The sequence below is a fragment of the Bombina bombina genome, chromosome 4 (assembly GCF_027579735.1).
Source record: "Bombina bombina isolate aBomBom1 chromosome 4, aBomBom1.pri, whole genome shotgun sequence".
Lineage (NCBI taxonomy): Eukaryota > Metazoa > Chordata > Amphibia > Anura > Bombinatoridae > Bombina > Bombina bombina.
In genome coordinates, this window is record NC_069502.1 from 55,111,065 (window position 1) to 55,399,422 (window position 288,358).

At 39.3% G+C, this 288,358-nt stretch overlaps 1 protein-coding gene across 1 annotated transcript; it reads right to left on the bottom strand.

Moving 5' to 3' along the window:
• Nucleotides 1–65,123: 65,123 nt before the first annotated feature.
• Nucleotides 65,124–226,165, bottom strand: LOC128656859 (embryonic protein UVS.2-like). The gene is made up of 13 exons (XM_053711025.1): nt 226,117–226,165; nt 225,399–225,551; nt 224,956–224,997; nt 224,008–224,142; nt 223,781–223,898; nt 210,831–211,009; nt 164,759–164,840; nt 164,534–164,661; nt 163,890–164,005; nt 98,342–98,567; nt 96,901–97,019; nt 66,647–66,894; nt 65,124–65,193 (listed from the first exon to the last, which is right to left on the bottom strand). Exons 1-13 carry the CDS (start codon nt 226,163–226,165, stop codon nt 65,124–65,126), a joined length of 1,665 nt encoding a protein of 554 aa, XP_053567000.1.
• Nucleotides 226,166–288,358: the final 62,193 nt, after the last annotated feature.

Here is a 288,358-nt window from a genome sequence, read left to right on the forward strand (position 1 = left end):
ATTGTTTTATTAATACAGTATACTTTATAACATTTAAAGGGACAGTAAAGTCAAAACTAAACTTTCATGATTCAGATAGAGCATGCAATTTTAAACAACTTTCCAATTTACTTCTGTAATCACATTTGCTTCATTCTCTTGGTATCTTTTATTGAAGAGTAAGACTAGGTAGTCTCAGGAGAGCTCAGCAGTGTGCACGTCTTAGTGCTCTATGGCAGCAGTGTTTTGCAACATTGTTTAACAAAGCTACAAATAATATTGCAAAACACGGCTTCATTTAAATTTCTTTTTATTTAGTAAATCCTCAGCAAAAATAACTCAGATCACAGCACGTTATAATTGTCCTATAACTAATCAGAAAGCAGAGGTGCGATTCGCAGATCACAAAGTAAAAAACAAGTGCAATATCACATATCTTCTATAATAGTCTTGTTGGTGTTGAATCCTCACACCAACAAAATCCCAATTATAACACAAACAGCAAACTTAGCATATTCAGTCATCAACCAGTGGTTTACTCATTTAGTAGAAAAAAAAAAAAAATACTTCTTCTAATTAGAGTTGCCACCCAGCCGGTATTTTACCGACATTCATGTCAATGTAGAAAATAATGAATAAATATTGAAAGAAAAGCCCTGTCAAAATGAAACTTCTTCTGAGTGTGATTAATACAAGCTATAAAAAAATGAGGATTTAAAATCAGTCCTATCAGCTTTAGTTTTTGAGTTATGCTGTTTAATTAGTTATGCACATTTATGTTAATTAGCATGGTCTAAGGAAGCTTTAGGAGGGAGGACACCATCCCACCAATTTTACCCCAACAAGATATCACTAAATAGTCAATCCTCCACCTTCCTCTGTGCATACGTCTAGATAAAACAAAATGTATGCTTACCTGATACATTTATTTCTTTCCGGATATGGTGAGTCCACGGGATCATCAATTACTGTTGAGAATATCACTCCTGGCCAGCAGGAGGAGGCAAAGAGCAACACATCAAAGCTGTTAAGTATCATTTCCCTTCCCAAAACCCCCAGTCATTCGACTGAAGGGAAAGGAGAGAAAGGAAATAAAACAAGGTGTAGAGGTGTCTGAGGTTTAGATGAAAAAAATTGTCTTAATAACAGGCGGGGCCATGAACTCACCATATCCGGAAAGAAAGAAATTTATCAGGTAAGCATAATTTTTGTTTTCTTTCCTAAGATATGGTGAGTCCACGGGATCATCAATTACTGTTGGGAATTGTGATGGCTACCCTGGCTACCCTGACTGGGTAGCTCTGCCAAACGGGTCCTGCTTCCTCCCTGCTGACTGCAGCTATGTAGCTAGCAAGTGACCACAGCCTGTAGCCACCCCTGATGCCCGACAGCACCAGTACTCAGGGTCCCATCCTGTGGCAGACGCCGGCCACTCAGACTAGGTAGCACTGCCAGAGGGTGCTTCCTCTGCCTGGAACAGGCTGCTATGTAGGCCAGGAAAGTGATTTTATCAGGAGCCCACCCAAATAACTAGAGATACTAACATTCAGCTGAAACAGGAACTCTCTTTATTGTAAACATTTTATAAACACAGCTCATCTTGATAATCGAACAATTTTCCTGCCATTCCCATCCCTCCAGACTGACCGGCACCTCCATAGCAGCCACAGTCCCACAGAATCCCAGTACCTAGGGGTGGCAGTTTCGGGGAGAGCCCAGTGGAGCATTTTAAAGCTCTTGGCCCCCAGATGCTACAGTCCAAAAATCAACATGATTCGTTACTGGGGACCAGAGTTACAGTCTATTGAAGTTATAGGGTTAGGGGTGTCCAAAACCCCTGGTTCCCAAAGGAGTTAACCTCTGATAATTCACAAAACAAGCCAAAAAAAGGAAACAAAAACTTCCAGATATTGTGGTTGCTCTGAGGAGCCCAAAACCACTGAGAAACAACAGGGTGCGGTTGTAGGAGGGTAGGGGTTTAACCCTTGCAGCCCAGTATCCATGACAGAAAACAATACCCAAGCCAGAGGACACAGATGACTAGGGAGGGACAAGACAGGGAACCTAAATAGAGGGCACCACCGCTTAAAGCACCTTTCTAACAAAAGAAGCCTCAGCCGAAGCAAAAGTATCAAATTTATAAAATTTTGAAAAAGTGTGCAAAGAAGACCAAGTCGCAGCCTTGCAAATCTGTTCTACAGAGGCCTCATTCTTGAAGGCCCTAGAAGAAGAAACAGCCCTAGTGGAATGTAGGTGGGTTTTCTTGACCATAGACCAGCTCTTCTCTTAATAAGTTTAGAACATAAAACAAGCCAACAAAAAGCTTCCAGAGATTGTGATTGCTCTGAGGAGCCCCAAACCACTGAGAAACAACAGGGTGAGGTTGTAGGGGGGTAGGGTTTTAACCCTTGCAGCCCGGTATCCGTGACAACTCCCCCCTTCCAGTTTGGCAGACCCAGATAGATCCTTAATGGGTCAGTCTGAGTCTGTCCGATGGTGGCCCTTCACTTCTCGGATAATGGAGAAGTTATCCTATCTCCCCTGGGGGGTTTCTGCTGGCATTTATCCCCTGCATCCTGGGCGCAGGGATAGTTACACGATGCAAAGTACCAAACAAGTTTGCCAAGGTCATCTCCCAAACAGTTGCTCTCCCACAAGTTCCAGTGTCTTTACATTTCAAGGCCATACTGCCTCCCTCTGTGGCACTCTGTTGAGTACCGGCTGACCCACCCACAAACAAAGCCATTGCCGGTTTCCCAGCTGTATTCCCACCCCAGACCAGAAGGTGAGGTTGCTCCTTGGTGGGGCAGGCAAAGCTTGGGTGCCCAAACATGTGGCACCAACTGAATAAGCTTTTATCCTCCTTGCCCAATGCAATGCCTGCCCCCGGTGAGAAATCCTCCTGGGCGCGAGATCATGCCCAGCTACTGGGAGAGAGACGGGCTGTCTCTCCTCATGGGAATGGGATCTGCTGCTGGGGAGGGAGGCCGACTACCTCCACTCCCTGAGAAACTGTGCTGCCTCTGGGGAGATAGACCTGCTGTCCCTGCTCCCTGCACGGGGTACCTCCACTGGGGAAAAAGACCAACTGTCTCCTCTCCAAGAAAGGGATTCTGTGTAAGGGGAGGGAGGATGACTACCTCCACTCCTGGGGGATGAATCTGCCATTGGGGAGAGAGACTGACTGTCTCCTCTCCCTGCTCCTGGCTCTGCAGCTGGGGAGAGAGACAGACTGTCTCCTCTCCCAGGAAGGGGTTCTGTGTTAGGGGAGGTAGGACGACTACCTCCTCCCCCAGCGGATGGCTCTGCCACTTGGGAGAGAGACCGACTGTCTCCTCTCCTTGCTCCTGGCTCTGCCTCTGGGGAGAGAGACCGTCTGTCTCCTCTCCCTGCTCCTGAGTCTGTCACTGGGGAGAGAGACAGACTGTCTCCTCTCCCAGGAAGGGGTACTGTGTAAGGGGAGGGAGGATGACTACCTTCGCCCCTGGTGGATGGCTCTGCTGCTTGGGAGAGAGACCAACTGTCTCCTCTCCCTGCTCCTGGCTCTGCCACTGGGGAGAGAGACCGACTGTCTCCTCTCCTGGGAAGGGGTTCTGCTGCTGGGGAGAGTTATCGACATCCATCTCTCCCTGCAAGGGGTTCTGTTTACGGGGAGGGAGGATGACTACCTCCACTCCCAGGGGACAGCTCTGAAGCTGGGAAGAAAGACCGACTGTCTTCTCTCTGGGCTCATGGCTCTGCCACTGGGGAGAGAGACCGACTGCCTCCTCTCCCAGGAAGGGGTTCTGTGTAAGGGGAGGGAGGATGGCTACCTCCTCTCCCTGGGGATGGCTCTGCTGCTGGGGAAAGAGACCGGTTGTCTCCTCTCCTTGTACCTGGCTCTGCCGCTGGGGGGAGAGACTGATTGTCTCCACTCCCGGGAAGGGGTTTTGCCGCTGTGGGGAGTTATCAGAATCCATTTCTCCCTGCAAGGGGTTCTGTGTAAGGGGAGGGAGGATGACTACCTCCTCTCCCTGGTTTACCAGAGCTGCTTCAAGGGCTGGGCCAAGGTTAGTGGCTCTCTGCCCTATTGCCAGCACTTCTACTAGGGTGGCCCCCTGGTCCAAGATAAGCTTTTATCCTCCTTGCCCAATGCAATGCCTGCCCCCGGTGAGAAATCCTCCTGGGCGCGAGATCATGCCCAGCTACTGGGAGAGAGACGGGCTGTCTCTCCTCCTGGGAAGGGGATCTGCTGCTGGGGAGGGAGGCCAACTACCTCCACTCCCTGAGAAACTGTGCTGCCTCTGGGGAGATAGACCTGCTGTCCCTGCTCCCTGCACGGGGTACCTCCACTGGGGAAAAAGACCAACTGTCTCCTCTCCAAGAAAGGGATTCTGTGTAATGGGAGGGAGGATGACTACCTCCACTCCTGGGGGATGAATCTGCCATTGGGGAGAGAGACTGACTGTCTCCTCTCCCTGCTCCTGGCTCTGCAGCTGGGGAGAGAGACAGACTGTCTCCTCTCCCAGGAAGGGGTTCTGTGTTAGGGGAGGTAGGACGACTACCTCATCCCCCAGTGGATGGCTCTGCCACTTGGGAGAGAGACCGACTGTCTCCTCTCCCTGCTCCTGGCTCTGCCTCTGGGGAGAGAGACCGTCTGTCTCCTCTCCCTGCTCCTGAGTCTGTCACTGGGGAGAGAGACAGACTGTCTCCTCTCCCAGGAAGGGGTACTGTGTAAGGGGAGGGAGGATGACTACCTTCGCCCCTGGTGGATGGCTCTGCTGCTTGGGAGAGAGACCAACTGTCTCCTCTGCCTGCTCCTGGCTCTGCCACTGGGGAGAGAGACCGACTGTCTCCTCTCCTGGGAAGGGGTTCTGCTGCTGGGGAGAGTTATCGACATCCATCTCTCCCTGCAAGGGGTTCTGTTTACGGGGAGGGAGGATGACTACCTCCACTCCCAGGGGACAGCTCTGAAGCTGGGAAGAAAGACCGACTGTCTTCTCTCTGGGCTCATGGCTCTGCCACTGTGGAGAGAGACCGACTGCCTCCTCTCCCAGGAAGGGGTTCTGTGTAAGGGGAGGGAGGATGGCTACCTCCTCTCCCTGGGGATGGCTCTGCTGCTGGGGAAAGAGACCGGTTGTCTCCTCTCCTTGTACCTGGCTCTGCCGCTGGGGGGAGAGACTGATTGTCTCCACTCCCGGGAAGGGGTTTTGCCGCTGTGGGGAGTTATCAGAATCCATTTCTCCCTGCAAGGGGTTCTGTGTAAGGGGAGGGAGGACGACTACCTCCGCTCCCTGGTTTACCAGAGCTGCTTCAAGGGCTGGGCCAAGGCTAGTGGCTCTCTGCCCTATTGCCAGCACTTCTACTAGGGTGGCCCCCTGGTCCAAGACCATAATCTTGGAGCCAGACTGATGATTGGGATCCAATAGTCCTGGTTCCCTTTTTCTTTCTTGCCACTCCTCCATGGTCGAGCTCCATGAATCCCAGAGGGCTGCACTACAGATCTGTATACCCTTGGCACGCTACTTAACAAGATCTAGCAGCCTCTTATTTTCCTTGATCACTGCCTCTTCCTGGTCAATTATAAAATCCAGATCATCTAGCAGCCCGGATTCCTCCAAGAGATCCAGCAGTTCCTCTTGGAGCCCAGAGATATCCTCCAGACCCTGGTCCATCTGGCTCCCAAACTGTGGGTCCTCTGTCCTTTTTGTAAATAGCAATACAGGGCCGCAAAATCTAAAGTTAGTTGTAGTAGGTGGCGCAAAACAAGTTGCTATTCCCAATGTGTCTTACTGTAAATATGTGTGATAATATGTGGGCTCAATATATGTTAATGTTTTGATGAGTCCTCATTTTATATTCTCTTTTGGAAAAAATGGATGTCGAAACTATTTAAGAAATAAATATGATCCTTTATTTGATTATGGTAAATTTACCCAATAGTAGTGATGCTAAAAGTACAGTTAAACAAAAATTATTACAATTCCTTCAAAGTTTAAAAAATGACACCGGTGTCTCTATGTATAAAAATGTACATAATATATAAAAAATAAATTAAATTAAAATAATAATGTTGAAATCTTATAATTTATACAGTTTTGGGTTTATCACAAGTTGTAATTTCTAACAGAATGTTTGTAGATACAATTTTATAGTGGATAAAACAATAGTTGCTGTATAGTTCATATAGGATACTTTGTTTCAAGTTCAGCTATGCAATTGAGTTTGAGATCTTTTTTTTTTTAATTCTTTATTTATATACCAATTCAAGCAAACAGTTCATATGACAATTAGAGCAATGCAACATAAAAGAGAAACAAATGCAAATCGTTTGTCATATATACCATACAAGTAATATCTTATATCCTCGTTTCTTCTGAACCCAGAAAAACGAGACAAAAATGAAACAGGATTAATAATCAACTAACTAATATATTACACTCTTATCACTTGAATTGGGGCTTTTCACAACCTTAAATTAGAATACATGTAGGACTGGCCACTAATTCAATTAACAAAGCACAAATCAAGATCAGACATTACTGGCCCAAAGGGACAAGACAAAACAACGCATAGAAAGAAAAGAGAGAGAAGAAGAGAGAAGAGAAGAAAAAAAAAAAGAAGAAAAAAAAAAAAAAAGAAAATTATGTTATGCTCTTCTGTAAGTGCAGCTTCCTATCAGGGACTTACTATCGATTTACTATCAATCCCTGAACAGAGCCTTTATATATCGTCAAATTTATAAATCATCCCTACTTATGTATCCTGCTTTAAAGAAAGGTTTCATTATTTCCTCTATAAACTCAGCTGTCTGACTCTTAATGACCTTCCTCCATTTTGTGAAGAAGGCTTTAAACTGATTCACGTTGCCGGGTTCTATGTTTAGTTGTTCACATATCAGCTGCCCAATCACCTTCTGACTAAACTCTGCTACGCTGGGGTATTTTTGAGCTTTCCAATACTGTAGTATTAAATTCCGAGCTACTTGTATTATAGTCGTTATAAGCGCATGTTCTTCTTTCTTAAATTGATTCGGTAATACAAAAAAAAGTATTGAAGTAAGCGTAGGGGAAAAACGTTGTGTTAAAAATCTATTTACCCAATATGCCACCTTTTTCCAGTATTGTAGAATCTTGGAGCAATGCCAGAAACAATGTGTAATATCTGCCTGTGGTGCATGGCAGTGAAAGCAATCTCCTTTAGAATTTTTATCCCATTTCGCTAATAATTTAGGAGTAATATATGCATTGTTTATAATGTAGCTATGTGTTTCCTTCCACCGCATATACTTATCTCCAACTATTTCTATACTTTGTTTGATATTTATTTCTGTAATTTCTGGCAGAATCTTTTGCCATTTATTCTGCAGATTCTCTAAATGTGTCTTACCTAGGTTTTTCATAATCATTTTATACCATGTTGCGATTGAGAAAAAACCTGCCCTATAAATTTGGATACCTACTCCAACTATTCCTAACTCCCAACTACTATCTTGATTATTCGTTAAATGATTGAAAAATTGTCTGGCCTGAAGATAACCAAAAAAGTGATGTCTCGGTAGACCAAATTCTACTTGAATTTGGGAAAAAGATTTTATCAGCCCTGTTCTTTTATCTAATAATTGTATTACATACTCCAAACCTGCATTTCTCCAACTATGAAATATTCCATAATTCAATCCAGGTCCAAAATCAATATGTCCCAGAAACGTAAGATATTTGGATACCTTATAATTAAGTTTGAGAATATTACAAAATTTTTGCCATGCCTTTACTATGTTACTTATCATTCTCAGATTTCGGATTTTTGGAGGTAGTTTAGAAAATGGGATGTGTAGTATATTTTTTAAGGACAGGGGTTTTATTAAACTTTCTTCTATCTCTGGCGAGGAAAATTGACTTGTTTGTGTGATCCAGTCAGCAGCTAGTTTTACCATAGTAACCTGGTTATATAATTTAATATTAGGCAGGCCATATCCCCCAGCCTCTTTGTCAAGATACAACAATCTTTTAGCTAATCTGACCCTTCCCTTTCCCCATAGAAAGGAGTTACATTCTTTTTCATAATTCTTCAAATCAGTATTTTTGAGAGACATAGGTAGATTTTGCAATAAGTACAATAGACGAGGAAATAAAAAAGTCTTCAATATCGTGATTTTGGCTGATAGAGCTATGGGAAGTGGTCTCCATCCATCTAGAAGCCTCTTACTTTCTTGAAAGAACTTTGAAAAATTTAAGCTATACCATAATCCTGGATTACTGCTTACATTGATACCCAGGTATTTAATTTGTTCTACTTCGTGAAAGGGGTGCTTACTCTGCTGCCCACAGGGTTTTCTAACCCAAAGTATTTCTGATTTACCCTGGTTGACCTTATAGCCAGAAAACGCACTAAATTCCTCTATTAGTTCTAATAATACTGGTATAGTTTGAGATGTTCTAGGCAAGAAGAGTATTATGTCGTCCGCATATAGTGCCAGAGACACCCTGCCATCTCCTACTTTTACCCCGGGTAAGCTTTGTCTCAGTCTTATGGCAAATGGTTCTAGTGACAAATTAAATAATAAGGGTGATAACGGGCACCCTTGTCTTGTTCCTTTTGTTAACCTTATTTTTGGCGACAGTTGACCATTTATTTGAAGGCAGGAGTATGGAGTATTGTAAATCAGTTTCACGAAATTATAAAAATTCCCTGTTAAGCCAAATTGTGATAGAGTAGTAAACAGGTGGTCCCAATTAATTAAATCAAAAGCTTTTTCAGCATCTAATGTTATTAGGGCAACATCATTTTCACATTTTTTTCCTTTAGCCTTAGTTTCATACCAATAATGATCTAAAGTCATTAAAACTTTTCTTATATTTTTTGAAACATTTCTCCCTGGCATAAACCCTGATTGATCTTGGTGGATCAGCTTATTTATGTATTTTTTTAATCTGTCTGCAATTATTGATGTGAGAAGTTTATAATCGTTGTTTAATAGTGATATTGGTCTATATGCATTTGGATTTTCTGGGTCTTTACCTTTTTTATATATTAATGTGACTGTGGATGCAGAAAACAAATCAGAACCTGAAACATTATCCCTATAGTACTGATTGAAGAGATCACCTAGGGTACCAGGAAGCTCATTTTTCAGGATTCTATAAAATTCCACTGGAATTTGATCTGGGCCTGGAGACTTATTCAGTTTGGCCTTTCCTATTCCTTTCATGATTTCCTCTTCTGTTATTGGCAAATTTAATTCCAATAATTCATCTGGGTCTATTTTTGGTAGAGTAACTTTTCCCCAAAACTGTTCTTTTATCTTTTTATCACATGCTCCTGCCATATTAATTTCCTTGTAATATTCATACATTGCCTGTCTTATTTTACTCGCAGTTGTGTATCTTGTCTCCCCAATTTTAATTGAGGTTAGATATCTTTTCTCAACCTGTCTGTTCTTCATTATTTTAGATAATACTTTAGCTGACCTTCCATGATGGCTGGTGAAAAAAGCATTCATTTTTTTTTCCTGTTTAGCTATTTTTATTTTCAGAAAGTTCTCTCTTTCTATCTTTGCCTTTGAATAGTCAACCCAGTTTTTCTCATTAGGCGTACTAATATAAGCTTTATACTTATTTTTTAGTTGGTTTGCCAACTGCACATCCATTGCTGTGGTTTTTTTCCTCCATTTGACCATATAGGCCTTTATTTCTCCCCGGAGTACTGCCTTGGCAGCCTCCCAAAATATTTCAATCTTATGATAGTAATTTTTGTTTTCCTCATAGTATAGTTTCCATTTTTTTATTAAAAACCTATTAAAGTCACTATCCTGAACTAAGAATCTGGGGAAGTAAAAATTATTAACACTGCTCTTCTGCTTCCTAATCCCGTCTATCTCCAGACCAACAATTGCGTGATCTGAGATTAGTATATCCTGGATCATAGGAGTAAGGTCAAGTGAAAACATAGCTTCACTTATTAGAAACAGATCTATCCGAGACATCGCTTTATGTGTCTTCGACTCACATGTAAATGCGCTTAAATCTGGGTTTTTTATTCGCCAAATATCAAAAAGATTCAGCTTGTTACGAAAAGAGGCGAATAATTTTTCTTCCGCTTTCCTGCCTATCTGGGAATAGCCCTGTCTAATTCTATCCAAAGTTGGACTAGTTGTCATGTTAAAATCCCCGGCAACGATCAGATTTTTATTGATATATGGAAATAGTTTGACATATATATTTTCCCAGAACACTGGATCTAACTCATTTGGGCCATATATATTACAAATTACTAGGTGTGTATTACCGTGTTCTACTTCAACTATGATGTATCTCCCAGGGGCGGACTGAGACCAACCAGGGCCCCCGGGCAAAAGTGTTGGAGGGGCCCCCACCTCCTCTTTGCTTCATCTAAATACTTTTTCCGCCCCTCCTCTACCCTATTGCCCCTCCCATCTCCTATGCCTCTCCCACATCCATTGCCCCTCCCCATCATGTTTTTAATTGCCATATAAAGAGACAAAAAAAATTCCCTTAAATATTTTTAATAAGAACTAAATATTGTAAATGTGCAAGTGAAGGAGGGAAAGGAGAGAGAGACAGAAGGAGAGAGGGAGAGACAGAAGGAGAGAGGGAGAGACAGAAGAAGGGAGGGAGAGAGAGACAGAAGAAGGGAGGGAGAGAGAGACAGAAGAAGGGAGGGAGAGACAGAGGCAGGGAGGGAGAGACAGAGGCAGAGGAAGGGAGGGAGGGAGATGCAGAGGGAGGGAGAGACAGGGGAAGGAAGGGAGAGACAGAGGGAGGGAGGGAGGGAGGGAAGGAGAGAGAGGAAGGGAGGAAAGGAGAGAGAGGAAGTGAGAGAGATGAAGGGAGAGAGAGGGAGGAATAGAGAGAAAGAGAGAGAGAGAGAGAGAGAGAGAGAGAGGGAGGGGGAGGGATGGAGAGAGAGGGGGAGGGAGAGAGGAACGGAGGGAGGGAGAGAGAGGAACGGAGGGAGGGAGAGGGAGGAAGGGAGAGGGAGGGAGAGAGTAAGGGAAGGAGGGAGAGAGAGAGGAAGGGAGGGAGGGAGAGAGTAAGGGAGGGAGATACATGCACAGAATCACAGATACACACACACACACATACATACATGCAGAGATGCACACACAAACACATACATACATACATGCACAGAGATACACACACACATACATATTTTTCTAAACTGGAGGTCCATTCCAGCTCCTTTAAATGTACATAACAGTAGAAGTGTATTCATAATCTTAACCCTTCTTTGTGCCACAGGACATACAGTACATACATGCACAGAGATACACACACACACACACACATACATGCAGAGATGCACACACTAACACATACATACATGCACAGATATAAGCACACACTAACACATACATACATACATGCACAGATATACACACACACATACATGCAGAGATGCACACACTGACACATACATACATACATGCACAGAGATACACACACACACACACACATACATACATACATGCAGAGATGCACACACTGACACATACATACATACATGCACAGATATACACACACATACATGCAGAGATGCACACACTGACACATACATACATACATGCACTGATATACACACACATACATGCAGAGATGCACACACTGACACATACATACATACATGCACTGATATACACACACATACATGCAGAGATGCACACACTAACACATACATACATGCACAGATATACACACACACATACATGCAGAGATGCACACACTGACACATACATACATACATGCACAGATATACACACACACACATACATGCAGAGATGCACACACTGACACATACATACATGCACAGATATACACACACACACATACATGCAGAGATGCACACACTGACACATACATACATGCATAGATATACACACACACACACATACATGCAGAGATGCACACACTGACACATACATACATGCATAGATATACACACACACACACATACATGCAGAGATGCACACACTGACACATACATACATACATGCACAGATATACACACACACACACATACATGCAGAGATGCACACACTGACACATACATACATACATGCACAGATATACACACACACACACACATACATGCAGAGATGCACACACTGACACATACATACATACATGCACAGATATACACACACACACACACATACATGCAGAGATGCACACACTGACACATACATACATACATACATGCACAGATATACACACACACACATACATGCAGAGATGCACACACTGACACATACATACATACATGCACAGATATACACACACACACACATACATGCAGAGATGCACACACACAGATATAGACAGACATACACATATATATGCAGGGACATGCATGGTTATATATATATATATTTTAAATACTCTTGGGACTTTTTCTAAACTGGATATCCATTCTAGCTCATTTAAATGTACATAACAGTGGAAGTGTATTCATAATCTTAAACCTTATTTGTGCCACAGTACATACAGTATTTTTTGTATTTCTTTAGAGCATAAGAACTTCTAGCAACTAACTCACAGACTGACTGACCTCTATCACATAGATGCTGCTTCAAGTGCCGTGCAGTAGTTGTAAATTTAAACCGGAGAGCATCTTCTCCCTCATGACCTCCTGCCCTGCAGCATTCATAGGATAACACTGATTCACAATTTAACCCCATGGCTACCAAAAAGGGCTGCAATACACTGTTTAGGATTAGGAATAAACTGCAGTCCTTTCTGGGAGCCAGGGAGTTAAACTGTTTTCAGCATGTTACAGAGTTTTGTTTTTTTAAGGAAATTCAAGGGTCAAGGGTGAAGAAGTGACTGTGTTTACCAGGGCTGTGTTAGATCACATATTTTGCAGATTACAAGGTTCACAATGACTTAAATCTAAGCCAGTTACGCAGATTTGATGCTAGTGAGAGAGATGAGTTTACTGTAGTGTTGATGATCATTTAGGAGAGCTGCTTATTAGAAATCTCTGTACCTGCAAATAATCAGAGGCCAGTATGTGAGTAAACTACTTTGTTAACAAAGTAGTTTACTCACATACTGGCCTCTGCAGTAAACGCATCTCTCTCACGATCATCAAATTTGCATAACTGCCTTAGTTTTGTAATCTGCAAAATAAGGATTAGCTCACATAGATAACTCCCTCTCCCCAATAAGAGATGCAGTCAGCCGTTTGCTGCTTTGCTCTCACTCCTCCTCTCCTACCGGTCCGGTTTCCCTGAGTCTTATCTGCTTAGCTGCCGGCTGCTCCAGCCAGCCCTCCTGTTCTAACTCTGATTCATTCAGCCGGACAAAGCAAACATGACTGAGAGTGTGGGCTGGGCCTCCCAGGTGACTTACCGTTACCTCCGGCGGGTGGCTTCATCTCTTGCGACCTCGTCTGACTCAGTCCTCCTCTGGCTTCAGCTCCTTCACCACACGTGGCCACACACACTGTACTGCTTCAGTGCAGTTAAAATTGTGTGCGCATGGTCGGCGTGTGGGCGGGTGGAGCTCTGTTGAGCTGAGCAGGAGCCACAGGGTGTATTGGGTAGGGGTATTAATCATTTGACACAGTGACACGTGAGATCCCCCCCCTCCCACCAGTACAAAATCAAGCCATCAAATTTTTTATTTATTACATTTAAAATTATTATTATTTTTTTTAAATCCTGCTGCAGTATGATACATGGCATGGGGCCCCTCTTAGAGGCAGGGCCCTCGGTCCAGGGCCGATTTGCCCGACCTATCAGTCCGCCCCTGGTATCTCCCCTCTGGATCCTGTATTTGATTAACAATTTTGTACATAAAATTTCTTGCAAATAATATTGCGACCCCTCTCTTGCGTTTCGGTCCAGGTGCAGATACTATCTCACCTACCCAATTACATTTAAGTTTAACAATCTCTGCATCTTGCAGATGCGTCTCTTGTATAAGAGCAATATCTGTTTTTTTTTTTTTAGCAACTTTAAAATTATACTCCTTTTTGCTGGGGAGGTTATTCCCCCAACATTCCATGTTAGAATATTAACTATTTTAAACTATAAAACTGAATTAATATCAGAGAGCACAACACAAGAAGAGAAAAAAAAAAAAAAAAAAAAAAAAAAACAGAAACCTGTACAAACAATAAAAACTCTTTACTCTGCATACCATATCTCTGTACATCTACCTTCATATATTCAATACATTTATAATCTGGAGCAAGTAGAGCCCTTACAATGGCCCTTATACAGTTGTTATTGCTGTCATGCATTGCAAAGTTTAGACGGGGCACCGCCTCTCAACCTATAATATCAGCTATAGTGTACTAATAAAATCTTTAGCTTCTTTTGCCGTTTTCAATAACACATTTTCATTATTAACTTTCAGATAGATTTTAGCTGGATATATAAGCCTCGCCTGTACACCTCTCTGAATTAGGGATGTGCAGTAAGGGGACATTTCCCTGCGTTTCATTTGTGTTTCCACTGAGTAATCTTGAAACAGAAGTATCCTATTCTGACCTACCATTAGCATATTCTTCTGCTTAAATTGTCTCATTATTATAACCTTCGCTTGGAAATTCAGATATTTTATCATGATAGGTCTTGGTTTAATTGTACTTTCATTGCCCATTTTGAGAGATCCTAATCTATGTGCCCTTTCTACCATGAATAATGAATCTGTAATTTGCAGGCCTAATAACGTTGGCAGTTCTTGCGAGGCAAATTTATTTAAGTCCTGGGGCATAATGGATTCTGGCAAACCCACTAATTTTATGTTATTCCTGCGTGACTGGTCTTCTAGTTCCTCCACTTTAGCTTGGAGTTTTATTATTGTTAATTCCTGGGCTTTAACTTTCTTATCTTGTAATCCTGCCTGGTCCTCTAAATCTGAGACTCTTAATTCTACCTCCGCTATCCTCTTTGAAAATTGCCTGACCTCCTCCGCGAGGCCAGAAATATCATTTTTAATAGCATTAAATTGTGGCATTATTAAATCAGTAATTTGTTGCATGAGTATCTGTGTCTCCTGTTTATCAGGTTGTACTAATTGTGGCTCCATACTAGTTTCTAGCTCTAAATTTTTTGCTCCTTTCTTATCGCGTTTAACTGGCATTGCTGGCGATTTTTTTGCTTGTGTGATATATCTATCCATGTGTTTGTGCAAGTGTACTTTCCCTATTTATACCCTGTCTGTGTGGGTATTATTAATTTATCAGACTAGTAAAGTGCATCAGAAGGTGTATATGTACATATGTATGCACATACACACATATAGACGTGTTGTGTGTGAACGAGAAAAACAGAAAACTCAAAAGAAAAACTTATACCTGTGAATTTAAACACCACAGAGTGAGGTGTATGTTACCCTGCCCTATCAGTGCAGGTGTAGAAAAGAAAAGAAAAAACAAAAGAAGAAAACTATTTAAATGCTGGATTCAGCTTCTGTGAGGTGTGAAAAACGCCAGCCCTTGTTGATTCTGAATTTCCTACAACCTCTTTTGATGCGATTTTATCAGAGCTAGAATGTACATACAATTTTTGTAATATCAGAAAGTGGAGAACTCCTAAGATTATATGCAAATAGTTAAACAGTATATATTCAATACTATCATCAAGCATCACAAATTACCCTCCTTTTCTTGTAAAGCCTCAAGCACAAAAAACAGCATCCCCAATCTTTCTATCCCAGCTTCAGCAAACTATTTTGTTGTCTTGAACCCTGTTACACTATATAAAACATTTATATTCCAAGATTTTAAATCATGCTCACTTATGGCACATATTTGTCCGTATTCAGGTATCACTGTTCCTGTGTTGGCCTAGACTCTGTATATTACTAATATTTGTGGGGAACAGTAACACCAAAAAAAACAACAGGAAAAAAGGAAAATACTTCTCCCAGACCAGGCAATTCCTCACAGTGTCCAGAAATATTACAAAGTTACTTATCTTAGGCTCGTATTGTAGTCCACTCCTGTGTAGTTTCTGTCCCCAGCTAAGGGTAATATTGGATAGCGATGCAAATTTTAGCCTTTTTAGACCCTTCAGCAGCAGACACCCCTTTCAAGTAGGCAGCTGTATAGACAAAAAGAAATGACAAATAAAAAGTACCTTCTCTTTCTTATTTATATCCAGTTGTCAGTCCGGACCTTCCTTTCTCTGTGGGGTTACTAGCTTGTTTGCTACTGGGTACTCCTCAATTGCTTGCCCCTGGGGTAGCAGGATATTGCCAGTTACTTTATTATATGGCACATATATACCCTCCGTGTGCCTTGCTTGCTTAGGCTGTGTCTTGTCTCCGCTTCTTTCTATTTATTTGCTCCCTCCAGGGCTGCCACGTTCTGTATTACCCAGGAGGACCTCTGGTGCCATTCACCTCCGCGGTGTCTCCCTTTTATGCCGGGCCCTTAATGCCGCTCTCGATCACACCTCCTCTCTGGTTCCTCCGGTCCCAATGCAGGCCATGTATGCCAGGAGCCCTCAGGTGTATTTTGCCTCCACGGCGTCTCCACTCTATGTAGTACCAGTGCTGTCACCCTCGATCACTCTCCTCTCAGTTTGTTCCGAGGCCGCCACAAGCTGTGTCAGCCCCAGGCCCTCAGGTGCAGCTCACCTCCGCGGTGTCTCCACTTTCTGCCGCGTCGCAGACACTGTCCTCGACTGCTCCTCGGGCCGACTCTGCCGGCGTCCCACGCCGGGTTGCAAACCAGGCCGCAAACCAGGCCTATGTTCTCTTTTCGGCCCTCCGCTTGTCCGGGTTACTCAGTGGCCCAGTGGCTTAGTATCTTTACACTGCCGCCAATACTTCCTCGTTGTGGTACCATCTCATCCAGGTGAGAGGTCAATGCTACAGCTTTAGCTTTAGTTCTCCGTTTGTATAGATAGGTAGGCAAAGCAGCTTCTGCCACGAAGCTTTTCTTAGGCAGATAATGACTTCCGCATCTGGGACCGAATGGTCCGTTATCCAGGCCGGTGTTAGCCGGCAAAGGCGTCCTCTGATGTGGGGAGTTGTTGTTAGGCCCCGTGAGCCTGGTGGAGAGACCTTGCAGCGTGCACGCTCTCCTTCCCCCAACCGGAAGTCTGTCGAAAAAAAAAGACGATGACGTGATTAATCCATGAAACTGACCTGAGTTTGAGATCTTATCTTAGGCAACTATATATCAAATGTAGAGGTATGTTGGTGCGATTTTTATCACACTATAATATAAGTATACAAATTAGTACCTTGAAGTGTATCTGTTTGATATCACTTTTGTGAGATAATTGCGGTTAAATAAACGCCGCTATGAAAGTGTTTTGATTAAGTTTCAAGATCAAGCTGGTGGCAGTTCTATATGAGCTGCTGGCGGTTAAATAAATGCCGCTTTGGTTTCCTCTTATTAGGTGGGCTTATCTGTTTGCTGTGAGAAAATTCACTTTTATATAAGTGTTTCGGTAGTTGTCCTGGCCGCTCAGTTACCTTATCCTTTGTCGGTCAGTGACGGATCGCGCTCTTAAGGGTTTCTTGGTGGGATCTTCGTTGCGGTTAAGTGCTAACCGTTTGCTGATGTTTTTTTAAGTATCTCCGGTTTTTCTATTCTGTGGCTTGTCTGTCGGTCAGTGACCGATCACGATGGTATGGTTGTTGGATAACCTCCTGATGAGGAATTTTTGCGTGCCTTTCCGGTCTGTTGTTCCCAGGTTTCTTAGATGTCGGTCAGTGACCGATCTGGGTGCTGAAATGTGGTTGTTGGGATAAGTAGAAAGTTTGTAGGATAAGTAGAAAAAGGATTTCTAGTTATCAATGTGATCTTTGCGGTTAAATATATGCCGCTCAGTGGGAACTTGAATATTTCAACTGGGTATAGCTGGTATTCACTTTGTCTTCTCAAATCCTGTGCAGGTGTGCTCTGGTATCAACATGTTTCGGCTGGACAGCCTTTTTCGAGATACCAGATGTGGGGATTCAAAGGCTATTTAAAGCCTCTCTAATTTAGCAATAAATCACTAATTGATGATATACATAAAATCAAAAAAATCAGGAACCATTATAAAATGCTGTTTTATTATATAACATAGGTATCCTTGGGTCTTAATTATAATATAGTTGGGTGTTTTTATGTAGCGATAAACATTTTATATGATTACTTTTAAAATAGAGAAAGATATTATATATCTTAAAGTCAATTACTTTTAGAGTGTATATTTTAGTCACTTTATGAAACCATGGATATTTTTAAAAGGTTTCTGTAATTAGAGCGTAATATTAGAGTGAAATAATTTGTCTATACTTATCGTTGTATGGATATTTTAACCATAAAATATAGTTAAAACGGGGCCAATGGTGAAATTAGAATTTAGTGAAATAAAAGTTAGATGGGCCAAAAGAGAATATAAATTTAAGTGAATCTTTTGACTCTAGTTTGAATGTTTCTATTTGTTATCTGTGGGCTACAATAACCAGATAGTGGGTATTGTAAAAATATAGTAAAGAGCTGTATGGTCCAATGAGTGTGTTGTACCAATACTTTTCTAGTTTTTGTGGATATTAGTATTATCGGATGAGAGATTAGCCTTCTTGTATGAATTTTTATAATTATTGTAGGAATTTTAAAATTTCAAGTTGTTTGTCCTTAGACTGTAAAACTAAGTTGTAATTTTGTCAAATATATATATATTTTTTATTTTAGAATTCTATTGTATTTAATCAACTTGGTTTGTTAGTGTGATGGCTTGGTTTTTATGATCTTAAAAAATGGCCTATGTGTTAGTTTAAATTTCAAGTGGTGTGTCCTTAGACTGTAAAACTATATATTTATTTATGATATATATATATATATATATATATTTTCTTGAGTAGTTTTATTATGTTTAGTAAATATGTTTTAATGGTGTGTTTGCATGTTTTCGTGTCTATACTTATCGTTGTATGGATATTTTAACCATAAAATGGGGCCAATTGTGAAATAAAAATTAGTGAAATAAAAATTAGTGAAATAAAAGTTAGATGGGCCAAAAGAGAATATAAATTTAAGTGAATCTTTTGACTCTAGTTTGAATGTTTCTATTTGTTATCTGTGGGCTACAATAACCAGATAGTGGGTATTGTAAAAATATAATAAAGAGCTGTATGATCCAATGAGTGTGTTGTACCAATACTTTTCTAGTTTTTGTGGATATTAGTATTATCGGATGAGAGATTAGCCTTCTTGTATGAATTTTTATAATTATTGTAGGAATTTTAAAATTTCAAGTTGTTTGTCCTTAGACTGTAAAACTAAGTGGTGATTTTGTCAAATATATATATATTTTATTTTAGAATTCTATTATATTTAATCAACTTGGTATGTTAATGTGATCGCTTGGTTTTTATGATCTTAATCTTTATAAAAATGGCCTATGTGTTAGTTTAAATTTCAAGTGGTGTGCCCTTAGACTGTAAAACTATATATATATATTTTCTTGAGTTGTTTTACTATGTTTAGTAAATATGTTTTAATGGTGTGTTTGCGTGTTTTCGTGATATTTATCTTATAGAATTGCATTGAGGTCTAGTTCGCTATTGAGGCCTTTTGGGTGTAGAGTTTTCATTTTGAAAATCAATTCTGCTTCATGGTATAGTAGCTTTTTTTCCATATTTCCGCCTCTACCATCTGTCTTTATTTTCTTAATGCCCCAAAATTTCATGTCATTTGGGTTACCTTTGTGGAATTTTTTAAAGTGGGCATAAAGTCTGGTATTATCTTTTTCTTTTTCTATGCATCTGATGTGTTCTCTTATTCTTTCTTTCAGTTTCCTTCCCGTTTGACCTAGGTACTGTAGTTTACATGAGCACTGAATTAAATAGATTATGTTGGTGTCAGTGCATCTTATGGTGTCATTAATCTTCAGTTCTTTCTGGGTTACATTAGATTTTACCTTTTTGGTTTTGGTGCTAAATTTGCATGATTTGCATACATGACATGGAAAAAATCCTAATAGTTTTTCATTGTTTAAGTTGTATTGCTGGGGACCTGTTTTTGATTTAAATTCGCTTGGCGCTAAGATATTCTTTAAATTAGTGGCTTTTCTGAATATAACATCAGGGCGATATTTTAGTCTTTTCCCTATTATGGGGTCACTTCTGGCTATGTGCCAGTGTTTCTTTACAATGTTCTCAATTAGTTTATGTTGACTAGAAAATGATGTAATAAATGGAATGTCATATGGATCTTTTCCTGCCTTGTTAGTCATATTGCTGTCTTCTAGTAGTGACCTCCTGTCTATTTGTCTAACCAGTTTGTTGGTTTCTAGTAGTTGTTTGGGGTGGTATCCTTTCTCTAAAAATCTGTTGTGCAAGATCTCTGCTTGTGAGTCATAATCTGCGATGTGTGTGCAGTTTCTTCTGATTCTTGAGAATTGCCCTTTTGGTATGTTTCTTTTCCATTTATTATGATGGCAGCTTTTAAAATCAATATAGCTGTTGGCATCGACTTTTTTAAAAAAGGTGGTTGTGGTTATTTCATTATTTATTATAGATATTTCTATATCCAGAAAATTAATTTTTACTTTGTTATATTCATATGTGAATATTAATCCGAAATCATTGGTGTTAAAATCTGAAATGAATTGTTCTAGTAGTTCCTCATCACCTTTCCAGATAATGAATATATCATCAATAAACCTTTTGTAGAGCACGAGATTCGCACCCCACGGAGTTCCAGACAAAAAAAGTTCTTCAAAATGCCCTACGAACAAATTGGCGTAACTGGGTGCGAATCTCGTGCCCATGGCTGTGCCCTTTTTTTGCAAATAGTAATGCCCATTAAATGAAAAATAGTTATTCTTAAGAATAAACTCCATACAGTCTAATATGAATTCTTGCTGTACTTTTGACATTTCTGTATCTCTTAGTAGATAGGAATGAGTAGCCTCTAGACCTTTCTGATGTTCTATGCAAGTGTATAAAGAACTCACGTCACACGTGACTAAGATTTAGTTATCTTCCCATTTTAAATTTTCTATTAGATTTAAAAAATGTTTGGTGTCTTTGAGATGTGATGGTATAGATTTCACATATTTCTGTAGGTAATAATCTGTGTATTGCGATAGGTTAGATGTTAGGGAATCAATTCCTGAGATGATTGGTCTGCCTGGGGGGTTGGTGATGCTTTTATGGATTTTGGGAAGGAAATAAAAGACTGGTGTCCTTGGGTGATCAATTTCTAGAAATCTACTTTCTTGGTTATTAAGAATACCTTTGTTTTTTGCTGTAAGTATCATTTTGTCCAAGTTTTTCTTCATGGATTCTAAGGGGTTCCCAGTCAATTTTTTATATGTTGCCTCATCTCCCAATAATCTATATGCTTCATTAAGGTAGTGTACAGTGTCCATTATAACCAATCCACCACCTTTATCAGCTTGTTTAATCGTTATGTCTTTGTTCTCTTTTAGATCTTTTAAAACTAAATTTTCTTTTTTGGTTAGATTCCATTTTAAGTCTTTTTTATCGTCTATTTTTTCAATATCTTCTTTTACCTTTTTTTCAAATATTTCCATTGCACTACCTTTTTCTTGTGTGGGGTTGAAATCAGATTTCTGTTTGAGATTAGTATAAATGTATGTGGAAGTATAGTTAATAGTACTTTCTAAAGGATTTTTTAGAAAATATTTTTTAAGTGCTAGTTTCCTTGTGAACTGGTTGACATGGATTAGAGTCTCAAATTTGTTGATTCTATTGGTTGGTGCAAATGATAGTCCTTTACTTAATACAGATTTCTGTTCATTGTTGAGAGCTACTTTACTGAGATTAAAAATGCCTTTTGGTTCTATTTGGATTTTTTCAAGGCTTTCTTTGGTTCTACCTCCTCTTCCTCTGTGTCCTCTAATCTTCTTTTGCCTTTTGGGGGGTCGTGGGTTTGGATTGGACCCTCTTCTAAAAAAGATAACCTTGAACTGTGTGTTTTTGCTGGAACTGCTGGTGTTCTGTGATCATCATTTTCGTGGGTTAATGAACTGTATCTGTTATTAGTTTCAATATTTCTTTCAGTCTGGTGGTTGTGTGATTCTTTGTGTCTAGGTGAATGTGTTTTCCTCTGGTGATTTGTCGGTGTTTCCCAATCTTTTTGTTCTGTGTGCTAATATCTCCAGTTAGTGTGCATATTGTCTTCGTTGTGTCTGTTATTCCTATCTCTGTGGTTAGAATAGAATTCTAAAATAAAATATATATATATTTGACAAAATCACCACTTAGATTTACAGTCTAAGGAAAAACAACTTGAAATTTTAAAATTCCTACAATAATTATAAAAATTCATACAAGAAGGCTCTTTTGGCCCATCTAACTTTTATTTCACTAATTTTTATTTCACTAATTTTTATTTCACAATTGGCCCCATTTTATGGTTAAAATATCCATACAACGATAAGTATAGACACGAAAACACGCAAACACACCATTAAAACATATTTACTAAACATAATAAAACTACTCAAGAAAATATATATATATATATATATCATAAATAAATATATAGTTTTACAGTCTAAGGACACACCACTTGAAATTTAAACTAACACATAGGCCATTTTTTAAGATCATAAAAACCAAGCCATCACACTAACAAACCAAGTTGATTAAATACAATAGAATTCTAAAATAAAATATATATATATTTGACAAAATTACAACTTAGTTTTACAGTCTAAGGACAAACAACTTGAAATTTTAAAATTCCTACAATAATTATAAAAATTCATACAAGAAGGCTAATCTCTCATCCGATAATACTAATATCCACAAAAACTAGAAAAGTATTGGTACAACACACTCATTGGATCATACAGCTCTTTACTATATTTTTACAATACCCACTATCTGGTTATTGTAGCCCACAGATAACAAATAGAAACATTCAAACTAGAGTCAAAAGATTCACTTAAATTTATATTCTCTTTTGGCCCATCTAACTTTTATTTCACTAAATTCTAATTTCACCATTGGCCCCGTTTTAACTATATTTTATGGTTAAAATATCCATACAACGATAAGTATAGACAAATAATTTCACTCTAATATTACGCTCTAATTACAGAAACCTTTTAAAAATATCCATGGTTTCATAAAGTGACTAAAATATACAGTCTAAAAGTAATTGACATTAAGATATATAATATCTTTCTCTATTTTAAAAGTAATCATATAAAATGTTTATCGCTACATAAAAACACCCAACTATATTATAATTAAGACCCAAGGATACCTATGTTATATAATAAAACAGCATTTTATAATTGTTCCTGATTTTTTTGATTTTATGTATATCATCAATTAGTGATTTATTGCTAAATTAGAGAGGCTTTAAATAGCCTTTGAATCCCCACATCTGGTATCTTGAAAAAGGCTGTCCAGCCGAAACATGTTGATACCAGAGCACACCTGCACAGGATTTGAGAAGACAAAGTGAATACCAGCTATACCCAGTTGAAATATTCAAGTTCCCACTGAGCGGCATATATTTAACCGCAAAGATCACATTGATAACTAGAAATCCTTTTTCTACTTATCCTACAAACTTTCTACTTATCCCAACAACCACATTTCAGCACCCAGATCGGTCACTGACCGACATCTAAGAAACCTGGGAACAACAGACCGGAAAGGCACGCAAAAATTCCACATCAGGAGGTTATCCAACAACCATACCATCGTGATCGGTCACTGACCGACAGACAAGCCACAGAATAGAAAAACCGGAGATACTTAAAAAACATCAGCCAACGGTTAGCACTTAACCGCAACGAAGATCCCACCAAGAAACCCTTAAGAGCGCGATCGGTCACTGACCGACAAAGGATAAGGTAACTGACCGGCCACGACAACTACCGAAACACTTATATAAAAGTGAATTTTCTCGCAGCAAACAGATAAGCCCACCTAATAAGAGGAAACCAAAGCGGCATTTATTTAACCGCCAGCAGCTCATATAGAACTGCCACCAGCTTGATCTTGAAACTTAATCAAAACACTGGCATAGCGGCGTTTATTTAACCGCAATTATCTCACAAAAGTGATATCAAACAGATACACTTCAAGGTACTAATTTGTATACTTATATTATAGTGTGATAAAAATCGCACCAACATACCTCTACATTTGATATATAGTTACCTAAGATAAGATCTCAAACTAAATTGCATAGCTGAACTTGAAACAAAGTATCCTATATGAACTATACAGCAACTATTGTTTTATCCACTATAAAATTGTATCTACAAACATTCTGTTAGAAATTACAACTTGTGATAAACTCAAAACTGTATATATTATAAGATTTCAACGTTATTATTTTAATTTAATTTATTTTTTATATATTATGTACATTTTTATACATAGAGACACCGGTGTCATTTTTTAAACTTTGAAGGAATTGTAATAATTTTTGTTTAACGGTACTTTTAGCATCACTACTATTGGGTAAATTTACCATAATCAAATAAAGGATCATATTTATTTCTTAAATAGTTTCGACATCCATTTTTTCCAAAAGAGAATATAAAATGAGGACTCATCAAAACATTAACATATATTGAGCCCACATATTATCACACATATTTACAGTAAGACACATTGGGAATAGCAACTTGTTTTGCGCCACCTACTACAACTAACTATAACTCTTTAAACTTTGGGATAAAGTTTACTTCAGGTGTGCTAGATTCCCCACCAGCTAGACAGTCTAAACCTACCAAACATTCCGCAAAATCTAAAGCCCTCTGTGGGGGAGCCATCCTCTAGCCATGGCTGCACTTGCATAGAGAGCCATTGGAGGGTCCGATAGCCATCCTCCACCCACATCTCTTGCTGGACCAGTCTATGTAGAACAGATAGCCATTCCTTCTTTGGCTTTTTTCCCAGGAAAGGCACTCTCACGGTCCGCTGAACCCGGAACCTTGTTTCATTCATGGGGAGGACCTTTCCATTGTCCTGCTCCTGGTGAAGAGCCTCCCACCAGAGGTCCCAGCGGATCATGTCCCTCTGTTCCTGCACGTCCTGTTGGTAAATAGGACCATCCAGCTGGGCCAGTGCCTCCTGTACTCTCCTTAGAAATTTGACTTCCATAGTTACCGGCTACTGTGGCCCTTCTCCTCTGTCAGCAGGAATAATGTCGAAGCAGATCCCACCACTGCTAGCCAATGTGACGGATACCACAGCTACCCCAACTGGGTAGCTCTGCCAAACGGGTCCTGCTTCCTCCCTGCTGACTGCAGTTATGTAACTGGCAAGTGACCACAGAGTGTAGCCACACCTGACGCCCAACAGCACCAGTATTCAGGGTCAAACCCTGTGGCAGACTCCGGCTACCCAGACTAGGTAGCTCTGCCAGAGGGTGCTTCCTCACACAGAATCCCAGTACTTAGGGGTGGCGGTTTTGGGGTACTCCAAGGTGTCATTTTAAAGGAGTTACAGTCCGTTGAAGTTATGGGGTTAGGGGTGTCAAAAATCCCCAGTTCCCAAAGAAACAGCCCTAGTGGAATGAGCTGTAATTCTCTCAGGGGGATGCTGTCCAGCAGTCTCATATGCCAAATGAATAATACTTCTCAACCAGAGAGAAAGAGAAGTGGCAATACCTTTCTGACCTTTGCATTTCCCAGAAAAGCAGATAAGTCTTTAGTTGCCTACAAATAGAATTTTAGAGCCTGCACAATATCTAAGTTATGCAACAAACGTTCCTTATGAGAAGAAGGATTAGGTCAGAAAGAAGGAACAACAATTTCCTGATTAATATTTCTATCTGAAACAACCTTAGGAAGAAAACCAAACTTGGTACGAAGAACTGCCTTATCTGCAGGAAAAATGAGATAAGGTGAATCACACTGCAAAGCTGAGAGTTCTGCCTCTGAGCAGAAGAGATAGCAGTAAGAAACAAAACCTTCCAAGATAACAACTTAATATCTAAGGAATGCATTGGCTCAAACGGAGCCTGTTGCAAATCTTTAAGAACAAGGTTTAAACTCCAAGGTGGAGCAACAGATTTAAACACAGGCCTAATTCTGGCAAAACGATTGCACATCTGGCACATCCGCCAGATGCTTGTGCAACAAAATAGATAATGCAGAGATCTGACCCTTCAGGGTACTGACAGACAAACCCTTCTCCAGGCCTTCTGGAGAAAAGACAAAATTCTTAGAATCCTGACCCTACTCCAAGAATATCCCTTAGACTCACACCAATAAAGATATTTATGCCATGTTTTATGGTAAATTTTTCTAGTGACAGGCTTATGAGCCTGAATCATGTTCTCAATAACCGACTTGGAAAAGCCTCGCTTAGCTAAAATCAAGCGTTCAATCTCCAAGAAGTCAGCTTCATAGAAACGAGATTTGGATGAAGAAAGGGCATGAAGAAGAAGGTCCTTCCTCAGAGGAAGTCTCTACAGAGGTAGAGACGCTCTCTCCTGCTTGATCCGAGCAATGATTTGTGGAAGGAGAGCAAATGAGGAAACAAATACGCCAACCTGAAGTTCCAAGGAACTGCTAGAGCATATATCAGAAAGGCCTGAGGGTCTCTTGACCTTGAACCATACTTTGGAAGCTTGGCATTCTGATTAGATGCCATCAGATACAAATCCGGTAACCCCCATTTGGCTGTTAACGTGGAGAACACTTCCGGATGGAGTTCCCACTCCCTGTCTGTCTGCTCAGGAAATCCGCTTCCCAATTGTCCACTCCTGGAATGTGGATGGCAGATAGATAGCAATTGTGAGCCTCCGCCCACTGAATGATTCGCACCACCTCCTTCATAGCTTAGAAACTCAGAGTTCCCCCCTGGTGGTTGATGTAAGCCACTGAGGATATGTTGTCTGACTGGAACCTGATAAACCGGGCTAAAGCCAGTTGAGGCCAAGCCATCAAAGCATTGAAGATCGCTCTCAACTCCAATATGTTTATGGGGAGAGCAGATTCCTACTGAGACCAAAGTCCCTGCACCTTTAACGAGTCCCAGACTGCTCCCCAGCCCATCAGGCTGGTGTCCATGGTCAAAATCACCCATGAGGGTCTCTGAAAGCATGTCCCCTGGGACAGATGTTCTTGAGACAGCCACCATGGCAGAAAGTCTTTTGTCGATTGATCCAGAACTATCCTCTGAGACAGGTCTGCATAATCCCTGTTACATTGGCTGAGCATGCATAACTATAGTGTTCTTAAATGGAATCGAGCAAAGGGAACTATGTCCATGGATTCCACCATCAAACCAATAACCTCCATACATTGGGCCACTGATGGCCATACAGCAGACTTGTGAGATAGGCAAAAGGAAGAACCTTGGCTCTTCTGACCTCCGTCATTGATAGGGAATCTATAATGGTTCCTAAAAAGACCACCCTTGTAGCCGGAATAAGGGAATTTTTTTCCAAATTTACCTTCCATCCGCGGGAACGAAGAAAAGACAACAAGGTCTCTGTGTGAGATTCTGCTAGTTGAAAAGATGGTGCCTGAACCAGAATGTCGTCCAGATAAGGTGCCACTGTAATTCCCCGGGCCCGAATTACTGCCGACAAAGCTCCCAGGACCTTTGAGAAAATTCTGGGAGCTGGAGCTGTGGCCGAGGCCAAATGGAAGCACTACAAATTGAAAGTGTGTGTCCAGATAGGCAAATCTCAGAAATGTGTGATGATCCCTGTGAATGGGAACATGCAGGTATGCATCTTTTAGGTCTATGGTCATCATGAATTCACCCTCTTGAACCAGAGGAAGAATGGAACGGATAGTCTACATTTTGAAGGACGGCGATTTGTTGAGGAACTTTAGATCTAGAATAGGCCTGAAAGTTCCCTCTTTCTTTGACACCAAGAACAGGTTGGAGTAGAACCCGAGACCCTGTTCCTGTATTGGGACTGGAACAATCACTCCCAGGAGGGAAAGATCCTGTACACATTTTAAGAACGCCTCTCTTTTTATCTCATCTACAGATAATCTTGAGTGGTGGAATCTGCCCCTGGGAGGAAAGGTCTTGAATTCTAACTTGTAACCCTGGGATACTATGTCCATGGCCCACAGGTCTGGGACATCTCATTCCCAAGCTTGATAGAACTGAAAGAGTCTGCTCCCCACTTGATCTGATCCCAGATCAGGGGCAGGCCCTTCACGCTAACTTAGATTCAGCTGCGGTTTTCTTAGATTGCTTCCCCTTGTTCCAAGACTGACTGGGCTTCCAAGATGGCTTGGACTGATCCTGCTTGGTAGAGGAGGGGGAAAACTTACCTCTGAAGTTACGAAAGGAATGAAAACTACTCTGACATCCTTTCGATTTGTTCTTCTTATCTTGAGGCAGAAAAGATCCTTTACCTCCTGTGATATCGGAAATAATTTCTGCCAAACCCGGCCCAAACAAGTTTTTTTTCTCTTGTAAGGAAAGCTTAGATTTACAAGATACATCCGCTGACCAATCTGACAAATCTGACCAAGATTTCAGCCATAGCGCTCTATACGCTAAAATAACGAAACCAGATGATCTGTGCAGCAGTTAAGTTTCTGCTGCCTGTTTCCGCTTTCATCCTGTAGTGGAGTTGACTTTTGTGAGCTAATATCTCTGTGCAGCGGTTAAGTTTCTGCTGCCTGTATCCGCTTGCATCCTGTAGTGGAGTTTACTTTTGTGAGCTAATATCTACATTCATGGCTCTATTAACCTCTGTATAAGGTGTTCTGCATAGCATTTGTGATGCTTTTATTGTATTTTAAATAAATCCTTTTATATACTACATTGCCGTGAGAGTACTGTTTACCCATCAGTATAAAGTGGGTGTGCGCATTTCCCTGAGCTTGGTCGTAAGTTCTAGTTCATGTGAGTAGGCATTTGGCCACAAATTTGATAAGTTTGATTTCTGGAAATCATTACAGAATTACACTATGTTGCTATTTCTTTTTCCTTTTCTTTGAGAAACCCCAAGGATTCAAAGAATCACAGAAGTCTCAACAAGAATACGCATATCCTTATATGAACTTTTTATTTTATCTTTTGTTTTTGATTCTCTTTGAATCATCACATTTATTTTATATTTTTAAATTTTATGCTTACACCTAACATCCTAACATGAATCCCGAGTCTAAACACCCCTAACCTTACACTTATTAACCACTAATCTGCCGCTCCGGACACTGCCGCCACCTACATTATACTTATTAAGCCCTAATCTGCTGCCCCAACATCCTTGACAACTACATTATATTTATTAATCCCTAATCTGCCTCCCCAATGTCACCACAACCTACCTACATGTATTAACCCCTAATCTGCCGCCCCCAACGTCGCCGCCACTATAATAAACACTATAATAAACATATTAACCCCTAATCCACCGCACTCCCACCTCACAAACATTAGTTAAATATTATTAACCCCTAATCTACCGCCCCTAACATCGCCGCTACCTACCTGCATTTATTAACCCCTAATCTGCCGCCCCCAACTTCGCCGCCACAATATTAAATCTATTAACCCCTAAACCTAAGTCTAACCCTAAATCCTAACACCTCCTAACTTAAATATAATTAAAATAAATCTAAATAAATATTCCTATCATTAACTAAATTATTCCTATTTAAAACTAAATACTTACCTGTAAAATAAACCCTAGGCTAGCTGCAATATAACTAATAGATTCATTGTATCTAGCTTAGGTCTTATTTTCATTTTACAGGCAAATTTGTATTTATTTTAACTAGTTAGAATAGTTACTAAATAGTTATTAACTAATTAATTACTACCTAGCTAAAATAAATACAAAAGTACCTGTAAAATAAAACCTAACCTAAGTTACACTAACACCTAACACTACACTATAATTAAATAAATTAACTAAATTAAATACTATTAAATAAATTAAATTAAATTATCTAAAGTACAAAAAAACACAATAAATTACAGAAAATAAAAAACAAATTACAGATATTTAAACTAATTACACCTAATCTAAGAGCCCTATCAAAATAAAAAAAATGCCCCCCCCAAATAAAAAAAAACCCTAGCCTAAACTAGGCCTTTAATAGCCTTTAAAAGGGCCTTTTGAGGGGCATTGCCCCACAAAGTAATCAGCTCTTTTACCTGTAAAAAAAAAAATACAACAAACCCCCAACAGTAAAACCCACCACCCACACAACCAACCCCCCAAATAAAATACTAACTAAAAAAAACCTAAGCTTCCCATTGCCCTGAAAAGGGCATTTGGATGGGCATTGCCCTTAAAAGGGCAGTTAGCTCTTTTGCAGCCCAAACCCTAACCTAAAAATAAAAGCCACCCAACACACCATTAAAAAATCCTAATACTAACCCCCAGTTGAAAATAGACTTACCAGGAGACGTCTTCATCCAAGCCGGGCGAAGCATCCTCTTCAAACGACGGCTTCTTCATAATTAATATCTCTTTAAGTGACATCATCCAAGATAGCGTCCCTTAGATTCCAATTGGCTGATACAATTCTATCAGCCAATCAGAATTAAGGTAGAAAAAATCCTATTGGCTGATGCAATCAGCCAATAGGATTGAAGTTCAATCCTATTGGCTGATTAAATCAGCCAATAGGATTGAGCTCACATTCTATTGGCTGTTCCAATCAGCCAATAGAATGTGAGTTCAATCCTATTGGCTGATTGGATCAGCCAATAGGATTTTTTCTACCTTAATTCCGATTAGCTGATAGCCAATCGGAATCTAAGGGACGCCATCTTGGATGACATCACTTAAAGAGATATTCATTATGAAGAAGCCGTCGTTTGAAGAGGATGCACCGCGCCAGATGTCTTGAAGATGGACCCGCTCCGCGCCGGATGGATGAAGATCGAAGATGCCTTCTGGATGAAGACTTCTGCCCGTCTGGAGGACCACTTCTGCCTGGTTTGGATGAAGACTTCTGCCCAGCTGGGGGTTAGTGTTATGTTTTTTTAAGGGTGTATTGGATGGGTTTTATTTTTAGGTTAGGCTTTGGGCTGCAAAAGAGCTAACTGCCCTTTTAAGGGCAATGCCCATCCAAATGCCCTTTTCAGGGCAATGGGAAGCTTAGGTTTTTTTAGTTAGTATTTTTTTGGGGGGGGTTGGTTGTGTGGGTGGTGGGTTTTATTGTTGGGGGGTTGTTTATATTTTTTTACAGGTAAAAGAGCTGATTACTTTGGGGCAATGCCCCGCAACAGGCCCTTTTAAGGGCTATTGATAGTTTAGTTTAGGCTAGGTTTTTTTTTTATTTTGGGGAGGCATTTTTTTATTTTGATAGGGCTCTTAGATTAGGTGTAATTAGTTTAAATATCTGTAATTTGTTTTTTATTTTTTGTAATTTAGTGTTTTTTTTGTACTTAATTTAATTTATTTAATAGTATTTAATTTAGTTAATTTATTTAATTATAGTGTAGTTTTAGGTGTTAGTGTAACTTAGGTTAGGTTTTATTTTACAGGTACTTTTGTATTTATTTTAGCTAGGTAGTTATTAAAAAGTTAATAACTATTTAGTAACTATTCTACCTCGTTAAAATAAATACAAACTTGCCTGTAAAATAAAAATAAACCCTAAGGTAGATACAATGTAACTATTAGTTATATTGTAGCTAGTTTAGGGTTTATTTTATAGATAAGTATTTCATTTTAAATAGGAATAATGTAGTTAATGATAGGAATTGTATTTAGATTTATTGCAATTATATTTAATTTAAGGGTGTTAGGGTTAAACTTAGGTTTAGTGGTTAATAAATTTAATATAGTGGCGGCGACGTTGGGGGCAACAGATTAGGGGTTAATAAATGTAGGTAGGTGGCGGCAATGTTAGGGATGGCAGATTAGGGGTTAATAATAATAAACTAATGTTTGCGAGGCTGGAGTGCGGCGGTTTAGGGGTTAATATGTTTATTATAGTGGCGGCGATGTCGGGGGAGGCAGATTATGGGTTAATAAGTGTAGGTAGGTTGCGACGACATTGGGGAGGCAGATTAGGGGTTAATAAATATAATGTTGGGGGCAGCAGATTAGGGGTTAATTATAATGTTGGTGGCGGCGATGTCCGGAGTGGCAGATTAGGGGTTATTAATTTTATTTTAGTGTTTGCAATGCGGGAGGGCCTCGGTTTAGGGGTTAATAGGTAGTTTATGGGCGTTAGTGTACTTTTTAGCACTTTAGTTATGAGTTACCGCGTTGTACCATAAAACTCATAACTACTGACTTTCAAATGGGGTAGAAATCTTGACGTTTTAGGGTGTACCGCTCACTTTTTGGCCTCCCAGGACAGACTTGTAATACCAGCGGTATAAAAAGTCCCATAGAAAGAAGACTTTACAAAGTTTACGTAAGTCTTTTTGCGGTAAGGCCAAAAAAGTGTGCGGTGACCCTAAACCTGCAAGACTTGTAATACCAGCGGTAGGAAACAAGCAGCGTTAGCACCTCTTAACGCTGCTTTTTCAGCTACCGCAAAACTAGTAATCTAGGCCAAAGTGTCTTAGTAAATGAAGTTCATTCAGTAGAGGGGGCTGTTACTAGTGGTGTTCCTCAGGGGTCAGTTCTGGGGCCTGTTTTGTTTAACATATTTATCTGTGATATCAGCAAAGGACTACAGGTTAAAATATGTCTATTTGCAGATGATACAAAAATTTGTAACAGAATGGATGTTCCAGGGGGGGGGGGGGGGGGGGCAAAATGAGAAGTGATATACAACAATTTTAGGATTGGACAAACTAATGGGATCTAAAGTTTAACACAGCAAAGTGTAAAATAATGCATTTAGGGAAGAAAAATCCAAATGTTAATTACAGACTCAATGACACTTTACTGACTGTTACAGATGAGGAACAGGACTTGGGAATTATTATTTCAGATGATTTAAAACTTAGTAAACAATGTAGTAATGCAGCGAGTAAGGCTAGCAGAATGCTTGGATGTATTGTTAGAGGTATTTGCAGTAGAAATAGTAAGGTTCTTATGCCACTTTATAGATCATTAGTTAGGCCTCATCTTGAGTATTGTGTGCAGTTCTGGAGGCCATATCTTCAGAAGGATATTAACAAACTTGAATCTGTGCAAAGGAGGGCTACTAAAATAGTACATGGTTTAAAAAATAAAACTTACCAGGATAGGCTCAATGACCTAAATATGTAGCTTAGAGGAGAGAAGGCAAAGAGGGGATTTGATAGCAACTTTAAAGTACGTTAAAGGGCCAAGTAAAACTGAGGCTGTGGGTATTTTACATAAAATGGAATATAAAAGAATAAGGGGTCATGATCTCAAGCTAAATGGTAGTAGATTCAGGAGTAATTTGAGGAAGCACTTGTTTACAGAAAGAGTGATTGATTTATGGAATAAACTTCCTCAAGAGGTAGTAGCGACAAACACTGTGGGGGACTTTAAAAAATGCATGGGACAAGCATAACGCTATCCTACAAACTAGATAAGTTTATACTATTAGGTAATATCGGGCAGGCTTGCTGGGCCTATGGCTCTTATCTGCCGTCAATATCTATATGTCTGATATTTCTGAACAAAGGGGATCCCAGAAAAGCATTTACAACCATTTGTGCCATGATTGCACAAGCTGTTTGTAAATAATTTCAGTGAGAAACCTAAAATTGTTAAAGTTAAAGATTTTTATTTTTTTATCGCCTTTGGCAGTGAAATGGTGACATGAAATATACCAAAATGGGCCCAGATCAATACTTTGGGTTGTCTACTAACAAAATATATAGTTTTGATAGGAAATATAAAAAGTGCTCTATTTCTGCTTAAATGTAGTGATGTCAAAATTGCTAAAAATGCTCTGGTCTGAGGCGCGAAAACTGCGCCATCTTAACACAAGTTTAGAGAGGATAACTTGAGAAATCAGGAAAGCAACAACTCCGGCTGAAAGGCAAAGACTTAGAAACAAGATTACCGGATTAACAGCGGCGACAGAAGCTAAGTAACTGGCGCAACAAACCCTAACAGGTCACACTGTTTATTTTTCACTTTGCCACCTCTCCTCCCCTCCGGGCCTGCGGGACACTTATCCCACATGTCAAACACTCTCCTATACATCTACTAGACAAAGAGGACATATAGAAGCTCCCTAGTAAACATCTGCAATGAACTGTTCCTCAATCCGTCACTGAGAAAAAGTTTTTTAACACACACACAACTGTGACTCTGGGGATGGGACACTAATTGCACTAACTTTGTATGGAATTTACTAACTGTGGAATTCCTGGCTTGCAGCAAGGCCGGTTACGTGGAGAGAGGGAGAAGGAGGGAATACATATACCTAAATACTGAGTTGCTTCTACTATCAGTGCAGTATCTAAATGCATGGATACACAATGACTTTTAGCAGGACCCAGACCACTGTTCAAATTGTCATTCGTTATGGTTAACTGAAAATAAAAGTATGTACCAGACCTCTGACACTCCGGATTGGTGTCGCCTCTTCTGAGATCCCCTCTTAACTCTGCTTTTGCCTGGCTGCATTTGAGGGTGAATTGTCATGATCTGAAACCCAGCCTAGTTGATCACAAACCTAGCTGCCCCACCACCCTATTCAGGCTGTGCACGGAGAGGGAGACAACACCTTACAGCAAGTGTATGCAGAAGTATTATTCCAGCTTTCCCAAGACTACTGGCAGTATGGCAAATAGACAGAAAAACCAAAAACGAAAGACAAAGCAGGCAGCTGAAATGCAAGCCACAGACAGTGCACCCATAGAAAGCTCTGAAACACACTTGCAGGACTTCCATCTGATTGTCACACAAATCTCAGCACTCTTCCTCCCCAAAATGGAACAACTCCAGACAGGCCTTGATTCTCTTTCATCGGAATTCAAATGCTTCTCATCCAGACTACATCATATAGAACAAAGAATGAGAGATGAGGAAATAAGGCAGCGAGAGATATCAGCAAAAGTAGCATCACTCGAGTTTTTGCGGAACGCACCTTACCTACGCTATTAAAACTAAGCGCAGATGAAATTCCATGCACAGTTGAAAGGGCGCATAGAGTGGGTGTTACAAGCCAGGATCAGCGGAATACAAGAGGACCACGACAAGTCATGATCAAGTATCTAAACTTTAGAGACAAGATCTCGCTCCTCAGAGCATACCGCCAACACTCACCCCTACTCTATGAAGGCAAGAAGATACTTTTATTTCAAGACTATTCAGCGGAGATCTCCAGGAGACGCAGATAATTCTCACCATATTGCAAATCCTTGCTGGAGGCAGGACGTTCATTATCTTTGTTGTTCCCAGCAAAATTAAACTGCAAACCAAAAAAGGTGTTAAGTTCTTTGAAGACCCGCGACAGCTTAAAAACTTTTTAAAACAAGAAGAAGTCGAAAGAGGAAGAGAAAGTTGAGAGCCATTATCCATTATGTGTAACTTGTTGCCCCTGCTGTGGCTGGAGGGGAGGGTGTGGGGATAATTTTGGGAAAGGGAGAGTCCACGATTTAAATCACTAGTCAGGCACTCCAGGCCATGGGCCACAGTTGGGAAAACTTCTATCAAGCCGAGAGGAATTAGGGGAACCTCCATAAGATAACTCATGCTTGTAATAGGGGGGTATTCAGACATATCCATGTAATTGAAATGCTACAAGGGAGACTCATCTATAACATACCCTGCAGTTCAAAATAGGCCTTAGGGCCTCTACTATGTTATGTTAAGTTGAGAGGCTGGTTAATTAATATGTTCTCCACTGGCCTCTCAGATATTTAAAATAGGCCATAGGATCTTTACTCTGTTCTGTTAAGTTGAGAGACTAATTAGTTGATATGCTCTCCACTAGCCTCTTAGATATTTATCTTGATACTTATAACGGGAATCCCCACAATCATACAAATAGAGGTTTGATACAGAATGTAGAAAATGTAGAGATAGGTAAGATGAGGCAGAGTAAGAAGTCTCATTTAGTTGAGAGTCATAGAATTTACTTTCAAAATGTGTTGACCTGTTGTTATTTTTCTTTTTTACATGTTATTATTCTTCTAATACGCGCTCTCTTGTTTAAGTTTCAGGTGCCCCTCCTCTCTCCCCGGGACTACAGCAGAAGAAGCTACTTCATACAAATACATATCCACGGCAACCATGCTAAATTAAGGTACCCACCACAACACTGCACACTCTGTAGTCTAAGATATAATGGCTAACAATATACGAATAGTGAGTTGGAATGTGGGAGGTATCACATCCCCGCAGAAACATAGATCGATCTTACAACACTTAAAATCCAAAAAGGCAGACATAGCGATATTGGAGGAGACACATCTATCCAGAGCTGAACATCAAAAATTAAAGCAGAGTTGGGTGGGGGAAGTGCTTTACACAACCTTCGAACAAAGCAGGGACAGGGGTATAGCAATACTTTTTAGGAAAAACCTGACATATACTGTAACTGACACGCTCATAGACCATAACAGAAGATACCTTATGGCAAAGCTAGAGATGCAGGGACTATCTTTCACACTGATAGGAGTATATGGACCACAAACACAGAAGCAGGTGTTCTGGAGGGATCTCCAGACAAAAATCATCCTATTTTCCTCTCAGCCGCTTGTGATTGGAAGAGACTTTAACATAGCACTACAGACACCAGCAGATAGATTTTGCATCCCTGATACTCTGAGGACAAGACCTAGAACCCCCTATAACTCTAAGAAAGAATCCAATATACTTAAAATATTCACTAGAAACTTAAATCTTCAAGATATTTGGAGAGCCAGATATCCAGAGCATAGGGACTATACGTGTATGTCGACGACTAATGATACACTCTCGAGACTTGACTACTTCCTACTCTGAAATAACATTTCTACTAGAGTAACGGAGACAGGAATTGACCCCATAACAGTGTCAGACCACGCACCAATAACCCTATCGATTCAACACGGACAGACACGGGGAGGTAGTAATAAGTGGGTATTCCCGAGATATCTTTACAGAGACCCTAATTTTTTCAGACACTTACTAGGGGAGTGGCAGGCATTTAAAGCGCTAAATGAAGCACACACAAGCAACCCTCTCCTTCTTTGGGAAACTGCAAAAGCGGTTTTGAGAGGGGTGATCGCGATATACACGGCAAACATTAAGAAAAAGCTTAAATCGAAAACTGATCTCCTTTTTAAGCAGATCATAAATGCTAGGAACAGATATCTAAGACACCCTTCAGTGAGGAATAGACTAAGATATAAGGAAGTCAAAGCAGCTAGAGACAGCCACTTATGTCAGAAAGCCAACAACTCCTACTCTGGACACAAGCCAAATTCTATAGGTTTGGAAACAAGACAGGCAAACTCCTTGCTAATATAACCAGACTCACAAGAAAAAAGACTACAATACTAGCAGTTAAAAAAGACGATATCAATAAAGAGAGTTACATCCAGAAGACGTTCTTAGACTTATACAAAGACTTTGTAGACCCAGACGACAAGACGAAATTTTGGAGATCAGTGAATCTGCCAAAAATTGAGCTGCCCCAACTTATTAGCTTAAATAGTAAAATAACACAAAAATAAATCCTGGACACTTTCCACACGCTAGCCCTAGATAAAACCCCAGGTCCTGATGGACTCCCAGCTGAGTTCTACAAAATTTTGGGTTCAGAATTATGCCCAACTCTAGCACAGCTCCATAATGGTATCCTAGATAACACAGTGCAAGATACTTGCGGAGGCAAATATAAGTATTATTCATAAGGAAGCTAGGGATCCTTTGCTGACACACTCCTATCGTCCTATCTCATTACTAAATCAGGACTACAAAATACTCACAAAAATCTTAGCTAAGAGATTGGCAGCGATCTTACCTAGCATAATACACAAAGACCAGACGTGCTTTGTCAAAGGGAGGTCATCGGTCCTCAACATTAGAAAGGTACAGGCAGTGATCCAACACTACTGGACACTCACACATAAAGACTCCAACAAGAGAGAGCACAAAGAGGCCGCGCTGCTGATGATAGACGCAGAAAAGGCCTTTGACAAGGTACTTTGGGATCATCTTTTTACAACCCTAGAGAAAGTAGGGATGCAGGGAGCTTTCATTGCAGCAATCCATAATCTATACAAAATCCCACAAGCATCCTTAATTGTCAATGACAGGCTAACACCACCTTTCCACTTTTTAGAGGCACGCGCCAGGGATGCCCGCTTTCCCCACTTTTATTCGATATAGCGATAGAGCCCCTGGCATTGAAGATTAGGCAACAGCTGGAAGGCCTTAAAATAGGAGAATCCCATTTTCAACTAAATCTATTTGCAGATGACATGATTCTATTTATTCAAGAACCCCGAAAAAATATTCCCATAGTGATGGATTTAATAAAAGAGTTCAGTCTAATATCTGGCTATGCAATTAACACAGACAAAACAGAGCTAATCTGGTTACTCAACAAAGGAGAAAACTCCATCCAGGGCTTTGACTTTAAAGTGGTCAAAGATAACTTTAAATATCTAGGCATCATTCTAAACATGGACCCACGTAAGTGGTATTCCATTAATTACACACCCTTACTGACAAAGCTCAAAAGCATGTTAAAAACATGGAAGCAATTACCGATTTCTCTGTCAAGCAGAATAGGGCTTATAAAGATGATTTATTTTCCCAAGCTCCTGTATTTTTTTCCAGACAGTCCCGGCACTACTTAGGAAGTCAGACCTAAAGGCAATAACACAGATGGTTCTGGAGTTTGTCTGGAACAACAAGAAACACAAGATTAGCTACCTAAAACTTACGGCTTCTAGGGAAAAAGGCGGACTGGCACTACCAAATCTCGAATTATATAACTGGGCGGCACAGGGAAAGTTTGTCTTGGATTGGTTTACTGGTTTAGAGAAATTCACTGACTTACAGCTAGAAAATGACCTTATTTACTCTTGGTCGCTACAAATGTTACCACATATGACACAGGCACAAGCAAACAAATGGGTAGGGGGTTTAGAAATATTCAGCCAACCAGCCAGAGCCTGGAGGCTCATGTGCAAGTGGTTAGGCGTAAACCATAGAATTAAGCAGCTCCTACCATGGCAGGGAAACCCTGAGTTTCCAGCTGGAATCACTACTAAAGCATTTAAACTCTGGAAGGCAAGGGGACTACATACTATTGGTCAAACTCTACAAGAAGACAACAAAACTATGATGACATTTGATGCACTACAGGCCAAATTCCAACTCCCAAAAACACACTATTACGCATACCTACAAGCTAGACATTATCTACACTCTATTGAGGACGTGATTACTTTACCAGCTCAAACACTGATCACACAGACCATAGATCTCGCAGCAAAAGGCGTCTCCTCTATATCACCAATTTATAGAACATTATTGCAACCAATAAACACAAAATGTCTAGACAAAATCCTTGACATATGGTCGTCGATACTAGGAGATCAGGTGTCAAAAGAAGCATACACTGAGAGTATAGAAAGGGTATGCAGGGCCAACTTATCATAAGCTTTGAGGGAATCGCACCTCAAGCTCTTACACAATATCTATGTAACCCCAGCCAAGTATCAATACTGGAAGAGGGAGAGAGAAGGGGTGTGTCCCAAGTGTGGGTCATTGAAAGCAGACATAGTTCACATGATATGGAGATGCCCCCATATTTAAAAAATTTGGAAAATGGTAGAATACTGGTTGCGTACTACAACGTCTCTTCCCAACCTCACGTTAACTCTCCAGAGTGTAGTCTTACTCAACCTCTCTAATATTCTGAGTCCCCAGAGAGCCTGTACGAATAATATAATCTTAGTTGCTAGAAACCTGATATTCCAGAACTGGTTGAAGCGAAACCCACCTACTGTAACTCTGCTAAAAAATGCTTTACTTAAGCAATTAATTATTGAACAATATGATGATATGGGAGATGTACTAAAGAGAGTTAACTCCTTTCTAACTAAGTGGGAGCCATTTCTTTTTCTGCTTACCTAGAGAGACACGAGACATTGTAATTTCACCCTTTAAGAACACAGATTATGTCTTGAACGCAAGGCTGAGAGGTGAAGAACTATACAAGTAGCTTGTGGGGAGAGAGAGATAAAAGGAGGGGCGCCGGACTGAAAGCAGCGTACTGTGAGTTCTATTATTTTTGCTTTCCATTTTAGTTGACTTCATTGTTTATTTTACTGTTTAACTAATTTGTTTGTTATTTGTTTAAAAAAAATTTCTACCATGAGATTAGATTTGAATGTATCAAGACAGAGGTCAAACCTGAGAACATGCAAGGTGCCATGATTTAAAATCCTCTTGTAAACTTTACAGCCTCTCCATTATTGTAAACAACATGTAACCCATATTGATTACTACGATTTCTTTGTTTGAATTCTTATCTGACTTCATGTAACTCTTGTGGTGACAAACAAAAATAAAAATATTTTAAAAAAATAAAAAATGCTCTAGTCTTTTGGGGAAGTTTTTGCCTGAAACCGCTGGTCTTTATGGGGTTAAACAATAAGTAAGGCTAAATTATACTACTAGATTTGTATTTGCTTGTTTAAGGGATTGACATGAGTGGGAGGAGCTATGCAAATCATAAATGGGTGTGGCTCTACTGCACAGTGTCCCTGGAAATTTCTTTCAAATGTTGGCAACTATGACAATCCTTCAAACAGAAGTCCTAAAATTAAACTTTCATGATTCAGATAGAGAATGTAATTTTTAAAATCACTTCTACTTTGTTCTATGGGGTAACTTTGCTAAAAAAGAATATGTACCTATCCTCGGTGGAAGCAATGTATTACTGGGAGCTAGCTAATGATTGGTGACTACACACATTTGTCTTTTGTCATTGGCTTACTAGATGTGTTTAGATAGCTCCCAGTACTTAATAGTGATGTCCCGAACTGTTCGCCCACGAACGGTTCACAGCGAACATAGCTTGTTCGCGTTCACGTTTGCGGGCGAACACATGGCGATGTTCGATCCGCCCCTATGTGTCATCATTGAGGAAACTTTGACCCTGTATGTCACAGCCGTCTGACACATTAGAGCCAATCAACATCAGACACTCCCTCACAGACCCTCCCAGCTACTCGGAATCTGCCATTTTAGACTCATAACGACCTTGCTTTCTTAATGAGAGGACATGTTGTGTTTTTGCTCCTGACATTAATAGGAAAAACATAGCTAGGCTAGTGTATTTAGTGTCCACTACAGTCCAGAAGGACTCCACTCATCTCTGCTGCAAGCACAGCACCCCAAAAAGCCCTTTTTAGGGCTATATTTTGTGCCATTTTTTTTTTTTCGTATTTTTTTTATTAGCATTGGCTTTCAGCCTGTGTGTTTAAGGCTCACAGCATATGCTGTGATTACTGCCACCACTGATATCTCCCTAACAACATTAGTTTAAATTTAACTAACCAAAAATAATAATTATTTTGCTAGTGTAATTTTTTTTCATTTTCTATCAGGCCTGTGTCACACAGCATATACTCTGGTTCATTGCTCTGTGCCAGCCACCAGTGTTAATATCCGTTTATAACATTATTTTAAATTTAAAATGTTTTATTTAAATCATTTTTCTAGTGTAATCTAATTACATTTTCTATCAGGCCTGTGTCTGTCAGGCTCACTCAGCATTAATATACCTCATTTTTTTTCAGTCTTTTGGTTAATTGGTCTGTGCCAGGCAGCCACCACTCATATCTTCTTCACCTTAATTTAAATATATAAAAAAAAAAATTAAATTTGTTTGATAGTGTAATCTAATATAATTTTCTATCAGGCCTGTGTGTTTTGCTGACATACAAAGCCTACTGTGTTTACTTGCTGCCCTCCCTAGTCTATGAGCCACTACTCATATGTGTTTAACCTTTTTTTAATTCCCCCCCCCAAAAAATAATTTAAATCATTTTTCCAGTGTAATCTAATAGTATTTTCTATCAGGCGTGTGTGTATCTGACTTACCGAGCCTACTGTTTTTAATAGCTGCCCTTCCAAGGCTATCAGCCACGACTCATATGTATGTGCTTAACCTTTTTCTTTAATTTCCCCCAAAAAAGTCTTTAAATCATTATGCTAGTGTAATCTAATTTTATTTTCTATCAGGCCTGTGTCTAACTGTCTATCTGACTTGCACAGCATACTGTTGTTAATTGCTGCCCTACGTAGCAGCCAGCCAGTGCGACCACTCATATGTGCATTGCACTTCTTAACATAATTTTAATATTAAAATCTAAAATGTTAAAATATTTTGCTAGTGTAATCTAACTTAATTTTCTATCAGGCCTGTGTTTTTGTCACTTACACAGCATACTGTGTTAAATTGCTGCCCTACCTACCATATACAACTCATATCTGCCAGCCTGTGTTCCAGGCCCAACTAGCCAATTAGTGGCACCAATCATAATTCTTGTAACAGTATCAAAAAAATTAAAATTCATAATTTTTTGGACTGCAAATATTCATTCTACTAGTGCCATTGAATTGCAGTTTCCTCCTGCCTGGCAGCCTGTGTGCCAGGCACAAACTAGCCAATTAGTGCCACCAATCCTAGTTGTTGTAAAAGTATTGTTAATCTTTAAAATTCCAAATTTATCGCTTGTGATTCCTCAATTTGCTCGTGCCATTGAATTGCACTTTCCTCCTGCCTGCCAGCGTGTTTTCCAGGCCCAACTAGCCAATTAGTGGAACCAATCATAATTCTTGTAACAGTATATTAAAAAATAAAAATCATAATTTTTTTGGACTGCAAATATTCAGTCTCCTAGTGCCATTGAATTGCATTTACCTCCTGCCTGCCAGCCTGTGTGCCAGGCCGTCTTGCCAACTATTTACACCAACCATAATTGTTGTCACAGTATTGTTACTAATTAAAATTAAAAAAAATTAGATTTTTGATCTTAATCCTCAGTTTGCTCGTGCCATTGAATTGCACTTTTCTACTGCCTTCCAAGCCTGTGTGCCAGGCCTACTTTCAAAATATTTACACCAATCATATTTGTTGTCACAGTATTCTTAATAATTAAAAATTAAAATTTTTGGTAATAGTTGTTCTGAATCCTCAGTTTGCTCGTGCCATTGAATTGCACTTTCCTCCTGCCTTGCAGCCTGCTGTGTGCCAGGCCCACCTAGCCAATTATTCCCAGCAATCATATTTCTTTTAACAGTATTGCAAACATTGTCAATCATCACTGTTTTGACTGTCAGTATTCAGTCTCCTAGTGTCCTTGAATTGCATTTACCTCCTGCCTGCCAGCCTTTTGTGCTATGTAATCTATGTATCTATCTATCAAATCTATCTATCTCGTGGTTGTGCAAGTGGACTGTTTGCGGTTGATTGCAGTGCGTAACACTTGGAGTTTGCTCTGTCACTGTGATGCGGCCGTAACCCTTACACTACCTGATAGATACGACATCATAACTGATGTTTTAAAGCACGTTATTGCAAACAATTTGGGAATGTTAGTTGATTTAGGCCCTTTATGGGTTAAAAGCAGACTCTGCATAAACTATGTAATTTTCCATGGGAGTTTTGCCATGGATCCCCCTCCAGCATGCCACAGTCCAGGTGTTAGTACCCTTGAAACAACTTTTCCATCACTATTGTGGCCAGAAAGAGTCCTTGTAGGTTTTAAAGTTCGCTTGCCTATTGAAGTCAATGGCGGTTCGCAAACTGAAAATTTTAGGTTTGTGACATCACTAGTACTTAATTTAACTATGTGTTAAATCATTTTGCAGGGGTTTAAACTAGGGGGTTTACACAAGGCATAACCTACAACGTTTATTTCATGATTCAGATAGAGAATACAATTTTAAACAACAATCCAATATACTTCTATTATCTAATATGCGTTATTCTTTAGATATCTTTTGTTGAAGAAATAGCAATGCACATGGGTGAGCCAATCACATGAGGCATCTATGTGCAGCCACCAATCAGCAGCTACTGAGCCTATATAAAACATAATTTATGTAAGAACTTACCTGATAAATTAATTTCTTTCATATTAGCAAGAGTCCATGAGCTAGTGACGTATGGGATATACATTCCTACCAGGAGGGGCAAAGTTTCCCAAACCTCAAAATGCCTATAAATACACCCCTCACCACACCCACAAATCAGTTTAACGAATAGCCAAGAAGTGGGGTGATAAGAAAAAAGTGCGAAAGCATAAAAAATAAGGAATTGGAATAATTGTGCTTTATACAAAAAAATCATAACCACCACAAAAAAGGGTGGGCCTCATGGACTCTTGCTAATATGAAAGAAATGAATTTATCAGGTAAGTTCTTACATAAATTATGTTTTCTTTCATGTAATTAGCAAGAGTCCATGAGCTAGTGACGTATGGGATAATGACTACCCAAGATGTGGATCTTTCCACGCAAGAGTCACTAGAGAGGGAGGGATAAAATAAAGACAGCCAATTCCGCTGAAAAATAATCCACACCCAAAATAAAGTTTAAAATTATAAGCAGAAGATTCAAACTGAAAAAGCTGCCTGAAGTACTTTTCTACCAAAAACAGCTTCAGAAGAAGAAAACACATCAAAATGGTAGAATTTAGTAAAAGTATGCAAAGAAGACCAAGTTGCTGCTTTGCAAATCTGATCAACCAAAGCTTCATTCCTAAACGCCCAGGAAGTAGAAACTGACCTAGTAGAATGAGCTGTAATCCTTTGAGGCGGAATTTTACCCGACTCGACATAAGCATGATGAATTAAAGATTTCAACCAAGATGCCAAAGAAATGGCAGAGGCCTTCTGACCTTTCCTAGAACCGGAGAAGATAACAAAAAGACTAGAAGTCTTTCGGAAATTCTTAGTAGCTTCAACATAATATTTCAAAGCTCTAACAACATCCAAAGAATGCAATGATCTCTCCTTAGAATTCTTAGGATTAGGACACAATGAAGGAACCACAATTTCTCTACTAATGTTGTTAGAATTCACAACCTTAGGTAAAAATTTAAAAGAAGTTCGCAACACCGCCTTATCCTGATGAAAAATCAGAAAAGGAGACTCACAAGAAAGAGCAGTTAATTCAGAAACTCGTCTGGCAGAAGAGATAGCCAAAAGGAACAAAACTTTCCAAGAAAGTAATTTGATGTCCAACGAATGCATAGGTTCAAACGGAGGAGCTTGAAGAGCCCCCAGAACCAAATTCAAACTCCAAGGAGGAGAAATTGACCTAATGACAGGTTTTATACGAACCAAAGCTTGTACAAAACAATGAATATCAGGAAGATTAGCAATCTTTCTGTGAAAAAGAACAGAAAGAGCAGAGATTTGTCCTTTCAAGGAACTTGCAGACAAACCTTTATCCAAACCATCCTGAAGAAATTGTAAAATTCTCGGAATTCTAAAAGAATGCCAGGAAAAATGATGAGAAAGACACCAAGAAATATAAGTCTTCCAGACTCTATAATATATCTCCCTAGATACAGATTTACGAGCCTGTAACATAGCATTAATCACAGAGTCAGAGAAACCTCTTTGACTAAGAATCAAGCGTTCAATCTCCATACCTTTAAATTTAAGGATTTGAGATCCTGATGGAAAAAAGCACCTTGCGACAAAAGGTCTGGTCTTAACGGAAGAGTCCACGGTTGGCAAGAGGCCATCCGGACAAGATCCGCATACCAAAACCTGTGAGGCCATGCTGGAGCTACCAGCAGAACAAACGAGCATTCCTTCAGAATCTTGGAGATTACTCTTGGAAGAAGAACTAGAGGCGGAAATATAAAGGCAGGATGATACTTCCAAGGAAGTGACAATGCATCCACTGCTTCCGCTTGAGGATCCCTGGATCTGGACAGATACCTGGGAAGTTTCTTGTTTAGATGAGAGGCCATCAGATCTATTTCTGGAAGTCCCCACATTTGAACAATCTGAAGAAATACCTCTGGGTGAAGAGACCATTCGCCCGGATGTAACGTTTGGCGGCTGAGATAATCCGCTTCCCAATTGTCTATACCTGGGATATTAACCACAGAAACTAGACAGGAGCTGGATTCCGCCCATACCAGAATTCGAGATACTTCCTTCATAGCCAGAGGACTGTGAGTCCCTCCTTGATGATTGATGTATGCCACAGTTGTGACATTGTCTGTCTGAAAACAAATGAACGATTCTCTCTTTAGAAGAGGCCATGACTGAAGAGCTCTGAAAATTGCACGGAGTTCCAAAATATTGATCGGTAATCTCACCTCCTGAGATTACCAAACCCCTTGTGCTGTCAGAGACCCCCAAACAGCTCCCCAACCTGTCAGACTTGCATCTGTTGAAATTACAGTCCAGGTCGGAAGAACAAAAGAAGCCCCCTGAACTAAACAATGGTGATTTGTCCACCACATCAGAGAGTGTCGTACAATCGGTGTTAAAGATATTAATTGAGATATCTTTGTGTAATCCCTGCACCACTGGTTCAGCATACAGAGCTGAAGAGGTCGCATGTGAAAACGAGCAAAGGGGATCGCGTCCGATGCTGCAGTCATAAGACCTAGAATTTCCATGCATAAAGCTACCGAAGGGAATGATTGTGACTGAAAGTTTCGACAAGCTGATATCAACTTTAGACGTCTCTTGTCTGTCAAAGACAGAGTCATGGACACTGAATCTATCGGAAAACCTAAAAAGATTACCCTTGTCTGAGGAATCAATGATCTTTTTGGTAAATTGATCCTCCAACCATGATCTTGAAGAAACAACACAAGTCGATTCGTATGAGATTCTGCTAAATGTGAAGACTGAGCAAGTACCAAGATATCGTCCAAATAAGGAAATACCACAATACCCTGTTCTCTGATTACAGACAGAAGGGCACCGAGAACCTTTGTAAAAATTCTTGGGGCTGTAGCTAGGCCAAACGGTAGAGCCACAAACTGGTAATGCTTGTCTAGGAAAGAGAATCTCAGAAACTGATAGTGATCTGGATGAATCGGAATATGCAGATATGCATCCTGTAAATCTATTGTGGACATATAATGCTCTTGCTGAACAAAAGGCAGGATAGTCCTTACAGTTACCATTTTGAATGTTGGTATCCTTACATAACGATTCAATATTTTTAGATCCAGAACTGGTCTGAAGGAATTCTCCTTCTTTGGTACAATGAAGAGATTTGAATAAAACCCCAGCCCCTGTTCCAGAACTGGAACTGGCATAATTACTCCAGCCAACTCTAGATCTGAAACACATTTCAGAAATGCTTGAGCCTTCGCTAGGTTTACTGGGACACGGGAAATAAAAAATCTCTTTGCAGGAGGCCTTATCTTGAAGCCAATTCTGTACCCTTTTGAAACAATGTTCTGAATCCAGAGATTGTGAATGGAATTGAACCAAATTTCTTTGAAAAAACGTAATCTGCCCACTACCAGCTGAGCTCGAATGAGGGCCGCACCTTCATGTGGACTTGGGAGCTGGCTTTGGTTTTCTAAAAGGCTTGGATTTATTCCAGACTGGAGATGGTTTCCAAACTGATACCGCTCCTGAGGATGAAGGATCAGGCTTTTGTTCCTTGTTGTGACGAAAGGAACGAAAACGATTATTAGACCTCCAGTTCCTTTCCCTCCAGTAACAGTTGAGATAATAGAATCCAACTGAGAACCAAATAATTTATTACCCTGGAAAGAAAGGGAAAGCAGAGTAGACTTAGAAGACATATCAGCATTCCAAGTTTTAAGCCATAAAGCTCTTCTAGCTAAAATAGCTAGAGACATATACCTGACATCAACTCTAATGATATCAAAGATGGCATCACAAATAAAATTATTAGCATGTTGTAGAAGAATAATAATGCTATGAGAATTATGATCTGTTACTTGTTGCGTTAAAGCTTCTAACCAAAAGGTTGAAGCTGCAGCAACATCCGCTAAAGATATAGCAGGTCTAAGAAGATTACCTGAACACAAGTAAGCTTTTCTTAGAAAGGATTCAATTTTCCTATCTAAAGGATCCTTAAAGGAAGTACCATCTGCCGTAGGAATAGTAGTACGCTTAGCAAGAGTAGAGACAGCCCCATCAACCTTAGGGATTTTGTCCCAAAATTCTAATCTGTCAGATGGCACAGGATATAATTGCTTAAAACGTTTAGGAGTAAAAGAATTACCCAAATTATTCCATTCCCTGGAAATTACTTCAGAAATAGCACCAGGGACAGGAAAAACTTCTGGAATAACTACAGGAGATTTAAAAACCTTATCTAAACGTTTAGATTTAGTATCAAGAGGACTAGAATCCTCAATTTCTAATGCAATTAGGACTTCTTTAAGTAAAGAACGAATAAATTCCATTTTAAATAAATATGAAGATTTATCAGCATCAACCTCTGAGACAGAATCCTCTGAATCAGAAGAACCAATATCAGTATCAGAATGATGATGTTCATTTAAAAATTCATCTGAAAAATGAGAAGTTTTAAAAGACTTTTTACGTTTACTAGAAGGAGGAATAACAGACATAGCCTTCTTAATGGATTTAGAAACAAAATCTCTTATGTTATCAGGAACACTGAGTATTAGATGTTGACGGAACAGCAACAGGTAATGTAACAGTACTAAAGGAAATATTACCTGCATTAGCAAGTTTGTCATGACAAACAGTACAAACAACAGCTGGAGGAACAGATACCAAAAGTTCACAGCAGATACACTTAGCTTTGGTAGCTCCAGCACCAGGCAGGGATTTTCCAGAAGTATCTTCTGACTCAGCTTCAGCGTGGGACATCTTGCAATATGTAATAGAAAAAACAACATATAAAGCAAAATTGATCAAATTCCTTAAATGACAGTGTCAGGAATGGGAAAAAAATGCCATAGAACAAGCTTCTAGCAACCAGAAGCACAAAATAATGAGACTTAAATAATGTGGAGACAATAGAGACGCCCATATTTTTTTAGCGCCAAAAAAGACGCCCACATTATTTGGCGCCTAAATGCTTTTGGCGCCAAAATGACGCCACATCCGGAACGCCGACACCTTTGGTGCAAAAAAAACCGTAAAAAATGACGCAACTTCCGGCGACACGTATGACGGCGGAAACAGAAAAAAATTTTGCGCCAAAAAAGACTGCGCCAAGAATGACGCAATAAAATGAAGCATTTTCAGCCCCCGCAAGCCTAACAGCCCACAGGGAAAAGTCAAATTTTTAAGGTAAGAAAAAATGATTTATTCATATGCATTATCCCAAATATGAAACTGACTGTCTGAAATAAGGAACGTTGAACATCCTGAGTCAAGGCAAATAAATGTTTGAATACATATATTTAGAACTTTATATAAAAGTGCCCAACCATAGCTTAGAGTGTCACAAAAAATAAGACTTACTTACCCCAGGACACTCATCTACATGTAGTAGAAAGCCAAACCAGTACTGAAACGAGAATCAGTAGAGGAAATGGTATATATAAGAGTATATCGTCAATCTGAAAAGGGAGGTAAGAGATGAATCTGTACGTCCGATAACAGAGAACCTATGAAATAGACCCCGTAGAAGGAGATCACTGCATTCAAATAGGCAATACTCTCCTCACATCCCTCTGACATTCACTGCACGCTGAGAGGAAAACCGGGCTCCAACCTGCTGCGGAGCGCATATCAACATAGAATCTAGCACAAACTTACTTCACCACCTCCATAGGAGGCAAAGTTTGTAAAACTGATTTGTGGGTGTGGTGAGGGGTGTATTTATAGGCATTTTGAGGTTTGGGAAACTTTGCCCCTCCTGGTAGGAATGTATATCCCATACGTCACTAGCTCATGGACTCTTGCTAATTACATGAAAGAAATATGCTTTTCAACAAAGGATATCAAGAGAATGAAGCAAATTGAGAATGAAGCAAATTGGATAATAGAAGTAAAGTGCTAAATTGTTTAAAATTGCACGCTTTTTCTAAATCATGGAAGAAAAAAATTGGGTTCCATGTCCCTTTAACCTTTAACATCTGTATAGCAGGACACCACACAGTATGCTAGTTTATATAGATTTTACACTGCCTGAAATGAATATATAATATAATAATATGTTTCACCTGCTAACTGCTGTCTTGGGGCTGCTAAGAACAATATATACAGATATGCTGAGGACTTGCTAAGACACTATTGAAAGTAGGTGGCATTTTATGAGGTAAATAGTCATGTTTTTATCTGTTTTGCAGCAGTGATTGTGGGAAATAGGTTATTAGACCAAGAAATGCTCCAGTAAATCTGTATTTTTTGTATGATCTGTGAATTTCAGACCCAGCACATGAAGAGTCTGATATATTAAGCCCCTGCTAAGCAAAGTCTCAGTATGTACATGGAGGGAATTAAACATCTTCCAAATTGTATAACACTATTGAGCTACCTGGCTTCATCACCCCTTGTCTCCTACCCTCCCTGGTATTATATATCACATGTCATGGCTTTAATTTACCTGACAAATGACTACACAGAAAACCATAGATAAAGAAAACTGCATCAAAAAACATACTTTAAACAATGAGACTAATGCCACACCGCCCTCTGTGGTGGGAGTACTGCACTGCACACAATATTAATAAACTATAGACTGAATTGAACAAGGGACACGCTTAAAGGGTCAGTAAACCTACCAAATAATGTTATATAATTCTGCATTTACTAGACAACACTTAGGGAAAAAAACAGACCGGCTCAGTAGAGCCAGGAGCGGCATTCTGTAAAATGTGTTTTCATAGGGAAATATCTGGGCAATCCTTTGCTTTAGAATGCTGGCGCTAAGCTAATGTTATATAATTCTGTACTATGTGCAGAATTATATAACATTATTTGGTGGGTTTACTGGCCCTTTAAAAGGTAGGGACAGAAAGCCAAAAAAAAAAAAAAACAGGCCAGTTGGCAACTATGGATTGTGAGTACTGTTGCTGCCTGAATTTGCTTCATATTCCCTGGCTTGTTTGCTGATATTGTTATAAGGCCTGTTACTGTGTAATGCTTGGCAGACTAAACTGATGTTAAAGGACTTTCTCTGCTTAAAGGGACAGTCTAGTCCAAAATAAACTTTCATGATTCAGATAGAGAATGTAATTTTAAACAGTTTTCCAATTTACTTTTATCACCAGTTTTGCTTTGTTCTCTTGGTATGCTTAGTTGAATGCTAAACCTAGAAGGTTCATATGCTAAGTTCTAAGACCTTTAAGGCCGCCTCTTTTCTCAGTGTATTTTGACAGTTTTTCACCACTAGATAGTGTTAGTTCATGTGTGTCATATAGATAACACTGTGCTCACGCACATGGAGTTCCAGAGAGCCAGCTCTGATTGGCTAAAATGGATATTTGTAAAAAGAACTGAAATAATGGGGCAGTTTGCAGAGGCTTAGATACAAGGTAATCACAGAGGTAAAAAGTGTATTTATATAACTGTGTTGGTTATGCAAAACTAGGGAATGGGAAATAAAGGGATTATCTATCTTTTAAACAACAACAATTCTGATGTAGATTGTCCCTTTATGTTAAATGGATTACTGTTTAAACTCTCATTTCATTTGCTGTATTGCAAGTGAGGAAACTTGCTTCATTTTGGGATAAAACAGATATGTTTTCCTTTTTCCTTGCTAAAAGTGAATCCTGCTATTTTGCTACATAATTACGTTGTTTTGCTTTTTATTATTATCGGTTTCGTTGTAGAGCGCCAACAGATTCTGCAGCGCTATTAACAAAGGCGGAGTAAAAAAAAAAAAAAAAAACAGTTATAGGGATCAAATGGGTAGAGGGCCCTGCCAAGAGTTGCACTGTTGTAGTCAGCTCTTGAGAAGGTGATCAACAAACAGCTGGACTCTTAGGCTTACATGCTAGGGGGGTTCAGGGGATAGCAATGGAGGAGAGGAACTGGTATAAAGTAAGGTTAGCGTAGGTTGTATGCATCCGTGAACAGTAGAGTCTTTAGGGAGAACTTCAAGCTTTTAAAACTAGAAGTGAGTCTTGTGGAGCGAGGCAGAGAGTTCCACAAGATGGGAGAAAGTCTGGAGAAGTCCTGTAAACGGGAGTGTGATGAGGTGACAAGAGAGGAGGAGAGTAGGAGGTCTTGAGCAGAGCGAAGGGGACGGGAAGGAGAGTATCTGGAGACAAGATCTGAGATATAGGGGGGAGCAGTGCAGTTGAGGGCTTTGTATGTCAGAGTGAGAATTTTGTGTTTGATCCTAGAGGCAAGAGGAAGCCAGTGAAGAGATTGGCAGAGAGGTGCAGCAGATGAAGAGCGACTTGTAAGGAAGATGAGTCTGGCAGAGGCATTCATTAAGGATTGTAAAGGAGCTAGGCGGTAGGTGGGGAGACTAGAGAGGACAGAATTGCAGTAATCGATGCGGGAGAGGATGAGAGAGTGGATTAAAATCTTAGTTGTGTCTTGTGTAAGGAAGTGTCTAATTTTAGAGATGTTTTTAAGGTGGAAGCGGCAGGCTTTAGCCAAAGACTGAATGTGAGGAGTGAAAGAAAGATCTGAGTCAAATGTGACCCCGAGACATCGGGCATGCGGGGTAGGGGTAATGATGGAGTTGTCGACAGTTATAGAGAGATTGGGGGTGGAGAGTTTTGAAGAAGGGGGGAAAATAAGGAGCTCAGTTTTGGAGAGATTTAGCTTGAGGTAGTGAGAGGACATCCAGTTGGAGATGTGAGAAAGACAGTTAGTGACACGGGTTAGCAAGGAATGAGAAAGGTCTGGTGCAGAGAAGTAGATTTGGGTGTCGTCGGCATACAAATGATATTGTAAACCATGGGACTTTATTAGGGAACCTAGTGATGACGTGTAGATTGAGAAGAGAAGGGGACCGAGGACAGAGCCTTGCGGTACTCCGACAGAAAGTGGTGACGGGGCAGAGGAAGCCCCAGAGAAGGCTACACTAAAGGTACGGTTTGACAGGTAGGAAGAGAACCACGAGAGGGCTGTGTCACATATGCCGAAGGATTGGAGGGTTTGGAGCAAGAGAGGGTGGTCAACAGTGTCAAAGGCTGCGGACAGATCAAGGAGAATAAGCAGAGAGAACTGGCCTTTTGATTTTGCTGTAAGTAGGTCATTGGTATCCTTAACAATTGCTGTTTCTGTGGAGTGATGGGGATGAAATCCAGATTGCAATGGGTCAAGGAGGGAGTTTATTGTAAGGAAATGGGAAAGGCGTGCATAAGCTAGTTTTTCAGTGCAAGAGGGAGGAGGGAAATAGGGCGGTAGTTGGATGGGGAGGTAGGATCAAGGGAAGGTTTTTTGAGGATAGGTGTGACCAGTGCATGTTTCAGCGATGAGGGAAATATACCGGTGCTGAAGGAGATTTTGAAAGTGTGTGTGAGTATAGGGGTAAGGGTGGCAGAGAGGGAGGGGAGTAGCTGTGAGGGGATAGGGTCAAGGGGACAGGTAGTGAGGTGAGAGCGCAGTATAAGTGCCGAAACTTCTTCCTCAGTAACAGGGGAGAATGAGCTAAGTTTAAGGTTATGTGGGTTGTGGTTGATTGAGAGCATTTGAGGGGGTGAGGGAATAGAATTATGTTGAGAGCTGATTTCATTTCTGATGGGGTTGATTTTTTTATTGAAGTGGTTGGCAAAGTCTTGAGCTGACAGAAAAGTTGTATTAGGAGGTGGGGGAGGGCGGAGAAGAGTATTGAAAGTGGAGAACAAACGTTTTGGGTTTGAAGAAAGATTAGAGATAAGAGTAGAGAAGTAGTGTTGCTTATGGAAATTAAGGGCAGAGTAGTAGGAGTTCAAGATAAATTTGTAGTGTTGAAAATCAGCTGAACTCCTATATTTTCTCCAGTGCCGCTCAGCAGTACGGGAACATCTGCGTAGGTATCGTGTCAGTGGAGTATGCCAGGGCTGAGGATGAGTGTTTGATTTCCGAGCTATGGTAAGAGGGGCGAGATTGTCAAGGACGGATGTAAGGGTGGAATTATAGTGGCAGATAGATTGGTCAGGGCATGAAAAGGAGGAGAAGGATGAGAGGAGAGGTTTGATGGAATTAGAAAGCTGTTGTTGATCTAATGACGTAATGCTTCTGTGAAGTTTGGTGTGAGGAGCAGAAGGAGGGAGAGTTGTAGGGAGGGATGATATGTTGCAAGTAAGGAGATGGTGGTCAGAAAGAGGAAAGGGGGAGTTTGTGAAGTTTGAGAGGGTGCATCGATAGCTAAAGATCAGGTCAAGGGAGTGACCATCTTTGTGAGTGGGAGAATCAGTCCATTGTGACAAACCAAAAGAGGAAGTGAGTTGCAGAAGTTGTTTTGCAGAGGAGGCAGTGGGATTGTCAAGAGGGATGTTGAAGTCACCAAGAATGAGGGAAGGGGTGTCTGAGGAAAGGAAATAAGGTAGCCATGCAGCCAAGTGATCTAGAAATTGAGTTGAGGAGCCAGGAGGACGGTATATGACTGCGGCACGTATAGAAAGAGGAGAGAATAAGCGAATCATGTGGGTTTCAAATGAAGAAAATGTGAGGGAAGAGATGGGGTGTATTTGTTGAAAGGTGCAATGAGAGGAAAGTAAAATACCAACACCACCTCCTTGTCTATTACCAGACCTAGGAGTGTGGCTGAAGTGGAGACCCCATGTGACAGAGCAGCAGTGGATGCTGTGTCTAGGGGAGAGAGCCAGGTTTCTGTTAGGGCCAGAAGGTTGAGGGAGCGGGAGATAAAGAGGTCATGTATAGAAGTGAGTTTGTTGCAAACAGAGCGAGAGTTCCAGAGTGCACAAGTGAAAGGGGTAGTGGCTTTTGATGCAAGAGGAATGTGAGTAAGGTTGTCAGAGATTTGTTTTTTAAGTCTGTGGGATGGTATACATGGATGTGCACGGCTAGGCAGTTGTTGGGGACCAGGATTAGGGGAGATGTCGCCAGCAGTTAGTAGAAGCAAGAGGGAGAGTGACATGAGATGAGATACAGATTTGCAGGAGTGAGACTGCTTTTGAGACAAGGTGCTGGGGGGAGAGAGAGTGTTTAGGAATAGGTAAAGTTCATGAGTACAAAAGTAATGTGAGTTTAAGAGAGATGGGCTAATAAACAGTGAAGGTGGAGAGGGAGAATGTGTAATTGAGTAATGTAGTTTGTTATAGAGACAGAAGGCAGCAAAAAGGAATAAGATATTAGGCATTTTTATAAAAGAGGGAACCAGTTAAACACATAAGACACAGTATTACAGTAGCAATTGCATTTGAAAACAGTAAGGTATATCAAACATAATATTACAAAAGTACTTGCCTTGTGTCTTGCCCGTTGCCCAATCCTTGTTGAATTCTTGTATAATTCTATTGCTATATTGCTAGTGAATCACTTATAAAATGTTCACTTTGAAAATGTGAACATATGCTATTGTTACAATGTACACTTGCTTTTGTGAATTGTGAGTAAAGTTTCTATTTATTTGCTACTTTGTTTTCTACTGCACCTTTACTGAAGGTGAAGTACATAAATCTACTCATTTTGTTAACCGGTTTTATCGGGTTTGATGTCTGTGAAAATCCCTAAACTGCACAACACAAAGAAATCATAACAGATTGAGAGTTCCTTGTGTTGTTCTTAAAGGGGCAGTAAACAGTGAAAATGGAGGCTTCTCAAATTGCACGGGCTTTTAAAATAATTAACCAAAGACTGGATTTTCCTACACAATACCCCCATAATTTACATTTGTGTCAGACAGATATGCAAACTCAAATATCTTCTACAACATCAGGACCAGAGCCACAGATTTCACTCCTTAATACATTTTCAGGAAACAGATCCTCCTTCAGAGACTACTTTTTAGTTTGAAACCTAGAATTTAGCAAAGTTAGAACAATTGTTGAAAGAGGAGCCTGCTGACAGGTTTGTTGTTTAACCCCTTAATGACCGGACCCTTTTTCAATTTTCTTACCCTTAATGACAATGGCTATTTTTACATTTCTGCAGTGTTTGTGTTTAGCTGTAATTTTCCTCTTACTCATTTACTGTACCCACACATATTATATACCGTTTTTCTCGCCATTAAATGGACTTTCTAAAGATAACATTATTTTCATCATATCTTATAATTTACTAAAAAAAAAAAATATAAAATATGAGGAAAAAATTGAAAAAAAAAACACTTTTTATAACTTTGACCCCAAAAATTTGTTACACATCTACGACCACCAAAAAACACCCATGCTAAATAGTTTCTAAATTTTGTCCTGAGTTTAGAAATACCCAATGTTTACATGTTCTTTGTTTTTTTTGTAAGTTATAGGGCAATAAATACAAGTAGCACTTTGCTATTTCCAAACCATTTTTTTTTTTCAAAATTAGCGCTAGTTACATTGGAACACTGATATCTGTCCGGAATCTCTGAAAATCCCTTGACATGTATATATTTTTTTTAGAAGACAACCCAAAGTATTGATTTATGCCCATTTTGGTATATTTCATGCCACCATTTCACTGCCAAATGCGAGCAAATAAAAAAAAAATCGTTCACTTTTTCACAAATTGTGTCACAAACTTTAGGTTTCTCACTGAAATTATTTACAAACAGCTTGTGCAATTATGTCACAAATGGTTGTAAATGCTTCTCTGGGATCTCTTTTGTTCAGAAATAGCAGACATATATGGCTTTGGCTTTGCTTTTTGGCAATTAGGAGGCCACTAAATGCTGCTGCGCACCACACTTGTATTATGCCCAGCAGTTACGGGGTTAATTAGGTAGCTTGTAGAGAGCTTGCAGGGTTAATTTTAGCTTTAGTGTAGAGATCAGCCTCCCACCTGACACATCCCACCTGCTGATCCCTCCCAAACAGCTCTCTTCCCTCCCCCACCCCACAATTGTCCCCGCCATCTTAAGTACTGGCAGAAAGTCTGCCAGTACTAAAATAAAAGGTGTTTTTTATTTATTTATTTATTTATTTAATTATTAATCTGTGATGGACCCCTGCCTTAGCCCCCAACCTCCCTGATCCCCCCCCCCAAACAGCTCTCTAACCCTCCCAACCTACCTATTTGCCACCATCTTGGGTACTGGCAGCTGTCTGCCAGTACCCAGTTTTCCCCAAAAAAGAAAGGTTTTTATTTTTTAGGTTTTTTTTGTTAAACACAGCTTTTTCTGTAGTGTAGCTTCCCCCCCCCCCCCCAATAACCCCATCCCCCTACCCTAGCAGATCCTATTATTTAAAAAAAAAAAAAAAAAACGTTTTCTGCCCCCCTCTCTCTTCTCTAATCATTGGTGGCAGTGGTTGCTGCGCGCACACGCATACACACACATGCATGCACGCGCACCGGCCCCCGCAGGCCCCCCTCCGCACGCTCCCAGCATCCGGCGTGCACAAAGCACTTGCAGGAACCGGATGCCGGGGAGCGATGGGCCGCCCACCCGCCTCCCCTGTAAGCTCCCACCCACCAACGAACGGCACCATCGCTACCGGTGCAGAGAGGGCCACAGAGTGGCTCTCTCTGCATCGGATGCTTTTTAAAGGGTATTGCAGGATGTCTCAATATCGAGGCATCACTGCAATACCCTGAGAGCTGCTGGAAGCGATTGCGATCGCTTCCAGCACTCTCTTAGACAACTGACGTACCAGGTACATCCATTGTCACTAACTGTCAGTTTTTGCAGGACGTACCTGGTACGTCAGTTGTCATTAAGGGGTTAATCCCAACCCAATCAATTACACCGTTCAGATAAATTCAGTCTACTCCCATACTAGATAAAGCTGTCGGCTGTTTTATGCAGGTCGCATATATCTGAATGGTGTGATCTAGTGAGTTGTGATTAAAGCACAGCCATGTAATAAATATTTTTCTTTTTTTAAGATGCTTTGCAGCCAGAGGGATGTTCATCTTTAAAATGAGGACTTAATTACATAAAAATATAAAAAAGCTGAGATGTGTTATTTGTGCACGTACTGAGCAATTATGGATAAAATGTTTATGTTTACTGTACCTTTAAGTTACACAAATTGCTTTTTCGCTTCTCTAGGGACAGCAAAACAAGCTATTTTATAGCAAACACATGTAAAATAAGTAACCAGGGCTGTTTTATTTTCAATAATTGATCCAATCATGTGAAATGTTTGACATTTAAGGGACACAAAACCCTAATTTTGTCGAGCATACAAGTTTAAACAACTTTCCAATTTACTTCTGTTGTCTAATTTGCTTCATTTTCTTGGTATCCTTTATTGAAGGAACAGTAATGCACTACTGGGAGCTAGCTAAAAGCCAATAACAAGATATATATGTGCATATATGTGCAGCCACCAATCAGCAGCTTCTGAGCCTACCTAGGAATACTTTGGAACAAATTATATAAATAGAATGAAACAAATTAGATAGTAAAAATAAATTGAAATGTTTTAGAAAATGGTAATCTTTATGTGAATAATGAAAGAAAACATTTGGGTTTCATGTCTGCTGGGTTTTGTTTTCACATAGAAACTCTGATTGGAATCCAGGTCTTTGACTTTAGTCCCTTTAATCTTATTTTAGTTAAGTGAAACGTCTTAACACACGTTAATAATTAAACACTTTCAGATTATTAATAAAACATTACAATTTAATCACATTAATAAAACGTTTGTTAACACTTTACTGGATTTTGTAACATAACAGCTTCTAATCTTTTTCATTCTATAATATTTAAAGAACAACACGGTAATATTTACATGGCATTGGGTAGTATCATAATCATTACAATATAAACAATCACTCTTAAAATTATTAAAAACCTAACACATATGATGAGCAAATCCATATTTACACTTTGTTCCCTGTAAGGCCAGATTCTGTGAGCAGCCTAGCAGTGAAACAGTTAATTAGGGAACCACACCCTGTAGTTAGCAAACAATGCACAATGCAGACAGGAAGGTATTGTTATGTTATTACAGTAAATGTAAATTTGAGCTTTCTGTAATAGCTTATTAGGTTACATTTAAATTGTATATTAAAGTTGTTAGATTTTTTTTTTTTTTTAATTTTCCCAACTTTTTAAAATTTATTTTTTATATCTCACAATTTATTGTTACTTCCCTCGCCCCCTTCCAGTTCCAGGTTTCCACTTTCTGTGGCACCTGCTCTCTACGTAGGCATCCAAGTACTCGGCCAGGCTTGGTGTTAACTAGTGCATGCGCTATTGATTGAGGGTGCCGTTTTTCATTAGGTTTTCACCAAAAACTTCGTGAAAAATTATATGGAGCCAAGCAGATTATCAGACACTAGGAATTACACGGAACAGTGGTCATAAAGTCATTATTGGGATGAAAAAACTAACGACAAATGAAAGTTGTATTTATTTATAACGCTTTATGACATGCTGCTTTCCAGGTGGCTCAAGTTTACAATCACTTTAACTGTTTCACTGCTGGACTGCTCAAAAACAAAATCGGGCCTTATTTTTAGAGGGACCACAGCTTATGATGTAAAATGAGTCAGATATTTGATAGAATTTCAAATGACATCTCACAGCAAAAATAGTATTTTTCCACACAAAATATAGATTTTGTACATTGTTTGTTCACATGAGCTTGTTTATGCATTTTCGTTGACGTTATGTTGTCATCCATAAGGCGCATGTCAATAAATCTTCTTCCGTTTCTTTTCATGATCTTATACCTAAACTGTAGAAAGGGAAAGAAATGATGTAGTTGTGCATTTATGTAAGGGATATAGATTTTTTTTACATATCTTAGCATCGGAAAACTGCATTACCCTATTTTACTTAATACGTATTTATCTTTAGCGCATATATATTAACATATTTTCTTAAAGGGATATGCTATATCTGAACCATATGATTTTATGGTTCGGATAGAGCTTGCAGAGAATTTTCAACTGACCAAACTAAAGTTTTAGGCGTTTTTTTTGTGACAAAATACATAAAACAATTGTACGTCTATGGTCATCTTTTGTTAAAAGGATACCTAGGTAGGGTCCAGAGCACCCTTGCACTACTGGGAGCTAACTGTTGATTGCTGCTTGTTTAAATGGACAGTGTGCTGTTTCCAATGACTTCTTGTACCAGCTGCAGAGTTTAAAATGTACAAGAAATTCCTTCTTTAGCTTTATTTTTGTTCATGAAATAACTGTTCTTTGAAACAGATCTCCTTATTTTATAACTTTCTGTACATACAAATGCCTCCTTATATTATGTCTATTTGTATACCAAAGCCCAATAGTTAGGGTGAGTCACAGGCTTACGTGCCTGGATCAGAGAGTCAATGACCCTATCTGAAAATAAAACAGACAGGACTAAGAGTTCAATCTCCACACAGTCAGCCTCAGAGAATATAGAAATTGATGAAGAAAATGGACCCTGAAGTAAGAGGTCTGTCCTCAGAGGCAACCTCCATGGAAGGGATGATGAGATGACATCTTTACCAGATCTGCAGATCATGTCCTGCGAGGCCAAGCTGGAGCAATTAGGATCAATGTGAGACCCACTCCTGTTTGATATGGGCTATGACCTTGAGAGAAGGGCAAACAGATGAAAAGATAAATCAGACCAAAATCCCACAAAACCACTAACGCACCCACCAGCACTTGCCAGAGGGTCCCTCGATCTGGACCCGCATCTGGACAACTTGGTATAGAAGCGAGAAGCCATAAAAATTCTAACTCCGGAACATCCCACCTAAGGGATATCTCAGAAAACACATATGGAAAAAAAGCCCACTCCCTGGGTGGAACGTCTGACTATGCAGATGGTCACCTACCCAGTAGTCCCAAGAATAAGAATGGCCGAAAAGAAACAAATGTTGGAGGCCCCTGAAGGATGTGAGAGACTTCCTTCATAGCCACGGAACTCCTAGTTCCAATAAAAATCTGAAAAACCCACACAACGCAGTTGATGCCACATTACTAGAGCATTGAAGATGGCTCTCAACTCCAGAGATATTAAGGAAGGGCGGAACCCTACTGCAAATGGGATCCCAGGGCCTTTAAGGAACCCCAAACAGAATAATTGCACTGCAATATATTAACATAGCAGAGGATAAAAAGAAGTACTAAAATATCTCATAGAACAAAAAATAAGATATTGAAAACTGAAAATAGCTACAGAGATATGTATCCTACTGTAGTATTCCTTAAAATAAATTATTTATTATTGCATGGCATAGAGAGAAATATATGTTATTGAAAAACTGAAAATAACCACAGAGGTCTGGAACCTACAGTAGAATCTTCAAGAGAAAGACATGTATCATTGCACAGCAATAAATAATGGCAGTAGAGGGTAAAAAATACTGATATATCTCATAAAGAGAAATATATGGTATTGAAAACAGCAAAAAACTACAGAGATTGTAAACCTACTGTAGTATCCCCTAAGAGACATTAAGTATTATTGCACTAAAATAAGTAGCAGCAGCAGAGGCTTATAAAATATTAATATATCTCTTAGATAAATATAAGGCAATAAAAACAGAAAACAACTGCAGGGATCTTGAGACTACGAGATAATGTACAGCAATAAATAAAAGCTAGTAAATGTCAGAAAAATACACATCATGGCATGTAGTCAAAAAGGAACTGAGCAATGTATTAAATAAATCATGATCGTAAAATAAAAAAGAGAATAACAATGTTAAATAAAGGGATTTAGAAAACCAAAAAACCCTGTAGGCAGAGTCGATTCAACCTTCTGCTTTTCGGAAGGAATGCTAACTAATAAGCTATGCCAGATAGACAAATATAATAATGGCATACAGATACCAGACATTCCAACTCTCCCGGAAGTTCTGGGAATCTCCCGCATTTAAATAGTGGCTCCCTGACACCCGCAAATTAAACACAAGATCCTAGAAAGAGCAGTGCCAGAGAAAATCAAATTTGTGCCTGCACTTTTAATTTCTACCTGTAGGTGTCACTGTTCCCGGTATAGCTCAATGTAAATAGTTACTGCGTTCATCTCTGGACTTTCTCCCCCTTCCTGATCTCTAGTGCGGTGCAAGATATAGCAGACCTGATACAGGTGAGATGTGCAGACTCCCATGTTGTATATTGTGCCAGACTGCCATGCTGTATATTGTGCCAGACTCCCATGCTGTATATTGTGCAGACTCCCATACTGTATATGGTTCAAGACTCCCATGCTGTATATTGTTCCAGATTGCCATGCTGTATATTGTGCAGACTCCTATGCTGTATATTGTGCCAGACTCCCATACTGTATATTGTGCCAGACTCCCATGCTGTATATTGTGCCAGACTCCCATGCTGTATATTGTGCCAGGCTGCCATACTGTATATTGTGCCAGACTGCCATGCTGTATATTGTGCAGACTCCCATGTTGTATATTGTGCCAGACTCCCATACTGTATATTGTGCCAGACTCCCATGCTTTATATTGTGCCAGATTCCCATGATGCTGTATATTGTGCCAGACTGCCATGCTGTATATTGTGCAGACTGCCATGCTGTATTTTGGGCAGACTGCCATGCAGTATATTGTGCAGACTCCCGTGCTGTATATTGTGCCAGACACCCATACTGTATATTGTTCCAGACTGCAATGCTGTATATTGTGCCAGACTCCCATGCTATATATTGTGCCAGACCACCATACTTTATAGCTATACAATGGTTATATAGATATTTATAAATGCAAGGTTCATCTTGTCTTTAGATGGGTGTTTTCTTCCCCCACATACTCTTTGTGATAACATTTTCAACTATTTCATAATCAGAGCACTGAGGAATTCTGAATTAGGACAGGGGGGAATGGTTGAGGGGGGGGGGCATGGTTGAGGAGGGGAGCACCTCCATGAAATTAGTTCTTTCAGGTTCGGATGTCTGAGATACGAGACCAGATAAATAATAATAGTCTGGATAATTGTTTAAAAATCAGAAGGATAGCTAATAATCTCTTTGAAAGGAACCAGGAACCTTCCTTAACTTCGTAGGACAGCCATACAAGACACAACACAAAGGATCAGCCCTGTGAGCGGAACCCATAAACATTTGATCATGAAAATAAGCATAATAGGGTCTATATTGTAGTGGAAAGAGTTAGCTCTTCTTCCATCTACCTGTTCCAAAATCCAATTTAATATCTATTCTTTAGATAGGAGACAAATCAGATATTAATTTGATAAAAACAGTAAGAGAGATACCATTTTATAGTACTCACGTACATTAAATATGCAAGATCAAAATAAATATATTGGGACTAAAAATCACCCATATAAATATGTATGCTACATATAACAAATACAAGATGCAACATCATTTAAAAAATCTCCTCACTAAGAGTGAGATCGATATATTGCACTCATGAACATAAAATATGCATGCATGAAAATAAACATATTGCGGCCAGAAAAATTACCCATATATGCTGCAACAATAGGGACATACAGATAATCTATAAATCTGTGAAAATTGTACCAGATAAAAGCGGAAGGAAAAGTATCAAAAAACATCAAGGGAAGTGGTAAGAAGTGTGTGAATTGTAATTACAAGGAATCGTGCCTCTCAAACAGATAGTTCTGGTGGGACTCTTAAAGTACTCCATTAATAAAGACAGTGTCTAGATGAGCCCTTGAAATACTAGAAGCTGCTGCCAATACACTCAGGAGTGTTTCCCTTATCCAATCCTAGTGTGTATGTACGTAGGGGTAAGACCATTGGCTGGATGAACCTGGGGTTAAGTCGGTGTATTCCAAACAAATAAATATAGCTGAATGCATGGGCACATACCTCCGTTTCGTTAAGACATCCAGACAAGCTCCCTGGGGCTGCAATGACTATGTCCCTTGCTTTGATTCCCTCCGGGATGCAGTTTGGTGCGTGGAACAGTGACAGGTGAGCGCTCCTGTGCACCTTACAAATGTGGCATTCCAAGTCTCCGGTCCTACATAAGCTTCCGGTTGAGGCTAAAAACTCTGCAGCACCACTTGACAGACTCCGTGCTCACTCAGGGCTACAACAGTGAATCTCAGCAAGAAAGGAACAAGGAGCACGGAGTATAAGCAAGTGAAAGGGTTTATTAAAAGGACATCCAAAATAATAATAGTGTGTAGGGGAAAATATGTCCCCAGGGTAAAGTACAGATTCAAACAAAAACAAAGAGGCTGTTAATGTACTTGGCTGACGCATTTCGGCTTCTGCCTTACTCTTAGCCAGGAAAAGAATCATATATATATATATATATATATATAAAAAAAAACTTTTATGATATTTAATTTAAATCCCCTAAAAAGGATAAAAAAATTATAATCCTAGAGAAGAAAAATCATTCCCAATAAATTATTCTTTCATATAAGAAACAAAAGAAAAAAAACATCTGCAATAGAATAGAATAAGGGATAACTAAAATGAAAATCATTCCCAAATAAAACATTCTTTCATATGAGAAGAGACTGAAAAACACCTGCAGCAGTCTAGGGATAACTGCATTAAACTGCCACAAGATGGCAGTAAACACCAAGAAATCCCTCTTAAAACAATAAAAAGTTTATAAGTTTAAGCACCTCATAAATAAAGTATAAACACCTATTAGTGCATAATGAAAGAAATATATCTTTAGAATGCCCCTTTAAGTCCACTAGGTGAAAACATGTATCTAAAAAAATATGTAACTATAGAACCCCAGATCATGTACATGATAGGTAGATCTAGCGAAACGTATGCTAGACAGGACCCCAAAAAGAAAGTAAATCCTAGGTGATAGACACTGGTGCCGCTGTTATAACTCCATATACGTCAGGAGTGTATTTAAAAAATACTTGCCTGCCACAACACTAACACACAGTATCCCCCATGAAAGCAGTTGTCAGATGCCCTCAGAGAGAGTAGACTTGACAACCGAGCTGATTTAGGGCCAAAAGTTCCAGTCTACCAGCTCATGAAAGGGAACGCCCAAGGGAAGCTGTATAAGTCAAACAACAATCCATACTGAGAGGGACTAAATAAAATGAGGCAGAGAATCCCTATCTACACCTACGGGTATATATAGCTTTATGGAACCTAGATCCCTTTACCTATAGGCACTAACCAGAGTAAAGGAATCCATCCTATATACTCTCAGGAGCTGAGAGAAGAATGGCAGCTATAGAGCGCGCGATGATTAAGCAGCTAAAATTGCCACAGTCAGGACTAAAATGAAAAATACCTGCCCCCCACTCACAATTATAGCAGGAATGACCCAGACTATATTTAAAAGATAACCGGGACATGGAAGCGGCGAGGTTCCTGTCTCTGGCAGAAAGCCAGGTTGCTGCTTAGGCTGCAAGATATCTCAAACATGAGGATATATCAGACCCTTCTGAGGGATATCAGGTCCCACCCGGTCCCTGAATAAAATATCAGTCCTTGCTTTATATCCCAGATATGTAAAATAAAAGGACTTATCCTCCAGGGTCCTGAAGGTCACAGCTTCCTAGGTCTGACAGCTTCACCCAGACTTCTGACAAGGACCTGAAATAGAAAGGAAAGCAGTGTAAGCTTAAAGGCACAGTACACTGTAAGATTGTTTTTATATGAATGTATTTTCAATGACTTGTTATACCAGCTGCAGAATATAAAGTTTATGAGAAATTGCATTTTAAGGTTTATTTGTGTATATGAAGTAGCTGGTTTTGTGCTTTTAAACCACAACTTATTACAATGGGTTAAGCTTCAGGTAATATCAGATCTCATTATGTTATCACTTTGTGTACACACACTTGCTTCCTTATCTTATATTTGTCTAGAAAACTAAAGCTCGATACTTAGAGAGAACAATGGAAAATTATAATTTTATTACTTAACTACCATGCCCCCCACTAAGAGTGTAATCTCTTCTGCTGGCTGTGTTTACTTAGACTATTCAATAGAATATACTCCAGTATAGAAACTTTCAGTATAGGTTGGGAAACCACAGGCTAAATCAGCTATTTCAAATGCCAAAATATGGGTAAAGTAGCTACTAGTAAATGATTTAAAACACACCAGCAGGTAAAATGAATCATTGAGAACAATTTAAAGGGGACATTTTTTTGGGGTGAACTGTCCCTTTAACACTGGTTGTCTGATGAGGGCGTTAGCAAAGATTGCTAGAAGGAGAACAGAGATGTTCCCTAGGACATCTAGCAGCTAACAGCTACCAATACTCTTACTAAGAGGTTTACATGGACACAGCATTAACCCCAGTCCTATCATGAAGGAAAACTATCCCTTAAATGACTTAGTTACAGATGCAAAGAATGACTGGAGGAGTATGGGTAATGAGAGAATGCTTTAAAGGGACATGAAACCCATTTTTTTTCTTTCATGATTTCATGATTTAGAAAGAGCATGTCATTTTAAACAACTTTCTAATTTACTTCTATTATCTAATTTGCTTCATTCTCTTGATATCACTTGTTGAAAAGCATATCTAGATATGCTCAGTAGCTGCTGATTGGTTGCTGCTCATAAAGGCCTTGTGTGATTGTCTCACACATGTATATTGCTATTTCTTCAACAAAGGATATCTAAAGAATTGAGCAAATTAGATAATAGAAGTAAATTGGAAAGTTGTTTAAAATTGCATGACCTATCTGAATCATGAATTTTGACTAGACTGTCCCTTTAAGCTCTGGCTGAGGTGTTCTTTTGTCTTCTCCTGGTGGCCAGGCAGTGAACTTCCCAACAGTAATTGAATGGATTTGTGGACTCTACATGCCATTGAAAATGAATGAGCTGATTGTAAGCCATTTCATGCACCCCAATAGGTAAAATATATTATTGGGAACAATAAACAAAAGTTTACTGTCCCTTTAACAAAGGATACCAAAAGAATGAAGCAAATTTGAAGAGTTGAAAAACAATCATTAAGTTACTTTTACATGGGTAATAATGTTGCATTTAAGAAAACATCAAACATCAGATGATATGAAACAGAACATACAATAAAGAGGGTAATTTAATACTCTTACAAAAAGTATATGAAGCCTGAAATCCAGTATACTGATTTGTATTGTCACTGTGGAACTTTATTAGCATAGAGGTACCAGATGATGCAATGTTGAATGATCTCTTGCTACAGAATGTTCCAATAAGTGGAGAGGACGTTGTTTTTCCATCATAGATACGGACATAGTCGTACCTGCAGTAAGTATATGTCTCCAGGTTAAAGACATTAAAATATATTAAAACCTGCAAGACAGTTTGAATATAAAGTTAGCAAACTAAAAACAACAAAGGATGCATGATATCACTAATTTATTTTAATTAATTTTAATTAATTTTAATTAAGGTAATTAATTATTTAAGGCAATGTAACAAACCTTTTCCTGATCATTGCCACACACATAAAGTCTGAAATCGGTTTTAGACATTTGGACTATTTAAAGAATAATCTTAATCATGTGAAATAACAGGCATCTAATGATGTTTTTTTATTTATTTTTTCATGAAAAAAATGTGATGTAAAACTTTTGTAAATTTAAATTGAAACCAATACAACTGTATAAGCACAGTAGCTCCTATAGATCAATAGCTGATTTTCTGTAAGCAATAATTGTTTTTGCGGCTAATGCTTACTTGGCATTAGAAGATGTCTTTCAACAAGCACAAGTACAAAATACACAAATTTGCTGTTAAATTTGGGGTTTCATGTTCCTTTAATTAGTTTTACTACATATTTCCCAGACAAAATATGTTTAAAAACAGTATAGTATCCATTGTATCATCAAAACACATTTTCTTTTAGCTAAACTAAATAAAGTTTTGAGTCCATATGAATGTGGTCCTCTGTACCATGGAGTTAAATTGAGTTGTGATTTACTTTTAATTTAAGCCTTGTGGAATTGCTATTCTTCTTTCTTTTTGGGTAAAAACTGTATTGTGAAACCTGGTGTAGCTGTAAAAATTATTCAACCAAATAAAAGTGGAGAAAAACACAGTCACACTACACCAAATATTTATTCAAGTGGATAATTATTTTATATAATGTTTACACCATTTCGTCATTATGACAATATCACAAACATGGACAATGTGCCCAAGGATTATTCCTAATTTTTTGTGGTGGGGATCCCTTATGGTACCCATACCTTAACCCTAAAGCCTCAAATTAAAGATGGGTATCTCCAACTCCATGTTTCTTTACATTACAGGTAATCACCCAAAATAAGGTGATTACCCAGCAATCCTACCCACCCCTTCTATTAACAAAAGTCTATGCTACTTTCCTCCTGTATCAGAGGAAGAAGACTCTGTGTACCTATCTTTGGCTCATCTCACAACCTGCCCACTTGACCCTATTCCTTCACAACTTCTTCTCTCTCTGTCTGCTTCACTAACCCCTACCCTAACTCATCTCTTTAACCAATCTCTCACTGCTGGCACATTTCCTGATTCAAGCGCATGCGTCAATCATACCAATCCTAAAAATGCCCTCGCTTGACCCCTCCAACCCTTCTAACTATCGACCGGTCTCCTTACTTCCCTTTGCTTCAAAATTATTCGAACGACTGGTCTATAATTGTCTAACTCAATTTCTCACAACTAACTCCTTACTTGATCAACTACAATCTGGTATCTGCCCTAAACACTCAACAGAAACTGCTCTTACTAAAGTAACAAATGACATTGTTATCAGCTAAAGCAAAAGGCCACTTCTCCTTAATAATTCTTCTTGACCTGTAGTCTGCCTTTGACACAGATGACCATCCTCTCCTTCTAAAAATACTACATTAATTTGGCATCTGAGACACAGCCCTCTACTGGTTTGCCTCATATCTCTCAAAATGCTCGTTTTCAGTTTCCTTTAATAACATATCTTGTGAACCTATGCCTCTCTCAGTTGGAACACCGCAAGGCTCTGTCTAGGGTCCCTTGCTTTTCTCTCTCTATACATCCTCCCTTGGAAATCTTATAGCCTCCGTGGATTCCAGTACAAATTATATGCTGATGATACCCAAATCTATCTTTCCTCTCCTGATATCGCTCCCTCTTTACTCAACCAGATTTCCAACTGCTTAGCAAGACATCCGACACCTGACCAGATTTCCAACTGCTCTTCAAGACATCCGACACCTGACATTTCTCTAACAGTTGGAGACTCTATTCTCAACACCTCACCCCAGGTCCACTGTCTTGGGGTTGCACTTGACTAAAAACTCACATTCAACCTACATATACAAGCACTTACCAAATCCTGCCGTTCATATCTACACAACATTTCCAGAATTCGGCCCTTCCTTACTTAAAAAACTACAAAAATACTTATTCATTCCCTCATTTTCGGCTAGATTACGAGTCTTGCGTTAGCCTTAAAAAACAGCTTTAAGGGGTCCCAACGCTGCTTTTTAACGCCCCTGGAGTCAGACAGGAAAGGGTCTACTGCTCACTTTTTTCTGTGATTTTAGCTTACCGCAAATCCCCTTACCTCAATTGCGTATCCTATCTTTTCAATGGGATTTTCCTAACGCCGGTATTACGATCGCCTGAAAAAGTGAGTGGTAGACCCTCTCCTGTCCAGACTCCTACCGCATTTAAACATAACGCCGGAACATAAAACTCTTAACTAAAGTGCTAAGAGTACACTAACACCCATAAACTACCTATTAACCCCAAAACCGAGCCCCCCCCCCCCACATCAGAAACACTTAATTAAAATGTTTTACCCCTAATCTGCCGACCGGACATTGCCGCCACCTTAATAAATATATTAACCCCTAAACCGCTGCACTCCCGCCTCGCAAACACTAGTTAAATTTTATTAAGCCCTAATCTGCCATCCCTAACATCACCGACACCTACCTACATTTATTAACCCCTAATCTTCCAACGTTGCTGCTATTATATTACATTTATCAACCCCTAAACCTAAGTCTAACCCTAAGTCTAACCCCCCCATATTTATTCCTATTAGACCTTGCCTCTTTTGGCGCTCCTCTCTAGCCCTTTTACAACTAGATCCTCAACACTGACACTGCCCTGTATAGACACTTTGCCTTTCACCATAAAGGAAACATAAAAGACCTCAGCTTCTATGGGATTCAATTAATAAAACCCAATTGGAGGGGGGGGGTAACTATGAAAAGAAGCTTCTGATATCAGAATCCAGATGGATCTTTGAGTTAGATTGTCTTTACCCTAAGGGTTTTAACAACAAAGAAGACCTCTCCCATCTATTAAATCTGAAATAATTGAACATCACGGAAATCCACTCAGAACATCTATGTCTGAATATGAAAGAAACATCTCTGTATCCATAGTCCAATATGAAAGAGATATTAGTATAACTAATGAACACCAGGATCTTAGTACATATCCTAGATTAAGAGGTTCATGCACATCTATGATTTTGACATATAAGCTTCACTCACTAGGACCGCACAATTAGATTCTATAGATCCTTAGCATTTTTTAATACATCCCAGTGTCTATCCAATTATACTGCCCTTACCACAAAATTCTAACTCTGTCGACCGATACAAGAACTTGTCAACGCCGACATAATGAATCAGAAGGTCTTTTAGATAAAAGTCCACTCTTCAGATCCTGTATAGGATAGACGGGGTATATTTTATAGATCATTTTATGGGGTTTCTGTACGAGATAAGATAAAACTAAGGAATGATACAGATACCCTTTATCTCCATGTCACCAAAACACTAGACGCTCTATCTGTATAAGTAGACATACATCGCCAGAACTTACAATCATATTACCTCTATTACATACACTTGTGGCTGTTCAGGGGAGAGTTCATTTAGGACAAATGTGATACATATTGATAGGTACATAGGAATTCACTAGAGCTCTTTGATTATCATCTGATTATCCTAGATTGAATTCAAATAACTGTGGCCATTCAGGGTATAGTCCGTCCAGGACAAATGTAACACCCAATGACAGGTACATAAAAGTATAGGTGTTATATGGTATGAGGAAAGGGTTTACACCATATCTTGGATTATAGGTGCTATATGGTATGAGGAAAGGGTTTACACCATAACTTGGATTATATACAACATGGGTGTAGGTCCGAAAGGGTCACATGTTGATCTTTGTGGTACCACTGTATTTTTGTTACTCTCACACAGAGCATTTATACAGATCACTTTAACAACCCTTGTATACTAACCTAGCGGTCAATGATATGACCGATGACGCACTGTCTGAACCTGTCAAGTAAAAACCTTTACTATATATTCCTCAATAAATTTTACTGTGTTATTCATTGTGTTCTCCTTGTTTTTATTTTTAAGAACCTAATCTTCAGACACAGAGCCTGTCAATAACTTGCATCTGTTATAGTTTCAGATGATATTATTTATATGAATAAATGTATATGTTCTTAAGTTGGACGACATTATATATGCGTTTGATGAGATCTTTTTATGTAATTTTATTTGCACAATTTCACTCACATGTAACTGTATCTACAAAATTAGCAAACCTTGAACTGTATGTTAACACTTAAATACATGCATATTTGTCATGCAGATCTATATCAGCTCATGCTCCAATCAATCAGATCTACCTGCCCCATATTTATATAACAGAAAAAACGGATTGCAATACAAAGAAACAGCCCCATTGGAAGGTCACGCTCTCCTCACTTCCGGCTTAAGGAAACCACAACTTCCGGTTTCACATAATCACAACTTCCGGTCGAGCGTAATAACTCAGTACCGGAAGTATAGGTCACTTCACAACTTCCGGTTTGACGAGATCAGAAATATCTGGTAGTGCACAATATGGCTAAGTAAGATCGCCTAAACCTGGCAGGTTAATTAGTAATAGGGGGCAAATGAGTGGAACTGAGTTCTTTCTTACTTGAAACATAACTGATTTAATTGCTGCATGTTTTAGTGGAAATATTAAGTCTATGAATATTTTGACCCTAAAACCGGAATTACAACATCCGGTTCAAAAAATCACCAGATCCGGTGCAGCACTTCCGGTACTGAGAGATTTTTGGCGCCAATGGAAGCATACTCTGATTGGTTACATATGATATAAAAGATCTTGCTCACCTAACCATATACTAGTCTTGAAAAAGGCCCCATTTGTGGGCCGAAACGTGTTGGCAAATATATGGTGAGCTATATTCCTTTTATTACTTAATATCATAACAGTATTATGCTATGTTCTTATCTTCTGCTTACGGGTTTTGAGGATTTCCCAGTTATATTTTTATTTTTTCTACGCACATTTATTGATTTTATTGAATGAACTAAAACTAAGGAACACTTCTCATTGATTGGATTATATCAAGGATCATTGTTTTATTTTAGATATTTTTTCTTCACTCAATTTTTCACTTTTGTGCATCATTATTTTGTTACGTGATCACCAACACTCCTTTGTTGATTTGCACTAGCTTGTGTACACACTAGTTGATTTTTGCAATTTTTTTCATTTTTTCACCTTTTGGATTGTTTTATTGTTCGACTTTTGTTTTACACTATCACCACGGTTAACAGATGAAGAGAACTGTAACCCCCCCAGATCACTATTGATTTACATTATTTTTCATAATTCTACATTATTTTACTTTTTTGTTGACCATTTTTTTAGTTATTATTTGTCAGGATTAATAAGCTGTCCTCTTTGGTTCGTATTCCTTGGAAGGCTAATATATATTTTATTTATTTCATCTACTGTATCTAATATGTGTATACTACTCATCATTTGTTTTTATCTATTTTTATTTATGTTTTTATGTACCATGGATCCATTTTTATTGATGTAATATGTATTAAACTTTTTGTGATATTTTACCACAATAATTGGTAATAGCTTTTTAAGTATTCTGAGCTATATTTATATTTTGGTTTCTGTACACATAACCACACAGTGTCACATATAGACCTTTGGTTCAGTACCACATAAACCTTTCACCACCACATTTATTCCTATTAGACCTTGCCTCTTTTGACGCTCCTCTCTAGCCCTTTTACAACTAGATCCTCAACTCTGTGGGTAGCTGGGGACCCACTTTAGATAGGAGCTATAGGTCGCTATTTTATATCCACTTGGAGCGCTGTAAGATCTAACTATTCCTCTAACCCCCCTAACTTAAATATAATTTAAATTAAACAAAATAAATTCAAAATAAATTTAACATAATTAAATAAATTAATCCTATTTAAAACTAAATACTTACCGATAAAATAAACCCTAAGCTAGCTACAATGTAACTAATAGTTACATTGTAGCTAGCTTAGGATTTATATTTATTTTACAGGAAACTTTGTATTTATTTTAACTAGGTACAATAGTTATTAACCCTTTAAGGACACAGATTTCAGTTTGCTCAATTTTTTTATGACGGAAAAATTCCGTCATATGTCCTTAAGAGGTTAAATAGTTATTAACTATTTAATAACTACCTACCTAAATAAGTAAAAAAAACCTGTAAAATAAACCCTAAAGTAAGTTACAATTACACCTAACACTACACTATAATTAAACTAATTACCTAAACTACCTACAATTAATCACAATTAAATTAAATAAACTAAATTATAAAAAAACAAAAAACACTAAATTACAGGGAAAAAAAAGAATTACAAGAATTTTAAACTAATTACACCTAATCTAATCCTCCTAATAAAATAAAAAAGCCCCCCAAAATAATAAAATTCCCTACCCTATACTAAATTACAAATAGCCCTTAAAAGGGCCTTTTGCAGGGCATTGCCCCAAAGTGATCAGCTCTTTCACCTGTAAAAAAAAATACTATACCCCTCCCCAACATTAAAACCCACCACCCACACACCCAACCCTACTCTAAAAACCACCCAATCCCCCCTTAAAAAACCTAACACTACCCCTTGAAGATCACCCTACCTTGAGCCATCTTCACCCAGCCGGGCACAAGTGGTCCTCCAGAGGGTCCGAAATCTTCATCCTATCCGGCCAGAAGAGGACATCCAGACCGACAAAAGGCTTCATCCAGGCAGCATCTGCTATCTTCATCCTTCCGGAGCAGAGCGGGTCCATCTTCAAGACATCTGACGCGGAGCATCCTCTGTGTCAGGGTTTTTTCCCTGTTGTGTTTGCCATGTGCTGCTGGCAGCCATTTTACTCACCTCTCTTCCTGACTATGGTGCATTGTGGGGGATGCTGCTCAATTCCTGCACTTCCTTTTATGGCCTGACTGGTGTGCACCATCTATGTGAGACAGGATGCAGTCTCAGAATTGTGATGTCATCACTTATTATTTAAAGGGCCTCTGTTCAGTATGCTTTGTCTTTGCGTTGTCTCACACCTGTTTGTGAGAGTTCCTGTGTATTACTTGGCTGCCTGACGTCCTTCCTGGTTCCTGATCCCTGGCTTGTTCCTGACTCTGCTGATTTCCTTGTTCCTGATTCCGGCTTGTCTGACTATTCGCTTTGGCTCCTGACTCGGCTCATGTGACTACCAGCTCTGGTTTTGATTCCTGGCTTGTTATTTGACTTGTGAACTTTTTATTATTTTTTGCTATTAATAAAGGTGTGATTATTTTTGAACTTCTCGTCTCAGTCTGATTCCTGGCACCCTGACATTACGCAAAGGCCATGAATCCTGATGGTGCTAATAATCCACCTTTACCTGCCATCATTTCCGGGATGGATGTACAGTATCACCGCTTGGATCAATTTGCACTAGCCCTGCAAACCCTGCTGACTCGCACTGCACATTTGGACCAAAGTGTCCCGCAGGTTATGGCTGCTCCTGTTTCCGCTGCTGCACCTATGCCTATCAGGACCATGTCCGGTTCTGCACCTCTACCTCAGCGATATGGAGGCAATCCTATTCAGTGCAGAGAGTTTTTGAACCAGGTGGGCATTTACTTTGAGATGTTACCCCAGGCGTTTCCCTCTGACAAAGCTAAGGTGGGATTTCTCATCTTGTTACCCTCTGACACAGCTCTTACATGAGCTAATCCATTGTGGGAGACTAATAAACCTATGATTTCAAATTACCTTGAATTTGTGGCCTCCTTTCGAAGGGTATTTGATGTTCCGGCTCGCTCCTCCTTTGCTGCTAAACGACTCATGTCCATTCTGCAAGGTACAAGATCTGTTACTCAGTATGCTATTGAATTCCGTACGCTTGCCGCAGAGGTAGGTTGGAACAATGAAGCCCTTGTTGCCGCCTTCTTTCATGTGCTCTCTGATACAATTAAAGACGAAGTTGTTGCCAGAGATTTACCAGAGGATCTTGAGGCATTGGTGTCTTTTTTAATCCTAATTGACATCAGACTCAGAGAGAGGCCCTCTTTCAAGGAGCGCTTGCGGAAGCCTCCTGTTCCGTTGTCTCCTACGTGTTGCCTCCTGTTCCGTTGTCTCCTACGTGTTCGTTCCCACCCATGCCTCCCTCTCCTCCCATGCCTCCTGGTCCCGAGCCACCAGGTACTGCTGAGCCGATGCAGCTGGGATTCACGTGTTTCTCTGCGGCGGAGAGGGCCTTTAGGAGGAGGGAGGGGCTCTGTCTCTATTGTGGGTTACAGGGCCACCTTTTGAAGTCTTGTCCTACATGGCCGGGAAACGCTCACACCTAAGGTCCTGTCAGGGGCAGACCTTGGGTGGTTTATCCTTGTCCCTGGACTGGCTTAAGGAGAAACCTTTGGTCACGGTTGTCCTTTCCTGGGTGGACTCCTCCATAGTCACTCAACACTTGTTGACTCCGGTGCTGCAGGATATTTCATTGACAGTGCTTTTTTTTATCAAAGCACTCCATTCCTGTTTTGCCTCGGTCCTTTCTGCTTGCTATTGAGGCCATTGATGGCAGGCCCCTTCAGCCCACACTCGTTACTCACGAAACTGCTCCGTTGTCCATGGCTGTTGGGGCTCTCTATTTTGAAACCCTCCAGTTCCAGGTGATAAACTCTCCACAATTTCTGGTTGTTCTGGGTTATCCCTGGCTCCAAAAGCACAATCCCAGTCTCGACTGGCGCAGGTCCGAAATTTTGTCGTGGTCCCAGCAATGTATTTCCACTTGTCTTCAGAAACCAGTTAAAGTCTTGTGCACTTCTTCGGTATCTGAATTGCCAGAGGAGTACCGAGAGTTCCTAGATGTGTTTGACAAGGTGCATGCTGGTACGTTGCCTCCTTACTGGTCTTACGATTGTGCCATAGACCTGCAACCCGGAGCCATTCCTCCTCAGGGCCGGGTGTACCCTCTGTCTGTTGCAGAGAATTGTGCTATGGAGGAGTATGTTGCCAATGCTCTGTCATGGGGAATCATCCGCAAATCCTTCTCTCCAGCAGGGTCTGGCTTCTTCTTTGTGAAGAAAAAGGGTGGCAAGTTAAGACCATGTATCAATTATAAGGGTCTTAATCATCTTACCATTTAGAATGCTTACCCTATTCCGCTTATTACGGAACTTTTTGACCGCCTCAAGGGAGCTACGGTCTTTACTAAATTGATTTGAGAGGAGCGTACAATCTCGTTAGGATTAAGGAGGGCCACAAATGGAAAACAGCATTTAACACCAGGAGTGGGCATTATGAGTATCTTGTAATGCCCTTTGGCCTATGTAATTCTCCTGCTGTTTTTCAGGAATTTATTAATGATGTTGTACGAGATATGTTGCAACAGTGTGTTGTGGTGTACTTAGACGACATCCTCATACACTTACCCACACTTGAGGCTCATCATTCTGATGTTAAACGGGTTCTTCAGAGACTACGTGAGAACGGCCTGTTTTGTAAACTCGAGAAATGTGAGTTCCATCAGACTCAAGTAACCTTCCTAGGTTATGTTATCTCCGTTGCAGGGTTCTCCATGGATTCTGACAAGTTATCTGCAGTTCTGCAGTGGCCTCGCCCAGTTGGTCTTCGGTCTATTTAACGTTTTTTGGGGTTCGCCAATTACTATAGAAAGTTTATTAAAAACTTTTCTTTCTTGGTCAAACCTATCACAGACATGACCCGTAAAGAGAATGATCCACTCTATTGGTCACCTACTGCCATTAAGGCCTTTGATAGTCTTAAGACTGTCTTTGCTGCCGCTCCAGTTCTGGCTCATCTTAACCCTGTCCTGCCTTTCGTTCTTGAGGTCGATGCGTCTGAGACTGGAGTAGGTGCCCTCTTGTCTCAATGTCCTACGCCTGACAGTTCCTTGCATCCGTGTGGTTTCTTCTGTAAGAAATTGTCTCCAGCGGAGTGCAATTATGAAATTGGAGACAGGAAATTACTGGCCATAATATTGGCACTTAAGGAATGTAGGCATCTTCTCGAGGGTACTAGCGTGCCAGTGCTCATTCTTACTGACCACAAGAATTTAACTTATCTATCTGAAGCAAAACGTTTGTCGCCCCGACAGGCCAGATGGGCGCTTTTTTTGTCTTGGTTTAATTATGTGGTCTCCTACCTGCCTGGTAGTAAGAATGTTAGGGATGCCCTCTCTCGACAATTTCCGCCTCTGTCCAAGGAGGAGTCTTTACCTACTCCTGTTACACCACCTGACCATATTTTGGCTACCATACATACTAATTTGACTTCTCCCTTGGGGGAGGAGATCCCGGCTGCACAAACCAATGCATCTCCTGAGAAACCTAGTGGTAAGTGTTTTGTTCCTGAGAATCTTCAAACTAAACTTTTGCACACTTACCACTATCCTAAAGCCGCAGGTCACCCAGGCAAGAACTAAATGATTTGGTCTGTCACTCGACAATTCTGGTAGCCATGTCTTCGTTCTCATGTTGCTGCGTATGTTGCCTCCTGCTCAGTTTGTGCACAGAATAGGACTTCTCGACGTCTTCCTGTGGGTCTTCTTCAACCTATTGCTAATGGTGAGCATCTTTGGACACATTTTTCCATGGACTTAATTGTCGAGCTCCCTGTTTCCAATGGCAATACTGTTATCCTTATGGTGGTTGACCGTTTTTCTAAAATGTCACATTGCATTCCCTTGATGAAGCTGCCTACAGCTCAGGAGCTTGCTTCAATTTTTGCCCGGGAGGTCTTCCGTTTACATGGGTTACCCAAGGAGATAGTGTCGGACTGGGGCAGCCAGTTTGTCTCCAGATTTTGGCGTTCCTGTTGTGCTCAAATGGGGATCCAGCTTTTCTTTTCCTCGGCATATCACCCTCAATCCAATGGGGCTGCGGAATGGTCTAATCAAGCTCTGGAACAGTTCCTCTGTTGCTATGTCTCAGATCACCACAATAATTGGTTTGAACTGTTACCTTGGGCAGAGTTTGCTCGTAATATTGCTATTAATGCTTCCTCCAAGATATCCCTGTTCATGGCGAATTATGGGTTTCAACCATCCTTGTTGCCCGATTCATTCATATCTCAGGGTATTCCGGCTTTGGATGAGCATCTCCAGCAACTCCGTTCTACGTGGGTGCAGATTCAGGATTGCCTTCATCATTCTATGCAGCGCCAAAAGTTCCAGGCTGATCGTAGGCGTCTGCCCGCACCTTCCTACCAGGTTGGTGAGAGAGTTTGGCTGTCCCTCCGCAACTTGAACTTTCATGTGCCTTCCAACAAATTGGCTCCCCATTATGTTGGTCCTTTTCGAATACTCCGACGGGTTAATCCTGTGGCCTACGCTCTTGACCTTCCTCCTGCTATGCGCATCTCCAATGTTTTTCATGTCTCCCTCTTGAAACCATTGGTTTGTAATCGGTTTACCACTGTATTGCTTTGTCCCCGTCCTATCTTTGTTGACAACCATGAGGAGTATGAGGTAAGCAGCATTATTGACTCTCGTATGTCCAGGGGCCGTGTACAGTATTTGGTTCACTGGAGGGGCTACGGTCTGGAGGAGCGTTCTTGGATTCCCTCCTCTGATGTTCATGCTTCTGCCCCCCTCTGTGCCTTCCATACCCGTTTCTCCAATAAGCCTTTTGTCCTCTCATGGGGGAGGGGTCGTTGAGGGGAGGGTACTGTCAGGGTTTTTTCCCTGTTGTGTTTACCATGTGCTGCTGGCAGCCATTTTACTCATCTCTCTTCCTGACTATGGTGCATTGTGGGGGATGCTGCTCAATTCCTGCACTTCCTTTTATGGCCAGACTGGTGTGCATCATCCATGTGAGACAGGATGCAGTCTCAGAATTGTGATGTCATCACTTATTATTTAAAGGGCCTCTGTTCAGTATGCTTTGCCTTTGCGTTGTCTCAGACCTGTTTGTGAGAGTTCCTGTGTATTAACTGGCTGCCTGACGTCCTTCCTGGTTCCTGATCCTTGGCTTGTTCCTGACTTTGCTGTTTTCCTTGTTCCTGATTCCGGCTCGTCTGAAAATTTGCTTTGGCTCCTGACTTGGCTCGTCTGACTACCAGCTCTGGTTTTGATTCCTGGCTTATTTGACTTGTGGACTTTTTATTATTTTTTGCTATTAATAAAGGTGTGGTTATTTTTGCACTTCTCGTCTCAGTCTGATTCCTGGCACCCTGACAATCCGACGGCCGACGACTAAATGACTGGTTCTTTAAATGACATCATTCAAGATGGCGTCCCTTGAATTCCGATTGGCTGATAGAATCCTATCAGCCAATCTGACTTAAGGTAGGAAGAATCCTATTGGCTGATGCAATCTGATTGGAACAGCCAATAAAATGAAAGCTCAATCCTATTGGCTGATTGGATCAGCCAATCGGATTGAACTTCAATCCTATTGGATGATTGCATCAGCCAATAGGATTTTTCCTACCTTAATTCTGATTGGCTGATAGGATTCTATCAACCAATCGGAATTCAAGGGACGCCATCTTGGATGACGTCACTTAAAGGACCAGTCATTCAGTCGTCGGCCGTCGGATGAAGAGGATGCTCCGCGTCAGATTTCTTGAAGTTGGATCCGCTCGGCTCCGGATGGATGAAGATAGAAGATGCCACCTGGATGAAGCCTTCTGCCGGTCTGGATGTCCTCTTCTGGCCGGATAGGATGAAGACTTCGGACCCTCTGGAGGACCACTTGTGCCCGGCTGGGTGAAGACGACTTGGGGTAGGGTGATCTTCAAGGGGGTAGTGTTAGTTTTTTTTAAGGGGGAGTAGGGTTGGGTGTGTGGGGGGTGGGTTTTAATGTTGGGGGGTATTGTATATTTTTTAAAGATGAAAGAGCTGATTACTTTGGGGCAATGCCCCGCAAAAGTCCCTTTTAAGGGCTATTTGTAATTTAGTATAGGGTAGGGAATTTTATTCTTTTCGGGGCTTTTTATTTTATTAGGGGGATTAGATTAGGTGTAATTAGTTTAAAATTCTTGTAATTCTTTTTTATTGTAATTAATTGTAGGTAGTTTAGGTAATTAGTTTAATTATAGTGTAGTGTTAGGTGTAATTGTAACTTAGGTTAGGGTTTATTTTACAGGTAATTTTGTACTTATTTTAGCTAGGTAGTTATTAAATAATTAATAACTATTTAATATCTATTGTGCCTAGTTAAAATAAATACAAAGTTGCCTGTAAAATAAATATAAATCCTAAGCTAGCTACAATGTAACTATTAGTTATATTGTAGCTATCTTAGGGTTTATTTTATCGGTAAGTATTTATTTTTAAATATGATCAATTTATTTAATTATGTTAAATTGATTTTGTTTAATTTAAATTATATTTAAGTTAGGGGGGTTAGACTTAGGGTTAGACTTAGGTTTAGGGGTTAATACATTTAATATAGTAGCAGCGATGTTGGGGTCGGAAGATTAGGGGTTAATAAAGTTAAAATATTTGCGGCGACGTTGGGGAGGCAGATTAGGGGTTAATAAATATAATTTAGGTGTTGGCAATGTTGGGGGCAGTAGATTAGGTGTTAGGTGGCGGCAGTGTCCGGAGCGGCAGATTAGGGGTTAATAAAATAATGTAGGTGTCAGCGATAGCAGTGGCAGCAGATTAGGGGTTAATACGTGTAAGATTAGGGGTGTTTAGACTCGGGGTTCATGTTAGGGTGTTAGGTGCAGACATAACTTTTTTTTCCCATTGGAAACAATGGGGCTGCGTTAGGAGCTGAACGCTGCTTTTTTGCAGGTGTTAGGTTTTTTTTTAGCCGTCTCAGCCCCATTGTTTCCTATGGGGAAATTGTGCACAAGCACGTTTTGCCAGCTTACTGCTACCGTAAGCAATGCTGATATTGAGGTGAGATGTGGAGCAAAATTTTGCTCAACGCTCACTTTTCTGAGGCTAACGCCGGCTTGCAGTAAACTCGTAATACCAGCGTTGTCTTAAGTGAGCGGTATGAAAAAAAGGAGCGTTAGCACCGCACAAAAAAGAAAAGGGGAGAGCTGCACACTAACCCAATTAATCAAATTATAATGTTACAGGTGCTACCTAGAAAAATACATACATAACAATAGCAACAAGAGAGTAGATACTCCAGAATAAGGAGTGTCTAAACGTCTAGGCTATGCATGCACAACTGTATATATTAAAGACTCAAGAGATAAAGAATGTCAAAGCATAAAACATACTTTAATAAATAACTCATGCATGTCACAATCATACCACATTCATACACAGGATCCCAAAAATATATGTGAAAGTCACTGGCAAAGAGAAAACATCTGATGGACCAGGGAATGATTAATATTTAGTTCACCATAGTCACTGAATATTATAATCCAAAAGGAATGTAGTCAAGCATTATCATATGTTTCCCAAAGTGCCTCTGAGCCAAACTAGCCAGACCGTAACCCTAGACCCAGGATAATGACAAACCACATGCAAGGATACCAGAGGAGGAGCCGTGCAATAGAACGTGTTCACAGGTATGTCAGCCGTGGAGCAATCTTGTAATGTAACAGACAGTTACTTGTAGTACCTGTATTAATCACGCAAAATGGCCCTCTAATCTTCACTGCTTCAATCCCATGAGGTCTTCCGGGGCAGATCTGGACTAGCGGGGATCCGGTGTTGGAACAAGCTGCAAAGCACCAATGAGTCTGACCGCTCGTTTCACTCCTTCACTCAGTGCAGCGTGGAGCTTCTTCCGGGTGCTGACGTCACCTAGGTTGAGGTGCCATTTTATTGGACAACGGCATTAGCCGGTCATGCATTGATTTGTTGATTTGCTTGTCAATCACAAGTGAAAACGTGTCATAATGTTACAATGTTTCAAATACAGACTTTTGGCATAAATATGCAGGCATTGTATCCAACCTAAGGCCTAGATTTGGAGTTTGGCGTTAGCCGTGAAAACCAGCGTTAGCGACTTTTCCATACCGCAGATCCCCTTACGTAAATTGCGTATCCTATCTTTTCAATGGGATTTTTCTAACTCCGGTATTTAGAGTCGTGTCTGAAGTGAGCGTTAGACATCTAACGACAAAACTCCAGCCGCAGGAAAAAAGTCAGTAGTTAAGAGCTTTCTGGGCTAACGCCGGTTTATAAAGCTCTTAACTACTGTGCTCTAAAGTACACTAACACCCATAAACTACCTATGTACCCCTAAACCGAGGTCCCCCCACATCGCCGCCACTCGATTAATTTTTTTTAACCCCTAATCCGCCGACCGCCACCTACGTTATACTTATGTACCCCTAATCTACTGCCCCTAACACCGACGACCCCTATATTATATTTATTAACCCCTAACCTGCCCCCACAATGTCGCAGCCAGCTACCTACAATAATTAACCCCTAATCTGCCGACCGCAAAGCGCCGCCACCTACGTTATCCTTATGTACCCCTAATCTGCTGCCCCTAACACCGCCGACTCCTATATTTATTAACCCCTAATCTGCCCCCCTCAACGTCGCCTTCACCTGCCTACACTTATTAACCCCTAATCTGCCGACCGGACCGCACCGCTATTATTATAAAGTTATTAACCCCTAATCCACCTCACTAACCCTATAATAAATAGTATTACCCCCTAATCTGCCCTCCCTAACATCGCCGACACCTAACTTCAAACATTAACCCCTAATCTGCCGACTGGAGCTCACCGCTATTCTAATAAATGTATTAACCCCTAAAGCTAAGTCTAACCCTAACACTAACACCCCCCTAAGTTAAATATAATTTAAATCTAACGAAATTAATTAACTCTTATTAAATAAATTATTCCTATTTAAAGCTAAATACTTACCTGTAAAATAAATCCTAATATAGCTACAATATAAATTATAATTATATTATAGCTATTTTAGGATTAATATTTATTTTACAGGTAACTTTGTATTTATTTTAACCAGGTACAATAGCTATTAAATAGTTAAGAACTATTTAATAGCTAAAATAGTTAAAATAATTACAAAATTACCTGTAAAATAAATCCTAACCTAAGTTACAATTAAACCTAACACTACACTATCAATAAATTAATTAAATAAACTACCTACAATTACCTACAATTAACCTAACACTACACTATCAATAAATTAATTAAATACAATTCCTACAAATAACTACAATGAAATAAACTAACTAAAGTACAAAAAATAAAAAAGAACTAAGTTACAAAAAATAAAAAAATATTTACAAACAGAAGAAAAATATTACAACAATTTTAAACTAATTACACCTACTCTAAGCCCCCTAATAAAATAACAAAGACCACCAAAATAAAAAATGCCCTACCCTATTCTAAATTACTACAGTTCAAAGCTCTTTTACCTTACCAGCCCTGAACAGGGCCCTTTGCGGGGCATGCCCCAAAGAATTCAGCTCTTTTGCCTGTAAAAAAATAAACATACAATACCCCCCCCAACATTACAACCCACCACCCACATACCCCTAATCTAACCCAAACCCCCCCTTAAATAAACCTAACACTAAGCCCCTGAAGATCTTCCTACCTTATCTTCACCATACCAGGTTCACCGATCCGTCCTGAAGAGCTCCTCCGATGTCCTGATCCAAGCCCAAGCGGGGGGCTGAAGAGGTCCATGATCCGGCTGAAGTCTACATCCAAGCGGGAGCTGAAGAGGTCCATGATCCGGATGAAGTCTTCATCGAAGCGGGAGCTGAAGAGGTCCATGATCCGGATGAAGTCTTCTATCAACGGCATCTTCAATCTTCTTTCTTCCGGATCCATCTTGCAGACCTCCGACGCGGAACATCCTCTTCTCCCGACGCCTACTAGCCGAATGACGGTTCCTTTAAGGGACGTCATCCAAGATGGCGTCCCTCGAATTCCGATTGGCTGATAGGATTCTATCAGCCAATCGGAATTAAGGTAGGAATATTCTGATTGGCTGATGGAATCAGCCAATCAGAATCAAGTTCAATCCGATTGGCTGATCCAATCAGCCAATCAGATTGAGCTCGCATTCTATTGGCTGATCGGAACAGCCAATAGAATGCGAGCTCAATCTGATTGGCTGATTGGATCAGCCAATCGGATTGAACTTGATTCTGATTGGCTGATTCCATCAGCCAATCAGAATATTCCTACCTTAATTCCGATTGGCTGATAGAATCCTATCAGCCAATTGGAATTCGAGGGACGCCATCTTGGATGACGTCCCTTAAAGGAACTGTCATTCGGCTAGTAGGCGTCGGGAGAAGAGGATGTTCCGCGTCGGAGGTCTGCAAGATGGATCCGGAAGAAAGAAGATTGAAGATGCCGTTGATAGAAGACTTCATCCGGATCATGGACCTCTTCAGCCCCCCGCTTGGGCTTGGATCAGGACATCGGAGGAGCTCTTCAGGACGGATCAGTGAACCTGGTATGGTGAAGATAAGGTAGGAAGATCTTCAGGGGCTTAGTGTTAGGTTTATTTAAGGGGGGTTTGGGTTAGATTAGGGGTATGTGGGTGGTGGGTTGTAATGTTGGGGGGGGGTATTGTATGTTTATTTTTTTACAGGCAAAAGAGCTGAATTCTTTGGGGCATGCCCCGCAAAGGGCCCTGTTCAGGGCTGGTAAGGTAAAAGAGCTTTGAACTGTAGTAATTTAGAATAGGGTAGGGCATTTTTTATTTTGGGGGTCTTTGTTATTTTATTAGGGGGCTTAGAGTAGGTGTAATTAGTTTAAAATTGTTGTAATATTTTTCTTATGTTTGTAAATATTTTTTTATTTTTTGTAACTTAGTTCTTTTTTATTTTTTGTACTTTAGTTAGTTTATTTCATTGTAGTTATTTGTAAGAATTGTATTTAATTTATTTATTGATAGTGTAGTGTTAGGTTTAATTGTAGGTATTGTATTTAATTAATTTAATGATAGTATAGTGTTAGGTTTAATTGTAACTTAGGTTAGGATTTATTTTACAGGTAATTTTGTAATTATTTTAACTAGGTAGCTATTAAATAGTTCTTAACTATTTAATAGCTTTTGTACCTGGTTAAAATAATTACAAAGTTGCCTGTAAAATAAATATTAATCCTAAAACAGCTATAATATAATTATAATTTATATTGTATAATTATAATTTATATTGTAGCCAATCAGATTGAGCTCGCATTCTATTGGCTGATCGGAACAGCCAATAGAATGCGAGCTCAATCTGATTGGCTGATTGGATCAGCCAATCGGATTGAACTTGATTCTGATTGGCTGATTCCATCAGCCAATCAGAATATTCCTACCTTAATTCCGATTGGCTGATAGAATCCTATCAGCCAATTGGAATTCGAGGGACGCCATCTTGGATGACGTCCCTTAAAGGAACTGTCATTCGGCTAGTAGGCGTCGGGAGAAGAGGATGTTCCGCGTCGGAGGTCTGCAAGATGGATCCGGAAGAAAGAAGATTGAAGATGCCGTTGATAGAAGACTTCATCCGGATCATGGACCTCTTCAGCCCCCCGCTTGGGCTTGGATCAGGACATCGGAGGAGCTCTTCAGGACGGATCGGTGAACCTGGTATGGTGAAGATAAGGTAGGAAGATCTTCAGGGGCTTAGTGTTAGGTTTATTTAAGGGGGGTTTGGGTTAGATTAGGGGTATGTGGGTGGTGGGTTGTAATGTTGGGGGGGGGTATTGTATGTTTATTTTTTTACAGGCAAAAGAGCTGAATTCTTTGGGGCATGCCCCGCAAAGGGCCCTGTTCAGGGCTGGTAAGGTAAAAGAGCTTTGAACTGTAGTAATTTAGAATAGGGTAGGGCATTTTTTATTTTGGGGGTCTTTGTTATTTTATTAGGGGGCTTAGAGTAGGTGTAATTAGTTTAAAATTGTTGTAATATTTTTCTTATGTTTGTAAATATTTTTTTATTTTTTGTAACTTAGTTCTTTTTTATTTTTTGTACTTTAGTTAGTTTATTTCATTGTAGTTATTTGTAAGAATTGTATTTAATTTATTTATTGATAGTGTAGTGTTAGGTTTAATTGTAGGTATTTTATTTAATTAATTTAATGATAGTATAGTGTTAGGTTTAATTGTAACTTAGGTTAGGATTTATTTTACAGGTAATTTTGTAATTATTTTAACTAGGTAGCTATTAAATAGTTCTTAACTATTTAATAGCTTTTGTACCTGGTTAAAATAATTACAAAGTTGCCTGTAAAATAAATATTAATCCTAAAACAGCTATAATATAATTATAATTTATATTGTAGCTATATTAGGATTTATTTTACAGGTAAGTATTTAGCTTTAAATAGGAATAATTTATTTAATAAGAGATAATTAATTTCGTTAGATGTAAATAATATTTAACTTAGGGGGGTGTTAGTGTTAGGGTTAGACTAACTTAGGGGTTAATACATTTATTAGAATAGCGGTGAGCTCCAGTCGGCAGATTATGGGTTAATAATTGAAGTTAGGTGTCAGCGATGTTAGGGAGGGCAGATTAGGGGTTAATACTATTTATTATAGGGTTAGTGAGGCGGATTAGGGGTTAATACCTTTATTATAGTAGCGCTCAGGTCCGGTCGGCAGATTAGGGGTTAATAAGTGTAGGCAGGTGGAGGCGACGTTGTGGGGGGCAGATTAGGGGTTAATAAATATAATATAGGGGTCGGTGATGTTAGGGCAGCAGATTAGGGGTACATAGGGATAATGTAAGTAGCGGCGGTTTACGGAGCGGCAGATTAGGGGTTAATAATAATATGCAGGGGTCAGCGATAGCGGGGGCGGCAGATTAGGGGTTAATAAGTGTAAGGTTAGGGGTGTTTAGACTCGGGGTACATGTTAGGGTGTTAGGTGCAGACGTAGGAAGTGTTTCCGCATAGCAAACAATGGGGCTGCGTTAGGAGCTGAACACGGCTTTTCTGCAGGTGTTAGGTTTTTTTTCAGCTCAAACAGCCACATTGTTTCCTATGGGAGAATCGTGCACGAGCACATTTTTGAGGCTGGCCGCTTGCGTAAGCAACTCTGGTATAGAGAGTTGAAGCTGCGTTAAAAATGCTCTACGCTCCTTTTTTGGAGCCTAACGCAGCCTTTATGTGGACTCTCAATACCAGAGTTATTTTTATGGTGCGGCCAGAAAAAAGCCGGCGTTAGTTTTTCGGGTCGTTACCGACAAAACTCCAAATCTAGCCGTAAGGAAGCAATTCTGAACAAGTATAACCTGAATAAATGCAGTTAAGACAACATTCATACACACATTCGCAAAAATACAATCATCCATCTACAATTAAAGTAGCAATTTACTATATAGTTTTATATAATAGATCAATATAATCCAATTATTTTATTTATGCATTAATGCGAAAATTTCAGCTAAAAAACAGAATTTATGCTTACCTGATAAATTACTTTCTCCAACGGTGTGTCCGGTCCACGGCGTCATCCATTACTTGTGGGAATATTCTCTTCCCCAACAGGAAATGGCAAAGAGCACAGCAAAAGTTGTCCATATAGCCCCTCCTCAGGCTCCACCCCCCAGTCATCCGATGGTTAGGAGAAAAAAAGGAGAAACTATAGGGTGCCATGGTGACTGTAGTGTATAGAGAAAGAAATTTTTCAAACCTGATTAAAAAACCAGGGCGGGCTGTGGACCGGACACACCATTGGAGAAATTTATCAGGTAAGCATAAATTCTGTTTTCTCCAACATTGGTGTGTCCGGTCCACGGCATCATCCATTACTTGTGGGAACCAATACCAAAGCTTTAGGACACGGATGAAGGGAGGGAGCAAATCAGGTTACCTAAACAGAAGGCACCACGGCCTGCAAAACATTTCTCCCAAAAATAGCCTCAGAAGAAGCATAAGTATCAAATTTGTAGAATTTTGCAAAAGTGTGCAAGAAAGACCAAGTCGCTGCCTTACATATCTGATCAACAGAAGCCTCGTTCTTGAAGGCCCATGTGGAAGCCACAGCCCTAGTAGAGTGAGCTGTGATTCTTTCAGGAGGCTGCCGTCCGCCAGTCTCATAAGCCAATCGGATAATGCTTTTCAGCCAGAAAGAAAGAGAGGTAGCAGTAGCTTTTTGTCCTCTCCTCTTACCAGAGTAAACGACAAACAAAGATGAGGTTTGTCTAAACTCCTTTGTTGCTTCTAAATAAAACTTTAAAGCACGGACTACATCTAAATTGTGTAACAAACGTTCCTTCTTTGAAACTGGTTTCGGACATAGAGAAGGAACAACTATTTCCTGGTTAATATTCTTGTTGGAAACAACTTTTGGAAGAAAACCAGGCTTGGTACGCAAAACGACCTTATCTGAATGGAACACCAGATAGGGTGGATCACACTGCAAAGCAGATAATTCAGAAACTCTTCTAGCAGAAGAAATAGCAACCAAAAACAGAACTTTCCAAGATAGTAACTTGATATCTATGGAATGTAAAGGTTCAAACGGAACCCCTTGAAGAACTGAAATAACTAAATTTAGACTCCAAGGAGGAGTCGTGGGTCTGTAAACAGGCTTGATTCTGACCAAAGCCTGTATAAAAGCTTGTGCATCTGGCACAGCTGCCAGGCGTTTGTGTAACAAAACAGATAAGGCAGAAATCTGTCCTTTTAGAGAACTCGCTGACAACCCTTTATCCAAACCCTCTTGGAGAAAGGAAAGAATCTTAGGAATTTTAATCTTACTCCAGGAGAATCCCTTGGATTCACATCAACAGATATATTTTTCGATATTTTATGGTAAATCTTCCTAGTCACAGGTTTTCTGGCTTGGACCTGAGTATCTATCACTTAATTTGAAAACCCACGCTTGGATAAAATCAAGCGTTCAATTTCCAAGCAGTCAGCTGCAGAGAAACTAGATTTGGATGTTCGAATGGACCTTGTACTAGAAGATCCTGTCTCAAAGGTAGCTTCCATGGTGGAGCCGATGACATATTCACCAGGTCTGCATACCAAGTCCTGCATGGCCACGCAGGAGCTATCAGAATCACCGAGGCCTTCTCCTGTTTGATCCTGGCTACAAGCCTGGGAAGGAGAGGAAACGGTGGAAACACATAAGCTAGGTTGAACAAACAAGGCGCCACCAATGCATCCACTAGTGTCGACTTGGGATCCCTGGATCTGGACCCGTAGCGAGGAACCTTGAAGTTCTGACGAGACGCCATCAGATACATGTCTGGAATGCCCCATAGTTGAGTTAACTGGGCAAAGACCTCCGGGTGGAGTTCCCACTCCCCTGGATGGAAGTCTGACGACTCAGATAATCCGCCTCCCAGTTGTCTACTCCTGGGATGTGAATTGCAGATAGATGGCAGAAGTGATCCTCCGCCCATTTGATGATCTTGGATACCTCTCTCATCGCCAAGGAACTCTTTGTTCCTCCCTGATGGTTTATGTAAGCTACAGTGGTCATGTTGTCTGACTGGAATCTTATGAATCTGGCCTTTGCTAGTTGAGGCCAAGCTCGGAGAGCATTGAATATCACTCTCAGTTCCAGGATGTTTATCGGGAGAAGAGACTCTTCCCGAGACCATACACCCTGAGCCTTCAGGGAATCCCAGACCGCGCCCCAGCCTAATAGACTGGCGTTGGTCGTGACAATGACCCACTCAGGTCTGCGGAAACTCATTCCCTGAGACAGGTGATCCTGAGTCAACCACCAACGGAGTGAGTCTACTTGAATCTGAGGAGACAAGTCTGCATAGTCCCCATTCCACTGATTGAGCATGCACAGTTTTAATGGTCTTAGATGAATTCGAGCAAAAGGAACTATGTCCATTGCTGCAACCATCAATCCTACTACTTCCATGCACTGAGCTATGGAAGGCTGCAGAATAGAGTGAAGAACTTGACAAGCGTTTAGAAGCTTTGGCTTTCTGACTTCTGTCAGCAAAATCTTCATTTCTAAAGAATCTATTATTGTTCCCAAAAAGGGAACTCTTGTTGATGGAGACAGGGAACTCTTTTCTACGTTCACCTTCCACCCGTGAGATCTGAGAAAGGCTAGAACAATGTCTGTATGAGCCTTTGCCTTGGAAAGAGACGATGCTTGAATTAGAATGTCATCTAAATAAGGTGCCACTGCAATGCCCCTCGGTCTTAGAACCGCCAGAAGGGACCCTAGCACCTTGTGAAAATTCTGGGAGCAGTGGCTAAACCGAATGGAAGAGCCACAAACTGGTAATGTTTGTCCAGAAAGGCGAACCTTAGGAACTGATGATGATCTTTGTGGATAGGAATATGTAGGTACGCATCCTTCAAATCCACGGTAGTCATATATTGACCCTCCTAGATTGTAGGTAAAATTGTTCGAATGGTTTCCATTTTGAACGATGGAACTCTGAGAAACTTGTTTAGAATTTTTAAATCCAGAATTGGTCTGAAAGTTCCCTCTTTTTTGGGAACTACAAACAGGTTTGAGTAAAACCCCTGACCTTGTTCCACTGTTGGAACTGGGTGTATCACTTCCATCTTTAACAGATCTTCTACACAATGTAAGAATGCCTGTCTCTTTATTTGGTCTGAAGATAAGCGAGACATGTGGAACCTTCCCCTTGGAGGAAGTTCCTTGAACTCTAGAAGATAACCCTGAGGTACTATTTCTAGTGCCCAGGGATCCGGAACATCTCTTACCCAAGCCTGAGCAAAGAGAGAGAGTCTGCCCCCTACTAGATCCGGTCCCAGATCGGGGGCTACCCCTTCACGCTGTCTTGGTAGCAGCAGCAGGCTTCTTGGCCTGTTTACCCTTGTTCCAGCCTTGCATTGGTTTCCAAGCTGGTTTAGCCTGGGAAGCGTTACCCTCTTGTCTAGAGGCTGTAGAGTTAGAAGCCGGTCCATTCCTGAAATTACGAAAGGAACAAAAATTGGACTTATTCTTAGCCTTGAAAGGCCTATCCTGTGGGAGGGCATGGCCCTTCCCCCCAGTGATGTCTAAAATAATTTCTTTCAATTCTGGCCCAAAAAGGGTCTTACCTTTGAAAGGGATATTAAGCAATTTTGTCTTGGAAGATACATCCGCCGACCAAGACTTTAGCCAGAGTGCGCTGCGCGCCACAATTGCAAACCCTGAATTTTTCGCCGCTAATCTCGTATATTGCAAAGCGGCATCTAAAATAAAGGAATTAGCTAACTTAAGTGCGTGAATTCTGTCCATGACTTCCTCATATGGAGTCTCTTTATTGAGCGACTTTTCTAGTTCATCGAACCAGAAACACGCCGCCGTAGTGACAGAAATAATGCACGAAATTGGTTGGAGGAGGTAACCTTGCTGAACAAAAATCTTTTTAAGCAAACCCTCCAATTTTTTATCCATAGGATCTTTGAAAGCACAATTGTCCTCATTTGGAATTGTCGTGTGTTTGGCTAGTGTAGAGACTGCCCCATCAACCTTAGGGACTGTTTGCCATGTGCCCTTCCTTGGGTCGACCATGGGGAACAATTTGTTAAATATAGGAGGTGGGACAAAAGGTATGCCTGGCTTCTCCCACTCCTTATTCACTATGTCCGCCACCCTTTTAGGTATCGGAAAGGCATCAGGGTGCACCGGGACCTCTAGGAATTTGTCCATCTTGCACAATTTTTCTGGAATGACCAAAGAGTCACAATCATCCAATGTAGTTAGTACCCCCTTAAGTAATGCGCAGAGATGCTCTAACTTAAACTTAAAAGTCACAACATCAGGTTCTGCCTGTTGAGAAATTCTTCCTGAATCAGAAAGTTCTCCCTCCGACAAACCCTCCCTCACTGCCACTTCTGACTGGTGTGAGGGTATGACAGATAAATTTTTGTCAGCGTCTTCTTGCTCCACTGTATTTAAAACTGAGCAATCACGCTTTCTTTGAAATGCTGGCATTTTGGATAAAATATTAGCTATGGAATTATCCATTACTGCCGTTAATTGTTGCATAGTAACAAGCATTGGCGCGCTAGATGTACTAGGGGTCGCCTGCGCGGGCATAACTGGTATTGACACAGAAGGAGAGGATGAAGAACTATCCCCATTACCTTCATTTGATGAATCATCTTGGGCAACCTTATTAAATGTGACAGTACTGTCCTTACTTTGTCTGGACGCCATGGCACAATTATCACATACATTTGAAGGGGGGACCACCTTGGCCTCCATACATACAGAACATGTTCTATCTGAAGGTACAGACATGTTAGACAGGCTTAAACAGTCTAATAATGCAAAAAAAAAGTTTTAAAACAAAACCGTTACTGTCTCTTTAAATGTTAAACAGAGCACACTTTTTTACTGAATATGTGAAAAACTATGAAGGAAATATCCAATCTTTACCAAATTTTTACCACAGTGTCTTAATGCTTTAAAAGTATTGCACCCCAATTCAAGCTTTTAACCCCTTAAATGAGGAAACCGGAGCCGTTTAATCAATCAGCAATTTTAACCCCACTACAGTCCCAGCCACAGCGTTTGCTGCGACTTCACCTGTCCCTGGGGGTTATACGATACCAAATGAAGCCTTCCAGGAACGTTTTCAATGATCACCAGACCCTCTCACATGCAGCTGCATGCACTGCATCCAAAAGAAACTGCGCAGTAATGGCGCGAAAATGAGGCTCTGCCTGCTATAGTGAAAGGCCCTTCCTGACTGGAAAGGTGTCTAAACGACTGCCTGGTGCCTAAAAACGTTCCCAAACACTAAAAGTTTAGAAAATCACTTCAAACTGCATAAAAAACTTAAAAAAAGCAATCGATTTAGCCCACAAGAGTGTCAACCAGTGTATAGCCCATAATAAGCCTTCATTCTGTTAAGAGTATAAGAAAATGGCTTACCGATCCCCAAGAGGGAAAATGACAGTCTTCTAGCATTACACAGTCTTGTTAGAAAATGGACTAGTAATACTTTGAGCAGAAAAGTCTGCAAACTGTTCCCCCCAACTGAAGTTCTCTGGGCTCAACAGTCCTGCGTGGGAACAGCAATTGATTTTAGTTACTGCTGCTAAAATGATACTCCTCTTTTAAACAGAACTCTTCATCCCTTTCTGTTTTAGAGTAAATAGTACAAACCGGCACTATTTTAAAATAACAAACTCTTGATAGCAGAATAAAAAACTACAACTAAACACCACATACTCTTCACCATCTCCGTGGAGATGCAACTTGTTCAGAGCGGCAAAGAGAATGACTGGGGGGCGGAGCCTGAGGAGGCGCTATATGGACAGCTTTTGCTGTGCTCTTTGCCATTTCCTGTTGGGGAAGAGAATATTCCCACAAGTAATGGATGACGCCGTGGACCGGACACACCAATGTTGGAGAAACCTGTACATCACATATGTATTAATCTGCAAGAGATTAAAGTCATGCAAGTAGCTATTATGCAAAGTATATGGTATTATTTAATCTCCATTAGTAAAGATTCCAAATGTTGGCCAGCAGATATACAGATAGGGGTGGGAGTTAAAGAGTTTAGCCCAAAAAGGAAGCAAACTCCAGTTTCTCATTCAGTCCGTGAATGAGTGATAGTGTATTTAATTTATACATCCATCTTGTCTCTTTTTTCAAGAAAACTTTATCAATGTCACCTCCACGTGCACTCAATTTGACAGATTCTATTCCAATAAAATGAAGGTCATCTATTTTTTAACTATGAAACTGGGCAAAGTGTCTAGCTACAGGGCTGTCTATATTACACTCTTTTATATCATCTCTATGTTCCGTAATGCGAGAGCGTAGTTCTCTAAAAGTTTTTCCCACGTAAAAACATTTACATGAGCAAAAGAGGAGATATATTACTCCTTTGGTGGAACAATTAATGAAAGAATTGATTTTATATGTTATCCCTGTGTTAGTGCTAAACGTCTTTGTTTTATGCATGAATTTACAACAGACGCAATGACTGCAAGGTGAGCTAGAGCATAAAGTTCTAACCAATTACATGTAGGAACTTTGTTAAACTCACTCTTCACAAGAAGATCTTTTAATTTGTTAGGTCTTCTTGCAGTCATCAATGGATAATCTCCCACATGTTGGTGCAGTGTGCGGTCATTTGTAAGTAGGTGCCAATTTTTACTTAAAATAGATTTTACCTTGCTCCAATGGGCATTATATTTAGTAATAAATCTGATATTAGTCTCTTCCGTATTTGTTTGTTTACTTTGATATAACAAATCTTTTCTTTGTTGCTGTGATGCCCTAAACAATGCTCTTTTTACACATCTCTTTGAATAACCTCTCTCAATGAAACAAGTCACCATTTCTTTCGCCTGTTTTTTAAAAATATGATCTTAAGAGCAAATTCTGTGTAAACGCAGAAATTGCCCATAAGGTATACCCCTTTTTAAATTTTCCGGATGGTGACTCGATCCTAAGAGTAGGTTATTGGTTGCTGTCGGTTTTCAAAATACTTCTGTTACAATTCCCCCTTCTTTTTTACTTATTTTTAAATCCAAAAAGTGAAAGGAATTATAATCATAATTACATGTCAAGAAAATATTTTTGTTATTAGAATTTAACAGGGAAATAAATTTAAGTAGATCAGCCTCACTGCCGTCCCATAGCAGGAGGATATCATCCACATATCTTATCCAAAGGGCCACATGTGCCCCAACCGTATCAGCATGTTCACCAAAAACAATCTGATTTTCCCATCCACCTAGATGTAAGCATGCGTAGGTTGGGGCACATGTAGCCCACATTGCTGTTCCTTGCTTTTGCTTATAACATTTACCGTCAAAAATAAATATATTGTTCTCCAGAACAAATTTAAGTAATTGAATTACAAATTCTGTATGTTTTCTGTAACCCAATCCTCTTGTGTTGAGAAATTGTTTGCATGTTTTGAGACCAATAGAGTGGGGAATAGAAGAATATAGGGACTCAACGTCCAGAGAGACCGTAACATTGATTCCGTCCAGTTTTTTAATCATGTCTGTAGAATCTGTAGTGTCTGTAGTACGTAGATCCTTCACAAAAGGTTGCAAAAATTTGTCAACATAATTACTGATACCTTCAGTGGGGCCCCCAATCCCAGAGATTATTGGGCGGCCGGAAGGTTTTTTAATAGATTTGTGTAATTTTGGTATCCAGTAGAACACTGGTACTTTTGGTTTGTGATTACATAAGAAATTAAATTCTTGACTTGTAATCAGATTATTTCTACGAGCATCATTTAACATGAAGAGCAACCTTAGTAAGGTTATCGTTCACTACCCCTATATTTTGTATTTGTGCCAGTTCTTGAGACACATTCTGTACAAAAACTGAAATATTAGGAATTGAGGAAAAAGAGGGCATGTAGGTAGATTTTTTCTTTAAATCTGTTTTTGGAAGTATATCAATAATTTCATCACTCTGTTCAAACAATAAGGTTTCCAAACAATCCAAAGTGTCCCTTTCCTTACTATAGGCCAAATCAATTTGAACTTTTGGCATCATGATTTTTTTTCAAAGCCAGTTTTCTTGCAAATAAATGAAGATCTTTGGTAACTTCAAATAAGTCTAAACTATTAGATGGACAAAAGCTCAGACCTTTTTCTAATACTTTGACATGTTCACAAATTAAAGGGAAAGAGGAGAGATTGACTATACCCATTTTTTGTGGAAAAGGGGGGCCTAAAAGTGAATCATTCACTTCCTCTAATTGAATCTCATACGATTTCTGGTCATCATATATTGGCCTTGATGCCATCTGTTCTCTCTCCCTCTCCCTCCTCTCCTGTCTTGGGTTTGTCCACACGTGTCTCCTCCTCCCACCTCGTCTGGTCCTACCCCTAAAGGGTGCATCTGTTTGTTATTTTTACTACTATTTTAGTTAGCACCGCACAGCCTTACCGACAAAAACTCGTAATCTGGCCGTTTGTCATTTTTGCAATCAACTTCTAAATGGCCTTTCAAAACACCGCCTCTCCTCCCTTCAATTTATTATGAATGCTTCTGCTAGACTCATCCACTTAAGTCACCGATCTACATCAGCTGCTCCTTTCTGCCAGTCTCTACACTGGCTCCTCATAAACTCCAGAATACAATCTAACTCCTCTCCTCTCTCATCGTGAAATATTCCCCATCCCGTCCTTTTCGATCAACCTCTGACCTACGTCTCTCCACTCCTGTTATCTCTAAGTCCCACTCCCATCTCTAAGACTTCACATGTGCTGCTCCTGTCCTCTGGAACTCTCTATCCTGCTCCATAAGACTGTCTCCTACTTTGTATAGCTTCAGACGTTCCTTGAAAACCCACCTATTCAGAGAGGCTTACTATCTCTCCTCCATCTCTCATCTTAACAAAACTAATACATGAATTGCCTGACTCACTGCTACAACTACAACCGATGTGACAAGCTACCCCCAACCTTATGTCTCTGCACCCTAAACCTGTAGACTGTGAGCTCTCCGGAGCAGGGCCCTCTTCCTCCTGTACTAGATTTATTTATTGTCTTATGTCAAATCCTTGTCATTGTATACCCCTATCACTGTACCCAGCATTACGGAATTTGGTGGCGCTATACAAATAAATGATAATAATAATTACCTGCAAAACAATCCACCAGAAAGCCTGAAGGACAGGGGTCCCTAACATGACACCTTCATTGTTTGACTTAGAGGGGGAATGATCCACCATTTAAAATCAGAAATCTTTAGAATGAGGGTTCACTTCTGTAACCCTTAGGATACAGGTGATTACCATAAGGATCAGTGGCCACCTGTCTCATGAAACAGTAAACACTAGAGATATATTCCATGGAGGAGTATTACCATGTAGTAGTGGTCATCTTACCTAATACCTCATAGCACTGATCCTATTTGGGGAGACTGAAAGTTCTAAATCCCTTATAACCCCCCTCACTGTATAAATATTTATTATGAAACATAGGGGTCTCACTCATTTAGATAAGGAATTATTGACCTCACAGCTTTATAGTGATTGTCATAGGAGTAATGATCATGTGACAGCCTCACTGTTGACTTTCTATTGTCAGTGCTCATAGATCCTGATTCTACACAGCAAAATACAAATGATCTCTAGATAATTAATGATTGTTTTGTGTTGTATTATACAAAAAATAAATAATTTACCGTTTTCTGTGGGGGAGCAGTTATAATCCAGAAACAGTCAACAGAAGGTGGATATAGATTGGGGTATCCCGGTGATGTTATAACCCCAGGTGCGGAATTAATTATGGCACCACAGTAAACTGTAAGTTAATAAAGACAATAAAAATAGTACACATGGGTTCATATATTCTACGCATGCTGTGTGTAGCACTATTTTATATAACAATAATAACAGCAATAATAATAATAATAATAATAATAATACAAATAATAACCATAATTATTAAAAGGACATAAAACCCCAAATGTTTATTTTATGATTCAGATAGACAAAACCATTTTAAAAAGTTTCCAATTTATTTATATTATGAAATTTGCGTAATTCTCATGTTATTCTTTGTTGAAGAGATATCTAGATAGGTAGCGTGCACATATCTGAAGCACTACATTACAGGAAATAGTGTTTTCTTTGATAATGTGTAACATTGTTGCAAAACTGCTGCAATATTGTGCTGCAGACACGTGCACACTCCTGAGCATACCTTTATGCTTTTCAACAAATGATAACAAGAAAAGAAAGACACTTTGATAATAGATTTAAATTGAAAAGTTGTTTAAAATTATATGTTCTATCTGAATCATGAAAGTTAAAAAAAAGTATTTTTTTGTCCCTCGTAGTGCTAGCTTTGGAAGCACATATACAAACATATTTATTAAAGGGACATTATACACTCATTTTTCTTTGCATACATGTTTTGTAGATGATCTATTTATATAGCCCATAAAGGTTTTTTTTTAAATAAATGTATAGTTTTGCTTATTTTTAAATAACATTGCTCTTATTTTCAGACTCCTAACCAAGCCCCAAAGTTTTATGTGAATACTGATGTATACCTACTGCAGCTTGCTCCTGTTTGTGTAAAGGGTCTTTTCATATGTAAAACAAGGGGGAGGGGGGGTGTCTTATTTGCCACTTGCAGTGGGCTTTCCAGCTACCTTTTCAACAGAGCCAAACTGACAGCTTCTAAGTAAGTTTTTAAACAGTTTTATACTGGATTTTTATATCAGTATCTGTGCATCTTATTCTTTATAGTAGTGTCTATTACATGCAGTTATATGAAGATGAGTGTATACTGTCCCTTTAATGTCAAAGAGGATGTAGATAGTTATATTTTTTCAGCAGTAAAATAGCGCACCTTAAGCTGAAAAATAAATAAAAAATACACATGGTAAAATATTATATCAGTATATGAAAGAGCGCTAATAAAACATTACATCTATAAGGGCATATCTGTGTACATCTGGTCCTTAAGGACCTTTTGCAGACTGGCTGATAAATATAAATCTCACTGTGTACTGGTAGGCAGTTACACAACTTAGAAGCATAAAGCTAATTATAAAAAAAAAATCAAGGAAGATAAGATAACGATACTGATAAAAAGGTGCAAATAAACACAAATACCTTCAGTGTATGAAGCTTTAAATCCAGTTGCGGTAGCGGCTCCATCACTAACAAATTCCAGAAGCATTGAATTACTGGATGATATAAATGAGGGCAACATTCCGGAACCACAGGTTTTATCAAGGAGAACTGGAGAGGTTTTGCTGGCTCCATCATATACTTTAACATAGTCTGACATGCAGTTTGTGGAGGGCTGGATATCAACTGCTTCAAATGTCAGGAAAACCTGTTAACAGTTTTTAAAGTGTTATTTATTATTATTATTATTATTATTATTATTATTATTATTATCATCATCATCTCATTGGGAGACATAGATCTAGCTAAAGTTTTGTATTAAAAGATATTTATGCCTCTGGCGAAAAATCCTCTGTCCAGTGTTTATTATACTGGGTGATAACTTGCAGGGTTTTCCCTAAACCCTCACAGAATATAGAACCAAGGATGAAGTTTCACAATAGATTGTTGCAAAAAACGTGGAGAACTTTATTTAAGACATACAGCAGCAATGCACCGGGGCTCCTGCCTGTTTGTCGAGCTTGACAAAGGGGCAGGAGCTCCAAAACTTTTCTGCTGTATGTCTTAAATAAAGTTCACCACAATTCATTGCAAAAATCTAGTGTGCAACGTCATCCATGCTTCTAAATTTCCAAGTTACTGAGCAGAGTTCAGAATTGTTTAAATGTAATAAGATCTCCAACCTAACCTATGCAATCTCACAAACAAAATGCATAATTTGCAAAATATTTAAAATAACTCCCCCACTTTTTGCATACTCTTTTCACTATAACATTTCTGACAGGCATTTCAACGTCTCCTACCCCGATAGACCCCTGTGATAGGACTCGCACAATGAGTCCAATGGTGGGCTTGGAACAAATCCATACTTTATTAACAGATTGCAAGACAACGGTGGATAATCAACAAAAATTGATTAAATGAATGTCATAAAACTATCTTTATTTGTATGTGATACCCATCTCTAAAACCTATGCACATACAAGCAAACTCACACACACTTAACCACACTTATACAAACACATACACAGTCACACACATAGACACTAGACATGTGCAGTCAAAAAGTTCACCTGTAGCTACAACACTGACCTAAATGTGCTCTAGAGAGCACAGAGAACGCACTAAGGTAAGTATTAACCCCTTAAAAATGAAACCAATTTTACCTACCTCCCTTTTCAGATCGACGATATACTCTCAATCTACCATTACCTCTACTGATAACTGTTTCAGTACTGGTTTGGCTATCTGCTATATGTGGATGGGTGTCTTTTGGTAAGTATGTTTTTTTATTACTTAAGACACCTCAGCTATGGTTTGGCACTTTATGCATAAAGTTCTAAAGATATGTATTGTACTTATATTTGCAATGAGTCAGGTTCATGTGTTTCCTTCTGCAGACTGTCAGTTTCATATTTGGGAAATATAAACATTTTTTAAGAATTTTTTTTCTTACCTGGGGTTTAGTCTTTTTTTCAATTGACTACTTCTTGCAAATTGCGGGCGGTATTAGGCCCGCGGGTGCGCCAAATGCTAAACTTTATTGCGTCATTCTTGGCGCGAGAATTTTTTTGGCTCGAAAAATATGTCTATGACGCAACTTCGTCATTTCCGGCGTCATAGTTGACGCCAAAGCCTTACACACGGTTGCGTCATTAGTGACATGAGTGTGTCATTTCCAGTTATTATTGGCACCAAAAAAGTTTTCAGTTACATTGTGCATCATACTTGGCGCCAAACTTTTTCATTATTTTAATACCCCATTGATGTTTGCCTCTTGCCTTTTTCTCTATAAGAGGGCTATGCTATTTGCATTTTTTCCCATTCCTGAAACTGTCATATAAGGAAATTGATAATTTTACTTTATATGTTGTTTTTTCTTTTACATTTTGCAAGATGTCTCAATCTGATCCTGCCTCAGAAGTTTCTGCTGGAACATTGCTGCCTGACATTGGTTCTACCAAGCTAAGTGCATTTGTTGTAAGATTGTGGAAATTATTTTGCTGAACGTAATTTGTAATAGTTGTCATGATAAACTTTTACATGCAGATAGTATGTCCATCAGTAATAGTACATTGCCAGTTGCAGTTTCTTCAACTTCTAATGTACTTGATATACCTATGAATTTTAAAGAATTTGTTTCTGATTCTATCCAACAGGCTTTGTCTGCATTTCCTCCTTCTAATAAACGTAAAAGGTCTTTTAAAAGTTTTCATTCAGTTGATGAAATTTCAAATGACCAACAACATAATAATTTATCTTCTTCTGATGAGGATCTATCTGATCCTTCCCCAGACATTGATACTGACAAATCTACTTATTTATTTAAAATAGAGTATATGCGTTCTTTATTAAAAGAAGTGTTAATTACTTTGGATATTGAGGTAACCAGTCCTCTTGACGTTCAGTCTAATAAACGTTTAAATGCTGTTTTTAAACCTCCTGTGGTTTCTCCAGGGGTTTTTCTTATTCCTGGGGCTATTTCTGATATTATTTCTAAGGAATGGAATAAGCCAGGTACTTCTTTTATTCCTTCTTCAAGGTTTAAAAAATGGTATCCTTTACCAGCAAATTCTATAGAGTTTTGGGAAAAAATCCCCAAAGTTGATGGGGCTATTTCTACTCTTGCTAAACGTACCCCTATTCCTATGGAAGATAGTACTTCCTTTAAAGATCCTTTAGATAGGAAGCTTGAATCTTATCTAAGGAAGGCCTATTTATATTCAGGTCATCTTCTGAGATCTGCAATTTCTTTGGCTGATGTTGCGGCTGCATCAACTTTCTGGTTGGAAAATTTAGCTCAACAAGAATTGGATTCTGACATATCTAGCATTATTCGCTTACTGCAATATGCTAATCATTTTATTTGTGATGCCATTTTTTATATTATCAAAATTGATGTTAGATCCATGCCTTTAGTTATATTAGCTAGAAGAGCTTTGTGTCTTAAATCTTGGAATGCTGATATGACATCTAAATCTAGATTACTATCTCTTTCTTTCCAAGGTAATAATTTATTTGGTTCTCAGTTGGTTTCTATTATTTCAACTGTCACTGGGGGAAAGGGAGTTTTTCTGCCTCAGGATAAAAAACCTAAGGGTAAATCTAAGGCTTCTAACCGTTTTCGTTCCTTTCGTCAAAATAAGGAACACAAATTCAATCCTTCCCGAAAGGAATCTGTTTCCAATTGGAAGCCTTCCTCAAATTGGAATAAATCCAAGCCATTTAAGAAACCAAAGTCAGCCCCTAAGTCCGCATGAAGGTGCGGCCCTCATTCCAGCTCAGCTGGTAGGGGTCAGATTAAGGTTGTTCAAAGATATTTGGATAAATTCTGTCCAAAATCATTGAATTCAGAGCATTGTCTCTCAAGGGAATCAAATAGGATTCAGAGTAAGACCTCCTGTGAGAATATTTTTTCTCTCACGTATCCCAGCAAATGCAGTAAAAGCTCAGGCTTTCCTGAAGTGTGTTTCAGACCTGGAGTCTTCAGGGGTAATCATGCCAGTTCCTTTTCAGGAACAAGGTTTGGGGTTTTATTCAAGTCTATTCATTGTCCCAAAGAAGGAAAATTTATTCAGACCTGTTCTGGATCTGAAAATTTTGAATCGTTATGTAAGAGTACCAACTTTCAAGATGGTGACTATAAGGACTATTCTGCCTATTGTTCAGCGAGGACATTATATGTCCACAATAGACTTGCAGAATGCATACCTTCATATTCCGATTCATCCAGAACATTAGCAGTTTCTGAGATTCTCTTTTCTAGACAAGCATTACCAATTTGTTGCTCTTCCATTTGCCCTAGCAACAGCTCCAAGAATCTTTTCAAAGGTTCTAGGTGCCCTACTCTCTGTAATCAGAGAACAGGGTATTGCAGTGTTTCCATATTTGGACGATATCTTGGTACTAGCTCAGTCTTTACGTTCTGCAGAATCTCACACAAATCAACTAGTGTTGTTTCTTCGGAAACATGGTTGGAGGATCAATTTACCAAAAAGTTTCTTGATTCCTCAGACAAGGGTCACATTTTTACACTTCCAGATAGATTCAGTGTACATGACTCTGTTTCTAACAGACAAGAGACTTTTAAAATTGGTTGCAGCCTGCCGGCACCTTCAGTCTCAGTCATTCCCTTCAGTGGCTATGTGCATGAAAGTTTTAGGTCACATGACTGCAGCATCGGACGTGATCCCCTTTGCTCGTTTTCACATGAGACCTCTACAGCTTCATATGCTGAACCAATGGTGCAGGGATTATACAAAGAAATCACAATTAATATCCTTAAATCCCAATGTACGACACTCTCTGATGTGGTGGATAGATCACCATTGTTTAGTTCAAGGGGCTTCTTTTGCTCAGCCAATCTGGACTGTGATCACAACAGATGCGAGTCTTTCAGGTTGGGGAGCTGTTTGGGGATCTCTGACAGCACAAGGGGTTTGGAAATCTCAAGAGGCGAGATTACCAATAAATATTTTAGAACTCCGTGCAATTATCAGAGCTCTTTAGTTTTGGCCTCTGTTAAAGAGAGAACCGTTCATTTGTTTTCAAACAGACAATATCACAACAGTAAAAGGAAAAGGAGGGGGGGCGGAGCCAACTGTCACAGAGGAAAGACGTGTTTTTACTGAGCTCCTGAGATCTGGGTATTAAAATCGTTATCTATGGTATTTTAAGAACTTTAACACTTTATCTATCAAGCTCTTAGGATGGGAGAACCTTCTGCACACCTTATTTCTATCCTGGAGGAACTGATTGTTAAAGCTAACAATCATTTTGGTAGTCTAAGAGCCAGCATTGTGGAGCTCCGCAGCCAAGATGGCGCTGCTCACCTACTCAGACACGACACTCACATGGCTGACTCGTCATCTACTCTACACTCGTCTGAGACACTGCAAGACAAGCACGCCAGTCGACATCCAGCTACAATTCTACCCGGCATCAGTCTGCCACAAACATACCTAGCTGACCTGGTCCAAATAGAGGAAGCTGTGTCTAAGTCAGCGGGACACTTACAGGCCGCGGAACAACAGCGCTCCCTGCTCCTTCACCCTCCCTACCTAGGTCGGCTAATAACGCCAACATCCAGCATAGCAGGGGCCGCAGGCACCGCAGAGAAGCATCGTAGGCAACTAGAAGAGTCCCCTCGCTCACAGATTGTGACGGCCCGGCATGGAGGTGAGGATAGCCCGGAGGCCATTGGCCCCTGCATCTGCTTTATAGCTCCCAGCCAAGGAGATTGCGGGCCATCTACTCATCTGGTGCCGCTTAAGCATAATTTGGGGCTACACTGCTTTTTCCCTGCGCTCAGTCCACTAGCGCATGTTCTGAGTTTGAGACAGAGAACCCGATGGCTGACTTATATGATCCCCACTGGATGGCTGAGGAGCACCTTTGATCCGGGAGGTTAACTTGCTGCTTATTATTTCGGCCTAACCACAGGCTGCCTACCGGAGGGGCTAATTTGGGGATCCGTAAACTCTTCTGTGCCCTCAGATTGTAGCGGGATTTCCCGCGATTTCAGCTTTAACACTGGCTCTCCCCAGCCTAATAAGTACCTGCTTGGTAGCCTAATCGGTGACATGAGGCAGGAAGGGAAACAGTGAAGGATCGGCTTAAATCTCATATGGGCTGGAATCGAGTGGTAGCTAAGTACTACTCCCCCAGTGTGTCGATGTACAGATAAGAACGTACAGGTCTAATGGCAACCTTCTGGAGACTTTCTCCCTTATTGGGAACACTATGAAGTGGCCTAAAATTATTTAAAGGAACAGACACTGGCTACATGCTTATCTATGATGTATAGTGCCAGTTCATAATATTTTGTTTGATGTTGATATTGATGTTCTTTACACTTCCATACACATTCTATATTTAATTTGTTTTCAGGACAGTGGGGGTTTTTCTCAAAAGTACCTATACAGTTACTACACCCAAGAGCATATGGGCTTGGGTGTTTGAAATGTTCCACAAGCACCTGTGAGTCTTTACATCTTGATATATACTTTGTTATGGCACCTACCCTGTCTTGATATGCATATTGTACTGACCTTACTTTCTAGCTTAAAAGTTCATCATAGTTTTTTACTCCTTATCAGTATACTAACTTGTTTAATTCACCTGTGTTATGACCTAATTTTTCTGCACTAGCTGAAACCATTTATACCATTTATATCTTAGTTTTAAATATATGTTTTTACAGTGGAACTTTATATTGCACTGCAACTTTATGCATTATCTACATATATGACATTGTTTAGGACGGCGCCAGTACCCCTAAATGTCCAGTAGCATTGGTGCTAGCACTAGATTGGTTATACTGCTATATTAACTAGCTACATAAAAGGTCATATATTTAGCAGAATGCCACATTAAGCACTATTGATTTTATGTGACTGATATTCTATCACTAACATACGGTTTAGGAGTTAAACAAGACAATGGTGCCTTCCAATATACCGCAGCCTCATTTAGTATATGTGATAAGAAACTCCACTATATTGTTTTGGCTGGCTATTGTACATCAGTTTAATGTCAGCTCCTTTAACACTGCGTTGTTATACATTAACTCATGTGTATCTGAGATGATACTAAATAATAAATATAGGATATAACCTTATTGCTAGTAACCTGCAAACGGGGGCTCCTAAGCTAGATAGGCTTACTCTATATTTTTAAAACTCAGAAAGACACGCAGCATTGAGTGCAGCTTATGGTACACACATCCCCCTATTAGCAATGGGACCTGATCCCTCTTCTCATTCCCTCTTTTTGTGTACTGTGTGCTGCAGGTCAATCATGGTTTGTTTGGTAGTCACTGGACCTCAATGTATAACGGACACCACTGTCCATTTTCTTGTGCATTATTTATCTTTCGGTGAAACTGGTCATGTATGCTACTGTTGCACAATCTATCATACCACATGTCGCTTTACACTAACATGGGTAGATTATGGCCGTCATATTATACAACTGTTTAACTATTTTCTACTTCTCCTAAGTCCATCTAAATCTTGGTTATATACTATATGACTAAAGTCATAGGCCTAGATTTGGAGTTCGGCGGTAGCCGTCAAAACCAGCGTTAGAGGCTCCTAACGCTGGTTTTGGCCGCCCGCTGGTATTTGGAGTCAGTGATTAAAGGGTCTAACGCTCACTTTTCAGCCGCGACTTTTCCATACCGCAGATCCCCCTACGCCATTTGCGTAGCCTATATTTTCAATGGGATCTTCCTAACGCCGGTATTTAGAGTCGTTTCTGAAGTGAGCTTTAGAGCTCTAACGACAAGATTCCAGCCGCCTGAAAATAGCAGGAGTTAAGAGCTTTCTGGCTAACGCCGGTTTATAAAGCTCTTAACTACTGTACCCTAAAGTACACTAACACCCATAAACTACCTATGTACCCCTAAACCGAGGTCCCCCCACACCGCCGCCACTCGATTAAAATTTTTAACCCCTAATCTGCCGACCGCCACCTACGTTATACTTATGTACCCCTAATCTGCTGCCCCTAACCCCGCCGACCCCTGTATTACGTTTATTAACCCCTAACTTGCCCCCCACAACGTCGCCGCCAGCTACTTAAAATAATTAACCCCTAATCTTCCGACCGCAAATCGCCCCCACCTACGTTATCCCTATGTACCCCTAATCTGCTGCCCTAACATCGCCGACCCCTATATTATATTTATTAACCCCTAATCTGCCCCCCTCAACGTCGCCGACACCTGCCTACACTTATTAACCCCTAATCTGCCGAGCGGACCTGAGCGCTACTATAATAAATGTAGTAACCCCTAATCCGCCTCACTAACCCTATCATAAATAGTATTAACCCCTAATCTGCCCTCCCTAACATCGCCGACACCTAACTTCAATTATTAACCCCTAATCTGCCGACCGGAGCTCACCGCTATTCTAATAAATGGATTAACCCCTAAAGCTAAGTCTAACCCTAACACTAACACCCCCCTAAGTTAAATATAATTTTTATCTAACGAAATAAATTAACTCTTATTAAATAAATTATTCCTATTTAAAGCTAAATACTTACCTGTAAAATAAATCCTAATATAGCTACAATATAAATTATAATTATATTATAGCTATTTTAGGATTAATATTTATTTTACAGGTAACTTTGTAATTATTTTAACCAGGTAAAATAGCTATTAAATAGTTAAGAACTATTTAATAGTTACCTAGTTAAAATAATAACAAATTTACCTGTAAAATAAATCCTAACCTAAGTTATAATTAAACCTAACACTACCCTATCAATAAAATAATTAAATAAACTACCTACAATTACCTACAATTAACCTAACACTACACTATCAATAAATAAATTAAACACAATTCCTACAAATAAATACAATTAAATAAACTAGCTAAAGTACAAAAAATAAAAAAGAACTAAGTTACAGAAAATAAAAAAATATTTACAAACATAAGAAAAATATTACAACAATTTTAAACTAATTACACCTACTCTAAGCCCCCTAATAAAATAACAAAGCCCCCCAAAATAAAAAATTCCCTACCCTATTCTAAATTAAAAAAGTTACAAGCTCTTTTACCTTACCAGCCCTGAACAGGGCCCTTTGCGGGGCATGCCCCAAGAATTTCAGCTCTTTTGCCTGTAAAAAAAATCATACAATACCCCCCCCCCAACATTACAACCCACCACCCACATACCCCTAATCTAACCCAAACCCCCCTTAAATAAACCTAACACTAAGCCCCTGAAGATCTTCCTACCTTGTCTTCACCATCCAGGTATCACCGATCCGTCCTGGCTCCAAGATCTTCATCCAACCCAAGCGGGGGTTGGCGATCCATAATCCGGTCCAGAAGAGGCTCCAAAGTCTTCCTCCTATCCGGCAAGAAGAGGACATCCGGACCGGCAAACATCTTCTCCAAGCGGCATCTTCGATCTTCTTCCATCCGGAGCGAAGCGGCAGGATCCTGAAGACCTCCAGCGCGGAACATCCATCCGGACCGACGACTGAACGACGAATGACTGTTCCTTTAAGGGACGTCATCCAAGATGGCGTCCCTCGAATTCCGATTGGCTGATAGGATTCTATCAGCCAATCGGAATCAAGGTAGGAATATTCTGATTGGCTGATGGAATCAGCCAATCAGAATCAAGTTCAATCCGATTGGCTGATCCAATCAGCCAATCAGATTGAGCTCGCATTCTATTGGCTGTTCTGATCAGCCAATAGAATGCGAGCTCAATCTGATTGGATGATTGGATCAGCCAATCGGATTGAACTTGATTCTGATTGGCTGATTCCATCAGCCAATCAGAATATTCCTACCTTAATTCCGATTGGCTGATAGAATCCTATCAGCCAATCGGAATTCGAAGGACGCCATCTTGGACTTGGACTTCAGCCAGATCATGGACCTCTTCAGCCCCCCGCTTGGGCTTGGATCAGGACATCGGAGGAGCTCTTCTGGACGGATCGGTGTGATACCCGGTGAGGTGAAGACAAGGTAGGATGATCTTCAGGGGCTTAGTGTTAGGTTTATTTAAGGGGGGTTTGGGTTAGATTAGGGGTATGTGGGTGGTGGGTTGTAATGTTGGGGGGCTTGGGTATTGTATGTTTTTTTTTACAGGCAAAAGAGCTGAACTTCTTGGGGCATGCCCCGCAAAGGGCCCTGTTCAGGGCTGGTAAGGTAAAAGAGCTTTGAACTTTAGTAATTTAGAATAGGGTAGGGCATTTTTTTATTTTGGGGGGCTTTGTTATTTTATTAGGGGGCTTAGAGTAGGTGTAATTAGTTTAAAATTGTTGTAATATTTTTCTTATGTTTGTAAATATTTTTTTATTTTTTGTAACTTAGTTCTTTTTTATTTTTTGTACTTTAGCTAGTTTATTTAATTGTATTTATTTGTAGGAATTGTATTTAATTAATATATTGATAGTGTAGTGTTAGGTTAATTGTAGGTAATTGTAGGTAGTTTATTTAATTAATTTATTGATAGTGTAGTGTTAGGTTTAATTGTAACTTAGGTTAGGATTTATTTTACAGGTAATTTTGTAATTATTTTAACTATTTTAGCTATTAAATAGTTCTTAACTATTTAATAGCTATTGTACCTGGTTAAAATAAATACAAAGTTACCTGTAAAATAAATATTAATCCTAAAATAGCTATAATATAATTATAATTTATATTGTAGCTATATTAGGATTTATTTTACAGGTAAGTATTTAGCTTTAAATAGGAATAATTTATTTAATAAGAGTTAATTAATTTCGTTAGATTAAAATTATATTTAACTTAGGGGGGTGTTAGTGTTAGGGTTAGACTTAGCTTTAGGGGTTAATACATTTATTAGAATAGCGGTGAGCTCCAGTCGGCAGATTAGGGGTTAATGTTTGAAGTTAGGTGTCGGCGATGTTAGGGAGGGCAGATTAGGGGTTAATACTATTTATTATAGGGTTAGTGAGGCGGATTAGGGGTTAGGTGGAGGCGACGTTGAGGGGGGCAGATTAGGGGTTAATAAATATAATACAGGGGTCGGCGGTGTTAGGGGCAGCAGATTAGGGGTACATAAATATAACGTAGGTGGCGGCGCTTTGCGGTCGGCAGATTAGGGGTTAATTATTGTAGGTAGCTGGCGGCGACGTTGTGGGGGGCAGGTTAGGGGTTAATAAATATAATATAGGGGTCGGCGGTGTTAGGGGCAGCAGATTAGGGGTACATAAGTATAACGTAGGTGGCGGTCGGCAGATTAGGGGTTAAACAAATGTAATCGAGTGGCGGCGATGTGGGGGGACCTCGGTTTAGGGGTACATAGGTAGTTTATGGGTGTTAGTGTACTTTAGAGCACAGTAGTTAAGAGCTTTATAAACCGGCGTTAGCCCAGAAAGCTCTTAACTACTGACTTTTTTCCTGCGGCTGGAGTTTTGTCGTTAGAATTCTAACGTTCACTTCAGACACGACTCTAAATACCAGAGTTAGAAAAATCCCATTGAAAAGATAGGATACGCAATTTACGTAAGGGGATCTGCGGTATGGAAAAGTCGCGGCTGAAAAGTGAGCGTTAGACCCTATTTTGAGTGACTCCAAATACCGGAGGTAGCCTAAAACCAGCGTTAGGAGCCTCTAACGCTGGTTTTCACGGCTAACGCCAAACTCCAAATCTAGGCCTAAGAAAATAATCATATTTCTTATTGTTTCACTATTCTTAGACTTTTTATGTTATAATCAGGCTTTTTCTAAACAATATTTGATGAAGAGATTTGAGTTGACTTCATGCTTCTTAGGGACTGTGACTGAAATCAATACAGGAATTATTATAGACTTAATATGAAGGGGATGTAGATCTATTTTTATACCCTTCTATATATAGCAGAGTAGGGAGATTATGTGATCACATGTTTACTTTTCCCAATGATTGATAAGGTCCCATTCTGAATTAAAGCCGCTGGGTGCTCTAGTTCCCAGTTTAAAAATCCAGAATGCTTCTCTTTTATAGAGGAGCTTCTCTCTGTCTCCTCCTCTTTGTGGTTGTCTAACAAGTTCAATTGCTTGCCAAGTAAAAGAAGCAATGTCTTTCCCGTGTACATGTATGAAATGGTAAGCAAGTCCTGAACATTCTTTGCCACACCTAATGTTACTAAGGTGCTCTCTTATACGTGAGTCCCACGTATTGTCGTTTGCAATGTGTACATGAAATTAAATATATTATGTAACCCATTGAACAATTTATACATCGAGATGTTTCAAATCTCTGTCCTGTAGTATATGACTCAAAAAATCTAGTTACTTTAACTGAATCACATGCTTTACATAATGGACTGTTACATCTGAATGTACCTTTGTGTCAGCCAAGAGTTTCTTTGTGTCTGATTTGGTATTTTTGTGGGTGAAAGAATATTGCCTATGATCATACTTCTAGTATAAGAAAAACTACAATCTTTTTCTATTATTGGTTTTAGCTTCTCATCTGCTCTTAAGATGGCCAGATTCTTTTTAACTATATCACATATTTTTGTGTACTGATTACTGTGATTTGTAATGAAGTGTACAACTCCACTTTTGTCTTTTCTTATTTTCTTGGTGACTAGTAGTTCCTGTCTTTCTACGCTATCCACTTGGAGTTTGGCTTCCCTGATGACAGATCTTGGGTAGACTCTATCTTCAAGTTGTAAAGATAGGGTATTACATTCCTGTCTATTTTCCTCATCTTTAGAGCAATTCCTCTTCATCCTGAGGAATTGTCCCTTGGCTATAGCCTTTGAGATATGTTTGGGGTGATTACTCTGTGCAAGCAATAGGTTATTTTTAGCTATCGGCTTCCTGTATGTTTTGGTATGTATGTGACCTTTTTCAACATATTCCATGGAGTGTGATGTCAAGGTAATTTATACTTTCTAAATCATCGTCAAATTCTGTGATATGTATTTGTTTATTTATAATTATATATCTTCAAAATTGTATTTATGATAAATACATCTTAAGGTCCTAACCCATAAGCTTATAACCAGGAGAATACACATTTTAAATGCAAGACCCAGCTGTGTTTCAAAACTAGCGGATCGCTTAATAGAATAAAATATAAAATATAATATTCTAAATAAATAAAACATTTAACTTTAAGCATGGTCACAGAATCATAAAGGATAATAAGCTATGAATTACATAAAAATTGGAACATCAAAATAAATTGGGAGTAATGATAGATAGAACCTAAACTATTAATATAAATTAATGCAATAGCAGTTGAATGTCGATAACAGACAGGAATGGGCATGTTCAAATATGTGAATCTTTACAAACATATAGACTATTCATCACTGTTCACCAATAAGTATGTAAACAATGGTCTATGATTAGGGCAAACATATTGGAGTAAATCTCCTAGATGCGATTACGTTAATCACAGCAAGGATGGGTGAAACACCTTTCTTTAGGATTTGAACGCTTTGAGAATTATGCTTAAATAAGCAACTGAGTAACACAATAAAATATCTTAGATATAGATGACTATAGTAGCCAATCGCATCAGTAGAACAACAAAGCAAATATGTAAGACACAAGCCCACAGAAGCAGCCTATCAGCTTAAACAGCCAGCATAGGAATAGACCAATCGTGTCAAGAGGGGTGTGGTGGAGCCAGCCAATCAGAGACACAAGATCACGTATATAGTCAAGCAGGTATGTCACACAATTATCTATGATTACGGACACCACCGAAACGCGTCAGTTGTGAGGGGGTATCTGTCATATCTTGTTGTTTTAATCTATGCCTGTAGGTGCTTTGACACTAGTCAAATATTACGTTGTGCTGTTTAATGCTTTTTACTTTCAATAAAGAGTGCACTGAGTGAAAGGAGGAACCGGTCTGGATATTCCTTTTCCTTTTGATGTTTGGACATGACCGTTCCATAGGGCTCTCCTGACGCTACCACAGCGGGTTCTCTCAGACCGGTAACCCGGATTTGAACCGGAAGGACAAGCTCAGCAACACTGGGACTGCGGTGGTGAAGCAGGGAGCGGCTCATCAGATAGGAGCTACATCTCGAGTAAGTCCGCTTTACTACATACATTTGGCACTGTTTCAACTTGTAGTGTTTCTGAGCTGATGTTATACCATTATGACTAATATATAAATCTGGTATCCATAATTTAACTGCAATGGTCTATGGTGGAGTAAATTGGTTTTCCTTCAAGTCGAGTGCTGGGGCTACACTGTGTGAATTTAATATCACAACAGTGGCATATGTCAATCATCAGGGTGGGACTCACAGTCCCCAAGCTATGAAAGAAGTATCTTGGATACTTGCTTGGGCGGAATCCAGCTCCTGTCTAATCTCTGTGGTGCATATCCCAGGTGTAGACAATTGGGAGGCGGATTATCTCAGCCGTCAGACTTTACATCCATGGGAGTGGTCTCTCCATTCAGATGTGTTTTCTCAGATTGTTCAGATGTGGGGTCTTCCAGAGATAGATCTCATGGCCTCTCATCTAAACAAGAAACTTCCCAGATATCTGTCCAGGTCCAGGGATGTTAAGACGGAAGCAGTGGATGTGCTGACACTTCCTTGGTGTTATCATCCTGCTTATATTTTCCCGCCTCTAGTTCTCCTTCCAAGAGTGATCTCCAAAATCATCATGAAATATTTGTTTGTGTTGCTGGTGGCTCCAGCATGGCCACACAGGTTTTGGTATGCGGATCTGGTTCGGATGTCCAGTTGCCAGCCTTGGCCACTTCCGTTAAGGCCAGACCTACTGTCTCAAGGTCCGTTTTTCCATCAGGATCTCAAATCATTGAATTTGAAGGTATGGAAATTGAACGCTTAGTACTAAGTCATAGAGGTTTCTCTGACTCAGTGATTAATACTATGTTACAAGCTCATAAATCTGTCTCTAGAAAGATTTATTATAGAGTTTGGAAGACTTATATTTCATTGTGTTCTTCTCATAAATTCTCTTGGCATTCTTTTAGAATTCCTAGAATTTTACAGTTTCTTCAGGATGGTTTCGAAAAGGGTTAGTCTGCAAGTTCCTTGAAGGGACAAATCTCTGCTCTTTCTGTTTTATTTCCCCCGACATATTGCTATACTTCCTGATATTCACTGTTTTGTACAGGCTTTAGTTCGTATTAAGCCTGTCATTAAATCAATTTCTCCTCCTTGGAGTCTTAATTTGGTTCTGAAGGCTTTACGGGCTCCTCCATTTGAGCCTATGCATTCTTTGGACATTAAACTACTTTCTTGGAAAGTGTTGTTCCTTTTGGCTATCTCTTCTGCTAGAAGAGTTTCTGAGCTATCTGCTCTTTCTTGTGAGCCTCCTTTTCTGATTTTTCATCAGGATAAGGCAGTTTTGCGGACTTCTTTTCAATTTTTACCTAAGGTTGTGAATTCTAACAACATTAATAGAGAAATTGTTGTCCCTTCCTTGTGTCCTAATCCTAAGAATTCTTTGGAAAGATCCTTGCACTCTTTGGATGTGGTAGGAGCTTTGAAATATTATGTGGAAGCTACTAAAGATTTCAGGAAGACTTCCAGTCTATTTGTTTTATTTTCTGGTCCTAGGAAAGGTCGGAAGGCTTCTGCTATTTCCTTGGCTTCTTGGTTGAAACTTTTGATTCATCAAGCTTATTTGGAGTCGGGTCAGGTCCCGCCTCAGAGAATTACAGCTCATTCTACTACATCAGTCTCCACTTCGTGGGCCTTTAAGAATGAAGCTTCAGTTGATCAGATTTGCAAAGCGGCAACTTGGTCCTCTTTCCATACATTTACTAAATTCTACCGTTTTGATGTATTTGCTTCTTCAGAAGCATTTGTTTCTTTCATTTATGAGAATAAACTTATTTTTTTGGGTTGTGGATTAATTTTATCAGCTGAAAATGGCTGTTTTTAATTTATCCCTCCCTCTCTAGTGACTCTTGCGTGGAGTTCCACATCTTGGATATTGCTATCACATACGTCACTAGCTCATGGACTCTTGCCAATTAAATGAAGAAAACATAATTTATATAAGAACTTACCTGATAAATTAATTTCTTTCATATTGGCAAGAGTCCATGAGGCCCACCCTTTTTATGGTGGTTATGATTTTTTGTATAAAGCACAATTATTTCCAAATTTCTTTTGTTAATGCTTTCTACTCCTTTCTTTATCACCCCACTGCTTGGCTATTCATTAAACGGAATTGTGGGTGTGGTGAGGGGTGTATTTATAGGCATTTTGAGGTTTGGGAAACTTTGCCCCTCCTGGTAGGATTGTATATCCCATACATCACTAGCTCATGGACTCTTGCCAATATGAAAGAAATGAATTTATCAGGTACGTTCTTACATAAATTATGTTTTCTCCCTGACTGCTACACTGGGCACTGATCTCACTCCCCCTCCTGTCTTCCTGGTAGCATTTTGTAGACACAAGGTAAATGTTTCACAAACAGCTCTGTGAAATATGACCCTACAATTGTTTTGCAGAGGGGGAGTGCAATCTCTCCAGGAAGAGTTTTGTGAGAATCTCACGGTCCCAAAATATTCTGGAGGAGATTGTATGCAGGAAGACCTGTGAAGGGGAATGTTTATTGAACCTGCCTTTTATGCAACGGAGTGTTCTTATAATAGCAAGTAATGTGTGCCCTGCATGTGTTATAGACGCTTCCACATTAAACTCACAATCCCGGCTGTAGGCTGAAGACAAGTCAGTGTATAAGTGACTTTCTGATGAGCTGCCTGCAGTGTACAGTCAGTTGTACAAAGTGAAATAGTCTCGGTTATCTGAAGTTTTGTGCTCATATACATTTACTTGTTTTGACTAGATTTGCAGGAAACAGAGTGGAGTGATAAGTAGGCTGGAATCTAATCATGCTATTTTCTTCAAAAGGGTTACATTTAGTGAAAGTGACCTTTTAGGGCTAGATTTATTAAGCCCCTATGGCAGCAAGTTCTCTCAAGAACTTGCCTGCCGTGATTTATCAAGCAGCGGTCACCAGACCGCTGCTTCCCTAACATCTAAGCAACCTCTATTGTGGTGAAATTCAATCTCCTCAGTCGAGTCCGACCGAGGAGATTGACAGCTCCTGCCCACGTGTGATTGGCTGTGCGCGGGCAGGGGGCGGGATTGCACTCGAGCGCAAAATTGCACGGGTGTGCAATGTTAATTACCTGTGGGTAATTTCGCTCCACCATAGGCGAGCTGAGGCGTACAGGGGCGCCTCAGCGTTGATAAATCTAGCCCTTAGTGTGGATGTGTCTATCAGGGTTGGACTGGGAATAAAAAGCAGCCCTGGAAAAATATGAAGACCAGCCCTATTTTCCGTTGAGTTGGTAGAATGCACATGTGCCACTTTTCTCAAAGGGAATAACTGGACATTGCTTCCCTAATATTGTTTTCAGTAATAAATTATATTACTTTATATTAAATAAAAAAGTCAGGGGGTGGAGCTAGCGGCTGAGGAGAGCAGACGCACAAATTCACAGCTCCAGTCAAATATTATTATCTTACCCAACAAACATTAACGCCTAGATTTAGAGTTTTGTCGGTAAAGACCTGCGTAGCTAACGCTGCTTTTTTTTCCAGTGCACCCTTCAGACAACGCTGGTATTTAGAGTTCTCTGAAGGGCAGCGTTAGGCTCCAAAAAGGGAGCGTAAAGGCATATTTACCGCCACTTCAACTCTCAATACCAGCTTTGCTTACGGTAGCGGCTAGCTGGAAAAACATGCTTGTGCACGATTCCCCCATAGGAAACAATGGGGCAGTTTGTGCTGAAAAAACCTAACACCTGCAAAAAAGCAGCGTTAAGGTCCTAACGCAGCCCCATTGTTTCCTATGGGGAAACTAGACCCCGCCGCAAGTCTTATAAATGTATTAACCCCTAAACCGCCGCTCCCGGACACCGCTGCCACCTACATTATACCTAGTAACCCCTATCCTGCCCCCCCCTATACCGTCGCCCTCTATAATAAAGTTATTAACCCCTATCCTGCTGATCCCGCACCTCGCCGCAAATAAATAGTTTAACCCCTAAACCGCCGCTCCCTGAACCCGCCGCAACCTATATTAAATTTATTAACCCCTATCCTGCCCCCCCTACACCGTTGCCACCTATAATAAATTTATTAACCCCTATCCTGCCCCCCACTACACCGCCGCCACTGTAATAAAATTATTAACCCCTAAACCTAAGTCTAACACTAACCCTAACACCCCCCTAACTTAAATATTAATTAAATAAATCTAAATAATATTTCTATTATTAACTAAGGCCTAGATTTAGAGTTTGGCGGTAGCTGTGAAAACCAGCGTTAGAGGCTCCTAACGCTGGTTTTAGGCTACCGCCGGTATTTGGAGTCAGTCAGGAAAGGGTCTAACGCTCACTTTGCAGCCGCGACTTTTCCATACCGCAGATCCCCTTACGTCAATTGCGTATCCTATCTTTTCAATGGGATCTTTCTAACTCCGGTATTTAGAGTCCTGACTGAAGTGAGCGTTAGAAATCTAACGACAAAACTCCAGCCGAAAAAAAAAAGTCAGTAGTTAAGAGCTTTCTGGGCTAACGCCGGTTCATAAAGCTCTTAACTACTGTGCTCTAAAGTACACTAACACCCATAAACTACCTATGTACCCCTAAACCGAGGCCCCCCCACATTGCCGCCACTCTATAATATTTTTTAACCCCTAATCTTCCTCTCCGTACACTGCCGCCAACTACGTTATCCCTATGTACCCCTAATCTGCTGCCCCTAACACCGCCGACCCCTATATTATATTTATTAACCACTAATCTGCCGCCCCCGCTATCGCTGACCCCTGCATATTATTATTAACCCCCAATCTGCCGTCCGCACGCCGCCGCCAGCTACATTATAGCTATGTACCCCTAATCTGCTGCCCCTAACACCGCCGACCCCTATATTATATTTATTAACCCCTAATCTGCCCCCTCAACGTCGCCTTCACCTGCCTACACTTATTAACCCCTAATCTGCCGAGCGGACCGCACCGCTACTATAATAAAGTTATTAAGCCCTAATCCGCCTCACTCCCGCCTCAATAACCCTATAATAAATAGTATTAACCCCTAATCTGCCCTCCCTAACATCGCTGACACCTAACTTCAAGTATTAACCCCTAATCTGCCGACTGGAGCTCACCGCTATTCTAATAAATGTATTAACCCCTAAAGCTAAGTCTAACCCTAACACTAACAGCCCCCTAAGTTAAATATAATTTTTATCTAACTAAATAAATTAAGTCTTATTAAATAAATTATTCCTATTTAAATCTAAATACTTACCTGTAAAATAAATCCTAATATAGCTACAATATAAATTATAATTATATCTTAGCTATTTTAGGATTAATATTTATTTTACAGGCAACTTTGTAATTATTTTAACCAGGTGCAATAGCTATTAAATAGTTAAGAACTATTTAATAGCTACCTAGTTAAAATAATTACAAAATTACCTGTAAAATAAATCCTAACCTAAGTTACAATTAAACCTAACACTACACTATCAATAAATTAATTAAATAAAATAACTACAATTACCTACAATTAAACCTAACACTACACTATCAATAAATGAATTAAATACAATACCTACAAATAACTACAATTAAATAAACTAACTAAAGTACAAAAAATAAAAAAGAACTAAGTTACAAAAAATAAAAAAATATTTACAAACATTAAAAAAATATTACAACAATTTTAAACTAATTACACCTACTCTAAGCCCCCTAATAAAATAACAAAGACCCCCAAAATAAAAAAAATGCACTACCCTATTCTAAATTACAAAAGTTCAAAGCTCTTTTAACTTACCAGCCCTTAAAAGGGCCCTTTGCGGGGCATGCCCCAAATAATTCAGCTCTTTTGCCTGTAAAAAAAACACATACAATACCCCCCCCAACATTACAACCCACCACCCACATACCCCTAATCTATGCCAGGTATCACCGATCGTTCCAGGCTCCGAAATCTTCATCCAAGCCCAAGCGGGGGCTAGACATCCATCATCCGACGGCTGAAGAAGTCCAGAAGAGGCTCCAAAGTCTTCATCCTATCCGGGAAGAAGAGTAGATCAGGACCGGCAACCATCTTCTTCCAAGCGGCATCTTCTATCTTCATCCGATGAGGACCGGCTCCATCTTGAAGACCTCCACCGCGGACCCATCTTCTTCTTCCGATGACTTCCCGATGAATGACGGTTCCTTTAAGGGACGTCATCCAAGATGGCGTCCCTCGAATTCCGATTGGCTGATAGGATTCTATCAGCCAATCGGAATTAAGGTAGGAAAATTCTGATTGGCTGATGGAATCAGCCAATCAGAATCAAGTTCAATCCGATTGGCTGCTCCGATCAGACAATCAGATTGAGCTCGCATTCTATTGGCTGATCGGAACAGCCAATAGAATGCGAGCTCAAGCTGATTGGCTGATTGAATTAGCCAATCGGATTGAACTTGATTCTGATTGGCTGATTCCATGAGCCAATCAGAATTTTCCTACCTTAATTCCGATTGGCTGATAGAATCCTATCAGCCAATCTGAATTTGAGGGACGCCATCTTGGATGACGTCCCTTAAAGGAACCGTCATTCGTCGGGAAGTCGTCGGAAGAAGAAGATGGGTCCGCGGTGGAGGTCTTCAAGATGGAGCCGGTCCTCATCGGATGAAGATAGAAGATGCCGCTTGGAAGAAGATGGTTGCCGGTCTGGATCTACTCTTCTTCCAGGATAGGATGAAGACTTTGGAGCCTCTTCTGGACCTCTTCAGCCGCCGGATGATGGATGTCTAGCCCCCGCTTGGGTTGGATGAAGATTTTGGAGCCAGGACCGATCGGTGATACCCGGTGAGGTGAAGATAAGGTAGGAAGATCTTCAGGGGCTTAGTGTTAGGTTTATTTAAGGTGGGTTTGGGTTAGATTAGGGGTATGTGGGTGGTGGGTTGTAATGTTGGGGGGGGGTATTGTATGTGTTTTTTTACAGGCAAAAGAGCTGAATTTCTTGGGGCATGCCCTGCAAAGGGCCCTGTTCAGGGCTGGTAAGGTAAAAGAGCTTTGAACTTTTGTAATTTAGAATAGGGTAGGGCATTTTTTTATTTTGGGGGTCTTTGTTATTTTATTAGGGGACTTAGAGTAGGTGTAATTAGTTTAAAATTGTTGTAATATTTTTCTAATGTTTGTAAATATTTTTTTTATTTTTTGTAACTTAGTTCTTTTTTATTTTTTGTACTTTAGTTAGTTTATTTCATTGTAGTTATTTGTAGGTATTGTATTGATAGTGTAGTGTTAGGTTTAATTGTAGGTAATTGTAGGTATTTATTTAATTTATTTATTGATAGTGTAGTGTTAGGTTTAATTGTAACTTAGGTTAGGATTTATTTTACAGGTAAATTTGTAATTATTTTAACTATTTTAGCTATTAAATAGTTCTTAACTATTTAATAGCTATTGTACCTGGTTAAAATAAATACAAAGTTACCTGTAAAATAAATATAAATCCTAAAATAGCTATAATATAATCATAATTTATATTGTAGCTATATTAGGGTTTATTTTACAGGTAAGTATTTAGCTTTAAATAGGAATAATTTATTTAATAAGAGTTAATATATTTCGTTAGATTTAAATTATATTTAATTTAGGGGGGTGTTAGGGTTAAAGTTAGACTTAGCTTTAGGGGTTAATAAATTTATTAGAGTAGCGGTGAGCTCCTGTCGGCAGATTAGGGGTTAATACTTGAAGTTAGGTGTCGGCAATGTTAGGGAGGGCAGATTAGGGGTTAATACTATTTATTATAGGGTTATTGAGGCGGGAGTGAGGCGGATTAGGGGTTAATACATTTATTATAGTAGCGCTCAGGTCCGGTCGGTAGATTAGGGGTTAATAAGTGTAGTTAGGTGGAGACGACGTTGGGGGCGGCAGATTAGTGGTTAATAAATATAATATAGGGGTCGGCGATGTTAGGGCAGCAGATTAGGGGTACATAGGGATAAAGTAGGTGGCGGGGGTGTACAGAGTGGCAGATTAGGGGTTAAAAATAATATGCAGGGGTCAGCGATAGCGGGGGCGGCAGATTAGGGGTTAATAAGTGTAAGGTTAGGGGTGTTTAGACTCGGGGTACATGTTAGAGTGTTAGGTGCAGACGTAGGAAGTGTTTCCCCATAGGAAACAATGGGGCTGCGTTAGGAGCTGAACGCGGCTTTTTTGCAGGTGTTAGGTTTTTTTTCAGCTCAAACAGCCCCATTGTTTTCTATGGGGGAATCGTGCACTAGTACGTTTTTGAAGCTGGCCGCGTCCGTAAGCAACTCTGGTATCGAGAGTTGCAGTGGCGGTAAATATGCCTGTACGCTCCCTTTTTGGAGCCTAACGCAGCCATTCTGTGAACTCTCAATACCAGAGGTATTTAAAAGGTGCGGCCAGAAAAAAGCCAGCGTTAGCTACGCAGGTCGTTACCGACAAAACTCTAAATATAGGCCTAAGTTAATCCTATTTAAAGCTAAATACTTACCTATAAAATAAACCCTAATATAGCTAGAATATAAATAATAATTATATTGTAGCTATCTTAGGATTTATTTTTATTTTACAGGCACCTTTCAATTTATTTTAACTAGGTACAATAGCTATTAAATAGTTATTAACTATTTAATAGCTTACCTAGCTAAAATAAAGAGAAATTTACCTGTAAAATAAAAACTAACCTAAGTTACAATTACACCTAACACTACACTACACTTAAATAAATTATTCCTATTTAAAACTAAATACTTACCTGTAAAATAAACCCTAAGATAGCTACAATATAATTAATAATTACATTGTAGCTATCTTAGGATTTATATTTATTTTACAGGTAACTTTGTATTTATTTTAGCTAGTTAGAATAGTTATTAAATAGTTATTAACTATTTAATAACTACCTAGCTAAAAGAAATACAAAATTACCTGTAAAATAAATCCTAACCTAAGTTACAAATAAACCTAACACTACACTATCATTAAATAAATTAAATAAACTACCTACAAATAACTACAATTAAATACAATTACATAAACTAACTAAAGTACAAAAAATAAAAAAAGCTAAGTTACAAAAAATAAAAAAAATAAGTTACAAATATTTAAAAAAATATTACAACAATTTTAAGCTACTTACACCTAATCTAAGCCCCCTAATAAAATAACAAACCCCCCAAAATAAAAAAATGCCCTACCCTATTCTACATTAAAAAAGTTCAAAGCTCTTTTACCTTACCAGCCCTTAAAAGGCCCTTTTGTGGGGGCATGCCCCAAAGAGTTCAGCTCTTTTGCCTGTAAAAAAAAAATACAACCCCCCCCCAACATTAAAACCCACCACCCACATACCCCTAATCTAACCCAAACCCCCCTTAAAATAACACTAATCCCCTGAAGATCATCCTACCTTTAGTCGTCTTCACTCAGCCGAGCCACTGATGGAACTGAAGAGGACATCCGGACCGGCAGAAGTGATCATCCAAGGGGCGCTGCAGAAATCTTCCATCCGATGAAGTAATCCTCCAAGCGGCGCTGAAGAAATCTTCCATCCGGGCGAGGTCATCTTCCAAGAGGCGCTGAAGAAGTCTTCTATCTGGGCGAGGTCATCTTCGAAGCCGTGTCTTGAATCTTCATCCCGCCGACGCAGAACATCCTTCTTTCCCGACGGACTACCAACGAATGAAGGCTCCTTTAAGGGACGTCATCCAAGATGGCGTCCCTTCAATTCCGATTGGCTGATAGGATTCTATCAGCCAATCGGAATTAAGGTAGGAAAATTCTGATTGGCTGATGGAATCAGCCAATCAGATTCAAGTTCAATCCGATTGGCTGATCCAATCAGCCAATCAGATTGAGTTCGCATTCTATTGGCTGTTCCGAGCTGAACTCTATGGGGCATGCCCCCACAAAAGTCCCTTTTATGGGCTGGTAAGGTAAAAGAGCTTTGAACTTTTTTAATGTAGAATAGGGTAGGGCATTTTTTTATTTTGGGGGGTTTGTTATTTTATTAGGGGGCTTAGATTAGGTGTAAGTAGCTTAAAATTGTTGTAATATTTTTTTAAATGTTTGTAACTTATTTTTTTTATTTTTTGTAACTTAGCTTTTTTTATTTTTTGTACTTTAGTTAGTTTATGTAATTGTATTTAATTGTAGTTATTTGTAGGTAGTTTATTTAATTTATTTAATGATAGTGTAGTGTTAGGTTTATTTGTAACTTAGGTTAGGATTTATTTTACAGGTAATTTTGTATTTCTTTTAGCTAGGTAGTTATTAAATAGTTAATAACTATTTAATAACTATTCTAACTAGCTAAAATAAATACAAAGTTACCTGTAAAATAAATATAAATCCTAAGATAGCTACAATGTAATTATTAATTATATTGTAGCTATCTTAGGGTTTATTTTACAGGTAAGTATTTAGTTTTAAATAGGAATAATTTATTTAAGTGTAGTGTAGTGTTAGGTGTAATTGTAACTTAGGTTAGTTTTTATTTTACAGGTAAATTTCTCTTTATTTTAGCTAGGTAAGCTATTAAATAGTTAATAACTATTTAATAGCTATTGTACCTAGTTAAAATAAATTGAAAGGTGCCTGTAAAATAAAAATAAATCCTAAGATAGCTACAATATAATTATTATTTATATTGTAGCTATATTAGGGTTTATTTTATAGGTAAGTATTTAGTTTTAAATAGGATTAATTTAGTTAATAATAGAAATATTATTTAGATTTATTTAATTAATATTTAAGTTAGGGGGGTGTTAGGGTTAGTGTTAGACTTAGGTTTAGGGGTTAATAATTTTATTACAGTGGCGGCGGTGTAGTGGGGGGCAGGATAGGGGTTACTAAATTTATTATAGGTGGCGACGGTGTAGGGGGGGCAGGATAGGGGTTAATAAATTTAATATAGGTTGCGGCAGGGTCAGGGAGCAGCGGTTTAGGGGTTAAACTATTTATTTATTTGCGGCGAGGTGCGGGATCGGCAGGATAGGGGTTAATAACTATTATAGGGGGGCAGGATAAGGGGTTAATAGGTATAGAGTAGCTTGCGGTGGGCTCCTGGAGCGGCGGTTTAGGGGTTAATACACTTTTTATAGTTGTGGTGGGCTCCGGGAGCGGCAGTTTAGGAGTTAATATGTATAGAGTAGCTTGCGACGGGGTCAGGGAGCGGCGGTTTAGGGGTTAATATGTATAGAGTAGCTTGCGGTGGGCTCCGGGAGCGGTGGTTTAGGGGGCATTAACTTTATTTAGTTGCGGCGGTGTAGGGGGGACAGATTAGTGGTGTTTAGACTCGGGGTACATGTTAGGGTGTTAGGTGTAGACAGCTCCCATAGAAATCAATGGGATGTCTGGCAGCAGCGAACTTGTACTTTCGCTATGGTCAGACTCCCATTGATTCCTATGGGATCCGCCCCCTCCAGGGTGGCGGTTTGAAAACCAGGTACGCTGGGCCGTAAAAGTGCCGAGCGTACCTGCTAGTTTTTTGATAACTAGCAAAAGTAGTCAGATTGTGCCGCACTCGTGTGCAGAACATCTGGAGTGACGTAAGAATCGATCTGTGTCGGACTGAGTCCGGGGGATCGAAGTTTACGTCACAAAATTCTACTTTTGCCGGTCTGTAGCCTTTGATAACTAAGGTGAATCAGCCTCGCCACAAATACGCTGCGGAATTCCAGCGTATTTGAGGTTGACGGCTTGATAACTACCCCCCCGAGTCTAAACACCCCTAACCTTACACTTATTAACCCCTAATCTGCCACCTCCACTATCGCTGACCCCTGCATTACACTATTAACCCCTAATCTGCCGCTCCGGACACTGCCGCAACCTACATTATCCCTATGTACCCCTAATCTGCTGCCCCTAACATCGCCGATACCTACATAATAATATTCATTAACCCCTAATCTGCCCCCCCCCCAACGTCGCCGCTACCTTACCTACACTAATTAACCCCTAATCTGCTGACCGGACCTCGCCGCCACTCTAATAAAGTTATTAACCCCTAAACCGCCGCACTCCCACCTCGCAAACCCTATAATAAATAGTATTAACCCCTAATCTGCCCTCCCTAACATCACCGCCACCTAACTTCAAGTATTAACTCCTAATCTGCTGACCAGACCTCGCCGCTACTATAATAAATGTATTAAACCCTAAAGCTAAGTCTAACCCTAACACCCCCCTAAGTTAAATATAATTTTATTCTAACAAAATAAATTAACTCTTATTAAATAAAGTATTCCTATTTAAAGCTAAATACCTGTAAAATAAACCCTAATATAGCTACAATATAACGAATAATTATTTTGTAGCTATTTTAGGATTTATATTTATTTTACAGGCAACTTTGTATTTATTTTAACTAGGTACAATAGCTATTAAATAGTTATTTACTATTTAATAGCTACCTAGTTAAAATAATTACAAAATTACCTGTAAAATAAATCCTAACCTAAATTACAATTAAACCTAACACTACACTATCAATAAATTAATTAAATACATTAACTACAATTACATACAATTAAATAAACTAAACTAAATTACCAAGAAAACAAACACTAAATTACAAAAATAAAAAAAGATTACAATAATTTTAAGCTAATTACACCTACTCTAAGCCCCCTAATAAAATAACAAAGCCCTCCAAAATAAAATAAAAAATTCCCTACCCTAATCTAAATTAAAAAAGTTAACAGCTCTATTACCTTACCAGCCCTTAAAAAGGCTTTTTGCGGGGCATGCCCCAAAGAAATCAGCTCTTTTGCCTGTAAAAAAAAACACAAAACCACCCCCCAACATTACAACCCACCACCCACATACACCTACTCTAACCCAAACCCCCCTTAAATAAAACTAACATTACCCCCCTGAAGATCTTCCTACCTTGAGGCGTGTTCATCCAACCGGCACCGATGGACCAAAAGAAGACATCCGGAGTGGCAGAAGTCTTTATCCTATCCGGGCAGAAGAGGACATCTGGACCGGCAGACATCTTCATCCAAGCGGCATCTTCTATCTTCATCCATCCGACAAGGAGCGGCTCCATCTTCAAGACCTCCGGCGCGGAACATCCTTCTTCAATGATGACGAATGAAGGTTCCTTTAAGTGAAGTCATCCAAGATGGCGTCCCTCGAATTCCGATTGGCTGATAGGATTCTATCAGCCAATCGGAATTAAGGTAGGAAAAATCCAATCAGCCAATCAGATTGAGCTTGCATTCTATTGGCTGATCGGAACAGCCAATAGAATGCAAGCTCAATCTGATAGAATCAGCCAATAGGAATTCGAAGGACGTCATCTTGGATGACGTCACTTAAAGGAACCTTCATTCGTCGGGTAGTCATCATTGAAGAAGGATGTTCTACGCCGGAGGTCTTGAAGATGGAGCCGCTCTTCGTCGGATGGATGAAGATAGAAGATGCCGCTTGGATGAAGATGTCTGCCGGTCCGGATGTCCTCTTCTGCCCGGATAGGATGAAGACTTCTGCTGCTCCGGATGTCTTCTTTTGGTACATCGGTGTTTGGCTGGGTGAACACAGCTCAAGGTAGGGAGATCTTCAGGGGGTAATATTAGGTTTATTTAAGGGGGGTTTGGGTTAGAGTAGGGGTATGTGGGTGGTGGGTTGTAATGTTTGGGGTGGTATTGTGTTTTTTTTTTTACAGGCAAAAGAGCTGATTTCTTTGGGGCATGCCCTGCAAAAAGCCCATTTAAGGGCTGGTAAGGGAATAGAGCTGTTAACTTTTTAATTTAGATTAGGGTAGGGATTTTTTTTTATTTTGGGGGGCTTTGTTATTTTATTAGGGGGCTTAGAGTAGGTGTAATTAGCTTAACATTCTTGTAATCTTTTTTTATTTTTTGTAATTTAGTGTTTGTTTTTTTGGTAATTTAGTTTAGTTTATTTAATTGTATGTATTTGTAGTTAATTTATTTAATTAATGTATTGATAGTGTAGTGTTAGGTTTAATTGTAACTTAGGTTAGGATTTATTTTACGGGTAATTTTGTAATTATTTTAACTAAGTAGCTATTAAATAGTAAATAACTATTTAATAGCTATTGTACCTAGTTAAAATAAATACAAAGTTGCCTGTAAAATAAATATAAATCCTAAAATAGCTACAATATAATTATTCGTTATATTGTAGCTATATTAGGGTTTATGTTACAGGTAAGTATTTAGCTTTAAATAGGAATACTTTATTTAATAAGAGTTAATTTATTTCGTTAGAATAAAATTATATTTAACTTAGGGGGGTGTTAGGGTTAGGGTAGACTTAGCTTTAGGGGTTAATAAATTTATTATAGTAGAGGCGAGGTCCGGTCAGCAGATTAGGGGTTAATACTTGAAGTTAGGTGGCGGCGATGTTAGGGAGGGCAGATTAGGGGTTAATACTATGTATTATAGGGTTTGTGAGGCGGAAGTGCTGCGGTTTAGGGGTTAATAAGTTTATTAGAGTGGCGGCGAGCTCCGGTCGGCAGATTAGGGGTCAATAAGTGTAGGTAGGTAGCGGCGACGTTGGGGTGGGGCAGATTAGGGGTTAATAAATATTATGTAGGTGTCGGTGATGTTAGGGGCAGCATATTAGGGGTTCATAGGGATAATGTAGGTGGCGGCGATTTGCGGTCGGCAGATTAGGGGTTAAAAAAATTATTATAGTGGCGGCGATGTGGGGGGGCCTCAGTTTAGGGGTACATAGGTAGTTTATGGGTGTTAGTGTACTTTAGAGCACAGTAGTTAAGAGCTTTATGAACTGGCGTTAGCCCAGAAAGCTCTTAACTACTGATATTTTTCTGCGGATGGAGTCTTGTCGGTAGAGGGTCTACCGCTCACTTCAGCCAAGACTCTAAATACCAGCGTTAGGAAGATCACATTGAAAAGATAGGATACGCAATTGGAATAAGGGGATCTGCGGTATGGTTCTAAATACCAGCGGGCGGTAAAAAGCCCTTAACGCTGCTTTTGACGGCTAATGCCAAACTCTAAATCTTGGCATAAGATTTCCAACTAAATCTTAGACCAACTTGACTAATTATCTTACTGGGTCTTTATCCCAACTAAATAGCCGTTTTCTGGGTTGCGTCTGCCAGAAATACGGAACTAGACATGCACAGCGGGCTAAGCTGAAAGAGAGCCAATCGCCATCTTGGCTACATAACTGAGGCCTTTCTGAGAAACTACGATCGTAATACACACGAGTGAAGGATATTACACTACCAGCTTTAAACATAGATATCTGCCGCCTCTCAGAATCCGCATCATCTAGGGCGAGATCACGATTCTATCAGCATTATTTTTCACTGGATCCATAAACACCCTGAACAGTGCAAAACTCTGCCACGGGGCTCTACAACGTTCCTGATATCTATAACTAATGTTGAACTCCTGAACATAAGTGAGCGAGGTGCAAATCTGCAGACAGCACAAGTTTACCCAATAATGGAGACTACCGCCGCAGCTTTATTACAATTAGTAGCCGAGAAAATGGAGGAACATTTCAGTTTCCTCAAAGACCTCCTGATTCCTGAATGGAGTACTAAATTGGTGGAAGAGGTTCCTCACACATTGGCTCTTAGTCTTAACAGTCTAACTCACTCAGAGGGTTCCGCTATCGATCCAGATGTGCATAACATGTCAGATATGCTGCACAATGGTCTTGAAATGCTTCCTCAATGGGCATTTTATTAAGGTACCATGTCGACCTTAGACGCTTGCCCCGATGGTCTGCCTAAATATGGAACTTGGAACCCTGATCCCGTGGTGATACGGCCGGTCGCTATGAGATCTCGGCAGGAATGCAAGTTTCAGGTGCTAGATGGATCACATCATGTCAAGCATTACACCATCCCCAAGACTTTCCTAGAAACACAGGAGCAACTACACGGGAGCTGTCAGTCTCGCTTCCAATACGGGGCCATCAATCTGTCACCTGGACACTTCTTAAACCCCTGCCTTGGCTGCAGGCTGTTGCCCTCCGACAACTCAGTCCTCGACATAGGAGACTTTGTGGAAGCTGAACTACGGTCAATGTTTCTAGCTTGTGGCATAGGGTAAAGGAACGGTATGCCTTCTCAATTTGCATGAAAGAACTGCACTCTATACTGAACCTGTTTTTCCAATTAACTACCTAAAAGTAATATTTAATGTCTTATAACAACATGAAAGCCCAATTTCCTTCTACACAGGATATCACTAGGCTATTGAATGTTTGTAGTCCTGCACTATTCTTATACTATATGGGTCAATAAGTGTTAGTACTATAAGAATCCTTATTTACTTTTTACTTTAAACATTATAGAACTGTTGTAGCGCTGTTATTACTGCAAACACCCTCACCCCTAACATGTTCACATATTATTGTCATAGCTGATAATACTATTAACTTCCCTCAAGCAGCATACCCACAAAGTGATGTGCTATTATTTTTTCATTATTAGTACAGAGTGCTGCGCATGTTACTCTACCAGCTTTATACAATAGTATATTATAAGTTATTCATACTTTACAATGTTATAAATTCTGGCTGCAATACGAGGTGGTCTAGAGTTTCTGCATCAGCTATAGAGCTGCCCGAGTGGAAACAAATTTATATATGCTACAGGTGTAGTATAGTACTATGTTATGCATATCCTAGTTTGCCCTAGATGATTGGATAATAGTTATAGTGAGCTTCTGCCCTATTACTCCTTTGCTTAAACCTTTCTGTGTCTACAAGTTTATTGTCCATTCTTACACTAATATTATAATAGACATAGGCAAATGATCATTAAGATTTATAACTACACTAGTTATTTTTTGTGGCAGTGTATTACTCTGAATAATGTATATCAACAAAGTGATCAATTAATTATGTGTTATATACTTGCACTAACTCAAGCTCAGGGATAGGCAAGGTGTCTGTACACGGACACTGGTGTCCGTGACTAGCCCTTGCAGTGTCCGCCACCTGTTTTGCAGTGGGGAGGGAGGAATTATATTTAACTTAGGGGGGTGTTAGGGTTAGGGTTAGACTTAGCTTTAGGCGTTAATACATTTATTATAGTAGAGGCGAGGTCCGGTCAGCAGATTAGGGGTTAATACTTGAAGTTAGGTGGCGGCGATGTTAGGGAGGGCAGATTAGGGGTTAATACTATTTATTATAGGGTTTGTGAGGCGGAAGTGCTGCGGTTTAGGGGTTAATACGTTTATTAGAGTGGCGGCGAGCTCCTGTCGGCAGATTAGGGGTCAATAAGTGTAGGTAGGTAGCGGCGATGTTGGGGTGGGGCAGATTAGGGGTTAATAAATATTATGTAGGTGTCGGTGATGTTAGGGGCAGCATATTTGGGGTTCATAGGGATAATGTAGGTGGCGGCGATTTGCGGTCGGCAGATTAGGGGTTAAAAAAATTATTATAGTGGCAGCGATGTTGGGGGGCCTCGGTTTAGGGGTACATAGGTAGTTTATGGGTGTTAGTGTACTTTAGAGCACAGTAGTTAAGAGCTTTATGAACCAGCGTTAGCCCAGAAAGCTCTTAACTACTGACATTTTTCTGCGGATGGAGTCTTGTCGGTAGAGGGTCTACCGCTCACTTCAGCCAAGACTCTAAATACCAGCGTTAGGAAGATCACATTGAAAAGATAGGATACGCAATTGGAGTAAGGGGATCTGCGGTATGGTTCTAAATACCAGCGGGCGGTAAAAAGCAGCGTTAGGAGCCCTTAACGCTGCTTTTGACGGCTAATGCCAAACTCTAAATCTTGGCATAAGATTTCCAACTAAATCTTAGACCAACTTGACTAATTATCTTACTGGCTCTTTATCCCAACTAAATAGCCGTTTTCTGGGTTGCGTCTGCCAGACATGCACAGCGGGCTAAGCTGAAAGAGAGCCAATCGCCATCTTGGCTACATAACTTAGGCCTTTCTGAGAAACTACGATCGTAATACACACGAGTGAAGGATATTACACTACCAGCTTTAAACATAGATATCTGCCGCCTCTCAGAATCCGCATCATCTAGGGCGAGATCACGATTCTATCAGCATTATTTTTCACTGGATCCATTAACACCCTGAACAGTGCAAAACTCTGCCACGGGGCTCTACAACGTTCCTGATATCTATAACTAATGTTGAACTCCTGAACATAAGTGAGCGAGGTGCAAATCTGCAGACAGCACAAGTTTACCCAATAATGGAGACTACCGCCGCAGCTTTATTACAATTAGTAGCCGAGAAAATGGAGGAACATTTCAGTTTCCTCAAAGACCTCCTGATTCCTGAATGGAGTACTAAATTGGTGGAAAAAGTTCCTCACACATTGGCTCTTAGTCTTAACAGTCTAACTCACTCAGAGGGTTCCGCTATCGATCCAGATGTGCATAACATGTGTCAGCCGTATTTAGTCAGTTGAGGATTTAACCCAACTGCTAGCGTGAATATTAAAACACATGCTGGCACACTGAGAAATATCCAGGACGTGACCCACTCAGGAAACAAAATAAGCAGGATATAAGACCCTCCCAAAAGAATTAGTAATTCAGTATATCTTCTTGAGGACAGAATTGATTTACAGGAGATAGCGTTCCTTTCTCAGGGAAATAGAAACAAACAAAGATTATGTCCCTTTAAGCAGGTTATCAGCAAACAAATGATAATGTTTCTTTCTTGCAGGTTTGCAACAAACAAAGAATGTCCCTTTAAGCAGGTTGTTAGCAAACAAATGATAATGTCCTTTTAGCAGGATTAAAGCAATCAAAGATAAAGTCCCTTTAAGCAGGTGTCCGCAAACAAATGTTAATGTCCTTTTAAGCAGGATTGTCAGCAAACAAATGATAATGTCCTTATTAGCAGGATTAAAGCAAAACAAAGATAATGTCCCTTTAAGCAGGTGTCCGCAAACAAATGTTAATGTCCTTTTAAGCAGGTTTGACAGCAAACAAATAATAATGTCCTTTTAAGCAGGTTTGACAGCAAACAAATAATAATGTCCTTTTAAGCAGGTTTGACAGCAAACAAATAATAATGTCCTTTTAAGCAGGTTTGTCAGCAAAAGACTTGTAGGCAAGAGGTACAGGCAAAACTAAGTCAGGAAGGATAGGGTCAGGATCCAAAAGATTAGTACTCACATAGACAAGGTCTGGCAAAAGAGAACAAACGGGCCCTGAGTAAATCTCCCGCCGAGATTTAAAGGCTGAGAGAGGGCCGTTATGTCAGAGGGGGTGTCTTGAGAATGCGTCACGTTGCCTAGCAACGTGACGTAAGAACCAGAAGAGATCCGGGAGCCGCGGTGAGACGGCGATGAACGGAGGAATCATGACAGCACCCCCCCTCAAGGACCCCTCCGGGGGACAGGACCAGGCCTAGTAGGGTGAGACTTGTGAAAGGCCTTAATTAAGGCAGGGGCACGCACCTGCCGGGCAGGTTCCCAGGATCGTTCCGTAACGGGATAACCCTTCCAATGAATGAGATAATACAGTCTCTTGCCACGAAGTTTGGAATCCAGGATGTGACTGACCTCAAATTCAGGTCGTCCATGAATCAAAAGAGGTGGAGGTTTGAGCATAGGTTTAGAATACCTATTAGATAATACAGGTTTCAGAAGAGATACGTGGAATACCGGATGGGCTTTGAGGGTCTTGGGCAGAGCAATTCGGTAAGCAGTAGGACATACTTGACCCAGTATCCGGAAAGGACCCACATATCGTGGTCCCAATTTGGTGGAAGGCTGCTTGAGGCGAAGATGACGTGAAGAAACCCAAACCTTATCGCCAGGCCGATATTTGGGAGCCCTCCGTCGCCGAAGATCAGAATAGAACTTATAACGTTCAGAAGCCTTGGAAAGAAGAAGGCGTATCTTCTTCCAATGACGAGTTAACCTCCTGGCAGATAGATCAGAAGCAGGATTTTCTGTGGAAGAAGTGTGTAGAGGAAACGTTCTGGGTTGAAATCCATAGGCCGCATGAAAAGGAGAGGTCTGAAGAGAGGAGTTGTAACGTGTGTTATGAGACAATTCTGCTAGTGGAAGATAACCAGTCCAATTAGAATGATGATGATCCACATAATGCCTCAAATAAGTTTCAAGGCACTGGTTAACCCTTTCGGTTTGGCCATTAGACTCCGGATGATGTGAAGTAGACAAAGAGATCGTTGTTCCAAAGTGTTTGCAGAGTGATCTCCAAAACCGGGAAACAAATTGTACTCCTCTATCCGAAACGATATTCAGAGGGAAGCCATGTAATCTCACGATGTGTAAGAGAAAAAGTTCGGAAAGTCTTTTGGCAGATGGTAAACCAGGTAAAGGAATGAAGTGAGCTGTCTTAGTGAACCTGTCAACAACCACCCAAATAGTGTTGTTTCCAGCTGAAAGAGGAAGATCGGTAATAAAATCCATGGATAAATGGGTCCAAGGCTGATGAGCAATGGGTAACGGTTGGAGCAAACCGGAAGGAAGTTGACGAGGAGTCTTATTGCTGGCACACTGTGTACATACTGAGACATAATCTGTAACATCTTGAGACAGAGTAGGCCACCAGACATGTTGCTTGAGCCTTCGAGCGGTGTTACTGATGCCAGGATGTCCAGAGAGAGGACTGTCGTGAGCCCAATATAGAATCTTGGAACGAAGACGTTTAGGAACAAAGAGTAGGCCATCAGGAGGTTTGCAAGACAAAGGAAGATCCTTTTGAGCAGATTGTAAGTCATGTAACCACGAGGTTGATAACTGGGCTAAGACTTTATGAGGTTGAAGTATGGTACCAGATTCAGGAGTTGAAGTATCTTGAAATTGTCTGGAAAGGGCGTCAGCCTTGATGTTCTTAGAACCGGGAATATAAGACAGATTGTAATGAAAACGTGAGAAGAACAAAGACCAACGTGCTTGTCTGGAGTTCAGTCGTTTGGCCGTTTGAAGATAGAGAAGGTTTTTATGATCTGTGAGTATAGTAAATGGCAAAGAAGTGCCTTCCAACCAATGCCTCCATTCATCCAGGGCCATTTTAATAGCAAGTAACTCCTTATTGCCTACATCATAATTTAATTCAGAAGGAGAAAATTTCTTGGAGAAGAATCCCACAGGGTGAATCTTTCCTGTGTCAGGTATATGTTGGGAAAGAACAGCACCAGCAGCAACCGAAGAAGCATCCACTTCAAGAATAAATTGAAAATCCGGATTTGGGTGATGCAGGATAGGTGCAGAAGAGAAAGCTTCTTTGAGAGAATCAAAAGCTTCAACAGCTTCAGGAGGCCACTCTTTACAGTTTTGCCCTTTCCTGGTGAGAGACGAAAGAGGTGACGTAATAGTAGCAAAACCTTTGATGAATTTCCTGTAATAACTGGCAAACCCCAGGAAACGTTGCAGAGCTTTAAGAGAATCAGGTCTAGGCCACTCCAAAATGGCAGAGAGTTTAGTTGGATCCATTTCAAATCCTGATTCAGAGATTACATATCCCAAAAAGGGAATGGACCTTTGATGAAAAGAACATTTTTCCAGTTTAGCAAATAGATGGTTATCTCTTAAACGTTGAAGTACTTTCCTGACGTGATGTATATGATCTTGGTAGTTTTGAGAAAAAATTAATATATCGTCAAGGTAAATGATGACAAAAATGTTCAAAAAATCCCGAAAAATCTCATTCACGAAGTGTTGAAAAACAGCAGGGGCATTACACAACCCAAAAGGCATGACCAGATACTCATAATGCCCAAATCGAGTGTTAAAGGCTGTCTTCCACTCATCACCCTTGCGCATACGGATGAGGTTGTATGCTCTACGGAGATCGAGCTTGGTAAAAATGGTGGAACCTTGAAGATATGTGAATAATTCAGGTATTAGGGGTAAAGGATAACTGTTCTTGATGGTAATTTGATTTAACCCTCTGTAATCGATACAAGGTCGCAGTCCGCCATCCTTCTTTCCCACAAAGAAGAATCCAGCCCCTACAGGAGAAGAGGAGGGTCGAATGAATCCTCTGGCCAAATTATCTTTGATATATTCTTCCAAGGCTACATTTTCAGGCCTAGAAAGTGGGTAAGTTTTGCCTCGAGGATAAGGAGCCCCAGGAAGAAGATCAATAGGGCAATCAAATGAACGATGAGGAGGAAGACGTTCTGCTTCTCTTTTAGAAAAGACATCGACAAAATCTTGATAAGGCATAGGTAGAGGACCAGAAGTGTCGGTAGTAAGAGCAATAGTGAGTGGTAATTTTGTAAGTTTTTGAAGACAGTTAGTATGGCAAGATAATCCCCAGGAGGTGAGTTCACCATGGGTCCAAGAAAAGGTAGGATTATGTAACTGAAGCCAAGGAAGACCCAGGATTATGGGAAATTGAGGAGTAGTAATCACATCAAAACATATCCTCTCACAATGAAGTACTCCGACAGAAAAAAGTATGGGTATAGTAGTAAACTGGATGAGTCCGGAACCCAAAGGATCTCCACTAACAGTAGAGATGGAAACTGAAAACTTCTTTCTTAGTAAGGGAATAGTGTGAGAAAACACAAAAGTGGAGTCAATGAACACTCCTCCAGCACCAGAATCAATAAGAGCCTGGGTATGAATCTTGTTATCACCCAATTGAAGGGTTACAGGTACAAAGAGTTTATTATAGAGGGAATGAATTTGTTTTTGGCTTAACTTAGTTCCCTGGACAGAAGTTATGCCCTGGCTTTTACTGGCCTGGTAGGACAATCCCTTAATAAATGCCCTTTAAGGCCACAGTATAGACACAGGCCAAGAGACCGTCTTCTCAAACGCTCAGTTTCTGTTAATTTTATGGTTCCTACTTCCATAGGTTCAGCCTGATCAGGAGAAGGAGAGGCAGTCGTTACTGGGTTAGAAAAACGAGGAGCCAGACGAAAAGGAGTTCGAGTTGAGGACCTCTGATTTCTTTCTCTTTCTTGTTGGCGTTCACGATATCTAGAATCAAGACTGATGCAAAGATTTATTAAGGCTTCTAGGGATTCTGGAAGTTCCCGATACACCAATTCATCTTTGAGACGTTCTGAAAGTCCTTTGCGAAAAGCTGCTCTAAGAGCTCCCTGATTCCAAGTAGTTTCAGATGCAAGAGTGCGGAACTCAATGGCATATTGAGACACTGGTTGACCACCCTGACGTAGGTCTAATAGAGAAGCTTCAGCAGCGGAAGTCCTTCCAGGTTTGTCAAACACGTTAGAAAAAACGGAAAGAAAAGCATCCACATCTTGAAGTATAAGATCATTTTTTTCTAACAGAGGTGATACCCAGGCCAAAGCTCTTCCTTTCATTAAGGAAATAAGGAATGTAATCCGAGATGAGGGAGTAGCAAAAAGGGTAGGACTGTTACGAAAGTGAAGTCGACATTGATTCAGAAAGCCCCTACAGTCTTCAGGATTCCCATCATATTTGTCTGGAAGAGGAATCCTAGGACTCAAATGTCCTTGTGATTGGTTGTTGGGAATAGGAGGAGGAGATGCCTCAATATTAGGATTGGGAGGGATAGGAGCAACCAAGCTCTGTAATAATGTAGTGATTTGATCCAGCTTAGTATCCAAGTATTGCAAGTGGGTAGCATGGGATCCCAGTAATTGTCCCTGGTGGGTCACGGCCATGGATAATTCAGTGGGGTCCATTTATGGCCCGTTTGTAATGTCAGCCGTATTTAGTCAGTTCAGGATTTAACCCAACTGCTAGCGTGAATATTAAAACACACGCTGGCACACTGAGAAATATCCAGGACGTGACCCACTCAGGAAACAAAATAAGCAGGATATAAGACCCTCCCAAAAGAATTAGTAATTCAGTATATCTTCTTGAGGACAGAATTGATTTACAGGAAATAGCGTTCCTTTCTCAGGGAAATAGAAACAAACAAAGATTATGTCCCTTTAAGCAGGTTATCAGCAAACAAATGATAATGTTTCTTTCTTGCAGGTTTGCAACAAACAAAGAATGTCCCTTTAAGCAGGTTGTTAGCAAACAAATGATAATGTCCTTTTAGCAGGATTAAAGCAATCAAAGATAAAGTCCCTTTAAGCAGGTGTCCGCAAACAAATGTTAATGTCCTTTTAAGCAGGATTGTCAGCAAACAAATGATAATGTCCTTATTAGCAGGATTAAAGCAAAACAAAGATAATGTCCCTTTAAGCAGGTGTCCGCAAACAAATGTTAATGTCCTTTTAAGCAGGGTTGTCAGCAAACAAATGATAATGTCTTTTTAGGCAGGTTTGACAGCAAACAAATAATAATGTCCTTTTAAGCAGGTTTGACAGCAAACAAATAATAATGTCCTTTTAAGCAGGTTTGACAGCAAACAAATAATAATGTCCTTTTAAGCAGGTTTGACAGCAAAAGACTTGTAGGCAAGAGGTACAGGCAAAACTAAGTCAGGAAGGATAGGGTCAGGATCCAAAAGATTAGTACTCACATAGACAAGGTCCGGCAAAAGAGAACAAACGGGCCCCGAGTAAATCTCCCGCCGAGATTTAAAGGCTGAGAGAGGTCCGTTACGTCAGAGGGGGTGTCTTGAGAATGCGTCACGTTGCCTAGCAACGTGACGTAAGAACCAGAAGAGATCCGGGAGCCGCGGCGAGACGGCGATGAACGGAGGAATCATGACAACATGTCAGATATGCTGCACGATGGTCTTGAAATGCTTCCTCAACGGGCATTTTATTAAGGTACCATGTCGACCTTAGACGCTTGCCCCGATGGTCTGCCTAAATATGGAACTTGGAACCCTGATCCCGTGGTGATACGGCCGGTCGCTATGAGATCTCGGCAGGAATGCAAGTTTCAGGTGCTAGATGGATCACATCATGTCAAGGATTACGCCATCCCCAAGACTTTCCTAGAAACACAGGAGCAACTACACGGAAGCTGTCAGTCTCGCTTCCAATACGGGGCCATCAATCTGTCACCTGGACACTTCTTTAACCCCTGCCTTGGCTGCAGGCTGTTGCCCTCCGACAACTCAGTCCTCGACATAGGAGAGTTTGTGGAAGCTGAACTACGGTCAATGTTTCTAGCTTGTGGCATAGGGTAAAGGAACGGTATGCCTTCTCAATTTGCATGAGAGACTGCACTCTATACTGAACCTGTTTTTCCAATTAACTACCTAAAAGTAATATTTAATGTCTTATAACAACATGAAAGCCCAATTTCCTTCTACACAGGATATCACTAGGCTATTGAATGTTTGTAGTCCTGCACTATTCTTATACTATATGGGTCAATAAGTGTTAGTACTATAAGAATCCTTATTTACTTTTTACTTTAAACATTATAGAACTGTTGTAGCGCTGTTAATTATTTGTTATATACTTGCACTAACTCAAGCTCAGGGATAGACAAGGTGTCTGTACACGGACACTGGTGTCCGTGACTAGCCCTTGCAGTGTCCGCCACCTGTTTTGCAGTGGGGAGGGAGGAGTAGGACAGATGAATGCTGGCCCTGACTCCTCCTTGATGCAGGTGGCACCACGTTTTATGGGGTTGGGGCCGCACACACGGGATGCCGCTCGGTAGTGGGAAAAAGCAAGCTGCCTGCAGTGCCGATTCCTTGATCTGTGCGGCAGCGTGGTGCTGGTGTCTGTGTGTAGAAGACCACCGCCTACTCTGATAAACCTTACCTAACCAAATAGGTAACCAACCATGATGATCATGAGATTAACATCAAGGTGGGCGAGTTTGGTTAGGAGTTGCAGACTCTCAATACAACAACAACAAAAAATAAAGGTTAGAATTTTGAAAACATTTTATACTAGTATCTCACAAGCAGTCTTTATATAAATGTTATTTTAAACTTGTTTGATTAGATGACTAATCTGTACTTGTGGAACTAGACCAGGGGCATCCAACAAGCAGCCCATTTGTCAGCAAAGTGCTGCTCTTCTGATTTAGAGAAACTTAGAATTATGTTGGCAGATAGGAACCATTTGGCCCATGTAGTCTGCCTAATTTTCTGAATACTTCTATTATTTCCTGGCCTTATCTTATACCTAGCATAGCCTTATGCCTTATCCCATGCATTTTTTAACTCCTTCACTGTCTCTACCACTTCTGCTGGATTACTATTCCACCATGCATCCACTACCCTCTCGGTAAAGAGTGATGTCCTTCACTTAGGCCTGTACTTTGGAAAATGTCCACCACAGCCTTGGTCCGTGTCTATACCTGCTCAAGCTGAACTCTTTAAATTAGAGATGTCAACTCTACTATTTCACGCATACTGGGGTAAAAAGGGTTAACTTTACAACAGCCCTTCTATTTGAAAATGGTCTCATAATAATCATCTATTCCAGACCTCTTTATTTGTTCCTATTTATACTCATATGCGCAATATATGGGATTATATCAACCCGTAAGGGCCCTTAGATCACTGTAGCTTATATTCCATACTATATGATACTATTATTCTAGAAACCACTACTCTTTAGTCCTTGGGGAGCCATACACCAGTAAGCTGTTATATAACATGTAAGTTACTCATCACTCATTAATTTTTTTGGTTACATGTTGCATTGTATGTTTTGTTTAGGTTTACTGTATCCTAGATTATTCAAAGGGCCATTGATCCTCCATTACAAAAGGGCCAAAGTGAGTAATATGTGATTCAGTGCAAGTAACTAATACCCAAATGAATATGAAGACACAGATGATAGCTATCAATATACAAAATTAGATAATTGGTCAAAGTCAGACACTGTCCTTAGTCAAACTTCCATATGCTTACTATATACTTTTATTATTTCAGAAGTTCAGTTAAATGTTATAATGCTGCAGGTTCTAAAGCAGAGTCTCTATGTTTATACTAACTTTGTTCATTTTGTAATTGGGGACCATCCTGTCTCCTACTTATTCTTCTTAAGGTTTTATTTATATAAATATTGTGTAATGATACTTACTTGTCTCTTAGAGGCCTATTTATCAAGCCGTCAACCGCAAATATGTTGGAATTCCGCAGGATAATTGTGGAGAGCCTGATTCGCCTCATTTATCAAAGCCTACAGACCGGCAAAAGTTAAAATTTGTGACGTAACATATGATCCGCCAGTCTCAGTCTGACACAGATCGATGCTTACGTCATTACAGATGTTCCGAATGCAAATTCGGCACAATCTGACTACTTTTGCTAGTTAACAAATATCTAATAGGTACGCTCGCCACTATTCCGGCCCAGCGTAGCTGCTTTTCAATCCGCCGCCCTGGAGGACGCAGATGCCATAGGAATCAATGGGAGTCTGAAAGCAGCAAAAGCTCATGTTCGCTGCTGCCAGATATCCCATTGATGCCTAAGGGAGAATAAAAGTTATGTTTATACCTAACATGTACCCCGAGTCTAAACACCCCTAATCTGCTGCCTCCGACACCGCCGCCACCTACATTATATTTATTAACCCCTAATCTGCTGCCCCAACACTGACGCCACCTATATTATACTTATTAAACCCTAATCTGCCGCCCGACACCGCAGGCACCATTTAAATTTAACTATATTAAACTAATAATTAAAGGGACAGTCTAGGCCAAAATAAACTTTCATGATTCAGATAAAGCATGTAATTTTAAACAATTTTCCAATTTACTTTTATCACCAATTTTGTTTTGTTCTCTTGGTATTCTTAGTTGAAAGCTTAACCTAGGTTCATATGCTAATTTCTTAGACCTTGAAGCCCACCTCTTTTCAGATTGCATTTTAACAGTTTTTCACCACTAGAGAGTGTTAGTTCACGTATTTCATATAGATAACACTGTGCTCGTGCATGTTAAGTTATCTGGGAGCAGCCACTGATTGGCTAGACTGCAAGTCTGTCAAAAGAACTGAAAAAAGGGGCAGTTTGCAGAGGCTTAGATACAAGATAATCATAGAGGTTAAAAGTATATTATTATAACTGTGTTGGTTATGCAAAACTGGGGAATGGGTAATAAAGGGATTATCTATCTTTTAAAACAATAAAAATTCTTGTGTAGACTGTCCCTTTAACCTACCCTAACTATTAGACTAAAATTACATTAAACTATATTAAACTAATAATTAATCTACCCTAACTGTTATACTAAAATTACATTAAACTATATTAAACTAATAATTAACCTACCCTAACTGTTATTCTAAAATTACACTAAACTACAAATTAAATGAAATATATTATATATTTAAAAACCTAACCCTACTCAAATAATTTAAATCTACTATTAAAAATTACAAAGTTACAAAAAACTAACAACTAAGTTACAAAAAATAACAAACACTAAGTTACAAAAATAATAAACACTGTTACACAAAAAAAAATCAGCCAATAGGATTGAAGTTCAATCCTATTGGCTGATCCAATCAGCCAATAGGATTGAGCTCACATTCTATTGGCTGATTGGATCAGCCAATAGAATGCAAGCTCAATCCTATTGGCTGATTGGATCAGCCAATAGGATTTTTTCTACCTTAATTCCGATTGGCTGATAGAATTCTATCAGCCAATCAGAATTGAAGGGACACCATCTTGGATGACGTCACTTAAAGGTACCGTCATTTAGTAAGAAGACTCCGGATGAAGAGGATGCTCTGAGTCAGATGGCTTGCAGATGTACCCGCTCTGCTCCGGATGGATGAAGATAGAAGATGCCGTCTGGAAGAAGACTTCTGCCCGTCTGGAGGACCTCTTCCTCCCGGCTTGGATGAAGACTTCTGCCCGTCTGGAGGATCACTTCTGCCCGGCTTTGTTGAGGACTTCGGCCCGGTTGGGTGAAGACTTCTCAAGGTAGGGTGATCTTCAAGGGGTTAGTGTTAGATTTTATTAAGGGGGGATTGGGTGGGTTTTAGAGTAGGGTTGGGTGTGTGGGTGGTGGGTTTAAATGTTGGGGGGTATTGTACTTTTTTTTACAGGTTAAAGATCTGATTACTTTGGGGCAATGCCCCACAAAAAGCCATTTTAAGGGCTATTTGTAATTTAGTATAGGGTAGGGATTTTTATTATTTTGGGGGGCTTTTTTATTTTATTAGGGGGATTAGATTAGGTGTAATTAGTTTAACAAACTTGTAATTATTTTATTATTTTCTGTAATTTAGTGTTTTTTTTTATTTATTTATATGTAATTAATTGTAGTTAGTTTATTTAATTTATTTAATTATAGTGTAGTGTTAGGTGTAATTGTAACTTAGGTTAGGTTTTATTTTACAGGTACATTTGTCTTTATTTTAACTAGGTTGCTATTAAATAGTTAATAACTATTTAATAACTATTGCACCTAGTTAAAATAAATACAAAGTTGCCTGTAAAATAAAAATAAAACCTAAGATAGATACAATGGGCATATTTATCAAGCTCCGAATGGAGCTTGATGCCCCGTGTTTCTGGCAAGCCAGCAGGCTCACCAGAAACAGCAGTTATGAAGCAGCGGTCACAAAGACCGCCAGAAATCAACCCGATCGAGTATGATCGGGTTGATTGACACCCCCCTTCTGGCGGCCTATTGGCCGCGAGTCTGCAGGGGGCGGCGTTGCAGCAGCAGCTCTTGTGAGCTGCTGGTGCAATGCTGAATATGGTGAGCTTATTGCTCGCCATATTCAGCGAGATCTGTCGGACCTGATCCGCACTGTCGGATCAGGTCCAACAGACCTTGATACATCTGCCCCTATGTAACTATTAGTTAAATTGTAGCTATCTTAGGCCTAGATTTAGAGTTTTGTCGGTAACGACCCTCGTAGCTAACGCTGGCTTTTTTCTGGCCGCACCTTTTTAAATACCTCTGGTATTGAGAGTTCACAGAATGGCTGCGTTAGGCTCCAAAAAGGGAGCGTACGGGCATATTTAACGCCACTGCAACTCTCGATACCAGAGTTGCTTACACCTGCAAAAAAGCCGCGTTCAGCTCCTAACGCAGCCCCATTGTTTGCTATGTGGAAACACTTCCTACGTCTGCACCTAACACTCTAACATGTACCCCGAGTCTAAACACCCCTAACCTTACACTTATTAACCCCTAATCTGCCTCCCCCGCTATCGCTGACCCCTGCATATTATTATTAACCCCTAATCTGCCGCTCCGTAAACCGCCGCTACTTACATTATCCCTATGTACCCCTAATCTGCTGCCCTAACATCGCCGACCCCTATATTATATTTATTAACCCCTAATCTGCCCCCCACAACGTCGCCTCACCTGCCTACACTTATTAACACATAATCTGCCGAGCGGACCGCACCGCTATTATAATAAAGTTATTAACCCCTAATCCGCCTCACTAACCCTATAATAAATAGTATTAACCCCTAATCTGCCCTCCCTAACATCGCCGACACCTAACTTCAAACATTAACCCCTAATCTGCCGACTGGAGCTCACCGCTATTCTAATAAATGTATTAACCCCTAAAGCTAAGTCTAAACCTAACACTAACACCCCCCTAAATTAAATATAATTTAAATCTAACGAAATTAATTAACTCTTATTAAATAAATTATTCCTATTTAAAGCTAAATACTTACCTGTAAAATAAATCCTAATATAGCTACAATATAAATTATAATTATATTATAGCTATTTTAGGATTTATATTTTTTTTACAGGTAACTTTGTATTTATTTTAACCAGGTACAATAGCTATTAAATAGTTAAGAACTATTTAATAGCTAAAATAGTTAAAATAATTACAAAATTACCTGTAAAATAAATCCTAACCTAAGTTACAATTAAACCTAACACTATACTATCATTAAATTAATTAAATAAAATACCTACAATTACCTACAATTAAACCTAACACTACACTATCAATAAATGAATTAAATACAATATCTACAAATAAATACAATTAAATAAACTAACTAAAGTACAAAAAATAAAAAAGAACTAAGTTACAAAAAATAAAAAAATATTTACAAACATTAGAAAAATATTACAACAATTTTAAACTAATTACACCTACTCTAAGCCCCCTAATAAAATAACAAAGCCCCCCAAAATAAAAAATGCCCTACCCTATTCTAAATTACAAAAGTTCAAAGCTCTTTTACCTTACCAGCCCTGAAAAGGACCCTTTGCGGGGCATGCCCCAAGAAATTCAGCTCTTTTGCCTGTAAAAAAACACATACAATACCCCCCCCCAACATTACAACCCACCACCCACATACCCCTAATCTAACCCAAACCCCCTTAAATAAACCTAACACTAAGCCCCTGAAGATCTTCCTACCTTATCTTCACCTCACTAGGTATCACCGATCCGTCCTGGCTCCAAAATCTTCATCCAAGCCCAAGCAGGGGCTAGACTTCCATCATCCGACGGCTGAAGAAGTCCAGAAGAGGGTCCAAAGTCTTCATCCTATCCGGGAAGAAGAGTAGATCCGGACCGGCAACCATCTTCTTCCAAGCGGCATCTTCTATCTTCATCCGATGAGGACCGGCTCCATCGTGAAGACCTCCAGCACGGACCCATCTTCTTCCGACGACGTCCAACTGTAGAATGACGGTTCCTTTAAGGGACATCATCCAAGATGGCGTCCCTCGAATTCCGATTGGCTGATAGGATTCTATCAGCCAATCGGAATTAAGGTAGGAAAATTCTGATTGGCTGATGGAATCATTCAATCAGAATCAAGTTCAATCCGATTGGCTGATCCGATCAGCCAATCCGATTGAGCTCACATTCTATTGGCTAATCGGAACAGACAATAGAATGCGAGCTCAATCTGATTGGCTGATAGGATTCTATCAGCCAATCGGAATTAAGGTAGGAAAATTCTGATTGGCTGATGGAATCAGTCAATCAGAATCAAGTTCGGATCGGATCAGCCAATCGGATTGAACTTGATTCTGATTGGCTGATTCCATCAGCCAATCAGAATTTTCCTACCTTAATTCCGATTGGCTGATAGAATCCTATCAGCCAATCGGAATTCGAGGGACGCCATCTTGGATGATGTCCCTTAAAGGAACCGTCATTCTATAGTTGGACGTCGTCGGAAGAAGATGGGTCCGTGCTGGAGGTCTTCACGATGGAGCCGGTCCTCATCGGATGAAGATAGAAGATGCCGCTTGGAAGAAGATGGTTGCCTTTCCGGATCTACTCTTCTTCCCGGATAGAATGAAGACTTTGGACCCTCTTCTGGACTTCTTCAGCCGTCGGATGATGGATGTCTAGCCCCCGCTTGGGCTTGGATGAAGATTTTGGAGCCAGGACGGATCGGTGATACCCGGTGAGGTGAAGATAAGGTAGGAAGATCTTCAGGGGCTTAGTGTTAGGTTTATTTAAGGGGGGTTTGGGTTAGATTAGGGGTATGTGGGTGGTGGGTTGTAATGTTGGGGGGCTTGGGTATTGTATGTGTTTTTTTGCAGGCAAAAGAGCTGAATTTCTTGGGGCATGCCCCGCAAAGGGCCCTGTTCAGGGCTGGTAAGGTAAAAGAGCTTTGAACTTTTGTAATTTAGAATAGGGTAGGGCATTTTTTTATTTTGGGGGTCTTTGTTATTTTATTAGGGGGCTTAGAGTAGGTGTAATTAGTTTAAAATTTTTGTAATATTTTTCTAATGTTTGTAAATATTTTTTTATTTTTTGTAACTTAGTTCTTTTTTATTTTTTGTACTTTAGTTAGTTTATTTAATTGTATTTATTTGTAGATATTGTATTTAATTCATTTATTGATAGTTTAGTGTTAGGTTTAATTGTAAATAATTGTAGGTATTGTATTTAATTAATTTATTGATAGTCTAGTGTTAGGTTTAATTGTAACTTAGGTTAGGATTTATTTTACAGGTAATTTTGTAATTATTTTAACTATTTTAGCTATTAAATAGTTCTTAACTATTTAATAGCTATTGTACCTGGTTAAAATAAATACAAAGTTACCTGTAAAATAAATATAAATCCTAAAATAGCTATAATATAATTATAATTTATATTGTAGCTATATTAGGGTTTATTTTACAGGTAAGTATTTAGCTTTAAATAGGAATAATTTATTTAATAAGAGTTTATTAATTTCGTTAGATTTAAATTATATTTAATTTAGGGGGGTGTTAGGGTTAGGGTTAGACTTAGCTTTAGGGGTTAATCCATTTATTACAGTAGCAGCGAGATTCGGTCGGAAGATTAGGGGTTAATAATTGAAAGTAGGTATCGGCGATGTTAGGGAGGGCAGATTAGGGGTTAATACTATTAATTATAGAGTTATTGAGGCGGGAGTGAGGCGGATTAGGGGTTAATAACTTTATTATAGTAGCGGTGCGGTAAGCTCGGCAGATTAGGGGTTAATAAGTGTAGGCAGGTGGAGGCGACATTGAGGGGGGCAGATTAGGGGTTAATAAATATAATATAGGGGTCGGCGGTGTTAGGGGCAGCAGATTAGGGGTACATAAGTATAACGTAGGTGGCGGTCGGCAGATTAGGGGTTAATTATTGTAGGTAGCTGGCGGCGACATTGTGGGGGGCAGGTTAGGGGTTAATAAATATAATATAGGGGTCGGCGGTGTTCGGGCAGCAGATTAGGGGTACATAAGTATAACGTAGGTGGCGGTCGGCAGATTAGGTGTTAATTATTGTAGGTAGCTGGCGGCGACGTTGTGGGGGGCAGGTTAGGGGTTAATAAATATAATATAGGGGTCGGCGGTGTTAGGGGCAGCAGATTAGGGGTACATAAGTATAACGTAGGTGGCGGTCGGCAAATTTAATCGAGTGGCGGCAATGTGGGGGGACATAGGTAGTTTATGGGTGTTAGTGTACTTTAGAGCACAGTAGTTAAGAGCTTTATGAACCGGCGTTAGCCCAGAAAGCTCTTAACTACTGACTTTTTTCTGCGGCTGGAGTTTTGTCGTTAGAATTCTAACGCTCACTTCAGACACGACTCTAAATACCGGAGTTAGAAAGATCCCATTGAAAAGATAGGATACGCAATTGACGTAAGGGGATCTGCGGTATGGAAAAGTCGCGGCTGAAAAGTGAGCGTTAGACCTTTTCCTGACTGACTCCAAATACCGGCGGTAGCCTAAAACCAGCGTTAGGTGCCTCTAACGCTGGTTTTCACGGCTACCGCCAAACTCTAAATCTAGGCCTTGGGGTTTATTTTATAGGTAAGTATTTAGTTTTAAATATGAATAATTTAGTTAATTGAAGTTATTTTATTTAGATTTATTTAAATTATATTTAAGTTAGGGGGTGTTAGGGTTAGGGTTAGACTTAGTTTTAGGGGTTAATAACTTTAATATAGTGGTGGCGACGTTGGGGGCGGCAGATTAGGGGTTAATAAATGTAGGTAGGTGGCGGCGATGTTAGGGACGGTAGATTAGGGGTTAATAAAATTTAACTAGTGTTTGCGAGGCGGGAGCGTGGCAGTTTAGGGGTTAATATATATATTAAAGTGGCGGCCATTTCAGGTTCGGCAGATTAGGGGTTAAAATTTTTATTTAAGTGTTTGCGATGTGGGTGGGCCCTCAGTGTAGGGGTTAATAGGTAGTTTATGGGTGTTAGTGTACTTTTTAGCACTTTAGTTAAGAGTTTTATGTTACAGCGTTGTACCATAAAACTCTTAACTACTGACTTTTAAATACGGTACCAGGCTTGACAGGAGAGGGTCTACCGCTCACTTTTAGGACGACTCGTAATACCGGCATTAGGAAAATCGCCTTGAAAATATAGGATACGCAATTGACGTAAATAGATTTTCGGTAATTTCGAGTCATGAAAAATAAGTGAGCGGTACACCTGTACCTACAAGGCTTGTAATACCAGCGGGCGTTAAAAAGCAGCGTTGCAAGCTCTCAATGCTGCTTTTTAACCCTAACACAATACTCGTAATCTAGGCGTTAGTTAATGGAAGTAAATTGGAAAGTTGTTTAAAATGGCATGTTCTATCTGAATCAAGACAGTTTAATTTTGATTGAATGTCCTTTTAAATATTTGATAATTTTTTTTTTATTTTCTACAATTTAGTGTTTAATTTGTTTTGTAATTTACGGCTAGATTACGAACTGTGCGTTAGGCTGAAAAAGCAGCGTTAACAGGTCCTAACGCTGCTTTTTCACTCCTGCTGCTATTACGAGTCTTGCAGGTTTAGGGGCACTGCATACTTCTTTGGCCTTAGCGCAAGCTGACTTACATAAACTTTGTAAAGTCTTTTTTCTATGGGACTTCCATAGCACTGGTATTACGAGTCTGTCCTGGGAGGCCAAAAAGTGAGCGGTACACCCTCTACCTCCAAGATCCCTAACGCATTTTAAAGTCAGTAGTTATGGGTTTTACACTACAAAGCTGTAGCATAAAACTCATAACTAAAGTGCTAAAAAGTACACTAACACCCATAAACTACCTATTAACCCCTAAACCGAGGCCCTCCTGCATCGCAAACACTAAAATTACATTTTTAACCCCTAATCTGCCACTGTGGACATCGCCGCCACTATAATAAACATACCCCCTAAACCGCCGCACTCCCGTCTCGCAAACACTAGTTAAATATTATTAACCCCCAATCTACCATCCCTAACATCGCCACCACCTACATTATACTTATTAACCCCTAATCTGCCGCTCCGGACATCCCCGCCACCTACATTATACTTATAGACCTCTAATCTGCTGACCCCAACATCGCCAACATCTACATTATTTTTATTAACCCCTAATCTGCCGCCATCAATGTTGCCGCAACCTACCTACATTTATTAACCCCTAATCTGCCACCCCCAACGTTGCCTCCACTATTCTAAATTTATTAACCCCTAAACCTAAGTCTAACCCTAACCCTAACACCCCCTAACTTAAATATAATTTAAATAAATCTAAATAAAATTACTATCATTAACTAAATTATTACTATTTAAAGCAAAATACTTACCTATAAAATAAACCCTAAGCTAGCTACAGTATAACTAATAGTTACATTGTATCTAGCTTAGGGTTTATTTTATTTTGCAGGCAAGTTTGTATTTATTTTAACTAGGTGGAATAGTTACTAAATAGTTATTAACTATTTAATAACTACCTAGCTAAAATAAATACAGAAGTACCTGTAAAATAAAACCTAAGTTACACTAACACCTAACACTACACTACAATTAAATAAATTAACTAAATTAAATACAATTAAATAAATTAAATACAATTAGCTAAAGTACAAAACAAACAAACACTAAATTACAGAAAATAAAAAACTAATTACAGATCTTTAAACTAATTACCCCTAATCTAATAGCCCTATAAAAATAAAAAAGCCACCCCAATATAAAAAAAACCCTAGCCTAAACTATCAATAGCCCTTAAAAGGGCCTTTTGCGGGACATTGCCCCAACGTATTCAGTTCTTTTACCTGTAAAAAAAAATACAAACACCCCCAACAGTAAAACCCACCACCTACACAACAAACCCCCCAAATAAAAAGCTAACAAAAAAAACCTAAGCTCCCCATTGCCCTGAAATGGGCATTTGGATGGGCATTGCCCTTAAAAGGGCAGTTAGCTCTTTTGCGGCCCAAACCCCTAATCTTAAAATAAAACCCACCCAATACACCCTTAAAAAAAAACTAACCCTAACCCCCTGAAGATCGACTTACAGTTCTGAAGACCGGACATCCATCCTCAAGGAAGCGGCAGAAGTCTTCATCCAACCGGGCCAAGTCCTCAACGAAGCCAGAAGAAGTCTTCATCCAAGCCGGGCGAAGTGGTCCTCCAGACAGACAGAAGTCTTCATCCAGACGGCATCTTCTATCATCATTCATCCGACGCGGATTGGGTCCATCTTCAAGACATCCGACTTTAAATAACGTCAGCCAATAGGATTGAGTTCGCATTCTAATGGCTGTTCCAATCAGCCAATAGAATGATTGGAACAGTCAATAGAAGAGGATGCTCTGTGTCGGATGTCTTGAAGATGGACCAGCTCCGCGTTGGATGAATGAAGATAGAAGATGCCATCTGGATGAAGACTTCTGCCCGTCTAGAGGACCACTTTGCCTGGCTTGGATGAAGACTTCTCTCGGCTTCGTTGAGGACTTTGGCACGGTTGGATGAAGACTTCTGCCGCTTATTTGAGGATGGATGTCCGGTCTTCAGAACAGTAAGTCGATCTTCAGGGAGTTAGTGTTCGGTTTTTATTAGGGTGTATTGGGTGGGTTTTATTTTTAGATTAGGGGTTTGGGCCGCAAAAGAGCTAACTGCCCTTTTAAGGGCAATGCCCACCCAAATGCCCTTTTCACGGCAATGGGGAGCTTAGGTTTTTTTAGTTAGCTTTTTATTTGGGGGGTTTGTTGTGTGGGTGGTGGGTTTTACTGTTGGGGGTTTTAAGGGCTATTGATAGTTTAGTTTAGGCTATGGGTTTTTTATTTTGGGGGGGGCTTTTTATTTTGATGGGGCTATTAGATTAGGTGTAATTAGTTTAAAGATCTGTAATTTGTTTTTTATTTTCTGTAATTTTTTTGTTGTAATTTAGCTAATTTAATTTAATTTATTTAATTGTTTTTAATGTAGTTAATTTATTTAATTGTAGTGTAGTGTTAGGTGTTATTGTAACTTAGGTTAGGTTTTATTTTACAGGTACTTTTGTATTTATTTTAGCTAGGTAGTTATTAAATAGTTAATTACTATTTAGTAACTATTCTACCTATTTAAAATAAATACAAACTTGCCTGTAAAATAAAAATAAACCCTTAGCTAGCTACAATGTAACTATTAGTTATATTGTAGCTATCTTATGGTTTATTTTACAGGTAAGTATTTAGTTTTAAATAGGAATTAGTTAGGTAATGATAGTAATTTTATTTAGATTAATTTAAATTATATTTAAGTTAGGGGGTGTTAGGGCTAGACTTAGGTTTAGGGGTTAATACATTTAGTATAGTGGCGGCGACGTTGGGGGGGGCAGATTAGGGGTTAATAAATATAGGTAGGTGGTGGCGATGTTAGGGACAGCAGATTAGGGGTTAATAATATTTAACTCATTTTTGTGAGGCAGAAGTGCGGCGGTTTAGGGGTTAATATGTTTATTAGAGTGGCAGCGACGTTGGGGGCGGCAGATTAGGGGTTAATAAATGTAGGTAGGTTGCGGCGACATTGGGGTAGGGAGATTAGGGGTTAATAAATATAATGTAGGTGTAGGCGATGTTGGGGGCATCAGATTAGGGGTTAATAAATATAATGTAGGTGGCGGCAATGTCCGGAGCAGTAGATTAGGGGTTAATAAATATAATGTAGGTGGCGATGATGTCGGGGGTGGCAGATTAGAGGTTAATAAGTATAAGGTTAGGGGTGTTTAGACTCGGGGTTCATGTTAGGGTGTTAGGTGTAAACATAAAATGTGTTTCACCATAGGAATCAATGGGGCTGCGTTACTGAGTTTTACGCTGCTTTTTTGCAGGTGTTCGACTTTTTCTCAGCCAGCTCTCCCCGTTGATTCTTATGGGGAAATCGTGCACGAGCATGTACAACCGGCTGACTTAAGCAGCGCTGGTATTGGAGTGCGGTATGGAGCACAATTTTGCTCAACGCTCACTTCTTGCCTTTTAATGCCGGGTTTGTAAAAACCCGTAATACCAGCGCTGTAGTTAAGTGAGCGGTGAGAGAAAACTGCTTGTTAGCACCACATAGCCTCTAACGCAAAACTCTTAATCTAGGCGTTAGTGTTTGTTATTTTTTGTAACTTAGTTGTTAGCTTTTTGTAACTTTGTAATTTTTAATTAGGTTTAAATAGCTTGAGTAGGGTTAGGTTTTTAAATACGTAATATATTTAATTGAATTTGTAGTTTAATGTAATTTAAGTATAACAGTTAGAGTAGATTAATTAATAGTTTAATATAGTTTAATGTAATTTTAGTCTAATAGTTAGGGTAGATTAATTATTAGTTTAATATAGTTTATTTTAATTCTACAGGTAAGTTTAAATTTATTATAAGATAGGGATAATTAAGTATTTAAATTAAAGTTAGCAGGTTGTTAGGTTTAGGGGTTAATAGGTTAATTTAGTTTATGGCGATGTGGGGGGCTGGCAGTTTAGGGGTTAATAGGTTTAGTAAGTGTTAGTGATGTGGGAGGCCAGGGGTTAATACATTTATTTAGTTGCGGTGGGCTCCGGGAGCAAAAGGATAGGGGTTAATACATTTAGTTAGTTGTGGCAGTATCAGGGTTAATAACTTTATTAGAGTTGCAGTGGGCTTTTGGAGTGGCGGGATAGGGGTTAATGAGTTTATTAGAGTTGCAGTGGGCTCCGGGAGCGGCGGGATAGGGGTTAATAACTTTATTTAGTTGTGGCGGGGTCCGGGAGCGGCAGAATAGGGGTTAAACAGTTTAGTATAGTGGCGGTGTTTAGTGACAGTATATAAATAAAGCTGTGAAAAAGCCGAATAACAGCGAGATCAATGACTTTTTAATCAACAACAGGCCGCTGCTCATTGCCCCGTACTTGGTGCGCAGCTTTTTGACAGCTTTTTTGTTAAATATGGAGAGCGTATTCAGGTCTGCGGCCACAATGTTAGGCGATGTCAGGCGAGCGTATTGGTGCCATCGAATGCAAGAAAGTTGACGACTTGATAAGTAGGCCTTTTAGTCTCTTCTAACTTTTGCCCACATCCCTTCTCCCCACTACTTTCCCTTGCCATTCCTATATATCCTTTTACCTATTGGTCATCCGCCCCCCCCGTTCCCTGATGACGACCTATACTTCTCCCTATGATCTTATATTGTAATTAAAACATATAAGAAACCCACACGCTGAGCGGTGCTTATCCGCTGAACATCCCCCCTTCTACTTTTTTTATTTTCAAGTTACATCATATACTTTCTCTATACGGTTGTGCTCATAAGTTTACATACCCTGGCAGAATTTATGATTTCTTGGCCATTTTCAGAGAATATGAATGATAACACAAAAACTTTTCTTTAACTCAAGGTTAGTGTTTGGCTGAAGCCATTTATGATCAATTAACTGTGTTTACTCTTTTTAAATCATGATGACAACAGAAACTACCCAAATGACCCTGATCATTGTTTTCTTGTAATTAGTGTGTGTGTATAGAAGGTCAATGAGTTTCTTGACTCCTGACAGACCCTTGCATCTTTCATCCAGTACTGCACTGACGATTCTGGATTCTGAGTCATGGGGAAAGTAAAAGAATTGCCAAAGGATCTGCGGGAAAAGGTAGTTGAACTGTGTAAAACAGGAAATGGATATAAAAAGATATCCAAGGAATTGAGAATGCAAATCTGCAGTGTACAAACTCTAATCAAGAAGTGGAAAATGAGGGGTTCTGTTGAAACCAAACCACAGTCAGGTAGACCAGCTAAAATTTCAGCCACAACTGCCAGAAAAATTGTTCAGGATGCAAAGACAAACCCACAAATAACTTCAGGTGAAATACAGGACATGTGGTGTGGCTGTTTCAAGATGCACAATAATGAGGCATTTGAAGAAAGATGGGCTGCATGGTCGAGTCGCCAGAAGAAAGACATTACTTCACAAATGCCACAAAGTATTCCACTTACAATACACCAAACAGCACAGAGACAAGCCTCAAACCTTCGGACACAAAGACATTTGGAGTGATGAGACCAAAATTGAGCTTTTTGGCCACAACCATAAACGCCATATTTGGAGAGGAGTCAACAAGGCCTATGATGAAAGGTACACCATTCCTACTGTGAAACACGGAGGTGGATCACTGATGTTTTGGGGATATGTGAGCTACAAAGGCACAGGAAATTTGGTCAGAATTGATGGCAAGATGAATGCAGTATGATATCTTTTTATATCCCTTTCCTGTTTTATACAGTTCAACTACCTTTTTCCCACATATCCTTTGACAATTCTTTTTCTTTCCCCATGACTCAGAATCCAGAAACGTCAGTGCAGCACTGGATGAAAAATGCAAGGGTCTGTCAGGAGTCCAGAAACTCATTGACCTTTTATACACACACACTAATTACAAGAAAACAGATCACAGGTGAGGATGGTTACCTTTAATAGCCATTCAAATCCCTTTGTGTCAACTTGTGTGCATGTTATCAGGCCAAAATCACCAGCGTATGTAAACTTTTGATCAGGGTCATTTGGGTAGTTTCTGTTGTCATTATGAATATGATTTAAAAAGAGTAAACACAGTTGATTGATAATAAATTGCTTCAGCCAAGCACTAACCATGAGTGTAAGAAAAGTTTTTGTGTTATCATTCATATTCTCTGAAAAATGGCCAAGAAATCATAAATTCTGCCAGGGTATGTAAACTTATGAGCACAACTATATATAATAAGTTTACTGACCCACTGAAAGTTTTGGGTTCTAGAACATCCAGATCTATGACCCAATGTGAGTTCTACTACCAATAGTCTTTCTACTCCTGTTAACCATTACTGTGTATATTAAGTAAGAGCCAAACTTGTATTATAGTTTGCATGATGTGGGTCCCCCTTGTAGCCATTGAGCTTTCTCTAAAGTCCATCCGATCCAGAAGGATCTTGCTAATGGCTACTTACGTTTCATTAAATACAATTTTAAAATATGAATTCTGTTTAGCTGAATGTTAATACACCTTATACAATGATATTTCTCTTTGCCATATGTATTATTGAAGTGTGAAATAGCATCACTATTGCTTGTCATATTCACATGTGGTTATATTGTAATTTTTGTCACAAGATTCTTTGTATTTGTTATGTTTCTAACAATCCTCAATAACAGAATGATTAAAAAAAAAAAAAGTTAGATTAATGTTATATAGGCACCCTACAACCCAACTGCAGCAATTATTCACCCCTTTAAATTATAGCTTTCCAGCCCCAACTGCTGCAGCCCACCGGGAAATCTCCTGGTATCCTGGTAGACCAATCCGGCCCTGGTGTCTATAACACATGCAGTGCACACATTACTTGCTATTATAAGAACACTCCGTCACATAAAAGCCAGGTTCAAAAAGCATTCCCCTTCACAGGTCTTCCTGCACACAATCTCCTTCAGAATATTTCGGCAATCTCAAAAAACTCTTCCTGGAGAGATCACACTCCCCCTCTGTCCTCACTACAGCATTCTTAATACTTCACAATCAGCTCAGCAAAACGATTGTAGGGTCATATTTCACAGAGCTGTTTGTGAAACATTTACCTACAAAATGCTACCAGGAGGACAGGAGGGGGAGTGAGATCCGTGCCCAGTGTAGCAGTCAGGGAGAAACAGATGATTGCAAGGTGAGGGGATTGTATTGTAAGTGACAGCATTATCAATTACACACGCAGCTCCAGCATGGGGGCTGGCTATAAGCACACTAGTTACTAGGGAGTGTAGGAAAAAGCCTTGCTTTGTAGCTATTAGGTATCATGAACGTATTCATATCCAGTCAGAGGGCAAAAAACGTTATCATAATTTTTAGGGGCTTTAGCAATAAAAATAATAATACATGTCAAATACAAACTTCATCTTATTTTAATGCTTTATTTAAATGTCCCATATTTTTTTGGGTGTATAATGTCCCTTTAAAAAGGAACGAAAATCAGATTTCATGATGAATCTTCATTTGTGTAAAACAAACGCACATCTCTAATAGACACTACTACTATGACTAGTTGATTTCCTGTGTGAAATTTTGTCTTAAATCTCCCTTATGGTTTTTTTATCAAGAAAAGTTGGCAACCCTATTGTCAGGGTTTCTTGTCGCTCATCACCTATGTCCCTTTAAGGATTCTCTGCAGTCAGATTCCAAGCTTATATTAACCTGGTCACGCCCCTTCCACCTTGCTTCAGTATTGTTTGAGCTCACTAGTTCAAGTTCCTATACTCTGCAGGAGAAACTTTCCAGGCTCTCCTTATTTACACGGATTACCTCCAATAACCACAGAACAGGATTGTTTGTGTTTAAAGACAATTCCCAACTGGATCTACGTTTAACCGTTACAGGAATCAATACCTTTTACAGCAGCACCTGCTACAAACAAGTAAGACCGGAGCTATTAACTAAATACTTCATCTCCTCGCTGAGTATTCCTACCTCCTTGTGACTGACCTCCGGTTGTATTAAAAGCCTCCTGATTCTTTTCAACAAGTAACCTGCACTTGAGCTCTCATTACCTGCTCTCTCCAAATCACCTCTGCCATTTTCAGAACGCAGCTGCTACACGCTGCACACACTACTCACAGCGTGTCCTTTCCTCTGCAGCACAGAAGCCTGTCAGCACAGGCAGTACAGACTCACCACTAACACAGTCTTACTCTGAACTCACTTTACACAGGTGCCTGTTTCCTTGCATCAGAAGCCAAGTACGCTCTGCTAATAATTTTGATTCAAGTTAAGCTAAAGCTCTGGGAACTTCCTTATTTATTTTATCCTGATTCAGAAATACTGATCAGGATAGACACTTACAGTAACTCTCTTTTGCCTTGTTGGGAATACTTAGCAACAGATAGCTTCGTATTTAACCTTCACTGGCATACATTCAAACTTATTAGCTCCGCAGCTGAGATCCACAATCTAGATAACTGTGATCCTTACATAATACTGAAGCGAAAAATATGGATCCAGCGGAGCTACCCCAAATAGTGTACGCACTATCACAGAGGGTGGATCAATTGAGTCAGGGACTCAGGGAATTACAGGTACAAAACAACAGCTTGAGTAACATTATAAAAGACTCAATAACTAAATCCGCAGCTGCTGTTGCGACCCCAGAACCCCAAGTGTCTATGCCAGATACCTTTGCGGGGGATAGAGCTCAATTTACTCAGTTTAGGAACTCCTGTAATTTATTGTTTAACTTAAAACCCAAGACATCTGACAGTCATTTCCTTCTTAAGAAGTGAACCCCAAAAATGGGCAGACGCATTCTTTGAACAAGACCACCCCATTTTAGCCTCTCTTCAGGATTTCTTCAAAGAAATGGCTGTATTATACCAGGATACCAATATTCAGCTGACTGCTGAAACTAAGATGAGGTCTCTCAAGCAAGGTAAAAACCCTGTTGAAGAGTACCTTAGCGAATTCAAGCAGTACAGTAAGGATACAGAGTGGAGCGAGATCGCTCTAAGGAATCAATACCGTTTAGGTTTGAATGATGCTCTAAAGGATGAATTAGCACGTACCGAGTTGCCAAGATCATTAGAAGGATTGATCACTTTAAGCATCCAAATAGACCGAAGATTAAGAGAACGTAAAACAGAAAAGCTAGCCACTGAGACTTTCAGCAGGCCTTCAGTCTCTTATCACAAACCACCTACTAGTCACACCACTGAACCAATGGATATCGGGTTCACAAAGGGACCACTTCAGCCAGAAAAAAGGAACCGCAGACGCATGAACTGTGCCTCCAAGACACACAACGTAAAGGACTGTCCCATTCTCTCAAGACAAAAGAGACGTAAGTGTTTTTTGGACACAACATGTTTATCCACTAGCATAAAACATGTGGCTTATTGTTCTCTATCCCTTAATTTGCAGTGGGATCGTCAGCAGGTGATCAGTGAAGCCATCATTGACTCAGGAGCACAAAATTCCTATATAGATGCCATGTTTGTCACTGAAAATAAAATACCCACCTTGTTGAAAGCAAAACCTGTCTCCATTAGAGTTATTGATGGTAGTTTTATCACCTCAGGACCTGTCACACATCAAACAGTTCCTATTAAGGTATCTAGTCTCTCAACACATGTAGAATACATTTCTTTTGATGTTATTTCATCCCCTATGTTCCCAGTAGTCCTTGGTCTGCAATGGTTGCAAACTCATCAACCTACCATTCACTGGGATAGCTTGGAAGTACAGTTCCTTTCTGACTATTGCAAAACCACTTGTTTTCCTCATCCTACATTGTGTTGCACTATTACAAACCAACTACCTACTGATTACCAAGATTTTGAGGACGTTTTCAGTGAAAAGGAAGCAGAGACTCTCCCTCCTCATCGGCCTTATGATTGCCCCATTGAACTTCTACCTGGGGCCACAATTCCATTCGGACACATCTACCCCGTATCACAACCAGAATTGGAACATTTAAAAACCTATTGTTACGGTACCAACAGTGTACCAAGGTTTAATACCAGATGAACAATGTCCTGCATAGGAAATCAGCAATTCACAAACCAGCCAGTTTTCAGGTTTAAACAGAATGACATTTATTAAAGGCTAGATGCCTAGTATTTATACAGGTTTGACCCCAGATGGGGGGGGTTGAAAGACTCTTGTACATTTAGATAAAAAGGGGAAGACGCCCTTTTATGAAACAGTAGAATTACATTACTTAAATACTTTACTTAGGCAGATAACATCTTAAACACATTTGGCTTGTCTTATCACCTAGCGTCTGCTCTCTGAGGGTGATTAAACAATGGCCTGTTTATTACTTAAATGTAATTATAGCACACAATAGCTGAGGCCAGAAAACCTGTCTTTAGAAATTAGATTCTTAGCTAAACACAATTAACTCCTTCAGTCCTGACAGAAGGGTCTGTCACATATCTCCCCCCTTGTGGAACACTCCGGCAGACCCGGCTTGACCCTTTGGCGGGTCAACCTGGGGATGACCGGACTAGGAGGTGGTAGGCATGTCAGTTTGCCAGGACAATCCATCTGTATTCCCGTTATGAGAGAGAATTCCTGTCCATACAAACAAGGGTTCAACTTCCTCAGTGCCCAGACTAGGGCTAAACAGTCCTTCAAAATCCCATCAGCTTCTTTACGAGTTCTCTGTACCTACTCTTTATAGGTATCCACAATCCCTTCATACTGACATAGGGTGCCCTTGAGTTGCTGCACCTCACTTTGAGCCAGCGTCAGCTTCTCCTCAAGTGTCGCTAAGTTTGTCTTTAATGTTTCATGTCCCACTCTCAAGCTGGTGTTTTCTGCAGTCTGTCAGTGCAGCTTGTCTAGCAGAGATTCACGTTCTAAACGTGCTTTTTCCTCTGCGCTCCTCTTCTCCTTCATCAGCGCATTGTAACGGGACTTCCACGTATCAATAGCGGATAGAGATTTACTGAGCTCAGCGTCCTGGGGCTTAGCAGCAGGGGGTCAGTCTCTGCTGCACGGATCTGGGCACGGGTAGTCACAGGGTTAACATCAGCGGGACCCATGGGAGCATAGGCAGAAACAAGGGGAGCCAAGTCATTTGCAAGAAGAAAATCAGCAGGTAAGTCCTTCTTGACCCCCACATTCACAGGTCTAGCGCCCACTCCCCAATCCAAATGTACCCTGGCAACAGGTAGGCTGAACACATCGCCCCCTGCTACCCTCACAGCCACAGTGTCTCCAGTGTACTGTTTCTCAGACACCAAGTTCTTTTGAAGCAAGGTCATGGTAGCACCAGTATCCCGTAGACCACTGACCTTCTTCCCATTCACTTTAACCAGTTGCCGGTTATTCCGGTGGGCAGCTTGCACAAGGTCTGCCTCATGTAGGATGCTCCAGCATTCTTGCGCCTCTACGTAGCGGGCCGCAGGCTGAGAGTTACGTGGGATTCCGCCGGCGGGTCTTCTCCAGTACTGTGCTTGGTTCGCTGCGTTTAGGGGACACTCTGGTCTTTTGTGCCCTAGTTGCTTACATCCAAAGCACCGAATAGGTTGTGAGTAGCCCCGCAAATTGAACCGGGCTCTCTGAGGGTAGTTCGTGGCCGGAGGCCGTGTGGTATAGCGGTGCACCGGGGGTTGGTAACTGGCAGCTGCTGGGGTGACTGGGGTTCTGTACTCCACTCTAGCAGGGGGCTTAGTGGTAGCAGTGTCCAGTTTGCGGGCATCCGTATACTCATCTGCCAGGCGAGCAGCTTCATGCAGGGTGGAGGGTTTACGGTCCCGAACCCACTCTCTAACTCCTGCTGATAACTTGTCAAAGCAATGTTCCAACAGGAATAGCTGCAGCACCTCTTCCCCAGATACGGCTTGGCACCCCGCTATCCAGTGAGCTGCTGTGCGGTGCACCTTACATGCCCACTCAACGTAGGAATCACCAGCTAATTTAACAGTGTCTCTGAACCGCCTCCGGTATGCCTCCGGTGTAACCGCATACCTGGAGAGCAGAGCCTCTTTCACAGTATTATAATCCCCAACCTCCTCATCTGGAATGGCCCGAAAAGCCTCACTGGCCCGGCCGGATAATTTTCCGGATAATATCGTGACCCAGTCCTCTGCTGGTACCTTGTGTAGTGCACATTGCCTCTCAAAATCCGCAAGGAACCCATCAATCTCTCCTTCTGTTTCCAGGAAGTTTTTAAAAGCTGCAAAATTTACTTTTCTCTTTTCCACTTGGGCTGCTGCAGCGCTGCTTTGGCGAAGTAGGTTGGCCTCCACAGCTGCTATGACCCGGTCGATAATTTCCGCAGATGGGTTGGGGCCATAATATGCCAGTCTTATTTTAACCGCCCGATCAAAGCTTGCTTCTTCAGGGGTTCTGTCTGATATGCTGGGCCCATTGGTTCCTTCTGTCCCTGGTACTCTTTCCATCTTAGTCAGTATTGTAATAATCCCCCTCTTCCAGAGGTTACTGGCTTGTGTAGTTGCTCTTCTGGGCGATAAGGTTCATTCCGTCGCTTGCCACCAATGTTACGGTACCAACAGTGTACCAAGGTTTAATACCAGATGAACAATGTCCTGCATAGGAAATCAGCAATTCACAAACCAGCCAGTTTTCAGGTTTAAACAGAATGACATTTATTAAAGGCTAGATGCCTAGTATTTATACAGGTTTGACCCCAGATGGGGGGGTTTGAAAGACTCTTGTACATTTAGATAAAAAGGGGAAGACGCCCTTTTATGAAACAGTAGAATTACATTACTTAAATACTTTACTTAGGCAGATAACATCTTAAACACATTTGGCTTGTCTTATCACCTAGCGTCTGCTCTCTGAGGGTGATTAAACAATGGCCTGTTTATTACTTAAATGTAATTATAGCACACAATAGCTGAGGCCAGAAAACCTGTCTTTAGAAATTAGATTCTTAGCTAAACACAATTAACTCCTTCAGTCCTGACAGAAGTGTCTGTCACACCTATTTATCTGAAAACCTACGGAAAGGTTTCATACAACCCTCAACCTCACCTGCAGGTGCAGGAATATTTTTTGTTAAGAATAAGGACCATTCTCTCCGTCCTATAATAGATTATAGAGAGCTAAATAAACGCACGGTAAAAAAACGTTATCCACTTCCGTTAATACCAGAACTCATCGAAAGACTCAGTCATGCTACTGTCTATACCAAATTGGATCTCCGTGGAGCGTATAATTTGGTAAGAATCCGACAAGGGGATGAATGGCTCACCGCCTTCAGAGCCAGATACGGACTCTATGAGTACAAGGTAATGCCATTCGGACTCTGCAACGCTCCAGCCACATTCCAGTTTCTCATTAACGATATCTTCCGCAACTTATTAGACGTCTGTGTAGTCATCTATTTAGATGATATCCTGATATACTCTGATAACATCTCAGAACACAGGAAACATTTCCGGTGGGTTTTAACACGTCTACGTCAACACAGTCTCTTTGCCAAATTACAGAAGTGCATATTCCATACAAATCATATTACCTTCTTGGGATATACAATATCCCCCAATGGTATTCAGATGGACGATACCAAAGTACAGACAATCAAACAATGGCCTACACCGACTTCTAAAAAGGAACTTCAAAGATTTTTAGGGTTTGACAACTATTACCGTAAATTCATCAAGAATTATTCCCTACTCACTAAACCACTCACCTCTTTGACCAGCATAAAAACTCAGTTTACTTGGAACCCTAAAACACAAGCTGTTTTCAACCACCTGAAGGAGACTTTCACTCAAGCTCCAATTCTCTCTTACCCAGACCCAGATTCTCATTACGTACTAGAAGTCGATGCATCGGATTATGCCCTCGGTTCAATCCTCTCTCAACGAAGAACACCAGGGGAACCACTTCATCCAGTTGCTTTCTTCTCCAGGGTAATGACACCTGCTGAATATAACTACCCCATCGGTGAGAAGGAATTGCTAGTCATCAAAGTCTCTTTGGAACATTGGAGGCATCTTCTGGAAGGAAGTAAACATCCCATACTGATCTAAACAGATCATAAGAATCTGGAATACCTTTTGAGCAACCGAACTCTTTCTGCTAGACAGCTAAGATGGAGTCTATTCCTATCAAGGTTTGATTTTCACATCACATACCGGCCAGGGAGTAAGAACGGGAAAGCTGACGCTCTATCAAGGAAGGATTCAAAACCTTCTACTTATACTGCTCCGGGAACAGTTATACCAGTTGAACAGATAATAGCCCTGTCTCTGCCCTATACACAAGTTTTGAGGAATTCTCAGAAAGACGATCCAGAGATTCTCAGTAGTAATCTCACTTTAGGACAAGATGGACTTTATTACCATATGGGGAAGATTTATGTACCCCCCTCTTTACGCCAAAACATATTAAAAGAACATCATGACTCACCCATGGCAGGATATTTGGGTATTAATAAAACTCTTGATCTTCTGTCACGCACTTATTGGTGGCCTTCCTTGAGATCTTCCGTCCAAGAATACATCCATGCTTGTCACGTTTGTACAGTCTCCAAAACAGACAAAAAACCACCATTTGGATTGCTGCTACCCCTTCAAATCCCAGACAGGCCCTGGCAATGCATAGGAATGGACTTTATAGTGGAACTTCCTCCCTCTGATGGCTACAACACTATTCTAGTCGTGGTAGATCACCTAACCAAGATGGCACATTTCTTACCTTTTCACAAGTTACCTACTTCTTCTGAAACAGCAAAACTCTTTTTGGATAACATTGTTAAGTTACATGGGTTACCTCAATCCATAGTTACGGATAGAGGAACCCAATTCACTTCCCGTTTTTGGAAACAACTATGTGCAATCATGCAAGTAGAATTACGCTTCTCCTCCTCCTTCCACCCACAATCAAATGGACAGACAGATAGAGTGAACCAATGGCTTGAGCAGTATATCCGTTCATATTGCTCTAACCAACAAGACCAATGGGCTTCCACTTTGTCTATGGCAGAATACGCATACAACAATGCAACCAGTTCCACTACACAGAAATCTCCATTCTATGCCAACTACGGATTTCACCCTAACTTCCAACTGCATCCTCGCTTGGATACCACCTGTCCACAGGTTGACGATGTTACAAACAATCTTTTCGACTTATTTCAAGATCTTAAGAGACATATCGCGGAAGCTCAAGCCAAACAAAGGCATTACTATAATCTTCGACGACGCCAAGCACCTACCTACAACGTCGGAGACATGGTATGGTTATCCACTAAGAACATTAAATTAAGGACACCTAGTAAGAAACTTAGCACTTCTTTCATTGGACCTTTTCCTATAACAAGGATCGTGAATCCCAACGCTGTCACCTTAAGTCTACCCTCTAACTACAGACTACACCCCACTTTCCATGTAAGTTTACTCAAACCTCACCGGCAAACCAGAAGCTTGGACACCTTAACACCTCCTGAAACTCTGATCGATTCGGATGACGAATGTGAAGTTGACTCCATATTAGATTCCCGCATCGTCAGTGGTGTTCTTCAGTATTTGATTCATTGGAAGGGTTTCAGTTCTGAGGAGGATTCTTGGGAACCGTCTACCAATGTACATGCTCCCAGACTAGTTTCCTTCTTCCATAGGAGGAATCCGGATCGGCCTCGTTTTGTAGCTTCTGGGCAGCTACCCTGAGAGGGGGGGTATGTCAGGGTTTCTTGTCGCTCATCACCTATGTCCCTTTAAGGATTCTCTGCAGTCAGATTCCAAGCTTATATTAACCTGGTCACGCCCCTTCCACCTTGCTTCAGTATTGTTTGAGCTCACTAGTTCAAGTTCCTATACTCTGCAGGAGAAACTTTCCAGGCTCTCCTTATTTACACGGATTACCTCCAATAACCACAGAACAGGATTGTTTGTGTTTAAAGACAATTCCCAACTGGATCTACGTTTAACCGTTACAGGAATCAATACCTTTTACAGCAGCACCTGCTACAAACAAGTAAGACCGGAGCTATTAACTAAATACTTCATCATCCCCGCTGAGTATTCCTACCTCCTTGTGACTGACCTCCGGTTGTATTAAAAGCCTCCTGATTCTTTTCAACAAGTAACCTGCACTTGAGCTCTCATTACCTGCTCTCTCCAAATCACCTCTGCCATTTTCAGAACGCAGCTGCTACACGCTGCACACACTACTCACAGCGTGTCCTTTCCTCTGCAGCACAGAAGCCTGTCAGCACAGGCAGTACAGACTCACCACTAACACAGTCTTACTCTGAACTCACTTTACACAGGTGCCTGTTTCCTTGCATCAGAAGCCAAGTACGCTCTGCTAATAATTTTGATTCAAGTTAAGCTAAAGCTCTGGGAACTTCCTTATTTATTTTATCCTGATTCAGAAATACTGATCAGGATAGACACTTACAGTAACTCTCTTTTGCCTTGTTGGGAATACTTAGCAACAGATAGCTTCGTATTTAACCTTCACTGGCATACATTCAAACTTATTAGCTCCGCAGCTGAGATCCACAATCTAGATAACTGTGATCCTTACACCTATACACTATATACCTTTTAACTTTAAAACTTTTTAAAATAATATCTATATGAATATTTTTTATTAGATTCTGTATATACGAGTGTAACTTATTTTGTAATGTATTTATGTTGTGTTTAGTACACATTTTTTTTAACTCTTTACCCATAGCACAAGGTCTTCAGTCATGCTAATCCGACGTGCACAAAATTAGTTTGCACTCGAGCTGTCACATTTACATTTCCTGTGTAATAGTGCTCTAAAGTTAGCGTGGTCCCAATATTGCTATTGCAACTAGACCTTCATCTGTTAGGTAAGCAAAGTCGGGTATTATCCTGCAGTTTCAAGACTGGCGCCGTAACACGCCAAACATCAAAACGATGCAATCAGAGTCATGTGACGAAGTCGACCAATGCCAACGTACGTTTTCCCCCTCATCATATGGACATATTTCTCTGCATTCCTACACCTGAAGAGCTTAGCGTGCCACTTGTTATCTAGCTCTTTAGCAATTAAAACTTGGCTCATTTACATCTGCCATCTGCTAAATGATATGTGTATTATCTTTGTACATAAATTAGTGAAAAATACCTTATTAGCTGGGATGCGGATAAGCCATAAGCAATTAGTATTATTCAGATATGCAGATGGATAATTTTCTGAAGTCACTGTTCCAGTGTGGGAAGAAATCAAACTGCTACAGATATCTAAAAACAAACCACAGAAATAAAAATGATTTATTAGTATCTTCACCTCTGAGATGGAATAAACAAACCTATAAGCAAGAAATATGGTGTTTATTCTTTATCTACTTACAAAATAAAATCTTGATTAGTTATAAAATACAGTACATAATAACCGCACAAAGATAATGAACATAGACACATTGGGAGATATCTTGTTACATGGACTGGACAATAAGTTAATATATTAATATAATGTTGGGGATCCTGTGAATCTGAAAACAATTGGACCACTCAATGTGACTAATTGGAGAGTAAGTAAATACTTTATTGATCAATATTTGACACCTTTCCATTTTGCACACATCTTAGCTGCCAAACATGGTGAATACTGAGAAACAAATTTGTGAAATGTGACAGCTTACTGAGCAGTTTCTGTACTTTCTGATTCAGTTGGAAACTGTAAATATTTATTCACAAATTGATAAAAGACAATGGTCCTTTAAAAAAAATAACCTTAACTCATCACAACCAAATGCTCATGATACTTACCGCACTCATATAGACGGTTAATTTTAAGAACATCCAAATTGCTTAATCCATAAGACTGGCCAATAGGAACATTTGGGTCAGGTTTTGGTACTATAGTATCTTGCCCTGATGTGTTACTAAATGCATAGCTGAAACAAAGAGACAGATGTTCTATCATGTAGACAAAACCAACAGAGCAATATATATCTGCAGAAAAGACCTTTATAAGCATTATTATTTTCTTACCGTGGATAATGCATTAGTGATGAATAGTCATATTGAACACCAAGGTTATTTGTGTCCTGCTTATCAAAGTTACTTATGTCTCCTGTAAAAGAAAATGATTCATGAAGCGGATCAGATAAGAATTAATAATGTTATCAAACACATAAGCTTAATCACAAATACAGGACTCGTTTTCATTGAGCCACAATTGGGTTTTAAAGAGGTCGTAAAATGAAAAAGCTACTGTTGGAAACCATTACGCTTATTGACAGTTTCTAATGGAGCATTTACCATCATCACCGGCTTCCGAAAATAAATAACACATCCCATGGAAAATAATAAAATGAAAATTACATCTGGTTTCCATTGAATGCGCAAAGAGTTAAAACAGTATTGGAAGCTGTGGATAAGGTCTCAAACATTACAGCATACTGAGCTAGGCGTATATGTAACATTTATTGCTGGCAAAGATGTAAGACTTTTTGGAGTTATGTTCCAATTTAAATATCAATAGTATTTACATATAAAAATATAATCAAGCACATATCTCCATGATTCCAACTAGGCATATGCCTAGGGCAGCAATACATATTACATATATCAATACATTTTGAAAATTGAATAAAACAAAATGTGTTTTTTTGTGTTTTGTTTTGTGACCTATATAACTCCCATGTCTCTCTCTCTAGAGGCAATCACAGCTTAGGAGCACAAGTGTTAAATGTGACTTTTATAGTGTTGGTGGGGATTATCATAACAACAAACTTATTAAGGTGCGATTTAGAAAAATCCAATGTCAAATGGAAACATTAATAGGTTAACTTATAAATATACGAAAAGAGCAAACGCACGCACTGCGCAAAATATTTAAATGAAAACCTGATACTAAAATGAAACCATAAACTACTTTTAGCTGTTGGCAACTACAGTAGCATTTTTATCGGTTCAATAAAAGGAGCCCACAGATAGACACTGTTAAATGACCACTGAATACAGTAGAATTATAAAATGAACAAGTGCATAATAAGACATTAAACATTTAGAAGCCAGACATAATATTAGGAGCACAGACAGCAGTATTTGTACAGTATATGGAGAATAACCCAAAAAGAAAGGAGCAAAGGCTACTGGGAGATAAGTAATAAAAAAATTTTTTTTTTATAAATATTTTTTTTATTGAGATTTCAGGCAATTACAATAATATACTTTTGTCCATTTGCAATGACAGAAAATACATAAATATATATATGAAATAAGTAGGTTGAAATGTTACGTGATGATGAATATATGACAAGTTTGGGGAACCTAGGATATGTATACCAGTACTACCTCCTTTGAGGGTGATAATAAATAATTAGGTGAATAAGCACTTGATGAAAATCCCTTTAAATATATTAGTAAATTGTCGTTCATGGGCCTACCAAGAGCGTAATTATTGGTCAACCAATGAGTGAGCAAATGGACTGGTCTTAATGGAATCTCTTTTTTTTTTTTTTTTTTTTGGTAGTGTGAAAGTTTTAGAATGAAATAGTAAAAATATTGGGGGAATCAGCGGGCCAGAGCCGCTCGAAAATTAAAGAAAGGGGGAGGGAGGGGGCGTGGCCAGGGAATTCTAGTAATATTGTGGTAAGTATTTGGGCACATTAGCAAACAGGTGTCTCTAGGGAGTCACATAAAACTAGAGAAGTGCATAGAAAAAGAAGAAGAAAAAGGCTAACACATAACAGGGGGATATGCCATGAGTAATCTGACATTATAGAGGGTATATAGAATTATGGGTTATTATCTCGAGTAACAGTTACCTATCCTTTTTATACAAGGAAATGAGTCATTGCCTGAATACCTTTAACAGCTGAAGTACAACACATCAATATAAAATATGTAACATAGAAAGAACTGTGAGTAGATAACCTAACAATAACAGAGATTGACAGGCTGTGTTTCTATAGGATTAAGCAGTCCTGAGCTCTATGGATTTATAAATGTATATAGACCTACTTTAAGGGTAGCTCAGGCCCTAACGCAGGGTGTGTTTAAAGTAAACGTAATACTCCTGATATTTAAATGTATAGCACTGCATGCTTTATGTCCTCAAGAATATAAAAGCTAGTATACAGTCAAGCTATGAGGGGAATAACCCTTTACTTGCTACTAATGGGATAACAACAGTTTTAGGGCTAGCATATGGTTAGACTGATACTAAACTCTAAATATGCACCTAGGTCAAGTTAACCTATACCCTCCAGTAATGGAATTATGGCGTATCTGAACAATGGGAGAATAAGGCAAGTTAAGAGTGACTTGTTGTCTATTTGTATACAACCCTGTAAATGAATGTATGAACCACTAACCCAGTGTGAGCTTCTCTATAGTTGTGGGCTCTGTCTAGGAAACTAATGTTACAATAGATATAGTATGTGAGCGATTTCCCACTGTAGGGGCTGTGATAATTAAAAGCAGGAAGTACCCTACTTGGAACACATCATAATAAATTAATCATAGGCCTCAGGTCACTCTCCCAATATAAAAGTGGAGCAAAAGTAGCTGTTAGCATATAGCTGACATAATGTAAGATCAAATGGCATGTCTGCTCAACTATCTCATCATACAGTGTGGTTTAGGATGCAAAGTATATAGTTTCAGTATCAAGTAAACTTTGGAACTTGGAAACACAGCTCCTGAACGACATAAGCATAGGTATTCTACTAAACATCAATATATAATGGGGGGAGTATATAAAGGCTCTATCTGTGATATGTCTCATACTTGATCCCAACAGAATAAATATATAGAAACCTAAAAGCATATAGTACATTGGGTATAAATTCTGTATTAATAGTCCAAAGCTGCGGTAAAATGGGAAAAGAATGATTGTACGTTTTATGTTGTGCATTGTGAGATGATCCAGTAAGCTTGGGGGTATTACGAATAACGTGTGGAGTGTTTCAACAGCAAGTATATTTATGAGCTGGGTTAGCAGGAGAACAGATAAAAACATTTCTAGCAAAGGACGTAGTGAATACCAGGGAAGGAAAAGCGTATAGAGAGATCTTAAAACAAATATTGAGCCTTATGCAGGTAGGAACATGGTATGGATCTCCACTAGCAAGTTTGTACATTATAGGGTCAGGCATCGGACTTTATAGTCGTCATCTGAGTGATAAATGCAAGTTCAATGTCTCGGAAGTGGGTCTCCATGAAGGGATATAGACCTTTAAAGAGCATCAGCCTATACCCTCTGTTGGTGACTGAAAGCTACAGTTAGTAGGGCTTCCCGCTACTCCTTCCTTCCAGAATCTCTTGTACAGTCCAGGCAGAAATGTGTCACAATGTGTGACTTTTAGGGAGTGCTCATTGCTTGTTGGTAGATTTAGATCAGTTCTCCCTAGCTGTGGGTGACACAAGGTGCCTATGGTGTGCTGTGTTGTCCGTTCCGCTACAAAGGATCTGAGCTCAGGACCCATGGCGATCGGCCGCCTCGCAGTAGAGTCCAGTGGGATTATGACATTTTCAGAGCGCTCGTCCAACTGTCCATCTAAATGGGCTTCGGGAGTAATTTGAGGGTGGATCAACGTAGCTTGCTCATGTTTTGCGCTGGTTTCAGTAGAAAGTCTGGGGTCGGGAGTTTCGAGCGGGCTCAGCGAAGGAATGTCGCTTCCGCCTTCCGCCAGTTCAGGACGAGAGAATGATTGAGAGGCCTCATGGTCAAGTAGGTCGGGCAAACTGCTTCTCAAAAGGAGGATATGGTGGCGTAAGTCATGGAATTGTAAGTCCATGGCACTCTCCAGAGCGGCAAATGCAGCGATGAGTTCCACCTCCATTTTAGTCCGGTATTACAAGTGCACTTGAGGATATCTCTTTTCTCTACTTTATCCTCCTGGTTTATGGAATTTGATTAGTTGAAGTGCCACTGAGTATATTAGGTTATCCGAGGTGAATGATACGATTCGGCGCACCGGGAGAGGGTGGTGAGGGTCCTTGGCCTCAAGGCCTCAATAGCTTGAATCGGCTTGTAAACAGAACAAATGCCTCCGGGCTTGGTACTTTTGTGATCAGCAGGTATTCATTAAAGAAGCTGCACGATATTTTATATCCAAGTTTGTTTTGTTTCATTAAGATTTGAGTTTTGTATAATCTCAGGCTAGAGATCTCTGGTTTTGCGTCCTCTCCCGGCGCTGCCTGGACACGCCCCCATAACATTTTAATTGTTCTCTCTGATGATCAAAAACTTGCCGGTATGGAGAGAAATCTCAGCAAATTTTTAAAGGGACAGTATACACCATTCATTTAACTGCATGTAATAGACACTACTATAACGAATAAGATGCACAGATACTGATCTAAAAATCCAGTATAAAATAGTTTAAAAACTTACTTAGAAGCTCCCAGTTTAGCTCCGTTGAAAAGGTTACTGGAACACCCACTGAAAGTGGTTTTATAGCAAAAAATCAGACACTCCCCCTCCCCCTTCCTCTGCATATGAAAAGACTCTTTACACAAACAGGAACAAGCAGTAGTAGGTATACATCAGTATTCTCCTAAAATGTTGGGGCTTGGTTAGGAGTCTAAAAATCAGTGCAATGTTATTTAAAAATAAGCAAAACTATACATTTAAAAAAAAAAAAAAAGTTGTATAAGCTAAATAAATGGATCATGTACAAAATATTTACGCAAAGAAAAATCTGGTGTATAATGTCACTATAAGGGCTTTTTTGAGCATTATTTTGCAATGTAGGCGTCTCTCCTTCAAACCCAGAGAGGTAAGCAACTCTCAATAGGAACCTTGCCATACTGACAAGACTTATTAGATAATCTCGCCCTAAGTGGATGTGTTTTTTTGGAGCTCCAGAGCCCAGCACTTATTTTACGAATATATTCCCCACAAATAGTGTTATTTTAGTCTCCTAGCCTACTTTTTACAGTTGCAGGCACAATACCCCTCTTGAAGCAGGAGATCCTAAGTGGGGTTTCAGTGGAAACAACTTTGGGATCAACTTGGCTATTTGAGCGGCGGTAACGGTCAGATCACGCTGTTAGACTATAATCACCTCATCTGCAAGGTGCATCTCTCACTCTGGAGGGTCGGGGCTCCGCTCCGGAGTGTATCTACCACACCAGCTGACTACAGCAAGAAGATTGGATCCAGACACGCTCACTGTTGGCAGACAGCTGAGACTCCTTAGACGGCCTCTGGTCCGGCTGCGGTTGGGGCCACACAATCACCATGGGACCAGACTGCATCTGACTGTGGACTCGGGTCGGGTAAGCCCTGAGTGTCGGGGAACCACTTTAATTGCCCAACTTATAGTAAGCCTATAACATATTTGGTGACTGGGGAACACCTGGCTAACTGTCATCACTATACTGCGCTATAAAAAGGAAGTGCACACACACATGAGACCTAGGCCCTGCTCTGAATCCTAGCAATAGAACAGTGACCACAATATATAAGCAAGCCAGCAGTGTCCGGTACCCAGATATAGTTGTAAGGACAAGGCCTAAACACCACACGCACTAAACTCAGATAAGGCGCAAAATTCGCCATTTTAAGTTCTTTTTGTACAATGCACACTTGGGCCATCTAGCAGGCAAGAGTGAGGACACTCATAAGAGAAAACCTTCTAACTGTATTTATGTTGGGCAAGGTGATGTGAGTCAGGAGTGTTAAAAGCAAACTTACTTACACCCTAAACACAAATAGAGAGCCGGTAACCTACACAGAAGCTTTAAGAGAAGAGGACAAATCTTGTAGAGGCTGCTGAGCGCTCTCCCCCCCCCCCCTTTCCTGCTGTTCCCCACAGAGCAGCAGGTCATATCCACGAGCCTTTTCCCGACTTGGTCCAGTGTGGACAATCTCCCTGGGGAGCTGTGCTTACACCTGACCCATCATTCAAGGTTACTCTATAGCTTTCATACTTGTCTTCCCTTAATTGCCTTGAGAACTGTAACACAGTACACCTGACTTGGTGTGGGACATAACTCAGTTTTTGGTTGAATGTTTTTGTAGCCTTGGAGATTTTTTTTATATATATATATATAAGATCTGTTTACTTTGCAATCAATACATGCTGTGCCTCTGAGTGACCCTAACCTACAAATCCTGCCACCCAATTTCTTGATCTACAGCTAAGAGGCTACCCTTGATCAAGTAAAAATCCCTGCTGTTACGTGAGGCTGTACTGCCAGATATACTGATAAACTTGCATTTTGGGGAGCATAGTGTCACTGTAAAGATACCAAGATCTTGAGGCTATCCTTTGCCCCTTTGGAACTAGATTTTCTACTTAGGCTGCTGTTTGCTGAGATCACCTGATATGGATTTACTTAGGAGGTTGATTTATTTGTTCCTGTCTCCGGTAAAATAATCATGCGGTGCTAAGACCCTGAGGCACCCCTCCCTACTGGTGTGAAATAACTGTGGTTGTCTACAGACTTCTGTTCTGGCCCTAGGAACTGCATATTTTCTCAACGCATCTCTCAGAACTAAACTGCTCTTTACAATATGTCACAGCAGGCTAAAAAGAAGCAGCGAGGGAACCAATCTTCCAAACATACAGTTCGGGACCACTTCCAGCCTATAAGAGACCCAAAATCCCGAAATCTCTGATGATGACAGATCATTATCCCTGCCCCTCTCGGAGGGGAGGTCCAGTGTGAGATGCTCGCCACCCTCACGCTCACAAGGTGAGGCGATAACTATAGACTCCATGAAACAGCTCTTAGATAAGCAAAGTCAATCCTTCACCAAGCAATACGATAAACTGGAAAGATCTTTTGATGACTTACGAAAAGATATTGTTACAGTTAATGAGCGCACTGATATCATTGAGCGTAAGCAGGAAGATTTACTAGTTGATCATACAAACTGGGTTAGCTATACACAGAACCTTGCTGATCAAGTATCCTCTCTAGAAGCAAAATTAGCTGATTGGATAAGCAAAGTCAATCCTTCACCAAGCGATTCGATAAACTGGAAAGATCTTTTGATGACTTACGAAAATATATTGTTACAGTTAATGAGCGCACTGATATCATCGAGCATGATCATACAAACTGGGTTAGCTATACCCAGAACCTTGCTGATCAAGTATCCTCTCTAGAAGCAAAATTAGCTGATCTTGAGGATCATTCCTGACGGAACAACATTAGAATTAGGGGAATCCCTGAATCTGTTGGCCCTCAGGAGTTGGAGAAGTACGCCCAAGCATTGTTCAGAGCTATCCTGGGACCTTCTGGAGAGGCAGAAACGAGAATTGACAGAATTCATAGAGCAGCTAGACCACAAAATCTCCCTATGGACAAGCCTAGAAATACTATAGCTAGGATACATTACTTTACCTACAAAGACAAGCTACTGAGAGCAACTCTGAGACAGCCTCAGTTTCCAGACCAATTTAAGGATGTTGCATTATACCCAGACCTGTCTCCATACACGCTCCAACAAAGAAGATCCTTCAACGATGTCACAAAAGTTCTACGACTGAACCAAATCCGCTACCGATGGGGGTTCCCCACTAAATTAATTATCACTAAGGATGGTACTCAGCACACTGCCCTCACTCCGAGGCAAGCTCAGGATCTGTTGAGGACATGGCATCTTCCAGCTGCTGACAAAGTTGAAGATCCGCTTTGTCCACAGAGGGGCCTCCATTGAGAGCGGTGGCTCCGGCTTGGAATCCAAACAGACAAGATCCTGTCCGCTGACCCTCTCTTTTCTTGACATAGAAGATTATTTCTTGTCTATACCAAGCCATGAATGACCATGACCTGTTGTCTTTATTTTTTGAGCAGGCCTGCAAAAGGACTATGACTGTTGGAAGTTCCTTACAGGTGACAGAAGAGTGGTAAAGTAATCTGTGGACAGTCTTGAATTGCACCTTCCTTGTGTTCCCCCTTCCCTTTCCCCCCTTCCCTTTCCCCCTTTCCCCCCTCCCCCTTCCTTCCCTTCCCCCCTCTCCCCCTCCTCCCCCCTTTCCCCCCCTTTCCCTCCCCCCTTCCCTTCCCTCCCCCTCTCCCCTCCTTCCCCTTTCCCCCCCATTCTTCCCCTCTCCCCCCTCCCCTCCTCTTTCCCTTCCTCTTTCCTTCCTTCCCTTCCCCTCCCTTCTCTTCTTTTTTTTCTTCCTACCCCCCCCCCCCGAATTCTTCATCCTTCATCACTGTCTTAGCCAAAATGAGGTTTGGCACACTTAATGTTCAGGTCCTTAATTCCCCTACTAAACAATTTCTAAAAATCCAACACCTTAATGTAGTTTTAATTCAAGAGACCAATTGGGTGGCATCCAGGGCTGCCGTGTTTAAACCTAGAGATTACCCTGTCCGCCTGTCCTTCACTTTCCATAAAAAGACTAGGGGAGTCACTGTGCTGATATGTAGACATATTTCTTATGAACTTGTGTATCATGAATCTGACCCCTCGGGGAGATATGAAATTTGTGTTTGTCATTTGGATAATGTTTTATGTACCCTGGTGGCTTTCTACTCCCCTAATTTTAATCAGACTCATTTTCTTAGTAAGTTACTGAGTAAGGTGCACCGACTTAAACAGGGTCATGTGTTCATAGGCGGGGTCTGTAACCTGGTCTGGGACCCAAGTAGAGATAGAAAATCACGCTGAAAACACTCTTCTTTCAGAGGGGAGGATCATTGCTCCAAACTTTTTAGTAATACTCATACCAAGATGTTTGGAGAGCCCTGCACCCTGATGTCGATGACTATACCTGCTACTCTGCCTCTTTTCAGTCCCTCTCGAGACTGGATTATTTCTTTTGCCATTCATGGACATTACAGAAAGTATCTGCGGTGTCAATTATACCCTGTGTATGGTCTGACCACGATGCAGTTGTTTTTGAAGTTACTTTCTCTCGGACAGGCAATGTGGGGAGCTCTTGGAGGCTGCCTGAGTATCTTCTTGCGGATGCACTGATTCCCTCTTGGACGCAGGAGATAGAGGAATTTCTCAGAATTAATGACTAAGAAAATATATCTGCATTCACCCTTTGGGTGACGCTCAAGGCATTTCTCCAGGGCCTTTTTATCCAGAAGGATAACAATAATAAAAAAACCAGGGGAGCCCCCTGGCCCAACTATATTATGACTATATTACCTTGCAGAAGCAGCTTAGGGAGACTAGATCGGACTCACTGACCAAAAGAGTTCAATCCCTCAAAAAGCAAATCGAGACTTATGAACTAGAAAAGGTTCAGAGAAATCTTTATCTCTTAAAACAAAGATATTATCACAAGGGTGATAGAGCGGATAGATTGCTGGCTCACAAACTGAGGGAGAGATCCCTGCTGAACAAGATAGCTTATATTACAAAAGATGATAAAAGATACTATTCCCTGAGCGACATTGGTGAAGCCTTTGTGGATTATTATTGCCATTTGTATCAGATTTCAGAGGACCCACGATTGCATTTTGCTCCGAAGGATACAATTTTCGAGTTTTTAAACAAGCTTCAGCTGCCACAGGTTCCTGAGAACTTGGCAGACTCACTCGCAGCTCCGATCACTATAAAGGAAGTTGGGGTGACTATTAAGAGCCTTAAGGCACATAAGTCCCTGGGCCCTGATGGATTTGATGCCATTTTCTATAAAAAAAATAGCGACTCTCATGTGTCCCCTTTTAACTCGAGTGTTCCACGCGGCCATGGACACTGGCGGGTTTCCCACAGATTATCTTGAAGCGTCTGTCATTACTAAACCCAAACCTGGGAAATATCCCTCACTCTGTGAGAGTTATCGACCGATCTCCCTCATAAATGGAGACGTTAAAATTTACGCCAAGATTTTGGCCGCGCGTTTGAATAAGGCACTACCATCTTTGATCCACCCTGACCAGGTGGGGTTTACCCCTGGACGTCAAGGTTCAGATAACACGAGAAGATTACTAAATATCTTCTTTAAGGCAGCCTTGCTTGGATCCCACTGGTTACCCTGTCTTTAGATGCTGAAGAAGCGTTTGACAGGGTCCAGTGGGATTACATGACAGCGGTCTTGCGTGCATTCCATTTTCCTGCCTCATTTGTAACAGCAGTAATGGCACTGTATTCGGGTCCCTCAGCAAGGGTGAGAGGGATGGGATTTGTCTCCAGGGCCTTCGATATAAAGAATGGCATGAGACAGGGGTGCCCCCTGTCGCCTCTCATCTTTGCCCTGATGATGGAGCCTTTAGTGGTTAGACTTCGATCAACTCTGTCTGTCCAGCCCTTAATGCTTTATGATACCCCACACACCTTGGCGCTTTTTGCAGATGATCTGACAATATTCCTGTCAGAGCCGGAGGAATTGTTCCCAGAGCTGTTCCAAATAATAGCTGAGTTTGCGCACTTAACGTACTACAAACTAAATTATAATAAGAAAGAAGCATACGCCATGGGTTTAACCATGTCTTCTCTAGACAATCTGAAGTGCTTATATCCATTTAAATGGTCCACTGAGGGATTAAAACACCTGGGTATAATGCTGTCTCATGACCCCAAAATGATCGTGACTACAAACTATGGGTCCCTACTTCGGGACTTTAGACAGACCATTGATAGCTGGAGAGCTTCAGAAGTGTCATGAATGGGCAGAGTTGCGGCTCTAAAGATGTTGCTGCTTCCGCGGCTGACTAACCTTTTTAGGTGTCTTCCTGTTGCTGTCCCTGCATATCTTCTTAATCATTTTCAGTCAATCCCTCCCCAATACATTCAATTAAAGCATTGATGCATTGCCTCCCTGAATCGCGTCCTAAAAAATTAGAATCCTTAGGGTTCAGACTGATTTCGGACCTTTATAGAGGAGATGCCCTCGTGGTGCCACCTCATGATTACCCATTAGAAGACTTTCCCAGAGACTTACAGTTTGAATACCTTCATTTGGTTTCACTCCTCCTGTCCTGGGGATTTCCTAGATCAGGCACTCGTGTTCTTACCAAATGGGAGAGGAGATGGATGACAGGTAGATCGATGCAAGGTACTTTATCATTTCATTACCAGCTATTACTTGACTCCTCACGCTTTACTAAAATGCAATCCACTAGAGACTGGGAGAGGGATCTAGGGGTGGTGTCTCCTGAGGGGGTTTGGCAGCGTGCTCTCCAAGATGTCAATGCAGCGGTCCGCTGTTCTAATCTGTTTGAATTATATATCAAACTCTTACTTAGATGGCATTGGATCCTGACCAGGTTGCATAGAATATTTCCCTCTCACTCAGCGGAGTGTTGGAGAGGTTGTGCACAGAGGGGCACACACCTGCATATTTGGTGGGAACGTCCTAAGTTGAGGACCTTCTGGACGCAAGTGACAGACTTATTGATACAGCTGCACCTGATTAGACATCTCACGGGAGACATGGCACTCTTTCACCTTGGCTTACAAGACTTCCCAAAACCAGTACAATCACTCTGTGTTATAATCCTTCTGGCCGCAAAACTAGTGATAGCGAGACAATGGTCAGGGAATTCACTACTGACGATAACACCAGTATTAGAGACCCTTGACTATATACAGAAAATGGAAGAATACTCGCTTAGAGTTGAGGGACGCTATAACCTTTATTGTTCAATTTGGTATTTATGGGATGAATATAAGCTAAGGGGATTGAACCGGACCAAAGTACTTAGGCCAGCTGACGACCGGGATGGTGTTCCATTGACCGCAATAATTCACTGACAGAGACCTACTCACCCTTCTGACGAGTATCAGACTATCCATCTTTCACCCCTTATATCTATCTCCTTTGAGGCTTTTCTGTTCTCTTGTCCCTCTCCTTCTTCTCTGCCTTCCCAACCCTCCCCCCCCCCCCTTTTTTTTTTTTTTTTCTTAGTGGGGTCCTTCAGGCTTTTTCCCTTTATCCCTTAATTATTTCCTAATTGGGTTATTGTATATGTTTAAATCCCTAAAAATTCTGCATGATGTTTACTTAAGATTAGATTAAGCGTATAATCTCTCAGTTTATTGCTACTGATATGGATTCTTTCAGTTCTTCAGTTATGTCTTCAGCTATATACCAATTTTCAGATCCCTTAAGTGGATCTCTGTTACATTGATGGCACAGAAAAGTTTAAATGTTAAAACAAGAGGCATTTGATGAAGGGTAATATTCTGTCCTGGTGAATTTTTTGCAAAGTGATCTGTTAATGTATGTGACTACAGAATTGTATGAATGCTTTGCGATGTTACCCTTTATGCTCCAACTGTTGTACTTGTTTTTGATTGCCTCAATAAAAAAAAAAAAAAAAAGCTCTCCGCTCAGGTGAGATGATCTAAAATGATCCTCCAGCACTGAAAGATCCCTAGTGAAATTCTTAAAGGGCAGATTTTGCTATACTTCTCCAAGCGGCATTCCCTGCATTTCTGTATGTGAAGGAGATAAAAGCCCAATACAATATAGCACTGCATGACATAATAGTTCTGCTACATTTGTAATTTGTGCAGTGTTTATTTTTTTTATTACATAACACTTTAGATTAATGTAAACATTGCTCTTTCTATTTTGTATTTTATTTTGTATACAGCATTGCAATAGTACAAATTGTGATTATGCTGTCACAGTTTCTGTGTAAGTTTAACAAATTAGGATCATACTGTGTATACTTATGTGTATCTTTTACAAATTACATTGCATTTTGTATTTCTTCTATGTAAAATAAAAATGAAAAAATGACAGCTTCAGTTTTCCAGAGAGCTAAATTACTTTCTAAGGGCCCAATAAGCAAAGATTCTGTAGTTTGGAGAGAAATTCGATTACAGACTTCACAGGTACTGAATACACAGAATTCTATAAGAAAAGGGGTGGAACTTGGAAGTTGCAGAGAAATGAGAGATGTCTTCCATATAAAGTAATGAATCTCTCTGGGATACAAAATTTCAAAGAGAGAAGGTAACTTGAGAATGCCTGGGGCTGATATAAAGACTCAGTTTGCATTAATAACAAATTAAACTGTAAGGTTTTCACTACAATTTAACTTGTTTTGCCTATATTGTACTATGCATTACTTTTTTTGTCAGTAAAATAAGTGTATTGCAAATTTTAGCATTTCACAACATTTGTGAGAGAGCTTCTGTGACTTCCCTTGTCCCTCCAACTTTCTGAAACTCTGTTTTATTTACAATAGAGAAAATACAAAATGCAATGCAAGTTGTAAAAGATACATAGAAATATGCAAAATATGTTCCTAATTTGATAAAGTAGCAGAAACTTTTGAAACATAATCTGAATTTTTACAATCACTGCAAGATCTAAATCTAAATGCATACAAATATAAAAAAGAAAGCGCAAAGCTTAAATGTAATAATATTGAAAGGCCCTAAACTGATATAATATAAAATACAAAGTGCAAAGTGTAATTGTAATAAAACTCTCATATCATGCAGTTCTATATTTCTCCGGGCTTGTGTCTCCACATACATACATGAGAGAGGTCTTGCAGTGCTGGAGAGTTCTGCCTTATTTTCTTTGATCATTCAGTGAGTTCAGCCCCTATGAAGTCAATTCAAGTCGATTATCAGGCCCTAAGTATTGGACTCTGGTATACAGACAAAGCTAAATAAGGAAGCATGTGTGTGTATAGAACATTTTAAGATAAAGAGTACTGATTTCCCTGCAAGCTCAGACCATTGTAATGGGTTGTTTACAAAAAACACAACAAGTTTATCTGTGACTCCTATCTTATCCTCTAAGCACACTCAGAAGGTATACCATAATTCTCTCACACACGGTTATATACAGTAGCAAAGAAAAATGGGTTGAGGGGCACTCTGGTGGGAGCTAGAGGATGTTAATTGGCAATAATCAGATAGTAAAAAAATCAGATGTATAGCAAATAATATTTAATTCTATGAAATATGTAAAACCAAAGAAGTGTATTTGACAAATAAAATAATTGTCAGAATATGCATAAAAAATGTTGTGGCCAGAACTATAAAACAAATTTGATCCAAGTAAATACATACACAGTACACGTAAAAACGAGCTGCAGTTTAAAATGTAATCAAACATTATTAGTAAGTTAAATTATAGCATAACTCTGTGACTCAAAACTGTTAAAATTAAGAAGTGTTGAGGTCTGCAAAATTCTATTTTAATAATTCTATATTACCATTCCATACATAGGCAGCTCACTAGAATGGAAATAAAAAACAGAGGACTGATTTAAATCTAATATCAACCAATATCAGCCGCTTCTAGTGCTTAGATACTTTGCTTGACACTTGAATAAGATTAATATAAATGAATAAAATGTTGCTAGTAGGCAGAGTGGTGGACAAAAGCTTTATATGATGTATATAATTCCTTTTGGACAGTCAGAAAGCCTTCTCTGCTGAATCACAGTATATGTAATTATACTCCAAGTGGTAAAAAAGTCTAGGTGGATAAGTAGCTGACTGGTCAGTAATTCAATGTTAATTTCACAACTTGCTAGCCTTACCGGACCTCCGTAGTGGTATGTGGTGTAGTTCCAAAATGCAGTCACATTTAGTTAGACTTGCCTGCTGTGGATCTCCTTGCTGTGGGGTTTCAACCTTTTCCCAGCTTCTTCTCTGACCATGCTGCAGGGGGGTCACATGACCTGTAGCCAATCGGATGGTCATAACAGGATTTGGCTTCAAATTTGAAAAAAATGGGTGGGATAGTATCACTGTGTATTCCTATCCAGTAATCCTACTGAACAACAAGTCTTCTTCTACGCGTTTCAGCAGTTTAATGCCTTCATCAAGATGGCTTGTTGTTTGTTCAGTGCTTTTTAGTTAGGAGTTGTCTCCATCAGCCTATGGGATTTCTCTGCCTAGTAGTTTAGTTTATCTACATTCTGTGGTGGGTATGTCTATCACCTCAGATTATAAACTCATACAAATCTTGTACCTAGCATCATATGTGGTCCCTCTTACATACAAGCATAATTTGCATACAGATAACAGATCCCAAAACATTAGCCTACAATTAGTTGTGTGGGTTGTATATATTTTTGAGTTTACGTACATGCTCATATGAATAATTATACTTTATAACTTAAAAAAAGTTATACCTAAACGGTTATGTTAAACATTTAGAAAAAATAAAAAAAATAAAAATATTTTTACATTTCTTTAAAAATTATATATATATATTTTTTTATTAAAAAATAAGTGTGACGAAGAATTCCAAAATAAAAAAAAAATAAAAAAAAGAATTCCTCATTTGAGTTTTGTTACATTAAATACTAAGGGGAAAAAAATGTGCAATGCCGCCCCCTGCAGATTACTTTACTTTTGTGTGTGCATTGACAATTAATTAAAGGGGTTTAAATCTAGTTCAGCATTAAGGCCTCCTGGTGTCAATGTGCCAAAGTTAAATATAAGTTCTACTTCAGTGCGTAATAGGTGTTGTGTGATATTTCCTCCTCTCTTCAGTTTTACTTTTTTCACACCCTGTAGAGCAGACCTGTTTTTTTACCATGGCTTTGAAATGCTTTGAGAGGAGATGGTCCTCAAACCCCCATTCTATATTCAGCAGATGTTACCTGATTCTGTCCCGTAGCTGGTGTCCTGTTTGGCCTAAGTACTGCTTTTTACATGGAAACTGAATAATATATACTACGTTTGAGTCTGTACATCTAATGGTGTCTTTGATGGTGAATTTAAAATCGAAGTTAGTGGATTCTACTACCGTGCATTTTTTGCTGAACTTGCATGCCTTACACCTATAGAAAGGATAGAACCCTTCGAATGTGTTCCCTTCTACATCTCGGTTAAATTTTCCATCTTTTTTCTTATATTCACTCAGGCTAATATGGTTTTGAAGGCTTTTGCTCTCCTATAAATGATTTTGTGTCTATCTTCTATGATTTTGTTCAACATGGGATCTTTTTGGACTAGTAGCAAATGTTTATATAATATTTTCTTTATTAGTTAAAAATCTGAACTGTATTGTGTAATAAAAAAAGCTATATCATAATCCTGATTCTTTTCTTTCTGTTTCACTTTTGAGGGTTTGTAAGATTTTTTCTTTCCAATTTTTCTGAACTTATCATTGCTTCTTTCATAAGTTCCTCATTGTAACCCCTCTAATAAATCTGTCTGAGTATTTTAGCTTGTTCTTTACAGTCTCCTATGTCTGAGCAGTTCTTCCTTATCTCATGAATTGCCCTTTAGCTACATTGTTTTTCCATTGTTCATGGTGACAGCTGTCATAGTGTATGTAATTGTTAGAGTCTACTTCCTTAAAAAAGGTCTTGGTTTTAGTGATATTGTCTTTTATTTCAATATATACATCAAGGAATATTCTGTGTACTGTATTCATAAGTGAATGTTAAGTCCCATTCATTATGATTACGTTTTTCACCTCCCTGCCATATAATGAACAGATCATCGATATATCTTTTGAAGAGTACGAGGTTTGTGCCCCACTGCATGTCTGTAATATGGGCTTGCTCGAATCTTCCCATAAACAGATTAGCATAGCTGAGTGCAAACCTCATACCCATAGCAGTCCCTTTAATTTGGAGAAAGAATTCCCCATTAAAACTGAAATAGTTATTTTTTTAATATACAGGGAGTGCAGAATTATTAGGCAAATTAGTATTTTGACCACATCATCCTCTTTATGCATGTTGTCTTATTCCAAGCTGTATAGGCTCGAAAGCCTACTACCAATTAAGCATATTAGGTGATGTGCATCTCTGTAATGAGAAGGGGTGTGGTCTAATGACATCAACACCCTATATCAGGTGTGCATAATTATTAGGCAACTTCCTTTCCTTTGGCAAAATGGGTCAAAAGAAGGACTTGACAGGCTCAGAAAAGTCAAAAATAGTGAGATATCTTGCAGAGGGATGCAGCACTCTTAAAATTGCAAAGCTTCTGAAGCGTGATCATCGAACAATCAAGCGTTTCATTCAAAATAGTCAACAGGGTCACAAGAAGCGTGTGGAAAAACCAAGGCGCAAAATAACTGCCCATGAACTGAGAAAAGTCAAGCGTGCAGCTGCCAAGATGCCACTTGCCACCAGTTTGGCCATATTTCAGAGCTGCAACATCACTGGAGTGCCCAAAAGCACAAGGTGTGCAATACTCAGAGACAAGGCCAAGGTAAGAAAGGCTGAAAGACGACCACCACTGAACAAGACACACAAGCTGAAACGTCAAGACTGGGCCAAGAAAATATCTCAAGACTGATTTTTCTAAGGTTTTATGGACTGATGAAATAAGAGTGAGTCTTGATGGGCCAGATGGATGGGCCCGTGGCTGGATTGGTAAAGGGCAGAGAGCTCCAGTCCGACTCAGACACCAGCAAGGTGGAGGTGGAGTACTGGTTTGGTCTGGTATCATCAAAGATGAGCTTGTGGGGCCTTTTCGGTTTGAGGATGGAGTCACGCTCAACTCCCAGTCCTACTGCCAGTTTCTGGAAGACACCTTCTTCAAGCAGTGGTACAGGAAGAAGTCTGCATCCTTCAAGAAAAACATGATTTTCATGCAGGACAATGCTCCATCACACGCGTCCAAGTACTCCACAGCGTGGCTGGCAAGAAAGGGTATAAAAGAAGAAAATCTAATGACATGGCCTCCTTGTTCACCTGATCTGAACCCCATTGAGAACTGTGGTCCATCATCAAATGTGAGATTTACAAGGAGGGAAAACAGTACACCTCTCTGAACAGTGTCTGGGAGGCTGTGGTTGCTGCTGCACGCAATGTTGATGGTGAACAGATCAAAACACTGACAGAATCCATGGATGGCAGGCTTTTGAGTGTCCTTGCAAAGAAAGGTGGCTATATTGGTCACTGATTTGTTTTTGTTTTGTTTTTGAATGTCAGAAATGTATATTTGTGAATGTTGAGATGTTATATTGGTTTCACTGGTAAAAATAAATAATTGAAATGGGTATATATTTGTTTTTTGTTAAGTTGCCTAATAATTATGCACAGTAATAGTCACCTGCACACACAGATATCCCCCTAAAATAGCTATAACTAAAAACAAACTAAAAACTACTTCCAAAACTATTCAGCTTTGATATTAATGAGTTTTTTGGGTTCATTGAGAACATGGTTGTTGTTCAATAATAAAATGAATCCTCAAAAATACAACTTGCCTAATAATTCTGCACTCCCTGTATAATCAATACACTGCAAAATAAAATCTACTTGGACAGTGGGATTATCATCATTTTTATGTAGATAGAAATTAGTTGATTCCAGACTCAGTGAGTGTACAATGTTAGTGTAATAGCATGTTTGCTTGCCATGATATATCCTCTAATGTGTTTAAAAATTGTGTTGAGTCTTTTAGGTATTTAGGTAAGGTTATGACGTATTTTGGCAGAAATGTGTCCACATACTGGCATAGTCAGAGGCTAGAGAACAGTAACAATGGCACTACAAAGGTTGTTGCCCTTAATAATTTCAATGAGATAAGACCTTCATATAGGGCTAAGTCTTTATCAAATATTGGGCAGGTGCTGTACATGTATTGGAGAAAATGTGCAAGGGGGGTTCAGTACATGACTGAAAAAGAATGTACTGTTATAGCACTCAACGACCTGTATTATAATAATTACACAACAGGTCACAGAAAGGAAAATGTATTAGTGTACATATCTCGTTCGAGACGTGTAAAACTTAACTTTTATTAGTATTAATAACAATAAAACAAATGGAAACAAAACAACGTACATATTAAAAGCACGGTAGCGGTATATCTGGGTGATATCAGCACTAATATAAGTAGAGAAAACCTCCGACAGAGGATCTACATAAGTCTCTTAATATAATGGCAGTAGCGGGCAGTGCCACAACAAAATTATAAATGACCATCTGCTAGACAGAATATAGAACCTCCGGTTAATCTGAATGGAGAAATGTGTGCTAGTGCTCCCAATTGGTAATAATACAGTGACTATAAAATGTTCATGGTTAACATATAAATCCCATAATCAGAGTGTACTCTGATAAAGCAATGGACTGTTATCATTTAAGATATATCAATAGAGTCAGTATAATTCACTTGGATTAGAGGTAAATGCCCAACTGCAGCGATGTACCCAGGTACTGATTATGAGTGGGATATATACTGGGTGATGTAAGTCCACAATAACTGCAAAATATATGATGAATATCACGTGATAATATTTCGTAGAACTTTAATGTTAAAGTGTCACCTAGGAATAGTTCCAGGAAAATAATAGTAAGATGGTTAATAATAAGTGTTCAGCATATTATATATCCCGTAATATCCAGCTATTATAGTAATATGTTGTTAACTGCTGTCTCACTGCAGCAATAGTATGGGATATATTAATGCTATAAAAACTGGATTAATGGACACCTGTATGTAGAAAGGATAATCAGTGTGATTCACTTGTGGGGTTTACTAATATAAGATTCAGGAATTGGACACTGCTTAATAATAAAATGCTGGTATTTTCAATACTCCATAACCCAAATGGTATTAAGAAGTGCCCAGAGCATATTTACATAGAATCTTATTCCCCGTTATTAAATCTACATAGATTTAAAATGTTGATATAAGTTGCCGTACTGGTGTACAAATATCCTAATAACGTACAATTGTGCTGTGAACACAAGTCACTTCATAGTATTAGTATAAGATAATCATTTTGGCATACTTGGGAAGCTCTTCTATCATATAAAGAAATAATAAAACAGTTGATAATGAGTATTCAGCACTTCCTATATCCCATAATATCACATTAATAAAGTAGTGTACTGTGAACTGCTATCTTACTGCAACAATAGTATGGGATATTTTAATACTGTAAAAACTTGATTGGTGGACACCTGTGTATACAAAGGGATAGTCAGTGTGATTAACTTGTAAAGTTTATTGATATCAGATTCAAGAGCTGGACACTGCTTCGTACTAAAATGCAGGTATATTCACTATAACATTACCCAAATGGGATTGAGGAGTGTCCAAAGCATATTTACATAGCATCTAATTCCCCATTATTGGGCATACACAGATTTGTGCTATTAGGCATTTAGTATAAGCTATCATACTGGTGTGCCAATATCCCAATAGCGTACTATTGTGCTGAGAACACAGGTCCCTAAAGCATATTAATATAGGATGGTCATATAAACATACATAGGAAGCTCTTCTATTATTGGTATATTAAGTATAGATTCTGGTACCAAAGTGGTAAAATGGAACTAAGATAGGAGTACTGAAAAACGAGCAGCCCTATTGGAGACTAGCACCGATTAAATTAATGAATAATAAGGTCAAATTCTATACGACTGAGTGAATGATCAGTCGTCCACTTACTTAGTGATATAAGTTTAAATTATTGGAAGCAAACATGCTATTGAATGTAGAGGCACCCAGGGTACCATAACCGCTAGTTAAAAATCACACACGTGTTTGTGTGTGATTTTTAACTAGCGGTTATGGTACCCTGGGTGCCTCTACATTCAATAGCATGTTTGCTTCCAATAATTTAAACTTATATCACTAAGTAAGTGGACGACTGATCCCTACTCCCCTAACATGTTTTGCAACAAGGCTTTTTCAAAGGTGGGGCGGCCGGCTCAACTCCAGATTTTTATAGGCCAGGAAAGAGACAACATCATAGTTTGCAGGTTCTGTAATTGGTGAGATGTTTGATGGTGTCATGATTCCTTTTTTACTAACAAATACATCTATACTATGAACCATTACTGTACCTTTAAATAACAATCAGCTCTCCTCAGATCTATAAAAGGTCATCTCTCACTTTCCACAATGCTTGGTATTGGACCGTGGTATTCCTGCTACAGTCATTCTCCCTAGCCTCCTTGTGAATCCTGCTTCGCTTGTTCTTTGCTCTGCATCACCGGAACTGTATCCGCTCAGCTCACTTACTGCTGTTCTACTTCGGAACTCCTTGCGGTGACGTCACACGCCAACTCCACGCTGCAGCACCTCCATTCTACCGGATCTCTGCTCTCCATCTGCACGGGTTAGATTTCTTCTGTCTCTGCCGGGCGAACTAACAACTGAGCTGCCATTTATCCCATAAGAAAATTCTAGGAAATATCATAACAGATCATCACAGAAATCCAAGCTCTCACGCAAAGAGTCGATTTGTTAACAGAAGGGCTCAATACCTTAAAACAAGAAAATGGAGCCCTGAAAGCCTATATCAAAGATTATGTGGAAACTAAATCACGTTTCCAAGAACCCCAGGTCAGCTTACCTGACGTTTTCACTGGAGATAGGAAAACATTTAGAGACTTTAAAAATTCTTGTTTATTACTATTTACTTTAAAGCCGTATACTTACCCGACTGATCGAGTTAAGGTTATGACCACTATCTCATACTTAAGAGCTGAACCCAGAAGTTGGGCGAATAATTTTCTAGAAACTAACGATGACATCTTAAATTCTCTTGAGTCTTTTTTCTCTGCTTTGGGACAATTATATGACGATCCTTATAAGCAAATGACAGCTGAAACCGCCATGAGATCCCTAAAACAGAGGAAAAGGGATGTAGAAGATTATATATCTGACTTTAAAAGGTGGGCAAAAGACACCCAGTGGATTAATCTGTCATTAAGGAACCAGTATCGATTGGGTCTTTCTGACGCTATAAAGGATGAACTGTCACGCACAGAGCTACCTGCTACTTTAGAAGAATTGATAAACCTTAGCATCAGTATTGATAGACGTCTCCGAGAGAGACAACAAGAGAAGGGCTCGCAAGACAGCTATACAAAAAGATCTACAAACATAAACCCTAGTTACGTGCCAACAAAGAATATAACTGAGCCTATGGATATTGGGTTCCTAAAAGGGCCTATATCTACACAGGAGAAACTCTGAAGACGCACTCACAATCTATGTATGTACTGCGCCTCTGATGAACATCTTGTAAATACATGTCCTATTCTACAAAAGCAAAAACAGGGTAAGAATACTCACACATATCATACCATTAATGCAGACAGTAAATCCTGTGATTATTGTAAACTATCCCTCTCGTTACAGTGGGAACAACTTCGAGTCAACGTCACAGGGATAATTGACTCCGGAGCTACAGCTTCATATATAGATTTGTGTTTCACTAAGTTAAATAAAATTCCACTTATAAAGAAAATGTGTCCTGTACCTTTAAGGGGGATGGATGGGGAGGTTCTATCAACTGGGCCTGTAATATTCGAAACCATACCACTATTAGTTACAACACAAGATCACCATAGGGAATACATATCATTTGATGTGATAACATCTCCAGCTTTCCCTATAATATTAGGTTTGCAATGGTTGCGTATACACGACCCCCATATTTCCTGGACCACTTCTACATTACAATTCACATCTAAATATTGTTCAACAACCTGCTTCCCAACTTTATTGCTACAACCCATTCCTGATAGACAAATTCCCAACATTCCAAAAGACTACGTAGATTTCTCGGATGTCTTTGATAAAAAAGAATCCGAGAATCTACCCCCACATCGCTCTTATGACTGCCCTATTGACATTTTACCAGGAGCAGTCATACCTTGTGGTCATGTCTTCCCCATGTCAAACCCTGAGTTACAACATCTAAAAACATATATAGATGATAATCTCAGGAAGGGGTTCATACGTCCATCAACTTCTCCCACAGCTGCGGGGATGTTTTTTGTTAAAAATAAAGACGGAACTCTAAGGCCCATAGTATACTATAGGCAATTGAATAAGGTTACCATTAAGAACCGATACCCCCTACCTCTTATTTCTCAATTAATTAAGAGATTAGAAGGTTCCACCATCTTTACAAAGTTAGATCTAAGGGGGGCTTATAACCTTATCCGAATGAGGGCAGGAGACGAATGGCTGACGGCGTTCCGTACTCGATATGGTCTTTACGAGTACACCGTCATGCCATTCGATCTCTGCAACGCCCCTGCTACTTTTCAGCGTTTCATACATGATGTTTTTAGTGACATTTTGGACATTTTTGTTGTTATCTACCTTGATGACATTTTAATATACTCCAAAACACCCAGTGAACATATCAACCATGTCAGACAAGTCCTTTCTCGTTTAAGAAGTCACTCCCTTTACGCAAAGGCAGAAAAATGCATTTTCAATTCCCATGCTATCACATTTTTGGGGTATCAGATCTCTGATAAAGGAATTCAAATGGATAATACTAAAATAGAAACCATTCTCAATTGGCCAAGGCCTACTAACAAGAAACAAGTTCAGAGTTTCTTGGGTTTTTCAAACTTCTACCGTAAGTTTATACATAACTTTGCTAGTATAGCAAAACCCCTTACCAATCTTACAAAAAATAACCACTTCCTTTGGTCGCAAGAGTCACAAACTGCCTTTGATCTTCTAAAAAAGAAATTTACTACAGCTCCTATTCTAAGATACCCCAACAACCAGCTTCAATACGTTCTTGAGGTTGATGCATCCGATTTCGCAATAGGTGCAATCCTCTCTCAAAGGGAACAACTACAACAACCCCTCCATCCAGTTGCTTTTTATTCTAGATGTTTGACCTTATCTGAGACTCACTACCCAATAGGTGATAAGGAACTTCTAGCAATCAAAGCTGCTTTTGAACAATGGAGACACCTACTGGAGGGTGCTAATTTTCCTACCATTGTGTACACCGATCACCGGAATTTGCAGTATTTGAAATCAACAAAAACTCTCACCGCCAGACAGGTACGATGGAATCTGTATTTTTCCAGGTTTGATTTCCTCATAACATACAGACCTGCCAATAAAAATGGTAAAGCGGATGCTCTCTCTCGATTACCTATGAAAGATTCTTACATACATGCACCCCAGTCTTTGATACCCAAGGAGAAATTCCTACTATTCCTAATTGACAATACTAACCTACTCAGACAAGAACAACAAAATGACTTGAACAAACCTCATCATCAGCTGCAATTAAACTCAGATGCCTTATTCCATCATAACGGGAAACTATATGTACCACCTTCCCTTAGAGATAGCCTTCTCCAATCCTCTCATGATTCATATTTCGCGGGACACAGTGGCATATACAAAACTCAAGAGTTGTTAAAAAGAACCTACTGGTGGCCAAGTATGACAACGGATGTTACTAAATATATACAGAGTTGTTCAACATGTGTTACATCCAAACGTTCTAAGCACCGTCCCTATGGTTTACTACTTCCAATTTCTACGCCATCAAGACCATGGACGGATATAGCATTAGATTACATAGTGGATCTACCCAGATCATCTAACAACAACACCCTTGTAGTAATAGTACATTTATTTAGTAAAATGATACATCTTGTACCATACCACAAACTCCCAACAGCCGCTGAAACTATTCAAATCCTTCTCACCAATGTTTTCAGATTACACGGACTGCCTCAAAGGATTCTTACTGATCGTGGCACCCAGTTCACCAGTGCACTATGGACAGAATTCTGTAATAGATTTTCAATAGACAAAAAGCTCTCATCCTCCTACCATCCACAGACTAATGGACAGACAGAGAGATGCAATCAATGGGTTGAACAATTCTTACGCATGTACTGTCATTCCAACCAGAATTCTTGGTCCGCTCATATACCTTTTGCAGAGTTCGTATTCAATAACACAGTTCATTCTACAACCAAACAGACCCCATTTTTTTATTAATTATGGTTATCACCCAAATTTTCAATTATTACCTGGAAATAGCAACTCAGTTTATATCAACGATCTGACACATAACATCACTTCAAATTTCAGTACAGTACAAGTAGCTATTGATGAAGCAAAACTTCTACACAAAAGATACTATGATAAAACCCGGATTTCCCCACCAATGTATGCTGTGGGGGATCTTGCTTGGCTATCCACTAAGAATCTCTGTCTCAACACCCCATCCAAAAAACTCTCACCCTTATACATTGGTCCATTTCCCATTGTTAAAATTATAAATTGCAATGCAGTACGACTTCAACTACCAGACACTCTTAAAATCCACCCTACTTTTCATGTTGCTCTCCTGAAACCATATCGAGCTGTACGAAAACCTCCTACCCTACAAACCCTACCACCAGTCGCTATCGATCCTAACATCGAATATGAGGTTCATTCTATCCTTGACTCCAGGAGACTGCGGGGAGTCTTACAGTACCTCATACCATGGAAGGGTTACAAAGAAGAAGATGATTCTTGGGAATCGGCAAGTAACATCTCCGCTCCACGTCTTGTATCCAGTTTCCATCAACAGAATCCTGATCGTCCTGGACCATGAGCCTCGGAGTGGCTCCTTGGAGGGGGTGTCCTGTCATGATTCCTTTTTTACTAACAAATACATCTATACTATGAACCATTACTGTACCTTTAAATAACAATCAGCTCTCCTCAGATCTATAAAAGGTCATCTCTCACTTTCCACAATGCTTGGTATTGGACCGTGGTAATCCTGCTACAGTCATTCTCCCTAGCCTCCTTGTGAATCCTGCTTCACTTGTTCTTTGCTCTGCATCACCGGAACTGTATCCGCTCAGCTCACTTACTGCTATTCTACTTCGGAACTCCTTGCGGTGACGTCACACGCCAACTCCACGCTGCAGCTCCTCCCTTCTACCGGATCTCTGCTCTCCATCTGCACGGGTTAGATTTCTTCTGTCTCTGCCCGGGCGAACTAACAACTGAGCTGCCATTTATCCCATAAGAAAATTCTAGGAAATATCATAACAGATCATCACAGATGGCCAATCATAGGTCCTACAGGGGGGCGCGGTTGTCCTATCGTAAAATCACATATGTGACGCCTTCTCATGTTGCCCTGACAACCGGACCCATACAATAACAAAAAACGTGCTAGAAACATCTTAGTTGTCATGATCATATACTGTGGCTATAGTAGGTAGGGAGTATGATCCATAACAGACTTATAATTATGGTTGTAACATTCTCTACCTACAGTGTAGTCCAATCTTAATTCTATTGTGATATGGACAACCCAAAAATTGTAAATTATAAAGTCATGTTACAACACGGAAAGTGCTGATAAATTGAAATAGTCATGAACGGACAGAATTAAATATCTGCATTATACAAACAATGTGTGAATAAGTGATTTGATTGGAGTCATAAAACATATGTTTAGTTACATAGCATATGTATATATGTAACCCAGAACTGGTGGGTATCTTTGTATCTGAATGCAAAATTATATTTGATCTTTAGGCAGCCCGAAGTGGGCAAATAGGGCTGCTGTATATACTAGTGATAGGCAGTTAACAACTCACTTTTTAAATTCCAGATCATAGGATTGCAATCTACAGATTTGGATGGCCAAGAGTCTCCATATTATATAATACAGAAAGAATATCAAAACGCCCCTTATTATTAATACTGTTTGAACTCAAAAATTGTATTCAATATACATAGGATGTACATTGGAGTTTTTTAATAAAACAAAAATATATAAGAAAACCTATTGCTTCTGTGTTTTATTTCACAATAGTGTAAAGATATACTATTATGTCTATTATAAATTCGTGAAGCTTAAGTGAAAGTGGCTGAATTGGTGCCAGGGATGAATTGATTGGGACAAAAATGATTACAACTACGTGGCCCTGTGAGTGATACAATGTGTTCAAGCGAAAGGTGTAGTTATAAAGTTGGGGTGGGGGGGGGAAAAACCCCAGGATAAGGTGGAACATGAGAAAGTAAACAGTGCTGAAAGAAAAAATATATAAGGATCTAAACACAGGAGAATAAATGCCTGGAAGGAGTGAGGAAAAAGGAAAAGTGGGGAGGGGATCTGTAATAAATACCGATCCAACAACATAATAATAGTGTTTTGATGTGTAGTATTTAAGTGTCCATCATCAGATGGGACAGGAAACATGTAGTAAAATAAAGGGACAGTCTACCATAGAATTGTTATTGATTTAAAAGATAGATAATCCCTTTATTACACATTCCCCAGTTTTGCATAACCAACACAGTTATATTAATATACTTTTTACCTCTGTGATTACCTTGTATCTTGGAACCTTCTTCCAGCCCCCTGATCACATGACTGTGACTGTTTATTATCTATTGTCTTAAATTTAGCATTGTTTTGTGATAAATCTTAAATAACCTCCTGTGCCCTTGTGTACTTTCTGTCTCTTTGTGTTAAAAAGAGATTTAAAAAGCCTGTGATAAGAGGCTGCCCTCAAAGGCTTAGAAATTATCAAATGAGTCTACCTATGTTTAGTTTAAACTAAGAATACCAAGAGAAAAAAGCAAATTTGATGATATAAAGTAAATTGGAAAGTTGATTAAAATTAAAAGTCATATCTGAATAATGAAAGTTTATTTTATACTAGACTGTCCCTTTATAAAAAACAGTAATAATTGTTCTGTTCGTTTAAACCCTTGGGGTGGACACAATCTAAAAAGTAAATCCACCTACACTCAGCTCTCATCAATAGGGCTTACTCCAAATTGCCTCCACGAATGCCCAAGGATACTTTTTCAATTCCCTGGCATTTTAATCCATGATAATTGGACTGATGGTAATGCAAAAAATGAGATACCACTGAGGTCAATGTTTTGCCATCTTCTAGATCTTTACTTGCATTATTAATATTACGTATGTGTTTTTGCAGTCTTCAATGTAATTTACGGCTCGTCGTCATGCCCACGTACATTTTTGGGCAGGAACAATACAACGCATATATTACGCTTTCAGTAGTGCAACTGATGTAATGTTTCATTCGGTGTATTATCCCAAATCTGTCATGAATGATGTTTACTTTTCTGATAGGCAAGCAACTGGAACATGATCCACATGGGAAAGAACCTGGTACAATAGCAGTCTTGGTTTTGTGTACCTGAAAGTGGCTGGCAGATACTATGTTCTTGATGTTTTTGGTTCTTCTGTAACCTACTTTAACTGAATCCCCGATGGTAGATTTCAGGTCTTCATCCAATAGGAGGATTTCCCAATGTTTGTTAATAATTTCAGTTATTAAATGTACTGAAGGGTTGTACGTTAACATCAATCTGGTTTGTACATCTTTATCTTTATTTATCTTTTTTTGGAGTAAATCAGTACGTTGCATATTGATTGCCCTGGATCTAGCTTTTTTAAATTCCTCGCTTACTGTAACCTCTATCTAATAGTCTCTTCTCCAGATCTTTGGCTTGTGATTTAAATAATGTTAGATCACTACAGTTTTTTCTGATCTGGAGGAATTCTCCAACTGGTAGAGATTTGGTGGTACCAGATGCATGTGCACTTGCTTTATATCGTAAGCTCTTAGTGGCGGTAGGTTTTCTGAAGAGGTCCGTGTGGATTTTGCCATCTTCATCTTTGAATATCATTAAATCTAGGAATTCAATCCTAGATTGACTCATATTGTATGTTAGTTTAATATTGAGTGAGTTATCATTCAATTTGCTTAGAAATGTATGTTTCCAGTTCCTCACGGGTTCCCTCCCATAGGAACATGATGTCATCTATGTAACGAATCCAGAGAGGTATCTGGTTTGTGTCCTCAGTTAATGTATCAGTGAATACACTTTTGTGCTCCCACCATCCTAGGAAGAGATTGGCGTATGTTGCCGCACACGCTGTGCACATCGCCGTGCCTTGAGTCTGTAAGTAGAATTGATTGGCGAAGGTGAAGAAGTTGTATTTCAATACAAATTCTAATAATTTTAGAATGAATAGGTCGTGTATGGGTTCTTCTTTAGAGCCTTCTTCTAAAAAGAACTGAACTGCCCGGAGACCTCTGTCATGTGCGATGGATGTATAGAGGGCCTCAACATCGGCAGTTACCAGCCAAGTTTCTTTCCTGACGGTAATATTGTCTAGTAGATGTAATACTTCCATTGTGTCCTTTACAAAAGAAGGTAAAGCTTCGACAAATTCCCTTAGCCTATAGTCAACGTACTGACTGGCATGTTCAGACAGGTACTCATTACCAGATACAATTGGTCTTCCCGGGGGATTATCAATATTTTTGTGAACTTTCGGGATAAGATAAAATGTGACAACTTTGGGTTTTTTGACTGTTAAGAATTTCATTTCGGCCAAGTTAATTGTGCCCATATCATGGGCTTCTTTAAAGATCTTATTGTACACTTTTAAAAATGTCTCACTAGGGTTGTTAAATAGTTTTTGATAGCACTAGTTGCTTATCAACCTGTTTGATGAACATGTCTTTTGGCCAGATGACAATGTTGCCACTCTTATCTGCCTCCCTAATTATCACATCATCCCAATCTTTTATCTTTTTGAGTGCTGATTTCTCTTCCAAGTTTAAATTGCTGGGGGGTGTAGGAGTTTTAATCTGTGAAATTTCTTGACAGACCAGTTGATTAAATACCTCCAATTGAGAAGAGGTATTATATTTGGGAACAAATTAGGATTTAGCTTTAAAATTCTTCCTCCAATTTGCTAATTCTGGATTACTGTCATTAATCAAACTCTCTAAATCATTAAGAGCTGCTGTATCTTCCTCTGTGAAAGTGGGATCCTTTTTTTTGGAAAATAACTTTTTTAGTCTTAATTTTCTGATGAATAATTGGATGTCTTTAATGACTTCGAATTTATCAAGATTGCCAGTGGGACAATACGATAGACCTTTGGATAGTACGGATAAATATCTGCTGGAGACAATTCATGGCTAGAGAGATTTATGACTTTTAATGTTGTAGTCGCATTTGGGAGAATGGGCTTGCTGCTCTTCTCATGGATTGGCCTCCTCCTCTTTGTGATGCTCGAAAATGACCCCTGGAGGTCTTTTGTTTGTATTTCTTGCCTCGTCTGGAGGTTCGGCCTCGTCGTGTATGCCAGACTCTAAAAAAGTCTTTCTTTTGTTCCTCGGGGGTAAAATAAAATTGGAGGTCGAGGTAGTAGGTGGTGAAATATTGCTCTCAGTGTTGTCATTCTCCTCCCCATCTGTGTCCGATACATCACTGTGGATTGTATTGGTTTGATAAGATCTGGAGTTATTATTATAGAAATTCCTCCTTCTCCATTTATATACCCACTTTTCTTTGTAGTCGTTAACATCTCTCAATAATTTGCCCTGTTTGGTGTCTCTCATTTCTTTAATGTATTGGTCCAATTCCTTCTGATAGTTTTTGTATAATTTTTCAAAGTCACTGTTGGTTTCGAATGTTCTAAGTTGAGTGTACTGTTCCTGAATTATCGTTTCTAATTTTTCATATTTATCCTTATCATGCTTGATAAGGATATTCATGAGTTTGACAGAACACTCAGACAGCGCCGTTTCATATTCATCAGTTAGAGTGTGATTATCAAATTCGAAGGCTGGGAACAGCTGTATTCGCAAGCCTCTGGGAATAAGCTTTTGTTCTATATATTTATCAAAAAATGTATGGTCCCACCAAACTTTCTCCTGTTTTAGCATGTTTCAATGTATTTCTTTTAAAGCAGCATCTAAAGACAATGAAGATATTGCATTCTCACTAGATGTATTTTTAAACATATTGTCTAAATCAATAGATCTTTTAGATTGTCGTTTAGTTCGATCTTTACTTAAAATATTGGCCATTTTAGAGTGTTTGAAGATAAAAAAACCTTTCTACTACAAACTCTTAATTATGTTTTAATAAATGTGAGCTCTATCCTCTGACGATTCAAATTTGCTGTTGATACAACAGTTTCCTTTAAAATACGATAGAGCACACATTTATTAACACAGATGGGGAGGAGAATGACAACACTGAGAGCAATATTTCACCACCTACTGCCTCAACCTCCAATTTTACTTTATCCCCAAGGAACAAAAGAAAGACTTTTTTAGAGTCTGGCATACACGACGAGGCCGAACCTTCAGACGAGGCAAGAAATACAAACAAAAGACCTACCAGATCCAGGGGTCATTCTCGAGCATCAGAAAGAGGAGGAGGCCAATCCATGAGAAGAGCAGCAAGCCCATTCTCCCAAATGCGACTACAACATTAAAAGTCATAAATCTCTCTAGCCATAAATTGTCACCTGCAGATATATCCGTACTATCCAAAGGTCTATCTTATTGTCCCACTGGCAATCTTGATAAATTCGAAGTCATTAAAGACATCCAATTATTCATCAGAAAATTAAGCCTAAAAAAGTTATTTTCCAAAAAATGGATCCCACTTTCACAGAGGAAGATACAGTAGCTCTTAATGATTTAGAGAGTTTGATTAATGACAGTAATCCAGAATTAGCAAATTGGAGGAAGAATTTAAAAGCTAAATCCTCATTTGTTCCCAAATATAATACCTCTTCACAATTGGAGGTATTTAATCAACTGGTCTGTCAAGAAATTTCACAGATTAAAACTCCTACACCCCCCAGCAATTTAAACTTGGAAGAGAAATCAGCACTCAAAAAGATAAAAGATTGGGATGATGTGATAATCAGGGAGGCAGATAAGGGTGGCAACATTGTCATCTGGCCAAAAGACATCTACATCAAACAGGTTGATAAGCAACTAAAGAACAAACAGTGCTATAAAAAACTATTTAACAACCCTAGTGAGACATTTTTAAAAGTGTATAATAAGATCATCAAAGAAGCCCATGATATGGGCACATTTAACTCGGCCGAAATGAAATTCTTAACAGTCAAAGAACCCAAAGTTGCCACATTTTATCTTATTCCGAAAGTTCAAATATTGATAATCCCCCGGGAAGACCAATTGTATCTGGTAATGAGTGCCTGTCTGAACATGCCAGTCAGTACGTTGACTATAGGCTAAGGGAATTTGTCGAAGCTTTACCTTCTTTTGTAAAGAACACAATGGAAGTATTACATCAACTAGATAATATTACCGTCAGGAAAGAAACTTGGCTGGTAACTGCTGATGTTGAGGCCCTCTATACATCCATCGCACATGACAGAGGTCTCCGGGCAGTTCAGTTCTTTTTAAAAGAAGGTTCTAAAGAAGAACCCATACACGACCTATTGATTCTAAAATTATTAGAATTTGTATTGAAATACAACTTCTTCACCTTCGCCAATCAATTCTACTTAAAAACTCAAGGCACGGCGATGGGCATGGCGTGTGCGCCAACATACGCCAATCTCTTCCTAGGATGGTGGGAGAGCAAATGTGTATTCACTCATACGTTAACTGAGGATATGAACCAGATACCTAGATGACATCATGTTCCTATGGGAGGGAACCCGTGAAGAACTGGAAACATTTCTATGCAAATTGAATGATAACTCACTCAATATTAAACTAACATACAATATGAGTCAATCTAGGATTGAATTCCTAGATTTAATGATATTCAAAGATGAAGATGGCAAAATCCACACGGACCTCTTCAGAAAACCTACCACCGCTAACAGCTTACTATATAAAACAAGTGCACATGCACCTGGTACCATCAAATCTCTACCAGTTGGAGAATTCCTCCAGATCAGAAGAAACTGTAGTAATCTACCATTATTTAAATCACAAGCCAAAGATCTGGAGAAGAGACTATTAGATAGAGGTTACAGTAAGTGAGGAATTAAAAAAGCTAGATCCAGGGCAATCAACATGGAACGTACTGATTTACTCCAAAAAAAGATAAATAAAGATAAAGATGTACAAACCAGATTGATATTAATGTACAACCCTTCAGTACATTTAATAACTGAAATTATTAACATACATTTGGAAATCCTCCTATTGGATGAAGACCTGAAATCTACCATCGGGGATTCAGTTAAAGTAGGTTACAGAAGAACCAAAAACATCAAGAATATAGTATCTGCCAGCCACTTTTAGGTACACAAAACCAAGACTGCTATTGTACCGGGTTCTTTCCCATGTGGATCATGTTCCAGTTGCAAGCACATCAGAAAAGTCAACATCATTCATGACAGATTTGGGAAAATACACCGAATGAAACATTACATCAGTTGCACTACTGAAAGCGTAATATATGTGTTGTATTATTCCTGTCCAAAAATTTACGTGGGCATGACGAGACGTAAATTTCATTAAAGACTGCAAGAACACATACGTAATATTAAGAACCCAAGTAAAGATCTAGAAGGTGGCAAAACATTGACCTCAGTGGCAATTCATTTTTTGCATTACCATCAGTCCAATTATTATGGATTAAAATGCCAGGGAATTTAAAAAGTATCCTTGGGCATTCGTGGAGGCAATTTGGAGCAAGCCCTATTGAGAGCGGAGTGTAGGTGAATTTACCTTTTAGATTGTGTCCACCCCAAGGGTTTAAACGAACAGAACAATTATTACTGATTTTTATAATCTAAAGTCATCTGTAGGATAGGGAGTTTTCTCTCCTTACAATAACAATTCTATGGTAGACTGTCCCTTTACTTTACTACACGTTTCCTGTCCCATCTAATGATGGACACTTAAATACTACACATCAAAACACTATTATTATGTTGTTGGATCGGTATTTATTACAGATAGCCTCCCCACTTTTCCTTTTTCCTCACTCCTTCCAGGCGTTTATTCTCCTGTGTTTAGATCCTTATAGATTTTTTCTTTCAGCACTGTTTACTTTGTCATGTTCCACTTTATCCTGGGGGGTTTTTTCCCCCCCACCCCAATTTTATAACTACACCTTTCGCTTGAACACATTGTATCACCCACGGGGCCACGTAGTTGTAATATTTTTTGTCCCAATCAATTCATCCCTGGCACCAATTCAGCCACTTTCACTTAAGCTTCACGAATTTATAATAGACATAATAGTATATCTTTACACTATTGTGAAATAAAACACAGAAACAATAGGTTTTCTTATATATTTTTGCTTTATTAAAAAACTCCAATGTACATCCTATTTATATTGAATACAATTTTTGAGTTCAAACAGTATTAATAATAAGGGGCTTCTTGATATTCTTTCTGTATTATATAATATGGAGACTCTTGGCCATCCAAATATGTAGAATCCTATGATTTGGAATTTAAAAAGTGAGTTGTTAACTGCCTATCACTAGTATATATATCCAGCAGCCCTATTCGCCCACTTCGGGCTGCCTATTGATCAAATATAATTTTGCATTCAGATACAAAGATACCCACCAGTTCTGGGTTACATTTATACATATGCTATGTAACTAAACATATGTTTTATGACTCCAATCAAATATCTTATTCACACATTGTTTGTATAATGCAGATATTTAATTCTGTCCATTCATGACTATTTAAATTTATCAGCACTTTCCATGTTGTAAGTGTAACATGACTTTATAATTTACAATTTCTGGGTTGTCCGTATCACAATAGAATTCAGATTGGACTACACTGTAGGTAGAGACTGTTACAACCATAATTACAAGTCTGTTGTGGATCATACTCCCTACCTACTATAGCCACAGTATATGATCATGACAACTAAGATGTTTGTAGCGCGTTTTTTGTTATTGTCCGGGTCCGGTTGTCAGGGCAACGTAAGAAGGCGTACATATGTGAGTTTACGATAGGACAACCGCGTCCCCCTGTAGGACCTATGAATGGTCACCAAACATCTCACCAATTACAGAAGCTGCAAACTATGACGTTGTCTCTTTCCTGGCCTATAAAAATCTGGAGTTGAGCCAGCCGCCCCACCTTCGAAAAAAAAGATATACATGCACTTTGGTACTTAATACAAGCGATAATAATCATAATTAAAACCAAAAGGGAAAGAGCAAAATTATGTCCCAGAATTCAATGAGTCTAACAGGAAGAGGTGTCACATTTGGTTTTGGCGCCAAAATCACTACCAATAACTTCACTTGGTACCCTATATAAGCTCCCAGTAGTTACATATCAGTATAGTCTTGAGAAAGGCCTTGATACAGGCCGAAACGCGTTGAAACAGACATACTGGTGAGCTTATTTCTTTATATTCTAAAGTGTAAAAGCTTTATTGCACTATAGTTGGTTTTTGTTTATTCACAGGTTGGACTTTATATCGTTATTTTGATCATCTGTTTTTTAATTTTTATTCATCCTTTTTTCACTTATTTTTGTCCACTTTGATACACTGTTTCAATTACTGATTTGATACACAAGTTTCATCTTTTGGAGTTTACACTAATTTGGACTTTTTTTGGACACTATTCTGTACTATTTTTGCTGCAAGTTTTTGATATTGTTTGACTTCTATGAAGTTTTGCCACTAATGGATTTATTGGATTGCTGATATACCAAGTTTTGACCACTTTGGGTTACTGTTTGAACTTTCATCTGTGTTTGGACTCATCTCATTTTTGTAATTTTGCAATTTTGCAATTTTGTATTTTTGTATTTTTGCATTTTTTCACTTACAGACACTGGACTTTTCATCTTATATTCACGTATTGTTTTTATTGCTTGGTATTTGTATATCATAATCTTTTACCATTTTGACTGTGTTTATCCATTTGTATTTGCATCTTGACCTGTTTTATTGTATAGTTTTAACTTTGATTTTAGATATATCATGGATCCATGTTAGTGATAGGCAATGTTAATGTTAGTGATAGAATAGTAATGAGGTGGGCACAGCATAAGTACTGCAGCAGCAGGTGTGCACAATTCCTAGGTTCGGTCAAAACTCAAATCGAGGGAAAATCCAAAAATGGGAACAGCACCACAATGATTATGATACAAAGTTGCTTTATTGGGACATCAAAAAACACAGCACAACGTTTCGGTCTCAATAGACCTTAATCATCTCATGATTAATGTTAGTGATAGGCCATTTTATTCTATCATTTAGAACGTCTTATTAAGATAAACATCTTTTCCTGTTTTTATTTTCTTAAATTGTGATTCCTTTTAATACATGACTTGAGTTGTTTACCATTTTTAGCCTATTAAGCTTTTAGCGCTCACTCCCTCCTTTGTCACACTTTTATTCATTAATTTAATCGGTGCTAGTCTCCAATATGGCTGCTCGTTTTTCAGTGCTCCTATCTTAGTTCCGTTTTATCACTTTGGTACCGGAATCTATACTTAATATACCAATAATAGAAGAGCTTCCTATGTATGTTTATATGACCATCCTATATTAATATGCTTTAGGGACCTGTGTTCTCAGCACAATAGTACGCTATTGGGATATTGGCACACCAGTATGATAGCTTATACTAAATGCCTAATAGCACAAATCTGTGTATGCCCAATAATGGGGAATTAGATGCTATGTAAATATGCTTTGGACACTCCTCAATTCCATTTGGGTAATGTTATAGTGAATATACCTGCATTTTAGTACGAAGCAGTGTCCAGCTCTTGAATCTGATATCAATAAACTTTACAAGTTAATCACACTGACTATCCCCTTGTATACACAGGTGTCCACCAATCGAGTTTTTACAGTATTAAAATATCCCATACTATTGTTGCAGTAAGATAGCAGCTCACAGTACACTACTTTATTAACGTGATATTATGGGATATAGGAAGTGCTGAATACTCATTATCAACCATTTTATTATTTCTTTATATAATAGAAGAGCTTCCCAAGTATGCCAAAATGATTATCTTATACTAATACTATGAAGTGACTTGTGTTCACAGCACAATTGTACGTTATTAGGAAATTTGTACACCAGTACGGCAACTTATATCAAATAAGTAACATTTTAAATCTATGTAGATTTAATAATGGGGAATAAAATTCTATGTAAATATGCTCTGGGCACTTCTTAATCCCATTTGGGTAATGGAGTATTGAAAATACCAGCATTTTATTATTAAGCAGTGTCCAATTCCTGAATCTAATATTAATAAACCCCACAAGTGAATCACACTGATTATCCTTAGTGATGTCGCGAATAGTTCGCCGGCAAATAATTCCCGGCGAACATAGCATGTTCGCGTTCGCCGCAAACGGCGAACATATGCGATGTTCGGTCCGCCCCCTATTCATCAATTGTCATCATTGAGTAAACTTTGACCCTGTACCTCACAGTCAGTAGACACATTCCAGCCAATCAGTAGCAGACCCTCCCTCCCAGACCCTCTCACCTCCCGGACAGCATCCATTTTAGATTAATTCGTAAGCTGCATTCTTAGTGAGAGGAGGGACAGTGTAGCTGCTGCTGATTTAATAGGGAAATCGATAGCTAGGCTAGTGTATTCAGTGTCCACTACAGTCCTGAAGGATTCATCTGATCTCTGCTGTAAGGACAGCACCCCCAAAAAGCCCTTTTTAGGGCTAGAACATCAGTCTGCTTTTTTTTTTTCCTGTGTAATCTAATTGCAATTGCCTGCCTGCCTGCCAGCGTGTGTGTCAGGCTCACAGCGTATACTGTGCCCACTTGTCCAGTACCACCTCTCATATCTGGTGTAACAGTAGTGTACATTTAAAAAAAAAAACACTTTTTTGACTGTGAAATAATAGCAGTCAGTTTCCTTCACACGTGTGCGTTTCAGTGCCTGCCAGGGCACAGTGTCACCCCAGTGCAACTCATATCTGGTGTAACAGTAGTGTACATTTAAAAAAGCAACACTTTTTTGACTGTGAAATAATAGCAGTTAGTTTCCTTCACAAGTGTGCGTTTCAGTGCCTGCCAGGGCACAGTGTCACCCCAGTGCAACTCATATCTGGTGTAACAGTAGTGTACATTTAAAAAAAAACAACACTTTTTTGACTGTGAAATAATAGCAGTCAGTTTCCTTCACATGTGTGCGTTTCAGTGCCTGCCAGGACACAGTGTCACCCCAGTGCAACTCATATCTGGTGTAACAGTAGTGTACATTTAAAAAAAAACAAACAAACACTTTTTTGACTGTGAAATAATAGCAGTCAGTTTCCTTCACACGTGTGCGTTTCAGTGCCTGCCAGGGCACAGTGTCACCCCAGTGCAACTCATATCTGGTGTAACAGTAGTGTACATCTAAAAAAACAACACTTTTTTGACTGTGAAATAATAGCAGTCAGTTTCCTTCACACGTGTGCGTTTCAGTGCCTGCCAGGGCACAGTGTCACCCCAGTGCAACTCATATCTGGTGTAACATTAGTGTACATTTAAAAAAAAAAAACAACACTTTTTTGACTGTGAAATAATAGCAGTCAGTTTCCTTCACACGTGTGTGTTTCAGTGCCTGCCAGGGCACAGTGTCACCCCAGTGCAACTCATATCTGTTGTAGCAGTAGTGTACATTTAAAAAAAACAACACTTTTTTGACTGTGAAATAATAGCAGTCAGTTTTCTTCACACGTGTGCGTTTCAGTGCCTGCCAGGTCACAGTGTCACCCCAGTGCAACTCATATCTGGTGTAACAGTAGTGTACATTTAAAAAAAAAAAACAGCGTCTACTCTGCCAACTTCTGCCAGTGCACAGTGCCACTCATATCTGTTGTCACAGTAGCTTGCACGCATAGTACCACTAATCGAAAAAGAAATGACAGGCAGAGGCAGGCCACCCCGCAGGGGCCGTCCTGGTCGTGGTGCTGTGATTCCCTTTGGCCCTAGAATAATGCCCAGTGTTCAGAGGCCACATACCCTGAACTCGAACAGTTCTGAGGACATAGTTGACTGGCTAACACAGGACACCCAATCTTCTACAGCTTCCGCTCGGAACCTTGATGCACCATCCTCCTCCAACTTAGCTTCTGGCACCTCTCAAGTTACCACTCGCCCGCCTGCCGCCACCACCAACACTAGCACCACAGCCGCTTCACTTGATCTGTCAGAGGAGTTATTTACACATCAGTTGGAAGAAATGAGTGATAGTGATGCGCAACCATTATTGCCAGAGGATGTAGATAACAGGGATATGTCTCAGTCAGGCAGCATTACACACATGGACGTACAGTGTTATGATGATGATGTTGTACCCGCTGCTGCTTCCTTTGCTGAGTTGTCAGATACAAGTGAAGCGGTTGATGATGACGATGTGTCCGTGGATGTCACGTGGGTGCCCGCTAGAAGAGAAGAAGAACAGGGGGAAAGTTCAGATGGGGAGACAGAGAGGAGGAGGAGACGAGTTGGATTCCCTTTGGCCCTAGAATAATGCCCAGTGTTCAGAGGCCACATACCCTAAACTCGAACAGTTCTGAGGACATAGTTGACTGGCTAACACAGGACACCCAATCTTCTACAGCTTCCACTCGGAACCTTGATGCACCATCCTCCTCCAACTTAGCTTCTGGCACCTCTCAAGTTACCACTCGCCCGCCTGCCGCCACCACCAACACTAGCACCACAGCCGCTTCACTTGATCTGTCAGAGGAGTTATTTACACATCAGTTGGAAGAAATGAGTGATAGTGATGCGCAACCATTATTGCCAGAGGATGTAGATAACAGGGATATGTCTCAGTCAGGCAGCATTACACACATGGACGTACAGTGTTATGATGATGATGTTGTACCCGCTGCTGCTTCCTTTGCTGAGTTGTCAGATACAAGTGAAGCGGTTGATGATGACGATGTGTCTGTGGATGTCACGTGGGTGCCCGCTAGAAGAGAAGAAGAACAGGGGGAAAGTTCAGATGGGGAGACAGAGAGGAGGAGGAGACGAGTTGGAAGCAGGGGGAGGTCGTCGCAAGGAGCTAGTGGCACAGTCAGACAGCATGCATCGGCATCCGGGGTACGCCAATCAACGCATGCTGTTGCCACCATCAGAATGCCGTCATTGCAGAGCTCAGCAGTGTGGCATTTTTTTTGTGTGTCTGCCTCCGACAACATCGATGCCATTTGCAACCAAAAGAAACTGAGTTGTGGGAAGTCCAACACCCACCTAGGTACAACTGCTTTCCGAAGGCACATGATCGCACATCACAAACGCCTATGGGATCAACACATGAGTACAAGCAGCACACAAACTCAAAGCCGCCATTCTCCTCCTGGTCCAGCATCTTCAGCCACGTCAACTACTGCTGTCCTCCTTACCCCCTCTCAACCATCTGCCACTCCGTCTCTCGCCTTGAGCAGTTCCTGCTCATCTGCCCACAGTCAGGTGTCTGTCAAGGACATGTTTGAGTATAAAAAGCCAATGTCACAAAGTCACCCCTTTGCCCGGCATCTGACAGCTGGCTTGTCTGAACTCTTAGCCCGCCAGCTTTTACCATACAAGCTGGTGGAGTCTGAGGCGTTCCAAAAATTTGTAGCTATTGGGACACCGCAGTGGAAGGTACCCGGCCGAAATTTCTTTGCACAAAAGGCAATCCCCAACCTGTACTCGATTGTGCCAAAGGAAGTAATGGCATGTCTGGCACACAGTGTTGGGGCAAGGGTCCATCTGACCACTGATACCTGGTCTGAAAAGCATGGTCAGGTCAGGTATATAACCTACACTGCGCATTGGGTAAACCTGCTGATGGCTGCCAAGCATGGAATGCGTGGCTCTGCAGAGGAGTTGGTGACACCGCCACGACTTGCAGGCAGGCCTGCTGCCACCTCCTCTACTCCTCCTACTCCATCCTCTTCCATAACCTCCTCGGCTGAGTCCTCTTCTGCTGCTGCGTCTTGCTCCACATCAACGGCATCCCCCCAGCTCCCCAGGTACTATTCCACATTCCGGATACGGCAGTGTCACGCCGTCTTGGGGTTGACTTGCCTGAAAGCAGAGAGTCACACTGGACCAGCACTCCTGTCCGCCCTGAATGCACAGGTGGATCAGTGGCTGACTCCGCACCAACTGGAGATCGGCAAAGTGGTTTGTGACAACGGAAGAAATTTGTTGGCGGCATTGAATTTGGGCAAGTTGACACATGTGCCGTGCATGGCACATGTGTGTAATCTGATCGTACAATGCTTTGTGCATAAGTACCCAGGCTTACAGGACGTCCTGAAGCAGGCCAGGAAGGTGTGTGGCCATTTCAGGCGTTCCTACACGGCCATGGTGCACTTTTCAGATATCCAGCGGCGAAACAATATGCCAGTGAGGCGCTTGATTTGCAACAGCCCGACACGTTGGAATTCAACACACTAATGTTTGACCGCCTGATCCAACAAGAAAAAGCCGTTAATTACTATTTGTATGACCGGGGTGCTAGGACAGCCTCTGCGAAGCTGGGAATTTTTTTGCAACATTACTGGATGCTCATGCGCAATGCCTGTAGGCTCATGCGTCCTTTTGAGGAGTTGACAAACCTAGTCAGTCTCACCGAAGGCACCATCAGTGATATCATACCATTTGTTTTCTTCCTGGAGCATGCCCTGCGAAGAGTGCTGGATCAGGCCATAGATGAGCGTGAAGAGGAAGAGTTGTGGTCACCATCACCACCAGAAACAGCCTTATCAGCATCGCTTGCTGGACCTGTGGCAACACTGGAAGAGGATTGTGAGGAAGAGGAGTCAGAGGAGGAATGTGGCTTTGAGGAGGAGGAGGAAGACCAACCACAACAGGCATCCCAGGGTGCTCGTTGTCACCTATCTGGTACCCGTGGTGTTGTACGTGGCTGGGGGGAAGAAGATACCTTCAGTGAGATCACTGAGGATGAGGAACGGGACATGCGTAGCTCGGCATCCAACCTTGTGCAATTGGGGTCTTTCATGCTGTCGTGCCTGTTGAGGGACCCTCGTATAAAAAGGCTGAAGGAGAACGACCTGTACTGGGTGTCCACGCTACTAGACCCCCGGTATAAGCAGAAAGTGCCTGAAATGTTACCGAATTACTGCAAGTCGGAAAAGATGCCACAGCTCCAAGTATAAGGGTGATGTCACAGCACAACTGGAATCTAACAGGGGAAGAGGTGAAAGTAATCCTCCTCCTCCCACGACCACGCCGGCAAGGACAGGATGCTTTACAGACATGTTGTTGATGGAGGACATGCAGAGCTTTTTAAGTCCTACGCATCACCACAGCCCTTCGGGGTCCCCCCTCAGAGAACGACTCGACCAACAGGAAGCAGACTACCTCGCCTTAACTGCAGATATCGACACTCTGAGGAGCGATGAACCCCTTGACTACTGGGTGTTGAGGCTTGACCTGTGGCCTGAGCTATCCCAATTTGCGATAGAACTTCTGGCCTGTCCCGCTTCAAGTGTCCTGTCAGAAAGGAATTTCAGTGCAGCAGGAGGTATTGTCACTGAGAAGAGAAGTCGCCTAGGTCAAAGAAGTCTAGATTACCTCACCTTTATTAAGATGAATGAGGGAAGGATCCCAAAGGGACTGACAGTGGGCGATACATTCAACTAAAAAAGGCCTGATGAGATTAGCTGCCGTGGGCTAAAAATGGTCCACACACTGCTGTATTTTATCTCTGAATGCCGGATGACTTGCTTGACTTATCCGCCACCAACTAGGGTTCAAGCCGCAATGTTTTAGGGCACTTTCTGCCTGGGAAACAAACATCAATTTTTCTGGCCGCTGCTACAGCAGCGGCTGCAACAATACCTAATTTTTCAGGCATGTGTACATGCCTAATTTTTCTGGCCTCTGGTGCTGCACTGTGGCTTCAAAAACCAAACCAAAAAAAGGCACATAACAGGGATTAAACTGATAGGAATAGTACTACTTAACACACCTTATAATAACGCAGAGAGAGGCAACGCAGAGAGAGGAGTCTGAAGAAGAGGAGTCAGAGGAGGAAGGTGGCTTTGAGGAGGTGGAAGAACAAACACAGCAGGCATCCCAGGGGGGTTTTGTTGTCACCTTTCGGGGACTCTTGGTATTGTACGTGGCTGGGTGGAGGAAGAGACCTTCAATGACATCAGTGAGGACAAGGAACGGGACATGGCTAGCTTGGTATCCAACCTTGTGCAAATGGACTGTTTGTGGTTGTTTGCGGTGCATTAAACGGGGAGTTTGGTCTGTCACTGTGAAGCGGGCGTAACCCTTACACTACCTGATCGATACAACATCATACCTGATGTTTTAAAGCACGTTATTCCAAACAATTTAGGAATGTTAGGTGATTTATTCCCTTTATGGATTAAAACCTGACTCTGCATCAACTATGTCATTTTCTAAGGGAGTTTTGCAATGGATCCCCCTCCGGCATGCCACAGTCCAGGTGTTAGTTCCATTGAAACAACTTTTCCATCACTATTGTGGCCACAAAGAGTCCCTGTGGGTTTTAAAATTTGCCTGCCTATTGAAGTCTATGGCAGTTTGCCCGTTTTGCCGGTTCGCGAACATTTGCGGAAGTTCGCGTCCGCCGTTCGTGAACTGAAAATTTTTGGTTCGCGACATCACTAATTATCCTTTCTACATACAGGTGTCCACTAATCCAGTTTTTATAGCATTAATATAGCCCATACTATTGCTGCAGTGAGACAGCAGTTAACAGCATATTACTATAATAGCTGGATATTACGGGATATATAATATGCTGAACACTTATTATTAACCATCTTACTATTATATTCCTGGAACTATTCCTAGGTGACACTTTAACATTAAAGTTCTACGAAATATTATCACGTGATATTCATCATATATTTTGCAGTTATTGTGGACTTACATCACCCAGTATATATCCCACTCATAATCAGTACCTGGGTACATCGGTGCAGTTGGACATTTACCTCTAATCCAAGTGAATTATACTTATATCTTAAATGATAACAGTCCATTGCTTTATCAAAGTACACTCTGATTATGTGATTTATATGTTAACCATGAACATTTTATAGTCACTGTATTATTACCAATTGGGAGCACTAGCACACATTTCTCCATTCAGATTAACCAGAGGTTCTATATTCTGTCTGGCAGATGGTCATTTATAATTTTGTTGTGGCACTGCCCGCTACTGCCATTATATTAAGAGACCTATGTAGATCCACTGTTGGAGGTTTTCTCTACTTATATTAGTGCTGATATCACCCAGATATACTGCTACCGTGCTTTTAATATTTAGGTTGTTTTGTTTCCATTTGTTTTATTGTTATTAATACTAATAAAAGTTAAGTTTTACACGTCTCGAACCAGATATGTACACTAATACATTTTCCTTTCTGTGACCTGTTGTGTAATTATTATAATACAGGTCGTTGAGTGCTATAACAGTACACTCTTTTTCAGTCATGTACTGAACCCCCCTTGCACATTTTCTCCAATACATGTACAGCACCTACCCAATATTTGATAAAGACTTAAACCTATATGAAGGTCTTATCTCATTGAAATTATTAAGGGCAACAACCTTTGTAGTGCCATTGTTACTGTTCTCTAGCCTCTGACTATGCCAGTATGTGGACACATTTCTGCCACAATACGTCATAACCTTACCTAAATACCTAAAAGACTCAACACAATTTTTAAACACATTAGAGGATATATCATGGCAAGAAAACATGCTATTACACTAACATTGTACACTCACTGAGTCTGGAATCAACTAATTTCTATCTACATAAAGATGATGATAATCCCACTGTCCAAGCAGATTTTATTTTGCAGTGTATTGATTATATATTAAAAAAATAACTATTTCAGTTTTAATGGGGAATTCTTTCTCCAAATTAAAGGGACTGCTATGGGTACGAGGTTTGCACTCAGCTATGCTAATCTGTTTATGGGAAGATTCGAGCAAGCCCATATTACAGACACGCAGTGGGGCACAAACCTCATACTCTTCAAAAGATATATCGATGATCTGTTCATTATATGGCAGGGAGGTGAAAAACGTAATGATAATGAATGGGACTTAACATTCACTTATGAATACAGTACACAGAATATTCCTTGATGTATATATTGAAATTAAAGACAATATCACTAAAACCAAGACCTTTTTTAAGGAAGTAGACTCTAACAATTACATACACTATGACAGCTGTCACCATGAACAATGGAAAAACAATGTAGCTAAAGGGCATGTACTGAACCCCCCTTGCACATACTGGGATAGGTTTGAGTTCAAGGAATTGATACCCAAAATAAAAGGTCTGCCTGGTGGTTTATTTAAAGATTTGTGTTTTATAGTTGTGGCCACAACATTTTTTACGCATATTGTGACAATTATTTTATTTGTCATATACACTTCTTTGGTTTTACTTATTTCATATGAATGTAATATTCTTTTCTATACATCTAATTGTAATGTTGATAGGTTGATTTCAAAGAACAGAACCAGATATTTCATATAAAAAAATAAACCTATTTGATTCTCTGCTGCTGCTGGTAAAACAAATCACTGGAAACAAACTAAGGATAAAACAAATTTACAGTACATTTTGTACAGTTGTGTAGTACAATAATCAGAATACATTTACATAAGTTAGAATGGCTAAAGAGCCCTTCCTTTGTGTCACTGTAAGCTGTAAACCATCTTTACATAATGATCAACAGGTCAACATTCTAAAGATTCAGATCTTCTCTTTATAGGATTCCTTCTTCCCATTTTATTTGACTGTGAGGAGGAGATGTGAGACTTAGATTTGCTCAGACTTAAAGGGACAGTCTACACCAGAATTTTTATTGTTTTACATATAGATAATCCCTTTATTACCTATTCCCTAGTTTTGCGTAACCAACACAATTAAATTAATATGCTTTTCATCTCTGTGGTTACCTTGTATCTAAGCATCTTCTGACAGTCCCCTGATCACATGACTTTTTATTTATTATCTATTGACTTGCATTTTAGGCAAATAGTGCTGTGTTGTGCTAACTCTTAAATAATTAGCACAATATTATCTATATGGCCCACATGAACTAGCAGTCCCCTGTTGTGAAAAGCAAATAAAAAAGCATGTGACAAGAGTCGGCCTTCAAGGGCTTAGAATTTAGCATATGAGCCTACCTAGGTTTAGATTTCAACTAAGAATACTAAGAGAACAAAGCATATTTGATGATAAAAGTAATTTGGAAAGTTATTTAAAATGACATGCCCTATCTGAATCATGAAAGTTTAATTTTGACTAGACTGTCCCTTTAATAGATCAAATATTTCATTTAGATTACACCAGCTGCATACAGCAGAGTGTCAGATCCTTCCTCCAAAACAGGGCTCAATCACACAACTTTAGAAAAGCATCAAATGATTTATCTTCAAAAATCCCATATAGTGTTTTTCTCTTGAACTTTCTGAAGGATTGAGATTAAAGCCATAAAAAGTCAAATTCTTCTACTCGCCCACAGCAATTTCTTACAAGCCCTTTATATAAACCCCTTTTGTGAGGCTTAAATATATAGTAATCTTAGGTAACTGATGCCAAACTGATTTGCACTAAAGAAATAGAACATTAGTCACTTGGCATTAGATTCCCTTTAAAGTTCCATAACATTCTTTTTCTTCCAAATTCTATTGAAGCAATGTATTTCTTGCACATGCGCCTTACCTGGTGATATATATTGTGTCATGATGGTGACATAGTCATCTCTGTCACTTCTGCATTGCTCGTGAACAAAGCCCAAAGCGTGGTTCAACTCGTGCTGGACAGTTCTATGACTAATGCATTCATCCTTCCTCAGAGATACGGTCTGAGCTCCATGAGTCATTCCAATGATGGACCAGCAACTGAAACCAAAATATACAAATAGATAAAATAAATAAATAATTCTACCATGTAATGCTTAAAGGGACGTTAAACAGTAAATACATGCTAGACATAATGATGCATTTAAAGCAAAGCTTATCATTAGTTTAAAAAGTATTTTTTTACAATAATATTTGGTGTTTAAATACTGAAATTATAAGTGTAAAGATATATGGCTAGATCACAAGTTTTTGTCGGTAAGGCTTGCGGGGCTAACGCTATTTTTTTTCTTACCGCTCACTTAAGACAACGCTGGTATTACAGGTTTTCTGCAAGCCAGCGTTAGCCTCATAAAAGTGAGCGTTGAGCAAAATTTAGCTCCATATTTCACCTCAATGCCAGCGCCGCTTAAGTCAGCGGTAAGCTGGCTAAACGTGCTTGTGCACAATTTTCCCATAGGAAACAATGGGGCTGAGCTGGGTGAAAAAAAAAACCTGCAAAAAAGCAGCGTTTAGCTCCTAACGCAGCCCCATTGTTTCCTATGGGGAAATAAAAGTTATGCCTGTACCTAACACCCTAACATGAACCCCGAGTCTAAACACCCCTAATCTTACACTTATTAACCCCTAATATGCCTGACTATTTAATAACTATTCTACCTAGTTAAAATAAATACAAAGTTGCCTGTAAAATAAATATAAATCCTAAGCTAGCTACAATGTAACTATTAGTTATATTGTAGCTAGCTTATGGTCTATTTTATCTGTAAGTATTTAGTTTTAAATAGGATTTATTTATTTAATTATGTTAAATTAATTTCGTATAATTTAAATTAGGGTTAGGGTTAGACTTAGGTTTAGGGGTTAATACATTTATTATAGTAGCAGCGACGTTGGGGGTCAGAAAATTAGGGGTTAATTAATGTAGGTAGGTGACGGCGACGTTGGAGGGGGCAGATAAGGGGTTAATAAAATTTAACTAGTGTTTGCGGGGTAGGAGTGCAGCGGTTTAGGGGTTAAGACATTTATTAAAGTGGCGGCGATGTCCGGTCGGCAGATTAGGGGTTAATAATTGTAGGTAGGTGGCGGCGACGTTGGGGGCAGCAGATTAGGGGTTAATAAATATAATGTAGGTGTCGGTGATGTTAGGGGCAGCAGATTAGGGGTTCATAGGTATAATGTAGGTTGCGGCTATGTCCGGTCGGCAGATTATTGGTTAAAATTTTTAGTGTTTGCGATGTGGGGGGGGCTCAGTTTAGGGGTTAATAGGTAGTTTATGGGTGTTAGTGTACTTTTTAGCACTTTAGTTAAGAGCTTTATGTTTCGGCGTCAGCCAATAAAACTCTTAACTACTTTTAAATGTGGTAGGAGTCTGGACAGGAGAGGGTCTACCGCTCACTTCTTCCAAGACTCGTAATACCAGCGTTAGGCAAATCCCATTAAAAAGATAGGATACGCAATTGACGTAAGGGAATTTGCGGTAGCCTTGAGTCGCAGAAGAAAAGGGAGCGGTACACCTGTACCTGTCAGACTCGTAATACCAGCGGGCGTTAAAAAGCAGCATTGGGACCTCTCAACACTGCTTTTTAAGGCTAACGCCAAACTCGTGATCTAGGCGTTAGTTTTTATAAAGTACTTTAGTTTCTATAAAGTAATGTTCGTCGCCATGTTTGAACTAGTTTTTTATTAATCCAGTACTTTTTATATATTTTGTAAAGTATCTAAAGCTCTTATAGCTGCTATGGGCTAGATTACAAGTGGTGTGCTATTTAGCGCTCCTGCGCGAGCTTCAACATCACAACAAATTATCGGCTAGATTACGAGTTGTGACTTAGGGTAAAAAAGCAGAGTCTTGAAGGTTTAGGGGCACCGCACACTTTTTTGGCCGTACCGCAAAACGACTTACGTAAACTTCGTAAAGTCTTTTTTCTATGGGACTTCCATAGTGTGGATATTACGAGTCTGTCCTGGGAGGGCAAAAAGTGAGCGATACAACCTACCTCGTCAAGAGTCCTAACGCATTTAAAAGTCAGTAGTTAAGAGTTTTTTTGGCACAACGCCGTAACATAAAACTCATAACTAAAGTGCTAAAAAGTACACTAACACCCATAAACTACCTATTAACCCCTAAACCAAGGCCCTCCCGCATCGCAAACACTAAAATAACATTTTTAACCCCTAATCTGCCGCTCCGGACATCAACGCAACTATAATAAACATATTAACCCCTAAACCCACCTCGCAAACACTAGTTAAATAATATTAACCCCTAATCTGCTGTCCCTAGCATCGCTGCCACCTACCTACATTTATTAACCACTAATCTGCCACCCCCAATGTCGCCGCCACTATACTAAATGTATTAACCCCTAAACTTAAGTCTAACCCTACCCTAACACCCCCTAACTTAAATATAATTACAATAAATCTAAATAAAAAATAATATTATTACCTAAATAATTCCTATTTAAAACTAAATACTTACCTATAAAATAAACCCTAAGCTAGCTACAATATAACTAATAGTTACATTGTAGCTAGCTTAGGTTTTATTTTTATTTTACAGGCAAGTTTGTATTTATTTTAACTAGGTAGAATAGTTATTAAATAGTTATTAACTATTTAATCACTACCTAGCTAAAATAAATACCTGTAAAATAAAAACTAAGTTACAATAACACCTAACACTACACTATAATTAAATAAATTAACTAAATTAACAACAATTAAATAAATTAAATTAAATTAGCTAAAGTACAAAAAAACCCACTAAATTACAGAAAATAATAAACAAATTACAAGATATTTAAACTAATTACACCTAATCTAACAGCCCTATCAAAATAAAAAAACTAGCCTAAACTAAACTATCAACAGCCCTTAAAAGGGCCTTTTGCGGGGCATTGCCCCAAAGTAATCAGCTCTTTTACCTGTAAAAACAAATACAAACAACCCCCCCCCCAACAGTAAAACCCACCACCCACACAAACAACCCCCAAATAAAATACTATCTAAAAAAACCTAAGCTCCCCATTGCCCTGAAAAGGGCATTTGGATGGACATTGCCCTTAAAAGGGCAGTTAGCTCTTTTGCGGCCCAAACACTAATTTAAAAAATAAAACCCACCCAATACAACCTTAAAAAAAGCTAACACTAACCCCCTGAAGATCGACTTACTATTTTGAAGACCCGACATCCATCCTCAAGGAAGCGGCAGAAGTCTTCATCCAACCGGGCCGAAGTCCTCAACGAAGCCGGGAGAAGTCTTCATCCAAGCCGGGCGAAGTGGTCCTCCAGACGGGCAGAAGTCTTCATCCAGACCACATCTTCTATCTTCATCCAATCAGCCAATAGAATGCAAGTTCAATCCTATTGGCTGATTGGATCAGCCAATAGGATTGAACTTCAATCCTATTGGCTGATTGCATCAGCCAATAGAATTTTTTCTACCTTAATTCCGATTGGCTGATAGAATTCTATCAGCCAATCAGAATCTAAGGGACGCCATCTTGGATGACGTCACTTAAAGGAACCGTCATTCAGTAAGAAGCCGTCGTTTAAAGAGGATGATCCATGACGGATGTCTTGAAGATGGACCTGCTCTGCGTCAGATGGATGAAGATAGAAGATGCCATCTGGATGAAGATTTCTGTCCGTCTGGAGGTCCACTTCGCCAGGCTTGGATGAAGACTTCTCCCGGCTACGTTGAGGACTTCGGCCCGGTTGGATAAAGACCTCTGCCGCTTCCATGAGGATGGATGTCCAGTCTTCAGAACTGTAAGTCGATCTTCAGGTGGTTAGTGTTAAAAAAAATTTAAGGGTGTATTGGGTGGGTTTTATTTTTTAGATTAGTGTTTGGGCCGCAAAAGAGCTAGCTGCCATTTTAAGGGCAATGCCCATCGCATTGGTTGGTTGTGTGGGCGGTGGGTTTTACTGTTGGGGGTTGTTTGTATTTTTATTTTTTTGCAGATAAAAGAGCTGATTACTTTGGGGCAATGCCCCGCAAAAGGCCCTTTTAAGGGCTATTGATAGTTTAGTTTAGGCTATGATTTTTTTTATTGGGGGGGGGGGGCTTTTTTATTTTGATATTTGATATATAGGGCTATTAGATTAGGTGTAATTAGTTTAATTATCTTGTAATTTGTTTATTATTTTCTGTAATTTAGTGTTTTGTTTTTTTTTTTACTTTAGCTAATTTAATTTATTTAATTGTTGTTAATTTAGTTTATTTAATTATAGTGTAGTGTTAGGTGTTATTGTAACTTAGGTTAGGTTTTATTTTACAGATACTTTTGTATTTATTTTAGCTAGGTAGCTTTTAAATAGTTAATAACTATTTAATAACTATTCTACCTAGTTAAAATAAATACAAACTTTCCTGTAAAATAAAAATAAACCCTAAGATAGATACAATGTAACTATTAGTTATATTGTAGCAGTTTTCTCTCACCGCTCACTTACCTACAGGAAAGATTGTATTTATTTTAACTAGGTAGAATAGTTTTCTACCTAGTTAAAATAAATGCAAACTTTCCTGTAGGTAAGTGAGCGGTGAGAGAAAACTGCTCGTTAGCACCACATAGCCTCTAACGCAAAACTCGCTCGTAATCTAGCCGATTGTTTTTGAGTGCAGGTTAGCGTGTGTATTACAAGTTGAAAGTAAATTGTTTGTGAACAAGCAAAACCCAATGCATGCTAACTTCAGGACTTTCGATATCATAACTTCACTAACTTTTTCTCCCCATATACTTCAATGTAAAGTGTAGAAGAAAACTTGCACGCTAACCTGACAGGAGTTATTCATATTTCACATTCCTTTCCAATGCTTTTCACATACAGAACAATGTTATTTTATTTTAAATAACTATTTTTATATATATATATATATATATATATATATATATATATATATATATATATATATAGTCATATACATATATCTTTACCTGTATCTCAAATCTTACAGATAAATAGGTATAGATACAGTATATATTGTACATTAACATTATGAGAGAGAGAGAGAGAGAGAGAGAGAGAGAGAGACTTTGGGTTTTGCACTTTAGTACTAACACAGTGTCGGTTAGAGCACATGAAAAATTAGTTATTGAAAAATGAAATATAAAATGTAAAAAAATATTATAGATTAACTGAGATACAGTAAAATATATGTATATTCTATGTATTTTTTAGAACATTTTAGTGCATCTATAATAATTATCGGCTAGATTTAGAGATCTGCGGTCAAAGGGGTGCTTTAGCTACGCATGCTTTTTTTCCCCCGCACCTTTTAAATACCGCTGGTATTTAGAGTTCACAGAAGGGCTGCGTTAGGCTCCAAAAATGGGAGCGTAGAGCATATTTACCGCCACTGCAACTCTCAATACCAGCGTTACTTACGGACGCGGCCAGCTTAAAAAACGTGCTCGTGCACGATTCCCCCATAGAAAACAATGGGGCTGTTTGAGCTGAAAAAAACCTAACACCTGCAAAAAAAGCAGCGTTCAGCTCCTAACGCAGCCCCATTGTTTCCTATGGGGAAACACTTCCTAAGTCTGCACCTAACACGCTAACATGTACCCCGAGTCTAAACACCCCTAACCTTACACTTATTAACCCCTAATCTGCCGCCCCCGCTATCGCTGACACCGGCATTTTATTATTAACCCCTAATCTGCCGCTCCGTACACCGCCGCAACCTACGTTATCCCTATGTACCCCTAATCTGCTGCCCCTAACACCGCAGACCCCTATATTATATTTATTAACCCCTAATCTGCCCCCCACAATGTCGCCGCCAGCTACCTACAATAATTAACCCCTAATCTTCCAACCGGATCTCGCCCCTACTCTAATAAATGTATTAACCCTTAAAGCTAAGTCTAACCCTAACACTAACACCCACCTAAGTTAAATACAGGTAGCCCTCAGTTTACGCCGGGGTTAGGTTCCAGAAGGAATGGTTGTAAATCGAATCCGTTGTAAATTGAAACCCAGTTTATAATGTAAGTCAATGGGAAGTGAGGGGGTTAGGTTCCAGGCCCCTCTCAAAATTGGCATAAGTAATACCTAATACATTATTGTTACAGCTTTGAAATAAAGACTTTACATGCTAAACAGCATTATAAACCTAATAAAATAATCACACAACACATAATATATAATAAAACTAAGTTAAATGAACAAAAACATTTTCTAAACAGCATTATAAACCTAATAAAATAATCACACAACACAGACTTCACTTGCATTTTCTGCAAACAGTTCTTTCTATGCATTCCAATCTGATTTATAGACAGGAAGATCTTGTTCCTTTGAAATCTGCTCGATAGCTCAGGTCTGGTTAAACTGATTAATTTCAGCTTGCATATCTTTGCTGCAACACAAGCGGACAGCTCCACCTACTGGCTATTTTAATCAATGCACTACTTCTCAATGCTTTTCAATAGCAGTCACATGACTGAAAAAAAAGGTTGTTATTCTGAAACGGTGTAAATTGAACCGTTTGTAAACCGAGGGCCACCTGTATAATTTAAATCTAACGAAATAAATTAACTCTTATTAAATAAATTATTCCTATTTAAAGCTAAATACTTACCTGTAAAATAAACCCTAATATAGCTACAATATAAATTATAATTATATTGTAGCTATTTTAGGATTGATATTTATTTTACAGGTAACTTTGTATTTATTTTAACCAGGTACAATAGCTATTAAATAGTTATTTACTATTTAATAGCTAAAATAGTTAAAATAATTACAAAATTACCTGTAAAATAAATCCTAACCTAAGTTACAATTAAACCTAACACTACACTATCAATAAATTAATTAAATACAATTCCTACAAATAAATACAATTAAATAAACTAGCTAAAGTACAAAAAATAAAAAAGAACTAAGTTACAAAAAATAAAAAAATATTTACAAACATAAGAAAAATATTACAACAATTTTAAACTAATTACACCTACTCTAAGCCCCCTAATAAAATAACAAAGACCCCCAAAATAAAAAAATGCCCTACCCTATTCTAAATTAAAAAAGTTAAAAGCTCTTTTACCTTACCAGCCCTGAAAAGGGCCATTTGCCCAAATAATTCAGCTCTTTTGCCTGTAAAAAAAAACATACAATACCCCCCCCCAACATTACAATCCACCACCCACATACCCCTAATCTAACCCAAACTCCCCTTAAATAAACCTAACACTAAGCCCCTGAAGATCTTCCTACCTTATCTTCACCATGCCAGGTTCACCGATCCGTCCTCCGAAGTCTTGATCCAATTCTCCGAAGTCTTGATCCAAGCCCAAGCGGGGGCTGGCGATCCATAATCCGGCTGAAGTCTTCTATCAAGCAGCGGCTGAAGAGGTCCAGAAGAGGCTCCAAAGTCTTCATCCGATCCGGGAAGAAGAGGAGATCCGGACCGGCAACCATCTTGATCCAAGCGGATCCATCTTCTTCTTCCGACGTCCAACTGAAGAATGAAGGTTCCTTTAAGGGACGTCATCCAAGATGGCGTCCCTCGAATTCCAATTGGCTGATATTATTCTATCAGCCAATCGGAATTAAGGTAGGAAAATTCTTATTGGCTGATAGAATCAGCCAATCAGATTCAAGTTCAATCCGATTGGCTGATCCGATCAGCCAATCAGATTGAGCTCGCATTCTATTGGCTTATCGGAACAGCCAATAGAATGCGAGCTCAATCTGATTGGCTGATCGGATCAGCCAATCGGATTGAACTTGATTCTGATTGGCTGATTCCATCAGCCAATCAGAATTTTCTTACCTTAATTCCGATTGGCTGATAGAATCCTATCAGCCTATCGGAATTCGAGGGACGCCATCTTGGATGACGTCCCTTAAAGGAACCGTCATTCGTCGGGAAGTCGTCGGTGAAGATGGATGTTCCGCGTTGGCGGGATGAACATGGATCCGGAAGAAAGAAGATTGAAGATGCCGCTTGATAGAAGACTTCAGCCTGATCATGGACCTCTTCAGCTCCCGCTTGGATGAAGACTTCAGCCCGATCATGGACCTCTTCAGCTCCCACTTGGATGAAGACTTCAGACGGATCATGGACATCTTCAGCCCCCCGCTTGGGCTTGGATCAAGACATCGGAGAAGCTCTTCTGGATCGATTGGTGAACCCGGCGTGATGAAGATAAGGTAGGAAGATCTTCAGGGGCTTAGTGTTAGGTTTATTTAAGGGGGGTTTGGGTTAGATTAGGGGTATGTGGGTGGTGGGTTGTAATGTTGGGGGGGGTATTGTATGTTTTTTTTTTACAGGCAATAGAGCTGAATTCTTTGGGGCATGCCCCGCAAAGGGCCCTTTTCAGGGCTGGTAAGGTAAAAGAGCTTTTCTATTTTAATTTTAGAATAGGGTAGGGCATTTTTTTATTTTGGGGGTCTTTCTTATTTTATTAGGGGGCTTAGAGTAGGTGTAATTAGTTTAACATTGTTGTAATATTTTTCTAATGTTTGTAAATATTTTTTTATTTTTTGTAACTTAGTTCTTTTTTATTTTTTGTACTTTAGTTAGTTTATTTCATTGTATTTATTTGTAGGTATTGTATTTAATTCATTTATTGATAGTGTAGTGTTAAGTTTAATTGTAACTTAGGTTAGGATTTATTTTACAGGTAATTTTGTAATTATTTTAACTAGGTAACTATTAAATAGTTCTTAACTATTTAATAGCTATTGTACCTGGTTAAAATAATTACAAAGTTGCCTGTAAAATAAATATTAATCCTAAAATAGCTACAATATAATTATAATTTGTATTGTAGCTATATTAGGGTTTATTTTACAGGTAAGTATTTAGCTTTAAATAGGAATAATTTATTTAATAAGAGTTAATTTATTTTGTTAGATAAAAATTATATTTAACTTAGGGGGGTGTTAGGGTTAGGGTTAGAATTAGCTTTAGGGGTTAAAAAAATTATTAGAGTAGCGGTGAGCTCCGGTCGGCAGATTAGGGGTTAATGCTTGAAGTTAGGTGTCCGCGATGTTAGGGAGGGCAGATTAGGGGTTAATACTATTTATTATAGGGTTATTGAGGCGGGAGTGAGGCGGATTAGGGGTTAATACATTTATTATAGTAGCGGTGCGGTCCGGTCGGCAGATTAGGGGTTAATAAGTGTAGGTAGGTGGCGGCGACGTTGGGGGCGGCAGATTAGGGGTTAATAAATATTATGTAGGTGTCGGCGGTATTAGGGGCAGCATATTAGGGGTAAATAGGGATAATGTAGGTGGCGGCAGTGTACGGAGCGGCAGATTAGGGGTTAAAAAATTTTAATAGAGTGGCGGCGATGTGGGGGGCCTCGGTTTAGGGGTACATAGGTAGTTTATGGGTATTACTGTACTTTAGAGAGAGATTTATGAACCGACGTTAGCCCAGAAAGCTCTTAACTACTGACTTTTTGCTGCGGCTGGAGTTTTGTCGTTAGATTTCTAACACTCACTTCAGCCACGACTCTAAATACCAGCGTTAGAAAGATCCCATTGATAGGATATGCAAATGGCGTAGGGGGATCTGCGGTATTGAAAAGTCGCGGCTGCAAAGTGAGTGTTAGACCCTTTCCTGACTGACTCCAAAGGTTGCGTGATTCCCAAGTGCCCCGGTGTAGCAGGGTGCAGTATATAAATCTTTAAAAAATCGCTTGCATGCGTTTTAAACACGATCCAGAAAGTTGACACTGAAGCCCTGATGCTTGCGGGCAGGAATGTATGAAGCGGCACGCATGCACATCAAATGAGAAATGTTTAAACAGCTGATGCCACGTCACAGGAAATGACATGGTTTGTTGTTTTGTTAGGTTAGCTTTTTTGTCCAAACAGCGGAACTTTTCCACCCAAGGTATTATAACCTGCTTAAATGGTAAAAACTACCCCGTTGTGCAATAAACAATCATGTTGTTTATCCTGAGAACATAATTTCAGTTTTAGATTTAATTTCTTTTTATTTTAAACAGTTTACTGTTTTTTCTTCCTTTTCCACCTTGGTTCTATACGTATTTAAGGGGGAGTAACATTTGGTTTCATAATTAGGTGGGGTAATAAGTTGGTAAATGTTAAAAAACAAAAAATATTTGTAAATATTCTATAGTTTATGAATTTTGCTGTTGCGATAATATTGTGTCAGTCAGTGGCATCACTAGGAGGGTGCGGGGGGTGCGGGCCGCACCTGGGTGACACCCTCCAGGGGGGTGACACCACCAAAAAAAATTTTTAAATTTTTTTATTGAAATTCAAAGAAATACAATGTAGAGGTGCATATATTTTTTATTAGAGTGGCCAGCATTTGTAAACATTAGTGGGACTGGGAAAGTTGTAGACACTTAATTTTTTTGAGCCAGCACTGCAATTTCCACTAATAGTTTTCCCGGCTGCTTTTGCTTGTTTGTACTTTGCTCCTCCACTGCCAAATTTCACTATGAATGTTGTGGGTGTGCCGTGGGGCTTGTGAAGTTGCGCTGATAGCCTAAACCTGCCTGCCTATCTGTGCTCACTGCTCAGTGGCGTGTGGAGTAGTGGAGTCACTCACTGCTGTGCTATCTCTCTAATCGGGAACTGGGAAACATTGTCTCTAAAGAAAAGGAGCCACGTATGATGCCCACCAGACCAGTACGGTTACGGTACACTAAGTTCACACTGAAGAGGTAGGAGGGGAGGGCAAGCGGGGTCTGGGGGTGGGCAGAGAGCAGAGGTGCTTGGCCATCAGAAGCGGTAGACACGCGGCCCGGGGCTGTGCACTGACAGACTTGGAACAGAGTCTGAGAGCAGAATTTTCTTAGTTTGCACGCCTAAACCTTTTCTTTAGTGATTTATTTTTAGAGTGCTCTGTTTATCTTTCATTTGATTCTCTGCTGAGCCAGGGAGCATCTCTAAGCATGAGCTTTATAATGAATGCAGTGTAGTTTACATATTTTGTATGTGTGTGTGTCTGAGTGTTTTGTGTGTGTATGTGTCTGAGTGCTTTTGTGTGTGTATGTGTCTGAGTGCTTTTGTGTGTGTGTCTGAATGTTTATGTGTGTGTGTGTCTAAGTGTTTGAGTGTGTGCCCAAGTGTTTTTATGTGTGTGTCTGAGTGTGTTTAAGAGTGTTTGTGGGTGCATCTGAGTGTGTTTTTAAGTGTGTCTGAGTGTATGTGTGTGTGCCTGTGTTTTTGTGTTTGTGTGTGTCTGCTTTCTGGGGGGAGGGGGGTGACACCATAACGTACCGCACCGGGTGACACCAACCCTAGTGACGCCACTGGTGTCAGTGCAGAAATCCCACTCCTCCACCATGCTGCCTGTGACCTGCATGAAGTTGCGCAGGGTCTACATTATATGCCGCATATCCATGTTGCAATGTTTTCTCTTTTCCCGCGACATTGTTGCATATCCTTCATTTCCAAGCCCTGTGCTGCTGCTGTGTGGCCAGTCTGCCTTGTGTATTGTGATCTACATACAGATCAATTAAAACCTTATTTAAATACAGTTTTGGTTCAATTTGCGAATCGGGACAAGTAGATTGTCACAAGGGACAAGTAGATTGTCACAAGGGACAAGTAGATTGTCACAAGGGACAAGTAGATTGGGCTCCCGCTTTAGTCCCTTGGGCAAGTAGTTTTTTAAAAAAAATCCACATCCCTGAATATGTCAGAATTTAAGAATCTGGCTTCCTTCAATTACGGCATGGCCTCAGGCAATGTTTGCTCTGGGGGGGAGGGGGTAGTCGTGATTGGAGGAAGCCGGATTCTTCATCTCTGACATAAGAAGAGACGAATGGCAGGCGGGGGAATCGCTGGTCCGGCTTTCAAGAAGAAAAAGGTAAGTATTTTATCAAAACTGCTGAAATGTAAACTTTAATGAATGAAAGTGCCCCTGTTTTTAATAGGATTTTTAAAAAACGGGCACACATTCGTCAAACTTTACCTTCAAGTAAGTTTGATTTGCTCTCAAGTGAACGTGTTTACTTTAAACTTGTAACACACGCACAAATTAACACCCCTGTAATAACATTAGCATGCCACTAGTAATCTAGCCCTGTGTGTTTAAAATAAGACATGAATGATTTTTAAAATAACCACACCAGAAGTCCCCTCACGTGCACATCAGCAAATTGTGGAAATAAAACACAGGATACTCACATACTCCTGCAGAACTTAAATGTGCTTGGTAGAGATGTGCTGGAGATCGCACTGTACCAGCCAATGAAGCTGGGCATCTCATACTGCCAGTCATCTGGTTCTGAATAGACCAAATTGCTAGGTCCCAGTGATCTCTGTATAAAGTGCTGTGAAACAGACTTCACCACTAGATGTCCATATTAGGGATAATAAAACATGTTTATTGGATCAAAACAAGTAAAATGTGAATGTACAAAGATACTAAGGTCTATCAGACATGCAACATGTCTCTCGGCCAATCATTGGGACCTGGCAATTTGTTTAATCTTCACATAGTAGTATACAAATGTGCACATGAGGTGCCTTCTGCTGTGGTTATTTTACAGATCGATTTGATTCTAAAGTATGTTTCCATTTGCAAGCTTGTTATTTTCTAAGACATTGGACTGAGTATCCTGGTTGTGCTTTGGACATTTCAGTGTCCAGTATTGTATGTAATTTGTATAAAAATGTAATTGCTACATTTTTATTGTTTTTTTTTGTTTCTTCTTAAAACTGAATTCTGTTTGCTATACTTACAATTTATAACAGTAGCTCCCTCTAGTGGTTGATATAATCTGTTGTGTTGATATAAATTATTTTTCCATGCACATATTTATGTGTCTAAAACTAAAAACAAACAAACAAAAAGCCTACCCAGAATCTTGCTTAATATCCAGATAGTCTGTTTCTACAGTTTGAGGAATAAACTTCACGCATGTCAGGGTCTTAAATTCTTCCATAGCTGCAGTGATTATAGATACCTCATTGACATCTACATGACAAATTAAAGATTAAAAACAAAAAAAATAATACTTTTAATTGATCTTATATGAAATATCTGAGATGATACAATTTCAAACACAGTCTTCAGCACAACCTACCGTAATCAGGTGATAAAACATATGGCACATTCACAATGCCGCTATTGGATTTGGGCCATAGGCAGTCTGTGCAGTTCAGAGCATTGCGTCCGATCTTGTAAGCTATATCACCTTGAAGTAAAAGCTTCTTACTATCTGAAATAAGTAACCAAATTATTTTAGTTTTTATTTATTAGTTGCGTTAAAGTGAGAGTTCCTAGAGCGCTGTTTCTATAAACTACACATTCATGCAAATCCTCACTGGGATATGTGTTATTCTACTTAAAGGGACAGTAAACCTTAAAAATAATGTTATATAATTCTGCACATAGTGCAGAATTATATAGCATTATATTAGCCAAATATTATTTAAACGTAATTTCCCCTATTCATTTTTAAAAGAAAGCGCTGTTTCACAGACCCGCTCTCTGCTCTCTGCTGAGCGGGTCTGTTATATTTCCTCAGCGCATCGGGCCAGCTGTATAGTCACAGCTGGCTAATATAATGTTATATTATGTGCAGGATTATATAACATTATTTTTAAGGTTTACTGTCCCTTTAACGTCAGACCAACCCTAAATATATCTCTTATAGAACTATTAAATACAGTAGAATTGCATATTCAACAAATGTAGGATTCAAATACAACTCAATGACATTCACTCTGAACTTCAAATGAGCAGTAGCTTTTTCTGACAAACCACAACATTTCCTTCCACTTCTCTGCTCCCTGTATCATGTGACAGCTATTAGCCAATCACAGGACTCATACATGTATACACTTGAACTCTTGCACATGCTCAATAGGAGCTTGTGCATCAGAACGTGTGCATATGAAAATAAAATGCACAATTTGATAAAGGGAGTTGTTTGTTTAACTGTGTGCTCTATCTGAATCATGAAAGTTTAGTTTTAACTTTCCCTTTAAGTACTCTAGCGCTATTCAATAATAATTTAGTTTACACTTACTTTTATTGGCTCTTAATACAGTGGTATATACATCTGGTACATCTGTTGCAAAAAATAAGAAATATGATAATATGTTATTTCATGCTTATCTGAAAAAAATTCACGTTATCATTTCTTTGATTATTAAGAGTTGATAATCTTCCATTTACCACCTTCATTGAAAATAAGAATAATAAATGTATTATCTTTAGAAAAGCTATGTAAACAGAAGACAATAGCACCAATAAATCTCCTAGGGGTGCTATGGGAGTGATAAATATTTTTGTATCTGAAATAGATGGTTGTGCCCAGCCATACTTAGTATTTCAATACCGAACTATGTTTAAGACATAGATAACATTCTACCTGCTGGACTTCCGTTGGGGGCGGTGCAGTATAGTTTACCTGCACTCAGGTGTGGTGAGAGGACGCCTTCTACCGGTTCCCCGCTCTCTGCCACGTACCTGGGTAATCCACCCCAGGTTGATGTTGGCGTTCTGCAGAGTTTGTTTCCTGCTGAGGGTTGGAAGTCCGTTGAAGCCGAACTGGCTGCGACTGCGGGGCAGTCCGAATTTTAAAAACCCTTTCATTAGGGACATCACAGAAAGATTTGCAGGCTGGTGCCAATAAGAAGCAAAGGAAGAGCTCGTGCTGGGCAGTCAAGATACCTACCCCCCTGGATGGGGTTCTCTTTTTCTGGTGCAGCGGTGTTGGGAACTGGAGCACATTAAGTAGCCTGTGCCAGTTGTGATAAGCCCCACCGGGGTTGGATACATTTCAAGATGCCAGCCGGTAAGCTAGGAGTTAAGAAGGGAAAGAAAAACCTTGTGTTGCGCCTGTTGGGTAAGTGTACGCCCCTTGCTCCTGGCTGTGTAGCAGGTAAGAGCTGCAGCTGTGAAAGACTTACCGCTAGATGTGGCATCGCTTGAGAACTGTGTATCTTTATACCTAATGCGCTGGTAACTGCTATTATTTGAGCCAAGGCTGTTTGGAAAAGTCCTATATACCAGGCTCCCGGCTCCGCTTAGCCCTGTGTATTATCTAGCTGAGGTCAGAGTCACTTGTGCAGGGAAGGGTGCAGGAGCAGACTAAGAGAATCCCACGTTGTACAGGAGTGGTGAGAAGGCCAGTATCCTTGTTTTGCACATATCATTTGCCGGCATTTATACGGGGTACTCTTACCTTGGTCTGGGTCTCCTGTAAACTCCTTCTCTCCTGGAAGTTCTACCATAACACAGAGCTGTACGGTTAAGGAGGATTGGAATAAATTACCCTTTAACAAGCTGGATACATATTAAATTTTGGAGAATTCAGGTGTAGTGGAGGAGGTGAGGGCACCTGAAAGAGGCCGCAAAGGTTAGCATTGTGTTTGCATTGGAGTTCGTTAAAAGCAAGCGCATTGTCTCCCATACGCTAACTGTCACTTTGCAAGGAGTCCTATCACTTTACTGGACCGGTGGTCTTAGACTATGATTTGGATCCCTATTTGTTTTTTGGGAATTTGACGATGGTGTGTAAGTAGGAAAGGAAAAAGGGAGAAAGGGGAGAGAGAAGGAGGGGGAAAGAAGAAAAAGGACTAAAAGGATTGCAAAAGTCAAAAGGAAGGCTAAAGACTAGCTAAGTTCATTCCAATAAGGCTAACATTGTCACTAAAGACGTTTTTGGTTTATATGGGCTGTATTAATTGAGGTATTAACTGTATATCATTTGTGCCCTACAGATATACTCTGAGTAAGTTTAATTTTTTGTTTAAAAATGTTTCTGTTTAAAGGGGGTTGTATTGGCAAATAATGACCTTACTGTGTGACTTAATTACATGTATATTTAGGTTGAAAAGTAGTTGAAGCTTGAATATTGGTTGGTAACTGAGTTCAGGTAAAAGACAGCTTTAGAGAGTGCTTTGGGCATCAGGCTGTAATATCACTTTGTTTGCTGTGCTTAATAATTTCACTTGTTTTTTTTTTTTCTCACTTAAGTAGTGCTGGTTGTGATACCGGATTTTCACGCTTTGTCATTTCAATTTGTTTTTCTGTTTTTTCTCCCACTCCTTTAAAACATTTAAGGTTTCTTGGCAGGACCGTCGTGTCCCCTAATTACACTTTTTCTTTTTCTTTTTTTTCTTTTTTTTTCTTTTTTTTCTCCCTAAAATACTTTCACTAGAATAATATTAATTCACTGTATTATAGACACATGGAAACATTTGTGACACAAGGAAAGGTTAATTCACCAAGAATGCCTGTTAAAAAGGATAAAAAAGCTAAACTGACAGATGCTGGTATAGAAAATATGCCTGATAATATCTCTACTCTACCCCCCAATTTGAGAGCATTAAAAAAGAGTTGGGGACTATTTCCGCCGACTTGAGTCTATTATCTGTTGAGGTGAGACAATTTGCCTCCCGAATGCAGGAGGCAGAGGACAGAATTTCTACACTAGAAGACAGAGTCCATATACAAGAGGAGACTTTCTCCAGTCAAGACACCAAAATTAATGCTTTACAATTACGCCTTGAGGATCTATAGGATCGCTCAAGGCTTAATAACATCCGTATTGTAGGCCTGCCCGAGTCCCCCGAATTTGAGGATCTCATGCAATTTACAACTGTTACATTGCCCAAAGCGTTAGGGTTCCCCCCTCAGCAAATACCGCTATCCATAGAAAGAGCCCATAGAGTGGGCCCAAGAAACTCCCCTGGAAATGGTAGGGCAAAAGATAGAATGGTTATTTTTAAACTCTTAAAGTTCCAGGATAAAGTGGAAATTTTCAAAATGTTTAGGAAAAGGGCTCTGTTTATGATAGGGAATAATAAGATTTTATTGTTCCAGGATTTCTCCTCTGAGACAGCGGCGAGGAGGAAGCTGATGTCCCTGTTCTGCTCCCAACTTATCAAGGCTGGACTACGTGCCTGGATGATTTATCCGGCCAAGATTATAGTAGAGGACGGGAACAGTAGACTGACCTTCACGGAGGTCTCAGAGGGGAAGAATTTTATTCATGCAAAACAGTCCTAGGGGCCCGATTTTTTTCTTTTTTTATGCTTTCTTTAGAAGAGCTGCAAAGAATGGTATATGTCTTGAAGTGTTCTAGGGGTTTTCCCTAGGAAAGGTTATAAGGATGCCTCCACCAGTACCAATGCTGTATTTTTAATGTTTCATGTTTTTAATGTTGTGATGGGTTTGTGTTCTTTTTTTTTTTTTTTTCCCGTTATGCTGTGGGCTTCCTTCCTCAGTTGCCGTTTTTACTCTATTTTTATCTCTCGACTCATCTTGGGTGGGGTGATTTTCCATGCCTGGGATCTGGAAATTTTGATAAAATTTGTTTTGGGATGATATCTGTAGGTAATATGAAGATTTTATCTTGGAATGTGGGAGGGGTGACATCCCCTATTAAGCGCAAATTAATAATCAAAAGTCTCAGTAAATTAGACCCGAGTATAGTGTTTTTGCAGGAAACACACCTTAAAGATAAAGAGATCCCAAAACTCAAATCTAAATGGGTTGGGGAGGTAATTGCCACCCCCTGTACGGTTAGGAAAAATGGGGTAGCTATACTTTTTAATAAAGATTTTTCGTATAAAGTGGTTAATATAGAAAGAGATGAGAATGCTAGATATATTTTAGTACACGTTCAAATTAATGACACAAGACTAGTATTGTGCAATATTTATGGTCCCAATAGGTTTTCTATTGGGTTTTGGGAAAAAATGAGGTCTAAGTTGTTTCCATATATTTATCAAAATTTGATTATCAGGGGAGATTTTAACATGTCTCTATGTCCTGAACTGGAGAGACATGGGTCAAGAAATATGGTAGAATATAATAAACAAGCTAAATATTTTAAGAGATTTTGCCAAAAGTTAAAGATAGTAGACGGTTGGAGAATAAAGAACCCGGATTCTCGCACATATACGTGTGAATCTAAAGTTCTTAAAACCTTTTCAAGGATTGATTTTTTTATTGATTGCTGAGTCTTTATCTGTTTTAAAAACAGAGTTTTGCATAAATGATATAATGATTTCAGACCATGCTATTATTTTGGTTTCTTTTGATTCCAATTTTCAGCAGGAGGATCAAAATACGGGTTTTTTCTTCCCTAAATATCTTTTTAATAATGCGAGATTTACACAGTGGTTAAGACAGAAGTGGAAAGAATATTCTGATCATAATATTTCTTATTATGATAAAATAGAGATATTTTGGGAAGCGTCGAAAGCCTTCCTGCGTGGGGAAATCAAGGCATATCTCTGTATATAAAAGGAAAAAAATGAATGCCCAGGAAGTACAACTGTCTAATCAGGTAAGAAATACTTATAGAAAGTTTGTTGTAGAGCATGGGGACATTAACTGGGATAATTACATTAAAGCTAGGCGAGAGCGAGATATCTTCTTGAAAAACAAATCACAAGAAGAAGAGTTAAAGACTAGTCTTCTCTATAGTGGCATTCATGGTACCTCGGCAAAATATGTTGCAAGATTGGTACAAAATAGAAAGAGAAGGAACTTTATTCTTGCTATTCGTGATGGAAAGCATAGATATACAGAAATGGAAGATATCAGTAAAGTGTTTTATAATTATTATCAGGAGCTCTATACAAACCCAGATATTAATGTAATAAATCAGGAAAATTTTTGGGCCAGCATTGAGATGCCGAAGGTATCTGAAATAGAATTGGTGGCGTTAAATAGCCCAATTACAGTTGATGAGATTCTTAAGGGCATAGAAAAGGCTAAATTAAATAAAGCAGCGGGCCCTGATGGGCTTCCGGCACAGTTTCTGAAAATATTGGCGGATGATATTAAATATACATTAGAAAAATTGTTTAATAGCTATTATAGTATGAATATGGTCCCGTCAAGATTTTTTTCAGCAGCAAATATTTCACTGATCTTGAAAAAGGATAAACATTCTGAGGAACTGGCTTCTGATAGACCAATATCAGTATTAAATGCCGATTATAAAATCCTGGCGGCGATTATTTCAGAGAGATTGACTAAATGTCTTAATAAACTCATACATACATATCAGATAGGTTTTATGAAGATCTTGTGTGGAATTCTGAGAAAAACCAGAGTTATGGTAGAGTTGATTCAGCTATCATTACATTGGATGCTGAGAAAGCTTTGGACTCTATTGTCTGGAAACATCTTTTTAGAGTACTAGCAGAAATGGGATTTAAAGATAAGTTTGCCCAGTTTATTCAGAATTTATATAAACACCCAATATCATATCTGTTAATTAATGGGCGCTTTCTCCACAGATTAATCTCGGTAGAGGAACTAGACAGGGGTGTCCACTATCTCCCCTACTTTTTAATATGGCTATTGAACCATTGGCAATCTGGCTCCGAAACTCTATCAAGGGGATCGGTCTGGGTGTGTACAATCTTAAAACTCTCTTATATGCAGATGATCTGTTGATATGTGTGGAGAATACATCTCATGAAATTCCAATTGTTCTAATATGCCTGGAGACATATGGTTCCTTTTCAGGTTATAAAATTAACTGTGAAAAGAGTGAACTGATGTGGATAAAAAGGTCAGGGTATAGTCTACAAAAGCTACCTTTTAAAGAAGTAGTTACATTAAAGTATTTGGGTATATTTCTTAATGCTAACCCTAAAACCTGGTATCAGATTAATTTTGCTCCTCTTATTGAGAAAATTAAATCTGACCTGGAAGTATGGATACAGCTCCCATTATCGATAACGGCAAGGGTGAATGTAATTAAAACAATTGTTTTCCCTCGCCTGCTATATCTTCTTCAAAATCTTCCTCTTTTGATCCCTAAAGGTGACATTAGAGGTATCTATAAGTCTTTTTCAAAATTTATATTGAAAAACAAGAAACCTCGTATTTCATTGGAAAAATTGATGCGACCTTGTAAAATGGCAGGTCTGGCTTTACCTAATATTTATTTATATAATATTACTATGTTGGCAAGGATCGCTGTCGATTGGTTATCGGATGCGAACATTTTTTCTACCATTGATTTGGAAAGTCATCTATCATACCCTTTCTCTTTAAAAGCCATTTTACATTGTCCAGTCAAGAAACTTCCAGCAAATATTTCTGGTCTTGTGTCATTAAAGAATGTAGTTATGGCTTGGCAGAAGCTGTGTATTATATTAGAAATGGACTTTTCTTTTTCAGAGTTTTTTCCAATAAGGGGTAACGTAAATGTTTCTCCAGGGTTACACCAGCTAGTATTTTAGACCTGGGCTGAAAAGGGTCTCATAGTTATCCAACAGCTTTTCTCAGCTGAGGGGTTTTTATTGACGTTTGAGAGTCTTAGGAATAAATTTGGTCTTCATAGTAATAATTTTTACGCATACTTACAAATAAGACACTATATACAGGAATAGAATTGGGATGTTAGCAGGGAAGGAGAGTGGGCCGAGGTTAAGAGTTGGATGAAAATCTTCAGAGCTGGGAATACATCCATATCTTTGATGTATGATATAATGCTCATCAAACAAAGTTTGGTTTTATTGGATAAGACCTGTGAATCTTGGTTACCTTATTTGGCAGATATAAACACAGATAAAATTACAGCAAGTTGTACTATGATAAGTTTCCGATTCCGATGAGTTGGTGGGAAGCCCATTTTAAACTTATAAATAATTTTTATCTAACTCCGGCTAGGCTCGCAAGATTTTCTCCCCAGCTAAGTATTGTGTGCCCACATTGTTCATCGGGGGCAGCAGATCTGGTGCATATGTACTGGTATTGCCCAAAGATCTTACAGCTCTGGAAGAAGGTGGCTTTTTGGTTTAATAAGTTGTATCAATTAAATATTGCCTTAAACACAGAGAATATATTTTTGTTGAATACCCAGATCGTGGTCTACCCTCTAGGCCTGACTATACTAAATATTATAATCCTATTAGTAAGACATTTAATAGCTAAAAATTGGAAGGCAAAGCGGGCCCCCTCATTTAAATTTGTCCTCCAAGAAATCCAAAACCAGATTATTTTCGAATCTTATCATACTAGGGTTTTGAAAGAGAAAAAAATTAAACAATTCTTACTCGGTTGGCTGCCCATAATTAAATCATTCCCAATTGGTACCCAAAAAGCTATTCTTTTTCCCTTCTTGAGCTCAGAAAGTTTTATGGATTTGGTCTTATTAGTAGATTTTCCTGCTGATTGGATAGTTCTTGGATAGAGCTATAGGTGGTGGTAACAGTAGGTGGGACTGAGGAAGGGAGCTCCATGGTATTTAGTTTATTTGGTTTATTATTTTCCCCCTTTTTTTTTTTTCTCTGTGTTGTCTTGTTTCCTTTTTGGTTTGTTTGTTCTTTTTTTTATTTCAAACAATGATAAAAAATCCCAGCAAGGTGGTATTAATAAGGCATTTATTTTGTAGAAGAGTATTTAATGCAAATGATAAAAGTGTTGTTTAGATCTGAATACAAACATGCTCATTATAAACTGATATAGTGCTGGGCAATGTGCATTGTTGTATGCTGTGGTATCTTACAATTTTACCAATTGTATTTCATGTTTTTACATCCTGCGTGGTGTCTTTGTTATTATGTTGTCTTTTTCTCTTTTCCTATAATACCACTTGTTGGTTATAAATAAATAAATAAAAGCTCAGCTCATTTCTGTGTGTAGCTCATGGTTTTTATTAGCAAAACCAGCTATTTCAAATACAAAAATAAACAATGTCCAATACTTTAATACTCTGCAGTAGGTATAAAAAGTAATTTAGAACACATAGGGTTGGATTACAAGTTTCACGCTAATGATAGTGTGGGACACAATTAGTGCCCAGCTTGATATTACAAGTCCATGGTAAATTAAATTTATCACAGAAGGTTTAGCGCAACTGACATCACCCTAGAGCACCCATTACATTCAATGGATTTAGCAAACTTGTTAAATAAATCTGATATTATAAGCTGAAAGTTATGGGTTGCGCTCAAACGAAAGACCAAATAGCACTAGAATAATTAGTACTACTTGAGACCTTTTAACTTATAATACCAGCGCTTACTGACAGCAGTCATTTTTTACTTTCAACTCTGTTAGCACTCATACGCAATAACAAATGTTTGCGCTACTTGTAATCTAGCCCATTAAGGGGCAACACTTTATAGTACAGCGTCTCTTTAATAGAAGGATGGAAATGCCGACTAGACAAGGAGAAGGAACAAGTGCTTGACCAGAGAAGGTTCCTCAGGCCAAACCCTGCTTTAACCTGTAGCTGCCAGAAGATTCATAGAACAGATGTGCAGTGCTGCCCTCTACAGGCACAAACAAATAAGACCCAGCTGCTTGTTTTGTTTAGGGTTTAATATCCATGTGCAAAGGTCAGATTTATAGGACAATGGCACCTAGCGCATGAGTTTGTAGAGCCCTGAATGAGTTTGTTGTATTCTTAATTACTATGGGCCTCAATTTATAACAGAATTATAGTTGTGACACAAATGGAAAACTTAAAAATCTCCTAAACAATTGGAATAAATGATAGAGCTGCATTATGGCAAAGGTACCATTATTAAAAAAAGGAATAAAATAGCACTTAGCAGGAGACCTTACAGAGTTTAAGTGAATAAGGAGATGATGCTGAACCCGTGTACAAGGGCAGCAGTGCAGTAAATCTTCTCTCTATATCTTGTTTGGGACTTACCTAGATTGTCTTCTAAGTCTGTGTGTGGTGAATAAGTTCCTTTAGATAAATAATAAACAGATAAATGTATTATTATTATTGTTATTATTATTATTGTTATTATTATTATTATTATTATTATTATTATTATTATTATTATTATTGTTATTATTATTATTATTGTTATTATTATTGTTATTGTTATTATTGTTATTATTGTTATTGTTATTATTGTTATTATTATTATTATTGTTATTATTATTATTATTATTATTATTATTGTTATTATTATTATTGTTATTATTATTATTATTGTTATTGTTATTATTATTATTATTATTATTATTATTATTGTTATTATTATTGTTATTGTTATTGTTGTTATTGTTATTATTGTTATTGTTATTATTGTTGTTGTTGTTGTTATTATTATTATTATTATTATTATTATTATTATTGTTATTATTATTGTTATTATTATTATTATTTTTATTATTGTTATTGTTATTATTATAATTGTCATTATTATTGTTATTATTATTATTATTATTATTATTGTTATTATTATTATTGTTATTATTGTTATTGTTGTTGTTGTTATTGTTGTTATTGTTGTTATTGTTATTATTATTATTGTTATTATTGTTATTGTTGTTGTTGTTATTGTTGTTATTGTTATTATTATTGTTATTATTATTATTATTATTATTATTATTATTATTATTATTATTATTATTATTATTGTTATTATTATTATTATTGTTATTGTTATTATTATTATTATTATTATTATTATTATTATTATTATTATTGTTGTTATTATTGTTATTATTGTTATTATTATTATTATTATTATTGTTGTTATTATTGTTATTATTGTTATTATTATTATTATTATTATTATTATTATTGTTGTTGTTATTGTTGTTATTATTGTTATTGTTGTTATTATTGTTATTATTATCATTATTGTTATTATTGTTGTTATTATTATAATTATTGTTATTATTATTATTATTATTATTATTGTTGTTGTTATTGTTGTTATTGTTATTGTTATTATTATAGAAACATAGAAACATAGAAACATAGATATTGACGGCAGATAAGAGCCATAGGCCCAGCAAGTCTGCCCGACCTTATCTAACAGTATAAACTTATCTAGTTCGTAGGATAGCCTTATGCTTGTCCCATGCATTTTTAATGTCCCCCACAGTGTTTGTTGCTACTACCTCTTGAGGAAGTTTATTCCATAAATCAATCACTCTTTCTGTAAAGAAGTGCTTCCTCAAATTACTCCTGAATCTACTACCCTTTAGCTTGAGCTCATGACCCCTTGTTCTTGAATTTTCCATTTTATGTAAAATACCCACAGCCTCAGTTTTACTAAACCCTTTAATGTACTTGAAAGTTGCTATCATATCACCTCTTTCCCTTCTCTCCTCTAAGCTATACATATTTAGGTCATTGAGCCTATCCTGGTAAGTTTTATTTATTAGACCATGTACCATTTTGGTAGCCCTCCTTTGCACAGATTCAAGTTTGTTAATATCCTTCTGAAGATATGGCCTCCAGAACTGCACACAATACTCAAGATGAGGCCTAACTAATGATCTATAAAGTGGCATAAGAACCTTACTATTTCTGCTGCAAATACCTCTACCAATACATCCAAGCATTCTGCTAGCCTTACTCGCTGCATTACTACATTGTTTACTAAGTTTTAAATCATCTGAAATAATAATTCCCAAGTCCTGTTCCTCATCTGTAACAGTCAGTAAAGTGTCATTGAGTCTGTAATTAACATTTGGATTTTTCTTCCCTAAATGCATTATTTTACACTTTGCTGTGTTAAACTTTAGATCCCAGTCGTTTGTCCAATCCTCCAATTGTTGTATATCACTTCTCATTTTGTCTACCCCCCCCTGGAACATCCACTCTGTTGCAAATTTTTGTATCATCTGCAAAGAGACATACTTTCCCCTGTAGCCCTTTGCTGATATCGCAGATAAATATGTTAAACAAAACAGGCCCCAGAACTGACCCCTGAGGAACACCACTAGTAACAGCCCCCTCTGCTGAATGAACTCCATTTACTAAGACACTTTGTTTTCTGTCCTTAAGCCAGCATTCCACCCAGTTCACAATTTTTGAATCTAGACCAAGGAGATATAGTTTGTGAATAAGTTTATTGTGTGGGACGGTGTCAAATGCTTTGCTGAAATCTAGATATGCTACATCAACTGCTCCACCCTTGTCTAATACTTTTGTTACATAATCAAAGAAGTCAATTAGATTAGTCTGACATGATCTCCCTGAAGTAAAACCATGCTGATTTTGGTCCTCTAAATTGTTTGTCTTTATGTAAGTCATAATTCTTTCTTTTAAGAGGCTTTCCATTAATTTCCCTACTACTGAAGTTAAACTAACTGGCCTGTAGTTGCCAGATTCTTCTCTACTGCCCTTTTTATGAAGAGGTATTACATTTGCTATTCTCCAATCATCTGGGACAGCTCCTGTTAATAGTGACTGATTAAACAGATCAGTTAATGGGATAGTTAGCACTGATCGAAGTTCTTTTAAAACCCTTGGATGAATATTATCAGGACCCACTGCCTTTGTAACATTTATTATTGATAATGCTAACAAAACCTCATCCTCTGTAAAAAGATTACTGTTAAGCTTGTTTCTATTTTTCGTAGCATCCCTTAATGTAGACATTGTATCTTCACAATCTTTTGTGAAAACAGAACAGAAGTAATCATTGAGACAGTCTGCAATCTGCTTATCTCCTTCTATTATTCTACCATCAACTGATTTCAATTTTACTATTCCTACCTTATTTTTTCTTCTTTCACTGATATATCTAAAGAATGTTTTGTCCCCATGTTTTACTGACTGTGCTATCTTCTCTTCTGCATGAGCTTTAACCTTCCTAATTAACTGCTTAGTCTTTTTTTGTTGGAGTCTCCATATTTTCATATCATCATCTGCTTGTGTGTGTCTGTAATTTTTATAAGCTATCTTTTTTGTCTTTACAGCATGTGCTACTTCTTTGGAAAACCAAATTGGTTTCCGCTTTCTTTTACTTTTACAGACATGTCTAACACAGTGTGCGGTTGCATCTAAAATGGCACCTTTCACAAATTCCCACTGTTCTTGAACCCCTGTAATAAGAGTTTTCCCCTTTAAATAGTTTTTTAGGTATTCTCCCATTAATGAAAAATCTGCCGTCCTAAAGTCTAAAACTTTTGTTTTAGTCTGTGTGGACAGTTCCTGCACATGAATACTAAACCAAACAGATTGATGATCACTGGATCCTAAGTTCTCACCTACAGACACATCTGAAACTGTATCACTGTTTGTAAGTATTAGATCTAATATAGCTTCCTTACGAGTTGGTTCCTTGACTAATTGCTCAAGTGATTCCCCTAGCAGAGATTCAAGAATATACCTGCTTCTAGCCGATCTAGCAGAAGGAATCTTCCAGTCTATATCTGGCAAATTAAAGTCCCCCAGTACTATAACCTTACCCTTCATGGTCATTTTGGTTATTTCTTCTAATAACAGATTGTCCAGTTTTTCATCCTGCAATGGAGGCCTATATACAACCCCTATTCTAAAAACATTTTTATCTCCAATTTCCAAAGTCACCCAAATACTTTCCACCCCATCATTTGTTCCTACAATTTCAGTAACCTTTATATTTTCATTTACATACAAAGCAACTCCTCCACCTTTCTTTCCTACTCTGTTCTTTTTAAATAACCTGTATCCAGGTATGACTATGTCCCAGTCATGCAAATCATTGTACCATGTTTCTGTTATAGCTACTAAATCCAAGTTGTCCCTAGTGATTATTGAAATGAGTTCAGGTAATTTATTTCCTAAGCTGCGAGCATTTGTGCTCATGGCACGAAGAATTTTTCTACTAGAATTTCTAGAATTGTTACTTGGACTAACAGTTTTGGCATGCTGTGGGGGGCAGGTGGATATATTAATGCTACCCCCCTTTATTAGTTTAAATGATTTCTAATAAAGTATTTGAACTCCTCTCCCAGATACTCTGTTCCTTTAGCATCCAAATGCAAGCCATCTCTCCTAAATAACCTAGTATCTTTCCAAACAGAGCTATAATGGCCAATAAAACCAAATCCTCGTTCCCTGCACCACTTATCTAACCAAGAATTAAATGTTGTTATCCGCTCCATCTTTCCTGCTTCCTGGCCATACACAGGTAAAATAGCAGAAAATGATAGAGTTGATGCCACAGTCTCTAAATGATTACCTAGGTAACAAAACTCTTTCTGAACAGCAGCAACATGATTACTAGCCAGATCATTTGTTCCTAAATGAACAATCACATCTAACTCACTTCCCTTTCCTGCTGCCTTAACAATTCTCAAAATACGATTCCTATCCCTGTGAGCAGTAGCTCCTGGAAGACATCTAACTTCCCTTCCTTCTCCTTTACTTTCACCTAAATACACATTCCTCAAAATAGAGTCACCCACTAACAGTCTTTTTCTCAAAAACACATCTGCAGTTCTTTCCTGTGTTATGTTACCTGGAGAATCAGGTACCAATAGATTTAAATTACCTGTTACAGCTTCAGAGGGCTCAGAAACAGCAATCTCCTCATCACAAGTGTATTCGGCAAGAGCAGCATAGGAGTTTTGCAATGGCATAGGTTGTGGGCAATGCTTCTGGTCTACTATTATTATTATTATTATTATTATTATTATTATTATTGTTGTTATTATTGTTATTATTATTGTTATTGTTGTTATTATTATTATTATTATTATTATTATTATTATTATTATTATTATTATTATTATTGTTATTATTGTTGTTAATATTGTTATTATTATTATTATTATTATTATTATTATTATTATTATTATTATTGTTATAGTTGTTATTGTTATTGTTATTATTGTTATTGTTATTATTGTTGTTATTGTTGTTATTAGTGTTATTATTGTTATTATTGTTATTATTATTATTATTATTATTATTATTGTTATTGTTATTATTGTTATTATTATTATTATTATTATTATTATTGTTGTTATTGTTATTATTATTATTGTTATTGTTATTATTATTGTTATTGAAACAAACAAATAAGTTGGAACAAGCAGATACAGTTGAGAAAAATGAAAGTCAAATCTCACTTTTTCACATGAAAACCAGCATTTTTTTGAATGGTGTAAATCAGTGTCTAGTTTACGGTGTTGAATAATAAATTATCATATTCTAAAGAGTAGGAGATAGGAAAATGTTGTTGCTACAAAGGGAAGCAGAGTGGGTTTTCGATTTAGGCGCTGTGCACTCAAGAACTCTTAATACTTACTTGTCTCTGGCTTGTAACCTTTAGACTATTTTTAGGGATGTGCAGCAGGTCAGAACATTTTGGGGCCTAGTTATCAAGCCGTCAACCTCAAATACGCTGGAATTCCGCAGCGTATTTGTGGCGAGGCTGATTCGCCTTAGTTATCAAAGGATAGAGACCGGCAAAAGTAGAATTTTGTGACGTAAACTTCGATCCGCCGGACTCAGTCCGACACAGATCGATTCTTATGTCACTACAGATGTTCCGCACACAAGTGCGGCACAATCTGACTACTTTTGCTAGTTATCAAAAAACTAGCAGGTACGCTCGGCACTTTTACGACCCAGCGTATCCCATAGGAATCAATGGGAGTCTGACCATAGCGAAAGTTCATGTTCGCTGCTGCCAGATATCCCATTGATTCCTATTGGAAACGTCTGCACCGAACACCCTAACATGTACCCCGAGTCTAAACACCCCTAATCTGACCCCCCCTACACTGCCGCAACTAAATAAAGTTATTACCCCCTAAACCGCTGCTCCCGGAGCCCACCGCAAGCTACTCTATACATATTAACCCCTAAACCGCCGCTCCCTGACCCTGCCGCAACCTATATTAAATTTATTAACCCCTAATGTGCCCCCCCTACATCGTCGCCACCTATAATAAATGTATTAACCCCTATTCTGCCCCCCACTACACCACCGCCACTGTAATAAATTTATTAACCCCTAAACCTAAGTCTAACACTAACCCTAACACCCCCCTAGCTTAAATATTAATTAAATAAATCTAAATAATATTTCTATTATGAACTAAATTAATCCTATTTAAAACTAAATACTTACCTTTAAAATAAACCCTAATATAGCTACAAAATAAATAATAATTATATTGTAGCTATCTATGGATTTATTTTTATTTTACAGGCATCTTAATAGCTATTAAATAGTTATTAACTATTTAATAGCTTACCTAGCTAAAATAAAGAGAAATGTACCTGTAAAATAAAAACTAACCTAAGTTACAATTACACCTAACACTACACTATATTTTAATAAATTATTCCTATTTAAAACTAAATACTTACCTGTAAAATAAACCCTAAGATAGCTTTTTTTTTTTACAATTACATTGTAGCTATTTTAGGAATTATATTTATTTTACAGGTAACTTTATTTTTATTTTAGCTAGTTAGAATAGTTATTAAATTCTTATTAACTATTTAATAACTACCTAAATAAAAGAAATACAAAACTACCTGTAAAATAAATCCTAACCTAAGTTACAATTAAACCTAACACTACACTATCATTAAATTAATTAAATAAATTAACTACAAATAACTACAATTAAATACAATTACATAAACTAACTAAAGTACAAAAAAAAAGCTAAGTTACAAAAAATAAAAAAAATAGGTTACAAACATTTTAAAAATATTACACCAATTTTAAGCTACTTACACCTAATCTAAGCCCCCTAATAAAATAACAAACCCTCCAAAATAAAAAAAAATGCCCTACCCTATTCTAAATTAAAAAAGTTCAAAGCTCTTTTACCTTACCAGCCCTTAAAAGGGCCTTTTGTGGGGCATGCCCCAAAGAATTCAGCTCTTTTGCCTGTAAAAGAAAAATACAACCCCCCCAACATTAAAACCCACCACCCACATACCCCTAATCTAACCCAAACCCCCCTTAAAATAACCTAACACTAATCCCCTAAAGATCATCCTACCTTGAGTCGTCTTCACTCAGCCGAGCAGCGATGGAACCAAAGAGGATACCCGGAGCGGCAGAAGTTATCCTCCTAGCGGCGCTGAAGAAATCTTCCATCCGATGAAGTGATCCTCCAAGCGGCGCTGAAGAATTCTTCCATCCGGGCGATGTCATCTTCCAAGCGGCGCTGAAGAAGCCTTCTATCCGGGCGATGTCATCTTCCAAGCGGGGTCTTCAATCTTCAATCTTCATCCCGCCGACGCGGAACATCCTTCTTTACCGATGGACTACCAACGAATGCAGGCTCCTTTAAGGGACGTCATCCAAGATGGCATCCCTTCAATTCCGATTGGCTGATAGGATTCTATCAGCCAATCGGAATTAAGGTAGGAAAAATCTGATTGGCTGATTGAATCAGCCAATCAGATTGAGCTCGCATTCTATTGGCTGTTCCGATCAGCCAATAGAATGTGAGCTCAATCTGATTGGCTGATTGGATCAGCCAATCGGATTGAACTTGAATATGCCAATCAGCCAATCAGATTGAGCTCGCATTCTATTGGCTGATCGGAACAGCCAATAGAATGCGAGCTCAATCTGATTGGCTGATTGAATCAGCCAATCAGATTTTTCCTACCTTAATTCCGATTGGCTGATAGAATCCTATCAGCCAATTGGAATTGAAGGGACGCCATCTTGGATGACGTCCCTTAAAGGAGCCTGCATTCGTCGGTAGTCCGTCGGTGAAAAAGGATGTTCCGCGGATGACATCGCCTGGATAGAAGGCTTCTTCAGCGCCGCTTGGAAGATGACATCGCCCGGATGGAAGAATTCTTCAGCGCCGCTTGGAGGATCACTTCATCGGATGGAAGATTTCTTCAGCGCCGCTTGGAGGATAACTTCTGCCGCTCCGGGTTTCCTCTTTGGTTCCATCGCTGCTCGGCTGAGTGTAGATGACTCAATGTAGGGAGATCTTCAGGGGATTAGTGTTAGGTTATTTTAAGGGGGGTTTGGGTTAGATTAGGGGTATGTGGGTGGTGGGTTTTAATGTTGGGGGGGTTGTATTTTTCTTTTACAGGCAAATGAGCTGAATTCTTTGGGGCATACCCCACAAAAGGTCCTTTTAAGGGCTGGTAAGTTAAAAGAGCTTTGAACTTTTTTATTTTAGAATAGGGTAGGGCATTTTTTTATTTTGGGGGGTTTGTTATTTTATTAGGGGGCTTAGATTAGGTGTAAGTAGCTTAAAATTGGTGTAATATTTTTAAAATGTTTGTAACCTATTTTTTTTATTTTTTGTAACTTAGCTTTTTTTTTGTACTTTAGTTAGTTTATGTAATTGTATTTAATTGTAGTTATTTATAGTTAATTTATTTAATTTATTTAATGATAGTGTAGTGTTAGGTTTAATTGTAACTTAGGTTAGGATTCATTTTACAGGTAATTTTGTATTTCTTTTAGCTAGGTAGTTATTAAATAGTTAATAACTATTTAATAACTATTCTAACTAGCTAAAATAAATACAAAGTTACCTGTAAAATAAATATAAATCCTAAAAGAGCTACAATGTAATTATTAATTATATTGTAGCTATCTTAGGGTTTATTTTACAGGTAAGTATTTAGTTTTAAATAGGAATAATTTATTAAAGTATAGTGTAGTGTTAGGTGTAATTGTAACTTAGGTTAGGATTTATTTTACAGGTACATTTCTCTTTATTTTAGCTAGGTAGTTATTAAATAGTTAATAAGAATTTAATAACTATTCTAACTAGCTAAAATAAAAATAAAGTTACCTGTAAAATAAATATAATTCCTAAAATAGCTACAATATAATTATTATTTATATTGTAGCTATATTAGGGTTTATTTTAAAGGTAAGTATTTAGTTTTAAATAGGATTAATTTAGTTCATAATAGAAATATTATTTAGATTTATTTAATTAATATTTAAGTTAGGGGGGTGTTAGGGTTAGTGTTAGACTTAGGTTTAGGGGTTAATAATTTTATTACAGTGGCGGCGGTGTAGTGGGGGGCAGGATAGGGGTTAATAAATTTATTATAGGTGGCGACGGTGTAGGGGGGGCAGGGTAGGGGTTAATAAATTTAATATAGGTTGCGGCGGGTTCAGGTAGCGGCGGTTTAGGGGTTAAACTATTTATTTAGTTGCGACTAGGTGCGGGATCAGCAGGATAGTGGTTAATAACTTTATTATAGAGGGCGACGGTATAGGGGGGGCAGGATAGGTTTCCGGGAGCGGCTGTTTAGGGGTTAAAACATTTTTAAGAGTTGCGGCAGGGTCTAGGAGCGGCGGTTTAGGGGTTAGTAACTTTATTTAGTTACGAGGGGCTCCGGGGGTGCCGGTATAGGGGGTAGAACAGTGTAGTTAGTGTGGGTGCTTAGTGACAGGCTAGCAAGAAAGCTGTCAAAAAGCCTGCTCATCGCCCCGTACTTGGTGCGTGGCTTTTTGACAGCTTTTTTGATAACTTAGGCGAATTTTTGCAGGTCCACAGCGGCGATGTGAGGCGAGCTTAGGCGGGCGTATTGGGCCGGCGAAGGCAGGAAAAGTAGACACGTTGATAACTAGGCCCCTTTGTTTTAGGTGAAAATTTCATTTAGGATATTTGAGTAAATATGTTTCCCTGAATTTTTGTTGCCTGCTGTATTTGGTTTTTGTTTTGTTTAAATGAAATGAAAATCTAATTTCTTGTTAAACATTTACTTTCTTATTCATTAAACTAATGTAAATTTTTCGAAGCTTCAGGTTAAAGTTCCCCTGTAGCTGTAAATACTTACGTTAACACGCTCTGGAGAGCACGCTAACGCTACCCTCTTCTTGCCAGAGCCCTCTCCTTGCTAACATTTGACTTAATGCTCTTGGTTCCTGGGTGCCAATCACGCTAAGCATACTGATAAAAAGAAGATCAGTTTACCATGCTCTCCAGCACATTAAGGTAAGTATTTAACTCTTAAAAAATATTAAAATAAAGAAATGAATACTGATGACTATTTTTCATTTTCTTTCATTTTAGTTGATACATTCATTTGGATTTTTGTGAACAATGTGCATTCGGCCAAAAAACTAATAAACATGTCTACTATTTAATATTTTATTTTATTTCTTTGTTTTGCCAAATAGTAACGCTTTGATATATTCCTTCTCTCTTGTAAAAAGAAAAAGTAACAAAGAAAAAAAAAAAAAAAGAATGCAGTTCATATTTATTACCACTAGCTGGCATATGCATATGGGAATTGTATCACATAATGAAAACATACATATTTGTTACCACTAGCTGGCATATGCATATGGGAATTGTATCACATAATGAAAACACACATATTTGTTACCAATAGCTGGCATATGGGAATTGTATCACAGGATGAAAGCACACATATTTGTTACTACTAGCTGGCATATGCATATGGGAATTGTATCACAGGATGAAAACACACATATTTGTTACCACTAGCTGGCATATGCATATGGGAATTGTATCACAGGATGAAAACACACATATTTGTTACCAATAGCTGGCATATGCATATGGGAATTGTATCACAGGATGAAAACACACATATTTGTTACCACTAGCTGGCATATGCATATGGGAATTGTATCACAGGATGAAAACACACATATTTGTTACCACTAGCTGGCATATGCATATGGGAATTGTATCACATAATGAAAACATACATATTTGTTACCACTAGCTGGCATATGCATATGGGAATTGTATCACAGGATGAAAACACACATATTTGTTACCAATAGCTGGCATATGCATATGGGAATTGTATCACAGGATGAAAACACACATATTTCTTACCAATAGCTGGCATATGCATATGGGAATAGTATCACAGGATGAAAACACACATATTTGTTACTACTAGCTGGCATATGCATATGGGAATTGTATCACAGGATGAAAACACACATATTTGTTACCACTAGCTGGCATATGCATATGGGAATTGTATCACAGGATGAAAACACACATATTTGTTACCAATAGCTGGCATATGGGAATTGTTTCACAGGATGAATACACACATATTTGTTACTACTAGCTGGCATATGCATATGGGAATTGTATCACAGGATGAAAACACACATATTTGTTACCACTAGCTGGCATATGCATATGGGAATTGTATCACAGGATGAAAACACACATATTTGTTACTACTAGCTGGCATATGCATATGGGAATTGTATCACAGGATGAAAACACACATATTTGTTACCACTAGCTGGCATATGCATATGGGAATTGTATCACAGGATGAAAACACGCATATTTGTTACTACTAGCTGGCATATGCATATGGGAATTGTATCACAGGATGAAAACACACATATTTGTTACCACTAGCTGGCATATGCATATGGGAATTGTATCACAGGATGAAAACACACATATTTGTTACCACTAGCTGGCATATGCATATGGGAATTGTATCACAGGATGAAAACACACATATTTGTTACCACTAGCTGGCATATGCATATGGGAATAGTATCACACAATGAAAACACACATATTTGTTACCACTAGCTGGCATATGCATATGGGAATTGTATCACAGGATGAAAACACACATATTTGTTACCACTAGCTGGCATATGCATATGGGAATTGTATCACAGGATGAAAACACACATATTTGTTACCAATAGCTGGCATATGCATATGGGAATTGTATCACAGGATGAAAACACACATATTTGTTACCACTAGCTGGCATATGCATATGGGAATTGTATCACAGGATGAAAACACACATATTTGTTACCACTAGCTGGCATATGCATATGGGAATTGTATCACATAATGAAAACATACATATTTGTTACCACTAGCTGGCATATGCATATGGGAATTGTATCACAGGATGAAAACACACATATTTGTTACCAATAGCTGGCATATGCATATGGGAATTGTATCACAGGATGAAAACACACATATTTCTTACCAATAGCTGGCATATGCATATGGGAATAGTATCACAGGATGAAAACACACATATTTGTTACTACTAGCTGGCATATGCATATGGGAATTGTATCACAGGATGAAAACACACATATTTGTTACCACTAGCTGGCATATGCATATGGGAATTGTATCACAGGATGAAAACACACATATTTGTTACCAATAGCTGGCATATGGGAATTGTTTCACAGGATGAATACACACATATTTGTTACTACTAGCTGGCATATGCATATGGGAATTGTATCACAGGATGAAAACACACATATTTGTTACCACTAGCTGGCATATGCATATGGGAATTGTATCACAGGATGAAAACACACATATTTGTTACTACTAGCTGGCATATGCATATGGGAATTGTATCACAGGATGAAAACACACATATTTGTTACCACTAGCTGGCATATGCATATGGGAATTGTATCACAGGATGAAAACACGCATATTTGTTACTACTAGCTGGCATATGCATATGGGAATTGTATCACAGGATGAAAACACACATATTTGTTACCACTAGCTGGCATATGCATATGGGAATTGTATCACAGGATGAAAACACACATATTTGTTACCACTAGCTGGCATATGCATATGGGAATTGTATCACAGGATGAAAACACACATATTTGTTACCACTAGCTGGCATATGCATATGGGAATAGTATCACACAATGAAAACACACATATTTGTTACCACTAGCTGGCATATGCATATGGGAATTGTATCACAGGATGAAAACACACATATTTGTTACCACTAGCTGGCATATGCATATGGAAATTGTATCACAGGATGAAAACACACATATTTGTTACCACTAGCTGGCATATGGGAATTGTATCACAGGATGAAAACACACATATTTGTTACCACTAGCTGGCATATGCATATGGGAATTGTATCACAGGATGAAAACACACATATTTGTTACCACTAGCTGGCATATGCATATGGGAATTGTATCACAGGATGAAAACACACATATTTGTTACCACTAGCTGGCATATGCATATGGGAATTGTATCACAGGATGAAAACCCACACATTTTTCTTTCATGATTCAGATTGAGCAGTAAATTTAAGCAGCTTTCTTCTTTTAATTTCTCTTAGTTCTATTGGTATCTTTATTAGAAAAGCAGGAATGTAAAGCTTAGTAGCCGGCCTATTTTAGGTTCAGCACCCTGGATAGCGCTTGCTTATTGGTGGCTACATTTAGCTATAAATCAGCAAGCGAAGGGTGCTGAACCAAAAATATGCCGGCTCTAAGCTTTACATTCCTGCTTTTCAAATAAAGATACCAAAAGAACTAAGAAAAATTGATAATAGGAGTAAAAATTATAAAGCTGCTTAAAATTGCCTGCACTATCTGAATCATGAAAGAAAAAATATAGGTTTAGAATCCCTCTAATGTAAGTTACTGGGGTACAAAAAAAGGGATGGTGAGAATTGTTTGTGACCTTGACAAAGACCTTATTGTGAGCCGTAATGTTGTATTAACTAAATGTGCAATGTGTATATATGAAAGTACCTTTTATTTTTTTTAAATCTTATCTCTTATCTCTATGCCGTGTTTTGCACTTACCTATATTGGCTTCTAAGTCTGAGGGTGGGTGTGTTTCTTTAAATAAAAAAAAATACATATAATATTATTATTATTATTTTTATTATTATTATTAAAAAAGTTAAATAATCTCCTGAACAATTTGCATACATTATAGAGGTGCATTATGATAAAGGTACCATTGACTTTTCTCTGTAAACAGATTTAGTTTATTTTGCTTCTGTGCCTAGTATTGCACTTACTTTGATTGGTGTTTAATTCCGAGTTGGTGTTGCGTTTAGCGAATGCGTTAAATACAGCTAATATTACAAGTTGAAAGTTATGGGTTGCACAAGAGATCAAATAGCGCTAGAAGAATTAGTACGACTAGAGACCTTTTTACTTTTAACTTGTAATACCAGCGCTAACTGACAAAACTAATTTTTTACTTTGAGCACCGTTAGTACTCATGAGCAATACAAAAAGAGTGTGTCACTTGTAATCTAGCCCTTTAAGGGAAAACATAGTTTATAGTACAGCATCCCTTTAAAAGAAGGTTGGAAATGCTGAGCAGATGTGCAGTGCTTGTTGTCAGTGAGTAATATTGTGTTTCCAGTTCAAAATCCATGTGCATAGGACAGTTTTTATAGGACAATGGCACCTAGCGCATGAGTTTGTAGAGCCCTGAATGAGTTTGTAGAGTTCTTAGTTACTATTACTCAATTTATAACATAATTATAGTTGTGAAACAAATGAAAAACTTGAAAAGCTCCTAAACAATTTGAATAAACTATAGCGCAGCATTATGTTAATGGAACCATTTATTATCCCTGTAAACAGATTGTGTTTATCTTGTTTCTGTGCCTAGTATTGCACTCACTTTCATTGGTGTTTAAATCCGTGTCTGGTGTTGTTGTCACTAAAATAAAATAAAAAAGGAATAAAATAGCACTGAGCAGGAGACCTTACAGAGTTTAATTGAATAAGGAGATGATGCTGAACCCGTGTACAAGGGCAACAGTACAGTAAATCTTGTCTCTATATCTTGTTTGGGACTTACCTAGATTGGCTTCTAAGTCTGTGTGTGGTGAAAGTGTTCCTTTAAATAAAAAAATAAACAAATGTTGTATTATTGTTGTTGCTGTTATTGTTATTATTATTCGGCTATTTGCGGTATGAGTGAGTATGTTATGGCTCTTTTTCACTACCGCTCGTAGTCTTGCAGGTTTAGCTGCCCCGCACACTTTTTTGGCCGTAACGCAACGTAACTACCGCAGCTTTCAAAAAGTCCTTTTTCAATGGGACTTCCACAGCGCCGGTATTACGAGTTTGTCTGGGAGGCCAAAAAGTGAGCGGTACAGCCTATACCGTCAAGATCCATACCGTAAACTTAAAGTCAGTAGTTATGGGTTTTGCACTACAAAGATGTAACATAAAACTCATAAATAAAATGTTACAAAGTACACTAACACCCATAAACTACCTATTAACCCCTAAACCAAGGCCCTCCCGCATCTCAAAAACTAAAATAAAATTATTAACCCCTAATCTTCCGCTCCAAACATCGCTGCCACTATAATAAACATATTAACCCCTAAACCGCCACACTCCCACCTCGCAAACACTAGTTAAATATTATTATCCCCTAATCTGCTGCCCCTAACATCGCGGCAACCTACATTACAGTATTAACCCCTAATCTGCTGCCCCAACATTGCCGCCACTATACTAAAGTTATTAACCCCTAAACCTAAACCTAAGTCTATCCCTAACACCCACTAACTTTAATATAATTAAAATAAATCTAATTAAAAATTACTATCATTAACTAAATAATTCCTATTTAAAACTAAATAATTCCTATTTAAAACTAAATACTTACCTGTAAAATAAACCCTAAGCTAGCTACAATATAACTAATAGTTACATTGTATCTATCTTAGGTTTTATTTTTATTTCACAGGCAAGTTTGTATTTATTTTAACTATGTAGAATAGTTACTAAATAGTTATTAACTATTTACTAACTACCTAGCTAAAATAAATACAAAGTTACCTGTAAAATAAAACCTAACCTTACACTATAATTAAATAAATTAAAATAATTAAATACAATTAACTTAATTACAAAAAAACACTAAATAACACAAAATAAAAAATGAATTATCAGATATTTAAACTTATTACACCTAATCTAATAGCCCTATCAAAATAAAAAAGCCCCCCAAAATAAAAAACAACCTAGCCTAAACTAAACTGCCAATAGTCCTTAAAATGGCCTTTTGCGAGGGATTACCCCAAAGAAATCAGCTCTTTTACCTGTAAAAAAAAATATACAAACAACCCCCAACACAACCAACCCCCCAAATAAAATCCTAATCTATAAAACCTAAGCTCCCCATTGCTCTGAAAAGGGCATTTGTATGGGCATTGCCCTTAAAAGGGCATTTAGCTCTTTCAAGTGTCCAACCCCCAAATCTAAAAATAAAAACCACCCAATAAACCCTTAAAAAAACCTAACACTAACCCCCGAAGATCTACTTACAGTTTTGAAGACCGGACATCCATCCTCAACAAAGCCGGGAGAAGTCTTCATCCAAGCGGGCAGAAGTCCTCAACGAAGCCGGGAGAGGTCTTCATCCAGACGGCATCTTCTATCTTCATCCATCCGGCGTGGAGCGGCTCCATCTTTAAGACATCCGGCGCGGAGCATTCTCTTCTTAAGATGACTCTTCCAGAATGAAAGTTCCTTTAAGTGACGTTATCCAAGATGGCGTCCCTTGAATTCCAATTGGCTGATAGAATTCTATCAGCCCATCGAAATTAAAGGTGAAAAAATCCTATTAGCTGATGCAATTAGCCAATAGGATTGAGCTTCAATCCTATTGGCTGATCCAATCAGCCAATAGGATTGAGCTTGCATTCTATTGGCTGATTGGAACAGCCAATAGAATGCAAGCTCAATCCTATTGGCTTATTGGATCAGCCAATAGGATTGAAGCTCAATCCTATTGGCTGATTGCATCAGCCAATAGGATTTTTTCACCTTTAATTCCGATTGTCTGATAAAATTCAGCCAATCGGAATTCAAGGGACTCCATCTTGGATGACGTCACTTAAAGGAACCTTCATTCAGGAAGAGTCGTTGTAAGAAGAGGATGCTCCGCGCCGGATGTCTTGAAGATGGAGCCACTCCGCGCCGGATGGATGAAGATAGAATATGCCATCTGGATGAAGACTTCTGCCCATCTGGAGGACCACTTCTGCCTTCTTGGATGAAGACTTCTCCCGGCTTCATTGAGGCCTTCTTGCCGCTTGGATGAAGACTTCTCTCCATCGAGGATGGATGTCCGATCTTCAAAACTGTAAGTGGATCTTCGGGGGTTAGTGTTAGGTTTTTTTAAGGGTTTATTGGGTGGGTTTTATTTTTAGATTAGGGTTTGGGCACTTGAAAAAGAGCTAATTGCCCTTTTAAGTGCAATGCCCATCAAAATACCCTTTTCAGAGCAATGGGGAGCTTAGGTGTTTTTAGTTAGGATTTTATTTGGGGGGTTGGTTGTGTGGGTGGTGGGGTTTACTGTTGAGGGGTTGTTTGTATTTTTTTTACAGGTAAAAGTGCTGATTTATTTGGGGCGATGCCCCGCAAAAGGCCCTTTTAAGGGATATTGGTAGTTTAGGCTACGTTTTTTTTATTTTGGGGGGGCTTTTTTATTTTGATAGGGCTATTAGATTGGGTGTAATTAGTTTAAATATCTGATTGTTTCTTTTTTATTTTGTGTAATTTAGTGTTTGTTTTTTGTAATTTAGTTAATTGTATTTAATTTAGGTAATTTACTTAATAGCAGTGTAGGGTGAGGTGTTAGTGTAAGACAAGTTAGGTTTTATTTTACAGGTAAATTTGTATTTATTTTTACTAGGTAGTTAGTAAATATTTAATAACTATTTACTAACTTCTACCTAGTTAAAATAAATACAAATTTCCCTGTGAAATAAAAATAAAACCTAGGATAGATACAATATATCTATTAGTTATATTGTAGCTAGTTTAGGGTTTATTTTACAGGTAAGTAAATAGTTAGTTTTAAATAGGAATTATTTAGTTAATGATAGGAATTTTTATTTATATCTATTTTAATTATATTAAAGTCAGTGGGTGTTAGGGTTAGGGTTAGACTTAGGGTTAGGTTTAGGGGTTAATAAATTTAGTATAGTGGCAGCGACGTTGGGGGCACCAGATTAGGGGTTAATAAGTGTAGGTAGATTGCAGCGACATTGGGGGCGGGAGATTAGGCGTTAATAAATATAATGTAGGTGTTGGCGATGTTGGGGCGACAAATTAGGGGTTAATAAGTGTGTGTAGGTAGGTAGCGGCGACATTGGGGGCGGTAGATTAGGGGTTAATAAATGTAGGTAAGTCGCGGCGATGTTAGGGGCAGCAGATTAGGGGTTAATAAGTATAATGTAGGAGTTGGCGATGTCGGGGCAGCAGATTAGGAGTTAGTAAGTATAATGTAGGTGTCGGGCGATGTCGGGAGCGGAAGATTAGGGGTTAATAAGTGTAAGATTAGGGGTGTTTAGACTCGGGGATCATGTTAGGGTGTTAGGTGTAAACATAAATGTTGTTTCCCCATAGGAATCAATGGGGCTGCATTACGGAGCTTTACACTGCTTTATTGCAGGTGTTAGGCTTTTCTTCAGCCGGCTCTACCCATTGATGTCTATGGGGAAATCGTGCACGAGCACGTAAAACCAGCTCACCGCAGCTTTCAGCAGCGCTGGTATAGGAGTGCAGTATGGAGCACAATTTTGCTCTACGCTCACTTCTTGCCTGCTAACACCGGGTTTTTGCAAACCTGTAATACCAGCGCTGTAGGTAAGTGAGCGGTGACAATAACTTGCAAGTTAGTACCGCACCCCTCATAACGCAAAACTCGTAATCTAGCCGATTGTTATTGTTATTGAAAAAAGTAAAAAATATCCTAAACAATTTGCATAATTTATAGCTTTTATTATGTTAAAGATATCATTTATTATCCTTGCAAACAGATTCTGTTTATTTTACCTCTGTGCCTAGTATTGCACTTACCTTAATTGGTGTTTAAATCCGTGTCTGGTGTTGTCATTAAAAAAAAAAAGGATTAAAAAAGCACTAGCAGGACGCCTTACAGAGATTAAGTGAATAAGGAGGTGATGTTTAATCGCTTGAGCGGCAGTATAGTTTTGATGTACAATAAAGACTTTAATAATGAAGTGATGAGATATCTAACACTGTCACTGAAACTATATTCTGCTTAAAGGGAAAGTCTACAATAGAATTTTTATTGTTTTAAATAATAGATAATCCCTTTATTATCCATTCCCCAGTTTTGCATAACCAACAGTTATATTAATACACTTTTTACCTCTGTGATTACCTTGTATCTAAGCATCTTCTGACAGCCCCTGATCACATGACTTTTTTTAATTACCTATTGACTTGAATTTAGTACTGTGTGTTGTGCTAACTCTTAAATAACTTCTCGGGCGTGAACACAATGTTATCTATATGGCCCACATGAACAAGCAGTCAACTAGAGTCACTTTTTAACATGAAAGTTGTAATTCAGTGTCTATCTCTTGTTTATGGCGTTGTCTACGAGATCATATTCTGCACCTAAAGAGGAGGAGATAGGAAACAGTTTTTCCTACAAAGGGAAGCACAGTGGTTTTTTAATTAGACACTCACACCCCAGAACTCTTAATACTTACCTGTCTCTGGCTTGTAATCGTTAGGCTATTTATTAGGGATGTGCAGGTCAAAAAATGTAGTTTTGAATGAAATTTTCATTTAGGATATTCGAGATAATTTGTTTCCCTGAATATTCCTTGCCTGCTCCATTTGATTTTCATTTTGTTTAAATTAAATGAAAATCGAATTTAAATGTAAATGTTTTGAAGCTACAGGAGAGACGTTCATGTGTAGCCTTACTTACCTTAACATGCTCTGGAGAGTGCACTTACCCGATCCTCTTCCTGCCAGAGCCCCGGCCTTGCTAACACCTGACTTAACGCTCTCGGTTCCTGGAAGCCGAGCTCGCTAAGTATCCTGTTAGTGCGGCCGGAGCTCTGGCAAGAAAAATAATATAAAAAAAAAACCTGAATGAATTAAAAATGCAGTACATATTTGTTACCACTAGATGGCATATGCATATGAGACTTGGTTCACAATCACAGGATGAAAATGTGACCTCAATGTAAGTTACTGGTGTACAAAATAGAAAGAGTTTATGAGAATTGTTTGTGACCTTGACAAAGGCCTTATTATGGGTCGAAATGTTGGATTAATTAAAAGTTCAGAATGTAAATAAATATATTAAGGTACCTGTAAGCATATTTTGTTTATTTTGCCTTAGTACCTAGCTTTACACTTACTTTGATTGGTGTTTAAATCCGAGTTGGTGTTGCGTTTAGCGAACACGTTAAATATAGCTGATATTACAAGTTGAAAGTTATGGGTTGCGCTTGAGCAAGAGACCAAATAGCGCTAGAAGAATTAGTACGACTTGATACCTGTTTACTTTTAACTTGTAATACCAGCGCTAACTGACAGCACTAATGAGCGATAAAAAAAATAGTGCACCGCTTGTAATCTAGCCCAGTAATGGGAAACACTTTATCCTACAGCGTCTCTTTAATAGAAGAATGGAAATGCCGACTAGACAAGGAGAAGGAACTAGTGCTTGACCAGAGAAGATTCCTCAGGCCACACCCTGCTATAACCTGTAGCTGCCAGAAGATTAATAGAGCAGATGTGCAGTGCTGCCCTCTACAGGCACAAACAAATAAGGCCCAACTGCTTGTTTTGTTTAGGGTTCAAAATCCATGTGCAAAGGTCAGATTTATAGGACAATGGCACCTAGCGCATGAGTTTGTATTATTATTATCTTTTATTTGTATACCGCCGCCAAATTCCGAAGTGCTCAGTTTATAACATAATTATAGTTGTGAAACAAATGGAAAAACTTAAAAATCTCCTAAACAATTTGCATAAATCATAGAGCTGCATTATGTTAACGGTACCATTTATTATCCCTGTAAACAGATTGTGATTATCTTGTTTCTGTGCCTAGTATTGCACTCACTTTCATTGGTGTTTAAATCCGTGTCTGGAGTTGTTGTCACTAAAAATAAAATAAATAAGGAATAAAATAGCACTGAGCCTAAATTAAACTATTAGCCCCTAACCCTAACATAACCCTAACCCTAACACCCCCTAACTTTAACATAATTAAAATAGATCTAAATTAAACTTACAATTATTAACTAAATAATACCTAATAACCCCTCAAACGCCAGCTCCCCACATCGCAACACCCTAAATTAAGCTATTAACCCCTAACCGTAAACCTAACCCGAACCCTAACCCTAACACCCCCTAACTTTAAAATAATTAAAATAGATCTAAATTAAAGGGACACTGAACCCAAATTTTTTCTTTTGTAATTCAGATTCAGAGCATGACATTTTAAGAAACTTTCTAATTTACTCCTATTATCAAATTTTCTTCATTCTCTTGGTAACGTTATTTGAAATTCAAAAAAAAACAATTTTTGGTGAACAACCTGGGTTTTTCTTGCTGATTGGTGGATCAATTCATCCACCAATCAAAAAGTGCTGTCCAGAGTTCTGAACAAAAAAACTTAGATGCCCTCTTTTTAAAATAAAGATAGCAAGAGAATGAAGAAAAAAATGATAATAGGAGTAAATTAGAAAGTTGCTTAAAATTGCATGCTCTATCTGAATCACAAAAGAAAAAAAATGGGTTCAGTGTCCCTTTAAATTTACAATTATTAACTAAATAATACCTAGTTAAAACTAAATACTTACCTGTGAAATAAAACCTAAGCTAGCTACAATATCACTAATAGTTACATTGTATCTATCTTAGGTTTTATTTTTATTTCACAGGTAAGTTTGTATTTATTTTAACTAGGTAGACTAGTTAGCAAATAGTTATTAACTACCTAGTTAAAATAAATACAAACTTACCTGTGAAATAAAACCTAATCTACCTTACACTAAAACCTAACATTAAAAAAATTAAAAAAAACACTAAAATCACAAAAAATAAAAAAATCTACCATTACAAAAAAAAAAATAATTATCCAAAAAATAAAGAATATTCCTATTCTAAAGCCCCCACTCCTCAAACTACCAAGGGTTCTTAAAAGGGCCTTTTGGGGGGCATTGCCCTGAGATAAACAGCTCTTTTGATCCAAAAACTTGTAATACCAGCGCTGACAGCACTCATTTTTACTTTTAGCACTCATGAGCGATACAAAATGAGTGCGCCACTTGTAATCTAGCCTATTAAGGGGAAACACTTTATAGTACTGCGTCTCTTTAAAAGAAGGATGGAAATGCCGACTAGACAAGGAGAAGGAACTAGTGCTTGACCAGAGAAGGTTCCTCAGGCCACACCCTGCTGTAACCTGTAGCTGCCAGAAGATTCATAGAGCAGATGTGCAGTGCTGCCCTCTACAGGCACAAACAAATAAGACCCAGCTGCTCGTTTTGTTTAGGGTTCAAAACCCATGTGCAAAGGTCAGATTTATAGGACAATGGCACCTAGCGCATGAGTTTGTAGAATTCTTAATTACTATGGGCCTCAATTTATAACATAATTATAGCTGTGACACAAATGGAAAACTTAAAAATCTCCTAAACAATTTGAATAAACTATAGAGCTGCATTATGTTAACGGTACCATTTATTTTCCCTGTAAACAGATTGGGATTATCTTGTTTCTGTGCCTAGTATTGCACTCACTTTCATTGGTGTTTAAATCCGTATCTGGAGTTGTTGTCACTAAAAATAAAATAAATAAGGAATAAAATAGCACTGAGCAGGAGACCTTACAGAGTTTAATTGAATAAGGAGATGATGCTGAACCCGTGTACAAGGGCAACAGTATAATAAATCTTGTCTCTATATCTTGTTTGGGACTTACCTAGATTGTCTTCTAAGTCTGTGTGTGGTGAAAGTGTTCCTTTAGATACAAAATAAACAAATAAATGTATTATTATTATTATTATTATTATTATTATTATTGAAAAAAGTTACAAATATCCTAAACAATTTGCATAAATTATAGAGTTACATTATTATAAAGATACCATTAATTATCCCTGTAAAACGATTTTGTTTATTTTACCTCTGTGCCAAGTATTGCAGTTACCTTGATTGGTGTTTAAATCCGTGTCTGGTGTTGTCGCTAAAAATATATATATAAAAAAAAATGATTAAAAAGGCACTAGCAGGACGTGAATAAGGAGGCGATATTAAATCCTGTATAATTTTGATAGATTATAAAGATTATAAGAATGAAGTGATGAGACATCAAACACTCTGCTAAATAGAAACCCCCAAATACCAAAAGAGCTAGAAAACATCTTACTGCTAGTCTTACAAAATGTTTGTATCACAGATGGAGAGAAGACTGACGTATAGGGAGTAACTTAAACACCTGTTTTTTGTGCGCTACCTAAAATCCATAAATCCTTGCAGACCCCACCAATAATTTCAGTTATAGATTCTCTAAATCTACCAGTTACTAAGTACATAGACGATTTATTACAGAAGATTTTTAAAAAGATACCTTCTTACATACATGACTCTAGTCTCTTTATCAAGACACTGATGAACTTGGGGCTCTGTTAAGATGAATATTTATTTGTCTCCCTTCAAGTTTCCAAACTATACACAAATATAGCACATGAGGAGGGGATAGGGAGCCCTGGGACCATTTAGGGGGAGGGGCTTTTGACCCCATAGCAGGCAATGACCCGGATGGAATGGTGGGGATGGAGCTAGGGGAGCCGTTATCTTGGCGGGTACTGAAGATTACCCTCCTCTTCGCATCCGGACCTGACGGTGGGAAGAAGCTGCATACTCCTTCCCACTTCATCAAATCCGGACGTGAACAGGTCTATGGAGGGCCTTCAGGAGCTGATCACGGTAGCTGCAGCTGTGGCCAGGGAGCGTGGCTCGGAATGGTTGCTGGCCCAGCTGCAGGTGGCCTGTGCGGTGCCAGGAGGGACGGAGCAGGCGATGGAGGAGTTGACCCGGCCGGCAGCTCGGCCTTCAAGGCATTCCAGGCCTCCAGAGCGTTTGAGCCCTGAGGTGATGAGGCAGAGAGGACAGGCAGCTGCGGATGTCGGCAGAAGGAAGGTGAGCGGACGGCCGGCTGTGGGGCAGTGCGGACAGGAGGCAGAACGGTGGGTTCTGGACCAGGTGGAGCGGCAGGTCACGGCTACCAGAGGACGGAGGAGTGGGCAAGGTCACGCATCCAGGCCAGGGAGAGCAGTATCCGTGGTGCAGGCGAGGGAAGAAGGTAAGCCACTGAGCTATAGCAGTTTTGGCCTTTGTGGGGGGCAGAGTGTGTGGCGGTAGATGAACTGTGGGGCCCTTTGGGGGGCAAGAGGGGGGTAGATGCTGGGGGCATGGCGAGGTAGTTCAGTAAGCAGGGAGATGGACACTTGGCCTTAGCGAGAGGGGTTTTGGTTTCATCCCCCAACTAAAGCAGAGGGGTTTGAATTGGTTAGTGAAGAGGAATCAGGGACGAGGTGGCGAAAAGGGGAAGCCTCGGGATAAGAGGCAGTGTGCTAAAGGGGGACGTAAGGTCCTTAGGGAGTGGGCCAAGTCATGTTAGGCAACAGGGAAGATATTTTTCGCCTCCTCAGGGGCTCATTTAAATTCAATAGAATCCCAAATGGACATATGCCGCAAGATGATAGGGGGGTGTAATAAATAAAGCAAAAAAAAAAAGGGATGGCTCCTACATAGCACATGCAGTTATTTTAAATTGATTTAAAAAAAAAAAACCTTGAAGTACTGTGGAAGTTATTTAATAATCCCTATCAACTGTGATGACATTGCTTTATCCCCAGTATATAGTCCCTAGGACAGTCTGATGTGGCCTACCCACGGACACCCCCCCCCCTTCTCTGTGATAAGGGATGTGCTCTAAACTGCACATTTAGAGATATTCTCAAATGAAATAGATATTAAAATATTAAATGTCACTTGGGGATTTAGCATGGTAGTAGATAATTAGATGTGGGTGTAACTTGTATTGTTTTTGGAAATGTATGCTTAGCTCCTTCCCCCACTCCCTCTTTTTCAATTCCCTCCCCCCCTCTCTTTTTCAATCCCCCCCCTTTTTTCCCTTTGGTACCCCCATCTTGTGGTGGGGGGGAAATATGCAGGGAGTGTTGGTGGCTCTGATCCCTCCTTTCTTTTGTTAGTGGTACCCACGCCAAGTGGAGAAGGGCCGGGGGATGCGGTTGAAGTGGCGATGCTGGACGGCAGTAGACAGGAAAGGGACAGGGATTCTATAGTCCTGGAGGACTTCCCCAGTGATTTTGACGAGGAGGGGCTCGAAATGTCGAGCAGGTCTGGAGGACTCACAGTTGGCCAGGTGGATGCTCTGGCACAGCTTCTAAGCTCAATCTCCCCCCCCCAGGGGGGTAGGGAGAACAGGGACAATGGGTTGCCAGCCGGAGAGTTGTGGAGCGGGGTTAATAGAATTGGAGGAAGGGAAGTGGTTACCAATTCTTCTTCTGTTGTTCCTATACAGGTGGAGAGTGGGGGTCAGAGGAGGACTTCGACCAGTCGCAGGTCACCTGCAGGGTCCCGGAGGGGCAGATCCCGGTCCCCGGTTTCCAGGAGAGGAAGGGGAGATGAGCATCTCTCACCTACGTGGGCACGGTTGGAGAGGAATTCGAGAGGCAGGAGCAGTGATAGAAGGCACTATTCCAGGGCGGAGAGGCTTTCGTCAGTGAGGCGGCGGGAGGCCTCAGTGAGACGCAGAAGGACCGGGAGTGTACCAGCAAGGCAGGAGTCTGGCAAGGGCAGTAGAACAGCGTCCGGGAGCTGGGACGTCACACAGGGCAGGTGAGGTGCCTTTACAGGCGGGAGGGTCTATTGCCAAAGAGAATGATGGTGTGGATGGTGTGCAGAGTGTGTTGTTGAAGGGCCTTAAGGAGCTGGTGGAGAGGGTGGAGCAGTCTATGATGGCTGAGAACTCGGGTACAAGGGCAGTATGGACCGGTAAGGGGGCTCAGGTAGTGGTGGATGGGGCTCAGATGGCTGACAGCCAGGCCTCGGAGGAGGCAGCACCAGCAGCCGGGACCCCAGGGGTCCCCTCAGTTGCAGCCGTAGCGGGTTCCCTAAAGGTTTCAGAGGAGGCTTTTAGGAGGCCATGCCTGTGCGCGATTGGCCCTCTTGGGCTACATTTGATGAATGAGGTGAAGGAGAAGATCTGGAAGCAGGAGTTTTTGGAGTTGTTTTCCCTCCTCCCTTTGGGCCAATTTTTGGAAGTTAAGGAGGATGCAAAAGGTGACACAGCTAAGAAAGAGGAGGAGGAGAGGAAGAAGAGGTACCGCAAGTTACCTAAGACGTTTGCTAATTGGTCCAGAGCGTTCTGCATATTCGCGAGTGTGATGGCGGAGAAGTTTCCAGATCAAGGTTCGGCGTTATATTGTTATTTGGATGAGATTTCTGCGGCTTATCGGACGTATTGGAACATGGCCTGGTGGCGCTATGATGAGCAATTCAGGCAGAGGATATCGGCACGGCCCGACATGAGATGGGATGAGAGGGATATGGGGATATGGTTGGAGATCATCACCCCATTGCGGGGGCAGCCCTTTCATTACAGTGGGCCCGGTGGGGCGAATAGCAAAAACGGGTCAGCAGTGTCCATCCGAAAAGGACTCTGCTTCCAGTTTAATGAGGGCCAATGTCATTTAGGAACTTCGTGCAAATACAAGCATGAATGCTCGGGTTGTGGAGGAGTCCATTCCTATGAGAAGTGCTTTAGGAAGGGCAGGGTCGGAGCCAAACCAGGGGAGGTGGGTGTTCCGGGCACGGATGCCGGTGGACATCAAAAAGATGGTGCCATGGTTAGAGCAGCACACTAGGGTACGGGGTAGAGGAGAGGATGCAGAGTTGTCGTTAACGGGGTTTAGTTCAGGTTTTAGGATTCCGTTTTGGCAACACCAGGGGAGTTTGGCGCCAGGGAATTTGAGATCAGCAAGGGACTTCCCAGGGGTACTGAGGGACAAGTTGGCTAAGGAGGTAAGTTTGGGCCGTATGGCTGGGCCGTTTCCGGGAACCTGAGACTGTCACCTCTTGGGGTGGTCCCCAAGAAGGTACCGGGTCAGTTTCGGATGATACATCATCTATCGTATCCGAAGGGGTCTTTGGTGAATGATGGGATTGATCCGGAGGTCACGGCAGTGCGGTATGCGTCATTTGATGAAGCAGTGGACTTGGTGAGGAAGGCAGGGCGGGGGGCCTTACTGGACAAAGTCGATATTGAATCGGCCTTCAGATTACTACCTGTCCACCCGGCTTGCCACCATTTGTTAGGATCTAAGTTTGAAGGGGGATATTTCGTGGATCTTTGTTTGCCCATGGGCTGTTCTATTTCCTGTTCTTATTATGAAAAGTTTAGTTGTTTTGTTGAATGGGTTGTTCGGCAGGTATCTGGGTACAGTTCGTTAGTTCATTATTTGGATGATTTTTTATTTGTTGGCCCACCAGGTACCCGGGTTTGTGAGGAACTGATGTGCACTTATGAAAGGGTAGCAAGGGAGTTTAGCATTCCGGTGGCGAAGGATAAGACTGAAGGTCCGGCAGTGGCTCTGAGTTTTCTGGGGATCCAGATTGATTCAATAAGTATGGAGTGCAGCCTCCCGATGGAGAAGGTGATCGACTTGAGAGAGACATTAAGGAGGGCTTTATCCAAAAGAAAGTTGACCCTGAGGGAGGTTCAGTCAATGTTGGGTAAACTGAATTTTGCATGCAGAATATTTTCGGTGGGAAGGGTTTTTTGCTGCAGGTGGTCATTGCCAACGGTTGGGGTAACGGTGGCTTTTCATCACATTGGTTGACCAGCCCATTGAGGGTGGACCTGTTGGTGTGGCTCCAATTCTTGAAGGAGTTCAATGGCAGATCATTGATTCAGCGAGGTTTGGTGGGACCCAAGCACATTCAACTGTTTACAGATGCGTCCAGGGCCCTCAGTTTCGGAGCCTACCTTGGTGGTAAGTGGTGTTCGGATGCTTGGCCTGAAAATTGGCGGGAGACGGGCTTGACCAAGAATTTGGTTTTTATAGAGATGTTTCCCCTGTTGGTGGCCTTGGTTCTCTGGCCGGGGGACATTCGTGATAGGAAGGTCGCTTTTTATACAGACAACATGGGGTGGTTATGGCGATTAATGGGTTGTCTGCATCTACTCCACCAGTGGTCTTTCTTCTCAGATTGTTAGTGCTGGAGTGTCTGAAGTGTAATGTGTTATTTAGGGCGGGACATGTACCTGGTAAATTGAAAGGCATTGCTGACTCTCTTTCCCGTTTTGAGTGGGACAGATTTCGGGAGCTGGCCCCGGAGGCAGACGAAGTGGGGGCAAAGTGCCCGGAGGCTCTCTGGAAGGCAGCCTTTCCAGACGGTTGAGGATGGTGAGGTTGGCTTTATCAGGAAGCACTTGGAGGGCATACCTACAGGTATGGTGGGAATGGTTGGAAATCGTAAATGGGAGTGGGGAGGCTTTCACGGCCAAGGCATGGTTAGATGTCCTACTAAGGTGGTTGTCGGTGTGGGAGATTTTGAGATCGATGGTGAGCCAGAGGCTGGCAGCTCTAGCCTTTTTGTGTAAGTTTTTGGGTTGGGAGGATATTATGAAGTCCTTTCTGGTGAGAATGTCAGCTAGGGGGCTAGTGAGGCGAGTGGGCCCTAGGGACTCTAGGTGTCCAGTGATATTTTCCCTGTTGCAGAAGGTTGTTGAGGTATTACCAGAGGTGTGTATGGATAGCTATGAGGTGCTCCTTTTCCGACTGGCATTTGTTCTTGCGTTTTTTGCGGCTTTTCGAATATCGGAGGTAGTGGGGGCCACCAGGCCGGATGGGGGAGGGATCCAAATGGGGGACGTGTGGGCCAGGGACGGGAGGTTGTTACTGTGGTTGCGGAAGTCAAAAGTGCATCAATTGGGAAAGGGGAAGGTGATTTGCCTGGCGGCCATTGGGGGGTCTTGTTGCCCGGTTATGTCTTATTCGAGTTTTCTGCAAGTCCGGAAAGGGGGTGGGGGCCCGTTACTGTTTCACGCAAATGGGGACACTCTGTCTCGGTTTCAGTTTGTGGCAGTAATGAGGAAAGTGTTGGCAGGAATGGGCCTGCCTGCTGTACAATTCGGTTCCCATTCATTTCGGATAGGCGCTGCCACTGAGGCGAGAATGCTTGGAATGTCTGATGATAGAATTAAGGGGATTGGCAGGTGGGCTTCTAACAGATTTAAATCGTATGTTAGACAGGAATTGGTGTTGTAGGTGCTGTTTGTTTTTTCCTCAAAGGTCCTTCAGAATGCTGGATCGTGGGACATTCTTACATCTTCTAGGCCAGAAGGGCGGCGATGGTGAAAAAAGAGGGCAGCCAGCTGGGTCTAGATAGAGAACTGGTTCACATCCGGTGGTTTGGGGTGCGAGGACTGAGGTGGGACCAAGTATTGTTAAAGGTTATAGAGTATGCTAGATTATTTGAGCCTCCAAAAATGTTATTGATTCATGCCGGAGGAAATTATCTGGATTTCATGGCCCAGAAGGAGCTGATTGATAGGATAAAGAGGGACTTATCGAGATTACTAGAGCTGTTTCCGGGATTGGGGGTGATATGGTCAGAGATAGAGACCAGGATATCTTGGAGGTCGGCATGGGATCCAGTTAAGTTGGATGCCTCCCGTATAAAGGATGAATCGGAGCATCCGCAGTTTTGTGCGATTTAGAGGAGGGGTGTCTATACGACATGTGGAGTTTGAAGGAGTGTCTGGTAGCTGTTTCTTTTTAAAGGATTAGGTGCATTTGAACGAGGTTGGGCTGCATTTGTTTAATTTTAATTTGAAAGAAGGGGTACTTAAGGCCTTGGGGGGTTGGCGGGGTCCGGCTTTGAGCCGTCCTGGTGGTGGGGGGCTTGCCTGGTTTGAGTGGTAAATTGGGGCTTGGTACCTCCTGTGGAGTCAGGAGAGGGTGAATTGTGGAGAGGTAAATAAGGTGGAGACGTGCGACAGCTGGGCAAGCCCCGTGGGTAGTTATTCTACAGTGTTATTTATAATGTTTGTTATTTATTCGTTGTGTTAAAAAGTTGTTAATAAATAAGCTGCTGCCTTTTATACCCCAGAGTCGTTGTATGTGTATTATTTAATAGGGAATGTAATACCTAATTAGGGGGTCAAGGGAGCCCCGGGACCATTTAGGGGGAGGGGCTTTTGACCCCATAGCAGACAATGACCCGGATGGAATGGTGGGGGTGGAGCTAGGGGAGCCATTATCTTGGAGGGTACTGAAGATTACCCTCCTCTTCGCATCCGGATCTGATGGTGGGAAGAAGCTCCCTCCCTCCCTTTATGTTGACTGTTGTCGCAGCTGGTTGCGGGGGGCTTGCCTGGTTTGAGTGGTAAATTGGGGCTTGGTACCTCCTGTGGAGGAGAGGGTGAATTGTGGAGAGGTAAATAAGGTGGAGGCGTGCGACAGCTGAGCAAGCCCCGTGGGTAGTTATTCTACAGTGTTATTTATAATGTTTGGTATTTATTGGTTGTGTTAAAAAGTTGTTAATAAATAAGCTGTTGCCTTTTATACCCAGAGTCGTTGTATGTGTATTATTTAATAGGGAATGTAATACCTAATTAGGGGGACAATTATATACAGTAATGGTCCCCATGTAGAATGTATTGTGCTATTATTACATGTTGTATTGCTTAATAAGAATTATTTTAAATTTGAGAAGGTTATTTTATTTATTTACAATATATTTTCATGGCTATGGGCCGACTTGCAGGCTTTAGTTGTGCTGACATTTATTTGCATTGTTTTAAGCTCACATATATATATATATATATATTTTTTCTAACTCAAAGTTCAAAAGGTTTGTCAAGAATTATAAATTTTATAGATGATGTATTCTTTCTCTGGTTTGGCAGTGAAGATATCCTGAAAAAAATTAATTGAAGGGCTTAATAATATATAAATCCTTATCAGATGTGTTGCTAAATGAGATTCTAATCACATATAATCACATATTGTACCCATGGACAGTGCTGAGGAATCTGTCAGCGCTTTATAAATAAATAGTAATAATATAATTGCTTGTTATTGTAAAATTTTAAAAAAGCAGTAACCTTGAGGAGAGGATATATAGGAAACCTACAGATAGGAGCACACTACTCAGGCTTCACCCCAAACATTTTTAAAGAAGCAATGTACAGTGCCCCCCCCCCCCCCATCCATTTTTTTACAGTTTTGAGTGCTATAGAGAAATTAACGAACGCGACAAAAGTTACGTTATTTAATTTCCTATAGTGCTGCCATTACAAGTTTAAAAAAAAACGGCTTGTGCAGGCGATATGGCTGTGTTGAGCTCCATACCGCACACAAAAGCAGCGCTGTGTTTGAAGTGCTCGTGCATGCTTTCCCCATAGACATCAATGGGGAGAGCCGGCAAACAAAAGTCTAACACCTGCGATTGCGTAAACAAAAGCTCCGTAACGCAGCCCCATTGATGTCTAAGGAGAAAGGTTAATTACCGTTTTAACATAAACCCCGAGTCTAAACGCTCCTAATCTGCTGCCCCTGACATCGCCGACGCCTCCCTACAGTTACTACCACCTAAATAAAGCTATTAAGCCCTAAACCTCTGGCCTCCCACATCACTACCACTAAATAAAACTATTAACCCCTAAACCACCAGCCCCCACATTGCAACAACCTAAATTAAACTATTAACCCCTAACCCTAACATAACCCTAACCTAACCCTAACCCTAACACCCCCTAACGTTAACATTATTAAAATAGATCTAAATTAAACTTACAATTATTAACTAAATAATACCTATTAACCCCTCAACTGCCAGCTCCCCACATTGCAACAACCTAAATTAAACTATTAACCCCTAACCCTAAACCTAACCCAAACCCTAACCCTAACACCCCCTAACTTTAAAATGATTAAAATAGATCTAAATTAAAGGGATATTGAACCCAAAATTTGTATTTCGTGATTCAGATAGCGCATGACATTTTAAGCAACTTTCTAATTTACTCCTATTATCAAATTTTCTTCATTCTCTTGGTAACTTTATTTGAAATGCAAGAATGTAAGTTTAGATGCCGGCCCATTTTTGGTGAACAACCTGGGTTTTTCTTGCTGATTAGTGGATTAATTCATCCACCAATCAAACAGTGCTGTCCAGAGCTCTGAACAAAAAAACTTAGATGCCCTCTTTTTAAAATAAAGATAGCAAGAGAATGAAGAAAAAATGATAATAGGAGTAAATTAGAAAGTTGCTTAAAATTGCATGCTCTATCTGAATCATGAAAGAAATAATTGGGTTCAGTGTCCCTTATGTAGAATGTGCTGTGCTATTACTACATGTTGTATTGCTCAATAAGAATTATTTTAAATTTGAGAAGGTTATTTATTTACAATATATTCTCACTGCTATGGGCTGACTTGTAGGCTTTAGTTGTGCTGACATTTATTTGCAATGTTTTAAGCTTATATATATATATATATATATATATATATATATATATATATATATATATATATATATATATATATATATATATATATATATATTCTAACTTAAAGTTCATTTTATAGATGATGTATTCTTTCTCTGGTTTGGCAGTGAGGAGGATATCCTGAAAAAAATTAATTGAAGGGCTTAATCATATATAAATCCTTATCAGATGTGTTGCTAAATGAGATTCTAATCACATATAATCACATATTGTACCCATGGACAGTGCTGCAGAATCTGTCGGTGCTTTATAAATAGATATTATTATTATTATTATTAATAATAATAATATAATTGCTTGTTATTGCAAAATTTAAAAGAAACTAACCTTGAGGAGAGGATATATAGGAAACCTATAGATAGGAGCACACTAGTCGGACTTCACCCCAAACATTTTTAAAGAAACAATGTACAGTGCCCCCCCCCCATCCATTTTTTATTTACTTTGTATTTAATTGTTTACAAATAGCTCATTTGCCTTTTTTATTATTTAAATGAGCTGTTTTTGCTCACTATTTCCCCACATTTACTTACATTCACCTAGATTACGAGTTTTGAGTGCTATAGAGAAATTAACGAACGCAACAAAAGTTATGTTATTTAATTTCCTATAGCACAGCCATCACAAGTTTAAAAAAACCCGGCTTGTGCAGGCGATATGGCTGCGTTGAGCTCCATACCGCACACAAAAGCAGCGCTGTGTTTGAAGTCCTCGTGCATGCTTTCCCCATAGACATCAATGGGGAGAGCCGGCAAAAAATTCTAACACCTGCGATAGCGGAAACAAAAGCTCCGTAACGCAACCCCATTGATGTATAAGGAGAAAGGTTAAATACCGTTTTAACATAAACCCAGAGTCTAAACGCCCCTGACATCGCCAACGCCTGCCTACAGTTATTAACCCCTAATCTGCCGCTCCCGATATTGCAGCCACCTAAATAAAGCTATTAAGCCCTAAACCTCTGGCCTCCAACATCACTACCACTAAATAAAACTATTAACCCCTAAACCGCCAGCCCCCCACATCCCAACAACCTAAATTAAATTATTAACCCCTAACCCTAACATAACCCTAACATAACCCTAACCCTAACACCCCCTAATTTTAACATAATTAAAATAGATCTAAATTAAACTTACAATTATTAACTAAATAATACCTATTAACCCCTAAACCACCAGCCCCCCATATTGCAACAACCTAAATAAACTATATTAACCACTAAACCTAACCCTAACCCTAAAACCCCCTAACTTTAACATAATTAAAATAGATCTAAATTAAACTTACAATTATTAACTAAATAATACCTATTAACCCCTCAACCACCAGCCCCCACCTCACAACAACCTAAATTAAACTATTAACCCCTAACCCTAACCCTACCCCTACCGCTAACCCTACCCCTAACACTAACACCCCCTAATTTTAAAATAATTAAAATAAATCTAAATTAAAGGGACACTGAACCCAAATTTTTTTCTTTCGTGATTCAGATAGATCATGCCATTTTAAGCAACTTTCTAATTTACTCCTATTATCAAATTTTCTTCATTCTCTTGGTAACTTTATTTGAAATGCAAGAAATTAAGTGTAGATGCCGGCCCATTTTTGGTGAACAACCTGGGGTTTTCTTGCTGATTGGTGGATCAATTCATCCACCAATCAAAAAGTGCTGTCCAGACCCCCTAATGGTAATTTTTTTTATTTTTGTGATTTTAGTGTTTTTTTAAATTTTGTAATGTTAGGTTTTAGTGTAAGGTATATTTTGTTTTATTTCACAGGTAAATTTGTATTTATTTTAACTAGGTAGTTATTAAATAGTTAATAACTATTTACTAACTAGTCTACCTAGTTAAAATAATACAAACTTACCTGTGAAATAAAAAAAAATCTACCTTACACTAAAACCTAACATTACAAAAATTAAAAAAACACTAAAATCACAAAAATAAAAAAATTAAGATTATTCCTATTCTAATACCCTTTTTAAAAAAAAAAAAAAAAAACACCCCGAAATATAAAAGCCAATCTAGAATAAACTACCAAGGGCCCTTGAAAGGGCCTTTTGGGGGGGGGGGGGGGGCTTAAAATTAGTTTTTAGTTAGTTTTAGGGCCTTTATGTAGGGCATTGCCCTGAGATAAACAAGTCTTTTGCTCCAAAAAAATACAAACACCCCCTAACACTATAGAAACCCCCACCTCCCAAACTGCCAAGGGCCCTTAAAAAAACACCCCCTAAAAATATACATTACACAAAATAACAAACAAATTATCAAAAATAAAAAAAATATTCCTATTCTAATACCCATAAAAACACCCCAAAATAAAAAACCTAATCTAGAATAAAATACCAATGGCCCTTTAAAGGGCCTTTTGTAGGGCATTGCCCTAAAGATATCAGCTCTTTTATTGAAAAAAAATTACAAAGACCCACTAACATTACAACCCCCCCCCCAAACCCACAAAAAAAAAAAAACTATCTAAAAATCCTAAGCTACCCATTGCCCTGAAAAGGGCATTTAGCTCTTTTACTGCCCAGACCCTAAACTAAAAAATAAAACCCACCCAATAAACCCTTAAAAAAGCCTAACACTAAACTCCTGACGATCCACTTACAGTTTTTGAAGTACCGCTTGAACGATCTTCATCCCGGGGAAGTCTTCATCCAGGCGGCCTCTTCAATCTTCATCCCGGCGGCGATGTCCTGATCCAAGGCACGGAGCAGGTCCATCCTGAAGACATCCGGCGCTGGCATACTCTTCATACGGTTGCCACCATACACTGAATCTTCAATGCAAGGGACGCGATTCAAGATGGCGTCCGTTGCATTCCTACTGGCTGAAAAATTTGAATCAGCCAATAGGAATTAGGGCTGCTAAAATCCTATTGGCTGTTCAAATCAGCCAATATGATTTAAGTAGCTCTCATTCTATTGGCTAATTTGAATTAGCCAAAGAAAATGAGAGCTGCTTAAATCCTATTGGCTTATTTGAATAGCCAATAGGATTTTAGCAGCCCTAATTCCTATTGGCTGATTCAAAATTTTCAGCCAATAGGAATGCAAGGGTCACCATCTTAAATCGCGTCCCTTGCACTCAAGATCCAGTGTACGGCGACCATATGAAGAGGATGCTCCGCTCCGGATGTCTTCAGGATGGACCCGCTCCGCGCCTCCGGGATCAAGACAGAAGATGCCGACTGGATGAAGATTAAAGAGCCCACCTGGATGAAGACTTCTCGCTACTTGGATCAGGACGTCGCTGCCGAGATGAAGATTGAAGAGGCTGCCTGGATGAAGACTTTGCCGGGATGAAGATCGTTCAAGCGGGACTTCAAAAACTGTAATTAAATCATCAGGGGGTTAGTGTTAGGCTTTTTTTAAGGGTTTATTGGGTGGTTTTTATTTTTTAGCTTAGGGTCTGGGCAGTAAAAGAGCTAAATGTCCTTTTAAGGGCAATGCCCATACAAATGCCTTTTTCAGGGCAATGGGTAGCTTAGGTTTTTTTAGAATTAGGTTTTTAATTTTGAGCGGTTGGTTGGGTGATGGGTTTTACTGTTGGGGGTTCTTTATGGGTTTTTTACAGGTAAAAGAGCTGATATCTCACAAAAGGCCCTTTTAAGGGCCAATGGTATTTTATTGTAGGCTAGTTTTTTTTATTTTGGGTGGGCTTTTTTATTTTGATAGGGCTATTAGATTAGGTGCAATTCTTTTTTATTTTTGATCATTTGTTTTTTTATTTTTTGTAATTTAGTGTTTGTTATTTTTTGTAACTTAGTATTTTTTTGGAATTAGTTTGTCATTTTTAGAGCAGTGTTAGGATTTTTTTAATGTGTAGTTTAGTTTAATTTAATTGGTAGTTAGTTTAATTTTAGTTTAATAGTTATATTAGTTTAATTGTTAGTTTAAACTTATTTTTTTAATTTGACATGTAGTTTTTAATTTAATTTAAGATAGGGAAATTGTAATTATAATATAAAGTTAGGGGGTTAGGTTTGGAGGTTACTAGTTTAAATTTGTTTATTGCGATGTGGGGGCTTTTGGTTTAGGGGTTAATAGTTTTATTTAGTATATTTCATTGTGGGGGGCTTTTGGTTTAGGAGTTAATACATTTATTATAGTGGCTTGCGGTTTAGGGCTTAATAACTTTAGTATAGCGGGGGTGATGTGGGCGGACATCAGATTAGGGGTTAATAATATTTAAATAGTGTTTGCGATGTGAGAGGGCGGCAGTTTAGGGGTTAATAACTTTAGTATAGTGGTAACGATGTCAGGGAGCGGCAAAAACATAATTTATGTAAGAACTTACCTGATAAATTCATTTCTTTCATATTGGCAAGAGTCCATGAGCTAGTGACATATGGGTTATACAATCCTACCAGGAGGGGCAAAGTTTCCCAAACCTCAAAATGCCTATAAATACACCCCTCACCACACCCATAATTCAGTTTAACGAATAGCCAAGCAGTGGGGTGATAAAGAAAGGAGTAGAAAGCATCAACAAAGGAAATTTGGAAATAATTGTGCTTTATACAAAAAAATCATAACCACCATAAAAAAAAGAAAAAAAAAAGGTGGGCCTCATGGACTCTTGCCAATATGAAAGAAATGAATTTATCAGGTAAGTTCTTACATAAATTATGTTTTCTTTCATGTAATTGGCAAGAGTCCATGAGCTAGTGACATATGGGATATCAATACCCAAGATGTGGATCTTCCACTCAAGAGTCACTAGAGAGGGAGGGAATAAAAATAAAAACAGCCATATTCCGCTGAAAAAATTAATCCACAACCCAAAAAAAATAAATTTATTTTCATTTTGAAAGAAAAAAACTTAAATCAAAAGCAGAAGAATCAAACTGAAATAGCTGCCTGAAGAACTTTTCTACCAAAAACTGCTTCCGAAGAAGCAAATACATCAAAACGGTAGAATTTAGTAAATGTATGCAAAGAGGACCAAGTTGCCGCTTTGCAAATCTGTTCAACTGAAGCTTCATTCTTTAAAAGCCCATGAAGTGGAGACTGATCTAGTAGAATGAGCTGTAATTCTCTGAGGCGGGGCCTGACCCACCTCCAAATAAGCTTGATGAATCAAAAGTTTCAACCAAGAAGCCAAGGAAATAGCAGAAGCCTTCTGACCTTTCCTAGGACCAGAAAATAAAACAAATAGACTGGAAATCTTCCTGAAATTTTTATTAGCTTCCACATAATATTTCAAAGCTCTTACCACATCCAAAGAATGTAAGGATCTTTCCAAAGAATTCTTAGGATTAGGACATAAGGAAGGAACAACAATTTCTCTACTAATGTTGTTAGCATTCACAACTTTAGGTAAAAATTGAAAATAAGTCCGCAAAACTGCCTTATCCTGATGAAAAATCAGAAAAGGAGACTCACAAGAAAGAGCAGATAACGCAGAAACTCTTCTAGCAAAAGAGATGGCCAAAAGAAACAACACTTTCCAAGAAAGTAGTTTAATATCCAAAGAATGCATAGGTTCAAATGGAGGAGCCTGTAAAGCCTTCAGAACCAAATTAAGACTCCAAGAAGGAGAAATTGACTTAATGAGAGGCTTAATACGAATTAAAGCCTGTACAAAACAGTGTGTATCAGGAAGTATAGCAATCTTTCTGTGAAATAAAACAGAAAGAGCAGAGATTTCTCCTTTCAAGGAACTTGCAGACAAACCCTTATCCAAACCATCCTGAAGAAACTGTAAAACTCTAGGAATTCTAAAAGAATGCCAGGACAATTTATGAGAAGAACACCATGAAATGTAAGTCTTCCAAACTCTATAATAAATCTTTCTAGAAACAGATTTACGAGCTTGTAACATAGTATTAATGAGTCAGAGAAACCTCTATGACTTAGAACTAAGCATTCAATTTCCATACCTTCAAATTTAATGATTTGAGATCCTGATGGAAAAACGGACCTTGAGATAGTAGGTCCTGCCATAACGGAAGTGGCCAAGGCGGGCAACTGGACATCCGAACCAGATCCACATACCAAAACCTGTGTGGCCATGCTGGAGCCACCAGCAACACAAAAGACTGTTCCATGATGATTTTGGAGATCACTCTTGGAAGAAGAACTAGAGGCGGGAAGATGTAAGCAGGATGATAACACCAAGGAAGTGTCAACGCATCCACTGCTTCCACCTGAACATCCCTGGACCTGGATAGATATCTGGGAAGTTTCTTGTTTAGATGAGAGGCCATGAGATCTATTTCTGGAAGACCCCACATCTGAACAATCTGAGAAAACACATCTGGATGGAGAGACCACAACCCTGGATGTAAAGTCTGGCAGCTGAGATAATCCGCTTCCCAATTGTCTACACCTGGGATATGAACCACAGAGATTAGACAGGAGCTGGATTCCGCCCAAGCAAGTATCTGAGATACTTCTTTCATAGCTTGGGGACTGTAAGTCCCACCCTGATGATTGACATAAGCCACAGTTGTGATATTGTCTGTCTGAAAACAAATGAACGGTTCTCTCTTTAGCAGAGGCCAGAACTGAAGAGCCCTGAGAATTGCACAGAGTTCTAAAATATTTATTGGTAATCTCCCCTCTTGATATTTCCAAACCCCTTGTGATGTCAGAAATCCCCAAACAGCTCCCCAGCCTGAAAGACTCGCATATGTTGAGATCACAGTCCAGGTTGGCTGAACAAAAGAAGCCCCTTGAACCAAACGATGGTGATCTATCCACCATATTAGAGAGTGTCGTACATTGGGATTCAAGGATATTAATTGTGATATCTTTGTATAATCCCTGCACCATTGATTCAGCATACAAAGCTGTAGAGGTCTCATGTGAAAACGAGCAAAGGGGATCGCGTCCGATGCTGCAGTCATGAGACCTAAAACTTCCATGCACATAGCCACTGAAGGGAATGACTGAGACTGAAGGTGCCAGCATGCTGCAACCAGTTTTAAACATCTCTTGTCTGTTAGAGACAGAGTCATGGACACTGAATCTATCTGGAAGCCTAAAAAGGTGACCCTTGTCTGAGGAATCAAAAAACTTTTTGGTAAATTGATCCTCCAACCATGTGTTCGAAGAAACAACACTAGTTGATTCGTGTGAGATTCTGCAGTACGTAAAGACTGAGCTAGTACCAAGATATCGTCCAAATAAGGAAACACCGCAATACCCTGTTCTCTGATTACAGATAGTAGGGCACCCAGAACCTTTGAAAAGATTCTTGGAGCTGTTGCTATGCCAAATGGAAGAGCAACAAATTGGTAATGCTTGTTTAGAAAAGAGAATCTCAGAAACTGATAGTGTTCTGGATGAATCGGAATATGAAGGTATGCATCCTGCAAGTCTATTGTGGACATATAATGTCCTCGCTGAACAAAAGGCAGAATAGTCCTTATAGTTACCATCTTGAAAGTTGGTACTCTTACATAACGATTCAACATTTTTAGATCCAGAACTGGTCTGAATAAATTTTCTTTCTTTGGTACAATGAATAGGTTTGAATAGAACCCCAAACCTTGTTCCTGAGGAGGAACTGTCATGATTACCCCTGAAGACTCCAGGTCTGAAACACACTTCAGAAAAGCCTGAGCTTTTACTGGATTTACAAGGATGCGTGAGAGAAAAAATCTTCTCACAGGAGGTCTTTCTCTGAATCCTATTCGATACCCTTGAGAGACAATGCTCTGAATCCAATGATTTTGGACAGACTTTATCCAAAAATCCTTGAAAACCTTAATCTGCCCCCTACCAGCTGAGCTGGAATGACAGCTGCACCTTCATGCGGACTTAGGGGGCTGACTTTGGTTTCCTAAATGGCTTGGATTTATTCCAATTTGAGGAAGGCTTCCAATAGGAAGCAGATTCCTTGGGAGGAGGATTGAGTTTTTGTTCCTTATTCTGACGAAAGAAACGAAAACGGTTAGAAGCCTTAGATTTACCTTTAGGTTTTTTATCCTGAGGCAAAAACTCCTTTTCCCCCAGTTATAGTTGAAATAATAGAATCCAACTGAGAACCAAATAAATTATTACCTTGGAAAGAAAAAGATAGTAATCTAGATTTAGATGTCATATCAGCATTCCAAGACTTAAGCCACAAAGCTCTTCTAGCTAATACAGCTAAAGACATGGATCTAACATCAATTTTGATAATATAAAAAATGGCATCACAAATAAAATGATTAGCATGTTGCAGTAAGCGAATAACGATAGATATGTCCGAATCCAATTCATATTGCGCTAAATTTTCCAACCAGAAAGTTGATGCAGCCGCAACATCAGCCAAAGAAATAGCAGGTCTGAGAAGATGACCTGAATATAAATAGGCCTTTCTTAGATAAGATTCAAGCTTCCTATCTAAAGGATCCTTAAAGGAAGTACTATCTTCCATAGGAATAGTGGTATGTTTAGCAAGAGTAGAAATAGCCCCATCAACTTTGGGGATTTTTTCCCAAAACCCTATAGATTTTGCTGGTAAAGGATACAATTTTTTAAACCTTGAAGAAGGAATAAAAGAAGTACCTGGCTTATTCCATTCCCTAGAAATCATATCAGAAATAGCCTCAGGAATGGGAAAAACCGCTGGAGAAACCACAGGAGGTTTAAAAACAGCATTTAAACGTTTATTAGACTGAACGTCAATAGGACTGGTTACCTCAATATCCAAAGTAATTAACACTTCTTTTAATAAAGAACGCATATACTCTATTTTAAATAATTAAATAGATTTCTTAGTGTCAATGTCTGAGGAAGGATCTTCTGAATCAGATAGATCCTCATCAGTAGAGGATAAATTATTATGTTGTTGGTCATTTGAAATTTCATCAGCTAAATGAGAAGTTTTAAAAGACCTTTTACGTTTATTAGAAGGTGGAAATGAAGACAAAGCCTTCATAATAGAATCAGAAACAAATTCTTTAAAATTTACAGGTATATCATGCACATTAGAAGTTGAAGGAACTGCAACTGGCAATGTACAATTACTGATGGAAACACTATCTGCATGTAAAAGTTTATCATGACAACTATTACAAATGACATTCGGTGGAACAATTTCTCCAATTTTACAACAAATGCACTTAGCTTTGGTAGAACCAATGTCAGGCAGGATCATATTGGGACATCTTGCACAATGTAAGAGAAAAAACAACATATAAAGCAAAATTATCTATTTCCTTATATGACAGTTTCAGGAATGGTAAAAAATGCAATAGCATAGGCCTCTGATAGCAAAAAGCAAGAGGCAAACATACAAGGGGTATTAAAATAATGAAAAGGTTTGGCGCCAAGTATGACGCACAACATAATGTAAACTCTTTTTTGGCACCAAAAATAACCGGAAATGACACACTTGTGTCACTAATGACGCCGCCGTGTGAAAGGTCTCGGAGTTACGTATGACGCCGGAAATGACGAAGTTGCATCATAAACGTTTTTTTTCGCGCCAAAAATTTCTCGCGCCAAGAATGACACAATAAAGTATAGCATTTGACGCACCCGCGGGCCTAATACCCGCAATTGCAAGAAGTAGTCAATTGAAAAAAGACTAAACTCCAGGTAAGAAAAACATTTCTTAAAAATGTTTACATTCCCCAAATATGAAACTGACAGTCTGCAGAAGGAAATACATGAACCTGACTCATGGCAAATATAAGTACAATACATATATTTAGAACTTTATAAAAATGCATAAAGTGCCAAACCATAGCTGAGAGTTTCTTAAGTAATGAAAACATACTTACCAAAAGACACCCATCCAAATATAGCAGATAGCCAAACCAGTACTAAAACAGTTATTAGTAGAAGTAATGGTAGATTGAGAGTATATCGTCGATCTGAAAAGGGAGGTAGGAGATGAATCTCTACGACCGATAACAGAGAACCTATGAAATAGACCTCCGTTAGGGAAATCATTGTATTCAAATAAGTGATACTCCCTTCACGTCCCTCTGACATTCGCTGTACTCTGAGAGGAATCGGGCTTCAACAATGCTGAGAAGCGCATATCAACGTAGAAATCTTAGCACAAACTTACTTCACCACCTCCATAGGAGGCAAAGTTTGTAAAACTGAATTGTGGGTGTGGTGAGGGGTGTATTTATAGGCATTTTGAGGTTTGGGAAACTTTGCCCCTCCTGGTAGGATTGTATATCCCATATGTCACTAGCTCATGGACTCTTGCCAATTACATGAAAGAAATAGGGGTTAATAAAAAAAATGTAGTTGCGCGATGTCGGGAGTGGCAGATTAGGGGTTAATAAATGTATTATAGTGTTTGCGATGCGGGAGGACCTTGGTTTAGGGGTTAATGCGTAGTTTATAGGTGTTAGTGTACTTTGTAACAGTTTAGTTATGAGTTTTATGTTACAGATTTGTAGCGTAAAACTCATAACTACTGACTTTAGATGGCGGTACGGATCTTGCCATTTTAGGGTGTAACGCTCACTTTTTAGCCTCACCGCAAAACTCGTAATACCAGCGCTATGGGAATCCCATGAAAAAACGTAATTTTTGCGAGTGCGGGACTGACGTTGTGTTACAGGCTAAAAGGTGTGCGGTGCACCTATACCGACAAAACTTGTAATAGCTGCGGTGCTGTTTTAATGCTGAAAATGCCATATTTTCATTGTTACAAGCCGCAACGCAAAGCTTGTAATCTAGCTGAATGTAAATACTTAAAGGAGCAATTTCTCATACATGTTAATCTCTGCAGCTGCTATAGCAAGTCATTATAAACACATTAAGAGGATACACATTTTATACTACATTGTCCTTTTAAGATCTTAGCACAAAACACAGATTTTGAGTTTATTGACATCCAAACAGACTGAGGTGGAAGCAGCTGTGGACAAGATGAGAACATATTCTCTAAAAGATTACTTAGATAATATTTCAGAAGAAAGCAAAGAGCAGGTTTTGTTTTGAGATAAAATGAAGGGGAAAATTTAGAGAATGACGGTGTAAATAGAACAGGAAAAAATGTGCTTAGCTACAGATTATAAAACTGATTTGCATGAGTCAGTTTAAGATAACTGGAAAATTATCTAAACATATGACAGGTTGGCCCTAATTGTAACGCAGGTCCCCATTTTCACTTTACAAGGGGCAAAAAGTTTAAAATATCCTTAATGGGACACTAAACCAATTTTTTTTCTTTCATGATTCAGATAGAGCATGCAATTTTAAGCAACTTTCTAATTTATTCCTATAATCAATTTTTCTTCGTTCTCTTGCTTTCTTTATTTGAAAAAGTAGGCAACTAAGCTAAGGAGCAAGCCAATTTTTGGTTCAGAACAATGGACATCACTTGTTTATTGGTGCTGTCCAATCAGCAAGGACAAACCAGGTGTGAACCAAAAATGGTCCGGCTTCTAAACATACATTCTTGCGTTTCAAATAAAGATAGCAAGAGAATGAAGAACAATTGATAATAGAAATAAATTAGAAAGTTACTTAAAATTTAATGCTCTATCAGAATCATGAAATAAAAAATTTGGGTTCAGTGTCCCTTTAACAATTAAGATAAATTGGTACAAGCATACAAAGTTGAGAAAAATGAAAGACAAATTTCTCCCTTTTTTCCAATCAAATAGTTTTTTATTGAGATTTGACATTAGTACAAGAGTTAATATTTAACAAACATGAGTAGTCCAATGTTACCGGTATATTCATAATAATAATAATACAACAAAACAATGATAAACAGAACACATATATTATGTCATGCTGTTGAGAGAAATTTGGAAACCTCACTTTTAAGTATATATTCTGGGTAAGTAAGGTAGCCGTTATATTGGCCACTTCAGGACCGTCTGATACAGGAAAGATAAAAGGCTTTTTTAGCTACATGTTTAGCTTTAGCTTTTTAGCTACATTTAGCTTTAGCTTTTTAGCTACATGTATGACCCTTACAAAACTGATAGCTGGACAAAATATGACTAGTATGAGGCGGAATTCTGGTATATAGTGGATTAGGGAACTAAATCCTGGAAATTAAGAAGCGTGTCATCAGAATTTACTGCTAGCCAAATGATAACTTGGGTCAGTATGCTGACAAGCAATGAGGGGAGATAATTCAGCGGGTGAGCACCGCTACATAGAAGGAGGGGGGTTATGGGGTGTGGGGGGTGGAAACTTCTCAAAAGCTCAATGGTACAAAGAGTACTTTATGTAATATAGGAGCAATCATAATAGAGCAATATCATGTATGGCTAGATACCAGTGAAATCAGCAATGTTTAGGTTACTAAATCTGAAACCTCTATTTTTTAAGTTTAAAACCACCTGAGATAATAATGGACCACTCTTGGGTCCAAGAACCAGGCTATAATTTGATGAAGGGTTAGCTAGATTGATATATAGCCACTCATGGTCTTGATGAAAAAAGAGTATAGAGGACCTATCATAAAACCATTATAAACTTTATTAAATATGAATATGTACATAGTTAAACAGGAAGATAGGAATGACATATGACAATTAACCTTATTGCTTATCTACATTTTATATTCTCTATAATGACCTAGTAGGTTAGAATAAATTATGAGTAGAATCAGGAAGTCACCCGTTATGGCTGTGATAAGTAGTTGTAGTATAAGAGGTTAATTTGGCTGCAAAGACCTTAAAATTTACTTATTGTGAAGTCTCCTGAGAACATTGAGCAGGTAAAAATGAGGAACGTTCACAGAGCTATAAGCACATATAATCTACAATAAGCTATGAAAAAGACCAAACATAACCCTGAACCCAGCCCAGTTATGACAGTTGTAGCAGAGTTGTTCTCATTAAAGTTCCTCAACCATTCTTCAGAGAGTGATTATTTTGGATGGTTATAGTCCTACATTATGTAGAGTTGGAGTGGTACATCTATAAAAAAATGTGAAGATATATGTAGAACATCCCAGGGTTTGCAAATGTAACAAATTCCCACTCCCACTCTGGAATGGCCTAAGTATCTCTCAGGATTATAAGTAAAGAAGATGTATACTGGTGGGAACCTAATGTTTTAGGGCACATTTACATAAACAGAAATAATCTGAGCTAGACTAAATGCACAGTCATAACAAGGGTAATAAAGCAGTAAAACCAAACTTGACTCACTCCAAATAAGTATAAGATATGAAGACTAAACACTATAAGCATTTGCGATTCTGTGTGTATAAGTTTGGTCCTCTCAGGGCTGGCTCCTTTGTAAAGCTGGTTATAAGTAAGTAGGGAACCCAAAATTAAAATGACTTAGACTATATTGAAGACAAACTGGGTACTCCTGGCAATTGGGCACATGGTACTGGAGATGTCATATCCTACAATATACAGATACTGGCATACTGCAACTATGACTAACTGCGAAAGGATATTCGATAATATCTTATTGGCACACTGTATTTCTTTGGATATGAGTGGACCAGAGCTCTATAAGTAACTTTGCAATAAATAAAAAGGAAAGTTAGCCCTGGTGTCAGCTAGATAACCTAACATATTTGTCATAATGCAGTTCAGTATTCACATACCCATATACACCTAGTTGAGTCCCATGTTACAATGGAAAAAGAATAATAGCAGTAGAATGAGCTATACATTGTGCAAGGACTCAACCTGCTATTACAGAAAAACTACAAGATATATTCCATCCAACTTCTGTTTTGGACGTATGAGGACAGTTTATGGTTTATAACATAAAAAGACAAAATAAAAGACCCCAAACTAGGGCTTAACTGAGAACAATGCTGGTATGGATTAACAATCACGATGAACCCAACAACAGGGTATATTGTCCTACTGGGGTATCGGGACAGGGGTATAAATAAAAGTCAACCAATACCACATGTGAACTTAAGTTATATGCTGTAGTCTGTAAGCCTGGGTTCGGTAGCAGACAGTAATCTGTATGTGTGTAGTTTCTCCTCCTGAGACTTAACTACAGGCAGGTTGCCAGTCACATACTTGGAGTGCCAGGGAAAGCCAATGTTGAAGCTGGAGTTGTGAGAGTTCACAAAGTGATCTGAGCCCAACCCGGGTTCCTTCAAGGTTGAGGTGACTGCAAAAAGGCTGCAATCACATTCAGATGGTCTCAGATCAGGCAGCTGACATACTGCTTCTTCCCACATGTGAACAGCATTACCCAGTGTATCAAGGGGATCAAGGGAGAGAAGGTTACATGTATCTGGTGTGACGGTGCCGTTGTAGCACCCTGATGCGCAGAAATTGAAGCCAGAGTTAGCTGTGTGACTGTTGGTTCGGAACTCCATTCGCTCCACTATAGCTGCTACAGACGCTACTTTGTGTTCAGAGCCGCATCGGATTACGTTACTCAAGCATTTGAATTGGCTCGTTATTCGATGTCCAAATTCCGTTAAGTAGGCACTTATTTCTTTGTAAGATTTCTCCATTGTCGTTAGTAGATCTGATGATCTTTGGCAGGTCAGACTGACATGTAGATGAGAGAGGAGTACGGTATGCAAGATGAGGGTTAACACCGCATGGCTTCACTTAGGGGCGCATGTTGTCCACATGTCCGCAGAAATGGGGTGTTACTGTATCTTGTGTAGCATTAGGCATGTTTCTGAAGTTTTCAGCATGTGAATGAGACAAGGTTTCAGGGTTTAAACTTGTATGTTACTCCATAAAATTGCCCAAGAACCAGGAGCTGCACAAAAACACGTCTGGTCCCCTTGGCAGTTGGCTCCACCCCACAAATTTCTCCCTTTTTAACATGAAAACCAGCATTTTTTTGAAAAGTGTAATTCAGTGTCTAGTTTACGATGTTGAATTATAAATGATCATATTCCGCTTCCAAAGAGGAGGAGATAAGAAAAAGTTGTTGCTTCAAAAGGGAAGTACAGGGGATTTTCGAATTAGACACTGTACACTTCAGAACTCTTAATACTTAATTGTCTCTGGCTTGCAGTCTTTGAGCTATTTATTTATTTATTTATTATTATTATGTTTTCTATGTCAAATTGTAACACTTTGATATATTCTCTCTCTTGTAGTAAGAAAAAGTAACAAAACAAATTGCATTTCCTATTTGTTACCACTAGATGGCATATGCATATGAGAATTTTGTCACAAGATGAAAATGTGTCCTCAATGTAATTTATTAGGGTACAACAACAAAAAAGAATTGTGAGAATTGTTTGTGACTTTGACAAAGGCCTTATCATGGGCCAAAATGTTGGATTAATTAACAGTTCAATACGTATATATGTATAAAAATAATAATAATATTAAATAAGATAAACAATTCTCCTAAACAATTTGAATAAACTATAAAGCTGCATTATGTTAATGGTACCATTGATTAACCTTGTAACAGATTGTGTTTATCTTGTTTCTGTGCCTAGTATTGCACTCACTTTCATTGGTGTTTAAATCCATGTCTGGAGTTGTCACTAAAAATAAAATAAATAAAGAATAAAATATCACTGAGCAGGAGACCTTACAGAGATTAAGTGAATAAGTAGATGATGCTGAATCCCGTGTACAAGGGCATCAGTACAGTAAATCTTGTTTGGGACTTACCTAGATTGGCTTCTAAGTCTGTGTGTGGTGAATGTGTTCCTTTAAATAAAAAATAAAGGAACAAATGTTTTATTATTATTATTGTTATTGAAATAAGTTAAAAATATCCTAAACAATTTGCATAATTTATATCTTATGTTAAAGATATCATTAATTATCCCTGTAAACAGATTTTGTTTATTTTGTCTCCGTGCCTACTTTTGCACTTACTTTGATTGGGGTTTAAATCCGTGTCTGGTGTTGTTGCTAAAAATAAAGTAAAATAAATAAAAATGGATTAAAAAGTACAGAAGGGCACTTTACAGAATTTAAAGGGATAGTCTAGACAAAAATATGCTTTCAGGATTCAGATAGGACATTCAATTTTAAACAACTTTTCAATTTACCTTTATCATCAAATTTATTTTGTTCTCTTGGTATTCTTTGTTAAAAACTGAACCTAGGAAGGCTCATATGCTAATTTCTAAGGCCTTAAAAGCCACCTCTTATCTCAGTACATTTTGACAATTTTTCACAGCTAAATCACACTAGTTCATGAGTGTCATAGAGATAAAATTGTGCTCACTCCCGTGGAGTTACCAAGGAGTAAGCACTGATTAGCTAAAGTACAAGTCTGTCAAAAGAACTGTTAAGAGGCACTCTGCACAGGTAATTACAGAGGTAAAAAGTATATTAATATAATCGTGTTGGTTATGCAAAACTGGAGAATGGGAAATAAAGGGATTATCTATCTTTTTAAATAATAGTGAATCTGGAATATACTGTCCCTTTAAGTTAATAGGGTGATCAAGTTGAAGGCTGCGGACATGGGCGGAGTATAGTTTTGATGGACTATAGAGATTATAAAAACGAAGTGATGAGACATCTGGGACTGACACTGAAAACTCCGGAGGAGCATTTGTTTAATGTGTTCCAAATTATCTTTTACCTGCTGGACTGTATTCAATTGTCTACACATATCTCATTTACCTTTATTTTGTCATTTGAAATAGTTGTGTTTGCCTGCTGTATCCACACTTATACAAAATATCCCAAGGGCTGACAGTACTGTTTAACCCCTTAACCCAACCCAACATAAATATACATAAAGCGGTATAAAGCCCATTGTACTGCATAATGTATTTATACGTTGCAATTTCAGAAAGCTGTAGCAGTCTTGGCTGTAAAGTAACTGCTGAGACTGATGTTCCTGAGCTGCAGGTAATCTGCCCTCATATTGTAACAGAGCACAATCGGTGCTCCATTGCCAAATAAGTGCAGATTGTCATATTGTTACAGGCAGGGACTTGGTCTGTGTCACTGTCTGTAACAATCTCCTTCAGTGCCAGAGGGAGGTGCGAGAGGGAAGGAGGAGGTGGGTGGGCATCACAGAGGTGGAGGGGGGAGGAAGAGGGGGAGTGGGAGGGCCCCTACGCTACAAAAACTTAAGTATGGAAGGGTGAGAGGTGGAAGGGATGCTACACTACAGAAAAAAAAAAATCAGGCTGGGAGGACCCTACAATTGAGATTGCAGGGAGGGGGGGAGGAGGGGGGTTGGCTACACTGCAGAAAAAAAAAATCAGTACTTAACTGGGTACTGGTACCAGCTGCCAGTACCTAAGGTGGAGGACACCATTAGGAGATGGGAGAGTTAGAGAGTTGTTTGGGAGGAATCAGGGAGATGGGATGGTAAGGAGGGATCCTACACTGCAGAAAATAAATAAAGTTCATTTATAACAAAAATAAATAAATAAAAAGCCCTAAATCTTAATACTTGCAGACTCTCTGCCAGTACCTAAGATGGTGGTTATGGGTGAGGGTGGTGTGGGGGGAAGAGCTGCTTGGGAGGGATCAGGGAAGTAATGAAAAATAAAGAAAAGAGTAAGAAGCACTATTTGGGCACACTACAAAACCATATGGAGGGAAATGTATTGGGTTTCATAATATATGGGGTAAGGGGTTAGCCAAATGTAAATTAAAACTTAACTTTTACTTATTTGCAATAAAAAGGGAAAAATATACAGAATAAAATAAATTAAAACACATTTACACAAATCTGCTCCCTGTGTGTTTGGTGTTACTTATGTGTTTCTATAGGAAGAACCGGATTGGCTCACTAGCTGGAATGAGCATATATAAGGTTAGTTATTCATTCAAAAGGAAGTTTATAACTGAGCTGCCAAACAGGGTCACGCTTCAATGTTACACTTCAATTATTATTATTATTTGTAGAGCGCCAACCGATTCCGCAGCGCTACTATGTGGTTAATTCAATAATGGAATATTCAAATTAACTCCATGATCAAATGTTACCTATTCATAAACAGATTAGAGTCCGGTACTGTTTAATATAACATTATCTATAGCAGTGATTTTTAACCTTTTTTTGCCGTGGCACATTTCTTTACATTAAAAAATCCTGCGTATATTAAAAGTGGCGCTAAAAAAGCTTTAAGTATTAAAAACTATGGGCATGATGGGGTTCCAAATATCTGATACCAAGGGATTATAATGAGGAATGACTGTCAATTAAATGCACAAAGGGATGTTGCTAAAGGGGTAAATTCCAATATTTCCCAAATAAACCACAATAAAGAAGAATGTATAAAAAAATTACATTTACTAATAATAAATAAGCATAAATAAACAAATAAATAAAAAATATTAAAATAGCAACAAATTCATGCATAGATTATGTGCACAATTAATATATGAATAGAGAGCTCAGAATCATATGGATCTAAATTGGCATATTATATTATCCTTTTTTTTTTTGGATCCACGAATTATTCAAACAAGTCACTGTAGGCACTTTCCTATTCAAAATCAATAGGCATAAAATGTGAGAATTATCATTGAAGGCACCTATGATGCAGCATTTAAAAATAGCAGTCTTGTATAAGACAATGAACAATGATTTCAGGATATCCCTTTAAATTGTGTTGCGGTGATGGGTAAAATAGTAGTGGCCAGTAGGGTTGCCACCTTTTGCCCCAAAAAATCCTGGACACTTTTTAAGTGGGCGTGGTGAGGGCATGACTTGGGGGTGTGGCTTGAAGGTGTGGCTTGCCGCAGCCTCAAATTCATTATGAAATTGATATATATATATATTGTTTAATTACTGCAGAAAATAAATTGTTTAATTCATGGGTGATGTAATTTTCTAAGCTAGGTTCTCCCTAGGTTTTTGTAAAAAAAATGTTTTTATTTATCTTTATTGAAAATTACAGACTATAACAAATAAAATATTATGAATTCCCAATTCTTTAGAATACAGCACTTGCTAGAAGCATTATTGGTAAGGTAATACGTGTTAAAAAAAAAAGCTTATATTCAAAAGTAAAATGCACTTGCAAGTTTCACTTTTGACCACAACGTCCCTTGAAATATTTACAATAAAGTTATGTTGGACAAAGACTTTATATTCACCTCTTTTTAGCCATTTTAAAATACACTTTTACACTTTGTAATTGCAATGTTGAAATCGTAAGGCATTTTAATTGGACCGCATCTGTCACCATATTTTATTAGAGAGATTAATTCAATTGTATGAGGTTTAGCATAGCGTTCATCTCAATACCCATCCTGTATTTCTGATGGTTTTGTATGATATAACTAGCACACAAATGCGTAAAAGTGACAAAACCGGTAACCTGATTAAAACAGTAAATACGCTAAAATGATGGTATTCACATAACTCACCTCTATAAGCAGTGCAGAGAATTATTTGGGTCCTCATTCTATCAGGACCTCAGTCTGTCAGGCTCAACCTTAATATCTCTAAAAGAATTTAGAATGTTTGGGCCATGTTAGACAAGTGAACCACAACTGCTGGGATTTAGCTAGATAAATTTGTGTATGTTGCTGAACTGGTTAATGGATGCAGCATAGAGAAATCTGGCAGCATAGTTGAGTCCATAAAACCATACAGCAGGATATAATATATTGAAGGCGTTTGTTAGTAGTTCCTATAGCCACCACATGTGTATATTGATACACTGAATAGGTGTGGCAGGAAAACTAGCAAACAGTTCAAATGTGAAATACAAAACCAAATATCAGTATTACTGAAAACTGCAGTCTGAAATAGAGAAGTTATAACAGCCCTTTATAACTAGGAAATATTACAAGCTGTCAGCTTAACTATAATGAAGCGCCAAGAGTGCTTTTTGTAGTGTGCACAAAATGGATTTTAAATTTAGAGAGATTGTTTGCAGAGATTCTGATAACAGTCCTTGTAATATATGCATATATTTTTATCCAAGCGCTTATAAGTTCATATATGGCAGCTTAACACTTTCCACAAGAAATGTATACATGTAGCAGATGTTCTTACCGGTATAAACTTAAGTGTAAGTTGCGGCCGTTGCAAGAAGGAGAATGCTGCAGCTCAGAGTGAGGCGTGGAGGTTGTGAGGATGAAGCAGTAGGTGCTTTGTGAACAGCGTTCACAAAATAAGCTGGATCAAGAGGGAGCTTGTAAAATAGCTCTTCAGGTAGAGGATGGCTGTAAGGATCCTATCTGTCTCCAATACTAAGCAATGAGAATAAGGCAGGTGAGCCTTATAAAGCTGTTGAGAGTAAGCTGCTGGGTCCTAAAGTGAGAGAAGTTTGTTATGTTGTATACATAGAGAGGATGACAACCTGACAGGACCCCCCTCTCAAGGAGCAACTCCCGGTGCTCAGGGTCGAGGGTTATCCGGATTGCGTTGGTGAAACCGGGATACAAGTCGAGGAGCAGAAATGTTAGAGGCCGGTTCCCAGGAGTCTTCATCAGAAGAGTAACCTTTCCAGTGTATAAGATATTCCAACCGACCATTCCTTCGACGAGAGTCCAAGATAGAGGAAACCTCATATTCTAGGTTAGGGTCTATAGCAACAGTAGGATGAGGAGTTACAGTAGTCGAGGCTCGGAGCTCCTTATAGGGTTTCAGCAGGGAAACATGAAATGTCGGATGGATTTTAAGGGAATTCGGTAAGGTCAAACGAACAGCATTGAGGTTAATAACTCTCTCAACAGGGTATGGACCAACAAACAGAGGAGAGAGTTTTTTCAATTTCATATTCCTGGTGGAAAGCCAGACCAAATCACCTGGTGAGTAGTGAGGAGCAGGCAATCTTCGGCGATCATAATACCTCTTGTACTGATCCTTGGCTTTAACTATAGCTAATTCAATATTCTTGAAGTTCGAAGAGATATCTTCAGATAATTGGGAAATACTGGGCGATAAGGTATCGGATGTTGGCAGTAGGTGGAACCGAGGATGAAATCCATAGTTAGCAAAGAAGGGTGTTTGATTAATTGCAGAATGATGCGTATTATTGTAACAGAATTCAGCATAGGATATAAAGTCAGACCAGTGATGTTGCTGGGAAGAACAGAAGGACCTGAGGAATTGTTCCAACCACTGGTTGCACCTTTCGGTTTGACCGTTTCCCTGAGGATGGTAGGCTGTAGTGAGTTTTCTTTGTAAAAAAAATGTTTTGCAAAATTCTTGCCATAATCTGCTGGAAAATTGTGTACCACGGTCACTGAGAATGGTAGTGGGAAGACCATGATGCTTGAATACATGATTAAGCAATAAATGTATGGTCTCCATTGCAGTTGGTAGTTTGGTAAAGGGTATAAAATGGCACATTTTGGTAAATAAATCCACTACGACGAGGATAGTAGTGTTTCTGGATGACACAGGTAAATCGACAATGAAATCCAATGCGATTTCAGACCATGGTCTTGTAGGGGTAGGTAAAGGCATGAGCAAGCCATAAGGTGGATGTTTATCTCTTTTAGAGATAGTGCAGACAGGACAAGAAAGAACGTGTTCTTTGATATCTTTATACAAATGAGGCCACCAGTAGTGTCTTGTGACTAACTCATGGGTTTTGGTAACCCCAGGATGACCCGCTAGAGATGATTCATGGACAGAGCGAAGTAGCGAGGGTCTGAGTGATGGTGGAATGTATAGTTTTGAACCATGGTAATAACAACCGTCTGGATGGAGTTGTATCATATGTAATGGTTTATTGTGATCTTTGTTTTGTTCTTTCAGGACTGTCGGTAAAGATTCAAAAGTAAATAGAAGGAATTTATCCTTTGGGATAATAGATTGTTCCGTTGTGGATACTGAAGTCTCAGATGCAATTCTGGAAAGAGCATCAGCTTTCTGGTTTTTTCCAGAAGGTCGGTAAGTGATAAGAAAGTTGAAGCGAGAGAAGAAAAGATTCCATCTGACTTGTCTAGCTGACAAGGTACGAGTACTTTTCAGGTATTGCAAATTCCTGTGGTCTGTGTAAATTAATGTAGGAATGGTGACCCCTTCCAACAAGTGACGCCAATGTTCTAATGAAAGTTTTATTGCAAGAAGTTCCTTGTCACCAATTGCATAGTTTTGTTCAGCTGTATTTAATGTACGGGAATAAAAAGCTACAGGATGCAGAGGTTTTGTTAAATCTTCTCTCTGTGACAAGATGGCCCCAATGGCGAGGTTGGAGGCGTCAACCTCCAGTATGAACTGAAGTTTCATATTGGGGAAACGCAGAATAGGTGCTGTAGTAAATCTTTGTTTGAAGAAGTCAAAAGCAGTTTGAGCTTCCTGGGTCCATTTAAAAGGTGTATTCGCTCTTGTTAGGGCTGTTAAAGGTATTGCGAGTTTTGAAAAGTTTTTTATGAACTTGCGGTAGAAGTTTGCGAAACCCATGAAACATTGTACCTGGCGTTTAGTTTTGGGAATAGGCCAGTTTAGAATAGCTTCTATCTTTTTGTTTTCCATACGAATACCAGAAGAAGTTATTTCATAACCCAAAAATGATATAGACTGTGAGTTAAACAAACATTTTTCAGCTTTTGCATATAGATGGTTACCTCTGAGCCTAGAGAGGACTTGTCTTACGTGGAGGACATGTTCTTGATAAGTTTTAGAGTATATTAAGATGTCATCTAAGTAAATAACTATATAGACATCTAAGATATCTCTGAATAGGTCATTGATCAGGTGCTGAAAGGTTGCAGGGGCGTTACAAAGGCCAAACGGCATAACGACATACTCAAATAGGCCGTAGCGGGTCCTAAATGCCGTCAACCATTCATTGCCTGACCTAA

What these genes read in the sequence shown, in the direction of transcription:
- LOC128656859 (XM_053711025.1), bottom strand. Translation starts at nt 226,165, where the DNA reads ATGGTAGAACTTCCAGGAGAGAAGGAGTTTACAGGAGACCCAGACCAA. An exon ending in GACACAATATATATCACCAG is followed by an intron (nt 164,841 to 210,830) that starts GTAAGGCGCATG and finishes TTTCTTTTACAG; the next exon opens with GAGACATAAGTAACTTTGAT. An exon ending in ATTAAATTACCCTCTTTATT is followed by an intron (nt 65,194 to 66,646) that starts GTATGTTCTGTT and finishes TTTCTATTTCAG; the next exon opens with GTCCTTGTCAGAAGTCTGGG.